This window comes from Archocentrus centrarchus, chromosome 22 (assembly GCF_007364275.1).
Source record: "Archocentrus centrarchus isolate MPI-CPG fArcCen1 chromosome 22, fArcCen1, whole genome shotgun sequence".
Lineage (NCBI taxonomy): Eukaryota > Metazoa > Chordata > Actinopteri > Cichliformes > Cichlidae > Archocentrus > Archocentrus centrarchus.
In genome coordinates this window covers 21,871,040-22,097,893 of record NC_044367.1, presented here as the reverse complement: position 1 = coordinate 22,097,893, position 226,854 = coordinate 21,871,040, and the positions used below count along the sequence as shown (strand labels likewise).

Below are 226,854 nucleotides of genomic sequence, written 5' to 3'. Positions count from 1 at the left end.
GTATTAATGCCAATATTAATCTGATCTTTGGATCACAATCGCAGTGCTTGTGGAGAATATAAAACACTTCGGCCCAAACAGACTCAGAGAAATTTGTTAGAAAATAACAGTGTAATTAGTAAATACAAGTTAGAACCTGCTGGCTGAACAGTGCTGAGTAGATTTTAATGGGGAGTTAATTCTGGAATATTAAAAGTTGGGATGCTGTGTAAATCACTACAATGATTGTAGCATATGTTTGTATGTTCCCTATCTCCTACTAGATGAGTGGACCAATCATTAAACTCATAAACATTCCCTAGGGCACTGTGAGTGCCAACATCTATATGTTGTATACAGATATTTTAAACAAATCCCATAATTGTGTATATTTTTTACATTTGACAGTTCAAGTGAGCAACAAATGGAATGTCATAGAATGGATGTGGGATTAGAATGTTGAGTCACAGTATAATGCATCGCACAATAAAACATAGAAAACATCAAGTGCTCTAAGTAAAAGGGACAGGGATAGCCACTGTAAGTAAAATAACAGCTTACTGTGAATTTGATGGCAGCAATGTGGCTCTTCTTCTATGACGCCATGCTGTTGTAATAGGTGCAGCATGTGGTTTAGCATTGTAGTGCTGAAATATGCAAGGCCTTCCCTCAAAAACACATTGTCTGCATGTTTCTCTTAAACCTGTATATTTCAGCACTGATGGTGCCTTTTCAGATACGCAAGCTGCAATTCCACAGACACTGATGGCCCACCCCCATGCCAGGATATACAGGATGACACAGCGAACTGTGTTCACAGACAGTGATTTCTGGAATTCAATTCAATTTTATTTATATAGTGCCAAATCACAACAAACAGTTGCCTCAAGGCACTTTATATTGTAAGGTAAAGACCCTATAATAATTACAGAGAAAACCTAACAGTCAAAATGACCCCCTATGAGCAAGCACTTGGGACAGCGGGAAGGAAAAACTCCCTTTCAACAGGAAGAAACCTCCAACAGAACCAGGCTCAGGGAGGGGCAGTCACTGACCGGTTGGGGCTGGGGGGAGAGAGACAGGACAAAAGACACACTGTGGAAAAGAGCCAGAGATTACTAATAATTAATGATTAAATGCAGAGTGATGCCACTCTGCATTCAGCAGAGTAAAAAGAGGTGAATAAGAAGAAACACTTCCTATGATGCACTGAGTAACCCCCCAGCAACCTAGGCCTATTGCAGCATAACTAAGGGATGGTTCAGTCACCTGATCCAGCCCTAACTATAAGTTTTATCACAAAGGAAAGTTTTAAGCATAATCTAAAAAATAAAAAGGAAGTGGGAGAAATGGAAGTGTTCCTGAGCCCATGACAGAATCATGCCTGTTTCTAATGCAGTGATGCCTGAGAGCTCAAAGATCACATATCTAATATTAATTTTTGACCTTGTGCACAGATTACTCAAGATTCTCTGAATCTTTTGGCATAATGCACTGTAGATGATGAGATATTCAAAGTTGTCACAGTTTTACACTGAAGAAAATTATTTTTAAAATTGTTCCACAATTTGTAGATGCAGTTCTGCCATCTTCTGAGAAAGTCTGACTCTCTAAGATGCTCTTTTGATACAAAATCATGGAGGAAAACAGACTTAGAACAAAAAACATGAGACTGATAATATTGAGGATATTAATTTAAAAAAAAATATTGTAATTGTAGCCTGTACGGGAAAGTGAAGGGCTAACTGGATAGTTAACAGTTTTTTTGCGCCAAAGACTAGATTCGTAGGAGGGTTAAAGGCAAGGTGTGACATGCAAGGGAATGAATGGCCCCATGAAGAGCAGCCTGTTCTTCATGGAGCCAAGAAGGATCGGTTCGGTGCGGTTTGAGTTCTCAATGGTGGCTCAATGGTGAGAAATCCAAAGGATCCAGTTCCAAGTTCCAATGCTCTCAAAAAAAAAAAAAAACCTAATCAAGATGCTTCCAATACTCAAAACTGCCAAAAGGGTTCGGTTCCCTCTCTCCCACTTGTCCACGGGTCTTAAATGGATCAGGGTGTCTTTTGTTCAGCTTTCTTCAACTTGTTTCCAACTTTTCTGTTTGGAGTTTGGGTGATCTCCCCATGTTTGTGTGGGTTCTCTCCAGGTACTCTTGAATTCCTCACACAGTACAAAGACATGCGTGGGGGTTAAATTCATTGGTGATTCTAAACCTACTTCCGATGTGAATGTGAGAGTGAGTGGTTGTTTGTCTCTCTGTTAGCCTTGTGACAGACAGGTGACCTGTCCAGGGAAAGGCTGCAGCCCTGCTGCAACCCTGAATTGGATAAGTGGAAGAAAATGGATGGATCGATGGAAATATGTCATATTCTAATCTAAACATTTGTTGTGAGGACTCAGTGACAACCTGGAGGATGAACCAAAAGTCATGGCACTGAACTTAAAGTTGATGACCTCTGAGCACCATGCCCCTCAGCATCTGCTGACCCCCTCTGTGATTTTGTGTGGGATACCAATTCATGGCCAAGTTGCTGTATGTCAGCCTCTGTAAAAGTACAGAGCTCGCTTTCATTTCTCCTCACTTCAGGTGAGAGCAGAGCTGACGAGAATGCTGGTTGCTGCTCCAGCATCTTCAGTGTATTGTTCCATTTGGTCACCCCATCAATCACCAGCTTATGGGTAGGCAGCTCCAGTATCCATTCTTTCTCTTTAAGCTTGCGACTTGCGGTAGTGCTGCAATGAAAAAAAGATGTTAGGCGTCTCACTCGGCCAAGCAATTAAGCAACAGCTGGAGCTTTGTGTGGAAAAATTGAGTGGGTGGGCAAAACAAGCAATGTGCAACCTGCCGATTATTTTCACAGCGCATACCATTTTTTGGAGCATTGGTCAGTTAAAGATGACTGGATTTTTGTTTGTAAGCTCCCATTCTTGTATTGCCTTCGACAATATTTCAGATAGATTACCTGCAGTCTGGCTTGCTTCAGTTGTTCTAGAGTGTAAGACATGAGACACGAGTCTCCACTCATTGGGTTTTCTCCGGGTGCTTCCTCCCACAGTCCAAAAACACGCACTTAGTGGGGTTAGGTTAATAGATGTTTCTAAATTGCCCATAGGTGTGAATTTGAGTGTGAATGGTTGTCTATCTCTCTGTGTTAGCCCTGCGACAGGCTGGCGACCTGTACAGGGTGTACTCTGCCTTATGATAGCTGGGATAGGCTCCATTGCAACAAAATCTCAGCGCTTGTGGAGAATATAAACCCAATATAAGCCCAAACGGACTCATCAGAGGAATTTGTTAGAAAATAACTGTTTAATCAGTAAATTTATCAAAATGTTTAGTTTTATATAAGTTGTTTAGGTTTAACTAAATTTTTAAAAAGCACTTCCTTGATATGAACAACCACCGGAACTATTCAGCACGCCCTCGTATCTATACGGACCGTTTTACGGGTAGGACTCATTCAGGAAACGCGTCTCAGATGTGACCCGTTTGTTGTTGGACTCTGTAAGATGGGCTGGTAGCTGAAAGGAAGAGTCATGTTTAATTTAAAGTCGCTGCGGAGAAACAAAACAGTGAAATATGGGGTCCCCATGCTTGTAAGTAACGAAATGTACGGAAACAAAGCGGCGTTAGGTGATATTTGCAAACTACTTAGCAGTTTCATGAATATATAACCCCACTGTGGAGCGTTCAAGTGACTCATTTTACCAGTTTACTCCCAATATTGAAGTAAAATCTGGTATCTGGAACTTCATAGTAATAACAGCTGTTTTTCTGTGATCCTCGTTACTTTAGTTAGTTACTTTATTTGGTGTAACCATATTTATTTTTGATCCTGACTGTTTAACCTGAATGCCGAGCCATGTGTTTAATGTCACTTTATTAGGTACACAAACGTGAGTCAAAACATCTTGAAGATTGTAGTGTTTGTCTTTGATGAAAGTTTTAATGAAGGGAGATGTGTTTGTTGATTTTGCAGCTTTACAATGAGCTTAATCATTCTAACTTCAAGCTGTGTTCTCTGCTCACTCCTAACATACAGTACTGTACAAAAGTCTTAAGCCACTCCTCAATTGTATATATTTTGGTTTCCAAAGAGCCAGACTTTCTTGTAAATTTTTAAAGTTGTCTTGAGCAGTAGTTCTCCAGGCATTATGAAGGTCTTTCAAAGCTTTTTCAGTCATCTTCAGTCCAGTCCTTATACCTGATCATTTTCAGAGGAATGTTTTTTGTCTGTTAAACCACTTAACACTGACCTAACTCAAAGAGTAAACCAGTGTTGTGTCTACATGTAATAGACAACCTAACAAAGAACCAAGTTTAAATTGAATGTTCAGACACTTTGTTACTAGCAGCCTGTCACAAAAACACATCATTTGAATCCGTTCCTTTAGTTGAATCTATGAAAAATGCCAAAGGTGACTCAGTTTGCTTGACATAAAATATCATTGTTGTAAGAACAAAGTGATTACCAAAGAGCTTTTCGCCGAAAGCTTGGAATATGTCAACCTGGTGTATAGTTTGTCCATAAAAATATTTAGGAAACTGAAGAAGTGTACGACAAAAAAAAAGTCTAGCTTAAAAAAAAAAAATCTACATCAGATGATCAGCATCTCAAAGTCACATCCTTAAGAAATAGTAAAGATCTGACACAGAAACTGAGAGATGCATCTGGACCTTCCGTTGATCCATCTACTGTTCGCTGAAGCCTCATCAGAAATGGTCTCAGTGGAAAGGTGGCTGTCAAGAAGCCATTCTTAAGGAAGGGAAACAGGGAGAAAAGGCTGAAGTATGTCAGACTGCACAAGAACTGGAATAAAAATCAGTGGCGACAGGTCTTATGGACTGATGAATCAAAATTTATTTATTTTTTTTTAATATTTGTAATATGTACGTAAGAGGTCAGGAGATGGGTACTACAATAAACCATGGTAGAAATTTGGGCTCCATTTCAGCTTGTGGTTGTCAAAATTGGTGGAATTATGAAAACAGAAAAGCACTGTCAGATTTTGATCCACTATGCAGTACCATCTGGAAAACCTCTGATTGAAGCTTCATTTTTTTTTTTTTGCCTTATATGCTATATTTACATGCATGTTTTTTTTCAGTAAATCACTCACTGTACCTATTTCACATTTTCCCCACCAAAATATAAATATAAGTGAGGAGTGGCTTCAGACTTTTGCACAGTACTGCAGATAACCACAATGCTTATGGCTCTGTTATATTTCTGACTTCAGTTGCTGGTAGTTGGTGGTTCCTTTGGCCTGCGGGAGTTTACACAAATCCGGTATGATGCCCAGAAGATCAGAAAAAGGGTTTGTAGTCTGATTCCTTTTTTTAAAAATCCAGTCAAGGTTTGTTCATAATCAGTTTCATAGTTACATTTAAACTCCCATATTGTCATTGTTACATAAAACATTTAAGGGAGAGAAAAACCCTACTGTACAAGCTCATCAAGTGTATAGTTTGTGGGTAAAAGAAACTGTCTCAGTACAGTACAATAAACAGTGTTTGAGTTCTCCACCCAGTGGTTGGAACAGTAGTTGCACCAGAGGGTTAGATTTCCTCCAAGTGTCAAAATGAAACACACTTAACAATGTTTCACTGTTGACTCCTGGGATGTTACAGATCAGTACAGTGTGGTCGATTTGGCCTTTTTAAGAAATCTGAATTGAATGCTTAGTCTATCCATCATTCCTGAACAACACTGCAGGCACACAGCACTGACAAGCTTTTTGAACCCGTTTAGTGAGTCAGTACAAGAGCAAGATGGGAGAACAAGCTCTAATAATTCATTAAATGACAACCAGTTCATTAAAATGACAAAGGACTGGCCATTTATTAGGAGGCATTACAATCTGATGAGCTGACTGTGAGGGGAAGTAACTGTTTTGTGCTATTTTACTGTGACATACGCTGATGCGTGTCATCTGGGTGGGAGCCAGATGGCAGGGGCATCTTTTCTTATTACTGATCATGTGAGGCAGCACTAGACAATAGATGATGATGATGATGATGATGCTCATGCTCATGGTGGAGGAGGGCATTGGGCCTCTGGCACTGTGCCTGTGCAGCAGCCCCCACACTTCTCGCTCTTTTCTGATTGGGCCTGTGACAAACAGAGCCTTGCTCCACTCTCTGACCCTGTGGAGTAAAGATTGAACGCTGCTCAGTGTATCTATGTTTGTGTGTATATTTTAATGCACTGAATATCTAAAATGTTGTATGGACATGGTAAAAACCACTCTTCCTGTTTTTAGCTAGACTGTTACCAGCCAGTTTCATTATTTTGTTCTCACAGATAAGTGCTCACTTAAGTCAGTGAAACCACTCAGAGGAAGTCACTGTGTGATCCAATTTGCATTTTCCTTTCAATGATTTAATTTAGCCTGGGGGCAGAGATGAACCTGAATGCCTTTTGTATTCCCAGTCCAGAATTTTGTGAACGTTCCTTACTTCTGGCATACTCAGCTTGTTTGTGAGGTTCAAGTTCAGATGCTAACACCTCCACAGCAGGTACTGGACTGAATACGTAGGCTATTAATTCCCTGGTCTGAAGGCTCCATAATATTCTATATATTATTAATAAGCTGTAGTAATGTAGGTCTAATTGTAAATCAATCACGGTGTTATGAAACTCATCAGTCAGCTGTGTAACTGCAGCATTATTGCTGTGAAATATTAGAACTCATTAAAAGTAATGATTCAGAATGGGATTCATTTCAGTTCTGTTCTCAGGAAAAATCAATTTGAATTGCAAAGACCTGATGGAGACTCAACTCTCCCTCCCACAACCTTCTGACGTGTGTGTGTGTGTGTGTGTGTGTGTGTGTGTGTGTGTGTGTGTGTGTGTGTGTGTGTGTGTGTAATAGTAAAGTGGATCTTTGCTCTGGGTTTAGAGAGGCTCAACTTTGGCACTGGTGAAAAAGTGTACAATGCTTCTTAGTTGTGAGAAAACTATGCATATGTCATAATTTATATTGCATAATATTTAATAATAATAATACATTAAAAATTGGGGAAGATTAAATTATGATTAAGTTGCAAGCATACAAACCTTCTCTGACTGCATTTTAGTACTTGTAATCTCCTCTTAACACACTTCCACCTTATCAGTCATTCAACCAAGGAGACCTTTTCTCTTCGTTCTCCTCATTTCTTCCCGTTTGATTTTATTTTTGTGTTGTGAATGTTCAACAAACATTTAATTTCCTCTTGTTATTTTCCTCCTGCAGTTGGATCCTTCACTGGAGGCTAAAGTGAATGTCCAGAAGCAGTCGGTCATACTAGAAGAGGAGTACGAGGTAAGGAGAGTGAGGCTGAGAGACCCTCTGTGGCGTAGAGTAGATCAAGGACTGTTTGCAAGAATGCTGAGATAGCAAGAATCACGCTTTTAAGTTTCAGAATGCTTTACTGACAGCATTTTTGGTTGCATTATTCCAGATTTTAAGTATTGGATTCATTTACAGGCTCTTCCTGAGATTTTTTAGTCTCTTGGACTTTGTAGTGAGTCCACGTTGCTCAGGTGTCATTAATCTATCAAAGTGCAGAACTTAGATTACATAATAACAAGTTTAGTATAGCTGTTACAAGCCAAAAATATTGATAAGTTTATTATTATTGTCTGTTATCTACAGGCAGCTGTAAAGTTATTACTAGCCAACTTATTGTAAGAACGATTTGTATCAATAATGGATCTCAAAAGGGAGATGCACATTTGTGATATATGCATAATGGGAAGGATGGACAAATTTAGAAAGGAGTACATCAGAGGAACAGCTCAGGTTGAGCATTTTGGAGACAAAGTTCGAGAGGGGAGGATGAGATATACTGGACGAAGGATGCTGAAGATGGAGCTTCCAGGAAGGAGGAAAAGAGGAAAACCATAGAGGAGATTCATGGATGTAGTGAAGGAGGATGTGGAAAGGGTTGATGTGACATGATTTGTTGTGATGGCCCCAAAAGGAGAAGAGGGAAGGAAGGAGTATGAATGTTGGCTTGTTTCTGAAAGTTACAGAAATGTTCAGGCACAGCCCACTTTTCCGATCAAACACCTGAAAGGAATTTCCAAAGCTACTCGACTGTCTGACACGCACTTCTGAAAAAGCATGCCGGCAGCTCTGTTCTTCTCATCTATGTGGCCTACCGCATGGTTCCCTCTGACACTGGAAAATGTATTCTAAATTCACTTTGAAATCAACTATTTTGTTCTCATTATACAGCACTTACATGCCTGCATACACCATTTGAAAACCCCTGTACAGATTTCAGACTGTTTAATCTTTTTATTTATTTTACATTGAATTCAAGGGATCCTGGAGTTTACCCTGCCTCCTGTGTATTGTTTTTTTTTTTTTCTTGCTGCTTTGCAGAAGATAAAGGAGATGAATTTGGATGAGTGGAAGAACATCCGTGGCCCTCGTCCCTGGGAGGACTCCAGGGAGTACCAGGAGCAGCAGCGCAGGAAGCTGAGCAATAAAGACTGAGACTTGAGGACATCAGGCTGAGCAGACTGCAGACAGAACAGACACACACACACACACACACACACACACACACACACACACACACACACACACACACACACACACACACAGCACAAGAATGGACTGTGGAGAGACCTGAGATTCAATTATCCCAGTCTCTGCAGCTTCAGGGCCTGGACTCTTTGGTCTTTGCTTGTGCTGGAATTCAGACTTGGGAGATATACATTAATAGATGGTGATGTTTTCTTCTGGTTGTAACACATTCACAGCTACTAGTAAGAATCAAACTGATGTAGGCTGATTTTGACCTTTCACAGATACATTCATATGATGTCCAACATTATTAGTAGTATTTTTAATTTACACACATAATGCATTTGTAATATGTGTGCTCACTTCATTGTTTTCAGCACTGTCTGGAGCACGTGTACCAGAGAACACTCCTGAACAGACAGTGGTGCAGAATCAAGCGGTGTCTCATAGTCAGAATGCCTTGCTGGAAAGTTGATAAACTGACTTTATTATGTTTCTATTCCCTAAACATCCGTATGGTGATTGGCTCAAGCTTTCCGATACTGATCGGGCTCCACTTGTAGTGGTAAAAAAAATTCTGCCATAGCAGCAAAGCAGGTGTTATAATTAAAGAAGATGATACTTATAATTTCATACACAAATATGTAAATCAGGTTTCTGTCAAGAGGTTATTCTCAGCCAGCAGGTGGCCCATCTGTGTCCTGCTGCATCCTCTGCAAGGAAGGAATTATATATCCTTGTGTGATTTCCATGACTCAATAAATTATTATTGTTTATCCACAGTGCTGCCTTCACTTTCTCTTTGTTTTTGACAAAAGCTGGTGGATGCGGTGAGTCTTTGTTTACAATGGTATTGCATTGATTTACCAGTTGGAAGCATAAAGGAATAAATAAGAGAACAGTCCAGCCTTTCCTCAGGCTTTATACTTCTCGACAGTAATCTGTTTTTCTGACAGTTATTACTTTACACTGCGGTGGATTTATTGCGTTTATAATAAAAATAGTATTACCATTTTGCTTTTTTGGTCCTGCAGAACAAAAGAACATGATATTCGCTGTATGCAACAGTGTCTCCAGATTGGTGCGTATAAGTAATGTGTGGGTGAGTGACAGATAATGTATGTACTGTCTCACCTCATTCAGCTGTGAAATGAGATGTAATGAATATTCTTCAGGTGCAAACGTCTGCATGAAAATGTCTTGGGTTACATTTTCTGTAATCACATTATTATGTTCTTGACTTTTGAGCCGCTTTAATACCGAGTGTTCTTGGGCTCGGGAAACAAACAGCAGATAATATGTGAGGGTTATTTTTTTATTTTTTTTTCCATGCACAGGTTGTACAAAAATACATCTTGCTTAGAGTGCTGCTTTGTCATTGGCTGTTTGTGTGCGCGGCAGAGCCGCCGTGAAGTAGCAATCGTCTCTAATCCACCAAACACCTCTGAATGACAAAGCGGAGTAATCAAGTGTTTGTAACAGGATTAGCAGATCACATCAAAGCTCTCGCATCAGGCGGAGGGTTGATAAAAAAGTCTGGTGTTTTGCGAAGAGGCTTCTAAAATTAGAGTAGCCACATGTTGGTGCATTTTGTAATCTTAGAGGTGAATCACACACTCACACTGGATGCTCCACCGGGTGGCCCCAGGGCTCTTTTTGATTAGATGAAGGCTGTCTAGAAATAAGAACTGCAGCGAGGATGCTGCTGTTTCTGTGGGACAGAAGAAATATTGAGTTTGATGATGCTCATTAAGCTAGTGTGGCCTTAATATAGTGAAGGGTTAGCTGTGGTGGTGGAAAAGTGTTTGTTTTTGTCATGCATCCTAAGTCTGAGGTATTACTAGAAAATGCTTAAAGTAAAAGAAGTACTACAATCACACTGTAACAAACTAGTCATACAGTCATGGTAAAAAGTACACCCTCTGTCCATTCTAAGGTTTCACATGTATGATAGTGTTTGATTGTGTATGACTCTATGCAGGTATGCTTTTACTGTATTGGCACTGAGTTTGGGATCAGTGCTTTTGAGATGGTGGATCAGAATCTGATGGTACTTTTCTGTGTTCGTAATTCCATCAATTTTGAAAAGATCCCCATCAAAACTGGCTGAAATGCAGCCCCAAACCATGATCAAGCCTCTACCATGTTTTACACATGGTTGAAACTACTCACTGTTGTGCTTCTCTCCTGACCTCCACTGTACATACTGATGACAATTTGAAACAAAATTTTCAAATTTGGATCAGACCAGTCCAGTAATTTGGCATACCTCAGCCTTTTCTCCCTGTTAGTTTTTAGCCTGCCACGTCCTTTCTCCTCCACTTTTCATCTGGTTCATCCCTTGTATTAGGTCAGTGTTAAGTGGCTTAACAGACAAAAACATTCCTCTGGAAATGGTCAGGTACAAGGACTGGACTGAAAATGAGTGAGAAAAAGTAGCCAGTGTCCAAAGAAAAACTTTGAAAGACCTCCAGAAAGCCTGAAGAGCTATTTAAAGCTTTAAAAGAATAAAAAATCCTGGTTTTAGCTATGACTTGGACATGAAAAATATCCCTCAGCAGGAAAGTGGTGCATATTGACAACAACATAACCAGCAAGCAAACATGTTAACATGCGAATATTAGCATTTAGCTCTTGGTGTTGCTTCCTCAAAGACCTGCTTTCATCACTGTGGACTTTTGGCATTGTTTTCCTAAACACAGACTGTGCCATGCCCTAGAAAAAGAAAATAAAAGTCTTGGGCTGGGTGTAATCCATGTCTAAGAAACTGAGCCCTTATTTTGCTAACAAGGAAATCTCTAGATGACAAAATGATGTGTGAAATTAGGTGAGGTGGCTTTGCTTTCAGCCGAACATCCCACTCATTTAGCTATTTTTTTGTATTCCCTCCACAGCATCCTACTTCACTGTACATTATGTGGCAGTTACTTAGCTCAGTGTTTGATGAACCATGTAACCTTGTTAATTGTGTACGGCTTTACAGCCTTGCAGCTTTTCCATAGAGCCCACTTCAAGTGAGTCACGTGAAGAAGACTTAGGAGCGCTGAAGCAAAAGACATGTTACAGCTCTACAGTTCTACGATGAGGAGATATAGCGGGGGTGTAGTCATCGGAGGCCAAAATAGGTCAGCCTGGAAGGCCTTGCTGTCGTAAGTGAGCTGCCAAGATGTGTTATGAGATAGAGCCCGTCTTTGAAAAAGATACGCCCATTCACATGCACTTCAGTTTTTTATGAGAGAATACAAGAAAATGTAATTAAATATTAAGTGGACAAGGCCAAACAAGGGGGAAATTCAATATTTACCACATTGTTTGATGAGGAGGAGAATTAATGAAGTTTGAGAGTCAGTAGTAGTAAACATTGGAAATTCTGGGCAATGTGACAGCCGGGACTCAGAATGATCTTCAGCATCTTCTGTTGACCCTATTCAGCTCTGGGGTCGTTTCCCCCTTTAATTAGAAGCCCTGTGAGTTTAGTTTTAATCTGCCAGATCATCACAGCTCTGGTGTGGAAACACTCTGCAGGTGAAGCACTCTGCTCTCACACCTTTTGGCCCTCGATGAATGAAAAATTCACTCTTCCCAAACTCACTCAGATATACCCCAGATGATGATTAATTACCACTGGCGTTATCTCATGAGAAGACATTTTTTCACAAAGATCACAGCCACGACTATTCAGTGAGAGAAATACAAAATATAATATCCCATTCATTTGTCACAGGATCATTGACTTAATTCTCACACCAGGCTAAAATCCCACACTTTTGACATCTTTTACTTAATGCTAATCAGTGACTGCCAGAAAAATTGGACTATATAAGGGCTACAATAAGTTACTACTGTTGCAGCCCTAATTCTATTATCGCAGCTTTTCCTTTCCGTACATGTAAAAATTTGTCTTATTTAAAGTGTAACCTAGGCTGACGACATGGTGTAGAGCTTGGAGTACACTTCTACATCAGAGCAACAGGGCAGGAAGTAGCAAGAGGTGGATGTTTAGAGACAACCTGGTTAAATATGTGACAGGTGGAGGACCAGGCACCAGTGTGCAATGCTGCCACTTTTTTATGTAGCAACAAGCAGTCACATAGACTGAGCGGCACTCAGAAGAGACTTTCTCTCTTTCTAATTGTGCTGTCATGAACTTTAACATTTAACATGCTAACTGTGGCCTGAAGAGTCAATTTATGCACAGTCTGACCTTGGGGTGATTTTGCTGAGACATTCACTCCAGGGAAGATTGACAGCTGTCTTGAATGTTTTCCATTTGTGAATAATCTTTCTCACTGCAGAATGATGGACTTTAAACTGTTTGGATATGGCCTCATAACCCTTCCCGGACTGATGGGCAGCAACAGTTGTTCCTTTAAGATCAGTGCTGATATCTTTCCTCCTGGACACACATCTGAATGCTCCAAACCAGAAAACTGCCAAAACTTCTGCTTTTATAGAGGTGTTCAAACTTGTTGATGATCAATTAATCAACCACCTGGTTACTGTTTACTATTTTAATTCCTACTGAAGCAGGAAGAGTGTACTTAGTTTTTCCACAGACTGCTTCTGGCTTAGTTTTTGTTAAACAAAAGATGACACAGTGGAATATGTCATGTTTTGTAGTTCATCTCAGGTTGTATTTACCTAATTTTAAGATATGCTCAGGATCAGATCATTTTTATTGTCTTGATACTTAAAACTTTAGAAGAGGATGTACTTTTTTTTTTTTTTTTTTAAACCATGATTGTATTGTGATCAGGACATTATACGGTTAAAAAAAACTAAAGAAAAAAACCTAGCCAATGCTAATTAGGGGATTTGGATTGGCTAGTCAGTGACACATCTGTGGCACTTCTGTACTGCAATCAGCTGATGCTAGCACCATTTATCTCCAAGTTAAAATATTCAAATTTATTTTGAATTCATTGGAGTACTTGTGGAAGTACAAGTACCTCCTGCTTTGCCTGTGTTTGCAGTCACTCCCTGGCTCCTACTGTAACACGGTGCATTGTCCTTGGTGTGATAATTGACTATGAAGAATTATATACTCCTTCTGCCTGGAGGCACAATAATTAACATGGAAGAATAACTTGTGTGTATCACCACAGATGCAAAGCTGTATCAGTAATGTATTAATATATAGTAATATTTTTTAGAGAAATGTATTTTTTTCATGTATCAGTTAAAATGTCAGTTTATTGTGGTTTCGGTATTCCTTTAATTATATTTATGAAATTTTCTAAGCAATTGGAGGAAAATAATTAAGACGTTTATCAAATATGAAATTTATGTGTCAAACCTCTGAAGCTGTAGTCAGTGAGAGCCTTCATTACCCTACTGAGTCACTGAGATGTCAAAGAGAGATGCAGAAAGAAAGGCTTGTACCACCTGGAGGAGGGGGGAGAGAGTAAGAATAGTGAGTCGAGAAATGGCCCTTGTGCTTATTTTATTTAGGTCCTCTTTCTCTCTTTTTCTTTCATTTCTATAAATAGACAGATGCTTGGCAGCTGAGGGGTAGTCCACGCAGAACAAATGCACCCCCCCGGCTGTTTCACTTCATTCGCCACATAATGAGCCAGACAGAACACGCACAGATCGCCGCCGTCACTTCCACTCTCCCCGCAACATAGGCAGGGGCCACACGTTGCCATGGAGACGTGGCTGTAGGGCACAGGGGCCCGGACAGTGGTGATGCTGAGACCCTCAGACGAAATGACCCTTCCCCCTTGATCTCCGTCTCATCTTGTCTTCCTTCATCTCTCTATCCCATACTTTTGATGCTCCTCCCTTTCTCCCTCCATCCCTCCATCTGATCCTTCTTTCTATCTTCCATTCAGCACCATAAGGCACAAGGGAGATGAGCAGATGAATGTGGAGTCCAGTGTCTTACACTCGTCTTCTGTGCACCGTCTCTCTGATGTAATGGAGTCAGTGCGGGTATCCCTCTCTCACCCATCTTCCTCTGCAAATATATTCCGGACCAGTGAACCACTGAATGCTCAGCTCCAATAGCTGCAGCTGCGGAAGTGGCACTCTCCATAGACAGGCTACACTATGTGGGCAAATACTGAACTAAAAGTACACATACTGGGAAAGCTTAGCGCTTCCTCTCTATCTGCACTGCACTCAGTACAAATTTATGGACTGTCAAGTTTTTATTTGAGGAGAGGATTTATTGGTGCACAGTAGTGAAGCTTTCATTGCATTATAGAAAAAAAATAACCAGCTCTTCCTCTCAATTTGATTATGTGCATCCCCACCTAATCAAGCCAAAGCATGTATGTCTGGATGATGGGACGGCGGTGATGGTGTTTGGCTCAATGCCACAAAAAAAAAAAGAAAATTTCTAGTGCGGTGGAGGTGTGAGCAGTTCCACCATATTAGGATTTTCCTTCTAAGGCTGCTATATTTTAAGGATATTGAGATGGCAAACATATTCAACCACAATTTAAAAATGCAGGACATTTACTGCTCTTTGTGGATATAGATGGAGAATAGAAATGTTGATCGTCTTAAGTAAGAAACGAGATTAGAGTAGAAACTACCAGGCTTTTTAGCCTAATTTAACACAGAGATAATATGTGTGTGACATAAGCAATTGTCCCAGGGAGATCTAATGCCACCATTGTAGGCAGAGCATTCAGTACTGTGAAAAAGTCTTGAGACACCCCTCATTTCTTTATTTTTTGCTCCCGAGGAGCCAGACTTTCTTGGAAATTTTAAAGTGGTCTTGAGCAACAGTTCTTCAGGCTTTCTGAAGGTCTTTCAAAATGTTTCTTTGGACATTGGCTGCTTTTTCATTCATTTTCAGTCCAGTCCTTGTGCCTGACCATTTTCAGAGGAGTGTTTTTGTTTGTTTATTAAGCCACTTACCACTGACCTATTTATCATTCAATGCATAAGTGACAACTTAGCAAAGAACCAGTCTTAAATTTATCTTCAGGCATTTTGTTACTAGGAGCTTGTCAAAAAAACACACCATTTGTTCCCATTTCTTTTGTTGAATCCATGAAAAACGTAAAACTTGACATGTGATGAGGAACAGTATTTAAAAGAAATAGGAAAAAAAAATCCAGGAAAGACCTGACACAGGATCTGAGAGATGGATCTGGCCCTTCAGTTGATCCATCTACTGTTCACTGAAGCCTCATCAGAAATAGTCTCAGTGGAAGGGCAGCTGTCAAGAAGCCATTCTTAAGGAAGGGAAACAGGGAGAAGAGGCTGAGGTATGCCAAATTACACAAGAACTGAAATGAAAATCCGTGGCAACAGGTCTTATGGAGGGATGGTTTGGGGCTGCATTTCAGTCAGTGGTGTTGGGAATCTTGTCAAAATTGATGGAATTGTGAACATGGAAAAGAATTTGATCCACCATGCAATAGCATCTGATTGGCAGCGGCTTCATTTTTCAGCATGACAATGATCCCAAACACACTGCCAATGCAGTAAATGCATAGAATAGAAATGAATAGAAAAAACCACAATGGAACACTACCAGTTATGGATTGGCCTCCCCAGAGCCTCGACCTCAATATTACTGAAGCAGTGTGGGAATGGAACAAAAGACAGCCAACAAGCCAAAAAAGAGCTTTGAATGTCCTCCAAAAAGCCTGAGAACAATTCCTGAAGACGACTTAAAGAAATTATAAGAAAGCTGCCTCAGAGTGTTCAGTCTGTGCTGAGGAATAAAGGTGGTCACACCAAATATTGACTTTCAAACTTGTTTGAATGGTACAATCTTCCATGGATATTTCCATGCGGCTCAAACATTTTGCACAGTTCTGCATATGGATAGCAGACCATTATATTGGCCTCCTTTGCTGGAGTATAAACTGCTTCTAAAATAAATGCAGCCTTTCTCGAGTTAACTGTGTCTTCACTAAACAATGACTGATGGCTGAATCATGATTTTCTTTTTTGATCACTTCAGCACCAAATTAAATTTACTGTACAGTTTCCCTTTTCAGTGAGGCTGTGACACACAAGTGAAAACAAGATTCTGTCTTTGAAGTGTATTTATTTTTCTCTAATTCTTGAATGTTAGATGAAAATTTAGTTGCTAATTGGAAATTTTCTAGTTTGACATCCTATTATGTTAACTAACCCTAGGAGGGGAAATTTTCTTTGAACTGCTCACAAATACAATGACTAGAAAGGGTACAACACTTATCTGTATAAAATAGATGAGATTGTAAAAATAATCCATGTACTTAGTGGTTTATTATGACTTTTATCATCAGGAAACTGACGAAAAGAGCCTGCAGTATTTTGTAGAAGTAAAAAAAACACACCAGTATTGTGTCTCAAATTGAACAAAAGTACTCATAATGGTAAAAAAACATCCTCCTCTTACTTTCAGCCATCAGGAGGAGAATTTATATTCAGCCACCTTAAGTCAAATACTGTATCCCCACACTCCATGCATCTTTTATACCAAGTCTTCAGGGGGGCTCGATACTTTTCTGTGTGTCTGACTGCCACTCTTGGGGTCTTTAGATCCTAATGCAAGGTGACTCTGTACCTTTGTCACTTCACAGCTTCACTCTTCATTACTGCCTGTTATAAGTGGACGTCACCCAGGGGTGATGTTGATGTTAACTTTCCTGATGACCCCTCCCTTCTGTTTCTCTCACCAGCCACTCCCACACTGTTTGCCTGGGTGGGCTGAAGCTGTTGCATCTCAATCCTACAAATTATCAGCATTTGCAGAGTGCCGAGCGCAGCACACACACAGAGAGAGAAATTACGAATCGCAAAATGCAAGTGCAGCACTATTCGCTCGCGCTCTGCTCTTTCATTCTCTGCTCCGCATTCCCTGCTGCTGCATGGTGTGGCACGGCGTTGTCAAGCTTCTTGTGGTAAAAACAGTGAAGAGAAATACAGCAAGGAGGAGCTGGACAAAAGTTGCTTTATTCTGAGAATCAATGCCAGCAGTTTTCAGAGCTAAGGCCATCAAACCACCCTCCCCTTTTAAGTGCTGCTCCTCTCAGTGGGAAGCACAAGCAGGCCTGGTCTGTTGATTACAAGTATAATCCATTAATCATCACTAAACGCATGGAGTACTTTGATGAGCGAGGCAAGAGCAGGCATTGAATTCCAATCATACTGTATGATGCATGCTGGCTGCAGGTACACTGAAACAGCACCAGCCTGTCCAGTGTATTCGCAGCCTCCACCCTTTCTCCAGGAGATAAGAAGAAAACTTCATTAAAAATCTGACCATATTCTCCATACTAATTACAGCATTGCATGTTGAGGAGTGGAGGATGGTGGAGTGCTGGTGGTGAGGGCTACCTGGACAGATTGGCCCATCATAGCACCGTCGCCCCTCTCCACCTCCTCTCTCACACACACACACACACACACACACACACACACACACACACACACACACACACACACACACACACACAGTCCATTTGGAAAGTGATTGTTTTTTAATTTCATATTTGAATTCAACAAGCATGGAAATCTGAACAGGCTAATAAGATTCTGTACCACAGTGCTGGACTATGTAATTAAAATCGGATCCAATTGATTTTTCCTGCTTTGCATACAGGCTCCATCCCAAAAGAGAGGGACTCTGCATACTGCAGTAGGAGTCTCTCCTTGTTGTTTCTAGACAGAGGAATAATTATTCATTATTGATTAACTGCTAATTATTTTTAAAAGACTTTTAAATACCGGAATTAATTTTACATAGAGTTTGGTTTGCTCTGGGAGTTTAAGGACCCCCACCCCCCACCCCACCCTCACTACCACAGTGCCTCAGGCCTGTATGATCCTATAATTAGAGGTGGTGGCAGTGTCAACATCCTCCTGCTTTGCTCCCGTCTCTGAGGGCTTCGCCTGTCTCGTCAGCAGGGTGATTGTGCTGCATAAAGGACTGTGCGCAGTGAAGCTCTTATTGACTAGTAATGCATATAACTGGAGATGAAGATCATCGGGTTGTGCAGTGAAACTGAACAGTGGGCACAATGAAACACGAGAGCTGATGAGAGATTGAGAATGTGCTCATCAGGACCATCACGTTCTCACTTTTTGACATTAACAATATTCAAACAACTTAATCGAGCCACCTTTGATGCCAGAATAGCAGGGATTAACACTCTTGGCCGGTGTTATATATGTCTTAACTTTTCAAATTTCATGAATTTGTAACCACATGCACTCAATATAAATACAAAATATTATAAAGGTTTTTTTGTCCTGCTGTTTTGTTACCCATATTTGTTAACTTACAGCTTGTGTGCACTGACAAATACAGTATGTTTTCACTTGCTCTACCTGATTTTCTCACAATGAATAATAGGATCTCTCCTATTAGTAATGTTGCACCTCTAAAGGCAGCCTTTATCACTTATGCTGATACTAATTAGGATGGTTAATGGAAATGGACTAGTAATTATATAATGCTCTTTTCTACTGTGAGCACTCAAAGTACTTTGTGCTTAGTGAATGACCTGCTCTACCTCCTGAGCCACAGACACCTGGATATAATTTGTATGTTGACAACTTGCAAGTGTTCTTCCTGTGTGATTGATTGTAGCGCTGCCTGATGACAATGTGATGCATCAAGTGTGGGTTTAACTAGCAGGAACGACAGATTGTGGCTCCATCAATTTCAGGGGATTCTGTATTATTAGGTTCCAACAAAGACCCTTATGAAAAAGTTCCCCATTCACAGTGCGCTTTGGTGGTGTTGATGGTTGTTTATTTATTTTTTTGTATTGCTGTTTATTTTTTAGTTTTGTAGACCAGGTTTGTTATGGTGTTGTGTTGCCATTTCAATTTGTACAATATGTCAATAATAACAGTGGCTGAAAGCACCAAGTGGCAACCATTAGGACTGAAAAATGATGATCTGGACCTGGATAAGCAGTCAGTGGACGGATGGATGGATGGATGGATAATAGCCACTCAAATTGCTCTTGGCCTGATGAAGAAAATTCTTTTTTCTTTGTATGTTTTGTAACAATAATTGGGTATCTGTGTCTGTGTGATGTAACTACAGTGCTGTGAAAAAGTATTTGCCCCCTCCTGATTTCTTATCTTTTTGTATATTTGTCACACTTAAATGTTTCAATCACCAAACAAATTTTAATATTAGACAAAGATAACCAAATACAAAATGCAGTTTTTAAAATTATAATGTAATTTATTATGGGAACAAAGCTATCCACACCTACCTATCCCACCTTAAAAAGTACCCCCCCCCCCCCCCCCCACACACACCTTGTGATTTCAGTCCTTGTTAAATCATAAATTAACTGGGATTAACCACATTTTTTGGAAAGCTGAGTTCAATTTCACTGATTACTGCCAAACCTGTTGAATCAAGTAGAACATTTAGATTTGGACTTTTTTCCCCTTAATAAATGGAACCATCATTTAAAAATGGCATTTTGTATTTACTCTGGTTATCTTTGTCTTACATTAAAATTTGTTTGATGATCAGAAACATGCAAGTGTGACAGAAATATGCAAAAAATAAAACAAGAAATCAAGAAGGGAGCAAATACTTTATCAAAGCACTGTATAGAGAGTATAAAATACATAGCCACCATGTCACTTATTGGTGTTTGACTGCATTTTTCAAGTCCAAAGTAAGCTGCATTCATAAACTGTATGGGTACAACACACAGGTACACATATTGGTAAATTACTGCTAAGAAGCTAAATAATAAAACACCAGAATTTCACTCGCCACAACTGAAGCACAAACTGTTTGGATGGTCCACAGCAAGCCATATTAGTCAGATAATCCATTAAAAATGCTTCAAAAGGCGCCAACAGCACGCATGCAGTGAAGACATCCAGTTCAATGGCTCAAAGTGGTGGATGAGGCCAGCATGGCTCTAACAAATGGCTCTAGGCCTGTGTCAGGACACCTGTCACTCAACGCAGTCATGCCCCTGACTCAGCTATCCTGGTGGATGAGTTATAAAACCAATTTCTCTCACCCTACAATTTTTTGTCTTCCTTTTTGCCTTTTAATGCTGTAGAGTCAGTCATTTTAACATGGCACTCTATGTGGATTGACTCCCTTTTGCAGGCAGCCTCTAGTGGCACCCAGAAGATTTGCAGTTTTAGTCACTTGCCTTGGCTAGTACACTGTAGAGTGTACTACACTGTAGTACTAACCAAGCTGGGGAGCATTCACTCATAACTTATTGCTCTGTGATCTGAAATATGCTCACTTCTGACGACAAAAAGGCTAAAATCCAACGTGGGTAGTCCTCTTTAAGTATAAGACTACAACCATTGGAGGTTATGTAGTCCTGCTCATAAGATGCAAATACATTGTTAGGATTAGTTTCTTATATATGTATGCATTCATGCATTATTTCTATTATATCTGCATGTGGGCAGGGGAGGTGATCGTCTTACCTCTGTGGCATATTTTATGTGCTAGAATTAGCAAATGGTCTGCAAAACTACAAAATACACAACAATACAAAAAATAAATAAACAGCAATCATTTTTGTGTCAAAATTCCCAGAGTGGCATCTTTGTAATCTTCTGCCTCTCCATAATCCCCTTCCTCTCATTTTAAGCAGCAGTGGGTTGTGTGTCTGGAAGAGATTCATGGTTTGTGTTGCAGATTTCTTCTCTCAGCTGATGGTGACGTAGTTGCGCGCCTAACCGAGTCCGTCTGTGTGACTTTTAGAAATGGGGGGCGTAGGGCGCAACCATTTCACACATTTACGGCGTGACAGTGGGTCTTATATAAATAATTAATTTTTTTTTTTCAAATATTAATTAACCTAGGACGCCAAACTCATCCCGGGCATTTACTGCAAGCTACACAAACTGACTTTGAGGGAGCGCACAGGAGACACATCGCGGTCATTCCGATGGTGCGCAAAGTCCAGCAGACAGCCCTGGCAACTCAGAGAGGGGAATGTACAGCTGAGCTTTCTATTAAAAACACCATGTTCAATATGAACTGGCGTGTGTCATATCTGTAGCGAAGACAGCAGGCAAGGAGCTTTACGCCAGTGTCTCTACCAGCCACATCATAGATTTCTTGCGCTATCGCAGCCGAGAGAGGAGGAGGAGGAGAGCGCTGATTCACGGCTTGCAGGAGGAGGGAGAGCCGTGCGGACGGGCTCAGAGGATCCATCTCCACCACGGTTGCAACCTTAAAATACTGACACCCCCCTCCTCCTCCTCCTCCTCCTCCCTTGTCAGTGACAGCTTTGCGACCCGGTCAGTCCGTCAGACAGGGAGGATCTGGGTAGGAGGGTGCCAAGGCAGGAGAGGACCAAAGGCGATCACCTCTGGACGGTTTGATCCAATTGCCAATATCGAGCAAGCTGGAGACCTTCCTCTCCGTACACGAGGACGAGACAGCGGCTTCACCGGGGGGATTTTGGTCCGAGGAGCACGTTAGACCCAAGAGATCCAAACATTGAGGTTATTTTGAGACTGTTGGCAGGCTGATCTGCGCGGCAAAACAATAATAAAGGGGGCGGACAGGAGCTATTTCGCAGTCTCTACATAAACTCCCCGGAATACAAATCCAGGTAGGTTATAATGAATAAAGCATGATTGAAACTCACGGGTATAGGTTTAACCTAATCTTCGTGACACGGAGTGCAACCTGGCATAACAAAAAGACAGAATTTCAAATGTATTATATTGGTGAACACGAATCATATTAGATGCATTTTAAGATGCAAAAACAGGCGATATCTGGATGCGGTCTGTCACCCCGGAGCGCTTCGTTCTGCCCAGGTTTTAACCTGTCTGTCCGCTCCCACTGCTCCTCATCATTGTGCAGATATGATCCATTGCAACGAACTGAAATGGATTCGTGATATCGTCTAATGGGTGTGCCATTAAAATAATTGGCGTTTGTCAACGCAAGTAACTGATACCGGTTGTTACAGCCTGCCGAGCTCATCATGCTGATGATTGGCTGAACACCTGGATTTCCAGTTTCGCATATGAGCTTTTGTGTTGTCTTTTATATCCCGGATTCTCCTGTATGTTGTGTCTCGATTTGGAGTTAATTTCGGAGACTCCTGGGCTCAGAAAATACACTACACATGTGTAGCCCAGGCCTGCATGCACCCTATAAGTTATAGTGTGGGCCTATGGTCTCTCCAGCAGGGATTCCCCCCTCAGGTAGTACTGACATTGGTACGGAGAGTGAAACGGCCTTCTGATGATTAATCAGCAACAGCTGAGGCTCTCTGTGCGTCTGCTGAGTCCATGTTTCACGGATCTCAGATAGCCTCCTTAAACAAGACCCCCCTTCCCAAAATAGAGAAAGAGATCTTCTCAGCAACTGTCTCAGCCATAATGCTATCTGCATCTGTCAAGACATATAGAAGGGTGTGCACAGTGATTACTTTAAGATGCATAAGTTGAGACAATGTGCATTCTCTTATTAAAACCGCTATGGTATCCTTGCATACTTGTTTGACTGATTAGGTTGATATCTATCTATCTATCTATCTATCTATCTATCTATCTATGGATATGTTGATATATCCAGATAGCTCCAAGTCAAATAAAACCAAAAATATATTTATTTTAAGATCAGAAGAAAAACAACAAATTTACAATTTAACAGCAATAATGAGAAAAAACCCTCACTGAAATCTGCTTGTTCATTAACCAAAATGATCATTTTGTGCAACACTAGCCTTTGTGCTGATCACCTGAAGCCCCCCCACCCATCTATAAAGCTTACAGTTCATGATTTTTTCCCCCAGAATATTACATTAATAATTCAGCAACTAATTTGGCAGCATTTTCTATATGACAACTTTTGTTAAAGGCTGTAGCTAAGAGTTGACAGTACTTCCTAACTCCAAATGAATGAAATCGGTTTGAGCTCAGGTTTATACTACTGTTGTCTAAATTTGGTTTTTAGGCCTGACCAAGAGAATTTGTGAAAAAGGTTAATAAGTTTCAGCTTAAAAATCTACCCAAAATGAAGCCAAGAATCCATTTACATTTAATCTACAGTAGCAACAATAGTGTGTTATTAGCTCAGGCACTGACTGGCATTTTTGTGTCTCCATATTTGTTGTTACATATTTAGAATACTGCCCCATCCCTCAAATTTCTAAACTTTTACTCATGTTTGGTGCATGTGGGTCAGACCTTTGGATTTTCCACCATCACTTCCCCAACTTAAATTATATACAGTGGCTTGCAAAAGTATTCATACCCCTTGAACTTTTCCATATTTTGTCACATTACAACCACAAACATACAAATATATTTCACTGGAATTTAATGTGAAAGACCAACACAAAGTGGTATACAATTGTGAAGTGGAAAGAAAATTATACATGATTCAAAACATTTTTTACAAATAAAAAACTGAAAAGTGTGGTGTGCAAAAGTATTGAGCCCCCCCTGAGTCAATACTTTGTGGAACCACCTTTTGCTGCAGTTACAGCTGCAAGGCTTTTAGGGTATGTCTCCACCAGCTTTGCACATCTAGTAACTGAAAATTTTGCCCATTCTTCTTTGTAAAACAGCTCAAGCTCAGTCAGATTAGATGGAGAGCGTTTGTGAACAGCAGTTTTCAGATCTTGCCACAAATTCTCCTCTGGACTTTGACTGGGCCGTTCTAACACATGAATATATTTTGTTTTAAACCATTCCATTGTAGCCCTGGCTTTATGTTTAGGGTCGTTGTCCTGCTGGAAGGTGAACCTCCGCCCCAGTCTCAAGTCTTTTTTCAGACTCCAACAGGTTTTCTTCCAAGATTGCCCTGTATTTGGCTCCATCCATCTTCCCATCAACTCTGACCAACTTCCCTGTCCCTGCTGAAGAGAAGCAGCCCCAGAGCATGATGCTGCCACCACCATATTTGACAGTGGGGATGGTGTGTTCAGAGTGATGCGCAGTGTTAATTCTCTGCCACACATAGCGTTTTGCATTTTGGCCAAAAAGTTCAATTTTGGTCTCATCTGACCAAAGCACCTAGTTCCACATGTTTTGCTGTGTCCCCAACATGGCTTCTGGCAAACTGCAAACGGGACTTTTTATGGTTTTCTTTTATCAATGGCTTTCTTCTTGCCACTCTTCCATAAAGACCACATTTGTGCAGTGCACAACTAATAGTTGTCCTGTGGACAGATTCCCCCACCTGAGCTGTGGATCTCTGCATTTGGTCCAGAGTCATCATGGGCCTCTTGGCTGCATCTGTGATCAGTGCTCTCCTTGTTCGGCCTGTAAGTTTAGGTGGACGGCCTTGTCTTGGTAGGTTTACAGTTGTGCCATACTCTTTCCATTTCGGGATAATGGATTGAACAGTGCTCCGTGAGATGTTCAAAGCTTGGGAAATCTTTTTATAGCCTAAGCCTGCTTTAAACTTCCCCACAACCTTATTCCTGACCTGTCTGCTGTGTTCTTTGGACTTCATGATGCTGTTTACTCCCCAATATTCTCTTAACCAACCTCTGAGGCCGTCACGGAGCAGCTGTATTTGTACTGAGATTAGATTACACACAGGTGGACTCTTTTTAGTCATTAGCAGTCATCAGGCAACTTCTGAATGCAATTGTTGCACTCAGAGAAAAGGGGGCTGAATACTTTTACACACCGAACGTTTCAGTTTTTTATTTGTAAAAAATGTTTTGAATCATGTATAATTTTCTTTCCACTTCACAATTGTATACCACTTTCTGTTGGTCTTTCACATTAAATTCCAGTGAAATATATTTATGTTTATGGTTGTAATGTGACAAAATATGGAAAAGTTCAAGGGGTATGAATACTTTTGCAAGCCACTGTACATACATAATGGGGTATAAATGTTCAGAATTGGGTAAAAGATTTGGCGATATTTGTTACTGAATATCACTTGTACTACATTTCCTTGAAGTAAAAAGTGTTTAAAAGTTGTGTGAATTTAGTTTAAATGTTTTCACTTTCAACTCTTTGCGGTTGAAGAGGTCACTGTTGGATTTAATTGGAAAACGTCAAATCCGTTCTTTACCCTTAATTTAGTAATGTCACTTGTAATGCGGTTCCTATGCTAATGTCCAGTATGTGTTAATAACTCGGTCTTATCTGTTAATTTTTAGCACGTTTTTGGGAGCTGCTGAACGGCCTGGATTAAATGCCCCTGCATTCACAATGCAAAATACAATCCTTAAAACAGTAATTAGTATGCAAATTGTTCTGTGTAGCTCCTAATTTAGGGGTCACGGCTCTAATGGTGATGCACGTAGAGTAATGGGATGGTTAAATCTCCACTGCCTAACAGCACCCGAATGCAATTTGTGTGAAGATAGAAAATCAATATTTCAAAAACAAAATCCTTGTGGGGTCATACACCTGAACAGTCTCTGTGAGTGCTTAATGTAATTACTGTAATGAACTTTACTTTATTCCCTGAGATTATGTACTTTTGTCTTTTCAGTCGGTCAGTCAATAAATCAGCCCCTCGCTTTTAGCACTGCAAAGGTGGGGAATTAATTTTTACATGCATAAGGAATAAACGCGCCCTTAGAATGGCTAAATCTACAGCTTCAAAAAGTGCAAGTGTTTATATTTGACTATTGGGAGGCATGAAAATGAGCACAACTATAGTTTACAGCTAAAATAATTTTTTCTGAGCATGATTTTATTCAGCTTGTGAAATTTATAAGTCTAATGGGATAAGACAGGAGGCAGTTACCAAGCAATTGACTTCTCTGTGCCCAGTGTCACTGTATGGCATTATATCTTTAAAACCTCTCTGTCAGCCTGGTAGTTTGCTCTTGGATTCATGGGTATTTGGCTTGTTTGCCATTTTGTTTTACCTCTGTTTATCCAAGGCAGGCTGACTGAACACATTTGAGTGTTTTTCATCACTTTCCTTCCACACACATTACACTTGGAGGCACAAGAGTGCCACTGCTTCAGTTAAAGCTGCAGGAAATGACAGCAAAGTGTTAAAATCATAGGGGATTACAGCTCATTCAAAGCAGCTAGAATCAATAATTTGATATTAACCGCAATGAATGAAAGGTGTCATTTGTAGTGATAAATCAACAGCAGATTATCATCTCTACAGGGGCTCTTTGCGCTTGCTTTGCTCCATCCATCTATTTTCTTCTGCTTATCCAATTCAGGGTCATAGTGAGGCTGGAGCCTGTCCCAGCTGCCACAGGACGAGAGGTGGGGTACGCCCTGGACAGGTCGCCAGTCTGTTACGGGGCCAACAACCATTCATACTCACATTCACATCTACAGCCAATTTAATCACCAATGAACCTTTGGACTGTGGGAGGAAGCCAGAGTACCTGGACAGAACCCAGACAGGCAGACAGACAGGGGAGAACATGCAAACGGCACACAGAAAGGCCCCCACATGGTGGATTTGAACGCAGGACCTTCTTGCTATGAGGCGACAGTGCTAATCACTGCACCACTGTGCTGCCCTTTTTTTGTCATGATCTGCTTTTACTATTTTAAAAGTGCTGAAAATTGGTCTGTAATTTGCAGTGCAATTTTCAGCTGATTTGAGCGAAAAAAGCTCCGAGAACCAGCTGCGCTCTACCTGTTCAGCACAACGCTGGAGATAAACAAAGTGATAATATATAATACAGCATTTAGCAGCTCATTTATTTCCCACAGGAGTTATTACAATCATAAGTTGGACGGGCAATGTGCTTTTGAAATTCATGACCTAATTTTGAGCTGAAACTTCCCGTTTTTTTAAAAAAAGATGATACAACAGTAAAAACATCGCAAGGATTTCAAATTATTTAAAGCCCCTTAACTGAAAATAATACAAAGACAGAATATCAGATGTTGAAACTGATATATTTTGTTGTTTCTTTAAAAAATATATATGTGTTTACTGTGAATTTGATGCAAGCAGCACATTTTAAAAAAACAATTGGAGAGGGTCAACAAAAGACTTTCACACCATGTGGAACATTTCATAACAAAGCAGGTGAATGGGTAATATGACATCCCAGAGAGGCTGAGTTTTTCTGGAGCAATGATGGATGGGGTTCCCCTTTCTGTGAAACATTGCATGGGCAAATGAAAAATTGGGGATTTCATCTCAGGCAGTATATAAAATTACTAAAAAACAAAACAAAACAGGAAATCTGGTGAAATCTCAAGGTAAAAGGCTGAAAACCAACTGGACCTGATCTTTGGGACCTCAGGTGACCCTGCTTTAAAAAGAGCTGACATTCTGTTGTGGAAATCACCAAAACGCACCGCCAGTGACCACAGTTCATCACTGCAACACAAATGCAAGTTAAAACTCTGCCGCGGAAAGATAAAAACATACATAAACAATACCCAGAAATTCTTCTGCCTTGTCTTTGGAAATCACGGTTTGGTGCTGATGATCTTCTGGGCACACAATTAAAAATCCAGCTTCCAGGTGACATATTTATCTGGGAAAGTTTTGGTTATTTCAGCAATGCAAAACCACATTATGCATGCACTGTAACAGCATGGCTGTGCCATTAAAGAGTCCGAGTGCTAAACTCACCCGGCCTGTCACCCACTGAAAACATTTGATGCATTATGAAACAAACAGAAAAAACCAAACTATTGAACAGCGGAAACCCTTTATCATCCAAGAATGGAAAACATTTGTCTTTCAAAACTGCTTCAGCTCCTAACGCATACAGTTTTTTTTTTTTTTTTGTTAAAAATACAAGCTATACCCCTTTCATAAGTTTGAACATTTGATGTGTTTTCTTTGTGGAGTTGGTAATTAAATATCAGCTTTTAACATTTTTTTGGAAACAGCATTGTGAATTAATTATTCCCATCCCCAAGATATATTATGCTGAGAGGCTGACCCTATAGTCTTAAATCCTGTGTGCCTCGTTGCAGTTTTTACCCATCCACCCCAGCTTGTCACCATGCAATAAAAAAGACAAGGAGAAGCTAGCAGGTCAGCAGTACTGTTCTTGATTTTAAAACAGGAAGAAGCACTTCCTTAAGCCTCTCAGGGCTTCAATAACTCTTTAAAACCTGCTTGTCACTTGGACAGTTTTCATATTTTTACATTTAAAGGTTAGTACATGTTAATAGTGCTTTATAGTGGTAGTAAGGGCAATGCACACATATTTTATTCCCTAAAAGTTTACTCTTGTCAGTGAGTTGCTGTCCAAGTCGTAACAAGTGCAAAACCCTTAGTTTTCAAATTCAAGTTTTCTCTCATTAAATTACAACTTTGTCACTCAATTATTCCCCTGTTGGTTTTGTTTGTGCTCAGCGCTGTTGGTTCTCACAGGGATTGCATAGCTGGCTTCAGTCCATATAAATGGCTCTGCTGATTCAGTTAAATTTAAGTTCCTTGTCTCCAGCTTCTGCTGCCGTTTGCTGTCATTCCATTTTCTATCCTCCAGATCAGTGCGCTGCAATCAATATCTTTTTTTTTAACATCTGAGGAATCTTATATGAAGCTGAGACATCCTCTGTATCACCTCTAAAAAGGCTGTGAAGTCTCATCTCTGTGGATGTTATTGAGGTTATGATCTCTCAAAAAGCCATCATTATAGTACTGCAAGTGATGCAATTATTTGTACCTATGAACCATTAAATTAGAAGTAATAAGGATAATTTATTCCAGAATAGATGAATTGGCTTTACTAGTGCCTGCTTGCAAGACCTTGACAGAAACTTTCCCAGTTTTTTTGCAGATGTTACTGAAGGTGTGTGTGTTATCACTGTCAGGTCCAATATTTAGCTTTTGAATTAGTGTACTTCTTTAAATATGCCACAAACTGTTTGCTATCCACACTTCCAATAAAAGGTTTGTCAGCTATCCAAATTAGCCAGGGGTCCACCTCCGATGATAGATAACATATCCAAAAACCTCAGCTGAGAGTTCAAGTAGTTGGTGCTTTTATAAAAGACTTTCAGACTGAATGAGTTAAATCAAATAAGAAATGTGCATTACACTGCATAAAATATGCCCTTTAATGGATCTCTTTTTTCCAGAGTGGTTTAAAGTGCCATGGGTTTGTATTGTACACCTTTTAGTGCAGGGTGACCTCAGAGGTAATCAAGCCTTTAAGCAGGAATCATAAGAATGCACTTTTTACGCACAAATTGAAAAAGATTTGAACTAGATTCACCTCAACAAAAGCAAAGGGAAGTGTCACAGTAGTATAAAAATGTAATCCTCCAGTGAATTTTGGGCAGAATTATTAACTTACCCTGTGTGTATCTCTCTGAAGAGATCATTTTAATTCAGAGTAAACTGCCTGTGAGCCTCAGGAGGTCCAAAGGTGTTGTGGAGGCTGCACAGAGGGCCCCATCCAACTCACTGAACCGCTAAACAATCAGGTAACACTGAGGAGAGAGCCTTTATAATAATTCCCCCCTGTGTTATATCATCTAAGTTTGGGGTGGTCAACTGTTCATCATGCTCTTGCTGCCTTAGGCCCCAGCTGTTAGCATCAAAAGAATGGTCAAGTCCTATCTCATAAGAGCTGAAGAGGTGCGTAAAATGCTTAGCTAGAGCTTTTATGAATTTGGACAGTGTCTGCATTACTATTGTAATGCTGCTTTCTCTTGCAGAAGTGGTAAGTGCGCATTTAGGGCTCAGTGCATAATGAATTTGGACGGGACATCTGTAGCCTTTGTTTCAGTTTGCCTCTTGACAATCTCCTGCCTCCCTGCTGCTGTTTTTTTGCCAATGCGACATTTTGGACAGTGCTTAGTTTGGCAACATTGCATGCCTGCTGAGCGAGCTGTTTGGTTCAGAGCTGTGTATTACCCGAGAGATTTCAGACAATCGCGCGCAAATCCACATTATTTGGTGCACGTATCTACATCTCAACTCAAAATAAAGTTTATGATTGGAAATGAGCCCACGGGCTGTAATTTTATTAAACTAATGTTATCTACATTTCTCACAGAGTGGTTTACTGACCTGAATTGCTGAGCATTTTCAGAGATAACATAAAGGTCTTGTGAAAATCCTGTTTGTAAAGTAGAAAGCACAAACCCAATTAAGCCATACACATGGATAAATTTGAATTCTTGCACTCATTTAAAATTAAGAAATTCTTTTCTTGCTTCAGTCGGTGTTTGTTTCTCCCCGTGAAATGCAAATACAGTCTTACACACTTGTACCACTTGAAGTTTAAAATGATGTGAAAATACCCTGAGGTTGGATAGTCCTTCCATTATGTCATTACATTAAATATTAAATTATTATGTAACTACTGAGAATGCACTGTACTCTGTATTCTAGCAATAAAGAAACAGAAAACAAAGTTTACAAAGCAATATGGGACAGTAGCTTTGCAAGGCTGAAGATAAAATCTTCCGTTCTTAAACTGTATAATATCTCTTGTTTCTCTCTGGTATGTTTAGGTGGTGGGTGGAGGAAAGACACAGCCCAGTGCTGGATCCCAGAGGGGCCATCAGTGTGGTAAGGACCCTTGAGACGAAGGAGGGTGCATGGAGGGTTCAAAGTCTGTAAAACCAGGGTCTTCAGCCTGCCTCTGGTTGGGGCTGGTCTCCGTGGCTGTAGCCTTTCTTTGTGCAGAGGCCCGGACCACTCCGAGCCCTCTGCTCAGCCCCAGCAATGGCACCTGCAAAGGGAACACAAAGTGTCAAACAGGGATTATCCTGCCCATCTGGTATCCCGAGGATCCTTCCATGGGAGACAAGATCGCACGGGTCATTGTCTATTTCGTGGCACTGATCTACATGTTCCTCGGAGTGTCCATCATTGCAGACCGTTTTATGGCCGCCATTGAGGTCATCACCTCCCAGGAGAGAGAAATTGTTATTAAAAGGCCCAATGGGGAAACAACCACCACCACAATCCGTGTGTGGAATGAAACGGTCTCCAACCTTACTCTCATGGCCTTGGGCTCATCAGCTCCTGAGATCCTTCTTTCTGTAATTGAGGTTTGTGGACATGACTTCAAATCTGGTGAGCTCGGGCCCTCCACAATCGTTGGCAGCGCAGCTTTCAATATGTTTGTCATCATTGGCCTCTGCGTGTCTGTTATTCCCCAAGGTGAGGTACGCAAAGTCAAGCACCTCAGAGTGTTCTTTGTCACTGCAGGTTGGAGTATCTTTGCCTATATCTGGCTCTACATGATCCTTGCTGTGTTTTCTCCCAATGAAGTCCAGGTCTGGGAGGGTCTAGTCACACTGGCCTTCTTCCCCATATGTGTACTCCTTGCATGGGTGGCAGACAGACGCCTGCTCTTCTATAAGTTCATGCACAAGAAGTATCGTGCTGAAAAACACAGGGGCGTCATCATTGAGACCGAGACTGAACGCTCCAAGGGGATTGAAATGGACGGCAAGATGGTTAACTCTCACTTCATGGATGGAGGTGCGACCAGCAATCTGATTGGTCTGATTGAGAGCAAAGAGGTAGACGAGTCACGACGTGATATGATTCGGATCTTGAAAGACCTGAAGCAGAAGCACCCGGAGAAAGAGTTGGATCAGCTGGTTGAGATGGCCAACTACTACGCTCTCTCGCACCAGCAAAAGAGCCGTGCCTTTTACCGCATTCAAGCTACACGCATGATGACAGGTGCTGGAAATATCCTGAAGAAACATGTAGCAGAACAGGCGAAAAAGAGTGCCAGTGTGCAGGAGGTGCATGTGGAGGAACCAGAAGAGTACGTTTCCCGGATTGCTTTTGAGCCTGCTGTCTACCAGTGCCTCGAGAACTGCGGGGCCGTTATTCTGACCATCACTCGAAAGGGAGGTGACATCAATAAGACTATCTACGTGGATTATAAGACGGAGGATGGCTCAGCTAATGCAGGGGCAGACTATGAGTTCACGGAGGGTACGGTAGTGTTCAAACCAGGAGAGATGATCAAGGAAATAAGCATTGGCATCATAGATGACGACATCTTTGAAGAGGATGAGCACTTCTTTGTGCGCCTCAGTAATCTGCGCGTCTTGGAAACTGAGGATGAAGTGTTGTCCCCCAACAGTCTCCCATATCCAAAGGCTGTGTTGGGGTTCCCCACTGTGGCCACTGTGACCATTCTGGATGACGATCATTCGGGCATCTTCACCTTTGAGAGTAACTCAGTCCATGTCAGTGAGAGCATTGGTATCATGGAAGTCAAAGTGTTGAGGACTTCTGGAGCAAGGGGGACGGTCATCGTGCCTTATCGCACGGTAGAGGGACTCGCCAAAGGGGGAGGAGAGGACTTTGAGGACACATATGGAGAGCTTGAGTTCAAAAATGATGAAACCTGGTAAGGCAGCAACATTTTCTCTTCATGGTTGGGGGGGCAGTTGCTTTTTCTTAGTTTGTTCTTGGTATTTTTATAGGTTATTGTCTGATTTTCACTGTGCAAGCTTATTCAGAGTGAAATGCATTGAGGAGTCATGGAAAGTTTGGGTGAGCCTCAGCTTGGAACCACTAATTTGTGTTCTGTTTTTGCAGTTTGATGTTGGTATACCGCTCTAGAAATAGTACAGTATGTATGATAGCTTCAAAGATATTCAACACTCTGTCAGAAACTCATCACATCCACCATTTGCTTTGAACAAAGATATTGTCTTCTTTGCCTGTTGACATCATTTAGTTTGGAGCATACTTTGACAGCCTGTTCAGTGCAGTGTGCACACATCACTCTGTGAACTTTAAATGCTTTTTTCTTTACATGGTTAGGTGATGTATCCTCTCATCTGAGCATGCACTCTATATCCTCTTGTTTTCCTGTCAGGAGATTTTGCTGTCATCAGAGTGCTTTGGTAGCAATCCTGCATGTGTCACATGCAATAGGGATTCAACTTTTGGATTCGTCACACAACCGTGGAAACAGGAAGTCCTTAAGTAACCCCCCACCCCCACCCCGAAGCTTCTCTAATCCTTTCTGCTTTTGTTTTGCCACACTCTGGGATTTGCTCTTTTCTTTTTCTTTTTTTTTTTTTTTATTGTTTCTGTGTCTCTCCACGTCAACAAACATGAATGGAAACAGATATTAAAAGAGAAAATTAAATCTTCAGCATTGTTTTAGATTAACAGGTAGACTGTGGCATGATGAGACATGGTGATGCGAGTCCTCGAGGCATCCATGAATAAAAAAAACCCCTTGAATTTAGGTAGTACACTTATGTAAATTGTGTGTGTTATGTAGCCTTGTCAGCTGTACCATCTGTGTACAATATTGCACCAAAAAAACAGACTTACAAATGAGTGGGCATTTTTGGCATTTTTTGCATTAACAACAATATACTATACTGTAGCAGATTTTATCAGGGCCATAAATTGTATGACACTTCTGTATTTTTTTTTTTTTTTAGATATATATATATAAAGCATTTCTCCAGGATACTGGCTTGTAAACAAAACTGTGGCTCTTAAAAAAATATTGATTTGTTTATTTCACAGCTTGCATCCGCTTGCTTCTCACATATTGGTCTACAGGCACTGAATCAAAGTGACATGCGTATGTGACATTCCCGTCCGCCACAGTCAGGACCCTCTCAGCGTGCCGTGGCTGACTGGCAGGGTCTGTGCTCCAGGGTGTGGGTTCCTGAGGGCTGAGGCAGCCCAGGGGACCGGAGGGGTGGGGGTGGTGGTGATTGTCGGGGGTGATCAGCATGCTCTTGGGGCCTTTTGAGATCTCAGGCTTTTGCTTGATTTATGTGAGAGATGCTTTTTTGGAGCTGCGCTTGAAGGCTGCTATGGGAGAGATGTGGAGAGAGACTGCTGCGATGTTGTAGGCATTGTGAGGGAATGTTAGCGTATCGATTTGCTCATTGTATTGAGCATCACGCTGCGAGCTTCTTACAGTGCAGCACAGCTCCAAAATGAGTGCATGACACTGGAAATTTATAAAGACTAGTCATGTGTTAGAAGTAGAATTAGTAAACACTTCTTTAAAACAGTACAAACCATGTTGTAAAAGCAGTCAGGCCATTTTCCTCGTTATATATGTTATATATTAAAATGCAAACAGTCTGGAGAAAGAATGAGAATCCGTATAGCCTGCAAGTCTGGAAAACCCACTGTGACATGATTGTCACAGTTTTACATGTTCTGGAAATTTTCTTGAATAAGTTTTTAATTAAAATTTTTTTGAAATTCTGAAAAAAAAATTTCCTTCAAGGAGAAATGAGTGTGGGGTTAATGTAACTAAATCACTCTACCAGCATTTGTAAAACTCACAACTACTCATTATAATCCACCTTTGTATCGAATGGATTAAATAATCTGGATCTGGATTAACATAATGGTGGATGGAGCTAGGGTAACCTTTACCTGGGTTTTCAGTTTTTTCAGCTGAGCTACCTGTCTTCTAGTTGTAGCTGTATATAATGGTCAGATTTGAAAGTGTTATGGATCACCCAGTGTAACAGAATGAAAGGCTATATTAGTTCTTGGGTCACATGCAGCCTAATATAAGGTCAAGTTGGCCTGGCAGGTAAAACCAACACATAATAACTTGTATTATGTCTCAGTTTTTCCATATTTCATCCTGGTATATATGCAATGCAATTTGCAGAAAACTGTGACTCTACAAAGGGTTGTTCCCAAGGCTGATCTGATACTGATACCTGAGTTGTGTACAAAGTATTAGTATTCATTATTATATTAGATTATAATATTAATAATCTGTATTCCTCACTGTGATGAAGAGACCATGAATCATTCTTAAACAGCATAGATAGATAGATAGATAGATAGATAGATAGATAGATAGATAGATACTTTGTTGATCCCGGGCAGGTGTGGAGCTGACAAGTGGCAGCTGTAGTGAAATAATATTTAATCCTGTTGACAACACCTTATGTTGCTATAAATAGTGTAATAAAACCTCACCAAGTGTTACGCTGAACCAAGGTTCTTCTCAGATTGAATGTACGGAGAGTGAAAGTAAACAAGACTGAGCGAGAGAAAGCATCCTGTAGTTGGATCTTTTCATTCATGTCAGCTCACTTTGACCACAGTTTGCAGTGAAGTGAAAAATCTTTGCAAACATACAGATAGAAGCTGTTGGAGGAGCAGCATGAAATACCTCCAAACTGCTGTCCCTCTGCTGTTAGCTTCCTCCATGCTACATTAACTCTGCCAATAGCTCCTGCTGTCCAGTGATGAAGTAAACACAGAACAGCATAAAACTGAACTGAATGGTTTGGCCCATTGTCACCAGTATCCGACCCATCTTTTTGGGTGAGTATTGGACCGACAACCTATCCAAATATCAGTTTGGCACTTCCTGACTCAAGAGGATTTTAGAACTCATCAGCAATAGTATTTCACCTCTCTATGATTCAAACAGCTTGTTGTGATCCCTTTCAACTTTCCACACATTTTCCTTCCTGTGCACTATTAGCAGATCAGAAATCTCAATGTATTTTCTTTTTAATTGGAATTGCTAATGCATTCTCTGTAGTTTCTTCACTTTGCAAAGCTGCTCAGTTTGGGAGAATTGGACCTTTTGGCACGCTGCTTTTGGCCCCATGAGCCTTATGTTTGGCATCCTCTCTTTCAAACTCATCTCAAACTAGGAAGGAGCTAAATGAATTGCCAAAACACCTCCTGAAACACAGCCTAAGTGTATTATACATGCACCAAAGATGTGAAAATTTGTAACAATTCTTGGCAATGAATTGTGAAGCAAAGATTAAGGACAGGGGAAAAAAGTCAAGGTGTCTCACCTTTGATCCTTTTAGCAAGCCCTAAAATCATATTCTGGCTTTTGAATCAGTGGTAAATATAAATTCTAACGTTTTCAGTGGCAGTGGAAAGAAGAGGCAGTGCACTTTAAGGAAGGAATTATGTGGTAATTAATGAAAACTAAGTAAATGACCAAGAAATTTATTTTTGTGCAGTCATGCAGTCATAATATCTATCAGTTCATACTGAAGTAAAGGCTACAAAATAAGGCTTTTGTTGTGAAGGAACAGCCTGAAACATTGTAAATATCGAACACCATCAATGTTGATTGATGTACTTAGTATAAAGTAATGACACATTTTACATGATTTTTCAGTTAAGCAGTTAAAATAATGAAAATTGCCCAAGTGCATCAACACGCTCCAGTATTAATATGGAAATCTTTGCTTCTCTCTGCAGAGACTATTGGATCTTTTGTAGAATGGCAGACTGCTGTTTCAGAACCCCCAACAAATCTCCAGAAATTTCCATAATTACACTTGGATAGTGATGAATTAGATTCTGTGTGCATCCTTAAAAAAGACAGAGAGGAGCAGTGGAAGTGACAGCTTCGTCCAGAAGCATACCAGAAGATTCATGAGAACATTTCCATGTACAAAACAAAGGGGATGAATGTGTAGAATATTCACTAAAGGCATAATTACAATGATGTTTCTTCTACTGCCTTGAAAGCGCTCCTCAGGGCCGTTTTCATGCTCCTGACATGACATTATTTGCCTCCTTTGCATTCACATTCATATGCGACAGAGGAAATATTCAGTTTATTTCCATTTTGCAGGAGTATTCCCTGTTTGGCATGCATATAAAACAGTTACTGATGCTAATTCATTGTTAATTGTGACAACTAAATGAGGGCAGAGTCTAAAGTGCAGGGTATTTTTGACGCCTTATAAGACAATTAGATCACATAATGCTTCTGCTCTTAAGCTCTTCCTTTTATTCTCCTCATGTTTTATGAGGCATTGACTTTCAGTCTCTTTTGACACACTTCGGTCCCATTGTTATCAACCAGACTGGAAATTTATTAGAGTCCTAATCTGGAGCTCTGGAATACATCACTTCACTTCTTAGCCAGACAATAATTCTCATAGTTCACATTTATTGGTGCCAGTGAGTCTGCTCCAACCCAACAGGTATGAATCTCATCAAGATAACATAAGCTTCTTATATTATGCCTCTTAAATGGTGGTCAAAGCTATATGATAACTTCTGACTTAAAGAGTACTTCCTAATAATTTAGGCAAATTTAACAGGTAGACATTTCAGGATGGTACAGACAAAAAAAACACTCAGGCTGAGTTGTCTTAACAGGATTTTAGTGACCAGTGGGCATCTACATCCATCATTTATAGCTGCAGCTAACAGTTACCATTTATTGATTTGTGTCACTTTTCTTTTACTAATCAATTAATGGATTACAAAATCTCAGTAAAAACAGTGAAAAGTCTTCCCTGATTAACACTCAGAGCCCAAATGAAGTAAAAAAAAAAATAAAGGGAACACTCAAATAACACGTCCTAGATCTGAATGAATGAAATATTCTCATTGAATACTTTGTTCTGTACAAAGTTGAATGTCCTGACAAGAAAATCACACAAAAATCATCAATGGAAATCAAATTTATTAACCTATGGAGGCCTGGATTTGGAGTCACACACAAAATTAAAGTGGAAAACACACTACAGGCTGATCCAACTTTGATGTAATGTCCTTAAAACAAGTCAAAATGAGGCTCAGTATTGTGTATGGCCTCCACGTGCCTGTATGACCTCCCTACAATGCCTGGGCATGCTCCTGATGAGGTGGTGGATGGTCTCCTGAGGGATCTCCTCCCAGACCTGGACTAAAGCATCCGCCAACTCCTGGACAGTCTGTGGTGCAACGTGACGTTGGTGGATGGAGCGAGACATGATGTCCCAGATGTGCTCAATCGGATTCAGGTCTGGGGAATGGGCGGGCCAGTCCATAGCTCCAATGCCTTCATCTTGCAGCAACTGCTGACACACTCCAGCCATGTGAGGTCTTGCATTGTCCTGCATTAGGAGGAACCCAGGGCCAACCGCACCAGCATATGGTCTCACAAGGGGTCTGAGGATCTCATCTCGGTACCTTAATGGCAGTCATGCTACCTCTGGCGAGCACATGGAGGGCTGTGTGGCCCTCCAAAGAAATGCCACCCCACACCATTACTGACCCACTGCCAAACCGGTCATGCTGAAGGATGTTGCAGGCAGCAGATCGCTCTCCACGGCGTCTCCAGACTCTGTCACATCTGTCACATGTGCTCAGTGTGAACCTGCTTTCATCTGTGAAGAGCACAGGGCATCAGTGGTGAATTTGCCAATCCTGGTGTTCTCTGGAAAATGCCAAGCGTCCCGCACGGTGTTGTGTTGTGAGCACAACCCCCATCTGTGGATGTCGGGCCTTCATACCATCCTCATGGACTAGGATTCTAACCGTTTGTGCAGACACATGTACATTTGTGGCCTGCTGGAGGTCATTTTGCAGGGCTCTGGCAGTGCTCCTCCTGTTCCTCCTTGCACAAAGGCAGAGGTAGCGGTCCTGCTGCTGGGTTGTTGCCCTCCTACGGCCTCCTGCACGTCTCCTGGTGTACTGGCCTGTCTCCTGGTAGCACCTCCAGCCTCTGGACACTACGCTGACAGACACAGCAAACCTTCTTGCCACAGCTCGCATTGATGTGCCATCCTGGATGAGCTGCATTACCTGAGCCACTTGTGTGGGTTGTAGGGTCCGTCTCATGCTACCATGAGTGTGAAAGCACCATCAACATTCAAAAGTGACCAAAACATCAGCCAGAAAGCATAGGTACTGAGAAGTGGTCTGTGGTCCCCACCTGCAGAACCACTCCTTTATTGAGTGTGTCTTGCTAATTGCCAATAATTTCCACCTGTTGTCTATTCCATTTGCACAACAGCATGTGAAACTCATTGTCAATCAGTGTTGCTTCCTAAGTGGACAGTTTGATTTCACAGAAGTTTGATTTACTTGGAGTTATAGTTTTGTTTACGTGTTGCCTTTATTTTTTTGAGCAGTGTATTTAATTTACAGCACTAAAACAGAAACATTTTATTTGTTAAAACATTAGAATCATTTAATTATTATTATTTATTTAACTAATTGATTACGATGCACATAATATGAAATTTTAAGCCAATTAATAAAACACTAAAAATAACATTTAGTGGACAACCAGTGCAGGGACTGGTCTTTTCTTCTTATTTATGTTCTCATTTATATCTCTGCCTAGTGCCAGGGAAACAAAGATTTAAAAAAAAAAAATTGAATTTAAGCCTTTTAAGCCCTAAAGCGACACAAATCTGGCCACTTTATTTGATAAATGTCATCCTAAATGGATCTAAGTTGACAAGGCTGAGATATCAGCCAATACCTGTGTTTGGCTGATCAGTACATTCATACTGAAAAATTAACCAACTAATTGATTTAACATGAGAAAGATTTTTCCCTTCTCAGGTTGTTTGAGTGATGAGTGTATGTTTCCTGAATTAATATTTTAGAAGATATTCATCAGTATTTTACAGAAAATACCAGAGTAAAGTTGTGCGGCTGAGTAGTAGGGTTAGGTAGCTTTTGCATTTGAATAGATACAAGTACCATTACCTGAAATTTGGTACCAGTACCCAAATTTCAGGTACTTTTTTCAGTACTTTGCTCATTTTGAAAAAATAAATCCAAAATTTTCTCTTTAAAAATAGGTATATGTTTTTCAATTGAAAAGTTTTGTTATTGATTTACATTTTGCACACCACACATGCCGCCACATGTCTGCGGTGCTGACGTTACTGTCACAGTGTTTACGTACTGCCTGTTTAACAGGAATGTTAAATAGATATTGGTTATGGTTGTATACTAAGGTTTCACTCATACTATCTCACATAAGTTTACTGTAAATGGCATGCTGATGAGAAATTTCAGCATCATCGAACACAGTGAAAAAGCCCCATTTCACTGACAACAACTTATCCAACTGCTTAATTAATTACCACTCTTTAGTACCGGTGTAATTTTGATAGTACCCTAAAAGTACAAAGATTGGTACCAAATGGGTAGTAATGGTGCACTGTTAAAATTTCTCACATAACATCATGCGCACATTGCTCAAGAGTTGCCCAGTAAGAGTTGTCGTACTGGACATGACCACTGGTTGCTCGGGGAAAGTGTGTTTTCCCCAACTGGTTGGCAGTGGTTCCAGGAGGCTTCTGGCTGTCAGTGGATGAAAAATGCTGCCAGTGCTTGCTTTGGTTGCTAGCAGCTACGGTTGCCTGTATTTTTCATGTTTGCCTGCAAATAATTGCTAACTACTTGACCTGTGGTAGTAAAATGTAAAAAAGTGAGATGCAAACCAGAAATGGAGAAGGTTAGGCTTCAAAGTAAAGGTTGTGCCACAGAGCTGGAGGCAACATGTTTCAAAAGTTCCAACCTTTATTTTGAAGGCAGTTTCCATTTCCGGTTTTCATTGCACTTTTCACAGTTTCATTACAGCTCAGAGAGCAGCCGGACAGTGTTTGTAGACAAGTCCACCACTTCCATTCAAACTACAACTGCACCAATATGCCAGCGAACAAAGGAATCAAAAATAGGTTTTTGGCAACCGGTTGGGGAATACTGGTTTTTCCATAGTGACAGATGGTTGCCAGGGGATCAACAGACCAATCTGTAGACCTGCGTGACTGGGATTCCAGCAATCACGTCCATGCGACTGCCACCAACCTCCAGCGACCACTCACAACCGACTAAGGAATACAAATTTTTCTCTCACAACTGGTGGTTGCCACACTGGTGTCTAGGCCTGTGTGTTATCATCACCATGATTGGCACAGTCCAAAGTGAAGTTAAAATCAGATTTGGTTATTGTTTACCTATTTGCCAAACATTAGTTTGGTTGATCATCACTTGCTTCAGCAACTATTCTCAAAATAGAGTCCCTGAGTTTGAATAATTATTGAAGAAAAATGGTTACCGGCAGCTTTCCTGACAGGAATATGAATGTGTTTTGGAGAAGTCACCTTAGACTCTTTAATCTCTGATGGAATTTAAAAAAAAATAATTCTGTAAACAAACTGGCAAACACCTTTTTGACAAGATGAATAATCAAGAAAATTACTGAAATATTAATTGTAGTAAAAAATATTTTGAGGCATAAACACTACTCCTTAAAAAAACATTGTGACCCTTGGGGTGTGTGGGGTGGGCGTTCTTATCTTCACCTTGGGAGCCACTGGTATGAAGCTGCCGAGCATATTAAATGCAGGCTTCTGTTTCCTTTGACCCATTAAAGATAACACAGCTGTGAAGTGGAGATGCTTCATCCCCCAGAGAGATGGCTGTTTAACCAGGCACCAATAGATTCATAAACAAATGAGTGGTGTGCAGCAGACAGACCTGAATCACCTAAAGTAATTGCCACTGTAGTTACGCCTCTATGAGCACGACTCTGTGCTTGTAAACCTGCACAATGCAACCCCCAATCTGTTGCTATTTATATATATAAATAGCATTGCACTGGGGGGTTGCATTGTGCTCATGATGAGATGAACACCCACTCCCTCCACCTCCCCCAAATCCCCTCACCCAAACTTTTTCCTTAATATCTTTGGAATGTGTCGCTGTAACCTCCTCTGGGTGTCATGACTGACAGAACACATGTCCACACTGATCCTCATCCTGCTGACCACTCAGCTTTTTGTCCTGCCAGCACTTTTCCAGACATCCTGGAATAGACCCATGAGGTTTACCTTACCACCTTGCAGCCAGCGCTCTCACACAGCCAGGATCCTCTCCAGCTCAGCTAATCATATTTTACACTGTGCTTCTGTTGTTTTATTCATGTTAGCCTCATAGTGTGTGTTCTTTCAATAATTGGAATGTGTCTTTGTGTTTTTAATGCCACCTCAGGGTGCAGGCAGACTTTGTTTTCTTTGGTAAAGTGTTGAAGTTGTTTTATGGCATTTTTGTTTTTGCTTCATTATAGTTTACATCCAGTTACAAGGGAAACAGGTCTCAGGGGGACAGAATCTTCTCACGTGTAGGTTTATTTCAGTCATATTTGGGTTTGAAAGGTGGCGTTTTTTTTAAAAAGCATTTATTTTACAGCCATATTTTATCGTGAAGCTTGCACTAAATATAGTAATTTGGATGCTGATAATACATTAGCCATTTTTGCTCCCAAATTTAGTCCAGTTTTAACCGATATATCTAAGTGTCTTGACCTGCATGTCACCAGATCAATAAATCAGGAGTTATGGGTGGGTCTTTGAAAGGTCATAGGTCACCAAAGCTATTAGACTTTGTCCTCTTGGGGACCCTGAGTGTATGTTTCAAATTTGGTGCCATGCCTTTTTATGGATATAGAAGTATTTCTCTCATTAAATTAATATTTACCTAAAGGAATACATCAGTGGATTATCTTCGGCAAATCACGTATGAAGTTTCATGTTAATCTATGTAAGAAACTTCTGCAAAAGCCAAACAGTTTTAATAGCTGATGCCAAATATTAAACCTCCATCTTGGTACATTGCACCAGAGAAAGTTAAATCTATTTCTTTTTGGAGCCAGTCTTTTCTTCAGTTCCTTTTAAATGGTTGTGTTGCTTAATGAAGCTTAAAATATATGCTAAAGTTAACCCACCTGTGGCTGCACTGGAGAAAATTTGTTAACTTAGACACAAGCATCCCGTGTGAAGGTTAACTGGTGCAACTGCATGTTTCTTGTCGCCATTAAGGGTCAGGTTTCGCTTCACAGAAGCTGTATGGTCTTAAGTTGAAAGGAGCACTCTTTACATAGGTTCTGCATTATTCATTAGGTTGAATTCCAGTTGGCTGGAGGTGAAGATAGGGCCACACCTCCAGCCAGTGAAAGTCATGAAAGGTAATGAATAATGAAAATATGATATAAATAGCTCCTGAAAACAGCCTGCTGGAGGACAGCCAAGAATCTGGGCTGTAAATAAAAAAATAACCTAAACAACTGGATAACATCACAGATAGGTATAAAATAGTATATTGAGAGCCAAACAAATGTCTCACACGGGCTCTAACACAACCAGAGACATACAGTAGTGGAAGATTCATGAAAACATTTCCTCTGCCAACTTAGTGTACTGTAGAAGAACACACCCACACATAGAAACACACACCAACACACTAAATCACGCACAGGTTTAGTGATAATAAATATGCTGGTGGTGCATTTGTTCCTCCCAGTTGGGAGAATGCAATTAAGTTAAAGCTTATTTATAACACAGTTCAGTGCAGGGCGTGTCGCCAGCTCCGAGTCTCCCCCCTGAGTGTTTGTGTGTAAATCTGACTGGGATCATACATTCAGGCTACCAAAACTTTTGACAGTCTCTCCAGCCTAATGGAGTTAGGATGGAAGTAAGTGCATCAGTTTGACCCATTTGACTGTCAGAACATTTAGCTGCAAATGTTTTAGCGACGACACTCTGCGCTGTTTTACAGTTTGCTTTCATGACATCTGTTCAAACATAGGGACTGATTGTACAAAGTTAAAAGCAATAAAACATTCAAATAATTCAGCATATTGACCTTAAAGTATTAAAGTGAAAATGACGTGTTTACAGATAAAGGAGCATTTCACCTAAAATTTAAAAAAGGCTGAACCTTATTATTGTGTAGCCATAGTAATCATTTCTGTTATACACACGACAGTAAATGTTAATTTCTGAGAATTATAGGACAGAAACATATGCTATGGAGCAGTACCAGTCTTTAGGTTCATTGGTCCAGACTGAAGATGAATCCTGCCAACTCTGGTGATTCTTCCCCTAAAGCCACCATAAAATATTGCAGAAACAGAATTTTATGAAATTTCGTTCAGACAGAGGTCTGTGTTTACCCCAGGACTGGTTAAACAGCTGTGATTAGTTTGCCTATATGTTAATAATCTCCAACTGGCCATCATCAGTCCAACAGCCAGTGACTGCTGATATAGTCATGGTGGTTTGGGTAACCTATGCTATTAAAGGATCAAAGTGCACAGCCTGTAAGGCGGCGGATATCACCATGTGACCAGTTTATCTAGCACGAGCTCTGGGACACCTTGGTTCCACAGATATTTGTTGGATATGAGAATGAGGATTTCCACACCAGTGCCTGCATACTGATATCACTTGTTGTGTACTGATGTCTGAAAATCTCCAAGTATTTTTCAAAAAATGATGGCAAGTTTTAATAACACATTATCACAGGACTTACTGGGTGAAAAGGGCTAATATATCCAGTACATTTATTTATTACCAAATACTTGGAATGTAATGATCGCGCAGGTCTTTGATGGCTAAACTGAATTCATCTCTGTTTCCGAATCTTTCTGGAATCTTTCTGGAAACCTACAGCAGCGAAACATGAACAAAACGCAGATCCTTCTGGAACACGTCCTGTTCAGGACGGCGACATCCGCGCTGCAAAAGGCCCTGCTCTCAGTTGATGTTACGATCATCTGCAGCCTGAAACCTGAATGCGCTGTGGTATTAGATATGTGTCTTTAATTAGTGTGAGCTAGTTTGTGAGTAGACTGTTCAAGCACTCTGAAGCTGCCTTTAGTCATATCAGATGTGCTGTAAATAGGAACTGCCTGCTGGGAAAAACATTTGATGTTGGACTCCTAGAGGTGACAAGTAGGATATGTGGGAATTCTTCATTGGCTGTGATATCTTCAGCTTGACATTAAAAACAGTGGAAGTATGTCAGCAAAATGCCCCCTCCACACACACACACACACACACACACACACACACACACACACACACACACACACACACACACACACACACACACACACAAAAGAGAGAGAGAGAGAAATAATAATAAAAACACATCAATGATGGTCTGCTAAAGAGACATTTCAATTGTTTTTTGGTTGAGTTTTGGAGAGTATATTTTTCTAAAATAGCTGTTTTGTGGCTTTTCTCTGCTTGGATTTGGAAGCTGCACGTTTTTAATTGAAAGTGTTCAAGTGGTAAACTGGAGGTTGAAGGTTGTTTGCCATTTAAGTAAAATGGATGATATTTTATCCACAGGGACTATAAAAGTCAGGAAACGCTGACCTTTGCTGCTTTGATTTTGTCTTATGGAGACTGTACTAGCCCTTTTAGTTATTTATAGAGCACTTTTCAAAAATGTTGATAAAGACAGAGGCAGGTGTTCTCACGATTTCCCGACTAAAAAGAATGAATAAATAGAAAAACTTGCAGCCTTATGTTCACACCAACACACAGGCAGAAGTTTTAAAATGATGTCCAGGATTAAAAGAATAATCTTTGCGATGAGGCTGTACCTAATGAATAGTTTTCCCTAATAATCAATTACAATATCCTTTAAAATGGCAATAACATAATAAGAAATGCTAGTTTGAGTTTAAGGTTAATTCCCCATATTGCACCTCCCAAGGAGCAGATCTTCTCATTGGAGGGTCTTGAAAAAGTCCTTTTAATAGACAATATTTAATTTTTTTTTTTTATAATAATACAAATAATGTTTTCTGCCAATTATTTCGTCTCTAAATGGGACTATGTGTATGCCCTCTTTGGTTTTGCACTGCTGTTGATGTTATTTTTATGGAAGTCTGGATGTAGGTTTGAACTTGGAAAAGGGGACGGAGAGTGGTGGTGTTCAATACAGGTCACTGCTCCCATTTCTGTCCTTACCTGCCAGGGTGGCGGTCTGTGGCGCCAGTGAGGTGCCCTTCCTGCCCCTGCACCTACATTCAGCATCTGCATACTTTGATAAAGGTCAGTCTCGCTTCACAGCATCTTCCTCCGTGCACAGCACAGCAGCATTAGGACTAGAAATCAATACGGCTCACAGTGAGAGGAGCTAAGGTTGCAAAAGGCTGAAGGAGATGAGAGAAGCTGTCAGCTTTTTTCTGTCTTATTTTTTATTTTTTTTTGGCATCCCTGAAAGAACAATAGAAAAGCATATGAGAGTGTGGGATGTGTTTGCAAATGTTCAAATGTACTATGGTGATTTGAATGTGTGAATTTGGCTTCTGGCATTTGATGTCTGACCAATATACAAAGTGCTTCACTGAGCAACCCTGGAGGCAAATGGGAGTCAGTAAAGCTGAATGAATGAATCTGAATGAAGTCTATTTTGTAAACATTTCTCACATATGTCTTTTTTCCCCCTCTAAAAAGAAGATAATTTGTGTCATCCTTTTTTACTTATTGTGAAGGCATCTTTAGTGTTGACTGCTCATTGCTGTGGATTTTTAGCACTGCATCTCCCTGCTGAAGAACTTGACATCTTTTTTCATTTTCTGTTTTCAAGTTAATTCTTTTCTCTTTCTATTCAGTGCTGAATTTTTTATGTCAGTTAATTAATAGTTTATAGTCCTATATTCAACAAGTTATGGAGAAAGAATTTTGATATCTGATTAGCTGTTTACGGTCTTGGTCACACGGGCCCAGAGACCTGTCAGTAACAGTCCTTCATGCAGGCTTAGAGATTGCCAGTTGCTAGAGAAAATGTGAATTCTGCAACTAGTTGTTGAGTGGTTGCTGGCAGTTGCTAGCATGAAATTGGTTCCAGAGACGCATACAGTGCTGCACCAGAAACCTTGAGATTCAGGTTGCTGTGGTTGCCTGTAGTTTGCACGTAAGACATCCAGTTGTCTTCAAACTCTCACATACAACTCGCCAAGCAGTAGCGAAACTGCGAAGAAGTGCAACATGAACCGGAAACAGAAAATGTTCCCTTTCAAAGTAAAATCTGCAGCTTTTGAAACTTGTTGGTTGTAGCACTAAGGCATAGCTTTTACTTTGAAAGCAAAACTTTTCCGCTTCTGGTTTGCGTTTAATTTTTCGGATGGGAATTTATGATTTACCATCTTTATACTTTTGTACAATTTTCTGACACTGAAAAAACAATTCACGGATTAATTGATTAAATATCAATCAGTGGCACCTATTGATCATTTTCATTAATCTACCACTTGTTATTTTGGTTAATCATGCAAGACAGTTGTGTGTCAGGGGGTAAAGCAGCATGTGTGTCTTTGCGTGGCACAGAACCCCAAGTCATCATTCATGTTAGTTCACTGTCATTCCTGTGTAAATGAGTGGCAATTACAACTGTCTGCAGTATATGCAACCATCTGTTCTATGCATTTTAATATCTAGGACACCACTATGGTATGCTTATATGTCTTGTTTTATCTGATTAACAAACCAGTGGTCTTCAGTTAAATGTTATCATAGATTGCTATTACATAGTCACTACATAGTCACACCTAATAGTTTGTGAACACCTGTTATGAAACCTCACTTTTAGCAGTCCGGCTGTGATCATCTTTCGGTTTTTGGAGCTGCAAATGACTGTGCATGAATGAGGGGGGTGTAATGTGTTTAGCTGGTGGCCTAGTTGATACCCTAGTTGACATGAGTTATAAATAAAATCACCTGTTTACATTTATAAAATGAGAATTTGCTTTAGAGACCAAGCCATAGGCATACATTTATTTCTGATGTGAAGCTGGATGTTTTAACATGGGAGTCTATGGCGATTGACTTACCTTTGAAGCCAGCTTCAAGTGACCAGTAGAGGAACTGCAGTTTTTGGCACTTGTATATTGGTCTTATTTCTTATACCGAAACCGGTCGTGGCAGATGACTGCCCCTCCCTGAGCCTGGTTTGGCTGGAGGTTTCTTCCTGTTAAAAGGGAGTTTTTCCTTCCCACTGTCGCTAAGTACTTGCTCATTGAGGGTTGTTTTGACTGTTATCAAAAACTTTTGTCAGAAATTATTGATTTGGCTCTATATAAATAAAATTGAATTTAACTGAATTTTTAACCACTGGAGGTTGATGCTTGAATATTATATGTATGTAATTGTATTATATGTAATTGTAACAGTTGTCAGACTGGTAACTCTTTTTTTTGACAACCTGTCAAGTCCATCTTTATCCTCTCATAAGGCCAGTCAGTGAAAAGCATTCAGTGCTGTGCATCAGCCTCAGCTCTATTCACTTCCTGGACTCAGACAAGTGCTGACCTGCCACAACGTGGTGATCCATGCAGTGCATGGCATTCATGGAAGCTCACATTCAGCTTAGGAGAGTGATATGGAAATTTCTTTAAGTATGAATGATGTGTGGACTTGATGAACGCTGGGCTTCAAAGTCAAAGGAAAGGAATCAGTGTCTCCTTTCTAGAGGTGTAAATCACAAGGAGGGTTCCACAACTAGGGCAGCACAGTGGCATGGTGGTTCTGTGTGGAGTTTGTATATTCTCCCCGTTTTTACGTGGATTCTCTTCAATTACTCCGGCTTCCTCCTGTGGTCCAAAGACATGCAATTAGTGGGGTTAGGTTAATTGGTGATTCTAAATTCACATAGGTGTAAATGTGAGCATGAATGGTTGTTGTGTCTCTGTTGGCCCTGTGACAGGCTGGCAACCTGTCCAAGGTGTACCCTGCCTCTCGCCCCACGGCAGCTGGGATAGATTCCAGCCTTTCTGCAACCCTGAAAAGGATAAGTGGAAGAAGATGGATGGATGGATGGATGGATGGATGGATCAAGCCAAGCCAAGCCAATTTATTTATATAGCACTTTAAAACAGTAAGCACTGACCAAAGTGCTGAACATGGAAGAATAAAAACAACAAAAGACAAACGTAAAAGTCAACACCCAGAAATAAGAGCATCAATAAAATATAAAAATAAATAAGAGCATCAGTAACATAAAAATAAAAGAGCAACAATAAAATTAAAATAAAATACACAATCAAAAGTCAGGATAAAATTAGACTAAAAAACAAATAGATACATAAGAAATAAATACACTGCGATACAAACATCTCAAGCTTGTTTGAACGCCTGGTAAAAAAGGTGGGTCTTAAGAGAAGATTTAAAAATAGCTAGTGAAGAGGCCTGTTTGATGTGCATAGGCAGAGCGTTCCACAACCTGGGGGCTGCCACGGCGAATGCTCTGTCCCCCCTGAGCCTCCGCTTAGTCCTCGGTACGACCAACAGCAGTTGGTCAGCAGATCTAAGTGGGCGGGAGGCGGAGTGTAGATGCAGCAACTCTGCGAGGTAAGGTGGTGCAAGGCCATTTAAGGACTTATAAACAAATAAAAGAATTTTAAAATGAACGCCAGTGCAGAGAAGATAAAAATGGAGTGATGTGTTCCCTCTTACGTGTTCCAGTCAATAGCCGTGCAGCAGCATTCTGTACAAGCTGAAGACGAGACAGTGAGGAATGATTTATGCCAAAATACAAGGAATTACAGTAATCCAACCTAGTTGTAACAAAGGCGTGGATCACTGTATTAAAGTGATCTTTCGACAAGATATTTTTTATTTTGGCGAGCTGTCTCAGATGAAAGAAACTAGACTTAACCACAGCATTAATCTGACCCTCCAACTTAAGGTTTTCATCCATTTTGACGCCCAAATTTGTGACCGTGGGCTTAGCATATTGAAATAAAGAACCCAGATCCACAGGAGTGACCCTCCCCGTGATGCCCGGACCAAAGATGATGACCTCCGTCTTTTTATCATTAAAATTCAGGAAATTTGAAGCCATCCAAGCTTTGATGTCATCGAGACATTTCATTAGTGTGTGGACAGCGTTCGCATGGATGGATGGATGGATGGTTTTCACAACTGAACGTCTGAAGTTTTTTTTCCCTTTCTTTCATCTTTGATTATCTAACTTGTAGCAACCTCCTCTCTCCACAGTTCTCCATTCCTGCAGTGGGGTTTTCGTTCTCTTGAAATACCCTGGATGGATTTTTGTTGTGATCTCTTTCCAGTTTCACTATGTAGACTCGATTCCTCTCCTCTCCTCTCCTCTCCTCTCCTCTCCTCTCCTCTCCTCTCCTCTCCTCTCCTCTCCTCTCCTCTCCTCTCCTCTCCTCTCCTCTCCTCTCCTCTCTTCTTGGGCCAGACCAGCATGCTCTGTGAGCAGCTCAGGGGACCTCCTTTGGGGGGAACTCATTTCTTCATAATACTCCCTAGATGCTGCAGCAGAAAATACGCCAGAATGCATCAGTAGTTCCTCGCGCCTCTTCCCTATCCTATTCTTGCATGTCAGCCCTCACCTTTCATCTCTTTCCCATGCCTCCTCCTCCTCTTCCCTTTTTCATCATTTTCCTGTTGGGACAGCAGCTCTTTGGTGCAAAAGCAGGCATGACCTCAACATTCACGTATCAGCTGTTTTAAAAGAATTGCTCGATTTGTGTTTTGAAGCTGAATTAGGGTAGGCAGTTAATCTTGCTTTGCAGAGCCAGCAGGACTTGTCTATATTTAGCTTAAAAAACTGTAGACATCGATTCTTAAATATTTTTTGGTGTCTGCAAGGAACTGCATAGTTGGACACATCTCACTGAGACTGCAGAACTAGAAAAAGTGAATGTTGTGTCCTAACTCATCTTTGTTATAATGAATCCATCCACTCTTATTATCTACGTGCTTTGTATTATTTATGACTCTTATATGAATTGCTACTTTCTTAGCATTTCCTCTGCCTTTTCTTGTTTTCATCTCATGCAGCTGATTTGTCAGATCATTTTTACAAACAGCTGAGGTGGAGAGTCACAGACTGCATTTGCTCAGCTCCTGCACTTAGGCACTTGTACTTTACTTAGGCATTATCATTTTACAATACTTTAAACTTCTACTTCACTGCCATCAGAAGAAAGCTTTTTTTAATGACTGCAATAGTTCCTACTTACTTTGTAGAAGACATTTGACAGTTTTTTGGTCAGTTTAAGTTATTTCACACTATTTCTCATGGAAAAATGGTTTCACCTTTTTATATCACACTTTTATCCATTGGTAAAGGTTTGGGGCTGCATTTCAGCCAGTGGTGTTGGAGATCTTGTCAAAAAGTTATGAACACGGAAAAATACCGTCAGATTTTGATCCACCATGCAATACCATCTGGAAAGCAACTGATTGACAATGGCTTCATTTTTCTGCATGACAGTGATCCCAAACACACTGCCAATGCAGTAAAAGCATCCCTGGATAGAAAAACTCATGATGGAACACTATCGGTCATGGATTGTCCTCTCCACAGCCTGGACCTTAACATTATTGAAGCAGTGTGGGATCATCCTGACAGAAAACAGAGCAAAACGCAGCCAACATCCAAAGAAGAGCTTTGAATGTCCTTCAAGAATCCTGGAGAACTACTCCTGAAGAAAACTTGAAGAAATGACAAGAAAGAGAGTTCAGGCTGTGTTGATGAATAAAGGTGGTCATACCAAATACTGACTTTCAAGCTTGTTATAATTGTACAAACTCTGTTTTTGCCTTATATCCATGTATGTTATTTCTGGTTTCCCATTTTTCTAGCAATATATAAAGAAATGAGGGGTGGCTCGAGACTTTTGCACAGTACTGCATCATGATATTGCTATGATTTATCACAGTGTAGTAAATCTTTCAGCTGAGTTTATATTAGGAAACCACCTGCAGATAAAACTGCTACATTGGGGATTCAGTTAATCCAGTTAATCCACTGAACAAAACAGATGAATGTTCAACTTACGTCACTATAGAAAGAAATATAATATATTTATAAATTTTGGATTTCTGTGGAACAGTCCTGCTAAGGCTTGGAAACTTTAGTTAAATCTCAGGTGAAAATATTCCCAAAGTATAGACTGACATATTGCCCAGTCATAATTATGTTAAAAAAAAATATGTAACAGCGGTATACTGACAGCCTGCAACTATTCTGCTGTTTAATGAGTGCTTCTATTTTTCTAAGTAAGTTGGGGAAAAACGTTGGCAGTGTGGTTCATAGATTCATTGTGTTTGGTGAGCAACACTGTGTGTAAAAAGAAAAGGAAAAAAAAATGCCAGTGATCGGAATCCCTTTGATGAGAGGTGGTGTGTCTTAGTGGTGGTTTGAGGCAGATAAATCTGAGCACAGACAGATTTGTAATCAGTGGAAAATCTTTTTTTTTTTCTTTCTTTTGCATCTCTTCTCTGTCCAACTCCATTTTTTTCCCCCGTCTGTCTTAACTTTCCTTCTTCCCTCTTGAGGAAAAAAACAGTCCGGTCCCTGAGGCAAAAGCTAGCCAAACACTCTCCCTGGTGCCTCGAGGACAGAGCTGAAGACAGACTGCATGCTCGACACATATTGAATGCTTGTTGGGGTGTGTGTGTGTGTGTGTGTGTGTGTGTGTGTGTGTGTGTGTGTGTGTGTGTGTGTGTGTGTGTGTGTGAAATTTCTCCCTGATGCATCTGTGCCGGTGGGAGAGAGGGAGAGGAAATAGATCTTGCGTTCCTCCTAATCCTCCCTGTTGATACTCGAGTGGCAGACTTATTAGACAACGTACGCTTTGCACCAAGGGAAGGTTTGCGCTCAGCGCTTCTAGATGATCACATTTACATCAAACCCAAAACAGTAGGTGCAAAATAAAGGGTCCTTTCTGCAGAGTGTGCCGCATCCCTTAAGAGGTTGAGAATTGAATGTGGTAATAGCGCAGCAATCCCTCCCACTTAGGCTCACAATGGGAGGAAAAGTTGCCCTACAACTACAAGCCTCGAGGATTTTGGCAGACAGCACAATACAAATCATGACATGGGAACAGGAAGATGTAAGCAGGACTCACAGGCTGGCTAAGGTCACAGGTTATCCGATGACCTTTGCAGAACAGCACAGAGATATCCCAAATCCAGGAAACCTCAGGTCTAGTCTTTTGTTTTAGTCCCTTATCTTTATCAGTACTTTTTTTTTTGGCTTCTGTTTCCATCGTGTAGTCTTTTTTTTCAGTATTTCTGTTTTGTCTCCTTTCTGGGTGAACTCCTTTTTATAATTCCCACTGGGTTTTTTGGCTCTACCTGTGGAGTTATATTTATATTCGTCTTTTGTTTTATGTGTTTTTAGCCTTCATTCTAAAACATCTGCACATTCTTAGTTCTAAGACGTTTGTCTGCTTTGCCTGCCCCAGGAATCAGACATCTAATTTTTATGTGCTTTGGTGAATGCAGACATCTTCAGGTCCACATTCAACAGAACTTTAGTCTTGTCTATAGAGATAAACTCTCTGTTTGTTCCCTTGTCTCTTGTGCTTCTTGACTTCTGATGTTTTTGTCATTTGTTTGTCATCTCTTTTTTTAGTCTGTCTGTTTGTGGGGTGCTGTTTTTCCTGCCTGTTTGTACTCTGTCAGTTTTGTTTACCTTTGGAGTTTCCATTTCTTTTCCTCTCTTGCATTTTATTTTTAACATAACGTCACATAAATCCAAAAACTGTTCTTCCCTTCACCAGCATTATGAGCTGGCTCCCATATGTGGGGGCTACATTTGACAAAAACCACAATTTACTTTTTCGTAAAAGGTTATTCAACTTTTAAGAACATTTTTTTTTTTATTTCTTTATTAATGAGATTTCTTTATGCATTTGTTCGGTTTTACTTTGCTTAATGTGAGCAAAAAAACAAGGAAAAAGCTGCAGACACATTGTAAATTACCCGCCCAGCATCAAACGCCTGATTCGCTGTGGGTAACTCCAAAGAGCTCCCACCCTCTGGGCTTCCGGTTTGATGGGGGCGCTTGCAGGTTAGTCCAGAATGAATGAGGCCGTGTTGAGCTGTGGCACAAAAATGTAAGTTATGCGTGGCAAACCTCTTCTGGAAATCTTCATTAAATAATAGCCGAGACACTAGGTTTAGTCCTTTTTTGGAAATTTCTTCAGACTGTAAAACACCTTTCTGTAAAGTTAGGGACATCTGGACTGAAGCAGCAGCAGCAGAGACTTTCTAGCAGCTGTCACCATCAGACACCACAACCTACTGCTTTTGTTACACGCGTGTACATTTATTTTGTGATTTAACCATGCTTCTGAAAGTTTGGATCCAAGGGAGTAGGTCCTGTTGCGAATGCTTAATCCACAATCAGCATGCGTTGACAAAATGCTACAGTTTTATTGGGGGAGGACGACTTCCTTGTATAACAAAAGGACATGACTGTTTTTCACCCTGACCGTGTGATCAGAATTGTATTAACCAAAATTACAATAAAATGCGACTTAACTTTTTTTTTCGTCTGATAGCAGGTGTAAATTGTTGCTCCCCTGTCATAACACAGAATCCTGCACTCTGACTGGTAGTCCAACTTAGTTAAAAGTTTGCTAATAAATGCCAGATTCTGATGCCTGTAATGCATAGTGTCTGTACTGTAATTTAAAGTCGAGGACCATACATTTTAGCCACTTGTATATAGAAAGGCCAAGCATGCCAGAGGCTTGGTAATGGGACTGGATGGTCGGTAGGAGGGTCAGTTTGGCAAACAAACGTGCCTGTGCTGCCCCTCTGGGGTCCAAAGATGGGTAGAGCTGTCATGTTGAGGGAGCTGGCGAAAGATGAAGAGGTTACGCTGTTTGGATCACAGCTCTGCCAAGACCTGCGGGACTTCTTTCCCTTTACAACACTCAGCCTAATCTCCTTCACTATCTCCCCTTTCATTACCCTCTCTTTTTCTTCTTCTGTCTCTTATCATGTTGGGGGCCTTGTTCCTGGCTTGCTTATGCCCTCTCTCCAACACCCCCCATCCCTGTATTTTGCTCCTGGTTTTATCTCTGCAAGCCAATTTTCAAACAACCTTTCTCAGATTTTTACCCTGGTTTCTATTTTCTCTCCATCCTCCTCCTCTTTATATCTTCTTAATTTCTTTTCATTTGAATCGTTCTAATTCCATCTTATTTCTTCTCACCCTCCCACTGCTCATATTTATTATTTAAGCCCTCAGCAGTGCCTCCGTATGTGCCGTTTCCTCTTTATAGATGTTGGCCTACTTCTGTCTCAACCTGTAATTGTGCTTCGGACTGAGAGCTGCTCAGACCAATGTCCCTCAGAGTGTCATGGCGTCAGGGCTGAGGTGTTAAACTTCTGGGCGAACTGGGCATGCACATTAAATAGATCAGTTCTGGTAAATTGAGATGTGTGAATTAGTACATTGTCCCACTGGGTGTAAAGACAATAGTGAAGCTATTTTGCAACTGATAAATCTTTTTTTTTCTTCTTCCAATTATTTTATTAGTTATTTAGCCTACAAAAATTAAAATACTGAAAAAAAAATGCTAATCTCAGTGTCCCTTAGTGCAAGTTAACCATGTGACTAGATAGTGTCCTTATAATATACGCATATATAGATATACAAGCTTCACATTTTAAAAGCTGAAATGAGAGGATTTCTTCTCCATAAATTATGAAAATATTAACTGACTAATGGAGTCTTTCTAAGGTACAACATACTGCACCTTTATTGTTCTAGCAAGCATTAAAAATTCAGTCTCTAAGTAAACGTGGCTATTTTTTTTTTTTTTGATAAAGTGAGTTATTAGGCCCGAGCCGACGAAGTCTCGGCGAGACCTAAGTTATTTTGGATTTATCATATTACACTCTTTAACATTTCTTCAGTTTTAAATCTGAATAATTGCTTTCTAAATGCCACAAAGCAAAATTTAGTTCTGCCTATTTAGACAAAATGAATAGGCAAGAATTAGACTCGATATTTATTTTCGTTTGTCTTTGTTGTCTATTAATGCTGCAGAAATATTAAGTTTTGGTAAATGTTTGCTAAGTAAAAAAAGCCAAATCCAGCTAAAGCCAAAGAGAAAATTATCTAAAGCTTAAACAAAGTCGCGATTAAATCCAGTTTCTCAAGTCGGTCCTCAAGAAATTAAATCACAAACCAAAAGGATGAAATTTAAAGGTGATGTAACACCTGCCCCTGACACCTACAACAAATAACGCATGAGGAAAATTAAACCAACCCCATCTTTAACCTCAGCTTTAAATATAAAATCACAACAAAAGAAGGAAAAGAAAGAAATAATAAAGCATTCATGTCAAGTCAAGCTACAGATGACCTCTCAGTATTGAAAACATCTTCAAATTAAACCTTTTTCACAATACTGGATAATTGTGTCATTTTTGTACAATTACAGTTTGTGTGTGCTTTGTGTTTTAACTTTGCATGGGCAACACTTCCAAAGTTTTACTATTGTAACAGAAGCACAATGACATTTCATCAGTCCCAACTTTGGTTTCCTCTTTGTATTTGTTATCCCTCATTTTAAACCACTTCCAGATATAAGCGTTACTTGTCTATTCTGTGCTTTGTATGATAGATAGATAGATAGATAGATAGATAGATAGATAGATAGATAGATAGATAGTGTGCAAGTGTTACCATGTGCAACTTATGCAGAGTCAGTTTGTTAAACTGAGTTGTTATAAAACCTGATGGCTGGTGGCAGAAATGACTTACTGTATCTGTCCTTGTGGCAGCAGAGCTGTCTAAATCTATTTGAAAATTTGCTCCTCTGACCCTGCAGGAGATGGTGTAGAGGGTGATCAGGGTTATCCGTGATGGATAACAGTTTGCCTAGCATCCTTCTTTCCACCATCATTTCCAGAGTGTCTTGTTTGCAGCCGATAACAGAGCCGGCCTTTTTAATCAGTTTATTAAGTCTGTTGTTTTCACCGGCTCCAATGCTGCTCCCCCAGCACACAACAGCAAAGAACAGTGGACTGGCCACAGCAGACGGGTAAAACATCTCCAGCATCTTGATTGCAGGTTCCTCAGGTAGAAGAACCTACTCGTCCCCCTTCTTAGAGCACTGGTGTTGGACTTCCAGTCCAGTCTGTTGTTAACAGTAACACCCAGGTATTTGTATTCCTCCACCATCTCTGTCACCTCCCCCAATAACTTCAGTGGTCTTGGCGCTGTTGTCTTCCTCCTGAAATCAATCACCATCTCCTTGGTCATTCAGAAACAGGTTATTCTAACTGGCCCACTCCACAAAGTCAGCCATCACTGCCCTGTACTCCTCCTCCCGTCCATCCCTTATGCACCCGACCACCGCAGAGTCATCTGAGAATGACCTAGAGTCATACTGAAAATCAGACTGGAAATCTATTTGAGTTATCAATTTGAATTATGTTATAATTTTCTAAATCTTTGACTTTGAGTGACTCAGTTTGTTTTTTATCTTTCATATGGCTCTTTTTTGTAATGGGTTTGTCTTGTGTTTTCCCACAGCTCTCCACAGTAAGTCATAGATAGAACACTGATATGTATAAAACATATCGTGTCATCAGCAAACATATACACTATTAACACTGTATGAAAGGAAAAAACTATGTATTCATTTTAAATTTGATACTGTCATGGTCCTCGGCCTTTTGCCCAGTGTTTGTGTTTTGTTCATTGAAGTTCTGTTATTGTTTAATTTCTCCAGTTGTGTTTCTTTGTTAAACTTACGGGTTTTTGCATTTTGTATTTTCAGGTCTTACTTTAATTATCACAGTCATGTTCTTGGGTATAGTTTAGTTATATTAGATTCTCAGTTCTCCGGTGTTCTCCATCTCCTCCTGATCAGTCTGTGTTCCTGTTCCCTGTTTTCACACTTCCTGTTTTCTTTTGACAGTCTCCTGTTGTGTTTAGTTTTGCGTCCCCTTGTCTTGTTAGTGTAATTCTGTTTACCTGTTCCCCCCAGATGTTTCCACTCTCCTCTCGTTACCTCGTGTGTATATATTGTGTGTCTTCTTCGGTTCTTTGTTGCGTCGTTTGTGTGAGTTCCTTTGTTTAGTGACTTTTCCCGCTTGTCTCAAAGGTGTTGCGTTGCTGACTCCAGCCCATTTTGCCTTGGCTTGGGGATTTTGTAAAAGGGTATGATACTAAACTGGCCCCCAGATCTGTTCAGATCTCTCACCCAGCTGAAATCCTTTATCGAGCAACAATGGAAAAACATTTTGCTTTAAAGGCAAGAACAGTGGGTTCATTCAGTTTCCAAAAGCTTACAAACTGTTCTTAAAAGAAGAGGTGATGCAATATAGCGGTAAACATGCCCCCGACCCAACTTTTTTGATACAAGTTGCTGACATCAAACTCAAAGGTTTCACTTTCAACATTGGATGTTTTATTTCTACTATTTTCAGTTAAATGTAAGGTTTAGCTGTTGTGGAGCCCCTTGCATTCTGTCCAGTTCTATCCATTTTTTTTCTTTATTTTTTTTTACATTTCAAACTGCATATCAGCTTTTTCTGGGACGATGGCTGCATGTAAATGTGTTAAATCTTGTGGTATATTTTTCAACAGCAGATATTGCTGCTAACACGTGATGTACTAGAATATAATTCATTATGGTCCCATCCTACGACATGATGGCTATTTATAGGAACTAAAGCCTTTAAAACATTCAGACCAGTGTCAAAGGAAATGAAAGGTTGTCATTTCTGGATGTAAATTCCAAAAAATACATTGCCTTCCTGGGATAGTTGAGGCAACTGTCATGTTGGATTTCATCCAACTTGGTCTTACAGCACTCTTTAACATGCCACCAACTGCAGCAACAAGAGGACAGCAGGGTGGAGGAGGTTGTGATGGTAAAATGAAACATGAAGGCAGAAGAAATGGAGACAGAAAAAGAGGGAGGGAGAAGAGAAGGGAGAGAGAGGAAAAAGGCATGAGGTGCAGAAAGATAATGATGGAGACATGAAATGAGAAGCAGAAAAAAAAACAGATGGAGACAAAAGTGTGGAGTGTGTTTGAGAAGGAGAGCGAAGCACTATGTGAGACAGACAGGAGGAAAGAAAGAGAAGCCCACAGATGATGCTTGACCAGGTGTGGGAAACAAGAGGAGGAAAGCAGGGGCTTGGTCACTGTAGAGGGGACTGAGTTTCCTCAGCATTCATTATAGAAGCCAACACTTGGAAAAATCTTCAGTCGTTAGGAGATAAAGGAGAGAAGTCCAGCCAAATCTGTGAGTGAGATCAGTGAGATTATCGGTCAGAGATTGTTTCACAAACTGAAACTGAAAAAGTCACAACACAATTTCCTGCTCAACACATATTTAATCAGTGCCATTTCAAGCTCGGCTGGCCTTCAGGAAAGAGACGCTGATTCTAAAATTAGAACATTTGAGCGAAAGTAAGACCTTTCATTAGAATTTGGGTTTATATATCTACATAAACTACTGTGCCATTGGTTGCAACTCAAGCTCAAAGCATCTGCCCCCATGTTGCTGAAGAGGTGGTCTTCTAAGAAGTTCTGCAGCTTGTTCCTTCTTTGCAGCCAAAAAGTTCAGTTTTAGTAACGTCAGTCCTTCCCACGAGGGTCATTTTTGTGCTCCAACATCTGCCTCTGCCTCATCTGCCATCTGCATCTCCCTGAAGGTGTTTTGTAGTCAAACAGTGGTTTGGACATTCATCTCTAGCGTCCTACAAGCAAAGTTTGGTCTTAAAGACCTCAAATTGACCTCCACCTTTCATGTTAATTATACCAGTTCATAATTTTAATATGTTCAATATTACAGTTGGGGAAACAGCCACCTGAAAACACTCTGCCCTTTTCTTATAGTCTTCTCCTGCTTTGTGGACATCAGTTATTTTAGATCTTTGTAGGTTCTCAGTCATCCAGGTCATGATAGTCTCAAGAGCTTGAACTGAATTTTTTTGTTTGTTCATTTGTGAAGATGTTTCACCTCTCATAGAGAGTCCCAGATATTTTAACCTTAGTGGGGAAATCATGTGACTGCACTAGTTTTCAGAACTGAAGAGGTCTCTTGGAGGAGAGGTGAAACATCTTCACGACCCTAAAAGAAGTCCAGTTTCCTTCATTTCAAGCTCTTAAGATCAGGCATTATAGATTTCAGAAGACGAGGAAGCTCCTTAGCACAACCTATGGCTGCTGATTGCTATAACATGGTTTGAGAAGTCAGTGTATTTATAAAGCTTTGAAACGTGCATCACGTGGCTTTTGAACCATCCACAACCTGAACAAGCTAATCAAACCTTCATAATCTGGTGCAAGTTTTGCAGGAGGCGTACACAAAAATATTGAATAACAGAATCATGACCATATCTTAATGGAGGTATATGGAAGAACACAAATGTCCCACGCAGCCAGATCAGACATTAAAACTTCGGGACTTGACCTGACTCTCCCAACATGTGACTCTCCATGTGTAAAATCCTCTACAGATAGAGGGTAAGGGGAAGTTAGGTGACTGCTCTTAGTGCTAATTACTCAGTTGTGTGTAGGTGTACCATGAAACTTTTTGTACCAAACATTCAGGCTGTGGAATTCTGGCTTATCACATGGCAGTGACACGTACAACAGATATTATTAGGTTGACACCGCACTTTGTTGTACTATGAGTGTATTAATTTGTACCACAAGTGGCTCCAGTGGGAAATGAATACTCTACGCTTCCAATTGAACTATACAGAACTGTGGCAAAGTGGGTGTCAGCGCAGAGCCAGGTCTTTGAAACCAGAAATAGACAGGAAGCCCGTATTTCTTTTTCTCATTGTCAGAGACCTCATAAAGAGAAAGACAGTGAGGCTTTAGACAAGCCTAATTAAAACTTCCAATGCTATGAATTCTCTTTGATCTCTCTATAGAGTCCCAGTGGATGGGCTTCAGTGTCGTATTTCCCCTCTGTACTTCTGTCCTATAACCCACCATTTCTTCTTGTGTGAGTCTCTTGATTTTCCCTCTATTGTTATTTTCATCAGAATAATGGTCATTTCACTGTGTTTCACGGGTGATTGATGACTCTCTTGATGTTTTCAGTTCTCAGAGTTAATCACAGAAGCAGGTTCCCAAGTAGAGGTGTGATGCACATATGTAATAATAGTGTATTGTAGCAGAACTGGATCATCATTTATTGCCAATTTAAGGAAGACCCCAGGGATACTTCCAGTTCAGACTTTGAATCTGTTAATATAAGTTAAGAAATGTTTTGGGCAGTGTGCTTATTTGCTCCCTGGCAGAAGGTCAGATGAGTTCATCGGTGACACATCTCTCTTTCCAACCCGGACACTCAGTGATGGCGGAGGTAAAACTATTACTGGCTGTCAGTTAAGGTAGAGTAAATTATAATCTAACTTTGAAGGCCATTTGGAAGTTTCAGGTCTGTTCACTAGCCAGGCTGGGCTGTAAATTTGCAGTTAGTTCACAAATATGAGATGGTATTAATACTTTAATTTCATCATCTATCTTCTTGTCTGAAAGCAAATAAGAGTATTTTCTAAAATGCAGCTTTTGTGATATTAAGGTTTTAAATAATATAAATGCCTTCATTTCCAATAATTTCTTTCTAGATTAATTATAATAATTAAAACTTTGAAAAACATTAGGGATTTCAGAGTAGATTATAATTTACTTCCTAAACTACAAAGTGAACTGAACCCAGCCCTGCTTTACACTGCAGTAATGATGCTAATCCTTTTTCACATGCACACTGGACTCTCTAAACTGTTTTTGTAATTAGACTCCAAACTTTACATAATAGGCTTGAAAAATACATTAAATGTATTAGAAAAATTTTCACATGGCTATTATTTAAGAATTAAATTACAGAGAAGCTGATAATCATTTCAAAGTTTAGTTTCTGTTGAATTTACAGATGTCAACATCAAAGTGAGCAGACGTGCGTCTCTCATTCCTGATATTTCTGGGGTCATCTCCAGCTGTTGGCGTTCCCTCTGCAGGCATCAATCCTGTGAGATATTTAAAACAGCTCATTCTGAAGCCTCTGTTGTTTTTCCACGTGTCCTCTTTTGGAAATCCATCCTTTGATGTTTTGACACCTTCAAAATTGCTTTAATTCCTTTTGCCACAATTTATGAAACTGTTAATTGAGCAATTACTGCAGTTTTCAATCTGTCAAAATTACCAGTTATAATACTATTCTGTTTTTTTTAAATACCCTAAGTTTAAAGTGATCCGCTAGCTCATTTGCACGAACAACCCAGCCAAGTCTGACAAGGTAATTTGGCGTCAAGATAAAGGCAGTAGCAGACACTTTTAATCTTTGATTGTTTGAAGTTTGGCCTGTTTCTGAGTCAGCCTAGATTAAAGATGGAGTAAAAGTCTATGGATATGGAGTGTGTTTGTGTGTGTTTGACAGAGAAAAGAGGAGTGCAGGAGACAGCTGAGGTGAAGGTGTTCCTCTGTTGATGGGTCGTGGTTAAAACATGGGACATCGTGTCTTCGGAAGGCAGCGCGCTGCGTGGCAGCCCCGGCTAATGGGAATCTGTTGCCTGTCATCTTTGGCCAGGCCATTTCATCAGAATGTCAATAAGGGGAAAAGAGTAGTATAGAATTTCTGTTGCCTACTGATGAATGCAGCAATGGCTAAAGCAAAAAGGAGAACAGAACAAATGTGGCGCCCGAGGGGGAGGGAAGGCCGACTCCGACTTGGGGGAGATATAGATTGATGAGGGATTGTTCACTGGGAATGAGATTTCATGAGAAGCTGTGGATTTTCTCCCTCGAGCTGCAGGTATGAAACAGAGTTGTGTCACAAAAGCAGTACTACGACCCCCCACCCACACACACATACACAGCATGTTCATCATTGAGCTGCAACAATAATGTTTGGTCAGAGTAGAAACTCAGACATTTGTTGAGAGTTGATAGTTTGTTTTTTTTCGTTGGGTTTTTTTTTTTTGTTTTTTTTTTTTGCCTATGTGTAAAGCCTGAAAGAACTGCAGCTGAATAATTGAGGTCTTATGTAATGATAATTGCAGCCCATAAATAGGGATTCACCTTTTGCAGAGCACAGGCCGAGTGTCCCCGTGTTCTGAAGCTGAACAAACGGTACCTGCCTGAGATCTTTCTCTCCCTTCTCCCTTCATCTCCTCTTTACATCTCACTCTGCCTGTCTTTATGTCTTTCCATGGATCTTTTTTTCTTCTTCTTTTTTGGTCTGTCTCGGTCTTTGTCAGTTACATACAGACAGAGAGACACACGCACAGAAAAGTGACAGTTTCAAAGGAGTGCCTTGTGGAAGAGCCAGTATTGAACAGGAGACTCAGTTGCTTTAATTGCTGTCAGAGGAAAGATGGGAGTGGCAGGGAGATGGACCAGCTGAAAGGTTTCATTTCAAAACACTGTAAAGCTATTTTGTAAAAAAGTCCACCTGAAGCTCAGCAGCACAGGAGCAACATTTAAAAGACCATCATATATACAATACTGTTTTGTTTTTTTTAGCTTGCCAATTAGATATGAGCGCTTTACATCAGGTTGAAAAAAATGTTCTTAAATAACTCAATGTGAAAGGCATTTTAAATATAATTGAAGTGTGCATACCTTATAGTTTGTGCAGATGGCTTTTATTTCAGCATCTAGACTGATTATCCATAGAAATAAATAAGCAATATAGGGGTGTTTTATCTACATAGCAAGTTCAGACTAGCTAGGCTTTCTTTGCTTTAGCTTTCTTAACAAATCCTAAAACTGCAGTCACACATAATGGGTATCACAATTTGGCCAAAAAAAAAAAAAAAGGCCTTTTCACTCTCAGCCTTTAGTCAATAGGAGCAGGTTACTGTACACGCTTCCCTTAGGTAGTATTATTAGAAAGAATAGCATATATTTTCATTGCTATGCAAATGATACCCAGCTTTATCTATCCATCAAGCCAGATGACACACACCAATTAGTTAAACTGCAGGAATGTGTTAAAGACATAAAGGCCTGGATGACCTCTAATTTCCTGCTTCTAAATTCAAATAAAACTGAGGTAATACAAATCTTAAAACCATGGTGTCAAACCAGGTACTAACTCTGGATGGCATTACCTTGGCCTCCATTAACAATGTGAGGAATCCTGAAGTCATTGTTGATCAATGCACATATAAAAAAAAATATGTAGGACTGCTTTCTTGCAGTTGTGCAATATTTCTAAAATTAGAAATATCCTGTCTCAGGGTGATGCTGAAAAGCTAATTCATGCATTTATTACTTCTAAGCTGGACTATTGCAGTTTGTTACTATCAGGCTCCCATATTGGCTTCTCTTCATTGGCTCTCTGTTAAATCCAGAATTTAAAATCCTTCTCCTCACATACAAGAGCTTGAATAATAAGGCCCCATCTTAACCTCATAGTACCATATCACCCCAAGAGAGCGCTTCTGGCTTATTTATGGTTCCTGGGGTATTTAAAAGTAGAGTGGGATGCAGAGCCTCCAGCTCTCAGGCCCCTCTTCTGTGGAACCAGCTCCCAATTTGGATTCTTGTTTTGAGATTAGGCTTAGAGATTTTGTTTCTGATAAAGTTTATAGTTACTGCCAGATCAGGTGGCCCTGAACCATCCCCTACTTATGCTGCAATAGGCCTAGGCTGCTGGGGGCTTCCAGTGATGCTGAGTGTTTCTTTTCATTTGTTTATACTCCACTCTGCATTTAATCATTAGTTATTATTAATGTCTGGCTGTCTTCCACAGTGTGTCTTCTGTCCTGTCTCTCTCCTCAGCCTCAACCGGCTGACTTGCAAATTAACAGAATCAGTGTTAATTCCCATGTCAACATGTTGTATGCTGTTATTACACTACATTACTGTAAGTTTGCAGTTTGATTTGGTGGCATTACTAATTGCATATTTCACATTTCACCTGGGAATCTATATTGCGCTGAGAGAATATTAAGAAAAGAAGGACTAAAAATATGGCATTTACAGCTGATTTTAAAGGGAAACTCAATATAACCTCCTCTGGAGCAGAGCAGTTATGTGGGATAACTTACCACAATGATCCAGCCAACTTCATGGCATTAAAACCTTTACACTCAGTACCTTCTTAACCATTCATTTTGCTGTGTGGTATGTAGAAAAAAGGTTCACTTGGTTTTGAAAGTAATGCAGTCTGCAGCTTACGTTTCATCTGGTTTCATGTATTTCTGGAAAAAGATGGTGATTGTATGATTTTCTTTTTCATTTGGCAAACCTACCTTTTGATATACTCACTTACAGCATCCTCTGATCTGAAGATGTGATAGTTTTGCAGTAGTAGGTTTCCTTTTGTAAATCTTATCTTGGCTTCCCAGCAACGGTGCCAGTGTGTGTGACCACTGGCCTAACGGGTCACTGGGTCTTTACCCATCATGCCCCATTTTCTGGAGTTGCTTGGCTGCATAGCAGAGATGTTCTTCTACTTCAGTGTCCCAGTGCTTACCTTCTTGCCAAAAAAGCCTAGACAGGACCTTGATGAATGTCTGGTTCATAACAGTGATATGACTGGGGGACAGGAGGTGGCGGGGGGGGGGGGGGGGGGGGGGGGGGGGGGGGGGGGGGGGGGTAATGATTTAATCACCATATAATGGATGAAGGACATCATTTAGGCTCGGATTAGTGCAGGTGTTTGCCACCCCAAGAATACTCAGGCTGATGAATCTCATTGTCAGCGCTGAAAGTGATGGTGTGGTTTAATCTTCACTGTGAACTGAAAGCACAAGTTATTTTTGAAGTGTCAACAATTCGTCTCCAGCAGTAGATGCATAAAAATTAGCTCAAATGTTCATTTGTGGAAGCATTTTGCTTTTGAGTTTGACTCACACGCTTGGCTCATAATTTACATTGTCTTTCAGTTTACTGTTTCCAAGGCTGCAACTAATGATCTTTCTCATTATTGATTACTTGATTAATCTTACAAGTAATTTGTTGATCAGCTCATTTGTTTTTTGTTCAAAGATTTATGTATATATATATATATATATATATATATAAATTTTCTCTTCTCTTCTGAGATGCTCAAGCCTTAAAATATTTAATTTTTTTTGCTTGAAAAATAATGAGTAATTGATTGTCAGCAGACCTCGTGATTCATTTGCAACTGAATGGCTTCTCGGGTAGAAGAAAAGTTATTTTATTTGCACAAATTTCCTTAAAATGTATAAAAGCTTAAAGCTTAAAACTAAATTGTTAGTTTTTTCTGTGATAATATTCTTTAAATTACACTGAAAATACACTGATTGCAGAGTTTCCGTGGTCCATTTGCAGAGGAAATGTGCTGCTAAATGTACTGAGCTCACCTGCAGCGCACATGTAGTGTTGGGTTGTAGGAGGCACAGGCAAGGGAGATGGTGAGATTGTGTTGTGGTTTCAGTTTGTGGACTGAGCGCAGTGTACGTTTGTGTAATAAGGGTGAGTTAACATGTGCTGTCTACACTATTATATAAAGGTTAAAGTTACTAAGCAACTGCTTGCTGGCACTGGCAAAATAAATGCAGATGCTGTGGTTATTTCCTGTATACAGGGGGGTCCAATAACACAAAAAGAGAACACTCGATGACCCGTGTAGTCTGCATAGCTTATTGTTACTGCACATGACATTATGTTGACTGCTCCCAAAGTGGCTGAACTACTGGCATGCAGATCGTTACCCTATTACTGGGATTTTATTGTCTTGCTTAGGTTGCTCAGTAACTTACATAGTTACATTAACATGCTATTCACAACATGATATCCATTCACTGACCCCCATTTACTAACACATATGCACAAATATCAATAGTTTCAGACCTGAATTTGTTCATACTCTACCAAATTTAGAACTCTGGCCTCTCCTTCAAGGTCAGTAGATTAATCTGAAGGTCAAAGTAATCATGCTATACAGAGCTATTTAAAACTATTTTCCTTACTGCCATTGTTTGTATTAACAACATATAGGCATATAAGGAATGATGTATGGGGATTCTAAATATCACATTATAGTATACATCCAAATATCATGTCACACTTGACCTTTGACCTCACTTTTACATTTTACATCGGCATTTTTTTCAAGTTGACCCCAAAATGTATTATATCTTTAAAGAAAATATTGAAATAGAAATAAGCTGCCTAGTTAGAAAAATATAATACAGATGCTGGAGAATCTGTTTTGTTTTCTTGTAGGCTGTTAGTATTTTTTTCATAACTTTGATGTCCAAATTTGACTTTGACACAGTGACTGACTCCTGGGGAAACACTTTATAAAGCTGTGCCTTTTCTGGCTTCCTCTTTGATTTTGGTTTCTTTAGTCAGACTTTCCTTTGCTTTCTTTCTTTAGAGGTGCAAGAAACATCAACGCCACTTTCTCCTCTTCTCCTGGAGGTAAACGTGTTTCCTTGCATTGAGAAACGGGGGTTGTGGAAGTATGCAGACTGCACACGCCCGTTGGTGCAGAATTTTGATTTACTAACGCGCATAGTCGTAAGAACAAAACAGGCCGGTGTGCGCTTTTCATAAATGCAATGGTAATTTTGCATACACACTTGTTTCTTGTGCCGGGTAAGAACATTTACACACATACACATACTATTCTATACAGTAAACAATTTATTACCTAAAAAAAAGATAAATGAAGCAATAATGAAAATAGTTCTACAAATCCAATAACATTTGTTTTCATTTTTTGTGTGCAGCATAGCAAAAATGATAAATTATCAGATTTTTGATAATCAAGAGGTTTCTAAGATTCCTAATTTGCAATGTCAAATTGACGGTTTTGGAGTCGCCTCGTCAAAGTCTGGACTTAAATCCGATTGAGATTCTTTGGCATGACCTTAAACAGGCCGTTCACGTTTGAAAACCTTCCAATTATGTGAATTAAAACAATTCTGCAAAGAAGAGTGGGCCAAAATTCCTCCACAGCAGTTCTTGCTGCCAAGGGGTGGCACAACCAGTTATTAGGCTTAGGGGGCAATTACTTTTTCACACAGGGTCAGGCAGATTTGAATAGCCTTTTTTTTCCCCTTAGTAAATGAAATCATAGTTTTAAAAAGATAGCATTTTGTAATTACTCGGGTTATCTTTGCCTAATATTAAAATTTTTTTGATGACCTGAAACATTTAAGTGTGACAAATATGTAAAAAACAAAGCAGTCAGGAAGGGAGCAAGTACTTTTTTCACTGCACTGTATATTTCATCTATATTTCATGAGACTCTTTATCTGTCTCATGAAGAAAAAGTGAGTACAACAACCATGTGAGTCTCTCAGTCAATTCTCATAGGCCTTAAAGTGGTTTTTGAATGAAAATGAATGGAAATGGAACTGTGCTTTTTGTGTGAGGGTCTGGTCTTTGAACGCAGCAATAATTGGAGAGCCTGACAAAAGCAAAGGGATGACAAGGGAGAGTGTGTGGGACTCTCCATTCTCTTGATTTGGTTTGGAGACAGGCTTGTGACAGACTGAGAAACACAGGCGGCGAGAGAGGAAGCAAATGCGTGATGTGAAAGCTGCACGCTGAGACATGGAAATAGGAAAAATAAATGCTGGTGGGGTACAAGTTTCCCCCTCAGCTTGAAGTTTCCACGCTAAATCAGGTATTTTTAGTACGTCTAATCTAAGCATCTATTTTCTTTATTTTTGTCAGGCTGTCATAATGTCAGCCAAACCATGCCAGCTTAAGCATAACAGGCTGTCTGCACAGTTCACACGCTGTGAAACATTCTGAAATAATAGCTTTGTAATACTAACAGAACAACATAGAAAGAGATGAGTTGCTGTATCCTACAAGAACCTAGGTGTCTGTTGGCGTGACCACATTTTACAGACTGTAGAAGGCACTTTGGGATGAGCGGTAAAACGTGTAGATGGCTGCCCATGTGAGAAGGCCGGTGGGAAGCCGTCCAGGTTTTTATTGGTGACAAGAGATGAAGGGGATTTTTGCAAGATGAGCTACATGGTTGGTTAGCTGGTACGTCCCTGTAAGAAGGTGATACGTGTATGAATGCCGACAAATGTGTTTCTGTCAATAATCTATTTGTATACATGTATCTGTCAAAGAGACCCAGCACATTCCTCAAATGTCCATGTATTCCAGGGGCCTCCTCGGAGGCTATAGGATTACGATCCATCTAAAGTCGCCCTGTGACCAAATGTGGATTAGTTCTCAGTCTGAATTTATACCAAGGCTTAATCATATCACCCAAGGATACATTATACATGTGGTATGCAATGAGGAGTCGAGCAGTGAGTGAGCAGTGAGCAATGATTGTTTAAAAAATAAAAGTCATATATTGTAAGTAAAACTACATCACAATAGTTTGTTTCTGTGACTTTTATATTACTACACATGCTCATAGGAAGCTTTCCAATGATGTAATGCCCCCTCTGGGGGCCATGATAGAGGTCCTGAGGTCATGGGCAACAATGACTGCAAATGTCACACTGGGTTTCTCAAGTGAAGATGTGAAAGTCGTGGCTGTCTGGAGTGAAAATTGTGTTTGACATGGCTAATTTCTGCACTGATTTAGCCGGGAGCTGATCATTTTGCTACTGACACATCTTATCAGCTGTGATTTGATCATCTTAGCCTGTTAGCAAATTTTGCTAACTGCTGGTAATAAATGGTTAACTAAAACAACTTTTTACAAATGCCCTCATTCCTGTGCCAAACACAGGAAAACTATCAGCTTAAAATAATGTTTTTTTGGAGAGACCACAGCACTGAAAGATGGCTCCTTCAAGCATCTATAGAAACTTCCTAAAACTTTGCTTAAACATTATCTACTTTTCTGCCATTAAAGCTAGTTTCTCCACAACTGAGCTTAATGTGCAACTTCTGTCATATTCCTCCTCAAAACAAGAAGCTCCGTCATTAGTGGTTTATTTAGTCAGTTATTGTCTATCATTCAGTTGCTCTAAATGTACTGAAAAAAGGAGGAGCAGATGTTAAATTAAAACCAGGACCAGTGCAAGCTGACTACACATACTTTGCAAGGATTTAAAGGTTCAGTATGTAACATGTTTAGTTTAAAAACAGGTTATAACCTCAAAATTACCTGAAATTGTTAATAGAATGGTATCTATAGTAGTGTGCAAAAGTCTTGAACCTCTTTCTTTCTTTCTTTCTTAAGAGGTGTTGAGTTCTTCAGGCCTTCTGAAGGTTTTTCAAAGTTCACTCATTTTCTGTCCAGTCCCTGCGCCTGATCATCTTCAGCTTGCCAAAGAGAATTCAGGCTGTGTTGAAGAATAAAGGTGGTCATATCAAATGTTGACTTTGAAATGTATGAAATTGTGTTCCAGAAATATCTGCAGAAGTTAGCGTGCTAACCAGCTTGCACCGACTTGTACCCTCACGTAATTCTTTTTTGTACCTCAAGATGAGAACCTACTGTTGCATCCAGTCTGCCCTCAGGCCACACTGGTGATGGTAGAAACTAACAATGGTTGCTCAACGATCCGCAGAATTAAAGACATGATGGAAAAAAAAACAGGATCCAGAGTGCATGCTCTTGCAAAACAGCATCTATGGCTTAAGCAAGGTAGTCTACGTACTGAACCTTTAAGGGATGATTATTTAAGATATAAATGATTGTTGGGTTTTTTGTTTGTTTGTTTGAATATTCTTTTAGTTTATTTGTTGTAAATGACATGTTTATGGACAAGCGTGATGTTCTTGATGTACCAGTTTTGATGTACCGGTAATGATAGTCTATGGGACACTGGCTCAGAATAAACTGTGATGCCCGAGTAACCGACTGTATTTCAGGCCTTGTATGCACAGCTTGTATGTTTTTCCATGTTGACTATCAGAAAAATATCAATAGCTACTTTTGGCTGCTCCCTTATTCACAAGGGGTAACTACAGAGGGTAGCTTTGCAGCTTTGATTTGGCAGGTTTTTTTATGCCAGATGCATTTCCTGATGCAACCCCAAAGGGATTTGTGTTTCCTCCTGAGCTCAGACTAGGGGCATTTTTGCTTGTTGGGGGCGAATGTGTAAACCACTACACTGTGGACTATCCTTATAAGGCCACTACACTTATTAGAAAGATATAAATAGTAAATAAAAAATATCAGTAGACTGATATATTGGGCATGTGATTTCCCCAGCAAATAGGTTTTGTCTGGCAGCTGATAAAGTGGAAAGACAGAGCTGACAATGCAAAAGTTATTTACAGGTTTCACTTTTGCTACATTTAGACGTTCTTTTGAGCACAGCCAATTCTCTCGTGGTTCTCCATGATGGCAGCAACCCAGCAGTTGTTGCTAGGGAATCTGTGATGAAACTGCAAAATCTCTACGAAGTGACTGTGTGTGTATGTCTGTGTGTGTGTATTGTACCTGTGTCATCATTATTTTGGGGAATGCACTGCTAGTGCTTTACTGACAGGATTGTTGCTATTTGTGTGAATGCACGTGCTCTCACTGTGGGGGGAAAAAAGTCAGTCAAGCCCCAGCTAGTGTTTGGGTCGCTGCTCTTTTGCCACAGCTATATGTGTCAGCTGGATGGATCACATGTTTCCAGTAACTGTACCCTTCCTGCTCTGTCTCTGGACACCCTCGTTTTCCCCGGGCGTCCTCCTGATGGAAGCTGATGTGATGTGGTCCTCGGCTGCAGGAGTGGCGCTGCTAAAACAGATGAAAGTGGCTCTAAGAGGCCCTTGTCTCACCCCTGCCAGGCGCTGATAGAGATGGATGGAGGGGAGCGCATCACAAGCAGCTCATGAGGAGATTACTGATGAAGGTGTGGAGGGGATGAGTGGCAGCCTCATCCTTGACTCTCCAGAGGCAGAGCAGCCCCAGCCCTCTGGCTCATGGCCCCGAGTCAGTGGTGCTGATGATGGGATTTATGAATACCCAATTGGGGGTGGGGTAGGGTGGGGGTGGCATATAAACACACAGAGGAAAATAAGACAAATGAAATACTACCAAGGGCTTGAAAGGAGAAAATTAGACAAAGAGAGAGGAGAAGGCGAGGAACAGAACAGAAAGGACGAAGAAAGGAAAAGGAGAAGGACAGGGAGGATGATGTGATGCGTGCTGGTTGTGGGAGCGCCTCTGCTCTGCTCTGCTCTGTCCCTCCAGGAAGTCATAGCACTTCTCCTCTCCATTTGAAGGAGGCTACGTCGCCATGGCAACCAGCGAGAATCTGCACCCGTCTCCCGGCTCACCGGGCTGGGCTGTACGTGCGCATGCATGAATGTGTTGTGCACAAACACATCGGCTCATCGCCGTTGCATGTGTGCCTCTGTCTGATGTGTAACTGTCGTTCAGTCAGTCTGTGTGTGTGTGTGTGTGTGTTTTTTTTCTATGAGCATCAAGTGCAGGCATGTGTGTGCAAGAGGGAGATACACACTGATATGCGCACACACAGAGCCTCACATTCACAGTTTGTACTGCAGGCTTTATTTTTAGCACGTGGCGCTTATATAATCAGGGTGACACTGGGGGGAAATAAGAGGAAGGGGAAAACATCTCCTGTATTTCCTTTACCCTCTATCTGCCAAATTTGCTCTGTTTTTCCTCCTATGTGTTCCCTCTCTTGCTTTCTTTCTTTCTTCCCTGGTAGTTTCTTGTTTCTCCACTCCTCTTTTCTCTTCTCTGGCCTCAGCCTCTTTTCCCCCCGTGCTCCCTGCCTCATTATATATTTGACTCCACATCTTCTCTCTTTTGCTTCCCCTCTCCTCATGCATTTCTGTCAGTTTCCCACACCCGTCATCTGTTTTTCTCTCCTCTCCTCTCTTCTCTTTCTTTCTCCTCACCTCAGAGACATCTCTACCTTTGTGATGGCACTCTATAGCCACGATAGCAAGAGGGAAAAAAATGCCATGAGGGCAAAAAAAAGATGAAGAAGAGGAATGTAGTGGGAGAAAGAATTTGAGAAAATCAGGTAGAGGAAGAGAGATACAGACATGATGAGAAGAACACAGAGAAAAAAAGAGAAATGGTGAGTAAACAGATTGTAACAGTACAGAATTAGAAGAGGGTGGTGCAGAGTGCACAAAGACAGACAGCTCCTCTCTCCAGAAGAAGAGACCAGAGATCCTCTCTGACAGTCTTGTTTGCTGCTTTTAAAGACACATATCCCCGAGTGGGCTCCGCACTCTTGTTTAGCCCTTTTTTCTTCCTCCTCTTCCACTGTGTGAGCTCATTCCTTAAGGTAATTTGAAAATAGATGACATTTCAGGATTAGTTAGTGGGATCAGTGCAGAGTGGGCTCACAGAAGCCAGCAGCCAAGCTGGTGGGAAAAACCCATTCTGCCTTTCTCCCGTTACATTCAGCAAATCACAGCTTTACCCGTAGACAACCTCTCTGGATTTACATGTGGGGTTTGCCGGTCTTTGCTGTACAGCCGAGGTGCATTTGATGTGAACAAGTGCTACTAAGATGAATGCCACATCCGAGGAGTCATCAAAAAGTAACAGTGTCTACTATATGTATGCACAGCATCCTACTTCTGTACAGCTGTGGAAAAATGCTTACGTTATCATCTCTAATTACTTTTGCTTGACACTTGGTCATGCCCGCATCTCAAGTAGTAACTGTACTGTAGTTAGGGAGTCACTGTAAGCTGCTATGATTGGGGCATTGAAAGAGGCTCGCACTGCTTCTTGGAGGGGGTCTGATTTATCTCTGATTTCAATTGTTATTGCATTCACCCACTCCATTTTTTCTTAACCCTAGCCAAGGACTTTCAAAGGACTACACCCAACCATATGGATTTATCTGCTGGAGCCCAGCCGGAAACACTTTTGGGCCCACCCAGCACAGTGACAGCAAGACATTTCACCCCAACCAGGCAGAGGCATTAAAAACTAATCTAGGATCGATGTTAGTTACTTGTAAACATCTTACAGTAAATCAGTCAGCCTAGCTTAATTTAGGTTATTGAACAGTTATATTTAGGCACTTATCTCTCAGGTGAGTGGCACAAAATTGAGGGGCTCGAGAGTGACAATTGCTGGCCCGTGCATTACCTTTGGCCCTCTGTTCCAAACCAATATCGATCGATGGACCGGATCAGGAAGGGTCATCGGACCAGTGCGGAACTTAACCAAAATGACTTGGTTTAAGTTCAAGTTTAGCAGCAGTGTCCATCAGTTCAATTCAGATCAGTTCAGTTCAATTCTATTTTATTTATATGGCACCAAATCACAACATCAGTCACCTCAAGGTGTTTTATATTGTAAGGTAAAGACCACACAATAATACAGAGAAACCAGCAATCAAATGAACTCCTATGAGCAAGCACTAGGCAACAGTGGGAAGGAAAAATTCCCTTTTAACAGGAAGAAACCTCCAGCAGAACCAGGTTTGGGGAGGGGCATCCATCTGCTCCAACCGGTTAGGGGGTCCCTCTGCATCCAGACAAAATTCACAGATCTGATCAGTTTGTTAAGAAATAAACAACTCATGTATTTATTTATTTATTTTCTTAGATCAAACACATGAGAAGATTGATATAATTATCATGTGTGTATGAAGAATGGAGATTTTGGGCAAATGGTTTTGGCCTGGCTTTCTTGTATGTTTAAAGATACTCTTTCATAAGGATGTTGTATCTTTTTCCACACAAGCATAATTGTAGTAAAGATGGTTTGTGTTTTCACAGGAAGTCATAACCAGTTCTTGTGGACACATTGACTAGTACCACCATGCACCACCAAGTTTTTGGTTTTTTTTTTGGCTTGTTTACATATTGTCAAAGAGATATATATGCACACAACTTGCTTATCTTATAATACACAGAATCTCTGTCTGTGTGCTTGTTTTGTTTTCCACAAACTACTTCTAGACCATCAGGAATTGAGCAGCCATACTTGGCATGCAGGTACATCTTAGGTCCCTGAAGGTTCTTATCTATTTCAGAGATCCTATCATCCTATCATTTTAATTTCACAACAATAACATTTCATTCATATCCACAAAAGTTGGATTATGCATATTATGATGCTATTGCATTGCTTGGCAACCACCTACAGTAGCAACAGGCTAAAATTGCCTGTTTTTAGTCTTTATGCGCCTACAACACCTTATGAAAGCATCCTGTCATTTTAATTTAATGGCAGTAACATCTCACTTGCATCCACATCCAGTGAATTATCCATGCTTAGCAACCACCTAGCAATGGGCTAAAATGGCCAATTTGTAGCAGATATACACCATCTACCACTATTCTTTTGTTTCATTTTGGGGGGTTTTCACAGTGTGATTAGGTGTACCAGTTTACCCAGAGCACAAATGGGTAAAACAGTGCTGTAACATGGGACTATACTAGTCTGTATAATGGAAACAGCGTGAGTTCAGTAAAAAAAAAATTGACATATACTAGACAAAACATAATTATATAGATTAATAGCAGAATACCTGTGATAGGCCAGTATCAGTCACAGTCTGTATTATTGCATATCACAGGACCATCACTTGTTTTCTTTAGCAGTACTATCTTTAGTTTAGTGCATTTGTAGTTCTGCCGTGGCAATAAATAACTGTATGCTTTGCTGGTAGATATAATTAGCCTATCTCTGAAGTTTGAGGAGATCTAGGCTAGCTGCTTCCATCTGTCTCAAGTTTTTGTTTTTTTTTAAGCTAAGCTAAGCTAACTGTCTTCTTGCCTAATGCGAGACACGAGATTTATATCAGTCATCCCATCGCAATTTTTTGCGAGAAAGGAGCTCTTTTTTTTCTTTTTGAAAAAGCTGCTCTGCTGTGATGTACTCCTTTAAAGCCCCAATGTATCAGCTACTCTTTAAAATGCTATATGTAAGTTGAATCTGCTCATAATGTAAAAACAGCAAAATTAGATGCAAATCACCAAATGCAAGCTCACAGTCCTCCTGGTGACAGGGGCCTCATGTAGTACAGAGGACACAGTTTGTTTGAATGCAGATATAATTTGGGTCTTTAAAGAAGGTAAGTAACATGTTCTATCCTTTTAATATTGTTACAGGTTTTTAATTGTTTCAGTTTTGAGTATATTCAGCTAGTGATTGTGTCTTTGTCAAACCTGTGCACTGCTTACTTGGAAACCTGCCTCTTTCCTCATTGTTGACCTCATCCAATGTAAAAACCTTGGATGCTCACCCTGAGCGCTCAGATCTGATAATATGAGAAAACCTTCTTGGGTCAATCAGGAAATTACATCTGGCGCCCATCCAGACATTATGATGGCAGATGTGGACAAAGCAGTGTAGTATTATTGTTGATCTTGGATTAGAGAACGAGGCAGCAAAGCGATGACCTATCACACCGTTGTTGATACAGCTTTTTGGTAACGACAGTCCTGCTCTGGCTTCTGTTGCACTCACACTTATTTCATCTGGCTCAGTCACTGTACGAGTACGGGTTTGATGTTCACTGCTGCAGCTGAGTCGAGGGAAACAGCCGGGGGAGGGACTGATCTGCTGCTCCACACTGATGTTTGGTTACAGTTGGCTACAGATAGGGGTTGCATCTGTACGTATGAATAGGATTTTGAGGCAGTATGCATGAGTGAGTCTAGCTTTGAAAAGCCCATATGTGAAATGCATGAGTGTTTGTGTGCAGGTGTTGTGCAGCTCAGACGTGGCTTTTTGGGGGGACTGACAGACAGCCACAGAGAGGGTTTTCCACTGGCTGTAGTTTTCTGCCTGACAGCTCAGTGACACATCATTACATCTTGCTCAAGGCAGTGCGGGCAACAGTGACCTTTTATGCTGCTTTTGAGTTCCCTGCACGTTTGTTCTTCTGTATATGTGGATGCATGTATAGATAGATAGATAGATAGATAGATAGATAGATAGATAGATAGATAGATAGATAGATAGATAGATAGATAGATAGGTAGATGCCAGTCGTGTTTGTACTGTCTATTCTTTAGTTAATTTTCTGGGCTCACACCTCCTCTGGAATCCATTGGTTGGGTTTGTGAGTGGTTTGGTTCACTGTCTATTTTCTGGTGACTGAATCTCCCTGCCCTTTTATACATTTATATTCACTTCACACCACAATACAAACACAGATACATAGACACATAGCTGTACATTCAACAGTATATTTGACGGTAAGCTGGATTAGGCTTTGCGACCCTTGTTGGATACACAATTAAAAGGAACTATGGACGGATGGATTTATGGAAATATCACTACATAATAATGCCATAGATGGTCATTCTCCCACCCAAGCACCTTGTCTTTCACTCAAACAGCAGAAATAGAAAATGTCTGAAGACTTTTCTTTGTACAGGTATACATGGATATACCTTAGTTATTAGTGAGATTTAGAGCTTTAGAGGTGGTGGTAAGAGGATTGAGTTACCTTAAGGCAGAGCCTGGCTTGCTGTTTTTCCTCTTTCTCCAGGCTTTGTGCTCATCTGCCAGTTGTAGCATCATAACCATGCAGAGTGATGTTGATTTAAAATACCACAAACCGAAGCTGATGACAGGTGTGGAAGATGCAGTTTACCACATCTCTCTTCTGTCACCACGGCTTTAGTATTTAAAAAAAAAAAAAATTCATCCCTCCATTCAAGCAAGACTGACCTAATATTCTGGACATGATTAGTCAGGGATGCCATTCTTTGTCAAAATTCAAAGCGCGTGTTTGTGCCCCCCCCCCCCCCCCCCAAAAAAAAAAATCTGGCTGTGAGGCGAGGCAATATCGAGCCAAGAAAGTGTTGACTCAGAGGGAAGGAAAGTGTCAGATTAATAACGAAGAGGGGCCAGGAGAGGCAGCAGAGGAAGCCACAGAAATTAGACGGGGTGTCTTCATAGTTCACCCGACTGAGAGGTGTGCCGTGAATTTGTGGTGTTGCAGGTTTAAATCAGGTTCACATACATCTCTTACATCCCTTTTTTCTTTTTACCCCCTCCCCCCAATCACTGCATGATGTCTAATGAGACCAAAAAAGGCAGACAAAAATGTAATTTTTAATGACAAGGATGGGTCAGGAAAGGCAGTGGAGGAAGCATGGAAATTAAATGGTTGGAGAAGAGAAGTTTGAAGGGATGAATGGAGAGGGTGAGGAGGGAAGTTTAAAGCTGGTTAAAGATTGTTTTCATGATTTGATTTATCCCTCACTTTCTGGGATTAAGTACATTTATTTCTGTATACTAGAATTAAAGAGGTGTCTGTAGTACTTTACTCGATCATTTCCATTTTATAGTACATCTACACCACATTTCAGAGAAATACTTTTGCTCGATCTTCAACTTAGAGCTATAGTTACATACTCTGAAGATCATGATTATATGTACACTTTTTTTTATATTAACAGTAACAGATTATTAAAGGTTGATCAGAAAGCACAAAAGCATTTGTAAAAATTCTTATTTTATTCTCCAATATAACACTAAAAGATGTCTGCTTGTCTGCTCTTGTTTTAAAACTGTCTATATTTCGCTGCTAGTACTGTTGTTCTTTTACATCATATTGCCAAAAGTATTCACTCACCCATTCAAATCATTGAATTTAGGTGTTCCAGTCACTTCCATGGCCATGGGTGTTTAAAATCAAGCACCTACTGTAGGCATGCAGACTGCTTTGACAAACATTTGTGAAAGAATAGGTCGCTCTCAGTGAATTCAGTGAAGTGAATTCCAGAGTGGTACCGTGATAGGATGCCACCTCAGATCAGATCATCAGATTAGCTCTGGAACAGTGCATAGAGAGCTTCATGGAATGGGCTTCCATGGCTGAGCAGCTGCATCCAAGTCTTACATCACCAAGCGCAATGCAAATCATCAGATGCAGTGGTGTAAAGCACGCTGCCACTGGACTCTAAAGCGGAGACGTTTTCTCTGGAGTGGTGAATCATGCTTCTGCATCTGGCAATGCGATGAACTGGGTAGCCTGGGTTTGGCGGTTTCCAGGAGAACGGTACCTGTCCGACTGCACTCCAAGTGTAAAGTTTGGTGGAGGGGGGATTATTTTGTTGGGGGGGGGGGGGGGGGGGGGGGGGGGGGGGGGTCGGCTCCTTAGTTTCAGTGAAAGGAACTCTTAATGCTTCAGCATACCAAGACATTTTGGACAATTTCGTGCTCCCAACTTTGTGGGAACAGTTTGGGGATGGCCCCTTCCTGTTCCAACATGACTGTGTACCGGTGCACAAAGCAGTTCCATAAAGACATGGATGAGTGAGTTTGGTGTGGAAGAATATAATAAACCCTATAGATTAACAATGGGATATCACTCAAGTTCACATGTGTGTGAAGGCAGACGAGTAAATACTTTTGGCAATAGAGTGTATTTAATTAAATGCAGACAAACAGAGGTGGAAAAAGTCAACAACCAGAATTAAACCTTCAGTTAGCACTTTTTAAATGATATAACTGGAAAAAAGGTCTGAGAATTACATGTTTTATCTGATTAACAGTGAAAGGGAATGATAAGGGAATGAGGAAGTAAAGAAGAAAAGGGACATGGGGGAAGAAGTGATGGGAGGAGAGCAGAGAGAGAGAAAGAGGAAGGAAGATGGCATCATTGGATAGTAAGACCAATGAAAAAAAAGTGGAGACAGAGAGATAGGACCGTAGGGTGGACACACTGGCTTGATGTGTATGTGTGGTGGTGGGGCTTGGGTGGTTGCTCCGGGTGTATGTGACATACCATCAGACAGGATCAGGCAAAAGCAAATTAAGTACATGGCATCTCTCCCTGCATCCTGCATTATGCTAATGAGCCTTCTAATGCAGCTACTCTTCCTCTCTGAGCTCACCAAGTATAGCTTAAGTACGCACACAAACATGAAAGTAGGCCTAGGTGTGTGTGTGTGTGTGTGTGTGTGTGTGTGTGTGTGTGTGTGTGTGTGTGTGTGTGTGTGTGTGTGTGTGTGTGTGTGTGTGTATACCTGCACACGTATACAGGCTCAGATATGTGCAAAAGGTTTAGCAGACATTCTTATATAATCATGCATGCACACCTTTCGCATGGCTGCACAGAATTTGGTCAAAAGAAACAACTGTCCGCCCCCTACCTCCTCCCCCTCAGCTTTTTTCTAACTCTGTAGAGGTTTTTTTTTGGAAATGGCTCCACTTCTGATGATCAGATATGTAGTCTATTACTCATGTTTGTTAATAGAAAAGTCACTAAGGGTGACATCATCCACCTCCTCCTCCTCCCTGCCTCGCTCTCCCTCCTCTTCTTTACCATTTTGCTGTTGGTCACATGACACTGTGTCACTCTCTGAGTCATGGATGTGCAGTCCAGAGCCAGATTTGTCGCTGGTCAGAGGCAGAAAAAAGATAATTTTGCTAAGTTTATACTGTGTTTTTGTGCTCACAGTCCTCTTATCTGGAAATTATTCAGCTCACATCAAAATGTTATAATTTTCCACTGTAGAACATGGTTAATACCTGTGATTTGCAATGTTCTTATATCAGTTAGTGATTATTTTTACACTTTGCAGAATGACCTTCAGTCATTCTGTAGCGCTCACAATGTAACTTGGCATTTATTTTTGTTAGATTATAATTGTATTATCTTTTTCCAGTACATACAGTCGTTGAAAGTTTTCATTCGTTGTACCACAGTTTGTCCATGTACTCAGAGAAAGGAAAATATGAGCAAAACAACAAAGACAAATGTTTAGAGTTTCAGAGTGCATTATCCACACACTTGCTGATGCCATGTTGCTTCACCATTTACTTACCTAGGTTGGTCAGGATTGTACGATAGCATGACCATGTGCAGCCTGTCACATCCCACCGGTAAAAGCGTCTCATTGTTGCGTGAAAAGAAGCAGCTGGTGCGACTGATAGGCACGAATCTCCTCAACCTCCTCAGGCCAGAAAGAGTTAGCAGTGATGAGGAGGAAAGTGAGGTGAACTGGCTGTTTCAAATTGGATAAAAAAGGAGGCTGCTCTCAAAGCTCTCCATTAAAATGGATGCACTTGCTTATCCTCAAAAACAAGTAGTTTTGGTGAAAAATATAGAGAGCAATAAAAGATGAAGTGTTGGCACACAGTTTAGATTTTGCATTAACAATGACAGTGGAATTGGCACAGAAAGAACTGTCAGAATTTTTTGTTATGCACCCGCATTTAAACCCAGTTTTCATCCAGTTTTCATTAAAGAGCTTCTGTATGTTAATGATTCACTGTGTGCTACTCTGTTGGTACTGTAGTTTAATTGAGGGCAGAGTTAAGAGACATGGTGTCCATGTGGCTATGGTGGTTTGCTCAGGTTTTGGTCATGTGAGCAGCAGTGTTTGTTCAGCTGTGTGACAGAGGCTCCTAGTCAATGCTCATTCATATCTCATTGGTCATATAAACAATTCATGCCAGAGTTTTTTTTTTTTTTTTTTTTTTTAATTTCTTTGGTGGAAAAAGGTTGAACTGAATGAAAAGACTTGTCCTTTTGAAAGGTGCATTGATCTACGGTGTTGTGTGTTCACTGGTAAGAATGGAGGCCAGGCACAGTCAAAATCAGTGAATGCCTACCACACCTGACAAATAAACACAGGGGTGCTTTGGATGACCTATCAAAAAAAAAAAAAAAAAAAAGGATATCAATAGCTTCTTTGCAAATTAGATTAACTTTTCCTGATGGTTTATAAAGAAATTAGATGCGATGTTTGTGTGATAAAAGGCGACTCATGACATGTAAAAATACCTGATTGCATTTTTTTTGTGTGTAGCTTTCAAGAAGCTGGGAAAGGAAGACGTGAGCTCTGGCCAGGATGTTTAAAGCAATTATGCATGGTCCATTTTTTGAAACAAACTAGAAAGTGCTTACTGTAGTAGCATATTACTGTGTAAGAAGGTTTGAACTCCTTAAGCCCCTTTAAGACTGCTCTTCCTTCCAGTAATCTTACAGGATCTGAAAGTGTCAGATTCACATCTGTACGAGGTCTCTTGTCACTCTTTTGTAAAAATTGTAAATGTGATCTTACTTCAGACATATAGGTGTCACTTTCAACACAACAAGCCTTAACTGCATGCTTTCACATTAACTAATAAGCATTTGTTTTATATAAAGTAATATAGTCATGTCATGTGAAAAAAGCGTCCACAAGACTCTATGCAGTTCTGTGAAACCTACAGTACGTACATCCTTACTGCTTCCATAGGAGGGTAAGTAGCAGCCAGGTGCTACTAACCAAATGCACTTTATTAACTGTGAGTGTGAAAATCATCAGTAATTGTGAGCACCTCTATAAAAGCTGAAAATTTGTCAGTTTGCTGGTCTGGAGCGTTCAGGTGTGTTAACACAATGTCACAATCTTCCCAGGAGTGGACATCCCAGCAATTTCACCCAAGAGCTACATCTCAGCCTCTACAAGCCTCAGTTAGCATGTTAAACGTTAAAGTTCATGGCAGTACAATTAGAAAACAGCTGAGCAAGCATGGCTTGGTTGGAAGGGTTGCCAGGAGAACGCCTCTTCTCTCTAAAAAGATCATAGCAGCATTTTAGGTTTAGGTTTGCAAAGACTTCTGGAAGAACGTCCTTTGGACAGACAAGACCAAAGTGGAGATGTTTGGCCATAATGCACAAAATGAAACACGGCATATCAGCACATATCAACACAACCCCTCATGCCAACTCTTAAGCATGATAGTTGAGTTGTGATGATTTAGGGTTCTTTTGTAACCACAGGACCTGTTCACCTTGCAGTCATTGAGTCCACCATGAACTCCTCTGTATGCCAAAGTATTCTAGAGTCAAATGGGAGACCATCTGTCCAACAGTTAAAGCTTGGCCCAAACTGGGTCATGCAGCAGGATAATGATCCCAAGCACAGCAGCAAATCTACAACAGAATGGCTGATAAAGAAAAGAATCAAGGTGCTGCAATGGCCCAGGCAAAGTTTGGTGGGGCCTTAAGAGTGTATACATGAATACCTGGAAACCTCAATGAACTGAAGCATAGTGGTAAACAAGAGTGGGACATAATTCCTGTCTGGGGACTGATGAAGTCACACAGAGAATTATTACTTCAAATTACTGCTGCTAAATGTGGTTCTACAAGCTACATGGGGTGCACTTAGTTTTTCACAGGACTATGTTTGAATGTTGGATGTAACATGTTCCACAATAACGCACTGCTGCAATCGCATTGTTCTGTAACTCAGTACCATGCTGAATTCAAATCAAACAGCTATGTTGTTACATATACTCTGAAAGGCAGATAAAAAACATCCAACGTCTTTTTCTTCTTGCATACTCAGCCGACTTCAGCTCCTGTAGGAGGAAGAAGAAGCAGTCCACAAACGTTTGAATGGCTATTTACCAATTTAAGACAGAACGTACGAGCACATTCAATTGCACATTTGTAATATAATAAAAGAGTATTTCCTTTAAATAGTGTTGATTTTTTTTTATAATTCAGCTGTCTATTATGTCCTTAAATTTCTGCCAGTACCAAAGCCTGATTCCCAGCAGTGCTGGCTATAAAGTAAAATACTTGGAAGAAATGTTAACTCAATAGATTAAACATGTTTGCTCACTATCCATAGTGCTGCTGTGTCCAGGGGAAACAATGTTGAAGGACGAACTCTCCGCCCTGATCAGATGACAATCATTTAAAGCATGTCAGCCAGCTCTTCCCTGTGGGCCACGCTTTGTCTACCATGTTCCTATGTCATTTCTTTCCTTACCTTGTCATATGTCATCGCTGTTTGCATTGATTTGCATCAGTCTATGTCTTGCGGGCTTCCTGCACACAGACAGATAAATCTAATGCTGACCAACTAATGATGCCTGGCTGTGGACTGGACTCAAATTGAATGAATGAGGGCTGTGTGCAAGCGAGGAGCAGAGAATCCAAGTGGCTGTTGCATGCCAGAAGGATATAGCAGGCAGGCGATCTGTGTACGTCCCCAGCAGATTGGAAGGGAAGACGGCGTAGGTTTAGATGTGTGAACAGCTGGTGACTGAATAGAGAGGGGTTTGGGATGATGAGAAGGAAGCAGTGTAGCAAAGGCAGGATGTGAGATCAGGGACACCAGCAGACAGGGCTCTGGAGATCGGTCTTAATTCAAGACTTAAATGATGCTGGCCTGTTCTGTCTTGTGAGTCTAAGATTATTGTGATGTTGTCTAATGGTCTAATGATCATCACTTCTTGCCACAAGCTTGCCTGATACAGCTAAGAGGCCCTTGTGGATTCTTCTGGTCATTTTGTGTTTCTTTTGTCAACAACTTCACTCTTAGTTTGCAACTTTAATATATTTTAAGGGTACCAGTTAAAGCAAATAAATAAATAAATACATAAGTAAAGGGCGATAATTGGGTTTAATGCAGGTCTGCGCTATTCCTGTGCAGTTTGGGCTTCTTCAAGACAGATTTTCTTACAGACTCTGAAGACAGACGTGCAGGTCAGAAGGGGTTGGGATTTTAAATTGCAAATTCCTGTCTGTGTTAGTTCTGCAGTGGACTGGTAATCCCAGCCCAAGATTCCCAAAATCTTTTAAGACTGAAAAGGATCAAGCATACAGAGACAATTAATGAATTGCACTTGTTACAACTCTGATTTTTTCACATCTAACATGCGAGTGGTTTTTGATAACTTTCAGCATACCACAGCCATGACAATGGTGATGTCTGACTATTGCAACAATTATTTACCACGAAGGCAATAAGAGGTAATTAGTCACAACCCAACCACTGGGCCATCCAGGACAAATTAATTAAAAAAAATTTTTTTGCTCTAGATGCAAATTTAAGCGATTACAAAGGTTAGAACATCTGTTCCTGTGGTGGGTCTTAAACAAAACGTCATTGCTATCCTTCAAACAGTTGTTCAGATGTTACGTATGCATCAAATTGCATGTTTCCATGACCTCACTCTGAAACCTATTCATGTGAGTTGGATGGTTGATCTGACGATCACCTTAGACGTCAAATATTCTTATTATTCGCCTGCGAACAGCTGCCCTGGAATGTAAAAAGTCGGCTGTCATAGACGGGAGAGGGAGATGGGATATTGTTTAAAAAATCCAATAACAGCACACATGGTTTAAGCAGTCTCTCCAAGCTAGCGCTGCTGGTGTTGAGTGTACCTGCACATATTAAACATTAACACAGAAAAAAATGAGTAATAAATGAAAAAAGAGAGCTCGGATGAAAAGTGAAATAGAAGCCTCTTCAAATTTGGACGCTGATGGCATGCAGTGAGCATAAATGTTAGATCTGAAAGCTAAGTCTGTTTCAGTGGCTGTCGGTCATAAATTTGACCAAATCCACGCTTTTATTCTTAGCTTGTGACAGTGTTTCAGGAACTCTGACACTGACCTCTTTTAGATGGAGGTTAATCCCTCATGTATGCTCCCTTGGGGTTCCGGGCAGCTGCAGGACATTCACTTCCCCTCCCAGCCATCCACTTCCTTCCTCCTATCCTTGCATTTCTCCCGCTTTTCTTCTGTATTTAGCCCAGCTGGCACACCTAGGGTGCAGCGAACAGGTGTTATTTCCCTGTCGGGGGCCACACTTGAAGGAGATGTTAGGAATGAAGCTGGCATTGAGATGACTGGGAAATCGGGTCACCTTCCTGAACTTGCACACACAAACATTGGTACACTCTGCCAAGAGTGTCTAAAAATAATGCTGTCACCGACAGGGGGTGGACAGGAAAATAAAGTAAATGAAAGCAGAAGCATTTGCTGAAGTAGAGGATGTGATGAGCACAAGGCTGGCCTGGAGAGAAACAAATGTGGAGGTAGGTAGAAGATATACACAAAGAGTGAGAGAAGGAGAGTATAAGGGAGGAGGAGATAGAGGGGAAAAAACAAGACAGGTGATGAGGATGGAAAAAGGAGAAGGTGGCTAAATGGGGCAAACCATATCCCCATGATTGTCCCTGCCACACCTTGTTAAGGTGTCCTGCTGTGTTTCCCCCCTGACCCCTCCTCTTTCCTCAGGTGCTGACACACTGTGTTCCTGACAAACACAGCAGGGGGGACATGAGAAAAAACCAGAGCGCCTAAGGAACAGTGGCTGCAGGAGGCAGTGCTGTATTGTTCAGGCTGAATTACACGGTCACGCAGGGTGGGCAAAGAAGAAAGTCGACGAACAAGAGAGAAAGAAAGAAGACACATACTGTAAAGAGGGATTAGCTCACACAGTACGGGAAGGGGGATGAATATGAAACCGAGTCATACCAGGGTCAGATGGGATTTGCAATAACTTCTTAGCGTTTGCTTTGACTTGATTGATGGAGGCTGCTAGAATACAATGAGAATTTAAATACATTTCAACAGAATCCTCTATCACAACAGGCGACAAAATACTGCTTTTAACCCCAGAGGTTTTCTAGAACAAAAGCTTTTTTTTTTTTAGGAACTTAGGGAATATATCTGCATTTCACCTGAGATAGCTTCTTAAATTTACCTCCTAAAGCCCCCAAACGAGCGGCTTAGTAGGCGTTCTCTCCCACTGGGCCCTGAAATGTGGGCCAAGTTAGCAGCGCTACACATTGCTTACTGTTCAAACACAAATAAACAGTCATTCACGGTGTAAGCAAACTTAAATGTCTTTAATGTGTTGCCAGCATAAAGAACTGAAATTGTTATTGATGTTTAAAAGAATGGACTCAACATTTTTGGGAATACAGAGTAAGAGCTAAGTGCTGCGCTTAAAACTAAAGGTAGCCTGGCTGTGTAAACATTTGTAAATATAACATTGCACAAATAATGAATGATTCGTGCTTGTAAGATAATAACTTGTGTGCAGCATCACAAAGACTTCAGGGACCGTGTGGCCTGTCTAGGATACAAAAAAAAAAGAAGCTTTAAATTCCCAAGTTTAGTCCCTGAACTAAATTTGGGGAAAAAACAAAACAAGAGCCAAGAGAGATAAACAGGGATAATGTGGGGACACAGAGATGAAGATAGAGTGTGCCGAAAGAGGCAGACAGAGGGGAATGCGAGCGAAACATCAGGCAGGCATCTTAATCGAATAGGCATGTACAGCTGTAGAGCCTGTCCTCGAGAGGATTTCAACAAATGTCATAGTGAATGAGGTGAGTGACGGGGGACGGTATCGATCGTTTAGTTCCTGCTGGTTTTGCCGTATCCTCCACCTCTCCTGCTATTCGTGCATTCCCATCTCTGCCTCAGAGAACCTAAATGCTTCAACTGACTGACTGGCCACACAGTCTTCATCTCCCCTCTTCCCTGAGGCAGGGATAGCACCAGCACTTCACCAACCCTCCCTTCCTCCACTGTTAGTCCCTGCCCTTTGCGTGTTCCTTATCTGTAGTTGACTATGTTTGATATCCCGCTGCTCACCAGCTCATCTTAAAGCATAAAGGAGGCTGGATTTCATCTTAAGAGTGATAGAATAGAGGGACAACTTAATTATCTTAAAGGAAGGTTTCTACAACTTCTACAACCATCAGTATTGGTTGTGCATTGTAAGCTAATGAAACGTAACAGCAAGCACTGGAGGTCAATGATGTGATGTTCATGGTGAGGCAGCAAAAGCCTGGTTTTGACCAAAGGGTACACAGCAAGCTCAGGTTGGATCTTAGAAGCTTGTTGGAGACTGAGTTCCCAGATGTGAGCTATGGTTTGATTATGGAAGGATCTGCAAGTAAACCGGAGGCTTCAGCCAGTGAAGGGAAGCCAGGATTTGGGTGTGACTTGATTTGTGCTCCTGGATTTGTTGGATTTGCAGACTTTAATGTGTAATAAGTTTACTTTAAAAAATATAAGAAGTTTGGTTAACCTTTTGGTTCATTTTAAAACTGCATGACCAGAGGCATAGCTCAGTTCAGAGACATTTGTTGAATTATGATCTGAAAGTCAATATCTGGGAAAGCTACTGAGACATATGAAGCGAAACTGTAGCTTATTGTATCCTGTTCATACAAAGAATGCCTCTCTGGCCAACATCATGGCAAATAAATGCATTGTTTACATACTTTAAGCTTTATTATTAGTTATATTTCTAGATTCTAATTGTGTTTTATAATTAAACCTCTCCAGAATTAAACAAAATATTGTACACGAGCCATTTCAGGCCTTATGATTGCTGTTTTTAAGATGAAATTGTACTCAGTGTTCCTACCCAGGTAGATGTAATTAGTTTTGCCCAGAGGCTGTTGGATCTCAGTTGTGAAATGATAATGATTTGACATGGCATTATGATAAGATGTTAGAAGGTTCATATCAGCAGCTCATCAGCCCACATAGCTCATTATTTATAATCAGCCCAGTTTCTGCTGGCTTCTCCGGTAACACTGTGGTCTGTCAGTCTGTTAGCTGTTTGCTACTGCCAGTAATTTTGGGGAAAGAGGCCTCAGTCTTTTCTAAACAGGTAAAATACCTCCCCACCCCTGGTCTGTGCTTAGCGGGACAGATTGCATGACTCCGGCATCAAATCCGATCTCTCGCGCTGTTAGCTAATGGTAATGAGGATTCAGGAGGACGGATGATGGCAACACGCTCCATGGGATGGAATTAGTGCAGAGCATTTCAACTTTCCCTGTGAGGCAGAGGCCCTGTTATCCCGTCATTATTGGCAGAGACAATGGTGTGGTTAATCTTTTTAAGACAACACAGCTGAGGGCCAGGAGGGAGGGAGGAGCCACCCAATAATCTCATCAGAGACCAGAGGACATACACTGTGATAGAGGAGAGTTCCTCCCTTACATGTTGAATCATCCTCCTCTCCTGGCTCATCTCAGTGCTTCCCTCTCCTGTTACTCCTCCAGCCCCATTTTCCCTGTCACTATGTGTGTGTGTGCGAGATGGGAATACACCACGCAGCCATTCATCTTAAGTGTGTGTGTGTGTGTGTGTGTGTGTGTGTGTGTGTGTGTGTGTGTGTGTGTGTGTGTGTGTGCGCGCGCACGCGTGTGTGTGCAAGCATCCTTGTCTGCATTATAGAAAGATGTAATGTGGCAAGGGAGCTATCAGTTGTACAGAGTACGTGTAGGGTGAAAGTGTGAAGGAAATTCAAGATTTTTTTGGGGGGGTAACAAACTGTCAGCTGTGCTATGAACCGAAGACAGTAAACAGCATGCTGGCAGGACAAACATCTTCTCAGTAACTGCAAAACATACAGTGATCACACTGCATTTGTGGACTTTTTTTTTCTTCAAATTTCTCTGCATATTTAAATAAACACTGATAATCCTAATACTGTGAAATTATGCATGCGCATGTCTTTGAATACAAAGTATACATTAACCTTGACAGTCTTCAAAGAAATTATGTTCACTATAATCAAAGCCTAAAATCTTTTATTGCACAAAACACAAAAATATGACACAGATTTCTGTAGCCACACTTGAAAGTAAGTAATCTAGTTTTTGTAACATTACTTTTAACCACAGCAATGTATGACTGCGATACCGGTCGTAAGTCGATTAATGCTTTTAGTGTATTTATAGTACACTCACCACCCACTTCATTTTCTATACCTGTTCAACTGCTCATTACTGCAAAGTCACATGGCAGCAACTCAGTGTATTTAGGTGTTCAGACGTGGTCAAGGTGACCTGCTGAAGTCCGAACGGAGTATCAGAATGGAGAAGAAAGGTGATTTGAGTGACTTTGAATTTGTCATGGTTGTTGGTGCCAGACGGGCTGGTCTGAGTATTTCAGGAACTGCTGAACTGCTCGGATTTTCCCAGATAACCTCCTCTAGTGTTTACAAAGAACGGTCTGAAAAAGCGAGACTGTCCAGTGAGCGGCAATTCTCTGGATGAAAATGCCTACACTTCTTCAAGCTGGTTGGAAGGCAACGGTAGCTCAAATAACTGCTTGTTACAAGCAAGGTATGCAGAAGTGCATCTCTGAACGCACAACAACAACGGGAATCTGAGGCTACAATTCACATGGGCTCATTAAAATTGGATCATAGAAGACTGGAAAAATGTTGCGCCTTATGAGTCTTGATTTCTGCTGCAACATTCAGATGGTAAATGCACCATGTCACAAACTCAAATCGTCTCAGACTGGTTTCTTGAACTCACATGGCTTTTACAGTCACCAGATCTCAATCCAGTTGAGCACCTTTGGGATGTGGTGAAATGGGAGATTTGCATCATGGATGTGTAGCTGACAAATCTGCAGCAACTGTGTGATGATATCATGCCAACATGGACCAGAATCTCAGAGGAATGTTTTCAGAACCTTGTTGAATCTGTGTCATGAAGAATTAAAGCAGTTCTGAAAGCAAAAGGGGGTCCAACCCGGTACTAGCAAGGTGCAAATATTCCAATAGGCTACAACAACACAAAGGTAGCCAAGAGGTCCAATTCTGTGATTGGATTGTTCTTAATATAAGAGATCTCTGTGAAGTGATGCTGTAAGATTGATATGATTGAATTTAATACACTGTTGAACTGGGAATTAACACACTAGTATACTACTCACTTGCAAGTCTCACCTTTCTTAACTCAAATCCAGAAGTTTTTTAGAGCCACCAAACTTTGTTCTAAATTGTGAAAGTTTTACCGTATTTTTCGGACTATACGTCGCTCCGGAGTATAGGTCGCACCAGCCAAAAAATGCATAATAAAGAAGAAAAAACATATATAGGTCGCACTGGACTATAAGTCGCACTTTTTTGGGGGGGGGTTGATAGAATCCGAGACCCAGAGCACAAATTCCATCTTGAACGGCAATTTAAAATAATAATGGATTAAAGAACAGGACGAACACGGTTACGCCTACGTTATGCTAACGTAGCACATTCAGCTACATGACGCACAACGAACACGTGTTCGGTATTGTAACGTTGTAAACACACTTCCAAAGTCGGCGATATTCACAACAAAGGTCGTCTTTATTAACAGAAAAACGGCTGCTGTAGGCCACAGCCACGCCAACCACAACTACAACAGCGGAACAGCAACACACACACAGGCAAGCTCTCGGTCTTTTCTCTCTCTCCATGCTGCCTTCACGAACCTCCCGAACAGTCCGATATCCCACAACATCAACACGCTCTCTAACTAAGAGAATCGCTACAGTATGTTAACGTAACATTAAGTTATTCAGATAACCATAGCATAAAGAACATACTAACAAGTTAACCAAACCATCAATCCATTGAATTCTTCATCCTCGGTGTCACTTCTAAACAATTCCGTACACTCCGTAGACGAAGCACCGCTTCCTCTTCTGTGTCGCGTTAGTCAGACTCGTCGTCAGCTGCAGTTCCAATTATTCCAGCCTTTCTGAATCCCAACAGGATGGTTTGTCACTGAAGCCCATGTTTTCTTGATCCATCCAATGACTTCCAGGAAAGTTGGGTGGCGCATTCTCCCAGTTGCCGTTAAGCTGTGCTCTCCATCCACCATCCACTGCGCCCACAGGTTACGCAAGACTGCCTTAAAGCTGCAGTTCACGGAGATGTCAAGTGGCTGGAGTATTTTGGTTCATGTGTTATAAATGTCACATATACGTCGCTCCGGAGTATAGGTCGCACCCCCAGCCAAACTATGAAAAAAAGTGCGACTTATACTCCGGAAAATACGGTAGTATAAATAAAGGACAAGATTCTGATTTTAGTTTAATTGAATGGCAACTTATTAATAAAAAAAAAAACATGGCGTTGTTGCAAAAACTGGAGCTGGAAAAACAGACTGTGAAAAATGTAAGCTACCGAGCACATTTATGGGCAAATAGTGAGTTTAAGAGGTTAAACTAACATACAGTGCATAATGCAGTACATCCCCTCTCAGGGACAAACCCAGCAGTCTTTGCCACCCTTCGTGCTCAGTGCCTTACATGATTTCTCTCTTTTTTTTTCCTGTGGGTTCATCTCTCAGCACCTAGAAGACAAGGATAGATACTCTATATTATAATAGAGGAGGATTGATTTAGAGGTTAACCTTGCTGTTAACAACCCATTCCTCCACCCAAACCCTCCTGCCTCCTGACGAAACCTTGCAGCAGCTCTCCTCACAGCACTACATTTTAAGAAGTGAACAGCAGGGGCATAAATTTATGAAAAGTTCAGAGCCTTAGTTTTTGCTATTCAACCCTGTGTTGAGGCCAAAATACGCCTTTGACCCCTGTAACTATTGAAGGAAATGTTTAGGTCGAGGATGTAGACTACATACAGTAGCGCAGTGTTTTAGTGCTCCGGAGGGCACAAATAAAGCTCCTCTCATAAGACGGTGAATGGAAATTCATTGGCAAGCCGTGTGACGTTTTATACTTGTTCTATGCAGCCCAAAGGCCATTTGAAGACATTCCACAGTCATTTCTGTATAATTAGGAATTTATCAAGGGACCCATTTCAACATCAGAAGACACTGCATTGGTTGCCAGCCCTAAGGTTAGAAAGCTGTGATGTACTGTAGAGAACTGCAGTGTAAAACCTGGCTATAGGCATGTTATGTATGCGTATGTGGGGTGTGTATGGCAACACTGTGTGTGCAGGACCCCAGGCTGTGAATAGTGATCACAATTTCATGGTGTTTTCAAGAGTTTGTGTCCATGTGTGTTGCTATATTATAGTGTGTATGTGTGTAGCCATTAAATGTCAGAGACGCAGAGGTCTTTGACTGACACAGAGACACCCCACACACACACACACACACGCATGCACACAGATACACACGGGTCTCTCGGCCCCCTCCAGAGAAAATCCATGACCCTGACTATTTTTAGAAGTGTGTGCATCTTCCCTGTGCCGTCCACTTCTCAATCAGTGATGTCTTTCGATGTCTGCAGCAAATCAAATGAGCCCCCCGCTGAAACCAAATCGATCACACACAAATAACCACACATACACACATTTACACTCACTTGTAGTTCTTGTTAGGACCCTCATTGACCCTCTTTTTTGCCTGTGACCCCTTAAAGCCATGTCTACTTAATGTCTTCTTAAAGTCAGCCATCAAAAGGTGTATGTCTACTTGTTGTGCGCTACAATTGAAGCATGATTTTGTCTTTTTTTTTTTTTGCATAGAGGCATGTAGGGGATAAACCGAAAGTTACTGTATTTAAAAAGAAATAAAAATAGGAATTGAGAAATGTGATCATCTTAACCTATATGTAGGAGACCAGTGTTCTTACCATCTCCATTTAGAGGTAATACTGTGAGTGAGGCTGCCTGAACACTGCTAATAACCCATCACTGTACACAAGAACTGTCTGCATGCTGCTATAATAAAAGGAGGAAGCCATTCACACCTTTATCTCTCTTTGGGTAAACTGTGGATTTGTTTACACTGTGTCTACATTGTGTGAGCAGCACATTAGCACCAGTGGATATCTAAACAGGGGTGCATTCAAAAACAATATCGATCTGTAGGTCATCTGCATAGTGGAAGCGCTCATATCCCAATCCACAGTGGCCATGAACCAAATTATGTAATCAAAACGTAAAAAAGAAAATATAATAAAAGCTTCAGGTAACAAAAAAAAAAAGGCAACCCATAATGTGCACCTGTACAGCTGAGATTGGTTAACACGGTAGCCGAGTGACTAAAAAAAAAAAAAGCTGAAACTGTGTGCACCCTGTGATCTTCTGAGCACTCGAGCTCCTGTCTGATCTTGTAACGCTTCCAAATCTCAGCAAATAAGGAACAATATGAGAGAGATGCAGGGTGACATTCGTGGTTGTGGCCATAACCCCCAGCCACAAGGGCAGCCTACAAAGACACAGGATTTTATTATCGCTGCAGCAGTTCCTTTCTTCTCTGTCTTACCAATTGTAAACAGTAGAATGACACTCAATGGCACATGAGTACAAATGAGCCAACTTTTGAGTCAAGTTCAGCTTTTTTTACTTTTTTAAAACTTTTTTTTTTTACTGATGTATCCTGAATGAAATAAACATGGAGGTTACAGTGGAGGAGCAGAGCTAATATTACAACAGCACTCTTATCTCATGTTGCATTCATATAATATAAACGATAGATGGTAGAAAAAGCATGAGTGCTGGTTATGTGCTACAATATAACACTGCCAGCCAGATTTAGGCTTGTGCCAAGCAGGAACTTTGATTTCAAATCAGTTTTATAGTCACGACTATAACCAAGCTGTTGACATGAATGTGTGGAAATACTGATTTAAGCTTGACATTATTTCTCACTTTACTTTTGTCATCATTCTCAATGTCTAAACCTCTATTTATTGTCACAAAAAATGAATATTTGGACACGTGCACATCAGCCCCTCTTTCACATCTGTTCATTCCACTGTTGCTATAAAAATGGTGACATCCACAGAATGCACAAAATGACATAATGCTCAAGAACATTTGCACCAACCAACATATTCACACTCATAAATGTGCTTTCTTTTGCTTGATTAGAGATTCGCTGAGGGGTGACGCTGCGTCTTTCTCTTCTTTTCTTTTATTGGTCTCCTCCGTTCCTGTTGCAGAAAACAGCAGAACGTAACACTAGGCTGCCTTATGTGTGAAACATGTGCAGGGGTTTGGTCAGCTGCCCAGCTCATGTAGAGTACAACACCCTAAAAAGCCAACATGAAAGACAGGTGTGATTGTGAGCTCTAATTCAGACATTACAGGTAGTGACAGGGGTAATTACAGAGAAGGATTTCTTTATGATGGCCCATTATGATGGTGTCTAAATGACTGTTCAAAAATCACAATTGGAGTAATGATGACATTTTTATGGTTTGGTACACTTTGTCCATACCAAAGAGAGCACACTAGATTAGATTTTATACTTTATTTATGGTGTGCAGGTCTGTTTGTGTTAACTGTTAAGCTGAAAATTATGGTTGGTTAGACATCATTTACAGTACGGTGCAAAAATAACACAGCTGTTAAATGATGCTCTATATATTTGATATTTTTTGGCTCTATATTGTTTTCTTATCACTGGCACGTTTCACAAGTTCATTCACATAAACTGAAACAGAGTGGGAGAGAAGTGAAGCTAGCTAGCTAACTGTAAATTAACAAGTTCAACTCTGACAAGGACAAAGTGTTGACTTTTTCTTCAGAAGACAAGTTTGATTACACTTGTATCATATATGTACAGTATGCATCCATTTCTTTCTTTGTGGAGCACTTTGTACTAGGGCCTGACTGATATAAGATTTTTATGACCATACCGATTGACTATTTATTTAGTCCTTTACACTCTGCCCGACTCTGCACAGATCTTCTGTTTCTACTTTACTTTTTTAATTCTCCTTTCGACCATTATAAATGCCATACCCATAGAGTAGAAAATAGCTAATATAAGCCAAGAAATCTGTCAAGCTCTAGTCTGTATTCCAGCAGTATAAACTCGATGGTAAGAAACAGCTAAACAGGCTGCTTCTGACTGTCCGTCTACCTGCACAGAGCATTTGCTATCAGATGGAAACAGTGACAAAAATCTGTGGTACAATGATTTGTGAGTTACTCTTACTTCTGGTATTGATGGTCCATGTTAGCGATGGAAAAGAGCGAAGTTATAACATACAAAGACATGAAGTCTTCACTGCTGCCGCTGTCTGTACTTTTCATGCTGTATTTGATGATCATTGATGTTTTTTTTACACTTCTCCCACTCCTGTTGGACCCCACTGTTGCTCCCTTCCCTGTTCTGGACCACTTGTCAACCAACGCATAGCATCATCCACATGGAGCACTCTGCAGTTGGGATTTTGGGGGACTGCACAGTAGTCAGTTTGAGGTATTTGAAAAACTCTCTCTTTAGGCAAATACCTCTGCAAATTGTCACAACTATGGTAGCATAAATGAAGCATTAAGCATCAGTCACACAGACCTAGCGACCAGTCATTGAACCATGGCACCCTCCAGTTGCTAGGGGAAGGTGTATATTCCTGAACCAGTTGACAAGTGGTTGCAGTCAGTGGGTCAAAATGTTCAGAAAGACTCTGTGTACTGTGTTGCACCAATCACAGTCTGCTTGTGATTGCTTGACCACTAGCAGGTTGCCGCAGTCACCCACAGTTTTGCATGGAAGACGCAGACTTTTCTGCAAACACTCGTAAACTACTCACCAAGCAGCAGCGAAACTGTAAAAAGCACAACACAATCTGTAACAGAGACCATTCACCTTCAAAGTAAAAGTTACATCTTTTATGTTGAAGGCATCTGTTTGCTTCTGTTTCCAGTTTGTGTCACACTTTTTCAAGTTTCACTAAATCTCGACAGATAAAATGCTGAGTGTTTGCAGACAAGTTGGCAGCTTTCATGCAAAAAGTGGGTGACCACAGAAATCTGCTTGTAATCAAAGCAATCACAGGGAGTTTTTTGGTGTAAAACCCTCTTTGAGACCTCTTTCGACCCTCTTTTTTTTGCCAGATAGCCAGGAAACACACTTTAGCAGGGGGCCTAAGTTATGATAGCGTCCACAGACTTGGACTCATCAGACTTGCTAAAGCTAGTTGAGCAATATATATGAAAATATACAGTATCAGTCAAATGTTTGAGTGACTGGTAAGTCAAAAGTTAGCATAAATCAAGCTAGCAAAAAATCATTGAAAGCATCTTACTTAAGGTTTCTTCTTTCTATTTCTTTATCAGTAGGATCACTGTACTTTTTAGGTTTGCAGAGAGTGTCAGGGAAAATATTTAAACAGCTGCAGATTGTTTTCTAAAACGGGTCCTCTGTGCTGTGTCCTCCCTGAAAGCAGGGGAATAGAGAATTTGTGCACAGGCATCAGTGATGTATCACATTTAGCCCCTGTGGACATTAAAATGACTTTTATGTTTGCTTTCAAGCTAAATTATTTTTGTTCAGTGGAAGTCAAATATCTTGGAACAGTCATGTTCTGTGGTCAAGCTGAAAGAAAAACCGTCAGGCAGAAATAAATTAGACAGTAGGCTAAGTTACTTTTTATCTTTGCTGACAACTTTGACACTGGCCACGACAGTGTGGGGAAATTATTCTCAGTCATGTGGAAGTGACGCTCAATAGCTTCATATCCCCAAGTCTAAATTAAATTCAAAAAACCAGCTGATAAGTCTTTGAGGCTAATGAATAATGAGAATATGTTAAGGTTATTTCCATTCAGATAGTGGTGTGGGACAGTGTGTCAAGACGTAGAGAGAGACTCAACACCACAATTTCATATCCCTTTTATTTATAAGATGAAATAAAGTTAAGGAAAAAATAGAGCATGTAAACTTTTAGCCAGTAGGACAACAGAATGCCATTATCTTCTTTTAAGATGAGGGTCAACTGTGACCAGCTGCTGTAATTTTGATCACACAGTCTGTATTCTAGTCAAACGTTTTCCCCATTCTTGTTTGATGCAGTTCAGATTTTTTTTTTGTTTTTCATTTGATAATGTGCAGAATATTTTCAATAGGTGACACTCTGGACTGGAGACAGGCCAGAGTGTCACCTGAACTCTTTCACTACAGAATCATGCTGTTGCAAAACATGCAGAATGTGGTCTTTCATGGAAAAAGATATCATCTGGATGGCCACATATATTGCTCCAACACCTACGTATGTTGATTAGCAATAGCACACCTCACAGTTGTGAATGTTACCCATTCCATGGCACTAATGCGCCTCCAAACCATCTCAGATGCTTGCTTTGAAGCTGTGTGCTGATAACAAGCTGGATGGTGGCTCTTGGCTCCTCGGCCCAGGTTATACATTTCAAATATTTTAACTGTGCACTTTTTAACATGTAGTAACTTAGTCTACTAACTCTGCTGTGTATGTTCAGTAAACTGAATGTTTAGAAAGATTTATGAATGTTGTGTTGAAAGTTTAAAAGAAGACTGTAACAGCCTTAGATTCCTGATCCAGGCCCACAGAGGAACAAGTAGAGCAACACAGATGGCCAGCTTTCTATTTCCGAAACTGTAACGCTTTGTCTTGTTTCTACACATGACAAGATGGGTTATGGTTTATTATGTCAGTGCACTGAATTTCTAAGATTTACTCTTCCCTTTTCATTCTCTCAAGTCATTCATATATGATGGTGTTTGTCATTTGGCTGCCGGCACTTGGCTAACTCTGGCTTTCTGAGCTGTCATGGACCCACATCCGACACCCAGAACAGCACTCGTGCATTTCTTGCCCTCAGTCTGACCATCTCCTTCACCCCCACCAGGCTGGTGCTCTGGCATTCATTGTGGAGGCCCGACTCCATCCTCTATTACTTCCCTCTTTTTACTCTCCTTCCCTTGTCGCCCCCTATCAGACACTTCATCTCTGAGTGTTTTATTGCATCGTGTCCTTGTAGAGGAGGACCTCTGGGCCTGCTCCAGACATCCAAAAAAAAAAAAAAAAAAAAAAAATATATATATATATATATATATATATATATATATATATATATATATATATATATATATATATATATATATATATATATATATATATATATATATATTATATTTTATATATATACACACACACACACCCTTAAATACACACCCAATGCTCGCCTTGCTCTCTGCTCAGAAAATATGGAGCACGGCTGTCTGCTCTTTCACTTCCTCCCCCGTTCTCTCCCTCACCTTTGAGTGTCCTCTCCCTCTTTTAATCTTATCCTTTTGTCTTTTTCTCCTTCAGCACTGGCAGTCAGCATGTTTTTATGGAGACAGCGTTGCACGGGTGCATGACAAGTGAAGCCGACCAGCTCTACTCTTCCTCCTCCCAATCCAGGCCTCCCTCTTTAGATCAGTGACAGTCTCTTGCCTCTCCAGAAAGTACATTTCATTCTCAGCCATGTCCCTCATGTCTTTAGTATTCCTGGTTTATCAGAGCTCTCTGTTTCCCTGCTTTCTGTCCAAAATTCTTACCCTGGCCTTTCTGTTCAAATCTTTTTAGGAAAAATATGCCCTTTCTATGATTCAAGCTACATTATGCCAGATGGGAGGTGTTTTTGTACAAAGCCTGAAGAGTTAAGATTAAAGATTTGAGTGAGGTACAGTTAATAATTGTTTGCATTACTGATTGACTGATTATTACATCCTTGCCAGTAAATAGTAAAAAATGTCCTGTTTCATAGCTTTTAAATCAAGGTAGTAATTAATAACCAACTGTCAATAGTCTTGATGGATCTTATTCATTTTTCATTCTTTTCTGGTGCGTGCCTAAGAATATCACATCCAGCTACTGTAATTCTATTTTTAACAGATAATGCAAACAAGTAAATTAAAGATGAACAAAGGAGATTTCCTTTCTCCTATAATTTTGGTAAAGCGGATTTCCTTTCTTTCTTTCTTTTTGCATTTCAAAGCCTGCATTGTTTACATTAATGCTTACTCACTCTCACTCATCGTCTTGGCTGTGCTACCACCACCTGTTGATCAGTGATGTGACATAACAAGACTCATTTCAATTTCTCAGAGCCATGGGGCCTGGTTATAAGATTCAGTTTATATTCAACTTACAAATAAGGTGGAAACTGGTAATATTTGAGAAGAATGTCAAGAGTGGGGCACGTGCCCTCTGCAGGCCCACAGGCCTATCAAATCTCTGCTGTAACTAGTGTGGACAATAGGTTTAAGCGCTGGAGTAACCATCTGATAGGACACAGGAAGCAAACTGCCACTGTGTGAACTCCTGGTCTTTCCTCTCTCCACCTGCAACAGCTGCTGAGGTTAATGTGTGTGCAGGTCAGAGATGAAGTAATGGAGTGTGTGTCAGCAGACAGAGGTAAACCTGTTAGGACTCTTTATTCCCTCCAGGGACAGGTTCATTGTGTGGCTTGGCTCAATGCAGCCACACGAAAAGAAAATGAATGGAAAAGTTTTGCAGAAAGTGCTCGTGTGTCATGCGTCGCATTTAGAGAAGAGCCGGGCTGGCAGAGGGGTTTTGTAGCCATGACAACAAGGAAAAGCAAGAACAGCAAATGGGAGCGGGTCCTTTACGTTACACATTTCAATCCTGGGCTGGAGAATTTTGAGAAGTGTCTCGTCTGTGAGGGTACATTCGATCACCCCTCCCTTAAATCCAGCACACACTGTAATCTGACCATCTGCTCACTAGGCAAGATAAATGAGAGATATACTGTTCCCACAAAGATGGATGCAGGTGTGTGATGCTATGCTGAAGAAGGCGAGAGGGCTGAGGAGGGACAGCTGCAGTCCTGCCATGGAATCCATAAAATTTGACACCTCGTCCAGCATCGTGACTACCCATGATTCCTCTTTGCAGCAGTATTAATAAACCTGGCTGTGTTCTCTCTGCAAGCTCTCAACATGAGTTACACCCCAGTGAGATGCAGGAGCATGTACCTCACTGCGAGGTGTCACCTTTCCATCTGGCTCTGTATACGTGCGTGTTTGTGTGTGCGTCTTCCACTGATAACACATTCACTGCCTGCGTCCTCTAACTGATATTGTGAAGTCATGTAATACTTTATTGATCAGTCTGTTGCCATGACCCATCACACTTCCCCCCGGAGTTAACTGCAGCTCTGTGTCCCCTGAACTTGTCGTGATTCAAGGGTCGATTGCTCAGGGTGAAGGCTGGGCACAATGCATTTCTTTTGTTGAAGCTACTGACAATAAATAATAGTGAACGAGGTGAATGTGACATCTACCGCCAGTTTCTAAGTGCTTTTTTTAAAGGCATGAATGAAGCCAAGATCAGAAGTAGAGTGGAGCGAGTGAATCCAAAGTAGAGCTTAGTTTGGGGCTGCAAATTATTATTTCATTGTTAGTCAAGTTGTCAGATACTTATCCAAAATACCAATCTGAGAAATCCCAGAGCCCAAGGTGACTTCTTTCTTTTTATGTAAAGAATTTTTGTGTTCTTGAGCAACCCTGTCACAGAGAAATTACTCTCCCAGAGAACTAAATCATTTTCTCAAACATAGTTTTTTGGTGGCGCTGTAATCAGTGGCTGGATTTTTTTTTCAGAGGCTTCATTTCACCTTCACTGAATGAAGCTCTATATTTATGAACTGCGTCAGCAGGAGGTGGTTGGGGGTCAGTGGTGGACACAACGTTTATACAGCAGAGACTGGGGGTTGCATTCAAACGACCATCTCTGGTTAAGCTTTTAGAAAGATTGCACTTGAATTTAATGCAAATAAGTGTTGTGTAATAATACATTAAAAATACTAATGCTGTTGTCATTAGGGGGTGGCTGTGGCTCAGGAGGTAGTGCGGATCATCTACTAATCGGAAGGTTGGTTGCTCTAGTCTGCATGTCAAAGTATCCTTGGGATACTGAAGCCTGAGTTGCTCCCGATGCATCCATCACAGTGTGAGCGTGTGTGACTGTTTGATTGAAAGTTGAAGTGTAGAGAAAAAAGTGTTTGTATGAATGTGTGTGTGTGAAGGGGTGAATGAAGACATGTTGCATAAAGCGCTTAGAGTGCTCAAGTAGAAAAGCGCTATATAAAAACCAGTCAATTTACCATTCATTACTAGTCAATATTGTCTAATGAAACTTGACATTGTGGTAGGAAAGAATATAAGTTGTCAGTGGAATTAGTAATACTAAGATCAATATGTTCGTTATGCACCAAATATGTTTTCTAACAAAAATACTGTTCTCTCTAGAAGTGTTACAGTGGCAAGGTGCTAAATGTAAACATAAATCTGCCTTAACAACACTACAGAGATGCTGCTTGACTGGTACATAAGGCGAATGAGGCTGTGACAGCATTAATGCAATGGGACAGTATCCCACACCTGCACAATAGTATGTTTTATATGATGAAATACAGCAAGTACAAGTGACCGTTGTTCATGTCATCTGTTTAAATCCAGATTATAATCAATCACCAGAGGTTCCAGTGGCCTCCCCATTTCAGCTGAAAAAGCTGTGTTCTTCCATTAATATAGTGTCCAATTTTTCATATTCACAACCTCTGAAATCAGAGTTTTCCACACGGAAATAGAAGGAGGATCATCTCTGACCCACTCCACCGTTATGGCTTTCCTTGCTAACATTAAAAGAGACTGGACCGCAGGAACCTTCCCAAGCAGACACAGAAGCAGATTTGCAGAAACCTGTTAACCTGTTGCTGTACTAGCACTTGACCATACTGCCATCCAGAACGTTTGAATTTTCATGCATTCTCGCAAACCATGCAACCTGGTGACCTTTGGTGAGGTTCCCATTCTGTATTTAGTATAAATGTTCAGAGAAATGTAGATGTGATGCAAAATCTCATCCCACACATCACTGCACATTTGAGCAAAGTACACCAGGATGTTCTTCCCCAGGTTCAAGCTTAACATCTCAGAACAGAATTTGTTTTTTAAAGTGTTTTTGTTTATTATACTAGCGAGTGATATTGATGAGTCTTAAAAGCAGCGGTTAAAACAGATTTCAAGATTTTGCAAGATTATCCTGCACTGATGTGTTTGGTCACAAACATTATTAAATCATCATACTTCAGAAAATTTAACTGGAAAATATTTTTTTACTATTAAGGATTTTTTTATTCTTTCTAAATCACCACAAGTCTCTCAACAGTACTGTAGATGCAAACTGAATTTTAGTGTGTGAATGTTATGCCCTTTGTAAAAAAAATAAAATAAAATAAAGTTGTTATTAGTTGTATAAACACTCAAATTAATTTTCCCTCTAAAAACAACCACCGTTTCAAGTGTGATCACAACCTTCATGAACTGCTCAAGGACACTTAAGAAGGGAGGGGGCTTGCCAGAGCAGCGGCTTGAATTTGACTTCTCAGGATGAATGGCTGTCTGTCAGTACAAGGCCAAACCTTCCCCTCACACTGAGTGAACATAGCAGGGGCTACAACACATCTTCAGTACTGGTAAATTTGGCCAAATTTCTTTCTCTCTCTTTCTGAGTTGAGTGTGCACTGTTCAAACTGGGACTTACTTTGACGCATGTATTATTCAAACAACATCTGGCACCACTGCACAAACTCTGATGCTTTTCCCTTAAACAACTCCCACTCAGCTCATCTGGCTCCGGTTTGTCCAGCAAATTTGCAAACGGTCAAGTGGAGAGCTTTGTAAGGTTGCTTGTTTGGTTTTATGTAATATCGATGTCACCATTTCCTTGTTTATAGACGTTTTTGCTCCTTGTGTTGCTTACCAGTAAGTATAGTTTGATTTGTTTCTTGGGATAAAAAGAAAGTAAGATGAGGGTAAAGGGAAGAGCGGCCATATGGGCCTAGTAGGTGTGGAATATTAAATCTGATGTGAGCTTGTCAGATTGGCAAGAAATCATTGACAAATGTGTTTACTGGCTTTTTTCTGTGATTGCTGGGGAAAAGCAATAATCAGGACTATAATGAGTGACGCCGATAATCCCTGTGCTGGGTGACAGAAACCAGGCCTGCTTAATTAAGGCACTGATTTCCCACAGGGCACCGGGGCCTTTTTCTTTTTTTTTCTTCTTTTTTTTTCCTTGTTCTCGCCCCGACTTTATAGTCTTGAGTTTATTTGATATTTTGAATGGAAACGTCTCCAAGATGTGACTGGATTGTTGAAGGAGAAGAGATTGTTTTTTTGATTATTCAGTTTTTACTGATGTTTCATGACATGTTTACTACAAAAGCTTTTTAGGAGGTGAACTTTTCACAATCCTACAACCAAAAAAGGGCTGCAGACTGCAGTGAAGTAGAAGCAATGGGTTCTGTTTAAAAACCCTGCTTACGTCCCGTCATATGCGCCTTTTGTGAAAGCAGCCTTGCATGAGGGTGAAAAGCAACTGGAGCACTCACTAGATAAAGGAAAGAGATGGAAACAGAGGAAGAGATTTTGGACACATTGTCTTTAGTTTAAACCAGAAAGACAGCGGGTTGGTGTTAGCAGGTGTTTTATACAGAAGACCAGGAAGACCCTAATGAAAGGTCATATTTAATTGCAGTACATTTAGCTGCCTGAGCACCCAAGCCTTTCCAACGATTTTCTCAGAAAACAGAGAACTTTGCTGAAAAGCTGAGCAATAATTTGAGGGTCAGTCTACACCAACAGACAAGCAAAAAAGTCAAACTGGAGATTGGATATCACACATCTCACATATCACCTCCTCTGATGTGTTACTCCACCACAGTGGCTTCACACTCCGACTGGTTGTATTATTTAGTGTTTGTGGAACGGAAGCCAGCCAGCAGACCAAAACAGTAAATCTGCTGTCGAAGAAGAGGCATCTGAAAATGGAGAGGAGGTGGCAGCTAAAGCAAATTTCAGCCGCAGTGTGGATTTTGGCCACAGAACAGAGGGAGAAAGAGACAGAGACACTCTGTATCAGCCTCTCCATCTCTTCTCCCTCTCTTTCTGGCTCCCTACACCCCCCCCACTTTCATGTCTCGCTCTCTTTAATTTTTTTTCCTGCCATTCCTTTTTTTTCCCCTTCTCCTCCATCTGCTTTGGACTTGGGGAGCGCAGAGGCTGTTGGCTGCATGGCAACCCGGTGCAGCGGAGGTGTGAACCTTCTAATCTTCTGTCATTACCCACTGGCACTTCCCACACTAATACTCAACTTAGGCGTGTCATGTCTAGCGTGTTAGCATCAATAAATCATCATCACATTAATTCTGACACATTAGGGTAATTCACTTTAACAAATGAGAACACTGGTGAGAAGATTGACATCATTTTTACTCTACTGTACTTTCCTGCGTGATTTGTTTCTTATTTCATAACAATGGGTGTATATTTAATGGCACAGAAGACTGCAGATTCAACTTTATATTATTTTGCTGAATTTCATACTTGAGCTTTATGGCTTATTACTTATTCCGCCTTTCACGCCAAATGCAATTTCCATAGAAGAAGAACAGTAAAGGGTTGCAGAAAGGGGGTGCAAGGATTAATGGAACTTGCTACAGATAGCCTCTTGGAAGGATTAGTTTGGCATTATGGGTAACATACTTAATGACTGTCTTGCTTACTTGCCTTGCTTACTCTTGTACTGTACATAAGTGAAGTACAGTACAGAACTACAGTCTGTTGAGAGTTAGAGCAGGTACAGCAACTATGTTTCTTGATTCACAAGCTTTCTACTGGTTTAACCTCTCACCTTCCTGCAGAGGTACTGAAAACACAGCCTTTCTGACTGGCATTAACCTACTTACTAATATTAATAGTTTACTAACAACAGACCACAGCTGCAATTTTTCACCCACTTTCTATGGTGTTACTATTGTTCCACTGTATACATGAACACTTGAACACAATTTCAAATATTCCCATCATGCCATTTATCAGATCTTTCTCTTTTCTCTAATGTTTAAGTGTGTTTAAGTGTTCTGCCATTAAACATTAAACAGTTTTGACAAGATCCCCAACACAACGGGCTGAAATGCAGCCACGAACCATGACAGAGCTTCTGCCATGTTTTACAGATGGCTGTAGATAATCACTACTGTATCTCTCCTGGCCTCCCCTGTACAGATTGACAACAAGTCAAAATTGGATTCATCCCTCCATAAGACCTGTTGCCACTGATTTTCATTCCAGTTCTTGTGTAATCTGGCATACCTCAGTATTTTCTCCCTGCTTCCCCACCTTTCCACTAAGACAATTTGTGATGAGGCTGCATCTCTCACGTCGTGTGTCGGGTGTTTTCTGGATTTTCTTTTTCCTATTTCTTAAACAGAAGCATGAATTTCAGATATTGTTCATCTGCTGTGAATAGTTTTTTTTTTTTTAGGCCTTCCACTTCTTTTGTCCTTCATTTGTCCAGTTTAAGGACACATTGCACACCATCCTGAGATATGCCAAGTTGTCAGCTAAACACTCTTTGGGAACCATCTTACTATGGTTAAAAATATTATTTAATGCCTCAATATAATATTAATTAATATAATTTAATGATAAACTGTGTTATCATTGGCACGTTCATAGATTCAATTAAAAAATAGGCTGCTAGTAACAAAGTGACCAAAGATACAATTTAAAAATGGTTCTTTGCTAAGTTGTCTGTTATATGCAGACACAACCGTGATTCATCCCTTGAGTTTGGTAGGGTTTTTGTATGCTATGATTCATAGGTCAGTGTTAAGTAGCATAACAAACCAAATACATTCCCCTTAAAACAGTCAGGTACAAGAAGTGGACTGAGACCTTCAGAAAGCCTGGAGAACTAGTGCTAAGACCACTTTAAAAAAATTACAAGAAAGTCTGGCTCCTTGGAAGAAAAATATAAAGAAATGGGGGATGACTCAAGACTTCTGCACAGTACTGTATATTACACAATGGCATCCTGTGGAATTCAGTATTCAAGACTACTCAGCTCTTAGTCATCTGCCGCTGTCCCTGTAATACCACCATTAATTCATTTTTACAACTAAAAGTACAGTAACAGCCACGACTCAGTTCCATGTCTCACAGCATTTGAGGCTATGTACTATTTTTTTTAACGTTAATACATTTAATAGATGCGATTATGCTGTTTCATATTGGTAAATTTAGTACATTCTTATACTGTATATTAATATTAGTTATCAACACTTGTTTTTGTACCTCTGTTGTTTTGTTCCCCAGTTCTGTAACACATGTGTCACGTTTATGCATAAAGAAGGCTTAAAGATAAGTGTAGAGATAACCAGCCACATACTCATGAAAAATCTATATTTAACCTGGTTCCTAAAAATACCTGTTACACCTCCAAAAGAACTAATATCACAGCAGGTCAGGCTCAAAAAATGTTGTACCAAGAAACTACTGTATGTGTGTGTCTGTGTATACTGTATCACTTCATCAGACCCTCTGTGTATTTAATGTCAACATACCAAGTCAAACCTTTGCCATTGCACCATTCCTTGTAGGAGATATTAAAAACTCTCTTTAAACAAGTTTGAGTCAGTGTGCACAGCAGATGTTTGAGAATAAACTTACACAAACTGTATGTGCATCTGATGCCAGATGTTGCGATGGATGAAAGAATTATTGGCAATTTTCACAGGCAAATGCAAAAGTTTCTTAATGTTATGTATGCACTCCTGCACATACAGTGCCTAACAGATTTATTAGACCACCACCCAATGTAAGATTTATGCCACAACTGCCCTAAATTAACAGTACTGGTAATTACCAAAATAATTGTTTATGTTTCTGTAATGGTTAATCCACCAGTATGCATAAGCTCTTTAATTGGAATTATATTTTTAATGCTAAAATATAATTATTGTTGTTGTTTGTGAATTTTCAAATTTACTGTTTTGCAAAAAAAGCTGAAAAAGTGAATCACGTAACGATTTTTTGATTAAGATGCCAAATTAAGGATATTAACTTGCAATCCGTAACAGAACAATTAGTTTTAGCTGTTGAATATTAATTGATTAATTAAGTTCAGAGTGCCAGCTCAAACTTGGGTATAAAAACGTGAATGTATATATTTGTGTTTTCTTCTTTTGAGGGCAGGAGTTCTATTAAATATGATAAACTCTGTATAGGTTTGTGTGTGATTATAATTGGTCTTTTACAGGTTATAATTGTGATACTTTGTGAAGTGTGGGCCAAGGGTGTGCTTATTACCCTAAATGAGAGAGAGTAACACTGCATGACACAGCTGCACTTAAATGATAAAGTAAATAAACTATTATTTTGTGTCCGTTTGAGGATGTGGAAGAATTTCTGTCACGTCATAGATACTAAAGACTGTTTTATTTTGTCTCTTTCTTATCTTCTCACCCTTCCTCTCCTTTTTCTCACTTGCTCACTGCGTCTCGCTTACGTACAAGGTGTCCTCTGGCGGTGGTGCATGACACACTAGGTTGTGGCATTAGTGAGACAGGGCTGTCACTTCCAACTTGTCAGCATAAAGGATTGCTGATGTGAAGGTGTGTGTTTAAAACCAAACCATGATCTTTTACAACAAGCAACCATGTAGCTTTTAGGGGAGAAAAAAGGTGAAACCAGGAGTGAACCACAGGCCCTAGCTGATAAACCTGTGTCTTATGCCACTGCCACCTCCGACAAACTCCTTACATGGACTCTAATACATGGGCTGCTATGTCTCTGCAGCCAGTGCATCTCAGCAGTTGTCATTTAAAAGCTGCATATAAACAAATATATAAATAAAGACACTCCCACCAAACTAGCCTGGACATATGCACATAGTTTACTGTTTCATATATAGAATTTTAACCCCATTCTCCCAGGTGAAAATCTGCTGTTCAGCCCACTACACTACTAAATCTTTCTTAATGTTTTTTCCTTTTTATAATACTTTGTGCTGCTCACTGATCTTGTCTGAAAAGACCTGATTGGACAAAGTTTCCTTTCACGGGTCAGATTTTCAAAAGCCAAGAGGATGTGCAGGACCACTTTATTTCCAGTATGTGGAAAAGGTTACTATTGATTTTATGTGCAACCTCCAAAAGCATGATGCTTACCCCAGTATTAACACACAATCAAAAAATAACGCATTGTTTTCGCACTGCTGTCATGAGAAGCAAATGGATCTTCTGGTCCTTTTGCCTGCTAAATGTCCTGAGAATCTGTTGCAGGTGGCTCAGTCTTGGACAACCTGCTCATTAACACTAACATGGTCATTTTTATTGACATCAATCCTTTTGACAGGTGGGCCAAACTGTGGTAGAAAACATTTTTTTTAAGTTGATATGCATAAAGATATTGTTATTAGGTTTAAGCAGTGCAGAAATCCAGTGACTTTAAGGTTATTGTGTCTAATGCAAAATGGGTCACTGTTTTAGGTTTAAGACGTTCATAATTTCACTTGTATAAATATTTGTTGCATATTTCTAAATTAACCTAATGATCCAAAAGCAAATCATGAAGCTGGATCGCATCCTTGATTGCTTGAGTGCTTAAAGAAAGTTGGGAATCTGGGTCCTGTAGCTCATTTTTACCCAGTGTCATTAAATATGTAGCTGTTTTTTTTTATTTTTTGCATATGTGCAATAGATTAATCAAATGGCCGCATTTGTGGTTTCTCTGTGAATGTCAGGCCAGATCACCATTCCCTACAGTAGCCAGGCAGTGTGTGTGTGTGTGTGTGTGTGTGTGTGTGTGTGTGTGTGTGTGTGTGTGTGTGTGTGTGTGTGTGTGTGTGTGTGTGTTTGCCATTTTCCACTTGCTCATTAGACTCCAGCTCTTCCTGCTTTCAGTCCTGATGAAAACCGAGGTGCTTTTCAGGGCAGCAATGACCACACTGGAGACATTTCACCTGTCGTTCAGATATGAAAGGATGGGAAAAAAGAGATTGATTGTTCTGTTGTATGTGGGTGCTAACAGATTGAGACTGTAGGTTCCCGTCCCTAAGCTGGTCACAAACAGAAGTAGAAAGTACGCTGGGCAGAGACAGGGATTTGGCTATGCATTACATCGAGATTACATATACATTTATATTTCCTCTCGAGATGCCCGGATTAGTAGATTTATATGCATGGTGTGTGAGCAGCATGCTGGTTTGTGTGGCAGACTTCTGTGCGTGTCAGTGCTTTGACTGACACAAGCGGCGCTATATGTCATGGTGCTGGAAGTACATCAGCGGGATTTCGGGGAGAGAGAGCTGCTTTTTGACTTGATACATGATACATGAGCAGCTAACCATAATGAATGCTTCCCTGCTACTTATCTTATTAGCTGAACCCCTGCTCTCCAAATACTTTCCCTAAATAACATGCAAAAAAAAATTGTGTTTTTCGGCGGATGAAGAGGAAAAGCGTCTTCCTGTGAGATGTCAGACGCATAATGAAGTATGTCATCCCTATTTCAGGGGTAGGAGCATCGCTGTTGAGTATTGTTGACCTGTCTGCGCATGCAGGGAATGGTTTCGGGGGCCTAATAAAGTGGATGTTGCAAGATTTTTTTTGCGCATTTATTCTCCAGCATCAGACAACGTGCGATGATCTGTTTGCATGACTCCAATTGTATCCAACAGAGCTGTTCCTTGAGGAATACCCGCTGTGATATGGCAAGGCACAAAGGCATCTGGGTACCTACTGACCACTTAACTGCCTGCGCTTGTCGATAACTCTTTATAAAGATCAATTAGGGCGATCAGTGGTGAAAACGCTGCTGGGGCTGAGGTGCCATATTGAACTGTTTCTGTGTGATGATGTCACAAGCAGTCCTTTTCCAGAGAAGGAGCCTCAGCCCTCCAGACATTTCACTTCATTAAAGGGGTGTTCTCCCCAAACCAGAGCAATGAACTCAGCAACGAGCTGCTCCTCTCTTCTCTGCCACGTCTGTGCCTCAAGAGGGGGCCAAGCCCTCCCAGTGTCCAGCTGGCCATCTCATTTAAAGAGGTTTTGACTGAAATATTGAGCCACAAAAATCGATTTAGATAGTAGTGACAGCTTTTTTCATTTATCCTTCACTCACCTTTTTGCCCTTGCGAAATGCTCCTTTACACATTTTTACAACCCGATTGATTACATGCTGCTATTTTCAGTTCATTGTGCTCTTTTTATCTGTCCTGCCATGGAGTGCATTTCAACCCTCTCGTTACACATGTGTCTGGCGACGTGATAAATGTGGTTGTCATGGCACCCGTGGTAGCCAATGAGCTCACTGGAACCGGTGTGTGTGTGTGTCGTGTCCAACTGCTGACAGACAGGCTGGTCCAAAGCAAGCTGACCTTCCACCTCCTAACCTTTCTTCCATGCTGATTATTAATCCTACTTACAGCGCACTTCCTGTGTCCCTCCATCACAAATTAACCTTTTTCTTCTTCTCTTTCCCCTTTCTGTCCTTCTCTGTCCTTTCTCTCACGCCCCTTCCTTTTTTCCCCCCTCCCTCTTGCAGCAAATTTATTCACGTGAAAATTATTGACGATGAGGAGTATGAGAAAAACAAGAACTTCTTCCTGGAGCTGGCCGAGCCTCGAATGGTAGACATGAGTCTGCAGAAAGGTGCAGTACTGACTCTATTTATTTGGTTTTCTTAATCAACTTTCTTCTTTCTCTGTTTTTTCTCACTCTCTTGCTTTGTCATTGTATTATATCTCCTGTTTGTAGCTTCCTTGCTTATCTATCCACTTCCTTCACCTATGCTTTCATTACACTACTCTATGACACTGGTACCCTATTCACCTCATGCCACCCTCCATTTTTTTTACCCCACTTCTCAGCCATTCTTTAATATTACATCCAAAAAAACAGCTGCAAAATCAAACCATCATCATTATAATGACAGTCTCCCCAGACAGCATCATCATCTGCATAAAAAGAGAACAGGGAGTCTAGGAGCTGCTTTCATTTACCTTCTCAAAGGAGCAAGTGGCCATTATTATGCGAAGACACGTTTTGCTAAATGCAGAGTCTAGTAGCTATTTTTAACCATGTTCTTGCTTCGGTGAAAAATGCAAGCGTACTGTTCTTGGTGGTGACATTAGATTACTGATTTATGTTTTGCGGTGAGACACAGTAACATGCAGGACTCTGAATTTGATAGTTTGCATGAAACTATATAAACTTAAAATCAATTTCTGGTAGCATCTTATAATGAGGTCATATGTGTTTCTGAGCTTCTTGTATTTCTTTAGCTTTTTCTTCTTTCTTTTTTTTTTTTTTGGCAACAAGGTGACTATGAGAATAAAAAGTAAAACAGAAGAATCCAAATCAGAGCAAGTTTTCATCATAAGTTTTGTTTGTTGCCTTGTTGCCTGCTTGTTGTTGATAATGTGTGCTGAAAGAAGCCAACAGGCATTTTCTTAAGTTTTGCACACCGTTATCTAATGCAGTGTTATCTAACCATGCTCAAGGCCAGGCAACAGGAGAAGCTCACAAGCTGGTGCGGAGGGTGCAGAAACTAACACTTGGCTGTTCCCTCCAAACACTACAGCTCATTATGTTTACGTTATTGGGTCTGGCAGCACTGTCTGAGTGCCGGCTTCCCGTGTTCTCAGAGTCATGATGAAGAGCAGCTACTACGCAGGTCTCTAAGAGTGACGGCTGCATCACTCCTCCGCTGCTCTATGATGCTTCTTTTTTTTAATTCCCTTTCTGTGTTGTTGCAGGTTTTACCCACACGCACACATGCTGCCTGTCAAGTATCTTGTTTTGAAAATGTAGTATTGCCTTAAACTATTCCCCTCTGCCTTCTATTCTTGTGAATTTACCTGAATAGGTGATATATACCCGAGATAAATGCTTAGCTGTTGTGTCGATAAAAGCAAATGTGTTCACATGTAAATGTTCACATGTAACATTATAACTAATCTTATAAGTTTGACGCTGATCTTGAATGTAAGTATTTGGACACATTGGCTAATCATGTGTCGATCTTCAGCTTTAATTTAAGGGGGTTTAATAAAAGTATTGCATTAACTGACAAGCAGTTTCGTGGCCAGATGAGACCTGTTCCCTCATTATTTCATGACAGATGACGCTAATGAAAGATTCCAACTGTTAAACTGGTGGCTTTTAACTGGAATTCTCAATATGAAGTCCAAACAGATGTTGATGCAAGTGAAGGAGGCCGGCATTAGGCTGAAAAACCAAAATAAACCTGTCAGAGAGATAGCAATAACTTTCTGAGAGGCCAAATCAGTAAGCTGGTGCATTTTTAATAAGAAGGAGTGAACTGGCCAACTCAGCAACACCAGAAAGCCCGAAAGACCGCAGAAGAAAAGTAACGTGAATTCTTTTCTTGGTTAGGAAAAACAGTTTCACAACATCTAGCCAAGTCAAGAACTTTATCCAGGAGGTAAGCATATCTTTGTCTGCAATCAAGAGATGCCTCCATGAATGTAAATGGTAAAAATGGACTATACTTATATGGCTTTTTTCTACTTTATTTTGGCATTCAAAGCGCTTTCTTACTACAAGCCGCATTCACCCATGCATTTTTGCATAAGTGCTTTTAACTGAACATTTACACACTCACATGGATGCATTGGGGGAAACTTGCAGTTCAGTGTGTTGCCCAAGGATACTTTGACATGCAGGCTAAAGGAACCGGGGATCTAACCACTGACCTTCCAGTTGGTTGATGAACAAAAACAAGATGCCTGTTTACTAGGTGCAAACCACTGGTTACACTCAAGAACAGTCACCTGATCTTGACCCAAAAGGTTGTGTTTTACTGAAGACAATAATGAAGGCAGTGACTCACAAACAAAATTACAAACACTTTTGTAAATGTTACCTGCTCTTCAGAGGGAGAGGGTGCAAAAAAAACACCCTCTTTGGCATTCTGATTATTTGATTGAGGCATTTATAATGTCTCTTTTACTGCTACTCAGTCAATAAGTATCCTCAAAAAAGTCAAACATATCTGTATTGACAGATGAAATAAATAGATTTTGATTTATTGCTGTAAATATGAACAGCACAGTGGTTATTTGCTGATTAGAATCAGTGCCTCCTAATGAGAAATGCGACAGTTTTTTAAATCGATTAAAATGTAAAGCACTGACATTCAGTTGCACTTGGCTTTTATTGCTTCCAGTGGTCGACGTCTGTTGCAGGACTGCTGGGTTCACTGCAGCGAACATGAGTTAGGATTGCTACAGACAGAATAGGTGTCGAGGATATGGAGGCAGAGCGCGGTATCTGCTCAGATGTAGGGAGAGATGAAGATAGGTAACGACTGCTGGAGCTAAGGAAGACACATGCCAATGGCCAGTTCAGTCTAAAGAAATCAGAACAGCTGTTTTGTTTGGGCCATAGGCTGAAGGGGAAGGAAGTGAAACCTTTTGAGTAGTTTCTGTATGCAGATGATAAAATATTCACTGCATGTTTTTCTTTCGCTTTCTTTCTGTTAAACATATTTGTGTATACTTAATGCCAAACTGATTAAAGTGTTACTAATACTGGTACTAGAAAGATAAAAACACAATGAAAGCACAGAGCGTGTTGACTGTGAGTAATGTGAGCTCTACTTTTTTAAATGCATGAGGTAATGAATGTTTGATCAAGGGTAATAAATGTTTGATCTATATATGATGAGGAGGTAATGAAAAGCTTTTCTGTATTTATTTCCCATGCAGGATTATATTTTATGAATGTGCTCGTGGTGATGAAATTTGTTTGATTTGATATTAGAGAAAGCACAAGCCAGTGTTTTAAGGGTTACATATACACCATTCTCCTGCTGCCGGTGTTGGTGCTGCTGGATCACAGTGTTGTGAATGATATGATAATTTTTCAGTTTTCAGATATAATGTAGCGATTATATTGTTGTTCATAACCGCTGATGTGGGGCTGATTGGGTTTGTTTTTCTCCTTATTAAAGCCATAGTGGAGGAGCAGAATTGATGAATATTCTATGAGAGTCTTTGTTTTGTTGCCCTTTTTTTTCATATGCAACAGCCTTGCTCCATTTTCCTCGCAGCCTTTGCATCAAACAACAACAAACTTAACTCTTAGTTCTTTATTATTTCTTTCCTATGATGATCAAACTAGGAACACATAATAAAAAAAAAAAACTTGTCAGATTTCTGATCTTTAGAGTGATATCATTCATTTTGGCTTTTAAATTTGTTCAAGCGCTGAGGCGTTGATGGCGGATCAGACTTTGGACAGTGTTTGAGTAATGAAAGCAATCAAGCCAACAGTCACCCTGACCTGTCAGTCTGGAGTTGTTTACTGCCAGCTCCAGCAATGCCCTTCCCTAACTCGCAATGAAGTGGTCAATACCATTAGCACCTTCGGTGAGGTGGCCAGTCCCGCCGCTCCACTCATGCTGCTGCTGCTACAACACAACACTGCAGAGTCAGAATGTGTCACTTCCCAGTTTGGTGAGTTTTGTTTCAGGCATGTTGATATTCATGTCAGACATGTGTGGAGACATTCACTGAGGTCATGGCTTCTGTAGAATTACACAGAATGCATATGTGATATTTTGTATTAGGTAGCTATATTGTTGTCATTCATTTGGTACAAACGTTTGCCTTTATTTGGCTTATATTATTCTTATGTTAACTATGTATTAATGTACTTTTCATCAAATTTCTTTTTTGTTCTAAACTTGATTGCAAATTTGTATTAATGTTTAATTTGGCCAATTTTTTTTTAATGTGAGTACCCCAGAAATATTTTTCAGCTCTCACTTTTAAGAAAGCTGCACAGCAGTTCTTTGTTATTAGATTCAAGTGGCACTCTTAGAAATCCTAGAATTTTCCTTCTAACAGTCAAAAACTTTGATTGCATCTCATTTGCAATAAGTAAAATATATCTGATAGAAAGCAGTAAGTCATGCTTGGAAATATCCCTGAACCTGGTGCAGTGTCAGTCCTGGAGTGCTGCTCATATTCAGATGTTTTTTGAGTTTTCTGCACAGGAATGAGAATTTTAGAAGTATTGTAAGGCAGAAAGAATGCAAACAGTCATATGAAAAAGGAAGTTTTCACAGAATTCTGTGCAGTCTTCTAAGCACACTCCATGATTCAGGAACTTGGAGAACCACCTTTAGCAGAAATAACTTGAAATACTTGACTTTATGAGTCTCTTGCATCATTGTGGAGGAATTTAGGCCCACTCTTCTTTACAGTGTTCATAAGTTCATTGAGGTTTGCGGACATTCGTTTATGCACAGCTCTCATAAGGTCCCACCACAGCATTTCAGTCAGGTTAATCTCTGGACTTTGACTGGGCCATTGCAACCTTGATTCTTTTCTCTTTCAGCCATTCTGTTGTAGATTTGCTGCTGTGCTTGGGATCATTGTCCTGTTGCATGACCCAGTTTGGGCCAAATTTTAGCTGTCAGGCAGATGTCACCGCATTTGACTCTGGAATACTTTGGTATATAGAGGAGTTCACAGTCAACCCCCACCCCTGGTGACAAGTTAGAGCAATTTTAACTTTGTTTGCTTTTCTTTTTGCTACAATAAATAAGTGCTGAAAAAGGGGGCTAAAATAGTCAGTAAGTTTTTTGTGAGCAAATAGAAGATAGTTATACTCACCTATTAGTTTGGGAGCACTTCAAACCTTTTTTGCAGCCTGACATCACAAGCACAGGTTGGAAATGACTGAAACCAGGTATGCTGCATGCCCGTACCACTGACTTGTAAATTACAGGGTAGCCGTGCACTAAATCATACCCTGCTTCATAGTCTATTTTACTCAAAATGGGAGCTTGGTCTGCAAAATGTATATCATGATGTTCAAAAATTTGGGTAGAAACTAACAATTGAGACCATACTAACTGGGAAACATTTTACTGTTGTATTACATCAAATTTGCAGTGAGGTCAGTTTCTCATAGATTTCTTTGCAATCAGATTGATGACATAGTCCAAAACCTCAAAACAATCTCTTCAAATTTCAAGTTTGTTTTCGCTAACAGTCCAAAAATACAAAGATATATATTTAACATGTAAAAAAATTACACATCTTCACATTAGAGCAGCATTTCTCAAACTATGGGGTGTGCCCCACTGGTGGAGCGCAAGGTCATGACAGGTGGGGTGCGAACTTTTAAAAGACTAATCAAAAAGTCTTTGGAGCACTAATTACAACAGTTGCTTTTAAATACGGTGAAGTGCCTCAAATAAATAATCATCACTAAAGAGTATGTTTCCAAAGGCTTAAAACAGTCATACACTTGGCCAAAATGGGACATATTATAGAAGAAAGGAAGGACAGAGGATAGAATAAGGTGCTGCAATGTTTCTGAAGAAAATAAAAATCAGTACATGAGCGAAGGGGGTGGAGGGGGGGTGGAGAATCCTGGGTAGGCTTGAAGGTGTGGGACCTTCAAATGACAGTGCAAAAAGTGTGCTACAAAGCAGTGGCTGACAGTGTCATCATTCATGTACTGTGCTGTCTTATGTAGGCTCAAGCACTTGAGTGTGTTTCTTGCATGTGTGCTCAAAACTGAATAAAGAAGCAAGTGTTCTGGACATCAATGTGTTTGCAATGGAAGTATTTTAGTATTTTATTATCCTGTACATCTGTCATATGTGTTAATGTGTTTGCATGTGTGTGGCTGTAGGATTAATACCCCTCTCCCCCTGCGGTGATCCATCTCCAACCCTGCCACTTTTCATTCAAATCATGCCCAGCATTGGGAAATGTGCCACCCGTCAGGCTCAGAGTGAGCTCTTGTGGCATCTAAGGGCACTTCACATGCTGTTCTTTGAGCTTGGCCGGGTCCTTCTTCCAGATTTCTCTCTGTCTCTCTCCGTCTCACACAGACACACGCACACACATTCATTACCACCAAATGAAGGGTGAGTCATATTGTGGTGGGATGCTCAGACCAGATCACCGAAGCTAGGACACATGAAGTTCAAATGGACAACTTAAAATGTTGCTGCAAGCACCCTATAAGAATATAAAGACATTTATGCTGCAGGACATTATGTTGAATAAAAATGCTAATTTACGAGGTATTTGACTTGGTTTGGGGCACTTATGTGTTGCACAAAATTAGACTGACAGTCAATCAGACTGAGCCAAAAATTAAATATGATGCTCAAGCAAAACCTGAAACATGTGCTTGTCATCATCTTCTTCTCTCTGTGAAGTTTTTCCAAATTAGTATGTGTAAAAATAGTGCCTATGATGCTAGCCTTTGGCAGACTGACTAGCAGCAGTAGTAGCAGAGCTTGTACTGTGATAGTTGTAGTGGCTGCTGCTGTTGTTGGGATGGAGCAGAAGCAGCAGGGTTAATGCATGTGCTAGTGACATCACAGCAGCAGTAGTAGGTGTTGAAAAAGTAACATTAGCAATGGACATGGTTGTAGAACTCAGTAGCAGTTTTTTTTTTTTTTTGAGCAACCACAGCAAGAATAGGCTGATAGTAGCTGCGGGTGGCACAGTAGTTAACAGTAAAAATACAGTTTTGTATCGTAATAGTACACTGTCAGTTAAATCAGTTTGTTAGAAGAATGTTAGTCACAAGAGTGCTGCTGGGGAAACTTTAACGGCGGTCATGTAGTAGCAGAGAGTAAATGGCTGCAATGACAGCAAAGAAATATAACAGCTAAGCCAGCTGACATACAGTACTGTACAAATGTTCTTGAGCCACCCCTCCTTTCATTTTATTTTTGTTTCTAAGGAGCCAGATTTTCTTGGAATTTTTTAAGGTGGTCTTGAGCCATAGTTCTCCAAGCCTTCTGAAGGTCTTTCACAGTTTTTTCTTTGGACCTGAGAGATGCATCTTGCCCTTTAGTTGATGCATCTACTGTTCAATGAAGGCTCATCAGAAATGGTGGCTGCCTGGAAACCGGGAGAAAAGGCTGAGGTATGCCGAATTGCACAAGAACTGGACTGAAAATCAGTGGAAACAGGTCTGATGGAGTGGTGAAACAAATTTAATATTTTTGGTTCCAGTCATCATTAGGAGGTGGTGTTTGGAGATCATAAATGCAGAAAAGTACTGTCAGATTTTGAGCTGCTATGCAATACCATCTGGAAAATATCTGATTGGCAACGGCTTTATTTTTTCAGCATGATCCCAAACATGCTGCCAATACAGTAAAAACATACCTGGATATATAGAAGCACACAACAGAGTACTGTCAGTCATGGACTGGCCTCTCTATAGCCCAAACCACAGCATCACTGAAGTGGCGTGGGATCGTACCAAATATTTATTTTTAAGCTAGTTGGAATAGTACAAAGCGTGTTTCTGTCTCTTATACTGCATTTCTATCGATGTTTGTATGTTTCCCTTAATCGCTGCACCTATTTTCCATTTTTCTTGCAAAATATGAAGAAATTAAGACTTTTGCACAGTACTCTATTGTGTATATTTAATGTGGGTTAGTGTCCCGATGTTGAAACAAAATTAGTCTTATGTGCTCAAAACATATTTTTTAAGCAAGCTTGCTTTAAAGCAAGTTAAAGAAACTTTGGGTTATGTACAATATGTTTAAGTAGGTGTCAAAGTGTTTTCAGTGACAGCATGCTCTCATAACTGAAGGACAGAATATGTTAATTGGAAACAGACAAGTGTTTTCAAATTTGCAACACTGTCGTTTTTAGTGAGGTAGTATAAAGACTGGCATAATCTCCAATGATGGGAGGAGGTGGATGTGGTGATGGCACTGAAAAGCTGAAAAATAAGCATCACTTTTCTTTTCTTGTAAAATTCTAGTTGGTTATACCTACCTGCTTTAAGAAATTATTTAAATGAGACAATATGAAAAGTCGCTCACCACCACTGTGGGGGTTACATATAGACCCCATTTGATTAGACACAAACTCAAAAGGTTTGGAAACCATTTGAGGCTAGATTCGGTTGTTACCTGCTTTTGACATCTTCCTGTACTCCCTGTAATCCTGTACTCTGGAAGATGAGGACTGCATCTAAAAGGTTTTCTTCATGAGCCTGTTGTGTAAAGGGAAAAAGTTGCCTTTATTAAAGAAGCAAGACTAAGTGTATGTGTACAAGGAGGCCTTAACATATAACCCGAATATTGTAATATTACACCTAGACTGAATTTTTAAGACGAATCTCTTTGAGATTTGCTTTACTTCCATAACCACTGCACTAACCACTTGAGACCATGTGATGCGCCACACTGTCTCCTCCATCTCATCGCCTTATGAATAATATGTGCTTTTTCCTACGTGATAGAACCAAGAGCATACCACTCATGAACTTAGAGCTCATTACACTCCCTTTGCTGGGGTCACGGGCTGCATAAATCTCTATGACTCAGTGAATTTCATGAACCTGCTCTTTGTCTTGCTTTAAAAGTCAAGCTTATCATCCCTTTGTTAGCAGCCAACCTGTATTTGACCTCAAATGAATCGCCTGCTTTCAGCGTGTCAAGAAAAAGACTTATTTCCTCCTCCTCAGAAAAGTGAACTGGAAAGCCAGAGGCAGTGGTGGATTAGTACCATGGGAAAAGAAAGGCCACCTCCATCTCTGTAAATAGCAGTGTTCTTATGTTGCAAGTATAGGCTCAGTGGGCTCATCCTTTCTAGAAGGACACTAAGAGAACATATTCTCCACCAAGGCCAGTGTCCCATTTCACGGTTTTAAAGAGTGTGATTCAGATCTGCACCTAAATTGATCATATATCTTTAGAATTATGGAACTATGTAACATAGCGTACATGGAAAACCCAGATATTAAAGTCATGCAGTTACTTTCTGGATCACATGTTCTGAATAGATTTTTAAATGTTTTGATGTAAGAACGATTTAATCTGCAGTGTTTTTTTTTTTTTCAAAATAATACTCATTTTGCAGTTTGTAATAAATATATACAGTAAACATGTTGTACTTGTTTCAAAGCTGGACCATATGGACAAAATTGCTGTGTATGCAATTTTACGACATGAATTGTTTTGCACTTTTCAAAATCCATCCATGCTTTTTCTGCCCTCCCTGCATCCATCCGTTTGTCCAGGTTTGGGTCACGAGGGTAGCAGTTGAAGCAGAGAAGCCCAGACCTTCCTCTCCCTGGAGACCTCCTCCAGCTCATCCGTGAGAACACCAAGGAATTCCCAATACAGCTGAGAGATATGCTCTCCCCTGGGGTCTTCTCCCTGTAGCACATGCCCAAAACACCTCATGTAGCAGGCACTCAAGAGGCATCCTGGTCAGATGCCTGAACCACCTCAGCTTGCTCCTTTTGATGTGGAGTAGTGGCTCTGCTTTGAGCTCCTCCCGAATGAACGTGCTCCTCATCCTATTTCCCAGCCAGCTTTCGGTGGCTAACTCTCATTCCAGCTGTTTCACACTCTGTTGTGAACCAAAATCCCATATCCCATATGGACCTCATCATCACAGAAAAGGCACATATTGTTAGATTCAACTCATTGTCCACACAACGAAATGATCGTTCCAGATCACTCATCCAGAGACAAGCATCTGCGGTCATGCAGCCAGAGACCAGCGCTACCGTTAGGCAATGTGGTTTAAGTGTCTTGCCCAAGGACACAATGGACAGGGGCTCGAACCTGCAACCTTCCGGCTGCAAGGCGAGCACATACCCACTACGCCACTACCACATATGCATTATGGTATATTACTATTAACATTATACAGGTCAATCATTCCAATAAACATCCATAAAACTACTCTAATATCCACAAACAACTTTTTAATTCATTATTTTGGCATTAAAATGAGACATTTTTTGCCTTCTGGTGAATGAAATGAGTCAGAGATTAAATTGATGGTTAATAGATAATATACATAGAGATGACAAAAAAAAATAGATTATGCAATCAAAAGGTTGAATCTCTCATCAGATTTACCCATTTTGACCTGTTTAGATGATTTCAATCTAGATTATAATCTACAGGCATCGCAGGGTCAAACACAATCTTTCCCTGGTTGCTCCCCTGCGGGGACCTCGTGTCTTTTCAAAGGGCTGAAGTGCTCAATCCTCAGCCTGGAGGAGGTCTAAATGACTGGTATTGAATCAATTAGCTGCCTAATTGGGCTGAGATAAAGACTCACTTTCCTTATCACCAGCCCCACCAGCCATTACAGATGGCACTGGGGATCTCCCAATGGATGTGCCAGTATGTCAGAGTGAAGCTGTTCATGGTTTTTGGAAATCTCACAGCAAAGATAGTGTGTACTGTACACACACCAAAACTACACACTGTACAACATCATATACTTAATATAAACTTAATATGTGTTTTATTAATTTAAGTGTTGAGGCAGTAAAGTAGCATAGCATTACACACTCCAGATTAGTTTCTGCAGCGTTTTTTTTTTTTCTTTTTAACCTCAGTTCAATTTGTCTGGATGACAGGTGGCCCCTGGCATGGTATTGCTATAAAATACCTCCCTGTCCCATTCTTTTTTGTGTGTGTGTGTTAAGCTTATTCAGATTAAAAAAAGCAAAACATGAGACTTATACTGCAGCATTGTTTGCTTTGCATAGGTGTGTGTGAGCTGGATTACACTGCACTACCATTTACCTGATTGTGCAGTGGAACCTCCCACGGCAACGTGAGCATATAAGGACACATCGGCCTTTACAGTGTCCTCTGAGAAAGATGGATTAAATATTCCTACAGTTTGCAGAGAACAAGAGGCTGCAGTCCTCACAAGAACACACAGGAAGTGGTAATCTGAAAATCCATGGATTAGATGCCATTTACTGATCAAATGACACATTTTATGTGGGTCAGTATAGGCCTGAAATGCAGTTTAATGAGGGCTTATGCTATCATATGCATCATTACACAACATAACCTCCCACAAAGCCTTCCATTATTACCTTAGCTAATGACACACAAGAGCCACTAATCTGCTAATACCTGCCGTTTTAGCCGTCTCCCAGTGCGCCATCAGTTTTCCAGAGGCTCATCAAGCTCTGCCCTTGTTTCAACGACTGATGGCAGAAACAGCAAGACCTTGGTGAGTGAGCGATGGGGAACAGCTGTCACTCCCGGCAGGAGCAGCAACCTCACCACCTGTTGGCAAACGATTCAGGGATGTGACCCTTGGACCTCAGTCTGTTTTCTTAATGCAGCTCAGTTTAGGGGAAAAAAAAGTTGGTGGATTAGTGCTGGAGATGGATCAACGCTGAAGATTACCATGAGATCTGGAATATCAAGCGATGTTTACGCTTCAAATTGAATTACATTATTTAAAGTCAGTTTTGCCTCACCACATCATGCTTTTATTTTGCTTTCTTACTGAGAGTTTAATGTAAAAGCTCAGCTTAGTTCCTGTATGTAAAGCTGTGTAGAAGGCATATGTCAACATGGCGTGCACTGCATCCTTAAAAAAATCTGAGGAAACTGGACAAGTGGAGAGCAAAAGAAGAAGTGCGAGACCTAAAAAACAGCAAATGAACAGTATTTGTAAGTCATGTAATTAAGAAATAGGAAAGAATTCAGCAAAGACCAAATACCACACCAAATATCAACTTGTTAGAATTGTACAAACTCATATTCTGTCTTTTAATGTATATTTGCATGCAGTTTGGTCAATCGCTGCACCTATTCCCCATTTTATTAGCAAAATATAAAGAAATGAGGGGTGGCTCAAGACTTTTAAACAGTTTTCTTGCTGAAAGGTAAATGATCAGTGCTTCTCTTATAAGCTTTGTGTCTTTTGATTAGCAGTTACTGCTTGCAGCCAGATAATTTACCTTTACTCAAAGACTAAAGGAAACAACTATTGTAACTTGCAACAATAACACTTTATAGCTATTTTGTGTGATTTCCATAGTGCATAAATAAGAATTTGTTGTTTTACAGGGTGTATTGAGATCTTACTTTTAGACTGGGAAAAATATCTTCAGCTGCAGAGTTTCTATTTTTCATCTGTGCTCAGCTAATCAGTTAGTGGAAGTAACTGTATATTTATCAAATTAGACTGTGTTAATCTAATATGTTTTAACAAGACAGACAATATTTCGCCTTAACTTATAATACATTTGACAGCTTTGCAGAAATGGCATTACCACAGAGAATAATAACAATAAACAATGCACCAAAACAAAAGTGAGATAACAGATTTGATAAGAATTTGAAGCAGATCACTTTTGTTGACACAGAGGCACGAAGTAACTCTTTTGTGCCACGAATATATATATAAAAAAAGACAATTTTCATTGAAACATTGCACAGCAATTACTTAAATCCTGTGGGGAGCACAGCAGTATGCTTTGAGTATTGATCATTATCTTGGCTCAAACTGTCAGATTTCAGATTTACTATATGACTTAACACAGCAGTCCTTCAAAAAAAAAATGATAATGAACTGCAATTTGGACTTGATGATATTTGTAGTCTGGTGATTTGTGGTGTGAATGATGAATTAGTTGATGTTTAATAAAAGTGTAAAAGGTACAGATCAAGCTCATTCCTGCCACCATGTTTTTATTCTTGGCTAGAGTAATTGTGCATAATTCAGAAATAACTCATCCTTATTTATCTTATACTGGGTCTTAGTGCAGTCGTTCAGTTTAACCCCTCCCTTTAAGCCAACTTTAAGAATTTTGGCTCTTGAGTTTTAGCTTATATTTATGATGAAAAATGAGAAAAATCATAATAGGTCCTTTTTAATAATGATAATAATAATAATAGAGCATTCACTACACTGCATAAAACAGTGCTGCAGTTCTTTAATTTAATCAGTACCTTGATATATGAGCAATGAGCTCGGTCTCAGAGAGCATCTCTTATATCTCTGATGTGCTATTTTCTCTTGTCTTAATTGCTGCGCATCTGCTTTGCACATTGCACACCTGCCTTATGAAGTTGCATCAGTCCTGGTGGGGGCTTAGCAGTTTGACCCCCCCGATCCCCCCCGTGTCTAAAATCATTTAAATCCCTTCTCTCCTGTCAGCAAACTCTCGTGGTTTGTTCTCAGCTCACTTTCAAAGTGTGCCAGGCTCTCTTTGAATACACATGACAAATTAATATTGAAATCTGGGAGGGATTACCTTAATATGTCAAGAGAGTTCTGAAATTAGAATGTTGTGACACTGATACTAATTCCCATGCAAGAAATGGATTTAAGTAAAGATTATTATGTAATCATAAAATACACCACAGGGACTGTGTGTCACAGGTGCACTGCAGGAACTGAATCTGGATGCTCCTTTGTTGGTGTATGTGCAAAAATAACAGTTTTTGCTTTGCATTGTATTGCAAAATGTCGGGAATGCATGTTCCTGCTTTTCTTTCTAATAGCCGCATGTATACATGTCTGCTAAAACACCTAGCCATAAACCTGTTACACTGTGATTTCCCTTCCCCTTATCTTCCTCATTCCAGTCAAAGCCCAGGTATTGCAGTGGGTTTGAAATTTGCGGTCAGGGATACAGGCAGATGGGTGTTCACCTCCCAGCCTGCTCCACCAGCCATGGCACAAATGTCACGACTCAGAGGGCCTTCGGTTGCCTCAGTACCACAGAGAAATCATACTGGCACGGATGAATAGATTTAATTCAAATGGGAGTCCAGTGCTATTCATGCATTCACAGACCCTGACTTCATTAAAGCTCCACTTCTTTCTGGGGTCACTGGGAGGAATGTCAGAGGCAGGGTGTGACATGATAATGAAGGTTATGCAGAGTTAATGTACTGTCTATATAACTGGGATTCCTTTGATACAGAAAATTGTCATTTAAAAGCTGCAAACTGGAGTTATCAAAGTTGTAATCTTTAAACTTTTAGTCCTTGTGAGATTTATTTAAAAAAAAAAAAAAAACACTTCTGCTTTTCAGAAATAAACAGATGATCATTTGGTAATTCTGTTTATAGTGCAGCCAAGCAAGCCCATGCTATTGTAATAAAGAGGTAATAATGAGGGTTTCATGCAAGTTGGTAAGCTTGCTAAAAAAAAAAAATCACCTGTGGTTCTTCATCTAACAGTTCACATGGTGCCTCATTCCCATGTGCTTAATTAAATGATTATAATATGCCCACAAAATCAGCACTTTCAAGGAGTTACCATAAAATATATAACGTGTGTACCAGCTTGGTTTGTTCTTACCACTATTTTAAAGTGACAGGTCTGTGATTGTTATCTGTAATCGGCATATTGCCACGCCCCCATTTTTCCAGGTATGTAACATGCATACCTTGAAGAACATCATGGAAAGAGAAACTGGCCGCTAAAGCAAAAAGAGCAACAAAAAAAAGCAGAGATTTCTGCAATAGAATAATCTGAAACAGCTCAAAGTGAAGTGGTAAATGTTCGGAGCCCTGAGACACAAAAAGGTTTGATATTGAATATGTCTCTCAGGTTAAACAAAGTTAAAAAAAAAAAGAAAAAGAAAAAGAAAGAACAGATGTGATAAACAAGAAGGAAGCTGTTGGAGGACAAGGACCACCATGCAGTTCACAGTCACTGAAGAAGTGGTGATTGCTTATTAGAGTATGTTTTCTTAAAAGGGCCTTCAGCCTGCACCACTTTTCTCAAACCTTTGTGTTCTTTGTCTGTGTCAGAGTACTTGTTCATGCAAACTCCACACAGCCAGAACCTTCTTGCTTTGAGATGACAGTGCTAACCACTGGACCAGAGTACAGCCACAGTTAGCTGTATTCTCTGTGTTAAATACTCTTGGATTTCAGGCATGTTCATTCTGAATCCAGCACAGTAATGGCTAATTCCACCCATAACAGCGGCAGCTACTGTAGAGAATATATTAATGAATGAAAAAAAGACAATTGCAGAGAATAAAGATTTAAAAATAGTGTCATAAATTTGCATTCATGCCATGAAACTTTTTCAGACAGCTTATGACCTCCATTGTGCATGTAGCTTTAATGGCTTGATGGCAGCAATCATTTTCCTAGAACAGTTGCCACTTATTTTAAAAGGCAGATGTCTTGTTTTACAGTTTCATTCCATTATAGTGAAGAAATGCATGATAATTTTCCCCTTCTGCTAGCAACGAGCTCACTGTCACAGCAGCATTGATTGTATCAACATGCAATTAAATGGTAATTCATTGATGCACTGTTATTGTGGGAAGCACTGCATGAGCAGTCCCTTTAATTATCTCTGATTGTGATTATAACCTTGCATATTTTCACTGTGCATCTTTATCTTCATGTACATTGTTTGCCCAACTTTGCATGAATCAAGACAATAGTGGAAGAGCAGTGTATACTTACAGCACCGCCTTCCAAGTGGAAAGGTCAGAGCTGAGTTTCTCTGCTGTGATTACTGTGGTTTTGTACAGTAGTTAGCGTAGGATGTGAGACGCCGTGTTGGTGATTTAGTGTGTCTTTACTTTTTCTTCAAGGACGGAGGCTTGAAGCAGGTTTACTTCAGCCATCGCTGCTGCTGCTGAATTCCTACCCACATTTACTCAGCATTATGCTCAGCAGATAGGAGGGCTGCAGGGGCAGCCATGTACAGGGAATGGCAATAGAAAGATGCCATATTGCCATCAAATTAGATTCATCCTTCTGCTTTGAATTGCCATGCTTTTAAACAAATATATTTCATTCCGTCAGCATGACATGATTTATGTTGTGATCTTTTCCCCTTCCACATTGGGGTCGCAGTTGAAGGACGGGGTCTGTCACTTAGCAAATGACACAGGCATTTATGTCAAAACGCCCCACATGCCTTCAGTGCATCTCCCTGCCAGCGGTGGCCTCGCTGCAGAGTCACAGTGAGAATGTTGTCTAGTAACGGTTACCATGGATGCCACACTCTGTCAGGGGCTCGGGTGTAATGGATTTAAATTGAACTGTTGAGTTTGGAGCTGGGAGAGGCAGAGAGGAAAAGAAGGAAAGGCGGAGGAGGAGGGGGAAAGAAACAGAGGGAGGAGGAAGCAGACAGAAATAGCCTAAGCATAAATACAAAAAGACAGAGAGGTGGAGAGAGGCAGACACAGTCAACCAACGATACAATAAGATGAGGAGGAAAGGAGGCGAGGGGTGGGGGTCGCTCTGAAAGCCCTCACCATCTGTGATGAGGAGCTGGAAGAGCAGTAATTGTCCCTGAGAGGTGTGTGTGGGGGGGCTGTTCTCAGTACAGAGATATGGATGAGCTGCGCTGCTGCCTGCCATGCCAGTGGCACACTACAGTGTCAGGCCTGTCTTAACACACAGAGAGGACCAGCAGGGGCACCAGTCTTCTGTGTGGTCTCTCATTAATGTCGGTGTCACTGATGACCTTCTTATGTTACCCCTACCCGCCCAAAAACCAGCTTCACCCCACACCTAACCCTCTAAGGAGATTTTTCTTGCATTAGTGAAAGTCCCTCCCATTAATGCTAAATAGCTCCCAGTAGTCCTTTGACTTCTGATTTGATTTATTTTGACCAAACTAGTTTATTTTGGGGCATGTCAGCAGCCTCCTCGGAGGTGTGAGGAGCACGTGTGTGGTTGTGTGTCCGCGCTGCTATCTATAGTACTTCCCCCAAAATAGAAAATGATTTCTTTTTCTTTCTTGATCAAATTCAACTAACAGAAGCTCTGACTGGACCAAACTAAACTGCGTAGACCAGCTTTTACTGTTGCAGCGACATTACAGCTTTCATAGAGCATTCATTTTCATTTTAGTCCAAACATTACAGAATGTATATAGTTGCTTTGTGTCATCAAAGCAACTATAAATTTACAGGAATGCACAATAGAAAACTGTGTTACTTGATTTATGGGTCTAAAAGTGAGCTACAGTTATGAAATAGTGAAATTCAGGTCTACATGTATGCAGATGTCTATTTTTAGACCAATCAATTTGCTAATGATTTTTTTTTTTAATACAACATCTGAATGACGATTTCTGTGATCAGATAGCCACAAAATATCCACTCCGCTTAAATACACTTACGTGGCACCTATTCTTAAATTTTGAAATGGTTACAGGGGACATAATAATTATTTCATAGGTAGTGAGACCTGCTATGATGTATGATTTGGAGCATGCGGCACTGACAAAAGGCAGGAGGTGGAGCTGAAGGTGGCAGAGTTGACAATGTTAAGATTTTCATTGGAAGTGACCACGATGGACAAGTTTAGAAATGAGTATATCAGAGGGACAGCTCAGGTTGTAGTTTGGAGACATGTTAGAGAGCCAAGGCTTAGATGGTTTAGACATGTGCAGAGGAGGGATAGTGGATATACCGCACAAATGGTGTCCAGGCAGGAGGAAAAGAGGAAGACCACAGAGGAGGTTCATGGATATAGTGAAGGAGGACATGCAGAGGGTTGGTGTGATAGAGGAGGATGCTAGGGATAGGGTGAGATGGAGGCATATGATCTGCTGTGGTGACCACTAAAGAGAGCAGCTGGAAGAAGAAGAAGAAGAAGAAGAAGAAGAGAAAGAGTGTATCATCAGTGTCATCATATTGTCTGCTTGTTTGGTTAAGTCAGTTGCCTAGGTGTTGTGTTATTAGTGCTCATGGTCACACCTATGATTCCTTCTGGGAATCAAACTTGCTCCTAGATGCCAGTACATTCATTTTCATTTGAATCTGTTGCCATTAAAATTACATTAAACAATGGCTATGAAAAATCAAGAGCAAATTTGAGCCTAAACAGCCTTACAACTTTTAGGGAAACTAAATTTCTCAGTGGGAAACAATTTGCCAGTATTCAGAATGGATGGCAGTGATGTTAGTTTCTGTCATTATGCAAATGTACTGTTTATAAGGTTGGGGAAACCTGCAGTCAGCTGAGACTGATGAAGTCACTTGGATGAGTGACGAAGCGTTTCTCCCTGTTAAAATGTCTTGTCCAGATGCACAGAAACAGCTTTCTGAGATTTCTTTACTTGGATGATTAAACATGCATCATCAAGACATTCACAATTCAGTGGTAAGAAACTTTTGATAACTGTGTGACAAATTTAAGCTTACCATAAGCACTGGAGGTAACACATTTTTACATTGCATGCAGTAGGTTTACACACTCACAGCTAAGATGCTTTCTAGCAAGTCCATTTTCCCAACACTGAGGTGATCACTTTGGGACTTACCTGATTTCCACATGTACAACAGTATGTTCAGTCCTTGTAACCTTGTGGATGCTCTTCATGCTGCATGCAGACTTCGGAACAAATTCCTGTTGAAATTTTGGTGTTTTAATAATCTCTTGCTCCGTGCTTCTTGTGTGTGGTACTGTCACAGAACAGCATTAACTGATCTTTGCTCCACTCCACTCCTGAAATGCTGGGTAAATCAGTATTTTGGCAGGGTTGTATTAGTGTTGACTTAGGCCACACTGAGACTGGTTGGTGACCACCTGGCAAACACCAGTCACTAAGGAAAATGGAGTATTCTCCCATCCGCAGTTGGTTTCTGGAGGCTGCTGGCAGTCGCTGTGAAATTGATTGCTAAAGCCAGTCAGTGACACCCTGGAAATCTCTGGTGGCTAGGGAAAAATGTGTATTTCTGAACTGATTGGTGAGTGGTTGCTGGCGTGTACTTACTCTCGCTTGGTGGAATTGGTCGAAAAAAAGTTCTACGGTGCTGCACCAAAAACCTACTTTGATCGCCAGCAGGTTGCTGCAGTCGCCCACACTCACCAACTATTTGCTAAGCACTAACGAAACTGTGAATAGCTCTACGTTCACCTGCAGAGTGAAAGTTTTACCTTTTGAAACGCAGTAAGCCACAACTTTACTTTGAACATTCTACATTTCTCGTTTGCGTTGCAAATCTTCACAGTTTCCCTACCGCTTGGTTGTTAGTTAAAGAGTGCAGCCAAGTTTCCACCTTCCATGCAGCAATCTGGTGCAATCAGAATGAGGTTTTTGGTGCATCACTCTCTTTGCGTTCGATTTCACTTAGCAACAGCCAGCAACCTCCAGCAAGACTCACCAACTGGTCAGGGAATACATATTTTTCCTTAGCAATTGCAGGCTGCCAGAGGGGTCGCCGAGCAGTCTCTAGACCTATATGATGGAAGCCTTATATATGTTGTTCTTTTGTGGTTTGTTAAGGAAAATCGTATCCCCTCCCCCTTGGAAATCAGTTAATGTGGAAGCTGTGTCAGATGGAAACAGAGTGTAACCATTTGAAAATACAAACAGCAAATTAGTGCTGCTTTCTTGAGCTTTCTTTAATGGTTTGTGTGAAGTCTGTGTGGATGTGATGGCCTTTGGACAGCAGCTGACCGGCTGCAAATACACAATAAATGCATGGATGACATTTAATTGAATGGATTTAGCGTGTCTCGTTGTCTTAAATCCTGACAGTGTGAATTGCTGTACCTTACATGGGTAAAATGCTGAATGAATGAGTTTTGTCTCTTGACAACATTACCTGCAGGTAATTATTCAGTATTTCTCAATTAAATTTCAGTTGGCTTAGTCTGGAGAATGGTTCTTTTTTTGTGTGTGTCAACAAATGAGTAACATTGCTGAATCGTTTGTTTTAATTCTGTGGTACCAGCTATCCAGAAAGATGTCTCATTTAGGGACAAAATTCTTTAAATACACATAATGAAATATTCATGTGCAGGCTGCCTCATACCCAGAGGGTAAAACAACCAAAAAAGTTACTTCCAATGCAGTATTCAGTAGAAAAGGCATAATAATGGTGCAGATTTTAATGTTGAATATGATAAGTGGATATTGAGGGCTTTAGAAGGACCCCTTGGGCTTTGAAAAGCTGATGAGACGACTTAGTGGTGGCTGACGCTCTGCCTGTTTGTCTCGCAAAGGCCAGGGAAGGCAGTTAATCAGCTCTCAGGGTTACATCAGTAAGCACAGTGGCCACAATAGATCAAATCGAGCAGCTGAGAGACCCCTCGATTCCTGATGAACTCAGCACACCTCCAACACACAGTCTCCATACAGAGATCCCCCGGGAGGTTTGGAGACCAATGCAGTTTCCTCACAAAATGTAGATAAGAACACAATGCAGACATTTTTGATAGAGTGCAAAAGGCTAATTAAAAATAACTAATTGTGAGTGAAGACCAACATTAGTTTACTGGTTAAAGAAGTTTGGACACTAAAAGCAAAATAAAGAGGACGCTTTCAAAAATGAACATCGGCTATTTTTCGGTCAAAATCATGCAAACTGGAATGAACATACCCCGGTATGTTGCAGGACTCTGCTTCTTCTTTCTTCTGAGGATATACATAGTTTTGACTCTGTCTGTATGTTTGACATCATTTACATTCATATTATATTGTACATATTCAGGCACGTAAACAGACATTTTGATGCAAGTGCATGTTTTGGAAACTCTCGGGTGCTTATCTGACATCCAGCAAACAGGAGATATGATTACAATCTTCTCTGTAACATAGCAATTGCACCACTTTAACAAAACTTCTCTGTCTCTGTGACTTAGTCATCAGAGTGTGACAGCAACACAGTGTGAACACCCAGTGATCTGATGTTATTGTCTTAGCTACACAGCATTGCATTTGGTGCAGTGGTGAAAATTTGGTCCAGTAGCAAAATCACAATTTTAAAAGACTCAGTGTCGAGTAAAAAGCCTGCAATCCAAAATTTAAGTGAAACTATTATCAGCAAAATGTACTTAAAGTATAAAATTATTAAAGAAATGGACATGTCAGAGTTCTGTTATTTACTATCCTGTCAGGTGGTATATTTTACTGTATAATAAATGCGTCATCTTGTATACTATTAATAATATATTTCAGGTGTAAAGTAACTACTGCTCTCAAATAGCTGCCTTAAAGTACAGTGAAGTTGAAGTAGAAAGAAGCATGAAAGTGTTTTTGAATTATACTTGAGTTTATGTCCATAGTCACATTGCTACACTGGCAATAATTTGAAGTGATGATTTGTAGAAACTACATCCATCCGGGGTTGCTGGAGCCTGTCCCAGCTGTCGCTGAGCGAGAGCTGGGGTGCACCCCAAACAGGTCACCCGTCTATTGCGGGGCTAACGCAGAGAGACAGATGATCTCGTGTCCACACCTACCACCACTTCAGAATCATCATCTAATGTGTACATCCTTGGGCTTGAGTAAGGAGCTAGAGGAGTATCCAGAGAGTACTCCAGCAGACCCATGCAGAACACGAAAAGACCCCAGTCAGTCGGCAGGTTCGAACCAGGAACCTTGTGGCTGCGAGGTGTTAGTTTTAACCACTACATCACAGTGTCACCCCAAACAAAAACACAAAATATAAAATCTACTATGTTAGTCTATAATATTACTTCATATTTTATAAATGATCCCATACAGTTCAATTACAGTGTAGAAAGATGAGCTTAAGTAGTGCTTAAATGCAGTTCTAGCTTTCTTTCCGCTCCTGCTAAAAACTTGTTTATGTGCCAGGGCGAGTAAGTTTGTGAATATCCTCTACATGTTGGTGAACTTCAGTGTTTTGTTGTTTGCATGCATATGTGTGTATTCACTGCGCGTGTTTGTGTCGAAGGCTTGGTCTGATGACATTATCAGAGCTGGTAATCTGCTCTGTAATTGCCTGCTGCTGACACGGCAGAGAGGCTGATATGGCTGCAGAATAAACAGAGTGTTAACAAGTAGTGGCAGCTCGTCTCCACTTGATCTGCGCAGCTCAGCGTGAAATCCGGACCGGACAAATCGGGGAGAGAGAAAAACAGAGAGCCAAGGAATTAGAGATGCATTTAAAAAAAGAACAGCAGAGGGAAATATGGAGGCAGAATAGAGGAAGGCGAGGAGGATGTGTAGGGAGTAAACATAGACAAGAGGTGGTGCTATTGTGATAGTGGCATCACTTGGCTTTTACTCAGTGACAAAATATAACCTGTTTTTTTTAAATAGTGAATTATGCTTTCTCTACAGGCATTGGGCAGCTAGCCCAGAAAGCCGAATTGAACAAATAAATGACCTCCAGTGTAAACAAATACACAAAACACAGTGTAAAACAGGAGGCCAAGATCAGCTGCAACGCCAGAATGTGTATAATACTAGCATCTTTGTAGAGTCAACTGCAGAATGCAAAAATCACCTGAAAGGTGTTAATTAATCTGGTTTTTTTTCCCCACCTTGCAAACAAATAAAATGTGTTCAGAGTTAGTGTTCCACACAGAAATGCACTGTGTATCTTTGAGGTGTAACAAACATCTTTACTCTGTGTTAGAGTTGTTTCCTTCACCAGAAAACCTTTTCAGAGTTGATTCTTTTAAACCCACATTTATTACATTCTTTGCCAAAAACTGCATGGGTAGAAAGCGTCATACATCAATCAGTCTGCAGAAGCTGAAACTGGTGCCTATACAGAGGCAGAAATTGCCGCTCTGATGTGTCCTGTCACAATGTGAGTCACTGCATGGTATTAAAAACTATTTTAAGAATGCTCAAGAGTCATAAAAACAGAAACAGTCAAAACTATGTCAGTGATCAGCCACTCTGCAGGATATCTTTCATGATACTTTTCAGTAAAGTTGGCCAGTAGCCGATCGAGAACCAGAACATCTTTCTAATAAGTCCTGGAAATAATTGTTCTCATACATGAAGGCAAGAAATTAGTGTATTTGCCTAACAAGTGAAATATCCCCAGTTCAATCCCAGGAAGAGAGACATATCCCTTTGGGGTTGCATCAGGAACATGCAGAGTGAGCTGCTGTGGTGCCTCTTGTGAGTAAGGGAACAGCTGAAAGTAGCTTGTGAAGTCGAAAAATTTTAATCACAACAGGAAGATTCATTTTTAATTGCACTTTATATAGCCTAGTCTTAATTAACAAAACAAGAAAGACAGAAAGAAAGAAATTTAATTCAAATAACTTTTAAACATATACCCTAACCCTAATTTTTCAGTTCAGTTTAACCCTTACTAAAATGTAAATGATATTCAGATAGAAAATTATAGTGTTTAAACTGTGCGTTTTGTGGCATATCATGTGAGTGATCTCTGCTGTTAACATAGCAATAGTATCATCACTTGTCAGTGTTAAAATCATTTTAAGCTCCTCACCCACCGCACAAGTAAGTACAGCTAAAGAAAAGGAGGAAATAAAGACAGGAAAAACAGATATTAGTCGAGAAGTAGATGTAAAAATGAGGAAGGGTTAAAGGGAAAGACCCGGAGAAAGAAAGGGAAAGGCCGCAAAGAGAAAATACAGGAGAATCAGGCAGCGAGGAGGAACAAGACTCTTGTTAATACAAGAAACCGTCCCAAGTGAAATGCAGCATATGGGCCGATTAGGAGCGTCTCTGGTGTGTCCCGAGGCAGGCTGTCTGGGGTTTGCAGGCTTTCCCAAGCAGCCGTTATCTGGAGATGCAGATTAAACCAAATATGGAACCTAACAACTGATCAATTCCTCTTAGAAATTTTTAAAGGACTAGTTAAGCTTTTGGGGAAATCCCCCTAATTACTGTTTCCTACCAAGTGAGTACCACTTTAATCATGACTCTACCAGAAATACAAAAGTACATTAGCAGAAAGAGTGGAAGCAGAGAGAAAAAGCTTTGTTCTGTTCACAGTTAACAGAACCCACCCACCAGCAACTCTGATTGTGATATGATGTGCTGTGATATGATATAAGATGGATTATGCACAATAAAAAGATAAAAGGAATCAAGTTTTAGCTGCCTTTGTTGTGGGAGAACACAAAACTCTTCCTCCTTTGTCATAAATAAGACCACCTAATTCAGCTGCCTGCCGCATGTTATTAAAACAGTGTTGTGTATGGTAGGGTGTGCCTATTTTCTTGGCAATGATTATATTTGTTTACAGTAATCACTGTCATATCTCAAAATTAATGTGTCAACGATTTGTTTATGTCAAAATGGGACTCGTGGCGGCATTAATTAGCGCAGCAAGATTAAAAACATGACTTTTCATCCATGAAAGACCTCCATCAGGATGCTCAAGTGAAATCATCCAGCATTCAGTTAAATTATCAGTTCATTCAGTCTAGCAGCGTTGCCTCAGAAGATGAAGCATGGTGTGTGCTCAGCATTTTGACTCCTTCTGAATCCACACCGTCAGAAACATGGATACAGCATAACAAGATGATGGACGCGTTACACAGCCTGCATATTGAAAGATAATAAAGGCAGCTGAAGCATCCGTCTTTGTCATCTTGTTTCTCTCACAGGCTGACGTGTTTGTGCGTACATGCGCGCTCACACGCTGAGTAGCGGTGCAGACCAGAGACGGCGGCCACTCAGCTGCAATCTTGAGCCGTTATATTTAACGAATCACTCTGAGCTGCAGGAAACACTCAGATTGTCTGCCGAGAGTCCTGTGCAGTGCGTTTTCACTCATAGTTGCTCAGTCTGTGTGTGTGTGTGTGTGTGTGTGTGTGTGTGTGTGTGTGTCTACATCTTCATCCCGTCACAAATCCCTTTATCGGGGGGGTATGACGTACAGTATGGGTGTCAATAGCTTCACAAATGTAAATGTGGGCTTTATGAAGACTAATGACTCATGCTCAGTACAGTAGATAATGTCGCTTCATGATTGGACAGTTACAGAAAACAGAGGAACATCACTCAACCCTCCCTCCTTCCCTTTATGTCCACATCTTCGTCCCTCCTCAAATCCCTCTTTTTGTCTCTCTCTTTATCCCTACATTTACACTTTGGTGCCATGTGATCATGTTTCTGTGTATGTGTGTGTTCTTCATCATGGCACATGTGCTCCTGGAGACAACAAATGTAGCAGGAACCACTGCAAAGTACAGTGCTGTCACAGCTCTACAACATACAGTTACAAAATTTTACTGGTGCAACTTATATGAAAGTTAAGTTTGAAGGTGTTTGGCCACTTTACACCCTTGTCTCATATTCTTTGTAGCCCTCTATATAAGGTATCTGTATGTGGTGTATATGTGTCTAATATGGTCAAAGACAGGTGTGGTCTGAGGAATCATCGCTGATCCCCTTACTATATGCATATGGTCTCTAGTTTACATCCTTCAGATAATCCTTTTTAGCTGTTTGAACAGTGTGGTAGATCATAGTGGTTACCCAGATGTTGAAACCTAATAACCTGGCTGACCTCCAGGGCCACCACGAGATTGAAATAAGTGGGTAAGCTTTCTCAGCAATGAAAATATGGTTTGCCAGAAGATTTTTGCACAAATCCCCCTTAAGATGAATTGTAATAGCTTAGTTTTCTAAAAGGGCATAGTCTGGTCAAATACCTGAAAAATATGAAGACATTCTCAATAGTCTCAGCTGTGCTTTGTGTCTAAGGCTAACTAGTAAATGCTAACATGCTAAACTAAAGGGTAAATGTCTTATAAGATAAGCATGTTGATCTTAAAGCTTTTTCAATCCCTTATACATTCATCTCCGCTAGCCTTGATTTTTTTTTTTTCCATATAGAGGTTTCTCGCATGATGTCGTGCACATTGCCACATTTAATGTGACACAGCTATCAGTTGCAAGGGAAAAAAATGTGCATTCCCCTGACTGGTTGGCAAGCAGTTGCTGAAGGTTGCTGGCTATTGTTTGGTGAAATCGGTCCTGTACCAAAAACATCCTTGTTAGCAGACTGCTGCGGTCACGCAAAGCTTGCATGGAAGACACTGACCTGTCTGCAAACACTTGCTGAGTACGAGCTCAGAGTACAAAGTTGTAGAAAAACTTGAAAAATTGCAAAACCTTCAAAAGGTAAAGGTTTCAAAAGGCGCAGCTTTCACTTTGGAGGTCTCTGTTTCTAGCTTGTGTCGCACCACACAGAGAGTAGCTGGTGAGTGTTTGTAGATAAGTTGGCGTGTTCCATGCAAACGCAGGTGACCATGTCATTATGCAAAGCAATCGTATGGAGGTTTTTGCCAGCTGGTTGGGGAATACACATTTTCCCACTGCAACCAGTGGTTGTTGGTCACTGATCGGTCTCTAGACCTGTGGATATGGGGCTTTAGCAACTGATTTCCCACCGGCTGCCATCAACCACATTTTTCTGCTCATGACTGGTGATTGCCAGGTGGTCATGGACCAGTTTGTAGGCCCATGTGACTGGGGCCTTATTCACTTGACTTTACACTGCCAACATGATGGTTACATATCCAAAATGGCAGACAAGTTAATGTCATGTAATTAGCAGTCACATGTCTGCCAAACCTTAATATTAATTTACTCTTCTTGTCATTTAATATTACCCACCTTTCACTCCTCTTTCCCTATCTGTTCATGCATCATCCTCATCCGAATTTATGCACCATCTTTTCCTATAGCTGTGGTCTCTTTGTTATTAAGAATCTGCAATCACTTCTTTGCTCCATAGTCTGTTCTTGCAGTCCCTTTCTCCATCTCCATCCATCTTTCTGTATCTAGATCAATAGTCCCCATTCTGCACCTCTTCTATCCATCAGACATTTCATGCATCACTCATCCTAGTTCTGTTAGTACCTTTATCCATCCTTTCAGTCCCCACAAGCATCCATCTGTCCTCCTACCCATTAGTTCATTCGCTTATATTCCCATTTTTTTTCTCTCATATTCCTTGCATGAGATGTCCTTGCTCTCTCGTTTCTACCAATCCCTCCATAAAACTACTCATCAAATTACTCTTCTTCCCTGCATCCAACAGATTGTTTGTCTTTCATCCCATGTTTTCATCCATCCACCCACTCCATTCATACCAATGAATAATCACTGCATCCCGGTCCTTCTTTTCCTCATCATATCTGCTACTGCCCTCATCATCCTTTCTAGCAGTTCCTGCCAGTGTTCATCCATCCATCCCTTCAGGTTCTATCCTTTAATACCTCCTTCCTTCCTCAATTTCTTTTGCCATCCCCGCTTCCATTCCTACTCTCCTTTTTCCACCAATCACTCATTTCAATTCTTCTATTATTGCCTCATAAATCCATTTAGCCATCACCCATACTTTGCTTGTGTATGCACAAAATTCTACCTCATTTTGTGTCTCCTTCCTCCATCCATCCATACATACATCCATCCCTTCACCTATCCACATACACCACTCAACACACAGCCTGAGATCCACCTTTGGCCTTGGCAACCATAGTAGCTCTGATAAGTCAAACGATGATTCTGCCATAATAAGCTAAAGAGTGAAAAGGTGCCCCAATAGTGTCGTATTGACGCCGGTCTCAGAGTCGAGATGTGTGCAACAGCCAGAAGAGTACTCAGTTTTCTGTAGCCGGAAAAATCTGATGAGGCAGAGCGCACAAAAGAGCACACTGATGATGACAGTTAAACACAGACACCATGTCCTAGCCCTCCACCTACGCAGTCACTCTACACACACACACACACACACACACGCGCACGCACACATGCGCACGCACACATGCGCACGCACACATGCGCACGCACACACACACACTCCTCCACCTCTACAATTACATCTCTTAGGTTAATCTTCCCCATCACAGTTGTATTCCTGGCAAAATGACAGCACTCTGGCCTGTGAATGCAGTCAGTGCTGCCAGCCCACTGCCTTTAAAACACTCCTGTTTATGTGTCTGATAATAGATTTTTGAGTTTGTTTGTTCCCTTTTTGGCATGACTGTGGGTGCATACACTGGTGGTGAAAATGGTTCAGAAATTATCCACAGAAAGTGAAAAATGATACCTGATAGTCTTCCCACACACGTTCTCATTCTGTGCATTTCATTTTTAAGGTAAGGGAGGATTCGCACAAATGAACAGCAATCTGTTGCATCAGAGTCCAGCATTTTGTCGATCTGTCTAACCACCCTGGGATCCTACTTCATGAGCTCTTCATGGCCCCTCAGAGCAGGCAGCCCACTTTAGCCTTTCAGTAAATCTCAGTCACTGGAGGCCCCAGCTATCTGTACATACCCATAAATCATATTTAGGTATTTTTATAAACAACTGATAGAAAGACACCAGCTGGTATTGATCTTTGTGTGCATGTTAGCCACAACTGAACAGTGACTCTGCATTAATAATACATATATTTCTGTCATGAAAACTGGAACATTTTGATGTATCTAACTTCCTCCTGCCTTTCCAGATGACATTATCAGCATCATTATGAAAAACAATGAGCAAAAAGACTTATTTCCTACCAGGAAAGATTTTTGTTCACCAAAGACAACACCCATACCTTTTAAACATCAGCATAGGTTGTGATGAGACTATTCAAAGCAATTATTCACAAACAAATGCACACTAGAGATTTTAAAAAGCCCAGTTTTATAAAGTGTTCTTGTGTAGTATATTTTTTTGCATCTGAATGTGTGAATGCTAGATGCTCCCTTCCCAGGTTTTTGTAAATGGCATCCTATTCAGACTCACCACAGCGGGGTTTTACACCACATTTGGCTTAAGATCAGCACAGCTCGACTACCACTAATGATAATGAAGCAAGTCACCCATAGCAATTAATGCACTTATCTTCTAATGATGATTAACTGTGGACTGCATTTGATTTAAGAAGCTGATAAGGTGCCTCCAAACACAAACAGGTTAATTAGTATCATGGCTCAGTGAAAGAGGTTTCAGTAAGGCACCGGTCCATTCATGTACAATGTAGACAGCTTTGTTTTGTCCTTCTGATCCTCTGAATCCTCTTTAGTCATGTAAAAATTTGGTCTTTGTTTTCTGAATGTAAGGAGAAATGACCATGAAGACGTCAAAAGGTAAGAGTTGTCAATGTGAACCTCTAGAGGCTGAAAGGCATAGAAAGGCTTTCTCCTCACTTTTCATTCACTGATGTCATAATTTGTCGTGCAGTTATCTTTCTTGCTGGATTACTTTATAAACCTCCAGTTTTTTTTCTTTATGATTTTATTTAGTTATGGTTTAAACTTTGCCGAGGGCATCTGAGTGTGTCAGTGATCCACAGCTACGGCATGCAGATAAACAAGCAGTCAAATCAAAATGTGAAGAAATGGGAGTGATTTTTCTGAGCAGCTGCAAGAGACATTTTCATCATCCTTTTACAGAATACCACATCTGACTAAGAATATTTGAGCAAGTGCATAAGTGCCTACTTGCTCATTATGGGTGAACATAAACTATAAAAGGAGATTTTTTTAATCACAGCCTCACACTCCTGTGAGATTTTTTTTTTTTTTGAAAGGCCTGATAACAGATGAACTGAACTGAGAAATTCAAATGCAGATATTTGCTCGTATGTTATTATGATCCAAAAGGAGTTTGAAACAATGTGGTCAGCTGAACATAACTGGCTCCGTGTGTGGAATTCTGATTAGTTTGTGGATAAAGGTGAAAATGTAGCAGCTGAAGAACCACATTGTTCTCAGCAGTTGGTGGTGACCACAAAGAGCTAGGTAGAAACTCCTAATGAATGCTCATGCTGCTGCATGCATGTGTAGTACAAGCCAATCATTTGTCATTGTTTTCAGTTGCTGCATGGGGCCAAACACCAATTCATGCAGGCTAAAATTGACAACGATTAAAATATTTAGCAGATATTTCTTTAAATTCAATATTTTTAAATGTAATTTTCATAAATATTCCTAATACTTTTTTTTTTTTTACAAGGAATGGGTGCTCTTGTTTAGTTTTGAACCTCTTTAGAACATAAAAGCCTGCAAAGCAGCATGTAGGCCTTCGTGACACACTGAAACTCTTTAAAACACTCACAGGGTTTTTAGGCTGGCTGGCAGCTATTCATGACAGGTTGATGCAGGTTTTGTTGTTGTTGTTGTTGTTTCACGGCCCACACCCCGTAACAGAAGCTGCCAAATAAATAATAGTCATCCTCCCCCCCACCATATTGACAGTAGTGAATCTAGCGTTTACATAATACAGTATTTATAGAAGTGTTAATTATCAAGAGGTTTACAGCAAATGCACTTCTGCAATAACTCATATATATATATATATATATATATATATATATATATATATATATATATATATATATATATATATATAAACATAATAAATGCTTATAAAAAGGTACAAAGTGCCACAGCCCTTCCTCTTCATCAGCCAATCGAACATTCAGTTACACCTCAGGGTCATTACAAAGCCATTCTCTGAGGCCATCACATTTCTCTCCCCCTTATTAACCGGTTTTCTTTCTTATCTGTGTTTCTTTCTTGCATTTCCATTGCTCATTGCATTTTCTGTTTTCTCCATGCCTTCCTCCTTCCCCTCTACTTCCTCCTCCTCCTCCCTCTCTCCTCTCACTCAACAGCCTTGTTGTTAGCTGATGGTAAGTCGTCCATTCCTTCTCTATAAGAATCTCCACTAACATCGCCTCCTGTGTGTGGTCTAAACAATTTATTTTGCCACTATTGAAGATGTTGAGTCTGAACTGATACTTTGAGAGGTCTGGTATAAATAAACTGCATGCTCATGCACATGTGCTCTCCTGCTGTCATTGTTACAAACAACACATGCTCCTTTGAAGAGCTCTTCCTCACTTAATGAGGGTTTTGAATGCTAATCAGAGGATTATTAATCATAAATCCATAAATTAAGTTGTCTAGTAAAGAGCAAGGTACAAACAGTTGATAACAATCAAGATAAAAACCTACAGTCCTGAAATTAGAAATTTAATTACCTCTTTGTGATTGTGTTATTATTATATTTCCCATCCTTGTCAAGCAAATTGTGTCATGTAGTGGTGCAGCACTGTGCCAAGGAATGGCTGGATAATCAAATTTTAAACATGAGCAAAAGAAATGCTGTCAGGACTTGAGGTACTCACTGTCTTGGATATGTAATTGATTTAGCTTAAAAGTGTGTGTGTGTGTGTGTGTGTGTGTGTGTGTGTGTGTGTGTGTGTGTGTGTGTGTGTGTGTGTGTGTGTGTGTGTGTGTGTGCGCGCGCGCGCAGGCTCTCATGCACTGGTATATTATGCATGCCCGCGTGTGTGCACTTGCAAATGCGCCCTCCTATCAAGGGGACTTGCCTGTGATCGTTAATGGCAATGTTAATATTTAATGGTAAGCATGTTGTCAGCAAAGAGCAGCAGGGCTGACTCTGGGCTCGTATAAAAGATGACAGGGTCTCTGCACCAGGTGGCTCAGTGGGGGTGTCATACACAGAGCTGGATGAGAGGCTTTTGGATGCACAAGGGCTCCTTCTTGATCGAGTTGAACAGCGCAGGACTGATGTTATGGAGCTTGCTGTAATGCACTTAGGAGCTAAGTAAAGCATTGTTGCTTCTTTTGAAAGCAAAGGCACACAGGCAGACATGAATTGGATACAAATTCATTAGAGCTTCCACATTATAGTTAAAGGGGACCTGTCATGCTCATTCCCATCACAATGTTTTTTGTTCTTTTGACTATACTAGCAAAACTTGTCATTTATCTTTTTTATTATTAGATTTTTTTCATTATCATGTATTATTGTGATTTGGTGCAACCCCTCAGTTCATCCACTGTATGGAACAAGCTCTCTTACCTGCTGACCCTTTAAACCAGCTGTCTTCTGATAGGCTGTCCCTCAGAAACAGGAAGGTCATGTAAAAAAGTACATTTTAAAAGAACTTTAAGCAGTCCAATGAAAAAAAAATAAGTACACCCCATGATTGAGTATCTTGTAGAACCAACTTTAGCATCAATAATTGAGTAATCATTTTCTGTATGACTTTATCAGTCTCATGTTGTGAAAGAAGCCAGTTGATGTCTGGGCTCTGAGGGGCTGTTGCTGCACTTTGATTCTTTTTCAGCCATTCTGTTGGAGATTTGCTGCTGTGCTTGGGATCATTGTCCTGTTGCGTGACCAAATTTCAGCCAAGCTTTAGATGTGGGACAGATGTCGTCACATTTGACTGTAGAATACTTTGGTATAGTTCATGGTCGACTCAATGACTGCAAGGTGCTCAGGTGATATGACAGGTGATATGAGATCTTTGTATTGATATGCATTATGGCCACACATCTTCACTTTGGTCTCGCCTGTCCACAGGGCATCGTTTCAGAAGTCTTGTAGTTTCTTCAGGTGCAACTTTGCACTAAGCCATTTGCCATTTTCTTTTTAGAAGTAAGAGGCTTTCTCTTGATAACCTTTCCAGACAAGCCATACTGTTCAGTCTTTTTCTAATTGTACTTTGAATAACTTTAACACGCTAACTGGCTGCGACTTACCTTCTCAATTCCCATTTAAGAAGTAAGTGGATCTTGAGTTAGAAATATTTTATCAACCTTTGGAATCTTTTATCAACCTTACTGTTTATCCAGCCATATATATATATATATATATATATATATATATATATATATGACAGAAAATAAGGAGTGACATAAGAATAGATACGGCTAAAAGCAGGTTGAAAGACTGTAATGTTAGCTGTCAAAAGTTCTTTCTTCCCCTTAAGGTTGATAAAAGATCCCAAAGGTTGATAAAATAATTCTAACTCAAGATCCACTAATTTTCCTGAACTTTCTCCCATATCAAGCTGTCTTCATTGGTGTATGGATCTACTCTGTTGTCATTGAGATGAATCTGCTGACCTTTTCCCAACTGTAAAATCATATCAGCCACTGAACAACATTCATCTCACTGACAACTGAACAAGCTCCACTTTGCCATGTAAAGATCTTGTAATATGTCTTAAAGCCCTTATGTGGACACTGAGTATGGCATGCCTTTTCTTACCTCTCATAACATGTACTTGTGTACATAGTTATACAAGGTTTAATTTGTTGAGGTTTTGAGACATCTGTCTCTGAATTATAAGAAATGCAGGTCATCTTACAAAATAAAAGCTAAACGATAAAGTCATTTGCTACTGAGAGGTAAAGGCAGAATTAAACCAAACAGTTTTCCTTTTGTGAAACAGTCAGCTTAAGTGAGATTTTTAGAGAACTTTTAGAGGCGGATATATCGGCGTACCTATGAGACTAACAAGAATGCATGCCAGATTTCCTGATGAAATGCTGAGTTAAAGTATGAAATTCACTGTAAAGTCCAGCACTTGTAGATAAAACCAGAATAATGGAAAACAAAATGGGAAATGTTTGCACCCAATATTTGCCTTGGCTGAGTTTTTGTTGTGATCGATAAAGAATGCGTTTGTCTAACCTTTACACAACAAAGTTGGCTCACCACCAAATGCAATGCAGAGAGAGTTTTCAGGTTTTACCACAGTGGCTGTTTTCGCTTTTCACAGACGTGCCTTAAAAACACGGCGTATAAAAAGTCTTGTCTGAGCATAATATAAAAGTTACAAATAAAGCAACTTTCTGATGTTTTGTTTGTGCGCTCCGAAGTGCAACACAATGCTCAGCTGTGCATCTCCTTATTTTGATTGTCATCTTTCTCACTGTGATTTCTTTTTCTTTTGCTCCCTCATCCACCGTCTGCTCAGATGTACCAGACAGGAAGCTGACTTCTGACGAGGAAGAAGCCAAGCGCATCGCAGAGATGGGGAAGCCAGTGCTGGGAGAAAACTCCAAGCTGGAAGTCATTATTGAGGAATCATATGAGTTTAAGGTGGGAAAGGTTGCTCTTCAAACTAGGTGAACACAGGTTGAGATGCCTGGTTGCTGTAGTAAGACAGTGTTTTCCATGTAGCCCAAACAGATCACAGAACAGCTGCATATTTCTAATTTCAGCTGCTCTTAAGAAGCTTCCCATCCCACGTAGATTTATTTCTGGTGGTGATTTTGTTTTTATGCATTCTCTAGCCTCCCCCCAAAAAAAAAAATACACCCTCCATGTTTGTTTCTGGTGTGTGTGTTTTTATCATGCTTCAAACAGGGGGTTTTTGTTGTCAGGAACTGGAAGGCACTGCCATCATGTGGTGAAGCTCATGCATTTTTCTTCAGGAGGCTCCATGGATGCAGAATATAAAGTCTGGAGCTAAATAATGGATGGATTTGATTTGTGTTTTGGTGTTGTGTCATGCAGAGCACAGTGGATAAGCTTATCAAGAAGACCAACCTGGCTCTGGTGGTGGGAACAAACTCCTGGAGAGAACAGTTCATGGAGGCCATTACAGTCAGTGCAGGTAATGTGATTTGCTCTCTAAGCCACTGTAAACCTAAAACTTTATTTCAGTATGAGATTGTTATATGTGACAATGCATGACAATAAAGTGAAAAGACGCTTTTCCCAAAATGTAAAGCCAAGCCCATTAAACAGTTTAACTATTTATCATTTAAGAGTATTTGTATTTAATTATTTAACTTAAAGAAAGAGACTAATCAGATACAAAGATAAAGATACAGTGCATCCCACAGTCTTGAGTCTAAAAATATCAATGCCATTATTCATCTTCCAAAACTCATATCAGTGAAAGCAAAGCTCTTGAATAATCTCATGTACATAACACAGACTTCATCCATCACGTCAAGCTGCAGCAGCAGCAGCAGATCTTCAGCCTGCAGTCACAGCCACTATGCAGTGAGCACCATGAAGGCCTCGGTTTGTCACTTTGCTGCTGAAATATTTAATCCTGCAATGCTCTTTATTTTTTCATGATCCACCACTGGCTGAAAAATGCATGCAGTTCACATAGTCTGACACTTTGAATCCTGACAGTGTCCCTGCCTTTTCCTTTGAGGCGCTGGGGTACAGAGGGCGCTCCCACGGACATTTTTAGCTGTTGATATAACGCTTTTATCCGGAAGACCATGGTTCTGTTTCTTGCTCTAGCTCACTAACGAAAGAATATGGAAAACTGTTCTGTGGCCACTTGGCCATCCTGCAAATCAAAAGGGCTGCGTTCATCCCCCCAAAAATCCTTGCTATGCAACCCAAGCGTTTCAGCAACGGCAGCTGATTTATTATGTCATCCAGGGTTTACATATACATCACTGCTAACTGGGTAACACGTCTGATGCACCCACTTATTCTGCAATCCTCGGTTCTCGTCATCCTGATTAGTTTTACTTCTGAAATTTGTTCCTTTCCCAGCAGTTTTCTGCATCACCTAGTTTTGTAGTTTGGATTTGCTTTACCTCTGCTTCATCCTGGAATATTAAAATCTGGACTTTGGACTTTTGTGCTGCATTTGGATCCTTTCCTCCTGCAACTGTCACGTATGCCTGTAAACTGATCCAATGGACTCTGCATATATGAAAATTTTGATCCATATTGACATGATAATATCAGACAGTTGCACATCCACAATGCAAATCTCCTGTTTCCTTCCTACCACCTCGAAGCAGTCTGACCTCTAACATCAACAAGCCATTCACTGGATATTTTCATGTTTTTGTTTTCATTCTCATGCTCAGTTTGAACTTCAGCAGGTTGTCTTGACCATGTCTATGAGCCTAAATATAATAGATAGATAGATAGATAGATAGATAGATAGATAGATAGATAGATAGATAGATAGATAGATAGATAGATAGATAGATAGATAGATAGATAGATAGATAGATAGATAGATAGATAGGTAGATAGATAGATAGATAGATAGATAGATAGATAGATAGATAGATAGATAGATAGATAGACACTATCCTGTTGTCTGTCACACAGAGGATGAAGATGACATGCCATTTTAAGTAAATCTTGTTCTCTTTTTCCCACTTTCTGTCATCCCTTATCTACTTTATGGATCCTTTATCTCAACACTGCTTTCCAACTCTTCTCTGGCTCTTTATCCTCTCTGCTTTCGCACAACTTTCTGCTTCATCATCTGTCATCATTCTTTGTGTTGTACTCCCTTTTTCTTCTATATTTCTTACTTCTCTTTCTTTATCTTTGTCCAAATATTCTGCTATTTTTCCATCATCTCCTCTCTGCTCTTTCCTGTCATCCTATTTCACCCACCACCACCACTCACACACACAAACACACACACGTACACACACACTCGGCTCCACTTCTGCCCAGGAGATGAGGACGAGGACGATACGGGGGAAGAACGGCTGCCATCCTGTTTCGACTACGTCATGCACTTCCTCACCGTCTTTTGGAAGGTCCTGTTTGCTTGTGTTCCTCCCACGGACTATCTGAATGGCTGGGCGTGTTTCACCATCTCTATCATTATCATCGGCCTGCTCACGGCAGTCATCGGTGACCTGGCATCTCACTTCGGCTGCACTATCGGCCTAAAGGATTCGGTCACTGCTGTGGTTTTTGTGGCACTCGGCACCTCGGTCCCAGGTGAGCCCAAGAATAGCAGAATGAACACATCATTTTTAATACACCAATGTTTATTACATATAAATCTGTGCTCTGAAATGGTGTTCGTTATTTTTTGATGTCAGTTGATGGATATGTGGTTCCTATTTTTGTTATGAAAATTTTGACTTTATGAGCTCAAACGGTAAACATGCTTTATCACCAAGATCGCTGATATTCTTATTTCCTCCAAAATGACATTTCCCCCCCCCGACAGGAACAATATGTCACCAAAAACTCAGGCTGCATCAGCATTTTCTGTTATTAAAGGTCCTATGTGTGGCACTAATAAGACATATAGATAAATATTTTTAAAACAACCAAGCTCGGCGCACAGAAGATGCTTTCACAACAGTCTGTGGGAAATGTAGTCTTCCTTTTTTGGAAACACCAACTGCCACTCTGTAATGATCTAAGTGACAGTTCAACATGTTCAAAGGGCCCAGAAAATCCATCCAAATCAGCTGCTTTGTTATTCTACATGAGTTTTGGGGTTTTTTTTTTTTTAGATGCAGCTGAGATCTTAAAATTATGCACAAGGCCTCCTTTGTCTAGAGATGATGGTCTTCCTTTAAAGAGCTGCAAAGTCTGCATTAAGAGGTTAGAATGGTTGCGGTGGAGTAAGTCTGAAGTTTGTCAGACAGGACTTCTTGATCAGGTTTAGGAATAGATCGTGGTTCGGGTTAAAACACATTCCTTTGTAGTCTTAACCCTGCAAGCTGAAAAGTAACGCTTACCCAGTTTGCTTAAATGTGATGCATTGGAGGTAAATAAAACTGTGTCGCTATTGTCTAAACCCACAGCGTCAGGAATAGACACCAAAGGACACCTTGTGTATAGTCAGGAGATGTCAGCACCTTTTTTGGGCCTTTGGTTTGTGCAGGGATTTGCTCAGAAAGGCGACTGCATGTAGTTCTGTGCATCAATCATGATTTAGTAACATTTGAATCAAAATCTGATAGCAGTTTCTTATGTTACCAGTACTGAGTCACAAAAATTAAGATTAGTTTTGTTTAGACTTGTAAACTCATGTAATTTTTACTGTTTATGACTTATTGATTATTCTATATTAAAATGCATGCATTGAATGCCATAAAATTATTACTGGCTTCTTATTATAAGAGACTGAGTTTGAAGGTTGAACCGTGCAAGTTTCCGTACTCTGCAGCCATCTTGGTAACGCCTCTGGGTGGTTATTTCAGCACGTATTTGAAGCTTGTGCTTTGATCAGCACTGCAGCCCCACACCAAGAAGGTTCTGGGTTTGAATCTTGTGGCCCTTCTCTGTGGAGCTTGTATGTTCTACCTGTGATTGTGTGGATTTACCACAGCTTCCTCCCACAGTCCAAAAGGTTAATTAGTCACTCAAAATTGACTGAATGAAATTAGCTAAAGTCCTTAAGCTCATTGTGAATCGAAATTTAACATAAAAGTTGGAATATAGTGAAGCTTTACTTGAAAAGTTTTGTTTTCTGCTCATATTATTCAAAATAGTGATGATATAGAATATGAATATACCTGTTTAAGTATATTTAGCACTATTTGCCTTTTTTGTTCTTTTTTTATTGCTTTCTTTATCAAATATACTTTAAATTCAGTCATCTTCCCCATCACAGATTTTGAGATTTATCCTCAACATTTTAAATAATTAAATCAAATTGAAATATTAATGACAGATGGTTTCTCTCTGCAGACACCTTTGCCAGTAAAGTAGCAGCAGTCCAGGACACCTACGCAGATGCCTCCATTGGAAATGTGACTGGCAGCAATGCGGTCAATGTCTTCCTGGGAATCGGCATTGCCTGGTCAGTGGCGGCTATTTACTGGCACATGAAAGGGAAGCCGTTTGTGGTGGAGGCCGGCTCGCTGGCCTTTTCTGTCACTCTCTTTACCATCTTCGCCTTCCTGGCCATCTCGGTGCTGCTTTACCGGCGCCGGGCCCACATCGGAGGAGAACTGGGCGGGCCCCGGGGACACAGACTGGCCACATCAGCCTTCCTTTTCAGCCTCTGGTTCCTTTACATCCTCTTCTCCAGTCTGGAGGCCTACTGTCATATAGAGGGCTTCTAAAAGTGTGACAGAATACAAACATACAGAGGTTTAAGTACAACTTCAGAGGTAAAAGAGTGAATTCTCACTGTGGAATTTAGGTAAATCTTGTATGGAATGAAAGGACAGAAGAGGCAAACCCAGGGTTTTCCTATACACCTCCCTACTCCGCTCCATCCCTCAACCCCTTCTGTAAGGATGCTTGGAGGTGTGTATCCTGCCCTCTTGTGCCGACAGGCCTGGCTGATATAGGAGCGACCCTGAGCCAGTGTGAGTGTGCTTACAGTTGGGATTGGGCTGCCACCACGTACGGAAGATGGCGATGCCAAGAGGTGGTCCTGCATTCCACTGGAAGAGACTGCAGTCTTATATCCGGAGAGGGTTGAGTTAATCAGAGGTCTATATTTTTCTCAACATCTGACAAGAACGACTTTTTTAAAAAAAAAAATAACAAAAAAAAGTATTTTGGGGATAAAAATGCAAAAAATAAACGAAACAAAAATGAACACACACGGACACAAAGAGGAATCAAAGAACTATTTTCAGATCTATGGAATAACAAATGATTATAATGAAATGGGATGGATTCATAGTATTTATTTTTATTTGCATAGTTTCCTGAGGAGCACTACGGAGTTGTCAGAAATTACACGAAGAGGAAAACGGGGAGCAACAGTGGCCGTTCATACTGGCAGATGAATCACCATTCAAACAGGAGAGGAAGAGGTGGACACCGTGAACATGGTCAAACTGCCCTGAACATTACTTCCGTACTCTAAACGTATCTATATATATTATATTTCCATATTTTCTGTATATTTTGAATATTTGTTTAAATGTGGTCACCTTCTGCTCTAACAACAGAGGATTGCTGTGGCTAAGTGGGAGGGCAGGGTGGGGGTTAAACTATATAACTGAACGATGTCTTCACATTTCTAAGAGTTATGTATCTTGCCTAGGTAAAAGTATGACATTGTATTTTATTTATTTACTGATATCTTGGTCTCACTCAAGTTTTCACCTTTTCAATCAGAAATCTGAAAATAGGAAAAACTAAACAAACAAACAAAAAAAAAAAACGTGTTGCTGCAGAGATAAATTCAGAGGTATTTTTGTACTGTTCCTTCCATGCACTTTGCTGTATAGTTCTACTTATGGAGAATTCTACTTGTACATGTGCAAAAGGCCAATAAAAAAGTGTCACTATGGACTGAACAGAGTGCCTGTGGAGGGAAAGGCGTTTGCTGCGGCTGCCCACACCTACCAGCTCTTTGCTCTGCTGAGAAACACAAGAGTTTCCTCCTAAAATGGTGCATGAGCATTTTTAAAGCTGCATTAACTGACAGGAATCATGGTATTAAGGGGCCTGCCAGGAGCACATACCCACTGAACTTAGCCCAGATGTCCTTCTCTATCTTGATGCTATCTGTGCAATCACAGAAAGCTTTTCCTATGAATTGGTTAGCTTTTTAGCTATACCAGATCCACTTCATTCTCCATCACATGGTTAAGTAAAGAAAAGGTCCTTCAAAGTTAATGGGAGCGGTTTCGTAGGGCTTCACGAGAGAGTTTCTGTCAGTTTTTTACTGGCTTTTTAGTTAAGGGAGAAAAACTTAAAGGTTAGGTTTAGAAAAGACTATTATTATGGTTAAACATCAAAACTGTTATCTGTGTCCTTTAGAGGCTCTATGGCCTCTATGTATTTTGAAGGCACTTCAGTAATTATATGTAGTTTGAAGGCAGAAAACCTTCAAACTACATATAATTACTGAAGTGAGGTCCACAAGCGCACCTGAAAGCTACTTTAATTAAAAACAGTCAGAAATCTAGTTAATATTTAGAGTGCAGCATTGAAGTACTTATACTGCAACTAGCCACCAGGGTATGAGTGACATGTCGCCCATCGTTATATATATAATTTATGGGTTGAACCATAGACTGTTGAAAAATGATGGACATAGTCATCCTGACATCATCCACTGGTGTTTTGAACCTGGACATAATGAGCAGACGGATGGATCTGATTATCCTGGATAATCTCCCTTCCATAATTTAGAAAAGTAACTTCATGTTTTATTCAAGATTACCTGAAACTAGCGATTGAGCCCATGAATTCATCAGGAAACTGTTTACTAAGTCATGGAGTGACTTTCCCAAAGACTTCTTTACAACCCAATGCCTTTTTGCAACCAGAGAAGTCTCCCCCTGCTGGCCACTCAATGTGTGGACTTCACTTTTCAGGCGTGGAACCTATGACCATCTTTTCTACGGTCTTGTGGCTTGAAGGCTGAAATAATAAAGTATTTAATAGAATTTAGAGTTGATTGATATTTAAAGTAAATAATTGTTTACCTGACATTGCAGGATGCTGACTTCATTTGCAATCAACTGCAGACATTTAGCCAAAATATTTAGTTACTAAAATTGCTAAAATGCTTCATCTGTCTGAATACATAGTTAAGAAATATATTGTGATTCCTTCCTTAGAATTACTATTATTGCATCATTTTTGTAGGTGTTGCATAATTCTAGCCTATATGTTTTTATGTCACCTTATCATTATGTCAGTGATGCTCTGGAGTGAAAGTCTTCAGCATTGAGAGCTGCTGGTGTGGGCGTGAGAGCAGCAGGTAGCTCCAGGTTGAATTAGAAAGTAGCCTGATATTGATAATGAACTATGTTTAACACATGACTGGTGCTTTGTTTTTAAAATGAGAGTTTAAAAAAAAATACAAAACCTCCCAAGAGTGTCAGAAAATATGTTTATTAATTTGCAAAAAAGTGTATGTGAGAATTGATTCTTGGCTAATTTTAAAATCACCCAAGAGATTACCAAAGAGGTGGGATGTAACATCTGTTTTAAAAATATATATAAAAATATATATTAAAAAAAAAAAAAGTTTTTTTAGAGTAGGTGACAGTAAATGGCAGTGACACTGTATTTCCACAAGGGGGATGTCAATCTCCGGTCCCTGTGGTTGTTCCTTCTTTAATTTCTTAGCACTCTTTCCTCCTCCTCCTCCTCCTCTTCCTCAGTGTTCTTCCTTTGTGGTGAGCAGTGTTGTAAATACGTCTCGTGGCTGAATCGGATGCTCTCTTCCTGGCCCTGGACCACACATGCTCACCTTACCCTATCTCTCTCTCACTATCTCTCTCTTACATATGAACACACACACAGACACACACACACCCACACACACACACATATTCAGTGAAGAGCGATGGGTCCACTGCTGCACAAGAGGGAAGACAATTGGAGGGGCTTGCTGTCCCAATTCAGATGCAACACAAAACACATTATGTACATAACTTTCAGTGTATGTTTACATAGACACAGTTTAGGTGTCCTGGGGGAAAAAAGCATGACAATACAACTCTCACGTTTCATCTACAGGTTATCTGCAGTCACTTCATCTGAGCCAGTGGAAGTGTGAAGCTTTTATTTATTTTCTCAATTTGTTTTTTTTTTTTTTACGTCACAGGGGGTCACTTTGTTTTCCATCCCTTTGTTAAAATCCTGCAACAGGAAATATTTTAATCTTCAGTTTAGCAGGTATCCATGAACAAAAGAAAGTGCCAGTGTTCTTCATTTTATCTCTGCCTTTAGTGGCTATTTATATTGTTTATTTGGTTGTGTTCTTGGTTTTATCTGCCGGGGCGTGTTGAGCTGAAACGTTGGCCAGTGTGTGTCTGTGTGCCGTGCATGTTGCCGTGCTGAAGCCAGGCTGTGCGCCCCTCTTCACACCCGTGTGCACAAATGATGATGATGTTGTTATTGGTCTTCACCGGGATGCGACTCGAAATCGGTTCTGTTGTTTTGTTATGTCTTAAATCTGTAAAAGATTTTTTTTTTAACATAATCATACAAATCATTTCTCAAGGCGCCAGTCTATTATTTTCCTTATGAGTCTATGGAAATGAAATATCACCGTGCAGTAACTGGACTAGTGGTTGATGATGTTGTGAGACACTGTGGAACGTTTCATTGATGAGGTGAATACTGTTCTTTTAACTTTGTTTTTGTGTAACAGAAAAGGGGCACGTTTTAATGGATGGGTATGTTTTCCTGGCCTGCAATGAGATGTCAAAAATAAAAAAGCAAATTTCCAAAGTGTTTTGAAATTAACCACTTTTGTTCCTTTTTTCTGTGGAATAAAAAAAAAAAACTGCTTTCTGGTTATTTGCAAACACTGGTTTCACTGACTTAAATCAAACTTATTGTTTCAAATATAATAACTTTGCATCTTTCAGATGAATTCCAGCTTTTAGTTATGTTTCTGCACACAAGCCAGACGCCTAGAAGTCAAACAAGTCTTCAGGGCTGTTGTGTTAATTTGGGTTTGACAGCAGAAGATATCTCAGTACTAACAGTAAAAAAGCACATGTGTCATCCCAGAATTAGGTTGTTTAGTCAGACCACAGATTGCCTGCTGTTCAAGGTTTGATGTTTATCATGATGCTGTTAAAGAAACCAAGAGCAGGCTGCAGAGGAACCACTTTGTTTACACTTTTTGCAAACCCCAGAATATTCCACATTTCTATTTGACACTTCTTAAAATCAGCACTGAGGAAGCACTACTGTAAGCAAAAAATAAAAGCTACTTCTGACAGGGGTTTTTGTTAATATCTGTAAATTACTCTGATGCTTTCAGGAAACAGTAGATGAAAGCCTGACTAAGAATCAAAAAACTCTTTTTTTTCTTTGTTTTCAGTGTATCTTTCTTAGTTAAATATATCTATCATTTTTCTTTCATACTCACAAGATCGCTGAAGTCTTTGTTTGCCACTTAATTAAAAAATAAGCCTTTTAGAAAGAACAATTGTCTCATAAACTAGCTTAATATTGAAGTTTATTCATTAAAATCTATATATGGAAGCCCATTTGTGTCAAAAAAGGTGGGGGTACAGATGAACTTTTAGACACTTGAAAGTTATTTAAACTTGTAACTCATTGGTTACTTAGTGAGGTAACATTTTGAATTTTAGTCTCATGCTTTTAACTTACATTTTATCATTCTTACTTATTATTACTTTAAAGTACCATGCCAAAATATTTACTCATAAACTCATGAGCTAAATGTTTAATTTACTAACTCATAATTTAAGCTGTTGGCTTATAACATTTTGCCAAAGTTTTGTTTAATACACACAATTATTTATCAAATTATCTCTTAATTTTAGCATGCTTTTGACATATTAAGTTAAGCAACAGAAAGTGAGCATTTCTGTTCATGTTTTCCATCTTTGGTGAGCTTCCATTCTTATCAATCACCGTGTGCCCACATTATAGCTGCATCTATACAAACACACTGGAGATATTGTGTGTCTATACACTCAAACTGCAAGCAGCTTCTTGTGGACTGAGGTGATTGTGGAGTTTTGTTCAGTTATTTTCTTTTGTTCATTCATCGTTTCCATTCAGGCTGAGTAAACGTGTCGAACATTTTTACTGCGTCTGCTTTGTGTAGACAGTGACATTCAGGGGTAGTTATAGTTTTTGTAAATGGGCTGGGATTAATCAGATCAACAGAAAAGTGAGGTGCAGAATCCCACATTCTGTTTTAATGGGTGTAAAAACAAATGATTGAATGAATTTCAGCCATTTATCCATGGACACATACACACATTATTTAATCATTTTACTGAAATAGTGAGGATTGTTGTGTTGACTGTTTACTACTCCTTGCTATGAATTCTGTTTTTTATTTCAGGGAATTATGCATGGATTTTAATCCTAAGTTGAGTATTTTGTTCTGGTTTGTTTGTTCATTTTGTTTTTTTGAAGGAGGATAATAACTAAATAAAAGGAGACTGTTTAAGAAAAAGAAACGTTTCCCTGTTGTGTGACTAACTGGCTTGCAGCGACATTTGACGCTGGGAGAAGGGTGGGAAATGAAGTGTTGCTGACGTGTCTGTGCACCAATAGGACGCCGGGGATGATTCCCACGTTGGCACAATTGGCTTAAGACCACTGCGTCCGAGAAGTTACAGCGATGACTGGGTGTAGGATTGTGCATTGAAAATAAAGAAGGCAGGAGCTGTATGTTTGATAGCAGCCAGCTGAGACTGAGGGGCGTACGATGCAGCAGGATGGTGGTTCCCTACAGTGTTTGTGTGCCGGATTAGCTGCTACTTAGCTTCGTGTGCGCGCGTGTGTGTGCTGCAGAAGCAGGGCGCACCGAGCCTCCAGCCAGCCGCGTCAGGTGGATGCGCCTGCAGTGATCCAGGTCGCCCCTATGGATCGCGTCCATGGATGTCTTCAAACCCGCTTTGGACAGTAGTTTGAGTCCTAACGCGTGCGTTTCCTCAACGGAAGAAGCAGAGGAAGATGTTTTTCGCTGGCCCACACCGGCGAATGGCATCAGCGCCGCGCCGGATGCGGGACCCACCGCGCCGGGCTTCTGGACGGCTGTATTCGACTATGAAGCGACTGCAGACGACGAGCTCAGCCTTCGGAAAGGGGATCTGGTGGAAGTCCTGTCCAAGGATTCCCTGGTATCAGGAGATGAGGGCTGGTGGACCGGTATGATAGCAGACCGGGTTGGCATCTTCCCGTCTAATTATGTCAGCAAAGGGACCGGCATTCCTGAGGAAATACGGGCCACCTCAGAGCAGCAGTACCCAGTGCCTCCTCTGCACCGTGAGTATCTCATTGTGCTTCATATTTCTGCCAATGAAATCACTGTGCTATCACTAAAAAGGAGCACAGGGCTGCAGAGTCTTCTCCTATCTTTTGTTAGAGGCGAAAGCCAGGAGAGAGTGCTGTGTCATGGTAGGCGCAGTGCACTCCTGCTGGCCTAGAAACAGGCTGCCCCAAGAATCCTTACAGCTTCAGGACCGCTATTCATCACACGGCCTGTCAAACAAACAGTGATGCACCCCGCCTCAGTGCTCAAATTACAATGCACAATGTGTGCAGCATCCAAGGCAGCAAGCCTGTTACAGAACTGGAGTCCTAGACATGGGATATTCTTATTAGATGATTTAAGTGTCCAGAGGTGTTGCACCAATCTTGTGTTGCAGGAGCAAGAGAGGAAGAAATATGAAATTCTGTTCAGGGTAAAACAAAAAAACAGCTTCTGGAGCTGAACGCAGAGCAAAGGCCTCAGACAGACACAATTATTAAAATTAGTTGTGTGCACTACATTGTGAAGCCCCAAGTAAGAATACCTGTGCTTCTTATTCCTGTGTGCAGGTTCCAAACCTGATTTTTTTTTTTTTTTTTTTTTTTCCACTGATGATTACAAATCTGCATCTAAGCATAAACAGGTGTTTTAAGGCAATAAAAACCCAGATTAGCACATATTGTTTGGGCGGACCAAACCACCTCAGCTGTCTGTGTTAGCAGCTGTCCCAGTCTTTGTGGGCTTTCATGTCTTCATACTGAGGCAGCTGGCCTACTTTCACACACCTGAAATATTCATCAAGGTCAGTCTGCCTAGACTGTTAGGAATCCACAACATGAGCATGTACAGCCTCAAACACAGCCACAGAGGCTGCTGTTCACATCCGCACATAGACCTTCTTTTCTATACAGCCTGCATTTCTTCCTTCTCCAGACATTCTAGCCAGATTTTAGGACAGATGCTTATCCTTGTGTAATAGCAAGAGGGATAGTTTCTGAATTTGGGGCAGCAGGGTGGCTTAGAGCTTTGAGAAGGCATCCTTCAACTCAATGACCTGTTTTTTTTTTAAGATCTTTGTTTGCAAGTATTTGCCATGCTGAAGAGCAAAATAGGGAAATCCTAAAGGCTACAGGCAGGTTGACCCTGACTTCTAATGTCCTTGGATGGCTGTAAGCACAAATACACTGAGCTGATATTTACATTTATGTTTCATACGTGTCTTCTTTTTTTCTCAGTTCTCGAGATTAACTTCTCAGAGCTCACTTTGGAAGAAATTATCGGGGTTGGTGGTTTTGGAAAAGTCTACCGTGCAGTGTGGCGGGGCGCAGAGGTGGCGGTGAAGGCAGCACGACGGGACCCTGATGAGGATTTGGAGCAGACGTTGGAGAGCGTTCGTCAGGAGGCCAAGCTTTTCGCCATGCTCAACCATCTCAACATCATGGCTCTGCTGGGGGTGTGTCTGCAGGAGCCCAACCTGTGCCTAGTAATGGAGTACGCCCGAGGAGGCCCTCTCAACCGGGCCCTAGCCGGGAAACGCATCCCTCCGTGTACTCTGGTTGACTGGGCTGTGCAGATTGCCCGGGGCATGCACTACCTCCACTGCCAGGCTATAGTCCCCATTATTCACCGGGACCTCAAGTCCAGCAACAGTAAGAGTCACCCCACTTTGGTTTAAATTGACATGTAGCAATAAAGTTTAAGAAAAAATGCTGAAAAATAGTGAAAAGAGTGCATTTTGTAGTTCTATATGCACTCTTAAAGTATAGCATGAAATGAATTTTAAAAGTAATGTTCATTATGTGACCTGCACTGCTTCAGGAATGAGAGTAGAGAGGAAAAGGAGTTTTCATGTGTGTTTATGGAGCAGTTGTAATCTTACATTTTACTCAACTGGATCCCCTAAATCCCAAGCCTATTACTGAGGATTTGCCCAATGCTCTGTCCCAGGCTCCCTATTGGAGGTTCTGACAATGCATGCCACAAGCTTCTTCCCTGCCATTGGCCTGTTCTGCAGTGATCAGCTCAGACGCCTCACTTCCAATAGGGTGCTTTAAAGCGTTTAAAGTCAGTCTAACTGGTTACCATGCTGGGCACTTAGGGGAAAACCCATGTCCTCATTGCAGTGCAGGAGCAGTGCAGGACACAGTAGGGTCATGCCAGAGGTTTTTTTCTCCTTTGTTTCCTGTGACTTTAGTTTATTTAGCTTAGACAGTAATATTTGATATATGTTTTTTTTAATGTGAAAGACAACCCATTTGTTGGTCTTTAGTATCTACAAAGCTGTTTTTAAAAAAGTTGGGGCACTGTCTAAAATCATTTCAACCCTATATTTAAGTTTAAACTCATATAAAAACATTTGAAGTCAAACTTGCTCATTTTGAAGTTGATATCAACAACACGTTTAAAAAAAAAAAAGGCATGGAAACAAAGCATTGGAAAGCTCTGTAATGTTTAAAGAAATCCTAAATCTTTCAGAAGTAAAGATGGGGAGGGGTTCAACATTCTGCAAAAGACAGAGTGACAAATGGTTTGACAATTAAAGGATAATGTTTTGGAAATTCACAAAGAGTCTAGGGAGTTAATTATCTGCAGAACACAATATTATTACAGGATTTCAGAATTTCCGCTTATCCAATTCGGGGTCATCGGGGGGGGGCTGGAGCCCATCCCAGCTCCCATAGGGAGAGAGGTGGGAAGAACTCTCAAAAACAATACTGACTGGCAGTGATCTTCTGTCTCTCAGGTGATAAAATTCTGTAGTGAAGTCACTGCAGATTCAGATCAGTGTCAGGATGAATTGTTAAACTCTAATGAGTCCTTAATCATTCATTCTTAACAATCAAACTGTTCACCTTCCAGTGCTTTGGTTTGTGATTGAGTGCCTGAAAGCCTATACTATAAGCCTCAGCCTGTATTTTGTATGGGCTCAGGAACACTTCTACACCGTTTGTTGCTGCATCCACAAATGCATTTTACAACTGTGCAATGCAATGAACAAAAATATAAAGCAGGTGCCTGAACAGCTGCATTGGACATGAGCTTGTTTAAGATGTACTGAGCTGAATGGAAAACTGTCCTGGTGACTGACAAATCAATATTCGAGCTTGTTATCCATGCACAGTTTAAACCAGCATCTGTAATTGTTTTGGTGCTTTAGCTCACACAAAATGGGTAACTTCCACTTATTAATTCAGAATTATGGTTTTTGAGCATCCTAGAATAAATGCACTGATTCTTATATAGTGATTTTCTACTCTACTCTAACACTGGCGATCAGGATAAATGGTCTGATGAAGCTGGTAATCAATTTGCTAAGTTAACCCAGGGTTTCTCCTGTACCTTCACATGAACGGGGTGGTGTTGGCAGCATCTAACCAACCTAAAAGGGGTGTTTTACAGTCATGTGACTTCCTCAGAAAATAATGCCTGATATAGGAGACATGGAAATTGCTTTAGTTTCTTGTCAGATCAAAGTGAAATTAATGTGACTGATTGAACAGATTAGAATCAAGTATAACAACATTTTATACAATTCCTAAATCACCAAATTAATACGCGCACATTTCCGTGACAATGTGACACACAGTTGCGCTTCATTCAGTGGTTTTTGTAAGTTATGGCTTAACAAGCTGCACATATAAAACATATTCTCCCAGCAGAGACTCTATATTGCGCTTTAAATCAAAGACTCAGTGAAAACGCGGCGCTTCCAGCTGAGTTCAAACTGACACTCTGAACGTAACCTGGTCCTGACAGTTTTAGTTTTTATTCTCTCAGCTGCAGACTCAGGGCTGTTTAAGGGTTTCTGAGTAATGATTAAATCTAAAAACAGAATTCAAACATAGGCTTAGTCTACATACAAATTTGTATACCCCTGTAAAAAGTGAGCCACTTTCATACTACAGGAGTGAAAATCCTGCTTTGTAGTTCAGGCCCCAGGTCTTAAAATGAGGTAAATACACATGACATGATAAAACATTATATAATATGACATATTACATTATTTATTTAACAAAATATGAGCAAAAATCCAGAAGCAGTGTGTGAAAACTAAGTACACCACATGATTCAGCAGCTTGTAGAACCACTTTTATCAATAATAACTTGAAATTGGGCGCCAGGGTGGCTCGGGGCGTGAGCAGGCGACCACACATGGCAGTGTGGTGGGTGCAGGTTTGAATACCGACCTCTCGCCATTTGCCACAGGTCTTCCCCGTTTCTCCTCCCGCTTTCCTGTCTCTCTCCCCTGCTAAAAAATGTCAAATAAAGCTGTAAAAAGGCCAAAAAATATCTAAAAAAAAAAAAATATTAACTTGAAATTATAATTTGTGGAGGAATTTTGACCCACTCTTCCTTACAATATTGCTTCAGTTCATTAAGCTTTGCTCGCATTTGTTCATGATGTGGTCCCGCCACATCATTTCAGTCAGCTTGAGGTCTGGACTTTGACTGGGCCATTGCAGCACCTCGATTATTTCTTCTTTCAGTCATTCTGTTGTAAATTTGCTGCTGTGCTTGGGATCATTGTCCTATTGCATGACCCAGTTTGGGTGAAGCTTTAGCTGTCAGACAGATGGTACATTTGGCTCTAGAGTACTTTGGTAAACAGAGGAGTTTGTGGTCAACTCAGTGACTCCAAGTTCTGTGGCTGCAAAACAAGCCCAAATCTTTACCCTTCCACCACCGTGCTGACAGGTGGTATGAGGTGCTGGTATTGATATGCTGTCTTTGGTTTTTCTTCACACATGGCACTGTGAATTATGACCAGACATCTCCACTTTGGAAACAATGTCTTTTGGACAGATGAGACCAAAGTCTTGTATTTAAATCCTTTAAGACCTGCTAAAGACCAAATATGTTTATTATTCTGTGTCCAGCGGGGGCTTTGCTGATTTCAGGAAGACAATGGAAAAACATATTCATATTTTAGGACATCATGGCTCCAAGTGCAAAAGGTGCCTGCCTGCCTGCCTCTAGACCTGTCCCCCGCTGAAAAATTTGACAAATGATGAAACCAAAAATACAACAAAGGGTTTCCTAAGCTGATGAGGAGCTGAAATCCAATATGAAGCAAGAATGGGGGAACTTTTCACTGTCACAATAGTAAAGATGCTCATTCTGACTTCAAAATGAACAACTACTTAAAATAAATAAAATTAACTTTCTCAGTTTCAACATTAGATATGCTGTCTTGGTAAAATTTGTAATTAGGTATTTAAGGATTATCTAATTATTACATTTGGTTTTTATTTACATTTTGCACAGCATGACAACTTTTTTTTCTTTGCAAATAGGGTTTATATTTACTTACTTAGCACATAGAGAATGGGGTATATTTAGGCACATGTATTTGTTTTTTTCTTTAGGAAATTCCCCCATGACCTATTTTTTTTTTTTTATCAAGTAGGTTTCTGTGGGGTCCAGACAGATTGATTATAGTGATTAGAGAAGTGAGACACTGCCTAGTCACACACACTGCTACGGTAATCAAGAGTTTGTAGGCAGCATCATGCAGCACAATCTCCCAGAAAAGGCAGAAAAGTCAAGATTTATTTTCATAAGACAGGAACTTACCCGTGTAAGAGTCTCATTTTCAGCCATGCTCGCAGTGTTGGTCAGTTGGCTGTCTGGTCTAGATCTGCACGATCCTATTTCCTAAAAAGTTGGGAGATTACATATCAAATGTTGCTTTTTAACACATGTTGATTTTGAATTTGATGCCAGTAACATGTTTCACACAAGTGAAAAGGGGAAAAGCTGTGTAACTCAAAACAGCAATACCTGTATTAATTGGGTTAGCTGGCAGTCGGTAATACAAACATTTCTGGAAAAGGGGTTGTACTGTATATCTTAACTTCTGAATGGAATTCTTTGAAATATTGCACATTCTTGGCCTCCAGAGGACACAGCTTAGTATTTTGGTCATCCTCAAGCTTCTCCTGTAGTGTGAAGTACACTCTGTGTAATTGTTTGTATACCTTGAACCTGTTTTAAAGAGGAAGAGTTTTATTATCATCCACTACATCATATTTTAACATCATATTTTATCTTTTGCTGACCTGGAACTATAACTCCTACAACCAGCTTAACTGCAGCTCTTGCTTCAAAGACAGATAGTGCTATTTTTCATTCTAACCCACTTGGTAATATGCCATTTTTAAATCTGTACACTTTCAACTGCCTCTCCTTCATAGCCAATAGGTAGATGCTCTTATCTGAAGCACTGCACATTACAGTGAGTGGAGCATTTTTGGCCTCAAGGGGAATCAGCTGTGTTTGTTTCATGTTGTACTTAGGGAAGTTACTTTAGCCATGTGTTTGCTTTCAGTTTCTTTGAAAACTGCCTGTGTAGCATTAGAGCCACATGAGCGCCAGATGAAGGGGGTATTTGATGTGCACCACAGCCTGCAGACACACCCTCCACTGGGCACGGCCACAGCAGATGGTCTGGCAGTGCGGAGCTGAATGGGGGAGAAAGAGCATGTGGTTAGGAGTCCTGCTTTGCTTGCACATGTTGGAATTGGGTTCTTTTTTTCATGCCTAATGGAGAAAATGGGTGTGTTGCAGCAGGGTATTTGTATAGTATTCCATCAGTATACTATGAGAGTTTGTCAGAGATATTGTGCTGTTAAAATACACAATGAGAGGATTAGCACTGATCAAGGGTGGTGGTTTTCATCTCTGCTTTCCTGTGTTATAGTAGCTCACTGTTTCTTGGTTTCTCTGTTTGTTCTCTCTTTTTCTCTTCTCTGCTTTTATCCTTCCAATCCTTTCATCATGGCCTCCCACCAACCGCACCCTGTTTTGTTCAATCATTACTTGTCCAATTTTTGCGTTTCCACATGCATTGTGTTTTATCGTGGGACTCCTGCTGCTGCCTTCCCCAACATTTCAAATTCTGATGATGATTACCTAAAACCTATTACTTTGACGTCAACCCCCCCCCCCCCCCACCAATCTGCACGTACCCCCCCCCCCCCCCCCCTTCCCTCATCCTCCAACCTCCTCCCCATCATCCAACTGAAATCTCCTCATCACCTCCCACTCCACCATTGCCACCCGCTCCAGTCCTTATTCTTGAGAGGGTTGAGATGGAAGACCTCAGCAACAAGACTCTGAAGATCACAGACTTTGGACTGGCTCGAGAGTGGCACCGCACAACCAAGATGAGCGCTGCCGGCACCTACGCCTGGATGGCTCCTGAAGTCATCCGCTCGTCTACGTTCTCCAAGGGTAGCGACGTTTGGAGGTGGGCAGAGGAGGGTGTTATTGCAGGAATAACAACATGCACCGTGTTGCAAAACTGGTCTGAAACGGTTAAAACACCATGCACCAGAAAAAGTTCAGACCTGGCAGCAGTTGCCATGGTGACAAAGCACAGACTGACACATGGGAACAAGAACATAATGTTGAGTTTTATGAGAAAGGAACAAAAATACAGTGCATGCAATGGCGAGCTGACACACCATTGAGCCTGTATATGCTCAAGATTAAGCAATGCTAATCAGGATTAAAACAAAAGATCACATTTGTACACTGGAAGGCTTTACAACAGTTTTTATATAAAATATCAAAGTTTTAAGGAAAACTATACAGTAAAGGTGCAAATGTACACTGAAAAGGACAAATTAAATTATATCTGATTTTTACTTCTGCTACACTCACACCCATAACTGCTCAGATGTACTGCATATACTTTTATCATGCGTCTTCATTTCCATGTTTAGGGTGGGAGCAGAGATGTGTCATGTTAGTTTCAGTGTCATTTCTTGTAAAGCTGAAAAGACCAGTCACCAATTTGATTAGAATTAAAAAGAACAATCAAAGCAGCTGAAGATCAATTTGTAGTCATATTTTAAGCAAGAATATCAAGCATGTGGTGGTTTTAGTGTCTCACGCATGAGAATTTGTCTCATGTATCAGTATCATTGGGTGTTTGGATCACTGGTCAGCCTAAATAAGTAATTTGAAGCCATCAGTGGAAGTTCTGAGAAATTGTGAAGAATATTTGTCTGTGAATAATCAGCAGATATTAGATAAAATAAGTAACTTCACCCTGTTTCATTGGAAACTTTAGAGATCATGCTCATTTCCAACTCCATGTTTTTATTCATGGACTATGCTAGAGTAGCTTTGCATGATTTACAGGTCAAAGTAATCCTTATTTATCTTACTGTACTATCCTATACCTCAGTGAAGCCTCTCAGTTTATCTGTTTGAAATGAGCCGTTTTAGCTTCCTTCACAATCCCTTTTAGCCAACTGTCTTCTAATTGGCTGCCCTTCGTTAACAGAAGGGTTACACAGCAGGTGGGTGGGGCGTCTGTGCTGTATGATGTATGCCTGATATGACAGTAAAGAGGATATCCCCACTCTGTGATATCATACAGAGCCAAGAGCAGGCAGAAGCCAAGTCATACCAGCGTAATTATTTGAAACCTTGGCCCTCTTTAATATGAGCATCAGCGTCTATATGGGAGACGACAAGAAAAAGCACATTTGTTCCACTGTGAATGTCTAATTTAGGTATGTAATTTAAATGAGGGCAGCCTGTTGGCAGAGTGGTTAGCACTGTCAGGTTCGAGCCTGCTGGTCAGCTGGGGCCTTTCTGTGTTGATTTTTCATGTTCTCTCTGTGGCTGCGCCTGTGTTCTCTGTGTGTTCCGGTTTCCTCCCACACATAAATGTTAGGCTAACTGGTTATTTTTAAACTAGCTGTAGGTGTGGAGTGTAAACAATTGTCTGGGTTAGCCCTGTGGTGTCCAGGTTGTCTCCCACCTCTCGCCCAAAGAAAGCTGGGATAAACTCCAGCCCTCCTGCAACCCCCCGGTCGGAAAAGCAATTAAAAGAATGAATGGATAAATTTTTTTTTGAAAGAAGTGGATCATTTTCACAGTGCCATGATGTTATGAGGTTAATAACTTGTTTGCGTTATTCCGCCTGTCATTATCTTAATTTTTATCCTCATGCCAGAGAATTAACTGCCCAGCCGTTCTATTTATGAGCCTTGGGGTGCCCTCCCAAAACATGAAGTGTGAGCAGTGAGTCAGCCAAGGGCAATAAGAGTGCATTATAATAGTAATGAGAGAATGATGAATTTCCTTAAGCGTGCTGACCAGGGAGGGGAATTATTTCTTCTTCCGAATCAATGTTCCACCCTAATGTAGCATAAACATTTCCCATATGCAGGAATTCTTAAGAACAGTGGTTTGTTTTGTCCTGTTTAATTGCTATATTAGTTACACTGTGAAGACAGTCACAGCATAGCTTGTGGAGTTATTTCCAAGTGCCATCTGATCCAGACCTGACAAGAATAACCCGCCATACACTAATCCTGATCCATTTCTGATTCCGTTGATTTGTTGGGTTATTTAGCTGCAGCATTAGTCACATGGATGTGTCCGCTTCTCTTCTGTCCTGTTGACATTTTCTCATTTTGACCTTTTTATATCTCACCTTGGTATTTACATGAGTGGTGTACAAAAGCAGTGCCACAGTAATCTTTTTTGACATTTATTCAAATAAAATGGGTTTGGTGAACACTCAGTCTCTTTCAGCAAGCATCTTACTTAGCATTCATATATTCATGCGCACTTTCAGCTTTAGAGCCAGACTGACAGATATTGTGCAAGTACCTTTGCACATACATCAAGGCCCTTCTCTTGGGAGGAAACCGCAGAAGCATGTTTTTTTTGCAGTTATATATCTAAATTGAATCCATGAATCTTGACAGTTTTTTTTTCAGCAACTGTTTTCTATGTTTTCTTCCCTTTTTTTTAAAAAATATCAAAGTTATGGTGTGCTGTTGTGGGAGCTGCTGACTGGAGAAGTACCATTTCGCGGTATTGATGGTCTCGCAGTAGCTTATGGAGTGGCGATGAACAAAATGGCCTTGCCAGTTCCATCTACTTGTCCTGAGCCCTTTGCACGTCTTATGGAGGGTAAGAAAACAATATAATCTGCTGTTCATGTGAAGTGTTTGCTTTAGTCTAAGCTGAAGGCCATCATGTATATATTTGAGATCCAGAAGGAAAAATGTTACACAGATGGCAGGTCATGTTCCAAAAAATGCCACAGATTTTTTTTTTTTTAATTAAAAATTGGGATGTTAATTGAGATTCCTGTGTGTTCATAGCTTGTGAAACGTAATTTACAAGCACCAAACTTAAACAGAATACTTTATAGTGCTGTGGAAACAGTTAAAGGGCAAATTTGCTTGGATTGTTTATCATCTTGTGCCACAGAATGCTGGAGCCCAGACCCTCACTCTCGGCCACAGTTCACATCTATCCTGGACCAGCTGACGGCCATTGAGGAGTCAGGCTTTTTTGAAATGCCAGCAGAATCCTTCCACTCTCTGCAAGATGACTGGAAACTGGAAATCCAGGAGATGTTTGATCAGCTGAGGACCAAGGAAAAGGTAAAGATCAGACCTCTTTGATGTAGGTAGTTCAGAAGATTTTTGGTTGGGATTTACAGTCATGTGAAAAAGGTTTTCATAGGACTCTGTGTATAAGTACCAGCCAGGTGCTGATAATCAAATGCACTAGTGTGACCATCACTATAAAAGCAGAGGTTTTGGCAGATTGCTGGTTCAGGTTTGTGTTAACGTAATGCCGCAGTCTTCTCAGGAGTGGACATCCCAGCAAATTATTGCCAAGGTCCGACTGTGCAACGCTAAGAGATGAGAGACTGAAAAAAGTCATACAGAAAACTCTCTTCAAGTTATTGCTGCTAAATGTGGTTCTACAAGCTACTGAATCATGGGGTGGACTTAGTTTTTCTTTTTCACATTCACTGTAAATACAGCTTTGTTTCTAAGTTTCTGTGTATGTTTTTTTTTTTAATTCACCTCTTCTATTTGGATTTCCCAGGAGCTGCGATCGTGGGAGGAGGAGCTGACCAGAGCTGCCCTGCAGCAGAAGTGTCAGGAGGAGGCGTTGAGGAGGCGCGAGCAGGAACTGGCTGAACGTGAGATTCACATCCTGGAGCGAGAGCTCAACATCATCATTCACCAGCTCTACCAGGAAAAGCCTCACGTGGAGAGCAGGCAGGGCAAGTTCCGACGCAACCGCCTTAAACTCAAGGATGGGAACAGGATCAGCTTGCCCTCAGGTAATGCAAACAAACTGTAGCATTTAAACATAAGTCAGAACTGCACTGTGCAAGATTTCACCTTTCGCTGAGTACAGATAAACTACAGCTAAACTGCTGTTCCCATTGTTTATGCAACAACAATTTAATTTGTTGATGAAAACTCATTGTCATCAGCATGCCAAGCACAGTGTCACATGATCAGTATAACAGGATCACGCCGGTATTGACAAGCTCTTTAACAAATGAGTGGTTATTGCTGCTTTTATTGCTCTCACGTGGTCAAAGAAGAAATTTTTACACAATTAAAGCTGTTTATGTGGCTTTGTGATTACACCCAGACATGTGAATAAAACATTGCTTGAAGCTGTCTTCAACTTTTGTCACTTGAGTCAGTGTCAGTTGGAGTGTGGAGTCAGAAGGAAGTGAGATTACTAGACCTCTACAACATGTTCCTCATCTTTTATTAAGACTTGCTGGTCAAGTCTACATTAGCTGTTACTATGATAGCTCAGATTCAAATGCTGGCAATAGTTTTCTTGTGGTTAGTCATAAAAGCTAGGCGTCACTTCCAGGTCCTACAAGTGGAGCCAGTGTCTAAGATTCTAAAACCTGCATTTTACAGTTATCTCACTGAAACAAGTGCTACTGGAAAGAGGTGCCATGCACCCATCTTCACCTGACATATTTTACCTTCCTAAACAAAAGAATGTACAACAGATTTATATAGCAAGACAAATGTCAGTTACTTTCATCACTGTTTTTAACTTCACCAGACAACAGGACCCTCTTTCTCTCTTTTTACTCGTCTTCGTAATTTTCCTCGTAACACCCTTGGACTTTTCACTGCTCATACCGAGGCTGCTGGCTTGTGGCTGACTCTGAGCCTCTTTTCCCTTTTCTTTAAAATGTCCATGTTTAGCTGGGTGAAGGTGATATAAGTTCCTAAGTAGGTTTGTCGGTATGAATGTTTTCATGGTTCCCCCTACACTTTACTTTGGCAAACTTTGTGTTTTCCTCACTACTGGTCAGAGATTCACTTAACATAATATATATTACTGTGTATCATCTTTTTTTTTTTTTTTTTACCTTGGGTTTGCTCTTACTGAGGTATCACTGACACACATACAGATACTAATGCACATTTGCTGAAATCTTTCAGATTTTCAGCACAAAATCACCGTGCAGGCGTCTCCTTCCCATGATCGACGGAGGAGTTTGCTTAGCAGCAGTTCCAGCCCTCCCACCAGTCCGCCAATGTTGCCTCGCCTGAGAGCCATCCAGCGTAAGCACAATACAATTTTACATCATTTATTCTCTATACCTTATTTCAGTTTTTATCAAATCAAAGTTATTACCTTGTGTTGTTTCCTTTTTTATTTGTTACTATGCATTAAAAGCCATTTTTCATTTTCCTTCTGAAGATTTAGCAATGTCTTATTTTGCAGTCACTCCAGGGGAGGGTTGTACAGCCTGGGGTCGCAACACTTGTCTTCAACCTGATGAGGAGGAGAGTGAGAGGAAGGGGTCTAGAAAAAAGGGCAGATCCCGTGGATGTGGCCCATACAGAGAACATAGCGCTGATGCCAGGTGAGGAGACTGCAGATGAAAACCATCTTAAGTCTTTTTGCTGAGGTTTTTATGAGTAAGCTTTTTATTTTCCCCTGATATTTCATGTCATTGTTTTCATTTTAAATATTAGAATGCACATCATTGCTTCCAAAGTTAAAAGGCATCATTAAATCCTTTCTTGCTCACAGCGTGAAGCCTCCCCATGAGGGCAGCAGACAACGGTCCTGCAGTGCCCCAAACCTCCGCAGATCCCCTAGACACAGCCCAGCAGTGCCTGGAGTGCCAAGCCTTGTGGAGATGGGTAAGCAGGATGAGCTTAGTAGATTTGTTTTGTCTGGCATATGCATGCTCCACATGATAATACAGGGAACAGCTGTAGCTTAAAGGTGGCAGGCTGGCTGGAAGTGAGTGAGATATTTCACTCCCACGCAGTTCTTAGTGGTTGGCCTGGCAGACTCACAGATGTGCATGTTTGCAGCTGTATGAAGAATATGCACTTTGAGCAAACTGAATTTGGAAAGTTTGAATTCAAGTCACTAGTAGACTTCAGTTCATTTCCACTGTTAAACATACATTGTTGTATCTGTGAATATATCTAAAAAGACTAGGTTTTTTTTTTTCATTGTATAAATAAGCTTTATAATTCAAACATGGTACTGTTTTTCAGAAAATGAAGACTGCTGTTTCACTGCTGAGCCAGGAGCAGCCCCTGGTCAGTCCTACCTCTGCATTCCCTTCCATAAGGAGGCCCACACCGCTGCTGCTGCTGCTGATGGTGATGGAGATGAGTACTGCCTCAGCAGTCAGGTGCCAGGAACACCACCGTGCAGGAAGAGCCCAGCTGGAAGCAGGCGTTCTGAACTGGTCTTGCTGGGCTGTGGGGCTCTGCTGGCAGCCGTCGGACTGGGCTGCAACTTGCTATCATTGGCCCAACCAGAAGAGAATATCAAACCGCGCTGGGAGGGCTTTTTCCACAAGACAGGGAGCCAGAGGCGAAACACAAGCCCCCCAACTCGCAGACTGTTCCGGCGGGAAAGCCCGCTCAAACCGTCGGCGCCCTCACTACCTGAACGAGCCTTGCCCTCCTCATACACGCTGCTGTCATTGTCATCGGTGTCTGACTGCAACTCCACTCGCTCACTGCTGCGCTCTGACAGCGAGGAGCTGTTGGTCTGCCGCCCTGCCTCACCACCCACACAGCCTCCTCTGCCCCCTCCTGTCTCACAGCATCAAGCCATCCAAACTCCAATCAACCCACTGGTCAACACCCACCTTGAGAGCTTCAAGCGCAACCCACGCCAGTCCCTCACGCCCACACATGTTCCCTCTGCCACAAGTTCCTCACGCAGCCTGCGTCGAACACCATCAGACGGAGCCATCAAGAAGAGCTGCCCACCTAATAATCTGGAGCCATTACCGGAAAAAACAGCATTAGAAAACACAGGTGAAGTGTTGACTGTGTCTGTTTGCTTTATTTAGATGTGGATGTGGACTGACTTACTATTCCTATTCATTTTAAAAATGATATCTTTATACATTTGATCCATCACTTGGTCCTCCACTTTGATTTAGACTTAAATGGATCGCCACAAAATATTGTACCCTTTTTCCCTCCTTGTGTTACAGCCTATAGATTTTAGATATTTGTGGTTTTTGCTGAAATTTAGAACTATTCCATCATATTAGGTAAAGACTTTCATGTCACCAGTATCACCTCAAAATTTTTATTTGTTCAATAACTGATTTATTACCAGTGGCCCAACAAAACTAGCATTCCCATCAGTCTTAGATGTGCTATCTGTCTAATATGAGCTGGTGAATTTTCGTCGACATACTAAACTCAAATGTGACCATGGTGAAAAAAAAAAACCCTGCTAAACATCAGTGAGGCTGCATTTATGTTCCCCAATTTGAAAAGAGAAAACCAAACCCCAAACTTCAGGGTATCTGAAACTAAGCAAATACACATCTGGGACATGATTTTTAGGTTCCCATTATGTTCAACGTAAATGTGGGGAAGACCTCCACATCAGTGCATTGGCATTGTAATGCTGTCATCCTTGCATTAGCCATTAGCTTAAAATTCCACAGACTCAGTGTTTTCAGTTCACATGCAGAATTTAAATCATGTGTGGGAAAAGACAGCATTTAACCCATCGTATTATTTGTTTAAATCAAATATTTTTTGAGTAGGTAAAACCATAGACTGTATATAAAAGGTAGATGTGGCTTCTAAAACTGCAAAATGAAGCCAGGGTGCAAATATATTATGCCTGCATTCTGATTAATGGCCAACAGGAGGCGACACCTGTGGTTGCTAAGACTTTCGATTGTATAAAAGTCCACAGAAAACTGCTGCCTTTTTCTGTTACCTCAGTAAAAAATTGTCTGATGACTTTATGGGCTCAATTGCTAGGTCCAAGACTTATTTACATTACATTGAAATTCTTTTTGTACATTATATTAAGAAAGGAGGAAAAATCATGTTATGCTTATTGGCTCACAACTTGTGATTAACAAGTGATTTCACAGTCACAGTTACAGTGGGTGATGTCACAGCTGCTACGTCCATCTTTTATATACAGTACTTTAACTTTATTTTCATTCTGCTACAACAGGTTGCTTCAGAGTTTTAAAAGAAGAGGTCCCACGGCTGCCTGATCCAAATGTTATCTTCCCGCCGACACCTCGTCGTCGCTGTGCTCCCGAACGGCCCAAAACCTTGGACTTTGTGGCTCGGCCTCGGCCGTCACCTCGAACACGCTCTGATGTGTTTTGGGCAGAAGCGAGGCCCAGGGGAAATGGACAAATCTTAGGTAACGGTGAGTCCCCTGCCCACACCTCGAGCACAGAGACTCCACCCACTGTAGAGTTCGGGAGAGACCCGGCGGTGCTGCCTACCCCCATGGAAGCACCGACACCCTACTCCCCACGCCGGAATGAAAACCTGCTGGATCAGCTGGATGAGGGACAGTATCGGGATGGAACAATCCCACTCTGCAGACCAGAGACAAGCCTTCCCAAACACTCACCTTACCGTTACAAACCAGGATTCTGGTCATAGCCCAGTCTGACCCCTCATTGGTCCAACACAACATGGAGACTGTACCTGCTGTTAGCCTTTGGATTGTCACAAATTTGGGTCAGTTAGTACTTGCAAACAAAATCTGGAATTTATTCACCTTTCTCCATCTGCACAGTGATTTTAAATACTAAAGATATTTACTGTGAATATGTTACCTTCCTGGCAGTTGTTGCAGTAAATCTTTAAATTTGGCATCCAAAACTGCTAAAACAAATCCTAAAAAATATTTGAAAATATCATTTGACCCAGGCCTGCTTGATTATGCATTAGAAGAGCAAATTAAATGTGTCATTTAACTTATAAAGAGATTTTTTTTTTCTTTCAGACTAAAGTGACATAAAGCTTTACACCCTTTTTATTTTCAAGCTTGAATTGAAGATTGTGCATTTAATAAAGTGCACTTTTGAAAAGCATCATGAATGTAAAGCTTCAGGTTTTTCCACTGTCAAAAAAAACTGGCTCTGCATTGTAACTTGTCTGCAAAAGCATTGTGTTATGTGAAATCCTCTGTACATGTATATCACCCACTCCTGTTCTCATGGCAGATGGATTACTGTTTTGTGCTGACCACCTGCTGTCACCAATCACTTCTGCAGAGTACTCTCCCAGTGATGGGGGCTGTTCTTGTATAATATGTGCACCTCTTTGCATTAGCTACCTGCAGTCTAGAAACAGTCTCCGTAAACTAATGTCTGACATCATCTCGAGCTCTCTGTATGGGGATCCATAAAGAATAATGGCACCACTGCTTGGGTTCAGATAGAGACCATTCCCTCTCTTGTCTATTATTTGTGTGTAATCCTGTAAGAGCAGCCAGAAGAGAAACATTTCTCCAAATTAAAAAGGGAACTTTGTGACTCTGCAAGTTATATGCCTCACAAATTGTTGATCAAGATGTGATGAGGGATGTAAAGTGTGTTTGAGATGATGTATCATCAGTGATGAAAGGCCTCACAGATAAAGCAGGCTGTGGGTGGCATGTGGAAGTTTAGCCTGGGTTATTTTTATATTTGCATTGCTTTATTTCATCGTATTTGTTAATTAATTTATCTGATGGTTTATTTTTATATGATTTATTTTATTTGCCTTGTTGACACTTATTAATGATTTCCATGAAAGTTTTTAGTGTTTTCTGCGTCTGTGCTAAACATCCAGTTTGTTTTGCACCACTCCACAGATTTCATGAGCACAAGTGCATCTCAAAATTTTAATTTGATGGCAATTTTCAGTCATTTGATTACACAAATTCACAAGTTAATAGTTATTAAAAAAGAAAATTAGGTGCTATATACATGTAAACTGTTTTTTTTTTTCCTCGCCAGAGTCGGGTTAAATATTACATGTTTTCTGATGATTTCTATTTGTTTTAATTTGCTGGACAGGGCAGTTTATAACTAAATGAAATATATTTTAGAGAGGAATTTACTCTGCTTTTGCCAGAGATGAAATTCTGCCAATTAACTGCAAACCCACCACATTAAAAGAAAAAAAGAGCAACAGTTATTCGAAAACAATTAACAGAAATACTGACTTCAGCGTCTATGCCTGATCATTTCATTTTCAAATGTTAAGTGGCCTCTTATATTTCATCTCTCTTTGTTCTAAGTGTAACCTTGTAAATGTGAATGCTTTTACTCTGACGACTGTGCAGGAGCAACATGCCGAATGTGCTCATGCTCAATGTAGAAACAGTGTTTCAACTACGGGTGCTGGTTGAAACAAACTTAAAGTGTTATGTCTGAAATGTTACCACGAATAAGCTGAACTGTTGCTAATGGACACTGTTCAGGTTGGAAACAGTACTGTTCATGCCTGACTTGTATTTGCACTGGAACACATTGATTTGAGTAAAAATCATAGTAAACTATTTAACTGGAGCAGCATTTCTTTGGTAAGGCTCTGCATTTCTTTATATGAGACATAAGTGATAATAAGGCAGAACAGCATGAGTGTGTACGCGCTGGACCGGTAGCAGGTCAGCAGGGTTTGAAGAGGTCAAGATAAAATGACTCTTTGTATGTGAAAGGTGTTGCTGACCTCAGTTAACTCAGATTAGAGATTAAAATCAGGGTTATCGGGTCACTTTTTTTTCCTGTGAAACTCACTGAATTTGAATTGTTGCTGTTTTTGTCTGCAGGTTGGATTGACCTATTTTCCATTAAAAATAAATAAATTTTATTTAATGTGAAATATTCCATTTATATCCAGAACATACCAAACCAACTACAGAGAAGCAGACAACGTGCTGTAATATTCCTTGCTGCTTGGTGCCTGCCTTGTGTGTGTCTCACAATGTTCATCCATTTTCTTAATCACGTATCCTTCCAAGGCAGAGATGGACAATTAGTTTTCCCAGGGGGCCACACGAGAAACTGGGACTGTTGTGGAGAGTTGCACCAATAAGCTTATAAAGAGATAAAATTAATATTGAGCAGAACTGAGTTCAGCTTATTTGTGCTACCCTCCACAATGTGGCCCCTTGGGAAAATTAATTGCCCACAGCTGAGCTTAGAGTCTTTGTAGGGCTGGAGCCTTTCACGGGATATGCAGGATGCACCCTGAATAGGTCAGCAGTCCATCACAGAGCTAACACAGAGACAGACACTCTTTCACTTGACACAAGGACACCTACAGCCAATTTAGAATCACTAGTTACACAGGCTTGGCAGCCCTAAATAAAACCCAACAGCCCAGTTTTTCTCAGCTTGATGGAACTTTATGGGCAGTTTGTTTCTGTTTAACACCTGCAACTTTACTGGTCTGGTTAAAATCGAATGAAATAATGAAAATTATCAACAAAAAAATATGTATACTCTGCGTCATATTTCTTCTCTGCACCAAGCAAAAGAAAAAGTTAAGGCAGCAGCTTGCGCTTCATAAATTATATATTAGCATTAAATTTAAAACACAAGAAAACAGAGTGAATGTTGGTCTTTTTCTTGATCATATGGTCAAAAACATGAATCCGTGTAAATGCTATTATTACTCTGTATTTGTTAAAATGTAAAGATGCAATTGTTGGTGTTAAGAAATTAGCCATATCGGTGAAAATGGTGGTAACACTGGGGAAAAAAAATCCATCCATTTTTAGATAATTGCCAGGATCAGGATTTCTGCCTCCCAACATTAGGCAACTACAAAGACAAAAATATCAATTCTTTTCACCCAGCTTTGCTTCATTTATTTATTTACACATGTGCTTTCATCGGAATTTCTCTATTCCTTTATTTAAGCTCATTAGGAAAATAAAAAAATGAAAAACTGAAGAGAAATCCAATGCTGCAGCACCACAAAAATAAAAATAATGCAATCAATAGACACGCATTACAACCATACCTTCACAGTAAACAGTATTTAAAGATACAGTAAATGCTGTGAGTGAAGTGCTTCATTTTGGCATTAATAAACATAAAAAGCTCACCTCTCCACGATAACTTCTTGTGATTTTATAAAGTAGCCTATTTACATTTTGTGATATGTCTCATATGTCTGACACTGCAATTAGCAACCGTGTGCTCTTGATGTCCTTGCCTATGCATTTTTGAGTTAGAAACCTACTTACGATAGCACCTTTACTTTAGATATAATTGGGAGTATAAAAAAAGTGAGTTTTGTAGTGCTTTCAAAATCAAAGTATGGTGACAGAAGTGGAGGTGTTTGTTACTCACTTACTCCAAGGCATTTAAAAGACATCTTGTGCGAGGGCAGGTGCTAATTTACAGTCATACTCGCCTGCAGACATGCTGGATTCACCTTTATTGCTCCTGTCTCTATCACAAGTCATGGCCTGTATGTGCAATGTTTGGACTGGCAGTGCATCAGATTGGAATGGGTAAAACACACTCAGGATAAATTCATACTATATATGATTGGAGGTTTGAAACGCAATATCCGGTACAGTTTTTTTGTTTTTTTTTAAAAAGAAAACATTTCAAGCACACAACAGTGAAATTCAATCACGTAACTGGCAACTGGATGCTGTGCAAGGCAAAAGCAAGCAAACATCATTTTACACCAAAACCTCCAACCTGTGGTGTTTAAGGTCTGGGTGGCACACAGTAGGGGCTGAAATTTATGACAAGCGAGAAGTCATCGGACAGTGAGTGCTTATGTGGCCTCTTTCTTCTCCCTTTGGGCATTTCGCCGAATCTTCATCTCTGTCAGCTGGATATAGCGGATGACATTGGTGTCTGGAAAACAAAGGCAGGAAAAGCCTGATTTATTTCCTGCTCAGACAGGAAACGGTGCATCAATATGGTCATAAATCTTGCACTTAAACACAACTCTGTGGTACATGGAATAACAGTAAAGCAGCTAGAAGCAATTTTTAACTCTTTTTTTTTTGGAACCGCAAAATCAAAACAAGCTCCATATGAAGCACTTGTTTTTACACTGTGGGGTTTTTAAAGGATTTTACTTGCTTAGCACATACAGGCAATGATAGTTAATAAATGAGACATACACATTACAAAATTTGCACAGATGTTAACCATGTGCAGGCAGCTGTCTGCAGACATTCACTTTATTTTTTCACCAGTCATGCAAGGAACAAATACATGTCAAATAAAGTTGTAATATTACCAGAAGAAGCCTTTCATCTAACTTGGCTCGTTTGGCTGTGCTGCTCTGATTAATGTTGTGTGACATGACTGAAGCACACACGTTCAAAAAAACAAGGTTGTGCTCCAAAAACTGATTCACTGTGTGTAGCTTATGTACTAAATTTCTGCACATTTCATAAATAAGATAGGGGTCACTTTACTCTCCACAGTAAAACAGAGGAATCTTGTATATTTCCTGTTATTATTCAAATACCTGATTTTACCCCAACAGCTTTTAGATGTGAAACATCTTCGGGAACTTAGCAGAAGTCCAGCTGCCTTTGACTGAAACACTCCAGACTGTGTTTAACATGTTATCAGTGGTTTCACTGTCATGTCTGCAATGTGCGCTAGATATTTTTGCATCAAGTGAGTTTAGTGCCAGTCAAAAGCCTGCTGTTCTCCTCCTATCCTGCAGTAGTCATCAGCGTTTTATTTTATTGCTGTAATCACTGAAGTCCACAAGTACCTGTTCATGTGAGACATTTTTACATGGCACAAAACACTCCACTACCAAAAGCTATTTTCAGCTACTCCCTTATCCACAGGGGTCCCCACAGCTGGTAGCACCGCATGTTTGATTTGGCAGATTTTTTTTTGTACCAGCTGCTCTTCCTGATGCAACCCCAAAGGGATTTATGTCTCTTCCAGGGATCTTTCATTTGTTAGACAAATGTATAAACCACTACACTATGGAGCCACTACACCACCAGTGCTGTCATTTTACCTGTCCTTGAACCCAACATGATGTCTTTAAATGCTCAGAGCAACTAATTTACATATCTCCACTTTGGTTCAGACTGAAATATTGAATCTCACCCACATTTTGGACTGCAATGAAGCATGGTGAAGGATGACTCCAACTTACAAACCAGCAATCCTTACCTGAAGGTTCCTGTTTGTGTGACTCCTTCAGGTAGTGCAGGGCTTTCTGGAAGTCTCCTAGGTGGTAATAGGCCACTCCAGATCGATACAAAGCCTTGAAGTTTTTTCCTTCCTTGTTAAGCACTTTCAGACAGTATTCCTTTACTCGTTCATAATTCACCAGCTCCATTTGCAAAAGGCAAGCTAGAAAGAGATTAAAAGGTGTGAGAGAGGAAAAAACTACTGATCATGCTGCAAAAGCCAATGTTTGAGTTTTAATTTTTTTCCTGAAGTACTAATGTGTCCAGTCAGGAACAAAAACAAAGTGGATTCTTTGGTTAAATCTTAAACATAAGGAAAATATGACAAGTTTACCAAAGGGTGAGTAAATATACAATTCAAATAAAGTGAAAATTAATAGAAAGTGAGGCGGATTGTGGGGTAAGCCTGAGAATGACTCATACTGCTAATGAATCATTCATGAGCGCTGGAGTATTCCCAGAATTTCCCTCTGCTGAAAAGACAACTGATAAGTGGAATCTGTGTCCATCTGTGAGAAATGTATGCGAAAAATGTCTCTTACCGGCCAGGCTGTTGTAACACTCCAGCTCTGCGTTCTCCATTGCTCCCTTCTGCTCATCTGTCAGCGTGGTGGACTTACTGATGGTCGGGAGGAGGGAGGAGGGTGACTTGGAGCTCGAGTCCGGATCCCCCAGAACCCTGCACAGCCCTTTAATCTCGAGTAGAGCTCGGTGATACTTGCCAATTGCCTCTCGGTACTTCTTATCCTTGTAGCACTGGGTGCCTTGGCTCTTAAAGTCCAGCGCCCGCCTCACGACGTCGGCTGGCTCATTGTAGGATGGTTGTTTCAGCAGCGACCCACCATGATGCTTCTGCTGCTGGAGTTGCTGCTGCTGGAGCTGCTGCTGATATCTGGCATCTTTGGTCCGGCTGCTGCTGCTGTTGGGAGGGTGAGCGCACTGCTGGAGCCGCGGGGATCCGCAGGCGTTGTCAGTGTGGCTGCCTTTACCGTTGTCCACCCTGCCGTCGTGCCCAGCCTGGATCACACTCATTTTCGACGTTATTTTATTATAGCTGCCCTACCTGCCAGTAAATTAGCTGGGAAATCGAGGCTTTTCACTGCATCCTCTCGGCTGTATCGCGCCTTCGCCTCGCCAGTGTCGCAGATACGTCTTCTCTGTGCGCAACCCTGCGCGATGCGCGCTCCTCTGTTGTAGCCTGTTCTCGTGTGTTTCTCTTCAAACGCGCCGATTGGTCGATACATACAGGGCCGGTGGTCCCATGGGGGTCCCACACCAGGAAGAAGAGGTTTAATTTCATTATCAATTTATCTGAAGATAATTTCATTATCAGTTTGTTTGCAACCTGCACTGGATGAGAGGGACGTTGCAGTGGTGTATTTGAACTGAGATTTTTAAAGGAAAAAAAAACGAAATTAGAGTTGTTATTTTCCTCTCAGTAGTATCTGTGGCCCTATCTTGAGGGATTTTTGTTTTTGGTTTTTTTTGCGTCATTTTGTAAAAGAAAAAAAAAAGGCCAAATAGCCGTGTAATAATGACTTGTAAATTAACGTATTACATCCTCATGCCAGAGGAAACACTTGATCTTAGTGAATATGAATTCAATTCTTCCTTTTATATCTTTTGGTGTAACGCTTATCCCCAACTGTAGGAATGTAGTCATCTCAGATGAATCAGATAAAGATCATCCAGAGCAGCCTTGCCTATTGCGCAGCCACTTTAAGCAGTCGTGACAGACTACAGTCCCCTAATTACAGCCTATGATGTCATTCAGATGTTTTTTGTTTGCTTGCTTTTGCAGGATATTGTTATTAGACTCCGTTATGAAGGCGGAGGGGCAGATGATAAATAAGCTGCCATTAGATCTTCTCGTTTTGACTGGGCATTTTCTCAGCAACACTGAGCGTGTCGGATTGTTTGTTGTCACAGGGGGAATGACCTCAGCTGTCTGGGTGTGTCTCTGGAATTTCAGCGTGGAACGAATGCTGCTGATCAGAAATAAAGACCATGAAAGCGATTAAATCATCACGCGCCTGAGAGCTTCAGCGTGCTGCTGTCAACAAGTGCGAACACGTGTAAAAATGTCTCTCCGGTTCTGTCGCCTCAGGTCTAATGGTTTGTTTGCACTCAAGGTGAGGGCGGAATTTTGCCAAATTAACCACAGAAATGACCGTATCATTTATATATGAATGCGTGTGCGTGTGTGTGTGTGTGTGTGTGTGTGTGTGTGTGTGTGTGTGTGGGTGTGTGTGTGTTTTAAGTCAACACTAAATAAGATCAGTTACATAACCGAAATGTCTTATTATAATTATATATTTTTTTAAATTAATTACTAAAGTTTAGAAAAGACTTCCCGACTTTTGTAATTTTAAAAAACAAACAAAAAATGCATTTATTTTCAATCTTATCTTGATGAAAGGCCCTTATTGTTAATTCTTATTTTTATAAAAACAGTTTAAAAGCTTACCAAAGTAACTTAACAGGCTGTTACTTTATGTCCAAAATACTATATACCCTGTTGAAAAGACATCAAGTAAAGCTGATATAGGGCCAGGCTGTACTTTCATAGAATAACAATAATTACCACTAGGCTGTGCAATGAGTCAGCGTAACTTTTATTTAATCAGGCCATCTATTAGAAAAACATTATTTACAGTGGCCACCGGGGAAAAGCCTCTTTTATACTTATACTCTGTGAGTCTGCTAGGGTCTGCTTGGGTCCAAGTGACTCATCAGATGATGAGTGTGGTTATGTGTGTCCATGCGGATATGTCCATGGAGAATTTACATTATAATGCACCAACTACGCATGTGCTCCATAGGGCGCACTTGAAGAACTATAACAAGAATGACGACTTGGCTGTTGGATCTTCAGCTGTCCATGCCCGTGTCCGCAATGGAGTATTTTCAAGGATTTAAGGAAATAGAGGTAGGGCTAAAAAGAGAAGAAAAGTGAAAAGCATCGAAAAACATTTCAACACACCTACTGGTAAAATGCTGCCTCCTGGTGGTGAGCGTTTTCATCAAAATTAGCAGGGGGTAATTACAAAAAGTACATTTACAATAAAATATTCCAGCAAGCATATTTTTGTAAATATTTATTCTTATCATAGGTGACTTGTTTTGAAGGCTAAATCAAATTATTGTATAAAGTCTATACAATAGGATAAACTGATGGAAAATACTGTCCACCCATTAATATTTGAACCCTCACATTTACTACATAGATTCTATGTAATATGTTCATTAAGGTTGTTATTATTAGGCCAGCAGTATTTATTACAAATATTCAGTGCTTTCTCCTAGACTGTATATAGTTAAATACAGAAACAGTGACGGCGTACTTTCTGTGTTTGGATTTTACTATTATCTGTGATAAATAAAGCACACATTTGCACAATTTCCTGCCTCATTAAGCTGCTCCCTTTCTTTCATGCGCTTTTATAATAAATATGAACATTCATTATTTAGGAATTATATTACTTCTAAACATTCAGGTGAAAAAAACCTTGACCTTCTGCAGTTTCCATGCAGACAAAATCTGGGAGTGGATGATGCAGTCATCACATACTGCTGACACCTTATTCCACTCTAAATAGTAATGGCTGGATGGTGATGCTCACCTTCTTTCTGAAGTGCACATGCAGGAGGATCACAGGATGATTTTGTGGCGTGATCTGGGAGGAATTCTGAATGTGAGTAAGACAAGAGAGAGAAAAAAAGGACAGCCATATGGCCGGTGTCTACCATGGGACAGGAAGGACCTGGGTGTCTCTACAAACAACAAGCTGGACCATTTACCGAGGAAGCTGAGATCATCATCATCATCATCATCATTATTATTATTATTATTTATTTATTTATTTTTTTTATTACTATTATTATTATTATTATTTCAGCTGCTGTAACAAAAGAAAGTATTTCTCATTTCATCGTCATCATATTCTGATGACGCCATCAAAATACGACCTGAAGGCTTAGCTATAGGAGACGTAATCCTTAGGAGACAGCTTGTTTACATCATGGCGTCGGTGGATTTCAGAGGTAGCTAAATCACCGTTTTATTATTTGTTAGAAAGTTATTGCCATTGTATTATTTTTAGCAGATATGCTGTGTTAGTTAGTACAAAATCCCCGTGTTTTTCAAATTCCGGAAACAGAGCCTAGATTCTGTATTGTTTTTTTATCTTCAGCTTCAGCTAACGCTAATATCGCGTTGATTAGCATGTCAGCTAACGCAGCTTAGCTTTCCTGTCTTAGAAGAGCTTTTGGTAGTAATTACACCAGAAAATAACTTAAGTTTATTGTAGTTTTCCGTCTAACATCATAGTGGTTTGTGCTTCTTTGGTACAGCGATGTCTGTGTAATTGGTAATGGTGGTTGTAATTACGCTGCTGTGTGGTTCGGTTTAGCTGTTCCGGGACATTATCATTTCTTTGAATGAAAGCAATGCATGATCTAACAGGATTTATTTGTGTGATTAGTTTAGTGTAAAGCTGAATTTCTTTCAGGCTGCAACAAAAATTGTTAAAATAAACCTAAACTTGCCTAAATTGCCTAAGTACCTTACTAATACCTTTAAAAAGCAGTCCTGAAAACACAACTGCGTATTATTAAAACTAGATTCTGTGTTTATGGTTAGTTTAAAGGAGCAAGTTCAACATAATCAAAAATAGAATTTTTTCTCCCTTGGTTTTCAACTCGCTAAGTTAACCCAGGGTTTCTCATGCGCGTTCACATGAAAGGCATCATTTGACCAATCAAAATTATTAATAAGTGCGCTGGTAACTATGGGTAAAATACCAAGAGGCTAAACACATTATACAGACTGAAAACAACACAAAAGTGTGTGTGAGAGGAAAAGCACTATAGAGTAATGTGGTATTAAAAGTGTGCATTTTAAGTTCTTTGCTCAGTAAGACTGGGAAAGAGTTGCTATATTAATTAATTTTAGCTTACTTGAAACCAGAAATGAAAGTTGGTCAAAATTCTGACTGTGTAAGTTAACAGATTTATCAATATCACAGCTCTATCATTAGGCCATCATTAAGACTGCTTCAGAGCAGGTTAGATCGTAAGTTACCATAACGATGTATCTCAGTAAAAAGCGAACCACCTCCATTGCACAGAAAGCCCAGGGTTACTACTGAAGTTACCTGGATAAGATGAAATCCTGCTTTGTAGTGCAGGCTGTCAACTTTTCAATTTGTCATAACAAACAGATTTAGCACAAAATTATAGCAGTAACAATTGAAGTTGAACGGATATGTGTGTGTGTGCCACCTGCTTAGCCTTCAACCTGTGCTACAGTACATGGAGAGCCACAGACACTACCCTGTGCTGCTAACCCAAAAACAAGGAGGTGCCATTGTTATTTTTCTACAGATTTTCACTGAATAAATTTAAACTAGCCATGGAACACTATGATGGACTCTGAAAACCAGTGTAGGTCTACGTTTCCCTCACACAAAATTTATCAGGAGTGCATGAGAGATTTGATAAACTATAATGGCATTTTTATCAAATAAAGCTTATCAATACCCACAATATCCATCTCAAGTTGTGATGTCATTTCAACCCTAACATGTAAATGCTGGCCATTTCCCATGCAGCATCAGTTCATGGTGTCATTTCATAAGCTCACTGCTTGCTTAATTTGCAGACAACCTTCTCGGGATATCCTGGGTGGACAGCAATTGGGTACCAGGTCTTAGTCCTGGAAATGTGCTGGAGTACTTCTCTGACAGAAGCAACCCCTTCTATGACCGAACCTGCAATAATGAGGTAGTGAAGATGCAGCGGCTTACTGTGGATCATCTGAAGTAAGTTTGTTTTACAGCTGCAAGATGGATACAAATCAGTGAAAAGGGTTTTTAAAAATCTGAAATTATTAAGTATTAAAAAGGGACACATTCTGCTCAGAATGTTATTGTCAAGTAGACCCCGCCCCATCCCCCCAAAATACACGCACACACGCGCACTCTCATATATAAATGATATGGTCATTTCTGTGGTTAATTTGGCAAAATTCCACCCTCACCTTGAGTGCAAACAAACCATTACACAGAAATTTTGATAAAACACAGATATGTTAGTGGCATTTGTTCTATTGAAGGTCTGAAATATTATATCTCCACAGCTGCAAGTTTGTGCAGACATTGTTTCTGTTTAATTTACAGTCAGATGGTGGGAGTTGAATACATCCTCCTTCATGCTCAGGAGCCAATTCTTTATATAATCCGTAAACAACAGAGGCACACACAGACACAAGGTGAGCTCCAAAAACTCTGATTGAATATAGTCTGTATCAGTCCTTTTTATTTATTTAACTACTTATCCATTTCAGATTTCACACACCGTTCTTTTTATTATGAATGTCATGATGCATATGGATGTTTAGTCAATAAATAGTAATTTATTTGTACTGTTTACCACTGCTGTCCTTTCTGGTATTCTTCAGCTGCATAATAATCCAACTGCATAAATCTTGCACTGTTATATGTTAGATTTTTAAAGTCTCACATTTCACATTCTTTGAATTTCTACTTCTGTCTGTTTGTATATCAGTCGTTCCTTTGGCCGACTACTACATCATAGCTGGAGTCGTGTATCAGGCCCCAGACCTGGGAACAGTTATTAGCTCCAGAGTGGTAAAAATCTATTATAATTCTATTAAACATAAATTTAGTTGTGCAAACATGATGAGAGATCAGTGTTAATATGAATCACATCTCTTTTTAGCTTTCCGCTGTGCATGGAATCCAGTCTGCTTTTGATGAGGCCATGTCATATTGTCGCTATCACCCATCCAAAGGATACTGGTGGCACTTTAAGGACCACGAGGAGAGAGGTTAGCTGTTTGGTCATTTACAGTTTAGACATATAGGTTGTGTTCTAATTATAAGTTGAGTTCCTGTGATGTGATCACAAATACTGAGAACAACAAAAGGAGGAGACAGCACCTGCCAGAGCTATGTTAACTTCTCTTGTTGGATTAACATTAGGTGAAGGTGATTAACATTAATCTCTTGTACAGAAAAAGCCAAACCAAAGACTAAGAAGAAAGAGGAGCCTAGCTCTCTGTTTCAGAGGCATCGTGTTGACACGCTCCTTTTGGACCTCAGGTCCAAATTTCCACCAACTTTCTATCAGGTACTTTTCACACTGATGTTATTATCCAGCTTGTTCAGTTGAATTTTGAGTCTAATAAAAGTCAATCCAATTGATTTTCTTTCCTTTTTTATTTCTGGACTTTCAGCCTAAGCCTGGTGAGAAGCCTATTCCAGGTATAATATTTAAATCATTTTACTGTATACAGATCCTAATCATATGTAATAGTATCTGTCAAGGTCTATCTGGAAGTGCTTGCTTAACACTCTGTAGATTACATTTCCTTTCATACATGAAATCTTGCCTTCATTGTCAGCATTGAATTCATAGTGCTTGATTAAAGTAAAAAAAAAATCGATATGTTTATCTTTTTTCAGCTGAATATTTTAATTTTAAAGTCACTTATGTTCAGATTTTAATGTGGCTCCTTGAAGGCCAAATTCTTGAGTTTTCTTTTAACTTGGGGCTTTTGTATTGCAGTTGAGGTGAAAAAGGAGCCTGAACCTCCCACAGAAACAGTGAAGCAAGAGGAGAGGGAGCAGGCAACCAAGTCCTCTGCCCCAGCTCCACCAAACAAACCGCCTCCTGAGAAAAGACCAAGACTACAGTGACAGATATTCTCCTTACACTCCAGGAAAATTGAGCACTTCTCTGAGAGTTCTTCAGCACTCACTGGAATAATGACTCGAGACGTTAATGTTTCCTTCTCAAAACTGAAAGACGATCTGCGTCTGTGCTCATTTGATCAGTTTATAGAATACTGAGAATAAAAAAGCGTCAGTTGTTTGTGTCAGTGTCAAGACTACTTTTACACTGCAGCATTAGTCTTGTACTCTTGATAGGCTTCAGGCAGCTGCAGCACAAACAAGTGATTCAAAGTGGAGGATTTTTTTTTTTTTTTTTATGATAAGCTGACATCAGCATCTGTGTCAGCTTACTGTTGACATCATCTTAATGTTTTTTGTTGTAGTGACTTCAGAGGAACGTTTAATTCTCTGTCTGCTTTACAAATGAGATGTGTAACGGTGCATCATCTCATCTGGAAAGCAAACGGCCTCTTGACCCAAACATGGCTCGTTAATTTCATAATTAATTTCATACACTTTCATCTGCTTTGGAAGAAATACCCTGCTTTTGTGATTTGTTTTGTTTTTATATTAAATTGTATCCATTAATGTATTCTGATCTGTTTAATTTGTGACATTTAACAGACTTCACATTTGTTTTATTTCAACCTGTAATTAAATCTCACACTCAAAGCTCCTGCACTGTGGTGTTTTCCCTGTTTAACTACAGCAAAACATGTTTAATAATTATCCTCAGACCAAAAACTAGTTATCCTTTCTTTGATCCAGTCGATATTGATGTATGGAGCACCCAAAGGATTGCAGAGAGATAACGTACTGTGCAAAAATCTTGAGCCAGTCCTAATTTCTTTATATTTTGCTACAAAAAAAGAAAGTGGGTGTAGTGGTTTAATGAAACATGCAAATGGAAATACAGAATACAAGGGAAAAACCAAGTTGGTACAATTCTAATGAGCTTGAAAGTCAATATTTGGTATGATCACCTTTATTCTTCAGCAGAGCCTGAATTCTCTTAGGCAGCTTTCTTTGTAGTTTCTTTCAGTAGTCTTCATGAATACAGTACCAGTCAAAAGTTTGGACACACTTTCCCCTTCACATGAATTGTGACTCCAGGCTAGAGTCCCAAAGTCTTGAAATGGTCTTGTAACCCTTTTCAGACTGATGGATATCAGTGACTTTGTTTCTCAGCTGTTTCTTTAGCTTGTGGCATGATGTGTTGCTTTTTGAGACCTTTAAGCCTCACTTTGTCAGACAGGCTCTGTTTAAGTGATTTCTCGATTCAACAGGTCTAACAGTAATCAGGCCTGGGTGTGGCTTTTTTCACAGCACTGTAAATTAACAGTGGTTGGAGGTCACTCCACCTTAACTAGAAAAACAACGTTATATTTCATTTCCAGGCACCACTTTTTCACTTTTTTTTTTTACTTTTCCGCATTTTTATTAACGGGAGAGGATCTGAGGACCATTTTGCATCCTTAATGTTGCAGATAATTTTCCCCCCAATAGGTGTCGCCATGTAGTCACATTTAGTTCGATCTCTCCATGTTTAATTACCTTTTTAATTTCTACATTCATGCTTCATCACTCCAGTGAGTCACAATCAAACAAGCATGCCTACTCACCGGAAATTTAAAATTTTCCAGTAGGAAGAGTGAGTGGACAGCAGAAGGGTGAAAGCACAAAGGAGTTGTGTGTATTTTTTTGTTGTTTTTTTTTTTTATTTGTTAATATTTACTGTAGACAGCGGCTGCCTGTGTACCGATTCCACGAAGAAGAACTTTCTCGCAGGGCGTGGTGGGATAGGAGTCTTCCTCACTGGAGGACTGAAACAGTGCCCCAGCTGGCTGGCTAGCTGCAGAGAGAAGATGGCTGCAGAGGAGATTTTCAGGCCACTGTCTGAAAACAGAGCGCCGTTTGTCATGTTGAACGACGACTAGCCCTGGCGTGTCACCCTGGTTGTCGTGTCGGTCGGTTCCGCCTGGATTCGTCGGAGGGGACCAAACATTATGGGGTCGCAGACTCTCCAGATTCTGAGGCAGGGGGTCTGGGCTTCAATCACAGGCGGATGGTACTACGACCCCAATCAGAATACGTTCGTCAACGCTTTGCATCTCTACATCTGGCTCTTTCTGCTATGTTTCCCCTTCACGCTGTACATGGTGAGCCGCTTTGCCTTTTATTTCTTTGTTTTATATTTATTTATTTATTTTACCTCACATACAGGTATTTCTTTTTGTATTTGTCATGACTGTTGACAGCTTAAGTTACCAAACCGACTGTCCGTTAGGTTAGCAGCCACAGCGCACTAACGGTCGGTCTCGGTCTATTATCTGGAGCGGAGACAATGTAAGCTCTCATTAAACTAAGGGAACGTAGCGGGATATTTTAAGTATAGTGGGATTATCAAAAATTATCCACTAAACCTAAAGATTTCTTAGCAAATAAGCCTTATTCTGGTGGGAACATTAACAAAAGAGCCTTTAACCCCCTTCGGTTTCAGTGTACTGTCCATCAACTAGATTGGACCGAAATGCGCTTTTTGTTCATATTCTGTGTTTTAGTTAAGGTCCGCTTGAATATTTACACTGTGTCCCGCTGTAATCAGTGAACTTATTCTCCCTTCCCCCTCTTTATTATCTACTTGTTTTCCTCCTGTCGGTAGTGATTTGCGGTACCACCAGAAGCTACCAGCTGTGACTGCAGGAGCACAGCTGACAGGGATGTTAGCAGTGATCCTGCCCCTGTAAATGCCCAAGAATCAGACTCAAATACCGCTGTTTGCTCACTTTATTTATCCCCCAAATAGCTTTGTTTACACGTTTCCTAAAGAGCTTTGCCTTCTAAAGGTGTACTTTTCTGTGGCACGTCATTTAAAGGACTAATTCTGCCAAACTTTGATGTGCTGTACACCACTGTGTTTTTAAAATACACATTTATAACAGTTGGCAGGATTGTGAATGACTGTGCTGACTTCTATATAGAGAAGCTGGTGTTTGAAATAGGTTTGTGGTTTCCTTTCTATTCCTGGAGTGGAAATGCGTTGGTCAGCTCTGTGGTTTATATTGAGCCGCAAGTTTGAGTAGCGTTGCTGCTGTTTGTGAGAACTGCAAACAGATGCAGGGGGGTGGGGGGGATTTCTCAAGGACAAGAGAGAGACTCTGGAGCTCATTTTGTCATCTCTTTCTGTAATAGCCTCCCTGCCAGATGCCTCACTACACAGACATAAAAATAATAATGGAATGCTGTAATTCTTAAAACAATGCAGATGTGTCGTAATAATTTTCACAGTGGGTGCAGTAATGTATTTGTCATCTTTAGCTGTGTTTAGCAGAGCTTGTTTGCTCTGTGGCAATGCTTGGGTCCAGGTCAGGGGTTTATAAATGATGTGTCATTATGTCTGAATGTCCAAATTGAATCTAAATCACTCCTGGGCTGCTGAGATAAATACGGAAAAGAGAAATGAATGTGAAATGTGTAAGACGGGCGGGGGGGGGGGGGGGTCAAAATGGTACGAGGGCAGTCTGTATAACCTTTTTGCCTCATTCTTCATCTAATATCAGGCCCTGCCGCCAACCATGGTGATAGTGGGAATCTACTGCGGTGTGATTGCTGCCATGTTCCTGCTGCTGAAGACAGTGAATTACCGCCTCCACCATGCCTTGGATGAGGGGGAGGTGGTGGAGCATCAGGCTAAGGAGAATCAGGGCAGCAGAGGTGGTACTGAGGGGGCTAATGATGGAGGCGTGACCCGACGGGAGGACAGCAATGGCCCAGGGTAAGTTCATGTCACGCACAGACTGATGGTGGATTTAATATCTGGAGATGGGGGACTGAGGTGCACAATTGATCAAGTATTTTGTGAAGTTTGTGTAAGATCATTAAGGTGAAGTACGTCACGCTTTCTAATGATGGTGTGGGGTTAAATTGTTTAAAGATGATGTAATCTACAGTTGTGCAATGGCGCTGAGGACAGAGGTCTGGACTAGTGATGACATGTGAAACATATGTAGCATCCAAGTTCCTCAAAGGGCAGCTGTAACATCAGGAGTGAGGAGGCTGTTCACCTTACATTTAGGCTCGCAACGCACGTAACTGATGCTTTAGGAGGGCTTAAAATTATTACGACACATGCTGACGCCACGTCAGGAAGTTACCTTTAAGTTCGGTGATATTTAATTTGTCCTAGGTTAAGGCATCTGTTGCCGAGCTTTGTTGTAAAAAGTATTACCGGGTTATTTGTTAGTCTCATTCATGTTGCCCACACTTAAAGGTGACTTATAAGGTTTTCTAAGAAGCAAGAAAAGGTTTAGATTTGTCCAGAAATATTGTGTTGTGTTTGTCTTTGAGGATTAATAAAGGTGTTTGATGCATTTTCTGTGCCATAAAAATTTCCAAAGCTGTTTTTTTTTTTTTTTTTTTCCTCCCCTCTTTTTCTGTGAAATGTGTGTTACTTACATTAGTGGTTGTTTTCATCCCCTGCATTTGCTGGTTCATTTCTGTGTTGGTTTTGTTTTGGCACGCTACCAGCACTTGTAGGCCAGTGAAGTAGTGTGAAAATGTTGGCAGGAACATTCATGTCATGTCACCCACATATTTGCATTAAAGAACAAACCAAGTGAGGGACTACTCCTTAAATAAAAAATTTTTTTTGAAAACTCCAGAGTGCTACCAGTTGAGCGAAATGAGAGGTTTTCCAGTTATTCCCATGTCCTTTACCCAGCATGCACTGGGTTTTATTATTTCCTTTCCTCCCAGTTTAATGTGTCTCACTGCCAAAGTCCTAGAAGCAAGCCTCACTACTTGGTAGCCATCTTAAAATGCTTTCAGGCACTTATTTTGGTAGTTAAAGTTAGTTAAATTTAATTTCAGTGATCACAGATATAGAAACTAAAGAAATGCTTGAAGTTGCTGACATTCCCTTGGATTTTATAATTCTGCCACCATTTTCTCAGTTGTTGTCCTCCCAAAAGAGGATCATTGATTCTGTTTCTTTCTCGTATGCTTCAGTTACTGCTCTGCAGCCATTGCCTCACATTGTTACAAAGGTGTTTGTGCGTCCCGTTTACCACTACACATGTATATGCATGAATACTAATGCATATTAGCTAATTTGCATCTGTTGTGACATTAAGAATCAGTAGTACATTGTAGCATTACATTCACTGGCATTTTATTAGGTACACCTGTTCAGCTGCTCATTTAAGCAAATATTGGATCTGTTCATCTAGTCACATGGAAGCAGCTCAGTGCATTTAGGCATGTAGTCAGGGTCAAGATGACCTGCTGAAGTTCAAACTGAGCATCAGAATGAGGAAGAAAGGTGATTTAAGTGACTTTGAACATTGCATGGTTGTTGGTGCCAGACGGGCTGGCCTGAGTATTTCAGAAAGTGCTGACCTACTGGGATTTTCCTCCACAACCACAGAGAATGGTTAGAAAAAGAGAAAACATCCAGTGAGCAACAGTTCTCTGGGTGAAAATGCCTTGTTGATGTCAGAGGAGAATGACTAGACTGCTTCGAGTTGAACAACACAGATGGGCTACAGCAGCACAAGACCACACCAGGGTCCGCTCCTGTCAGCTAAGAACAGAAAACTGAGGCTACAGTTCACACAGCCTCACCAAAATTGGACAACAGAAATTTGGAAAAACATTACCTGGTCAGAATTTGACATAAACAACATGAAATCATGGGTCCATCCTTCCTTGTATCAGTGGTTCAGGCTGCTGGTGGTGGTGTAATGGTGTGGGGGATATTTTCTTGGGCCCCTTAGTAGCAGTTGATCATTGTTTAAATGCCACAGCCTGCCTGAGTATTGTTGCTGACCGTGTCCATCCTTTTGTGACCACAGTGTACCCATCTTCTGATCGGACAGTATAACAGACAATGACATCTATAATAAGCAATAATTAAACAGGTTTAATAAATAGGTAGTATTAACACTTACAAAGTACAAATGAATGTAGAAGCCCAGCTCTGAATGTCAGCTTTCTATCATTTAAGTTTCACTCTCATTCAGAGTGAACAAAAGCCAGTGAGGTCTCAGCCTTTTACTGCCAGTGACTTGAAGAAGTGACTCATACTCACATTCCAGAAGCAGTGCTTAGCAGGATGCTGGGACGGGGGAAAGGCAACAAAAAGAATGAGACCTCTCCACCAGTCATAGCTTTGCCCACACATCTGGAGTAGCATTCTAGGTTGTTTGGGCTTGCAGCGTTGTAGACGAGCTTAGCTGACGTTCATTAAGGTGGTTTTTTGGGGGTTTTTCTTTTCTTTTCTTCCACTGCCCACTCATTTTCTCCACTTGCTGCTACTTTTTCCAGTCTCTGTTTTTTTTTGGTGCTGCATGTTATAGTTGATTACTTGGAGTGTTTGTTTTGTGGTCTGACCTGCTATGAAACATTTTTGGCATATGAAAATGATTTATATCCCTGGCAAGTTGTTTGTTTCTGCATACCATCTGGTTAAACAAACATGTCTGGGCTAAATATAGACCCGGAGAAAAATCACTGATGCTTTCATCTGTTTTTGGTCCCTCAATGGAGTTTTAAAGCCTATGCAAAAGAGTTAAAATAAAGGCCTGATTTAATGATTTCACCTTGTGATTGTTGTTTTGTTTTCCCTCTAACATGAGTCTGACGACATCTTCTTTCTCTCTGAAGGAGATAAATGACATGTAACAGGGTTAAACAACCAGGATGACCTCAGTGGTTTCCATCGATGTGCTTGTAACACAAGCGTGTGCATGTGTTTGTGTGTCTGTAAAGGGACCCTGGAGGGGGTATTGAGATGGCAGACTTCATCCGACAAGAGACTCCACCAGTGGACTGCAGTTCCAGGAACTCCTATATTGGGATGGAGTCTAACCAGCAGGTAAGCAGAGCGCTGGCCTGCTGCACACTGTGTTCCATAATTGGCTTTATAGTGACTTTATATCACATTTCCAGCATGGAGAAAGCAGTGTTTATGTACCAGTGTCAGTGCACCAAATCACAGATGAGGTTGTTTACATTTCATTGAATGCTTAAAAAAAAATAAAATCACCACAGTGGAAGAAGCACTACTTTCTGGAACAGTCCCAGTAGTGAATTTAAACAAGGTTTTTCAGAAACGACCTGTTTAAATGGAAGCAGCATCCTAAAATAATGTACGGTCAGATTATGAATGTACATATTTTTTTCTGTAAACTATAATACATGTCTTATTATGTGTATTGTGGTTACTGTAAGCAGAGTAATTTAAGACATGCATGCAACCGTGAGAAATCCAAAGGATAAAGTCCAGTTTAAATATTTTTTGTTGTTGCTGGACTAGAGGAAGCTGTGTGCGTGTGCAGAGGAGTGTTTTCATTAATAATGATTTTCAAATATTGCTGTCAGGCCGATATCTCCTTTAATGTTCAAAGTTCTTTAGCTGCCTTATTCTGTGAGATATATTTAACCTCTGAATCCCCATGGGTGCTGTGTTCTGTGTCTTTGTACTGTATGTCCTTGAGTCTCTAATCAGCCTGCACGTTCTGCTCAGCTGCTGTGTGGCGAGTTGGCAGAGAAGCCAAAACTTTTCTCTCTGATGACGGCACACAGGCACTGGCTGTTTGTAATACACAAACAGCATCTTCTTTGCGATGTCGTATTACATAAAGCTCACGCCTTGTCAGTTTGCTCGATGAGCATTTTGCTGTGAAATTTGCTTCTGATATCCTGACCCTTTCCTTTTGAAAGACAAATAGCTTAATTTATCTTCTCATTCAAATTTCAGATTGCATCTACTCATCGAAGAGCAACAGTTGCCAAAGGTAATATGCCAAACAACTTTTTTTTTTTTTTTTCTGTGCCTACTCAACTTCAAACGATCAAAAGAGAAAGAAGTGACACATTACAAGTGTTGGTTTAACATCTTCTTTGCAACACTTTCTGCTTGTGGAATTACTACATCCTTGATCCCCACCCAGCTGCCCAGGAGATGTAGCCTGACTCAGCATTGCTGTGACCTCAACAGTCACACCATGATAAGGCAGCTTTTGACAGGCGCTGCTGGGTTTGGAAAAAAAAAAAAAGGGGGGGGGGGGGGTGTAATACAATAAGGATACAATAAGACCCAGCATTGTAGTCATTCTCTGGGAGCAAGTTATTGAAACACCGAGATGAAGACAACAGCTGTACTTGTAGCTGTGCTAGGGGGCCATTGTACTCAGCGTTTGAGTGAGGCGTCTGCGTTGCCTGAATAATTCAGTGAGTCTGTTCGATGCCATTCTAATTAGCTGGCAGTTTGTGATGAGACTAAATGGTCTGAAGTGGGACAAGGACTCTGCAGGGATTTAGTTTTTTAATCTCCCCTCCTCTTTACTGTACACTTAGACAGTTTGCAACAGACTTCCAGGAAGTCATGGCAGCTCTTAAAAAAGAAAAAAAAAACGTAACATTTATTTCCAAGAGGAAACCTAACAGTTACATCTTTGTTCAATTGTTATCTTGTGCTGCCATCGATAGATTCAAAGAATCTATGCAGAACAGCTCCTACCTCCATTAAATCTGGCTTTTCCCCATAAACAATTAGGGACATCTCTCAGAAAAAGCATTTCTTACTACAAGGCAATAGTGTCTGTTTCTTTATTCTCTGTAGGGGCCAGTTATGTGTAGATTTTCAGATACTTATTTTCTTAAAAGGTGTTTTTCCCTGTATTTTCAGGAGATGTGGAAAGGACCTCAGATGACATGAGTTTGACTCTTGTTGAGAGCTGTAGTCATGATCATGGTAAACACACATTCACTTATAAATAAGCTTATTTTATGGTACTGGCAAACAGCATTTTCCTCAATATATTATTTCTTTGTATCCATTTAGATCTACTCTCAGACACAAAGATGTACTGCCTCGTTCCCAATGATTCCTTCGCCTCTTTGCAGCCATCAACCTCCTTGTGTCCTTCAGAGCTGTCCAGGGAGCCTGCTGATCTCTGTAACTCTGCTGCTTATCACTTCAACCTGTCACACTCCTCCTGTGACACAGAAGTGACCTCTCATTCGTCCATGCAATCTCAGACTTTCAGGAAGGAGCTCCGTTCTCGAGGCCTGCCTCGGACCTCTAGCTCAGCAGGTTCTGCTTTCCCGGACCCGTGTCTGCCAGACTTTGCTCTGTATCCTCCACCCAGAAGAGGCGGCCTTGACCCTGTGTGTGAGTTGGAAGCTGCCAGACCACACAGGCCAGGGGTGTGTGACAGACAGGGGGCAGACGTCCTGCACCAGCAGGACCAAGCTATGCCCTCAACTTCTGGAGTAGAGTGCTACAGACACAAAGAGCAACACAGGGTTGCTCGTTCAGTCTCTAAGGAAGCAGGGGAAGGTAGCTCAGGACTATACCAGGTGGAAGGTGGTGGTGGTGGTGGTGGAAAAGGCTGTGGTGGAGGAGCAAAGTCCCAAGGAGGGGAGCGAAGTGCTGATAGCCTGAGGAGTCTAAGTACTCGGAGTAGTGGTTCCACTGAGAGTTACTGCAGTGGCACAGACAGAGACACCAACAGCACTGTCAGCAGCTTCCACAGTGAACAGACCAGCTCAACACATGTGGAGAGCCTGCTCTCACTTTCAGGGGATGAACGTGCACGGGAAAGAGGGGAGACAGTATCTGCTCTAGCAGATGACAGGACTTCTAGTATTAGCCTTCGAAGTCTTGGTAACCTTCCCTCCAGGGAAGCCAATAAAAACCCACATGCCAATGAGCTGACTGCTAAACAAACTGTGGACACACAGTCATCTGCAACCCAAGAACTGGTTGAACCTGGCAGGTGCACCGAAGAGCCTGGCATCAGGACCAGTGCTGATGGCTCAACAGGTGTAACTGTCACAGAGCAGGAGCAGGTGAAAGACAACATTCAACCAAAGTCGGCTAATATAGTTCAGAGGACTTCTTCTCTGTCAGCAGGTCGCAGTGGACGTCGGCGGACTGGAAAGAAGAGAGCAAGCAGCTTTGATGCCAGCCATCACCGGGACTACATGTCTATGCGTGCTATGGCCAAGCCCTGTAGTGCTGTATTCACTGGTGGTGGAGAGGATGACTCTAGTGATCAGAGTGAACTCAGCTGTGCCTCCAGTCTCCGCTCCACCCAGCACCTAAGTACAGACAGCTCATCTAGTGCCACCTCCCGTTCCTGTCACTCACCAGAGAGCCACTACAGGGCCCTGAAAGCCAAGCACGCTGCAGCCACTGCACCCTCCTCCTCTTCCACCACAGTAAAAGCTGAGACAGGATTGCGAAACGGAGGGAAGCGGCGCACCTCCCGTCGTACCCCCAGCACAGGCAGTGCCAAAACACATGCCAGAGTGTTGAGCTTAGACAGTGGTACGGCTGCATGCCTTAACGATCCCAGCCGCCTAGGAGCTCCAGCGGGGCCTCGGCCCCTTACCACTTCCAAGTCAGACTTGGAAGCCAAAGAAGGGGAAGTCTTGGATGCGGCATCCCTACTGGGTCGGGCCTCCCAGCTGGAATCAGTGACCCGCTCCAGAAACAGTCTGCCCAACCAGGCAGCTTTCACTGAGCCTCAGGATGCTAATGCTCCTTCCCTGCGGGGTATGTACCACACACAGCTCACAGCTCTCCAACATACTGTACACATTGCATTCTATCTGATTTACCATTAGTAATTGATGACTAGTTTACATTTTGTGATGGCAGTGTAATATTGATAAGGCCCCAGAGCAAATGCAGTTTGGTTTTGGTTAGTTAGTTTAGGTATTTTTACTTGCCTTGCAGATTAGTGTTGTTTGCATAATAATCAGTGGTGATGGTTTGGATATGTATTGGACATTGCTTCACTGGAAACCTTTAGTAATATTCATTGCTTGCTGGCATATGAACAGAAGCATAATGACACAGTTGAATCTGTTTCGGTGTAGTCTTTCAGTTCATTTGAATGTGTGTGTGTCTGTGTGTGTGTGTGTGAGAGAGAGACGAGACTGCAGACAAGATGCTGTCTCTCTTCATTCAGTGTCACCATGGTAAGTTACCATGGAGTGATAATTCTGACCCAAGCATATTGTTCCTTGCATAGATCACTGCTAGCATGATGGCACAGTGTGCGCGTTGTATCGAGGTTAGACAAACAGCAGCTCTCTTATTAGTGTAAAGCTCAGCTGGTGTAATGGACATTCCATACTCCACATTCTTCAAATTTGCAAGCTAATATCTCACATTTTTACTGAGTCCTTCCCTGTCTGGGTTCTTATTTTTTGGCTTCTGGAGTGTACACCTCCTGGGATATACAATATCAGAGGCAGGATATGCCTGGGCATATGAACCGTTTTCTAGAAACATGTCATAACTTGACTCCATACTGCTAGATCACAGTCTGTAAAGGGACATTTGTTGGTATTTTAATCTAGTATTCCTAACTAAAGTGTGTGACTGTACTTGAAGTGATAAGTGGTGTTTTTTTAGTAGAAATTTGCTTGACTTGGAAGAAGCCCGTGATGTCAAATGCTACTTCTGTGACTGCAGCAAGCAAGCAAGTATATTTTCAGTGAATAAGTTGTGCATTATTTATCATGCAAACAAAAAGCTGCATCTGCTCATCTTGATACACAGGGGTTGTGCTACGGCAGTACTCCTTGTTGACTTACACCCAGGGGTTAATGCTAACTAAATTTAGCAGGAGTTACCTAAGTTTAGCTGGGAAATGCTGAGTCATTTTGATGCTTTTATTAGACTTATCTGTTTGACCTACTGTTTCAGCATATCACCAATTGACTTTTGGAGCGTTTTCTCAGAAGACAAGTGCAAGAAGCAAACAGGCTAAATCTTTTTAGCAGATGTGCTAACTTTAGTTAAAATGAGCTGCTGGTCATACCAGATCAAGTAATGCTGTACCAGCAAAATTCATTGTTTTTGCCATTATCCTTCAAGTTCCGCATGATCAGAACAGAGTATGTGCTTCTCAGCAGAAGTTACCGGGCATGGTTTAAATGCTGCACTTACATTTTTAAAATGTATCATATTTTGGTATTGTACAGAGATCATTTTGGGGAATATTTTCATGTGCATTTTACTGTGATAATTAAGGCACAAGAAGAACATTTGTGAAAAGAGTAAGGTGCATGATATGGCTACCTGGAAAAGAAATGGTGGATGTTGTCATCTGTGTTTCAGTGACTAGGTCATTAATGTCTTTCAGTGTTGGTCTGTACGTCATTTTGTAATTAAAATGTAGCTCAAACCAGCGGTAACACACGGAAAAATCATCCCCTGGTTTCCACATAAGGGTCTCATAAAGAAAGGAAACTCATCCAGTCTAACTGGCCAATGATGTCTCTCATCATGACAGCCCCAGGAAGTGAGGAGACGGTCATATTTCGTCGCGAACGTAGCACATTTCGTCGGCAGGCGGTGCGGCGGCGACACAACGCTGGGAGTAACCCCACCCCACCCACCTCCCTCATTGGATCCCCTCTCAGGTAGGGCGTGCATAGAGCAGGGAGTCATTTCTGTTGTTGTGTTGCCTGGAATGAGCATGTGACCAGGTAGCACTCTTTCCTGTCCCACATCTCCACCAATTTGCATCTTCTTGCTGTGCATGACATCAAACAGGACATCGTTTATGACTGGACTGGTGTCTCCACTCTGCATGTGGTTTCTTTGGTCCTCCTTTTCTCAAGACTTCTGTCTTTATCCTGTTGTCATACCATCTAATCTTTTAAATTCCCCATTTTGGATCAAAGAATGGAGTCCTTACAAATTCAAAGGCACAAGGCCACAAGGTTTGACTAATCTACTTGGCTGACACACCGCCTGCTCTCAGATGTGCTCATGGTTTGTTCAGTAAGACAGACATCCCCCTGTATCGCATTGCTCTGCCCTTTGGAAAGAACTTTCTGTGCAGAGAGTGAGTGATTATATTGATCATTAATTAAAAAAACAACAACAAAAAAACAAGTCTGCAGTATTTCCCAACATGATCAAATTGTTTTTATTTGTAACTGTGATACTCTCTAGCTGCTCTTAGATTTTGAGAGCCCAGCTTTTTAAAACAGTTTTTCAGCACACTGAAGAAACACGTTTTAATGCATCCACCAGTTTTTTTCAATTCTAACTTTTTTATATATAATCAGTGTCTTTTTGTCATGAAATTCCAGTGTTGTGGCTCTCCTAATCACATTAGGATAAGTATAGATTTTAAGATTTCATTAAGCTTATTATGGATGCAAATCACATCTCTACACCAGTTTAGCCAGTGTTAAACTACATGGGTCTTTAGCACCCTGTATATGAGATCTAACTCTGAAAGTTAGTGTCTTGTGTGGACAATTGTTTTAATCTTTTCTGGCCTCCCATGATTGGCTGCTTCCCAGCAGAATACTACAAATGAACGGATAGTCCTCCATTTGTAGTATGATTAAAAAGAACTACTCAGAGATGGAAAGCAGCAGTTTATGTTCCACCAGTATAATTCTGTGGATGAGCATCAGGTTCTTCCAAGGTCTCTATAATTATTCCAGTTTGGTTGTACAACTACCAGCAGATACTCACCTCTAGGCAAGGCTTTTTGATTTCTTTCATCTGTCTTACAAGATCTCATTTCTAAATTCTGAGCCTTAAAAAATGTGAAGGAAGGAAAGCAAGTGTGCAGCCTGCCAGGGGTCAATAAATTTACAAAATGCAAAATCATTCCCTCTTCCACTGATCCATCCACCCCTTCACTGTCCCTTCACTCCCTATAGCTTTTTCACTTAATGCTCTTACTTGTGCACTAGACATGAGCAAAATCTAAACCATGTCTGTCGTGATTGAGGCCCATTTGTAATGGTTTTAAAGTAAACAGAAAAAGTGATGATGATTATTGTGTTGAGGGCTAAATATTAGCCTGAAGCCTCTACTACAAGTCACTGAACTTTGTTTAAGTGTAAAGTTCACACACAGAGGAGCCATGTTGTTTGTTAAAGTCTCTTATTTTTGCCCCTAAATTGGGGTTTCTCCACTGTGACAACCAGCATGTGCACACCACATCAGATCCCACTATTGTAAAACTACCCATGTCACATCCCGCTCACCTTTTAATGTTGTGTATCAGCAATATCAACACCCACTCCCCCAGACTCCACCACTTCTCATATCCTCCCCTTCTCCCTTCTCCTCCCAACAGTCTTCAGGAGGCTCTCAGCCAGGCCTCCCAGCCTTCTACTTCCCAGGTGAAAAGTCAGCCATCCAGAACCTCATCCCAGGTTACAGTGCTGAGTGCAAGCACCTCCCTGCTGGCCAGGAATGGAAGCACACACCTGGAGGGTTCTCAGGACAAGGCCTCAACTGTTGGTGCCACCAGCTTGCAGGATGACTTCGGTAGGGAGTTCATGAAGAGAGCTGAGCCGTTAGGAAAGAGTTTCTTGTGGGAGAGTGTTCGATGGGTAGCTCATGGAGAGGTGACAGATCTGAGCATTTTGTTGTAAGACCTGTATTTTCTGGTATGTTCCTGATTTGGGCTGCTTGATATTTTGGAATTGCTCAGAGAGAGCTGTCACAGATATGACTATGGCCGTCAGTCATAGCGGAGCCCTATTATCCACAGTCGGTGAACTGTTGTAATCAGTCAAAGCACAGCGCCATTATCCATGCTCCATTTATCTCTGTCTGTGATATTGTGTCTGTAGCTAATACTTGGCCTCACTGGGATATTGATGTTACCCTTTGGTCACAGGATAGCACATACCTGTCCCCAGAGCTGACAGCAGTGTTACAGATTGCTATAGATGTCTGTAGATAAGTATGTTTACATTAACACAGTACATCAAGGAAAAGTAGCGGTTGTGTAAAAGCTGTCATACACTCTTTATCTGAACCAGATAATTAGACCAGAAGCAGATTACTGTTGTGACACACTGCATGGTCTTCATGAATGTGTGTGTGCGCGTGTGTGTGTGTGTGTGTGCTAATCACATGATTTTGTCTATCTACGTAGGATAGTCTGAAAATGGCTTCATGCAGGGTTTTATACACTCTAGATATTGAGGTGATTATGATAATACTCCAGTGAAGATGTGGTTCATGGGACATCTTTGAGCAATTGGATATTTTTCAGGATATTTTTCTGACAGTTTCATCATACCAGATGCATTGCACAGGGGGGCACGTCCTTAACTGAAATCCATTTAAGGGCCGTTACAAATTCCTGAAAGTGAATTTTGTTTTGCAGGACTCCTAATTTCACTGACAGAGAGGCAGAAAATGTACAAAAAATATTTTAAGCATCCAGCTTGGCCTTTTTTTAAATTGTGTTTTCCCCACACTTTTAATGCCCATTACATTCAGTGTTTAGACTGCATGTGAGGTTTCATTAACAGGAGCAGAAGAACCGCTTTAGTATAGTAACATTTTATATATATACCCAAACAGAAAGGTTTAATCCAATATTGTAGATATTTTAGGTCTGTCTTTAACCCTTTGTAGGGCAACTGACTGTTTTTGGTCATTTCAACAGACTTTATAGACACCCGTGCCTCAGTGAGGTTAAGAAGAATGTGGTCTTGAAGAAATGGCCTAATGTTGTATAAAGTTATAATGTGTATGTCGTAATGTTCTAAAAAAGTGATGTAATGAAACTGTTACATGGTGAAAGGAACATGTTCTAAAAGACATGTTCCTTTCACCATATGTGTTTTTCTTCTGCACTTCTTGGAATTTTTTTTTTACCACTTATGGGCAAGGAACCAAATATGGTAACTTCACTGACTTGCAAATGAAACATTTAAAATATGCCACCTATAAAGGGTTAAGAGGTTTCTTTTAACAGTATTCACAGTGGAATAAAACTTCTCTGAAGCAACAGGCATGCAGTAGGAACAATCTGACCACTTGTCAAGACCAGCAGGAAATGAGTAACTTGCTTACAGAGGAGGCACTTTCACTGCATAATCTCATTTAGCTCAGATGAATACAGCAATATTGTCAAATTCATCTGATTCTCTGCATGTAAACATGAAGGTGAATTAAATTATTTCTACAGACGACGTCACGCTCTGCTTGTGATTTCCGTGGATTGAATGTGCTTTTCTTTTTGTTGTTGTGTGCCTCCAGGAAAGTTCACTCCCTCCTTATACGAGGCTGGCGGATGTGACATGTCGCTGGTCAATTTTGAACCTGCAACCAGACGAGCCTCCAATAACATATGGTTAGTGTCAGAATGATCACCTGATTTGTTTAGCGGGATTTTAGATGACAACATACGACCCGAGCCTGTTGTGTTTTAATCATAACTTAGCTGTTTTCTTTAAAGAGCTATGACATGATTGATTAAACACAGACCGATTAGCACCTGCCAGCACTAAGAAAGTTTCTCATAGATGGATTCTGTTACCTTTTGTTCTGAAGCATGCTAGCACTTTTTACTTGTTTCCAGTGTTTATTCTAATATAAGAAATGTTGATGATGGTTATAGCTTCATATTTAATGTAATGCTTTTAGAAGTGAAAGAAATCTTAATCATCTTATTAAACTTTAAAGGATTTAAACACCACAACACATGCCCCGATGCATTTTTTTTTTTTTTTGTCTGCATTGCATGTGAAAGGAAACTGCAATGTATTTTATGTATTTGAAATAAGATCACTTATCTTTATTTAAATGGAAATAAATGTGTGTGTGTGTGTGTGTGTGTGTCTGTGTGTCTGGGGGGGGTAATATTTTGTCCAGTTATCAAGCTCACCTTTTCTTGACTGTGGTGTTGCATATTTTGTTAGTCTGTGATGTGAGTTCCTCAGGTCTCCAACAGTTATTGGACAAGAGGATTTTTTTTTGTAATGGAATTGAGTCTTAAAAGGGAAACATGACTGTGCAGTACAAAAGCAGCAAATAGCCTATTGGTTATTTAGTTTGAGGTCATCAGGAAATGAATCATGATTTAATACAATAAGTGCAGCAGATGCTTTTCTCTCATCAGTGTTCTCATTTTGTCTAATTCCCTGCAGGGATACCGACTCCCACCTCTCCAGTTCTACCTCAGTTCGCTTTTACCCTCATGACCTGGTGTGTACCCAAGCAGTGAGCTCCTCTTGGCGTGTGTGTGCGTGCGCGTGTGTATTTGTATGTTTATGAAAAAGGGAGACAGGTGACATACAATAATAAAGCAGGTTGTCAGTTTTGTATATTATTCCTGGAATATTGCCAGATGCAAGCAGGTTTTTTTGTTGTTGTTGTTTTGTTTTTGTTTTGTTTTTTTGTTGTTTTATTGGATGTTGTTCCTGTTTTTCCTCAGACTGAAACTCTATCATGTTATACCAACTTTAATATAACTGCACTGTCTACCAGCTCTTCTATGAGTTTAAACTAGTTTTAAGTGGTTATCTGGTGTTGTCTAACCACTGTCTGCAATAACAGTTCATATGATCTGAAGAGTGGGATATTATGATGTAATCTTTATCCTGTGTGAAAGCCAAAATCTTAAAAAAATGTAATTACATGCATAGAAAATATTTAAGGCTTATAAAGCTTTGTTATTGTTGTTATTTTCTTCATTCCAAATCATGTTTTTGGCCATTTTTCTGATTGTGGGATAGATCTCCCTCCCTCAGATCCGTTTGAACCGTCTGCTGACTATGGACCCAGAACTGCTGGAGCAGCAGGACGGAGATCTGAGCCCGGAGCTCCAGGATGCACCACTGGGACAAGAGGACACTGCAGGCGCCGCTGCAGCTGGGAAAGCGAAGCAGTACTACCGTTTGTGGCTTCTCCCCTACCTGTGGGTCGGCCTGCATTTTGACCGACTTACTCTGCTGGCGCTGTTTGACAGGTAGGGCTTCACAACAGGTCATGTCCATCTGCTCCAGCTACATTTTTACAAAGCACCAGGTAACTTACTGATATTACTGATAATTTAGAAATAATGTAGGCAAATATGTCAACTATAAGGACTGGATCAGATTCATAATCAACTCAAAATGAACTAATCATACTTTAAACACATAAATGTCTACATGTTCCTGCTGTTGCAGGCTGTTGTCTGTTTTGTGCCTGTTCTTGACAAATAAGGGGAAATTCAGTAGAAATGACTCGTAGGGTTATCATATTCTATTTGAAGATATAAATATTCACTTTCCATGGTAAACATTTTTGCTCAGCTGTTTCCTGCAGTTGTCATGTCTTCATATAATAAACTCAAAATCCATTATGGTGATCTACAGTACTGTGCAAAAGTTTTGAGGCACCCCTCATTTCATTATACACTGCACAAAAAAAATTAAAGGAACACTTTGAAAACGCATCAGATCTCAGTGGGAAAAAAATCATGCTGGATATCTATACTGATATGGACAGGGTAATGTGTTAGCAGCAATTCAGTAGTTTGTGTGGCCCACATGTGCTTGCATGGTGAGGACCACGCCATACAAGCACATTCATGGGCTCCAGGTATCTCCTCATGCTTCCAGTAGTGCCACTGACTCTTGCCAAATGCCAAACTAGTGAAAAAACTGTCAGAAAATGTGATGAGAGATGAGGAGGAAAAAATGTCCGTGGCCTCCACCTGTAAAACCATTCCTGTTTTGGGAGTTGTCTCATTGTTTCCCCTTTAGTGCACCTGTTGTTAATTTTAGTTGAAACTGATTAACAACCCCCTCTGCTACTTAACTGACCAGATCAATATCCCAGACGTTTAATTGATTTCATGCTATACTCCGATTAAAAGTGTTTCTTTACTTTTTTATTTATTTATTTTTTTTGAGCAGTTTATTTTTCTTCCAAGGAGCCAGCCTTTCTTGTAATTTTTAAAGTGGTCTTGAGCAATAGTTCTTCGGGCATGCTGAAGGTCTTTGAAAGTTTTTCTTTGGACATTGGCTGCTTTTCCACTCATTTCCAGTCCAGTCCTCGTACCTGACCATTTTCAGAAGAAGTCTTTTTCCACTGACAGCAAATGAACAGTATCTAAAAGTCATGAAATATCAACTGGAAAGTGTCTGATTGGTAACGGCTTCATTTTTAAGCATGACAATGATCCTGGATACACTGCCAATTCAATAAAACCATACCTGGCTAGAAAAACACAGTAGAACGCAGTCGTGGGTTGGCCTCTACAGAGCCAGTACATTATTGAAGCTGGGTGGGATGGAGAGCAGAACAAATGGCAGCCAACATCCAGAGAAGAGCTTTGAATGTCCTTCAAGAAGCCTGGAGAACTATTCCTGAAGACAAATTAAAGAAACTAAAAAAAGCTGCCTAAGAGAGTTCAGGCTGTGTTGAAGAATAAAGGTGGTCATACCAAATATTGACTTTCAAGTTTGTTAGAATTGTACCAACTTTGCTTTTCCCCTATATTCTATATTTCATTTATGTTTGCATGTTTCAATAAATCACTGCACCCACTTCACATTTTTGTTGCAAAATATAAAGAACTGAAGGGTGGCTCAAGACTTTTGCACAGCACTGTTTGTCATTTGTCATTCTGTTTCTGGATTCGGCAAGAAAATCAACCACATTGTTGGGGCTTTGTGAAATTGAAGTCATTCATCTTATTAGTGGATTTGGAGTCTCTGCTTTGTGTCTCTTGTCTGTAATTATCTTTATGTGGGAGTCAGTCAGACTTCTCTAGCTGTAAGCTTCTCAACAGCACCGAAAAGAATGACCACAACTAGCAGTGAAAGAATTGATTTTTGATTTCTGTTTTTTAAAGCGCCAGATGGATCTCTTCGGTCAATATTATCCATTTAAATCGCTCCAGTTTGCTGACCCATCACCACATGCTGCCAATTAAAGCAGAGCTATTGACCATTCTTCATTTGTTGATCCCAGTCTTTGGAAGAGTTTGTTCTTCTCTAATTAGTCTTCCTTCTCTCTGTGTCAAGAATAGAGCCCTTTAGGAATATTCTCTTGATGTGTTTCAGACCTGATTAGCATAGTAAGCATTAGAAAAAAGTGATTTTGATGTCCAAAAACTACTTGAAGTACCTGTGAGTTGACTTATCTTGTTTGTTACAGGAACCGTGAGGTTTTAGAGAATGTGCTGGCAGTGGTGCTGGCTGTCCTTGTGGCCTTTCTGGGTTCAGTGCTGCTGGTTCATGGCTTCTTCACTGATATCTGGGTCTTTCAGTTCTGCCTCGTCATTGCAAGCTGCCAGTATTCCTTACTAAAGGTGAGTAGCTAGGTTTACAGCATAACCTGGGTGGATTCAATCGTTATGAAGTCCAACAGACAAGCACTGCTACAAAGAAGCAGTTTAAAAGCTGCAAAACATGTTTAGTCATAGAAAGTTTGGTATGTCTTTAAGAGAACTGCTGTTTCCGAGATAAAAATAATTTATTACTTTACGTCCTCAGAACTGTTTGTAATTACATGTTTGTACAAGGTATGCCAGCATTATAATTTCAATTGTGCCTTTCTTCACACTACAGAGTGTTCAACCAGACTCCTCTTCCCCTCGTCATGTAAGTAAATGTCATTTAAAATCATTATAACAGAGTGACATAAAAAATTGGCATCTAAACAAGATTAAATACAACAGATTTTATGTAATACGGGTAAAGAGAATCAGATTCCTTTCGTGTGCTATGTGATCTGTAGTTATTATCCAGTAGATTTTTTTTTTTTTTTGGCTTTGGTGTGGTCCTGAAAAATGATGCCCCCACCCCCACCCCACAGTGAGTCTGGGTTTTCCACCCTCCCTTGCATCAGTGGCCTGCTCTGAAACGGCGTCTTTTATTAATGCAGCTCATACTCAGCTGCAGGCACAAGCTTTAAATAGCTGGTCAGAGTTTAGACCACAGCTCACTCACTCACTCTTTGTCTTTATCTCTCTCTCTCTCTTTCTCTCTCTCTCTCTCCCCCTCGGTGTCCTCTCATCTCACCTCAAGGACTTTTTTTCCTTTCCATTTCTCAACATTTCGGGGGGGTGTCTTTTTAATCTGATTGGTGGTGCGTGAACTGCCACTACCTCCCAGAATGGAAAAGCAGGACAGCTTATAGCCTCTTGGGCTGCAACCTGCACGCTGCAGATATGCATCCTCCTCCTCCTGTGTAACCTTACACTTGATGCTATTTCTCTTTATACCTGTGTCACTCTCCCCAAGGCCTACACCTTTAAGGGATGATTGTTAGAATGATCATTTTATTATACTTAGCAGTTACTGATTTTTGCTGTTATCCAAGGTTTACCATGAAGGCACATATTAGCAGTATGTTTTTGTTTTTTATCATGCTTAACAAATACAAGCACAGCTTACAATTGTAATTTGGAAATGTAAGAAAAATGGAAAAGAAATGTTCCTACCATATTAGTAAATTAGTTTATTTTAATACACTTGGGTATGTCTTCTAAATCCTGGACTGTATTGAACCACAAAAAATGCTTCTCTAATGATCCGTTTGTATCATCATACCCTTGTCCCTGCAGGGCCATAATCGTATCATAGCATACAGCCGGCCTGTCTATTTCTGCCTGTGCTGTGGCCTCATTTGGCTGCTCCACTACGGCAGCCTGCGGACAACTTCCTCCCGCTTCACCCTGTATGGAGTTGCACTCACCAGCTCCCTGGTGCTCACCTCTGCAAGGGACCTCGTCATAGGTAAGTACACTGCCCTGTTGCCTGTTTGTACACTATGAATAATAATCAGCATTTAGAACAAAGTCACAGAGAAACTCCCCAAAATTAAAAAAAATAAATGAATAAAAAAAATCCAGGTTTTTAAAAAAGAGCTTTTAGAAGTGATTTAATGAAATTTAAGCAATTCAGTTCATTTATGTATATGTGCAAAAGCTGGAGGCTGAATGCAGGCCAGGAAATGCTTTAAAGGTTGTAAGTAAACATATTAAAGGCCCTGAAAGGTTTGCTTATATCGCAAGTAGTCACAAGTACTTTATATGACAAAATATTCATGACTAAATAAGCAACTTTCAAAATGCATCTTCAGTATCATTTATTAAAAAATTTTAACAGTAAAATTTCAGGAGTCTACTGATGTGGTTTTATTGGTTTTGACCGAGAGTAACCGAATAAACCAGCAGTTGTTGTAAGATCTGTGTGTGTTGCAAGATTAAATTCTAATCAGTGCACACAAGTGAGGGATCACAGACAAAAAAAATGAATACATAAGCAGATTGATAAAATAGGTTTCCAGGACCTGATCCATTGATTTGTGCAAAATGGTCATAAAGTGCAGACTGTATGTGAGCAACAAATCTCTGCTAAGAGCAATGCTTTTTTTGGGGGGGGGGGGGGGGGGTTGTACATATTAAGAGCTCCTTTTGTCAACCCACAATCAATAATAATTGCTGCAGTGTCCTTGGAGATGTTACTGTTCACTATTATGAACCAGTAATATTTGATTGTCTCCTCTATCTGAAAGGTGATTTCTGAAAATTACAGAATTATAGGATGATAAATGTGTTTAATTTTGCTTTGCTTGCTTCTCCCTGCAGTCTTCACTCTGTGTTTTCCCATCATCTTCTTTGTGGGGCTGCTACCACAAGTCAACACATTCGTCATGTACCTCTTCGAGCAGCTGGACATCCATGTGTTCGGGGGCAATGGTGAGTAACTTTTAGCTGCACAACCTCTCTGCAGGGGTGACTTTGACCTCTACGGGATGAGACAACAGACACTTTCCACATTGCTTTACTGTATACATTATGATGATATACCAGGCTTCATAAGAGGCCATAGTGCTGATTTGCATTCTGACTGCCCTTGTTGTTGTCAGTTTGAGTGCTCTCATTGCTGGCATCCTTCCTGTTCACTCTGCAGCCTCTACAAGCCTTCTGTCAGCACTGTACAGCATCCTGCGCAGCATCGTCACTGTCACTCTGCTTTACGGCTTCTGCTATGGAGCTCTGAAGGTGAGAGCAAACAATGACTAATGAGCACTGAACACAGCAAGTAGGAGGTTTTCTTGATATCTGGTTATAAGAAAAAAAAAGTCAGCAAACTGGGGGGGGGGGGGGGGGGGGGTACCTGATTCCGTTTTTTGCATTGTGAGGAGAACATGAATATTTTATTTTATTTCAATCCATCCAATCATTGTCAACATCACTCAGAAGTAAAAATTGTGAACGTCAGCGTGCACTAAAGGACAAATCACCAGTCACCAGGATACACTAGTTGCTTTTCATTATGCCAATGAGTCTCGTTGCTTCCTTTACTTGCATCTGTTCCACCCAGTGAGGATGAGAGAGAGAGATGATGATGAAGAGACACAAGCATAGAAGAGTTGCAGCTGCAGATGAACTCAGTTCATTTCAGTTTTATTTATATAGCACCAAATCACAACAGCTGTCATCTCAATGCACTTTATATTGCAAGGTAAAGACCATACAACAATAGAGAAAACCCAACAATCACACGATCCCTTTTGAGCAAGCACTTGGTGACAATGGGAAGGAAAAACTGCCTTTTAACAGGAAGAAACCTCTGGCAGAACCAGGCTCAGGGAGGGGCAGCCATTTGCCACTACTGGCTGGGGGTGAGGGGAGAGATACAGGACAAAAGACATGCTGTGGAGGAGAGCCAGAAATTAATACTAACTAATGATTAAATGCAGAGTGGTGTATAAACACAGAGGGTGTCTGTCTCCCAAAAACAAACTGGGAGCTGGTTCCACAGAAGAGAGGCCTGAAAGCTTATACAAGACACTTTTATTCATGTACATAAGTAAAGCATCATTACTGTATAGTATACATAACTGCATCCAGATGTCGGTGTTGACTATAAAATTACAAAAAACAATAGCCTAGCTTCTGCTTTCAGTGACGCCAAACCTCTTTGCAAATAAACAACCCTGTAAATTCTAATGTGTTAGATTTAGCACATAAAACATGATGGCATGTTATATTTCATCTCATGTTATACTAGCTGCTGATCTATATTCACAGCAACAAAGTAAGCCCTAGGGGAATAAGCTGTGTCACATATGGAGGAGCAGCATTTAAAGATATGCCACTGAATGAAAGGCTTCCACATGCGTGTTTTCCTCACTTGTAGCTCCTCCAGAAGCCTTTTTGAGATTTTTGGGTCTTTTTGGGAAAAGCCCCCATTGTCGGGATCTGTCTGTGAAATATTTTGTGGTAGCCCATCCAGTAGTTTGGGGGACATCAGGCTTCATCTATGTGAACAATATAGATGAAGTATGTGAAGATCTTTGGAAACTAACCCTTTATGTAAACACATCAGCAACATAAAGTCAGACATTCAGGAGTGTGTTAAATCCTTGTCTCACTCTATTCCAGGAGACCTGGGAGCCACATCACATCCCTGTGCTATTTTCTGTGTTCTGTGGCCTCTTGGTGGCAGTGTCTTACCACCTGAGTCGGCAAAGCAGTGACCCCTCTGTCCTCCTGTAAGTTTACAGACACGCACCACCGACCTCACCCAGATATACTTTGTTAAAGTCAAATTCAATTCAATTGTATTTATATAGTGCCAAATCACAACAAACAGTCACCTCAAGAAGCTTTATATCGTACTGTAAAGACTCTGCAATAAAACAGTTCATGTTTTTAAAACTCATGGTCCTCATGGTTGGATGTGTGAAACTCACCCATCTGGTTCCTAAGTAGGCAAAAAAGGGGTCACAAAAAAGGATTTTCCATTAACTGCTTGACCTCCATGTCTGCAAGAGAGAAATCCACATTAAAGAGTTATGTGCGACCTCTCTACTCAAACATATTCTGTGGATTATCTCAGATGGGGATTTTCTAAAATGCTCAGTTCAGATAGCTTAACACTACTTTACCAAATGGTTGTCGTGTTAACTGAGGATGAGCGTACATTTCTTCAGACTGTATAATCTCTCACAGGAGGTTGATGGTGTTCAAACTGGGTAATATTTTCTTATCCTTGATTTACAGCTCGCTGATACAGTCCAAGATTTTACCCAATTTAAAAGACAAGAATCCAGAGGACCCCCTGTCAGAGGTGCAGGACCCCCTGCCAGAGAAGCTGAGGGCTTCGGTGGTGAGTTAATCATTGACGCTTTTCTTATTAAAGAGAGAGCATGGTCGTTTATACAAAATCAGTTTCAGCTGTTAAAATTAAAGAGTTAAAACAGAATGATTTTTGATCCATGTTCCTTTTCCATTGTTTAGAATGAGCGTCTGCAGTCAGACCTGATCGTCTGTGTGGTCATTGCTGTCCTTTACTTCGCCATCCATGTCAGCACAGTATTCATAGCGCTGCAGGTACAGAAAACAGAAAATCAAATATAATGTGTGCTGTCAAACTACAGTGTGATTACATTCCACTGATGATGATTTTAATGTTTTTTTTTTTCCTTATGTGCTTATCTTAAAACCATCAGACACAAACTGTAAGCATTATTGCATCTCTGTGTTCCCTCAGCCTTTCCTCAGTTATGTCCTGTATGCTCTGCTGGGGGCAGTGGGGTTGCTCACCCACTATCTGCTGCCTCAAGTTCGCAAACAGCTACCCTGGCACTGCTTCTCTCACCCTCTGCTCAAAACCAAGGAGTACTATCAGTTTGAAGTCAGGGGTACGTACAGTCAATTACACACATCCCCTCAGCAGCATTACTTTGTTTCTGAGTCACACTGAAAAACAAATGAAAAATAAACATCTAGTATTTTCTTTGCTCTTTTCTTTTTCATGTGCTTTTGCATCTTAATTGATTTGCCTCTCTTGCCAGATGCGGCTCATGTGATGTGGTTTGAAAAGCTGCACGTGTGGCTGCTGTTTGTGGAAAAGAACGTTCTCTATCCACTCGTTATCCTCAACGAGCTGAGCCGCAGCGCTAGAGAGCTGGCCAGCCCAAAGAGACTCGACACAGAGTGAGGACTCTTGATATTTTCCAGTGTCTTTTTGTGGATTTTTCTCTGATTGTTAACTTTTTGAGTAATGTATGTTTGTATGCATGCTAGTTAAACAAAACTGGATTTTAAAATTTGTTTTTACTGCTGCTGAAGGATCGGCGCTCTGATGATCACAGTGGCAGGCCTGAAACTGCTTCGCTCCTGCTACAGCAGTCCTACGTACCAGTATGTGACGATCCTCTTCACCGTCCTCCTCTTCACCTTTGACTATCGTCATCTGTCTGAGACACTGCTGCTTGACCTCTTCCTCATGTCTATCATTTTCAGCAAGGTGAGAGGAATATTTTTAATGGTTTCAACAACTATTCTATCTGATTCTATGCAAGAGACTTGCCTACATTATCATATCATAGATGAATGAGTCATATTACTGGTATCTATCCGCTACCTATGCTGAAGTTGTGTTTTATTTCTCTTTCTTTTGTTTTTTAAAGTTGTGGGAGCTGTTCTATAAGCTGCACTTTGTTTACACCTACATCGCCCCCTGGCAGATCACATGGGGCTCAGCCTTCCACGCCTTTGCTCAGCCCTTTGCTGTGCCTCGTATCCTTTCGCTGTTGACTGAGTCACCAGTTTCTTAGGCTGACCTGCCGCACTGCAATAAATTCTACCTGTTATATTCATTTAAGTGTTTTTCTGTAGAAAATTATCAAATGGCCTTGACCTGAGGCCTTCTCAGACTCTGCCATGCTGTTTGTCCAGGCTGTCGTGTCAGCAATCTTCTCCACTCCTCTCAACCCCTTCCTGGGCAGTGCAATCTTCATCACCTCCTATGTCCGCCCCGTCAAGTTCTGGGAGAGAGACTACAAGTAAGGAATAAATAAATATTTAGTGTCAAATATAAATTTTCTTTCACTTCTAAAACTTGTTGCTTTTTTACAGCACCAAAAGAGTGGATCACTCAAACACTCGACTGGCCTCTCAGCTGGACAGAAATCCAGGTAACGAGATGTCTTTTAGTTAAAATCATAACCAGTGATTTGATGCATGTTGCTTTAATTTGTGATATTTATTTAGGGCAAATTGAAATCCTCAGTGTGTTCTAGTGATTGCACAGACTGCACAAAAAAGTAGTTAAGTGTTGTTTACTAATGTGCTTCATTTTTTCATTCATCCATCCTCAGGCTCTGACGACAACAATTTGAATTCCATCTTCTATGAGCACCTTACCCGTTCCCTGCAGCACAGCCTCTGTGGAGACCTCCTCTTGGGCCGCTGGGGAAACTTTAGCACTGGGGACTGTTTCATTCTGGCTTCTGACTACCTGAACGCTTTAGTGCATCTCATAGAGATTGGCAATGGCCTAGTCACCTTTCAGCTCCGAGGGCTGGAGTTCAGAGGTGAGGAGATCCATATGTTGTGAGAAGTGTGGAACCAGCTGTTGCAGGAATTTAGTCATTAATGGCAATTAATTATTAACAAATGTATGGTCATGCAAAAAAAAAAAAAGTAGGTAAAAGGATTCAGCAAATGGTACTGGTGTTTTATGGTAAAGAGGTCTTATTATCCCCCAATACTATAGTTAATATAATCAGCCCGGTTTATTTTCCAAGTGTTGCAGAATGGTGTTACTCAGGCACGTAATGTGCAAAAGTCACCAGTGCTTTGCTAACTCAGTAAGTGTAGAGCTCCAAACCTCCTCTGGCATTAAGATCAGCTCAAAAACTGTATGCTGGGAGTTTCATGGTATGGGTTTCCATGGCCGAGCAGCTTCCATAGGTGTAATGTGTAGGTGTCCAGTACTTTCCATCCATCTTCTTCCGCTTATCCTTTTCAGGGTCGCAGAGGGCTGTAGCCTGTCCCAGCTGTCATAGGCAAGAGGCAGAGTACGCCCTTGCAGGCCACCAGCCTGTCACAAGGCTGGTGACACACCCCCCCCCCCCCCCCCCCCCCCCCCCCCCCCAAATGTCAGGCTGGTGACGAGAGAGACAGATAACTATTCACACTCACATCTGCAGTCAATTTAGATTCACCAATTAACCTAACCCTACTAACTGCATGTCTTTGGACTGTGGGAGGAAACTGGAGCACAGGAGAACATGCAAACACACAGAAAAGACAGAAAGCCCCGCCCAGCCAGAAGGTGGATCCGAACCCAGGACCACCAGGCCACTGTGCTGCCTGCCCAGTACTTTCATCCATGCAATGTGCCAACACAAAGCTAACTTTAAACTTCAGCTTCTGCAGCCAGCTCCTGCTGTAGGTCTGCCATAGAGCAAAATAAGTATCAGACGTATTTGGATTACAGCATACGAGTGTGTTTGCTCTTATTTTTATGGATCTCCAGTTTCAGTCTCCATTCATATTTGTACAGATACAGACCACCTGTTTTTTCAAAACAGGTTAAAATAAACTAGAATTATTTATAAGCAGTATTTGAGACATTTCAGGAAAGTGGCATTCCACCGTATTTGTTCAGTCAATTTTATCTTCCTGCCAAACACACCTGGCCGTGCTTTATCATCATGACTTTGGAAAATTCAGCCTGAAGCTTTGTGCTGCAAAATAAACCTTCTGAGAGCATGTGACACAGTGAACATTTTACAGAATTAGAGTCACGCCTCAGAGCATGACACTCATCACCAGTCTGTCAGCAACTTTGTGTTTATTACAGAGCATCTTCTGTGTGTCAACATAGTTTATTGGGTTAAATCTCTGATAATAAAGAGTTTAATCAATGAGTGGGTCAATAGACATAAACTATTCTGATAATCACCATTCTCACTAAATTTTAAATAATAAAATTTATAGATTTATTTATAGATTGGAGCTGACTTGTGTCCCATGCAGCATCATTAACATACTGACTTCCCCTCCATAGGAACTTACTGCCAGCAGAGGGAAGTTGAAGCCATCACCGAAGGGGTGGAGGAAGATGAGGGCTGCTGCTGCTGCGAGCCAGGCCATCTCCCTCACATTCTTTCCTTTAATGCTGCCTTTGGGCAGCGCTGGCTGGCCTGGGAGGTGCTGGTCACCAAATATGTTTTGGAGGGCTACAGCATCACTGATAACAGCGCTGCCTCCATGCTGCAGGTTTTTGATCTACGACGTATCCTCACCACCTATTATGTCAAGGTTTGTGGGGTAACGCAAGAAAAGAATGTTTTAGCACAATGTGTAATTTCTAAAAGCTCTAAATGCTTCGTCCTTTTCTGGACTCAGGGTATCATCTATTATGTGGTTGCTTCTCCTAAACTGGAGGAGTGGCTGGCTAATGAGACCATGAAAGATGGCCTGCGGGGATGTGGAGAGAGGAACTATGTCGACCTGGATCCCACCTTCAATCCCAACATCGATGAGGACTATGACCATCGACTCGCAGGCGTCTCCAGGGACAGTTTTTGTGGCGTCTACCTGGGCTGGATCCAGTACTGCAACTCCCGAAGGGCCAAGGTAACGAGGACTTCAGTTGTTGTTCCCCAAGCGACAATAAAGGGGGTTACTGGGCAGCAGGCCAATGGTCCAGACTACATTTATGCAGCTATTTAAACAAACCATATTTTATTTATTCATTGTCACAATAAAATAAAAGAATATACTAATAGCCTGACAGTGGCAGTTTGTGGTCAAACTTCAGATCATCAAAGACTTTAAATGCCTTCAGCAGTTTGATTTTAATCACTCTTTAAAAAGTCATTGCATCTCGTTACTGCCCAAAGGGATGCTGTGTTTGCGTCAGTTGTCAGATGACTTTTTTTTGTAAAGATTTGGAGATAAAAACTGGTCCCTAAAATCTTTCATGTCTTTTTTTTTTTTTGGTCTCGTTTTGTAGCCACTGGACAGTGAGAAAGACTCACCTCTGGTGCTCCTCTGTTTTGGCCTGTGCGTGCTGGGAAGGAGAGCTCTGGGAACAGCAGCTCATCATATGTCCAGGTTATTTAGTAATCTTTATTACTATGAGTGCGTGAGTTAAAATGTGTCAAGTACTGAGTTCGCTTACATAAGCTAAACAGCAACAGGAGTTTGACTTGTTGTGACAATCAGGCCTTCAATGTTGCCTGTTTAGTTTTCAAAAGAATCAGAGCAAATATTTAAAAGTGTAAATACACTCAGAATTGTATTTTCCTATTTTCTCTCTCTCTCTCTCTCTCTTTGTGTGCTCGATAAAGAGTACTTAATAATGCTTATATCTTTTCTTTTTTCCATTACAGCAATCTGGAGTCTTTCCTTTATGGACTTCATGCATTATTTAAAGGAGATTTTCGCATTTCATCTGTGCGAGATGAGTGGATCTTTGCAGACATGGAACTGCTCAGGAAGGTTGTAGTGCCTGGAATCCGAATGTCTCTCAAACTACACCAGGTGAGACCCTGAACGTGACCTATCTGAGATGAAACTGTCTTAAACCGTGGACTCTGGGATTTGATCTCTCTTCACTTTTTTTTTGTCTTGTCAGGACCACTTCACGTCCCCCGATGAGTACGATGAGCCAGCAGTTCTTTTTGAGGCCATCTCCTCTCACCAGCAGAACCTGGTCATTGCTCACGAGGGTGACCCTGCCTGGAGGAGCGCTGTGCTGTCCAATGCTCCATCACTCCTAGCCCTGCGCCATGTCCTGGATGAAGGCACCAACGAGTATAAAATTATAATGCTCAATCGGCGATACCTTAGCTTCCGTGTCATCAAGGTGGGACTGCAACAGATTCAGTATGGTTTAGTGATACTGTTAAGACATGTTATTTAATGCCAACTTGTGCTGTCTGCTGCAGGTGAATAAAGAATGTGTCCGAGGGCTTTGGGCAGGGCAGCAGCAGGAGCTGGTGTTCCTGAGAAACAGAAACCCTGAGCGTGGGAGCATCCAGAATGCCAAGCAGGCTCTGCGTAACATGATCAACTCTTCTTGCGACCAGCCGATTGGATATCCGATATACGTATCCCCGCTGACCACCTCCTACTGCAACTCACACCCACAGCTCGGACACATCCTGGGAGGCCCTATCAGCATCGGAAATATCCGCAACTTTATTGTCAGCACCTGGCACAGGTTTGTTTGGCTTTATGCTCAGAAAACCTGTTTTGTAAATGTGGTGATATATTGTTTTCTGAGTATTTCTTTTGTATATTTTTGGTCTGATTTGAGATTAATATGAAGATTTCTCTTCTCAGATTACGGAAAGGTTGTGGTGCAGGTTGTAATAGTGGTGGGAATATTGAGGACTCAGATGCAGGGGGTTTGTCCTGTGGCAGTGGGAATGGGACAGGAGGTGACTCTCAGCAGAGCTCAATGTCTCAGGGGGGCACCTCAGCGCCTGCTCCTCCTCACTCATACCAGCCACACACTCTGGGTGAGAACTATTGCTCCTCTATCACTTTTTGCCTTTAACAGCATAGCAGGAAAACTAATGCCAGTTCTCCCCTTTGCGTCCAGGCACCAGTCAAAGTTCCCAATCTGTTCAGTCGGGTTTGGTGCGCCACTCCCCTGCCCGAGCCTCCGTGGCCAGCCATTCGTCGTCATACCGCTATGGCAGCAGCCGCCACTCCTCACTTCGCACCTCCACCACAGGTCTGGAGCCCTGCCGACGTTCCTCTACCAGCCAACTGTCTCTGCGCACGATCCCCCCATCTCTGCAGCTCCGGCTGGGCTCCACCTCCGACCCCACCGGCCCCTCAGCCTCCCTGTCCAGCCACAGCATCCCTCCCTGCAAACGCCACACACTGGTAGGCCTCCTGGGGAACGACAGCCTCTGCAGCACCGTGACAGATCCTCTCAGCCAGCACCATCACCATCATCAACACCCACAGCAACACAACCCCACTGTCTGCACAGTACGGAGAGATGACATCTCCTACAGAGTGCAGGTTTGTAAATACTCTCTATTCTGTGTATCCAGAGCCACAAAATAAAAGAAGTCCGGGTATAATTATCAAACATAATTTACCAACAAATTTTCAATCTCCTTATAAATCAGAGAACTTCTAGTGTGTTTATCGTTGTCCACTTTAACTTATGTGTGTTTGTGTGTGCTTGTAGTGTCATTTCTTTGAGTAACAGCCCTCAGTCCTTTTGTGATTCCATAAGTTCTAACATTGTCATTCCGTGATTTCCCCTCAGATTGTGGACGTGAGTCAGGTGCTGGAGAACATCAACTTATCAAAGCGGAAGGAGCTTCAGTGGCCTGACGAAACAATGAGACTGAGGGCAGGAAGGACCTGCTGGAGAGACTGGAGCCCTTTAGAGGGCATGGAAGGGCATGTAAGTATCTTCTAACAGATGTTACCACATCAGCACCATGCTTCCCTTTGCTCATCTTCATGCAAAGATAACTTAAACTCTGGGACATGTAAATGTGCTCTAGTTTGCCTCATACAGTCCAGTTTACACACCCACTGACTTCTTGTACTGTAAATGTGATTTAGTGATTATGATCATGTTTGCACATGCCCTATTTTTTTGGCCTATAACACCCTGTCTGACCTACTTGTTCTGTATAAATGCTTCATAAATTTTATTTGATGCTTCCTCTCACAAAGCCACCTCCCTCTGTTGCCCTCTGCAGGTGATTCACCGGTGGGTGCCTTGTAGCAGAGACCCAGCCAATCGCTCCCATATAGACAAAACCATCCTGCTGGTACAGGTGGAAGATAAGCTAGTGCCCATTATTGAGACTGGCATCATTGAGTTGGGTGCAGAGGTTTGAGGATAAGCAAGCACCCCACACACACACATATGTGCGCTCTTGCGTGAAGATGAAGTCAGACCCTCATCTGGCTTTCAGCAGACAACAAGCAGCCTGCAGACAAACAGGAAATGGGAGCTTTCCCCCCTCCCTCGTTCCTTATTGCTGAGGGGGAAAGGAAGCCAGGGAAATGTGCAAGCACAGGCAGAGTATACATTTATCCAATGGTTTCATCAACACTTGCATCCACAATATCTGCCTTGCTTTGCATCTCAGAAATGCTGCATGACAGTAAACAACCCTTAAGTTAGTTCTTGCTACTGGTAATTAATTTCTATGCATTCATTTTGTTGGAAATCCCGACAGAGCTGAGTGTAAGGAGTGTGTGGAGTTCTTTCTTCTCTCCTGTTTATCCTTTATTTGCCAAATAAGTTTATTGAATATCTGCTATGGATTCATATATGTGAAAGCTTTTTTTTTTTTTTTTTTTTTCTTTTTTTTTTTCTTCTTCTTCTTTATTTGCTGCCAAGACTACAAAGAAAGTTGTGGTGCAGAAGAGACAGAAGTTGTCGTCAACACCCTGTTTCATTGTTGTCATTCCTTTTGGATTAGTTTGAAATTTGCAAGATTAATTTACACCTAAGAAAAAAGAACTTGCACTATAATTTTTTTTTTTAATTTACAGTGATGCACTACAATCTTTAGATAAATTCACATTTTATTTATTACAGATTCTGAATGGCCATGGTTACAGATGCCTTGGGAATGAAAAAAAATGCAATCATCATTCTGTTTTTGGCCATTTTTATTTTAATATTTTACGTTTGATAAACTTGAAAATAACTTTTTACTGTATATGATTATATCTATCTATCTATATATATATATATATATATATATATACATATATATATATTTACACAAATATATATATAATGTAAATGTATAAAAGATTTTGTTTTCAATATTTATTACTGTGAATACGGTATTTACACTTTGTTACATTTTTTTTTTTTTTTTTCATTTTGGGACAAAGGTTAATGTATAAAGGACCATTGGTTGAAAATGAGATGCCGCAATTTCAGTGGACTGTTTCTCTATTTAACTTAATTCTTTTCTATATGGAGAAATAAAAGTTTGATTTATTGCTGTCTTTAATACTCTGATTTTATTTGTCAGATCATTTTCAGCATCAAAAGAACTGAAATCACAGCTTCAGTTTCTGTTTTCATCTTTAAACTGAATCTGTTCGGGTTATCTGTCATGAACAGTACTGTGCAAAAGTCTTGAGCCACCCCAAATTTCTCTATATTTTGCCTCCAAGGAGCCAGAGTTATTTTTTTTAAGTGGTCTGAGCAATAGTTCTTCAGGCTTTCTGAAGCTCTTTGAAAGTTTTTCTTTGGACATTGGCTGCTTTTTCACTTATTTTCAGTTCAGTCCTTGTACCTGACATTTCAGAGGATTTTTTTGTTTTCTTTAGCCACTTAACACTGACCTAACTCAAGAGATAAACCAGTGTTGTGTCTACACAAAACAGGCAAGTTAACAAAGAATCAATTTTAAATTGTATCTTTAGGCACTTTCTTGCTAGCAACCTGTTGCAATAACATAATTTGTTCACATATCTTTAGTTGAATCTATTAAAAATGCTAAAGATAACGGTTTGATAGGCATAAAATTGTATTTTTGCAACAATGAGATGATTCCCAAAGAGCTATTAACCAAAAACTTGTCAGATCTCCTAATGTTGGGTTGTGTGTTCTTAAAAAATTGAGGAAACTGGACAAGTGAAGGGAAAAAGAAGAAATGGGAAACAATCCAGCATGATGAATCCAAATTTGAAATTTTTGGTTCAAATTGTCATCAGTGTATACAGAGGAGGTCGCAAAGATACAACAGTGAGTGTCTATAACCATCTGTAAAACATGGTGGAAGCTCTGTCATAGTATGGCGCTGCATTCAGCTGTGGTTTTGGGGATCGTTTAAAAATTGATGGAATTATGAAAACAGAATGGGACAGTCAGATTTTTATCCACTAAGCAATACCATCTGGAAAGCATCTGATTGGCAACAGCTTAATTTTTCAGCATAACAGTGATACCAAACACACTTTCAATGCAGTAAAAGCATACCTGGATAGAAAAAAGTGCAATAGAACATTATCAGTTGTTGATTGGCTTTGCCAGAGCCTGGATCTCAACATTATTGAAGCAGTGTAAGATCATCCAAAATAATCAGTTAAAATCTCAGGATTCAGACTCCTTTAAACACTGTTTCAGAAAGTGTTTTTCTTCTTTTAGATATCTGACGTCAGTGAGAGGGGGGTTTCCCTAATATGGTCATCTTAATGACACAGCTGTGTGTGTGTGTGTGTGTGTGTGTGTGAGAACCAGCCCTCCTACCTGCTGTTTAAACATTTGGGTTGTCAAACACACCCATAATTGTGTCAGTAAATATAAAATGAAACTTGTGATCAGCAGGTGGATTGAATTTTATATTTATGGTTTTGCTGTAGTATATGAAAGGGTGATTAAAATGAAGTGAAAGAGACAGTTATAAAACTGATCCCGCACGAGACACAAAACTACCTGAAAACCACCTGAAAGGCAACAGAACTGAAAGCAGATAAACGGATCCCCAGGAAGATAATGCTGTTTTTGAAACCATAATTAAAACATAAATAGCTTTATGTTTGTGTTAGAGCCTTTTTACTTCATATAAAATAAAATATGGTGTCACATGACACTGAAGCCTCGTGTTATCTGGTTTTTACCTTCAAGTTCATGAGTAAATCACATGACTTACGTGGATGCCCCGCCCCCTTAGCGTTCTGATTGGCTCTCGTTGAAGATGATGCCAACTGTTTTTTCCCAATGTGAGTATAACTGTGAGTGCCGGGACTGCTACACTGCTGTCTTCCTTGTCTAACACAACAACGAAAAAGGTAAAAAAAAAAAAAAAAAAAAGCGCTTCTGTATCTTCATTTAAATCTGCCGGGACTGCGCGGTTTGTCTTAATAGCTTTAACGCACTCTGAGCTTTTAAAAAGTCCATGTTTTGCGTAGCTTAGTGTGTTACTGCTGGCTAGTTAGCTTCCCAGAATTATCAGATTCTCTTTGCGTCTTTCTATTTTTGAAGTTTCGCCCTTTGCCGTCACTCACCGCCCACTCGGTAGACATATCGTAATTGTAGGCCTTTTTTTTTTCCCACCTGTCATCCATCCAGGAATCCCACAGAAAGCGAGGAGATGTATCGATCCATCCTGTTCGCCCTGCTCGGCCTGACTCTCGGGCTGGTTATTGGGTTTCCCACCCAGGAGGAAGAAGCCGCTGGAAAACACTGGGTGCTTATCGTGGCCGGCTCCAACGGCTGGTACAACTACAGGCACCAGGTGAGACTGCGGCCACAGTACAAGCTGTGCATGACTCATTAGTTTTCTCTCGTGGTTTTTGATAAGCACCGCTTTAACTTCAGATAAGCAGCTTCCCCTCCAAGTGCTTTTCCAGCCTCTTTAAAGGCTGGAAACGGCGATAAAGCGGAGCTGACCTCTGAATCTTATGCTCTCCTCAACGCTCAGGCCGATGCTTGCCATGCCTACCAGATTGTCCGCAAAAATGGCATCCCCGACGAGCAGATCGTGGTTATGATGTACGATGACTTGGCTCAAAATGAGGAGTGAGTTGGCTTTTTTTGTTTCTCTACAGTAAATGCTTTTGCATACTTCTTCTTTCCTACAAGTGTTTGAAACAAACCCATCCTAGTTTTAGTAGTTTTTGATCTTACGAGAATGTAACTGTCAGTAAGATATAGCACACAAAATCCTTAAAAGTCAGAAATGGTTGTTTTGCAGGCACTATTACATCTGATTCAAATTTATTGTCATTATGCAAGCATAACGAAATTATAGCTATACTCCCTCATATGATGCATGAAATTTAAATAACAGATAAATACACTGACATGTGTATGTGTCTCTTTGTATGTATACGTGCAAATACACATGCATGAGAATATTGCACATTAGGACTGAACGTGAGTTATTTACAGATTATCTATATATGTAATGGGTGGAATTAAACAGTAGAATAATGCACTTTACATGAGTTACTTACAGATTATATAAATGTATGTATATATCCCTGAGGGGCATGAACATATTCTTGAGCAGAGGAATATTCTTGAGCTGGCATCCTCCATCCTTTGAGATAGTGGTGGGAATATTTCAGGATTTTCACAGGAATTTCACGATCAGATCAAAAAGCCGCGTCGGCGTTCCTCGTGTCGTTGTGTTGAAGGGGCCTGCATCGCTCAGCATAAACAGGATGAGTGAATGAGTGTTGCTGAGAGGAGTCACGAGGAAGCAATTTTGCTGCTTCCATAGAAATGAACTTGGAGTTATGTTACTGGCAGAGGAGTGGTAATGAAAGGAGACCTATCGGCTGCAGGAATCAGGGTTGCTGTTGCACACTGTGATGCAGTGTAAGACGCACCACTGCATAACAGTAAGAACTGATAGCTTCAGCACTGATTTGAGATTTAACCAGTGTCACTTTAATTTCAGTGCCAGTAGACACTATATGGATGCACTTTTTGTTACTTTAATCAGTGATTAATATGTTAGCAACTGTTTAAAACAAAACTGGAGCTGATGTTTGTTTGTTTGTTTTGTTTGTTTTTTCAGCCAAATCACAATCAAATATTTTTCTGTTAATTTTGCTTTTGCTTTTTTCCACTATCTGAGAGGAATGTGATTCTTTAGTTTCTGGGGATTTTTTGGAAGGTAATCCATGACATGTTTGTTCAAGCTGATAGCAGTAATAACCGATGATAGCTGAGGAATGTGGTTATGCTGCTGTTTTTACCACACCTTAAAGTGTTCCCAGAAAGTTAGTATCCTTATGTTTTTGAGAGATATTGTGAAACATGGATTTAAAAAAAAAAAAAAAAAAAAAGATATGTGTGATGCTTTTGCATAACTGACATTGTAATAATCAACTGAGTTTCTGGTTAATACATAACTAGTTATAGAATTACAAACAAGAAACACAAACTGCATGTATCAGTGCTCACGGAGACTGATCATAATAGTGTTTTTCACTGATTTATGTTCTGCAAGATAACTGAGTGATTCAAACATCAGCATTGTCATGATGTTTTATGACTGTCACCTGATGAGTAAATCATGATTATCCATCTGTTTCCTCTTCAACTCACAAAGTGTTTTATCAGCCGTTTGCACTTCCTTACGTGTGTCTGGATCATGTTTTTCTCCCCAGGAACCCCACCCCTGGGATACTGATCAATAGACCAAATGGTACTGATGTGTACAAGGGAGTTCCTAAAGACTACACTGGGCAAGTGAGTGCTTTTGTGTATGTTCACTGAGTGTGGTTTGGACACAAATCTGCTGGGAAACAGTAAGTTCACTGTTTTCCAGCAGATTGTTTGAAGAGACTTTTATGCTGAAACAAACTTTGTGCCTGGATGTGTCTGTGAATTCAGGATGTGACCCCAGAAAACTTCCTGGCAGTGCTGAAGGGTGATGCCTCAAAAGTCAAAGGTGGCTCTGGAAAAGTGCTGAACAGGCAAGTGATTAAAAAAAAAAAAGAGGGAGTGTCCAAACAGCAGCAAATCTGGTTGATCAACTTTATTTTTTTCCTCCTAACCTTGTTGTCATTTTACTGGCAGTGGACCCAACGATCATGTGTTTGTCTACTTCACCGATCACGGTGCACCAGGTCTTCTGGCATTTCCTGATAGTGAGGTGAGAGACATTTTTCACTTCCTGGCACTGCAACAAGTACAGACAGGTTACATCAAAATCACAAAGAGTCACATTGTGCCAAAATGACTCTGATTAATCCATCCATCCATCCATTCCATCCGCTCATCCTGTTCAGGGTCGCGGGGGGGCTGGAGCCTATCCCAGCTGTCATAGGGCGAGAGGCAGGGTACACCCTGAACAGGTCGCCAGCCTGTTGCAGGGCCAACACAGAGAGACAAACAACCTTTCACACTCACATTCACACTCTCATCCACACCTATGGGCAATTTAGAGTAGCCAATTAACCTAACCCCAGTAAGTGCATGTTTTTGGGATGTGGGAGGAAACCGGAGTACCCGGAAGAAACCCATGCAAGCACAAGGAGAACATGCAAACTCCACACAGAGAGAGGGAGAGGCCTGGGCCAAGGTGGAATCGAATCCAGACCTTTCAGATGTTGTTGTAACTGTGAGGCAGCAGTGCTAACCACTGTGCTGCGACTCTGATTAAGGTCTCATTAATTATTAGATGGATTTACATGAAAAGATAATCACCTCTGTTAAGACTAAAGAGAAATGGTAAACATGATCCACAAATAATATCAGCACATTAAGCTTATCTTTACAAGCAGTTAAATATGCAGCTACAGTGTTAGTGTTTAGCTTGTCAAATGAGACTTCATCATGCAGTAAGTTAAATGTGTTTTGGGATCTCAAATACCACCTTATTCACTGATAGGCCAGTGTTTATGTTTGCAGCACCTCCATCACAGTGTTCTAAAAACCACTCGTGTGTCATTGTAGTTTACTGGAAACTGTTAATGTAAACTTGTCCCCTCTGTCTGCAGCTCCATGTTGAAGACCTCCAAGAAGCCATTAAATACATGCACGAAAACAAGAAATACAAAAAGGTGATGTGACGTTTAATGTGTACTGTACATATGTGGGCATGCCCTGCTGTTTGTCAGTCTGGCTAAAATTTTATATATCAGGTCATAACATTTGTGTTTTTTCCACACACACACACACACACACACACACACAGATGGTGTTCTACATTGAAGCATGTGAGTCTGGGTCAATGATGAACCACCTGCCTACTGACATTAATGGTGAGTGGAAGTTTAACTCATCAGAATTGCTTTCCAGTAAAAAGATGATGAACCAGCATCAACTGATGAACCGCATAAGCTTGTCTTCACTTTTGACGTGCCATTACTTTCAGATCATCAGGATTGTGGTTTGTGGACTTCCGCTTTTGACTTTAGGTCTTTTGTAACGGCCTATTAAATCCTGAGGTCAGCATCCCAGCTTATGGTCATTTCTGTGTCACGCATCGTGACAAACAGGACCTGCACATGAGATTAATCAAGGTTCTGCTTTTATTGATTTCAATGAATGGCTGTTGATGAGTCCAAGTGTAAAGCAATGGTATATTTTCTGGAATTTGTTTGCTTCTGAGTGCATTTAGATCTTCGGTTACAACCTTCAAACTTTCCTGAGCCTGTTAAGCAGATTAGTGAGCGACGGTTTGCCTACTGGAAAACTAAACATGAGACTCTCTGTTGTCCAGTGTATGCCACCACAGCAGCCAACCCTGAGGAGTCCTCTTATGCCTGCTACTATGATGAGGCGAGGGACACCTACCTGGGAGACTGGTACAGCGTGAATTGGATGGAGGACTCTGATGTGGTGTGTGATATTTTCCTCATTTGTGTCCAGATCACAGCTTTGATTTATTAAAAAAAAAATATATGAAATGAAAAATGTCTTGTGATATATCGTGACACTGAAGTTCAATGTAGCGTGTCTGGTGACATTAGCACATCTTATAATCATTGAACTTCAATTAAAAGTCATAATGGTTTAAAAGTCCCTGCAGCCTGCGCACTTTTACATACGCAGGCTGCAGGGACACGACATTTAGTTAGAAATCCACTGAAAGACTGGTATTCTTTCACCCTATTGCTGACTGATTTTAATTCTTATAACTGCTGCTCAGACTCTGTGTAGTCCATGAAAATTTAGTTGACTGTTCCAAGCATATTGTGTCAGATTGGCAGGAAAAGGAAGTGGTAAATGTCTCCAAGCATAGCAGCCGCACTTTGTTTTTAACCACACCTGAGTCATTTGCATGAGCATGTAAACAGCACCTGTTAGCTTACAGTAAAAACAGAACCAAACTGCCACACATTATTTTATGGAACAAATACGCCATATGTGCACATGACTGTGCTGTTTGTTTTGGAAGCATTTTGTCGCTCATGTTTTTTGTTTTTTCTCTTTGTGCTTCCAGGAGGATCTGACAAAAGAATCCTTGCTGAAGCAGTTCAAGATTGTAAAGAACCACACAACCACAAGCCACGTCCAGCAGTATGGAAACAAGGTGAGAGGCAAGAGTGAAGGCTGTACCAAAATGTTTCAGTGAAAACCTGTCTTTTCTAGACCAAAGAAATGTGAAGGGGAAGCACTGTTTTTATTTTAAACTGGTATGACTTGCAAAATGTGTTTTTTGTATGTGGGTGACAAAAAAAATGTTTGTTTCCTCCTTCTGTTTTAACACTTGTGTTTCTTTCTCTCCAGACTTTGGCCCACATGAAACTTATACAGTTTCAGGGTGTTTCCAAAGCAGACAGCCCAGCTGCTCCTCCGATGAACCTGCCACGGATTAAAAACCTGGATCTGACCCCGAGCCCTGACGTTCCTCTAGCCATCCTGAAGAGGAAGCTGATGGCCTCCAATGACATCAGAACCGCACGGGGCCTGCTGATGGAGATCAGCATCCACCTCAAGGTAAAGAGCGATGAAGCCTGCTAATGTTTGTCGCAGTACAATGAAATTTACAATTAATGACAGTTTACAATTAAATTTCTCGTGTAAGAGTGTCTGAACCTTTGTGTGTGCACAGATCAGGGAGAAGATGGCTGACACTATGCGCGAAGTGGTCGAGAGAGTCACCGGCAATAAGCTCAAGGCCGGGGAGATCCTCAACAGCAGATCTGACCTCTCTCAGCATCAGTGCTACAAGGCCGCAGTGAAGCACTACAAACACAACTGCTTCAACTGGAGCAAACCTGAGGTAGGGCCACACACAAGGAGTCTTTCCGCTCCTTTCAAACAGATCTGGAATATCCCATTCCAGTTTACAGAGTGCTGGTGGTTCATATAAAACCATATTTGATGACTCACCATTCCGTGCACATTTCAGACTAATAGTAGAAATTCACTCTCATGCCAAGAGTCTGGTTCTGCTTGTAAAGGGGAAGTGTCAGATCAGTTTCAGACTCGCATTCATCCTCTTTGTTTTATAAAAAAAAAAAAATTCAGCTGACACTAATCCAGACCCTCAGAGAATAAGCTTGAATTCCTATTCACAGCTCTTCATAGAGCTGTGAATAGGAATTCAAGCTTGTTAAGTGACTCAACACAGTAGGCATATTTGCAGAAACACTTGTGCATCTTTCTAGAAATTTTTTATTTATTTTTTTATCCCAAATCATATTTACCAAACGCTACCTGACACTGTCGAACTGCAATGAAGCAACAGGGAGACTTATATAAAAATAATACAAGGGCTGCAGCTATCAATTATTTTAGTAACTGAATACCTATCGATTATTCCATCAATTAATCGAGTAATCGTATAAGAAATGCTTTTCTTATTTATGAGCAATAGTAAATATTCAGAAGCGAAAAAACACGGGTCTTTTAAAGCAGTTTGCTCATTGGTCTCTATTTAGAAATTGTAATGTTTTACAGTATCTGCCAAGAAAACTAAACCCTTTCATGGTATTTATGTGGCATATTAAAAGAAACATTTTTTCTTTCTTTTTTTTGTAAAGAAAACATTTTCTTACAAACATAAATAATGTAGTAATGACAAATAAAACAAGATATACATACAGTCTAAACTAAAGCATAAAATCACCTTTAGTGTGTCTTCTTGGAAAGCTTTCTTGCATTAAGAGGACTGTATTGTATCTCCTGGATGAGGTGGATGGTGTGTGTTCATGTGTTTTTGTGCGCATTTTGTACCAGTGAAAAGTTTGTACACACCTTCTCATTCAATTTTTTTTTTTCCTACATTGTAAATTAATATTGAAGTCATCCAGACTATGAAGGAATACATAAGGAAGGGAATGGTTTGGACCAAGGAACACAAGGAATGGACATTAGACCAGTGGAGATCTGTCCTTTGGTCTGATGAGTCCAAATTTTATAGTTTTGGTTCCAAACACCATGTCTTTGTCCATGAAAAAGTGAGCGGCTGGTTCCTACATGTGTATTTTCCACCGTGAATGGAGGAGCCTATGTAAGGGCTACTTGACCAAAAAAAAGGGTGATGGAGTATTACATCAGATGACCTGGCCTCCACAATCACCTGATCTAAACCCAGTTGAGATGGTTTGGGATGAGATGGACCGCAGAGTGAAGGCAAAGCAGCCAACAAGTGCTCAGCACCTCTGAGAACTCCTTTAAGACT

General features: G+C 40.6%; 7 protein-coding genes across 13 annotated transcripts in view; 6 read left to right on the top strand and 1 right to left on the bottom strand.

The window, feature by feature from the left end:
• The first annotated feature begins 3,441 nt into the window (after nt 1–3,441).
• Nucleotides 3,442–9,284, top strand: cox16 (cytochrome c oxidase assembly factor COX16). Its single transcript, XM_030759183.1, has 4 exons — nt 3,442–3,576; nt 5,221–5,298; nt 7,219–7,287; nt 8,356–9,284. Exons 1-4 carry the CDS (start codon nt 3,517–3,519, stop codon nt 8,467–8,469), a joined length of 321 nt encoding a protein of 106 aa, XP_030615043.1. The 5' UTR covers nt 3,442–3,516; the 3' UTR covers nt 8,470–9,284.
• Nucleotides 9,285–31,089: 21,805 nt separating this feature from the next.
• On the top strand, nt 31,090–148,966 carry slc8a3 (solute carrier family 8 member 3). Of its 6 annotated transcripts, XM_030719457.1 has the most exons (9): nt 31,090–32,684; nt 110,123–110,234; nt 115,781–115,800; nt 123,991–124,007; nt 131,621–131,643; nt 143,829–143,936; nt 144,354–144,453; nt 146,292–146,564; nt 148,275–148,966. In XM_030719457.1, exons 1-9 carry the CDS (start codon nt 31,105–31,107, stop codon nt 148,649–148,651), a joined length of 2,610 nt encoding a protein of 869 aa, XP_030575317.1. In that variant the 5' UTR covers nt 31,090–31,104; the 3' UTR covers nt 148,652–148,966. The 6 variants fall into 6 exon arrangements, with proteins under 6 accessions (XP_030575317.1, XP_030575322.1, XP_030575321.1 ...); XM_030719462.1 differs by lacking the exons at nt 115,781–115,800; nt 123,991–124,007; nt 131,621–131,643 and adding exons at nt 130,273–130,291; nt 145,697–145,699 and having other exon boundaries at nt 110,123–110,207; nt 143,812–143,936; XM_030719461.1 differs by lacking the exons at nt 115,781–115,800; nt 123,991–124,007; nt 131,621–131,643 and adding exons at nt 132,855–132,872; nt 145,697–145,699 and having other exon boundaries at nt 110,123–110,217; nt 143,812–143,936.
• Nucleotides 148,967–154,617: 5,651 nt separating this feature from the next.
• map3k9 (mitogen-activated protein kinase kinase kinase 9) lies at nt 154,618–172,872 on the top strand. Its single transcript, XM_030719325.1, has 11 exons — nt 154,618–155,270; nt 156,492–156,905; nt 162,325–162,505; nt 165,047–165,195; nt 165,499–165,674; nt 166,129–166,369; nt 167,511–167,633; nt 167,797–167,938; nt 168,109–168,221; nt 168,588–169,364; nt 170,539–172,872. Exons 1-11 carry the CDS (start codon nt 154,880–154,882, stop codon nt 170,982–170,984), a joined length of 3,153 nt encoding a protein of 1,050 aa, XP_030575185.1. The 5' UTR covers nt 154,618–154,879; the 3' UTR covers nt 170,985–172,872.
• Nucleotides 172,873–174,238: 1,366 nt separating this feature from the next.
• ttc9 (tetratricopeptide repeat domain 9) lies at nt 174,239–177,759 on the bottom strand. The gene is made up of 3 exons (XM_030719067.1): nt 177,054–177,759; nt 176,492–176,674; nt 174,239–175,195 (listed from the first exon to the last, which is right to left on the bottom strand). The coding sequence occupies exons 1-3, from the start codon at nt 177,541–177,543 to the stop codon at nt 175,113–175,115; spliced, it is 756 nt and encodes a 251-aa protein (XP_030574927.1). The 5' UTR covers nt 177,544–177,759; the 3' UTR covers nt 174,239–175,112.
• Nucleotides 177,760–180,486: 2,727 nt separating this feature from the next.
• Nucleotides 180,487–184,880, top strand: med6 (mediator complex subunit 6). Its single transcript, XM_030718849.1, has 8 exons — nt 180,487–180,555; nt 182,174–182,333; nt 182,691–182,782; nt 183,079–183,161; nt 183,253–183,361; nt 183,548–183,663; nt 183,770–183,797; nt 184,102–184,880. Exons 1-8 carry the CDS (start codon nt 180,534–180,536, stop codon nt 184,230–184,232), a joined length of 741 nt encoding a protein of 246 aa, XP_030574709.1. The 5' UTR covers nt 180,487–180,533; the 3' UTR covers nt 184,233–184,880.
• A 985-nt stretch (nt 184,881–185,865) lies between these two features.
• On the top strand, nt 185,866–217,776 carry pcnx1 (pecanex 1). Of its 2 annotated transcripts, none has more exons than XM_030718782.1 (36): nt 185,866–186,367; nt 187,769–187,983; nt 190,977–191,082; nt 191,968–192,004; nt 192,898–192,963; nt 193,054–194,772; nt 196,523–196,652; nt 198,338–198,531; nt 200,263–200,356; nt 201,153–201,210; nt 201,756–201,973; nt 204,154–204,307; nt 204,567–204,599; nt 205,565–205,736; nt 206,591–206,701; nt 206,916–207,007; nt 208,394–208,503; nt 209,015–209,120; nt 209,252–209,344; nt 209,505–209,655; nt 209,809–209,950; nt 210,086–210,263; nt 210,427–210,535; nt 210,672–210,801; nt 210,875–210,933; nt 211,117–211,332; nt 212,814–213,067; nt 213,155–213,385; nt 213,765–213,865; nt 214,144–214,294; nt 214,389–214,619; nt 214,702–214,976; nt 215,099–215,277; nt 215,361–215,791; nt 216,045–216,185; nt 216,490–217,776. In XM_030718782.1, exons 1-36 carry the CDS (start codon nt 186,215–186,217, stop codon nt 216,628–216,630), a joined length of 6,981 nt encoding a protein of 2,326 aa, XP_030574642.1. In that variant the 5' UTR covers nt 185,866–186,214; the 3' UTR covers nt 216,631–217,776. The 2 variants fall into 2 exon arrangements, with proteins under 2 accessions (XP_030574642.1, XP_030574641.1); XM_030718781.1 differs by having other exon boundaries at nt 201,741–201,973.
• A 1,693-nt stretch (nt 217,777–219,469) lies between these two features.
• Nucleotides 219,470–226,854, top strand: part of lgmn (legumain) — a 9,940-nt gene continuing 2,555 nt past the window's right edge. The window contains exons 1-12 of the mRNA XM_030718721.1: nt 219,470–219,553; nt 219,834–219,999; nt 220,186–220,283; nt 221,885–221,966; nt 222,111–222,193; nt 222,297–222,372; nt 223,220–223,282; nt 223,417–223,483; nt 223,945–224,063; nt 224,668–224,757; nt 224,955–225,164; nt 225,280–225,450. Coding sequence (XP_030574581.1) covers nt 219,856–219,999; nt 220,186–220,283; nt 221,885–221,966; nt 222,111–222,193; nt 222,297–222,372; nt 223,220–223,282; nt 223,417–223,483; nt 223,945–224,063; nt 224,668–224,757; nt 224,955–225,164; nt 225,280–225,450 — 1,203 coding nt within the window. The 5' untranslated portion in view covers nt 219,470–219,553; nt 219,834–219,855. The remainder of the gene's footprint in view (nt 219,554–219,833; nt 220,000–220,185; nt 220,284–221,884; nt 221,967–222,110; nt 222,194–222,296; nt 222,373–223,219; nt 223,283–223,416; nt 223,484–223,944; nt 224,064–224,667; nt 224,758–224,954; nt 225,165–225,279; nt 225,451–226,854) is intronic.

Excerpts from the sequence above, each read along its gene's own strand:
- cox16 (XM_030759183.1), top strand. The coding sequence starts at position 3,517 with ATGTTTAATTTAAAGTCGCTGCGGAGAAACAAAACAGTGAAATATGGG. Across the intron at positions 3,577-5,220 it reads AATATGGGGTCCCCATGCTT|TTGCTGGTAGTTGGTGGTTC; the intron begins GTAAGTAACGAA and ends TTCTGACTTCAG. Across the intron at positions 7,288-8,355 it reads TACTAGAAGAGGAGTACGAG|AAGATAAAGGAGATGAATTT; the intron begins GTAAGGAGAGTG and ends GCTGCTTTGCAG.
- slc8a3 (XM_030719457.1), top strand. The coding sequence starts at position 31,105 with ATGGGAGACAAGATCGCACGGGTCATTGTCTATTTCGTGGCACTGATC. Across the intron at positions 144,454-146,291 it reads GGCCATTACAGTCAGTGCAG|GAGATGAGGACGAGGACGAT; the intron begins GTAATGTGATTT and ends ACTTCTGCCCAG. Across the intron at positions 146,565-148,274 it reads ACTCGGCACCTCGGTCCCAG|ACACCTTTGCCAGTAAAGTA; the intron begins GTGAGCCCAAGA and ends TTCTCTCTGCAG.
- map3k9 (XM_030719325.1), top strand. The coding sequence starts at position 154,880 with ATGGATGTCTTCAAACCCGCTTTGGACAGTAGTTTGAGTCCTAACGCG. Across the intron at positions 165,196-165,498 it reads CTTTGCACGTCTTATGGAGG|AATGCTGGAGCCCAGACCCT; the intron begins GTAAGAAAACAA and ends CTTGTGCCACAG. Across the intron at positions 167,634-167,796 it reads TCGCCTGAGAGCCATCCAGC|TCACTCCAGGGGAGGGTTGT; the intron begins GTAAGCACAATA and ends CTTATTTTGCAG.
- ttc9 (XM_030719067.1), bottom strand. The coding sequence starts at position 177,543 with ATGAGTGTGATCCAGGCTGGGCACGACGGCAGGGTGGACAACGGTAAA. Across the intron at positions 176,675-177,053 it reads GTGTTACAACAGCCTGGCCG|CTTGCCTTTTGCAAATGGAG; the intron begins GTAAGAGACATT and ends ATCTCTTTCTAG. Across the intron at positions 175,196-176,491 it reads ACACAAACAGGAACCTTCAG|ACACCAATGTCATCCGCTAT; the intron begins GTAAGGATTGCT and ends TTTGTTTTCCAG.
- med6 (XM_030718849.1), top strand. The coding sequence starts at position 180,534 with ATGGCGTCGGTGGATTTCAGAG. Across the intron at positions 183,162-183,252 it reads CAGTTATTAGCTCCAGAGTG|CTTTCCGCTGTGCATGGAAT; the intron begins GTAAAAATCTAT and ends ATCTCTTTTTAG. Across the intron at positions 183,664-183,769 it reads TTCCACCAACTTTCTATCAG|CCTAAGCCTGGTGAGAAGCC; the intron begins GTACTTTTCACA and ends CTGGACTTTCAG.
- pcnx1 (XM_030718781.1), top strand. The coding sequence starts at position 186,215 with ATGGGGTCGCAGACTCTCCAGATTCTGAGGCAGGGGGTCTGGGCTTCA. Across the intron at positions 192,005-192,897 it reads AAGAGCAACAGTTGCCAAAG|GAGATGTGGAAAGGACCTCA; the intron begins GTAATATGCCAA and ends CTGTATTTTCAG. Across the intron at positions 196,653-198,337 it reads CTCATTGGATCCCCTCTCAG|TCTTCAGGAGGCTCTCAGCC; the intron begins GTAGGGCGTGCA and ends TCCTCCCAACAG.